General features: G+C 38.3%; 5 protein-coding genes across 10 annotated transcripts; 2 read left to right on the plus strand and 3 right to left on the minus strand.

Moving 5' to 3' along the window:
* Positions 1–3277: 3277 nt before the first annotated feature.
* STAU2 (staufen double-stranded RNA binding protein 2) lies at positions 3278–170383 on the minus strand. 2 transcript variants are annotated; one of them, XM_083861259.1, is made up of 15 exons: positions 170273–170383; positions 150570–150777; positions 149382–149512; positions 144627–144786; positions 142219–142354; positions 116636–116795; positions 112924–113031; positions 106867–107079; positions 104303–104440; positions 101009–101140; positions 96968–97028; positions 83532–83839; positions 64646–64759; positions 5637–5725; positions 3279–4802 (listed from the first exon to the last, which is right to left on the minus strand). In XM_083861259.1, the coding sequence occupies exons 2-15, from the start codon at positions 150766–150768 to the stop codon at positions 4709–4711; spliced, it is 2043 nt and encodes a 680-aa protein (XP_083717385.1). In that variant the 5' UTR covers positions 150769–150777; positions 170273–170383; the 3' UTR covers positions 3279–4708. The 2 variants fall into 2 exon arrangements, with proteins under 2 accessions (XP_083717386.1, XP_083717385.1); XM_083861260.1 differs by lacking the exon at positions 64646–64759 and having other exon boundaries at positions 3278–4802.
* A 2530-nt stretch (positions 170384–172913) lies between these two features.
* On the minus strand, positions 172914–215063 carry UBE2W (ubiquitin conjugating enzyme E2 W). Of its 4 annotated transcripts, none has more exons than XM_083861308.1 (6): positions 215025–215063; positions 196465–196556; positions 193382–193484; positions 190742–190897; positions 189458–189533; positions 172914–172978 (listed from the first exon to the last, which is right to left on the minus strand). In XM_083861308.1, the coding sequence occupies exons 1-6, from the start codon at positions 215037–215039 to the stop codon at positions 172929–172931; spliced, it is 492 nt and encodes a 163-aa protein (XP_083717434.1). In that variant the 5' UTR covers positions 215040–215063; the 3' UTR covers positions 172914–172928. The 4 variants fall into 4 exon arrangements, with proteins under 4 accessions (XP_083717434.1, XP_083717435.1, XP_083717433.1 ...); XM_083861309.1 differs by lacking the exon at positions 172914–172978 and adding an exon at positions 179007–185242; XM_083861307.1 differs by lacking the exon at positions 172914–172978 and adding an exon at positions 185272–188745.
* An 11070-nt stretch (positions 215064–226133) lies between these two features.
* On the minus strand, positions 226134–237909 carry ELOC (elongin C). 2 transcript variants are annotated; one of them, XM_083864870.1, is made up of 4 exons: positions 237784–237909; positions 230525–230587; positions 228951–229094; positions 226134–226371 (listed from the first exon to the last, which is right to left on the minus strand). In XM_083864870.1, the coding sequence occupies exons 2-4, from the start codon at positions 230526–230528 to the stop codon at positions 226181–226183; spliced, it is 339 nt and encodes a 112-aa protein (XP_083720996.1). In that variant the 5' UTR covers positions 230529–230587; positions 237784–237909; the 3' UTR covers positions 226134–226180. The 2 variants fall into 2 exon arrangements, with proteins under 2 accessions (XP_083720996.1, XP_083720997.1); XM_083864871.1 differs by lacking the exon at positions 237784–237909 and adding an exon at positions 237330–237570.
* A 208-nt stretch (positions 237910–238117) lies between these two features.
* On the plus strand, positions 238118–242322 carry TMEM70 (transmembrane protein 70; the record flags this gene model as incomplete). The annotated part of the gene is made up of 4 exons (XM_083859406.1): positions 238118–238201; positions 239181–239471; positions 240483–240594; positions 241655–242322. 4 exons carry the CDS (start codon positions 238118–238120, stop codon positions 242110–242112), a joined length of 945 nt encoding a protein of 314 aa, XP_083715532.1. The 3' UTR covers positions 242113–242322.
* Positions 242323–251393: 9071 nt separating this feature from the next.
* Positions 251394–256706, plus strand: LY96 (lymphocyte antigen 96). The gene is made up of 5 exons (XM_083868903.1): positions 251394–251730; positions 252698–252787; positions 253684–253812; positions 254741–254793; positions 255772–256706. The coding sequence occupies exons 1-5, from the start codon at positions 251637–251639 to the stop codon at positions 255871–255873; spliced, it is 468 nt and encodes a 155-aa protein (XP_083725029.1). The 5' UTR covers positions 251394–251636; the 3' UTR covers positions 255874–256706.
* Positions 256707–288358: the final 31652 nt, after the last annotated feature.

Here is a 288358-nt window from a genome sequence, read left to right on the forward strand (position 1 = left end):
ATGCCAAATATACACGTTGTGAACACTATTGCCCAGGGCAGATAACTTGCCCTGTTTAAGCAAGAAGGCTGATGGAAGATAGTCATTATCCATTTTCACTGGTCACAGAACCATGTTCACCCAAAGCACACAAAATCATCATTCCATGTTGTATTCAGGGCTCTGATTCAGTCCTTGTCTTCATTATCATTAAAAATCACCTCCCACCCTGTGGTAAGTTTTCTCAGGAGTTGCAAAGGCCATTCTTATTTGAGCAAAGAAAATAACAAATACCTGTTTATAGGATGCAACTGGGAGTGGAGCATGCTGGATTTGACTGAGAGGATAAGAAGATTTTACCAAGAACTTTTTTTTTTTTTTACTTAGTGATTTGAAAGAAGCAAACAAAAACCCAGCCCTCTGCCTATTAACTGGAAAACAAATCCAACTTAAAATTTTTGCTCAACTCTCACTGTAGGAAATGGGAAACCTTCTGCTATTTCATGGGGAATTGGAGCAGGCCAGAAAGATGAGAGCAATAACAAGCAGCCACCCACCAATAAAATGCATGTAGTAAAGCACTGTCAGAGAGATCAAGGGCTTTGCATACACTTTAGGAAGGATTAGATTTCATTGTCACTTCAGGCCAAGGAGGAGGAGATTCCATATTCCTGCAGTCATTCATCCCAGCTACTCCCCTACTCCTAAGGTTCCTCTCTACTCTTATCCAAAGACCCTTTAGAAATGCTGCTGATAAGTACTAAATATTTTAAATCCTATGACCATGACTTCCATCAGAGGAAATTAAATGCCAGCTTAATTATCTCTTGAATTCAATGAGGACTCTAGCTGAAGGGTAAATTCAGCTCTACTGTGAATGGAAGGGGAGTGCTGGGATGGCTGGGCACAGAAATCTGCACCCTGCTCTGCAGCTCTGCAGCCCCAATGCTGCTGTGTTTTGTATTTGTCAGAGGCAGCACATCTGTCCCTTTGGAGACCAGTGCTACATGTGACAATGCAAGAACAGGAACTGCCAGAGTGTGCTGAGACGTTGACAGGACAGTGTTCCACTGAAGATGATAACTCAGATATAAGATTAACCATGTGTATTCCCGTCCTTTGAGCCGTGTCATTCTCACAGTGATGCGCCTTTCTCTGGGCAGGTTCTTAGTTGGCTGACCCTTGGAAGGTGTTGAAAAGATTTTTGAGAGGATACCTAAGTGACCTGTTTTCTCTCTAGCATAATTCCTCCCAATTAATAAATTCTATAGGTTCAAAACTGATAACAATTTGTGTTCTGAGTCCTTAAAGTATTGAGAACACTGTAGTCTGCTGGATAGGCAAACTGCCTATTCTGGGCTTTATTCCTTATTCCTGCCTTATTCCTAAGGACCAGCTTGCACCTTAGATCCACTTCTGTAAAACATGGCATTTGCTCATCTTTGAACATGCTCTGAGACATAGGATGAGGTTTGTTGTATGTGTGTGCAGTGGGGAACTAAACCGTACTTGGTGCTTTGCAAACAGAAGTTGGACAAAAACCATACCTTAAAGAATGTATAATCTAAGATAAATAAATAAATTAAAAATACTAACTACTATAAGAAAAACAAACAACCCTTTTAGAACTAATAGTAACATTCAAACATATCGATAGTCTTTCAGTGTCCATCATTATCTACTTTTTAAACAAAACTAAACATAAAATCTGTTCAGTTCCATGTGTACTAATTTTAGAAAGAAAAAAAAAAAAAAGCGGTTACTCGAGAAAAATATAGTAGTTTTTTAGATTATCAGACTTAATTCCTCCTCAGCAGTTTTCAGATACTGACAGCTCAGGGGAACAGCTGTGAACCAACAAGACTGAAGACTGGAGACAAGTCCAGTGGCTGCTGCAACGTCACTTACGCAAGGATTTTGCTCAAGCTCTTGGGAGGTTGCTAGTGATAATGCCAAACTAAAGTGCATTTCTGTATATGTGTGTGAATATTGTGGGTTATTCTTTGAGAAGATAAATGCTTTAGGTAGAACAGACTGAAATCTTTTCAGTGACACAGAAACTTTCAAATGCCTTAGTGACACCAAAATGACACTGGTGGTGTTCAGGTTCAGTATCTTGATGAGCTCCATGCAGAGGCCTTTGTGATGCTGTTGGTATCTGTTGAGAGCAGGAACTCTTTCTTCAGATTTTTCCAGGAAAAACTCTGTCAGCCTTCATTGGGACTTCTGCGATGAAACTTTTGACCTGGGGCTTGGGAGGTGCTTTGAAACTGCCACCTGTGTGCACTTGACATAAGGATACAGACTTTCTAACTTGTGATAATAACAATCATTAGTCAACCCTGCTTTTGGACAGTAGTTAGAACTTCTGCTACTATATGACCCTCCTCCCCCAGTCTGCTCCATGTTTCTACAGTTTTGAGAAAAAGGAGTGAACCCCCCAACTCAGCTACTTGCCTTGTTTTATGTCAGAATCAGAATCAAGCATAGTTCTGACAAGCAAGAGAATCTGAAATGAGAGTTTCACAGAGACACTCCTTCTCTGCTGTTGCCTTGATTGGAGAGGCTGAATGGGCTCTCTTGGGCCTAGACAGCTGGTTGCACACATTTGATTGCAATTTGATCATTTAGAGTGAGGTGAATATCACTTTGCTGCACTCCACATACACTGGAGCAAGCCTGGTGCTCAGTGCAGAGCCCACCTGCAACAAAGCAACTAATCTAAAATTTACTGGGACAGGGAATCTAAAATTTACTGGGACACCACAGAGGTTCTGTCAATGCCAGGGAGACCATACTGCCAGTGTCCTTGTCACATTCTCCCCAGTAATCACAGTATCTTGCCCTTAGGACAGAGGAATGGTCTCTTCCTTTTGTTTTTGTTCTCCATGACAGGGGACAGTAATGCCATTTGTAACCTGTGTACTGGCAGGTACAGCTAAAGTGCAGACTGAGGCTGTTTCTGAAGTGTGTGAGCTGTCTGATGAGCTGAAGGAGCAGAATTTCTGCTCCAGCTGCCAATTAGGCAGATAACATATCCCTGAGAAAGGTGGTGTGTAAGAGCTAATTATTTTTGTGTGCTGCTGCCTGAATAACTTGAGTCTGCCAGGTGCCAAACGCCCCTGGAAATCTGTGGGAACTGAAAGGTTCAGCTTGTTCCTGCCTTTTTTATGGAGTCAGACCCTAGAAAACTTCAAACTTGTAGAACAAAGGCTCCTTATCTGCCGGCGTTGAGAATGAATCATACCCATGAGAAACATGAAGTAAAAAAAAAAAAAAGGACTTCAAGCGCTGCTTCTGTGAGAGCAGGATGCGTGTTCCCCTGAAAGCCCATCCCAGGGGTGAATCAATGCCACTGTACCTTGCACCATTGCCTCACAGTGCTGTTCCTCTGCTTTTCTGCATGAGTCACTGAGTTGTGATCTCTGGTTTTCGTGCTTCTACAATCTTGTGCAATGTTGTCATGGCTGTTATGCAGCTAAGCTTTATCTGTTGCATTAAATAAAATAATCTGTATTTTGGATACATAAATGACCTAAATACCAGCATGTCTGGTCTAACACAGTACGTTTGTAGAAAGTGGTGGCATGGGGAAAGCTTGGTTGAAACCTGGTTCTAGTGTGGTAGCCAGTCATTTGTTAGTTTTTAATTGTTTTCTTTTCCTTTTTTTTTTTCTCTTAGTGAGTGATAAAGAAAGAGAAGACACTGCCATTGTACACATGAACTGATGTGGTTTTACTGCATTTGGCCACACACTTAAAAGAAATATGCTGGTACAGAGCAGCCACAGGTCTTATCTCTGCTGCCACTCCTTTCACAAAAGAATGATCTTTACATCAACAGTTTCCACCCTTGGCTTGATAAGGTTGCAGTCCTCCCTTTTGCTCTTGGTCCGAATGCAGAGATTAAAAACACTCAGTTGATGCAAACAGTGGGTTGATACAACACACAGAATGGGGTGTAGATGTGCTTCACACAACAGAGAGCAGAATTGAAGGGGAAAATGTTGCTTGGAGGCAAGACGCCTCTTTAATTGATTATGGCAAGGAAAATCAAATACCATATTTGCCTTTTTCCTGGAGTATATCGAAAATGATCATAACTAACATCTGTTCATGTTAAGCAAATACTTGTCAAGATTTAAACTTCTGTTTGCATACAACTCTGAGTAGTGCATCTTAAAGTCATACATATTCATATAGAATGAAGAATGCATAATGTCTGCATAAAAAGATAAGCTGTATGACTATATATGAAGACAACAACTACAATTCTCACAGCACTGTCATTGGTTAATTTTAAAATATTCAAGCATTATTTAAAAAACAGTAAGCTGAACTTAAAACTACACTACAAAAATTGTATAACTGAACCAATGCTGACTTGTTTTCCTCAATATTAATCAATTGTAAAGTTTCCTCTTTTTTTTCCTAACGCTTTTTGTTAATTCATTGTTATTTTAACCTCCAGTAACACGATCAGACTTCTTCTGCCTCTGGGCAATTGAGTTATGCTCTGATCTTGAGTTCTAAGGGAAATGTTCAATTTTATTTTTTTCCACAGTTGAATAAACAGTACCATGTATACTATCTCTTGTGTTAGAATAGTGTTGTCTTCACATAAGACTCAAATAATGGTATTAGTCATTCATTTCCTTGTACACATACACCCTATTGCGTGTTGACAGGTTTATAAGGATGCAGTGGCAGCCGTGGGTGCTGGGAAGCTCCTAGACGACAGCCTTTGAATCCTTGCAGTCCTGAGCAATGGTGCCTGAGTTAGTCTGTTTATTGTCTGCTTTCTCTCCCAGATGCTTGACTTGTCTGAAAGATTAATACATTAACAAGAGTGGTAAGGTCCAGGGTTGCACATCTTTAAGACATGTTTATTACCAGATGGCACATGAGATTCAAAGGTCACTGTGGAAGGTAACATTTTAAAGTGAAACAACAATATTTATGTTCAAATACTATGCTGATGAGATCATATGAAAAAATGTTTCTGATTAAATTAGTTTATAAATAGCCACAATATATCTACTGAAAATTCCAAATGCCACTTTTAGTCTCACTTCTTATATTCTATTACTTCCTAATTTATTTAGTAACACAGGACTACTCTCTTACATAAACAGACTAGCAGCTGGGAAAAATATCTTTACTGGATGGACAATCCCACTTTCTTAAATAATTGAAAATCCAGTGTGAAACCCTGTTCTATTGTCTACTACTTAAAGCTAATATTCCATATCAGAGTTTTTTAAGACCTGAAAGAACTTTCAAGTTTTAAATTCTCTGAGGTAAAATTCAGCTTGCAGTCATAATGACTTATTGGCAGATAGCTATGCTTATTTACAGGCTACAAAACATTTGACAAAAATCATGTTATGCTACTTACACAGAGTCCATACAATGGAAGGAAAATCCTTTTCTTTAGGATTTCCACAGGACTCACTGTCTCATAGCTCATTAGTAAACATTATCAGTAACAGTAAACCTGAAATCGTGTTTATCCTCTCAAATTGTCACAAACTGTATGTAAATTCCAGAGGAAATAGTTTTGCATAGGTTTAAAAGGGCAACTAAGCTCTTAATTAACATTTCTTATCTACCATGCCACACAGGCATTAAAATGCAGAGGATTTAAATGGTACTTACTTTTCATGTGATCCGTTCTCAACTTTCATAGCTCCTTCCACTGGATCCAGTCCTTGTTCTGAAAACTGTTTCAAGGCACTTAATGCTGCCTAAAGAAAAAATGAGTTGTCAAAAAACCCACTGGCACAATTCTGTTAGCACCAAATGAAGGAAGGTGTGTGCTTTGATATTCTAGACTCATTGAATTTCCTGTAGATTGAAGCCATTTAGGTTACAGCGCTACCAGAGTGGGTGCACAACAGCTCCATGATAAACAGCTGTGTTTGTGTATGGATTGAAGATATCTCCTTCCTGGGCATATGAGTGGCTCCCATTTGTGTAGATGCAAGCTTCATCACTTACATGAAGAATAGGATAAACTTTTAAGATTCTTGGCTTTCTGGCTGTGAAGTCTCTCCAGCTTCCCCATGTGCTTTCCTAGACCCCACACTTCCCAGAGATATTATGGACAAACTTTTGAGTTGCAGATGGTTGCACAAGGTGTGGGAAGTGGGAAGAGGGTCAGCAGGACACTACCAGCAGTCCAAAGTCAGATCTGGAACAATGTTACAGCCTGATGTCTTATACACAGGTAGTGAAATGTGCTAATCAGGGAGAGCCAATATGGGATGATTAGGGAGAATCAGGAATAGAAGAATGGTCAGCTTTTAATCTAACATTTTTCTGCGCATTCTTCATTGACCAACTTCTGCCTCATCTACTATAAGCTCCCCGTCCTCTTTTCTCTCTACCTGCTTTGGTTAAATATATATATATATATATATATATTTGTAATTGATTCAGAAAAGGTTGATAATGAAACTCTCTGACATCACATGGCTGACTTTGAAAATAGAGCCAGCACAATAAAACAGCTGAGGTCAGTTCTGCTGAGAAGGTGAAATGTAAAGCAGAACCACAAAATGGATTTTGCTTTTTAATCACTTCCTTCTGAGATGTATTCAGAGCTAATCACAGGGGAAAGAAAAGGTGACTTTTCACAGACATTGTGCCCTAAAGTAGCACCTCAAGCAGTGGAACTGACTGGAGGTCCTAAAGTGCTGTTCACAGTGAAGCAACAATTGCTGCTCTCTTCTTATTTGTTGGGACAGAAAGAATCTGTGTCTCTATCTTCCTTTCCCTCAGAGAGCAGAGACCCTGCCAGGAACAGGAGCTGCCATTGTAATGAAGTACTAGATTTGCCTTTGTACTGATTCTTTGCCTGGATTCTCTCAACAACTCCCTCGCTTGAAAGGTATGTTTATACAACTTAAATATTATTAGACAATGTGTATTTTGGTGAGATGAATAACAGCACAAAAATTGCCAGGTTGCCCCAAAGTAAAAGACCACGTGTCCCATATTTGTCTATAGTAATGACTAGCTGCTAAAGCCTCAGAAGGCTGTACAAGGCACTCCCACCCATAATGCATGAAAGTAGAATCTTTCTAGTCTGTGAAATCTTATGGTTTGTGCCCTGATCCCCCCCGCCACACTCCCCTCCTCCCAAAAAAACCACCTGCTAAACATTTTATAAAGTCTCTTGGTAAACCTCAGATTATCACTGTTACCTACAGTCCCCTCCACCTTTACCGTGTGTTCTGAGCCCCTGTATGAGATTCCATTACTGGATCTTTCATTTTTATCACTTACTGAGTTCCCCAGAGAGAATTTTCTCTTTCCTCATTTCTTCTGTTTTTCTTGATGTTTTGATATATTTCCTTTCTTCATACCAGTTCTTTCTCTACCACCTCACAGTGTCCCTTCACAAGTTTCATGTGTACCTTCTCTACTCCTGTAAGATCTAACCACCATCTGTCTTTCCATCCTTGATCTTGACTGAACAGCAAAATCATTACTCATCACAAATAATTCCCCCAGTGGCAATGAGGGTTTTCAATTACTCTCCTCTTAACTTTTCTGTTCCAGTAACCCAACACATTTCTTCATCCCAGTCTATCTCTTCTCGTCTCCCAGAGGTCCTTTTCATCACAATGCAAGCAAGACTCATCATGTGAGGAAGGGGAGTGAATTTGGGCTCCTATGCTTCCTTGTACTTTAACTGGTCATGGGTAAGCAACTGTGAGAAAGAATCCAATGGGTAGGGACTGGCACCTACAAATCTCCTGTCTTCTCACATCCATTTTTTTTCCCTGATGCACATTAGCAAAACTATCAGAATCTCCTTCCTTCTTATGTATGGTAAACCGAAGCTCATTTCCAGGTAGCACTGCAAGGACAGAAGGAAGCTAAGACATCCACTCCTCCCATACAGTTAAACTGCTACCTCATATGTTTCTCAACCCACCTTGTTTACTTTTTCATACCCACTCTTAGCTTCCTGGTCTGATGTGTGAATTGTAAACTTATCATGGAAGAACTTTGTGTTCAGGTTATTTGTTTGTACAATGACTTGGACGAAAAGGCCCTGATCACAGTTTATAAGTAGAGCCAAGCAAAGTTTCATTCAAGATTAAATCACAGATAGATCATATGATCTGCAGAACAGTCTGGTCTCAATTAGGGGTAACTGAAACCCCGAAATCATCAAGAGATTAATTAGACCAACACAAACATCTGAATTCTAGAATTGCTGAGTAGCTCTGTTACTTACTACTGTTTTACTCACAGAACTATTTGCAAGGCATCACACATAAATTACAGAATTACAGAACAACTTTCAGGGTTGTTTTCCAGGAAAACTGATTTGAAACTTCCTGGATGAATATAAGCCACTAGCTTAATAGAATCTGATCAAGTGAGCCCTTCTTCTCTTCTAACAGCAAAGGAAGAAGTACTACAATATAAAAAAATTAACATTTTGCCTATAAGCATGGATCATTTGGTGTCAATGGGAGCTTGGGACCATATGGGTGTCAATAAAGTAAATATGGAACAATTAGAGAAAACATGTAAAATGAAAATATGATTCAAGGTGTTCAATGATAAGCATGTTGTGATACCAACACAACTTCCAAATCCTAATGCTTGTAACATGGTGCAGATTCATTTCACCATCTCACCCTTTTTCAAGCCATGCCTTTCACAAACTGAAATATGACATAACAGATAAAATCTCAGACTTATTGCATTTGTGAACCCAAATATCAGAGGGAGGAGTCAATAGAGAAGCAGTCCTGTGCCTGTATCCTTGATCTTCCAGCTACAGGTGTCAGGGTATTTTTGTCAGCACTGTTGAAGTCTGCATTTTTCCAGCTCCTAAATGCTCTCCCACCCAGGACTCCAGCAGCTCCCAGGGCTAAGTTTTTCTTCCCCAGGTTCTCCCAACCTCCTACACCTCACAGTCCCTCTTTAACTTCCAGTTTCCTAATTTGTTCCAGGTTAATATGAGGTCTGATTTCTTTTTCATGGAACCATGTCTTCCTTTTCATAAGCTACCGCTGGGAGAGGCCTAATTACTTATATCCCAAAATTTGCAACAAGATTTGAGTTTTGGGAAAGTTTATTTCCTTTTTAAAAGGTCCATTCATGGGATGTGGCTGAAGGGGAGTAGAGAAATGGTAGGGAGAGCCTTGCAATGTACTAAAAACTCCCCCTTTTCTTACTCCCATAGCCTGCTTGTATTTGGAAGGATCAGCAAGCTAAGAGAAGCAGGTGAGTAAACAATACTTTGGATCTTAATAGATGTCTTTAATGTTTCTTCTCTCCCCATCATGCCCCTAGACAGACATGAAGATGCTGGATTCAGGAAGGAAGCTGGTAGCTTGGAGGCTGTGACCTGAATAGTCAGCAGAGCAACACAGAGCTCAAGTAATCTGCAGTGAAGAAGAGTTACAAGCAGACACCAGGCTAATTTAATCCATGATTCAATTCTATTACTCCCAATAGATTTACACCACTTGGCTTAAATATAACTTATGAATGGCAGATAACTTAGGTTAAATGAAAAGGAAAGAAAAGAATGAACATTTGACAGTGAATCTAGTGAACAATTTCCTCTTTTAAAGGCTCAACACTTCCTTCCATTGATATTTTTCTTACAATAGTGCATCTGCACAGATACAGAGAAATTTTTCTCTCCCCCAGAAGATTTTACAACTGTTTTGTGAGTGAAGCCCCATAGGTTACAGAACAGATGTCCTTACACATTTCTTGTATCACTTGTTTTCTGTGTAGCTACAACAGTGCCAAAAATACAATGCCAACAGGATGCACCGCACTGCTAGCTGTTTGTCTTGGCTGCCATTTCCATTATTAGTATGTGTGTGTATCAGGATGGGGATGGATGTTTCCAGTCATTTTTTAGCTTTTCTCAAGTCAATTGGCAATTAATAAATAGCACTGAAACTTGTAAATATTCTTCCTGTTTCTCTCTCTGGGGATTAAGTGTCTTATAATGACAATCTAGTAACATTAGATCATTCTCCAGCAAGAACAGCAGACAACCACTCCACTAGCCCATATGCATTTATGATCACATCCTCACCATAAAATTTTCACGTTTGTTTTAACACAGTATGTGGTTTGTGTTTTTCCTCTTAAATCTATATTACATTTCAGCTTATTCCGTGAAACTGAAAATTGTAAAAGCTTGTTGTTCTCTTTGACCCTTCCAGTTGACTTTACCAAGGAGGTCTGAGACAATCCTAATAAACACACTGTTTCATACTGTTAGTTCACTGGCGATATGCCTCCTAACATCAATTTTCTAAGTACATAAAAAACACCCCATATTCAGCTTGGCCTTAATCTGTGTTTTCTGAAGACATAAAATTGTGGGCAGAAACTGCAAGACTGACTTGTCAGGGTCTAGAGAAGGTCATGAAGGACAAGATTTTACTGTCTTTAGTAGCTGGGTCTTAGTTCAGGACTGAGTTTGCTGAGTCAAATGATTCATTGTGGTCATGTTTCTTGTAGTCACATGCCATATGCATCAACAAGTCTCTGTTGCTCAAGTTTAGGCTTGAGAACATGTTTGCATACCAGGTTACCATCACAGACTCTAGTCCTGGATTTTAGTTTCAAGCCAAAAGCCTAGAAAACAGCAGAGCATGAGGAAAACTGATAGTATTTGCAAACAAATCGATGTTTGTTTTCTAAATCAAAAGAAAAAATGTCCCCCTAATCAAGGAGTTTCTTTCCCTCTCCCTGACTATTGAGGCCTCAAAAGGCAATGTCAGCTGTGCAATAACATTGCAGCAAAGCTGTCTGCATCAGTAATGAGATGCACTTCATGAATTTTTAATATATGGATTTTAATTTCACATTTAAAGGTTATTGAAAAAACCCAAACAATATTACAGCTATGGAGGTGATTTTGAAGGCTCAGTGCCCCAAAACTGAGCAACTATCTAAATCTGTATGTATTCAAATTATTTTTCTTGTTGATTGCTTTTGATTTCTCTACATGAAGAAATTTTTGACTAAGTTTCCACCTGGCTTTAACTTCCCCACACTCAATATTTCATACATACAGAAATGCACACAGAGAAGATATATTTGTTTGTGTAGACTTACATACATGCACATAAAGTAGATAAAATTTGACTCCTTAACATACCTACTTAATTCTTTTGGATTTGTTTACAGATTGGCTACATACAAGCTAAACAAAAACTAAGTATTGCAAACAATCCCTTTTTGCCATAGCTTCTGTTGCAAATGAATTTACTATATTGCAAGCAATAACTCCTGCTAGGAGTTTTCATCGCTTTCCTTTCAATGTGCTGTTTCTCCAGTTGATTAGATTTCATGTGAACCAATGTTAAAATCTGTTTGAATATTAAGTTCAGAAAGGCTTTTCACAGCACACAGTGTAAACCTTAATTAAATGACTTTAAGCTCTTTCCTCATATTGTTTATGATATGCATGAAAAACACAGGGCTATAATCTGATTAACTCATGTAGTTTACATGGAAATAGCATTTTCCAAACTGATTAATCTCTGCACAAAGACATAGTCACCTGATAGGCACTACACTTAAGGCTACTGATTGCACCTGTCAAGAGAAGGAGCTTGGAGGATAGGAGGAGTCCACTATTTTCAAACAAAGAACGATGATTCACAGATGTAGCTTAGAACAAGTCCCACGTAGTAGTTAATGCTGCCTCCAGGCAACTCATGCAGCCAGAATTTAAATGACACACAATCCATGTACAGCCTGACCTTGCCAGCTTTCTGGGGGTAATCCTAAAGTAAGGATTAACTGTTCTTGAACAATTTTTCCAATGTATTAAACAGAGTTTCTATCAACAACAGCATGCATGTCACCTTCTTCCACCTAGTTTTACTGGACACATGTACTCATTCCTCCATGCCTCTTAATATGCTGAGAAGTGCATGGAGTGAAAGACACTACTCAACATGGAACTTTATTTCCATAGTTTTTGATCTTCAAAAGACCTACTCCATCTATTCAAGAGACTGTTTAACAGTAGAGTCAGTTGGGCATGGCTTATTTTCCATATGAACCATCACACTAGAAATCTGACTGTCATTCTTGAGACCATGCAATAATTCCAGGAGTAAGAAATGGTGAAACATTTTCTTAAAGCCCAAGAAAGAGCTGCATAATCATCTGGGGTGAGACAATTCTATTGTTTTAATGGTGATATAAAGCCACAAAGAAAGAGAGTCACAAAGAGAGAAAAGCATGCTGAAAAGCACCTATTTAAAAATTAGTAAAAGGTATGCTTTTGTATAAAGAGGATTTAATAAATGATACTTAAAGTCAAACACACCTAAGTTAACAGAATATAAGAGATTAATCCAGCATGGAGAGGTCAGTCTAGTTGCCAGGTTTAGGTTGTGTTCGTACTTGCAGGTAGGAATAAGAGAAGAAGGGATTGCTAAAGGATCTATATGGGACTCAGACTGTTCTTTAATCTGCATCTTCTCAGACTTCTCCCACACACATATTCCCAGCTGAAAGGGGCAATACTCCAATGCTACCAAGACTTTTGCCTTCATGACAATTTATGCAGGAAACCAGTAAGTTGATGCTTCTTCATGAACATCTCAAAAGAGCTTTCAGGTTCAGTGCCAGAATGTACTGAGCTGTGTCTACATCCTCTAATGGTGAAGTGTGAAAGTTGGGCCCCAGTACCAGAAGCTAAAATAAATCTTAAATAGTTAAAACAGAATTAAGAGTTAAGTAAATCTTCTATCAGATATTTTCAGTATGTTTTCAGTGTATCTGCTATAGATTTTGTCTAGAGTTCTGGAAGTTCTTTTAAAGTAAATTTGTTTCTAAATTCGAGACTTCTAATTTTTCCTTCAGTTGCTGCAATTCCAAAAACAAATACAGAAAGAATCATGCATCATCACAGCCTACTTATGAAGAAAAGAGAAAATATTTTAAAATTAAATTTCCAAGTGTTTACACTACATATATACAACAGAATTTCACTAGACAGCAATTAGTCTTAAATTAATCTTGCTTCTAATTTTATATCCTTAGACAAAACCTACTTGAACACTAACTTCCAGAAGGAGGTAGACATTTAAGTAATATAGAGGCTTTCAGTAATTAGAGATTTCCAAATGAGAGTATTTAGATGGCCAATTATTGTATTGTTAGATAGACATTTAAATTGTGTATAAACTAAGACAACACTCAAACATGACTGACGAGCTGCAGACAAAAAATTATAGGAGATTTTAAGAAAGACAGCTTCAAATGTAAAACTGGAAACAGCAGAATGCATATCCTCAGGCAAAATCCCACACCAGCATTGAAAAAAGGCCATGAATCACTCTCTCATCACTGATGGCTGGAAAATATCCTTGTCAGCTGTGTTCTCGGAATGAGTTGGTTGGTTTATTTATTTATTTATTTGTAGGCATTTCTCCACATCACTGCAATAGATTTGCAAGTCTGCTGCCTGTATGTATTGCAGGAGATTTTGACCTTTGGATTTTAAATATGTGGACTGAGATCTTTGACTGTGTAAGAGTTTACAGTGACTTCTAAAATATGCTGTGTTAGACAAATCCTCTTCATTTATCTGACCTCCACAGTTCCATCCTGGTTTTGACATCATTGCCTTCACTACACAGGTATCAATACATAAATGACTGTTATTCCGCATGAAGGACTGGGCCCTACCTACATAGTAATGTAGAAATAGCTAGAACTCTTTTAACAAAATTAATGAGATATAAGCATTTATTCTGTTATTTAAGTGATTTTCTTAGGTAATTGCTCATACAGAGTGGTCAAAAAAACCTAGATATTAAAAGATTTTTATGAATTCCCAAATATCCACACCAAAATCAGTATACAACAAGTTGAAGCTATCAAGTATTACTCAATACTTGCATCAACATGGTTACTCTTTCACGTAGTAAACTGAACTTGTAAAACACACTCACTAGTGTTTAGGTACTTTTTGGCTTTCCTTGCAAATAGCCTCTTCTTCATGAGACCAAGTGTCACTAAGGAACAGAGGTAGTTTAATTAATGCTGTTTTAAAAGAGACGGAAATGAAAGAGAGAGAACACAGAGAGGGCTGGCCCAAGGTCAGGCAATAAAAGCAAGAATCAGTTTTACTAGTTTACATGCATTTTGTCATAGGCCAAGATAGAAAGAAGGAAATTCTAAATAAAGGTATTTAATGATAGAAAATTTTAAAAGTCTGCACTGCAGCCATTTAATTCAAATGCCTCATTCCTATCACTATCACTCATCAAGCTGTCATCAACAATGCAAAACATATTCTATGACATAGTGGAGAAAAAGTCTCCCTTTTAGGAGAAGATGACTGGTGAGAGCCTCTCACAAAATTTTTTGTTGTCGAAATAGTCTAAAGAGTACTTTTCCCCCCACAATGTTTAACAAAATGACCTATTTTTTTCTTTAAACTTGACATATTTTTATGTCTAAAGACCATACACTTTGCTTTAGACATGGGAGCAATTTCCTAAATATCAGATTCCTTGGTTTTAGCAATTTTAGAATGAAAGAATGTTTGTTCTCTCATACTGAGTCCATTAGCTTAAATTTAAGTGCTTGTCAGTTCTTAACATGACTAGAAACTTCAGTTTGAAGAAAAAGCAATAGATTACACTTAATGTGAAGCATTGGCCATTGGTTTCTTCAAGGAGCAAATTGTAGCTGGAACAATGGGGGAGTTTAGGGCTGTAGATTCTTGCATTACAACATCTGTAATGAAGCCCACGGATTAAATTGTATCCTATCTCTGCTTCTGTGAAACTCTACTCCTGCGCTGGCACAGTGGCATTCAGAGAAGGATCCTTCCACTCTCAGAGCCCTAATGACCAATCCCCCCTCTTCATCCTCCAAGTCTCATTTTACAAGTGTGCATGTATGTCCAACAAAGTACCAAATCTAGATTGACAGCTAAAAGCATTATTTTTAGCATGTAATTAGAAATTTGAGTGTTTCCAAAAGGAAAAAGTTTTTGATTCTGATCTTAGATTATTCTTTCATTGCATCAGTTGGTATCTTTTTCCTAATTAAAGTTGATTTAAGTGCGAGCAGAGTAAGACCCAAGAGGTACAGGACAAACTTCTCATCTCAAGTAGTTTGTAATATAATTTTGTCTTTGCTAACTGTTGATGACTTATCCTCATCCCATTTTAACCTACAACCATCAGCTCCCTTAATGGAAGTGTCTATAAAGATCTTCTCTAAAATATGCTTTTCCAGCACACTTAATGTCTTTTAATGTCTTTCCAATTAAATCCAGATGTGAAAAGCTTAAGGAACAGTTCTCAGGACTGAAAAAGATGACATAAATCTTGCAGCTGACAGAGATCCCACTGAGCTCAGTTGGGAAAATTCACAGAGGACTTCTTGTGGGCCAGAAAAGCTGCTGGGTATAAAGACAGATGTGTATACTCCTATTTTAAAAATTTAAATAAAAAACTAACTCCTACAATGAGGTATCCACAATTATCAGGGACATTACTAACTCAATCCCTCAATGTGCTGAGCACATTCTGTGGGGTACAAATTTCCCTCATCTTTTTGGGAAGTTTATCAGAGTTGAAGGGGGTCACATCTGTTTGGGAAAGAGCCCCTCACCTTTCAGGGTTGCACCTCTTAAACACTGTAGGGGCTGATACTGGAAAACACCCTCTGTCTTGCTCTCTTACTGCTATCAACAGGGAGGTAACATATTCTGCAAAACAATACTGGATTTATGTCTGCTCTCCTTTACCTCCTCCATAATCAAGTTAGCATATTAAATTGTGGGTTTATTAGAGAAGACTCCCCAAATGTGATATTAATTACAAATTCTTACCAGTCTGATGGGAAACTGGGCATTCTTAGTAGCTGACTACTACTGCTGTGCAAGTGCTGTTTGTGCAGCTGTCAATTTGAGGTTTGTTTTGCTGTAATCACTTGAACACCCTTAGGATTTTTTTTATTTCATTTTATTTTAACAACAGTACATCATCTTATTTTCCAAACACAAACTGTAAATGTAGGCACAGATCAAGCCACATCTTTCAGAGAGACAGGAAATATTCACACATGCAGTTTGTATTAAAGAATGTCTCTAGAAAACTGTCCAGAGCTAGCAGCTTTCATACTTTCCTACCTTCCAGCTACTTACTTAGTTACTTTTGAAATTAGTAAATTATCTAGACAGATCAATGATTTTTAAAGAGCTGCATCCTTGTGAGACATCTGAAAAGAGGAAGAATGTTCCAGGATAAAAGAAAAACCCATTTATAACTGAAGCTTAAGCTTGGGTCCATGTTCATTAGTGATGAGAACTTCAGTAGTGACATTTTGGATAGTATTACTTAATTTCTTTGCATTTTTCTAATGTCTATATGAAGCTTTTAGCATGATTTGGTGTTCAGAGTGAGTGTACAGAAATATGAAACTTACTACCTGAATTAAAGGACAATCTTGTGTCCTCAAGCACAAGTGATCCACTGTTGGGATCTGAACAGTAGTGCAAACCTAACACTGAAAGCAGCAGGCTCCTAAACACACACACAAACTCTCTTGAAGACAAAAATTCCTCTGGTTCACAGCTTGCTTTACTTTTCACAATGGCCAGCACTTTTCAGTCTATCACTTTTTCAGGGCTGAAGGCTGGATCTGACTCCCACCAAAATCACTGCTTCATGACCATCACTCAGGAGACATGAGGAATGCCCTTCCCTTTGGAATGAGCCACTGCTGCCATGAGGATCTCACTCTTGGCTAGCTCAGGGAATGAGCTCAAATCTTTTGCACTTTGCTGCCAGGGACCACCAGGCCAGCTCTGATTTATAGCTTTTTCTTTACAGTTTTATGATACAAGAATGTTCACTTGTAATTACAACAGCATTTTGTTGGCTCCCTGCCTTCACTTGGGTATGTGCAACACCACATCCTTCATTCCAGCCTTTTTTATGTCAGGACCCCAAATTTGAGAAGTACCTCAGTATTACAAGGATGCTGCAGATCTTGCTGCTCCTTAAAGAGGAGACTTGTACATGTTTGTTCAGGGGGATGTGTGAGGAGCTGGATCTGACATTCAACTAGGAGTCTAGTGGAGAGCTGGTCAAAATTCTTCCTCACAAAATACTAAATTAAGAAAAAAACTTTGTATGAGAATGTATGATTTCTGAGAAAAGGCTTTTTAGGTCCAAGATAGACTCTTCAGTCAAAATATAACCACTGCACTAATGACTGTTAGGTGTGCCACATCCATATATATACTTGTTGATTTGTATCTATGAGAAAAATTCAACACGTCTCTAGTTTATTTAAAAGTGAATGGAAATACTTGTACTCTTGATGTGTTCTTGTGTGGGATAAGAAAATCTGTCTTATTCAAAAGAAGGTGACCCTGCCATTAAGCTGCTGTATCATGTTGAAGAAACTTTAGCTCAATGTTTTTGGACATACACTTAGCTCCTGACTTTGAGATAATCAAGCAGTACATTTCCATCACTTGTGGGTTAAACTTGATTTTGTCATTTTCAGTAGAGGCATAACCTCCTTCAGGGAAAATTCCAGGTATTTCAGATACCATTTAATAGTGAACTGTCAAGCAATTTCCAAGTCCTTTAAACAAAGAATACTTCTGTGCTAGCTTAATTTATAGAGCCATATATGTCCCATTTTAAGTGGATGTGATTAAGAAGAAACACTAAGCTTAGATTATTCTACTAAATGAGAAAAGTTTAAAGCCAATAAAGTGTATCTAGGATTTTAGCTGGGAGATGAAATAAAAGGCACATTTGTTCCTGGTCACTGAATTTTTAACCTGAGTCTGTTGCTCCTGCTGTTAAGCTCCTATACATTCCTTACTAGCCCATAGTGTCCAGCATTCTCAGCTCTCAGTGCTTGGAATTAGAGGTGAACTGCAAAATAAAATCAGGTTTTTTTGAGAGCTAGTGTATGGAAAGTATCACATATTCTGACAGAAGGAAGCAAGTGAAAAGGTTAATTGTTAAAAAGAAGTCTTCTACCGATTTTTTAAAATTTAGATTAGATGCATAAATTCTAACCTACCATTTGTGTCTGAGAGTTCTGGCAGTATCTGAAAAATGGGAAGATGCTGCCAAAGCTGGTGGAAAAATGAAAACTGTACATTGTCTCGCTCCTTAGTAAAGAAAACAAGAAGTTGAGCCTTATGCTCTGACTCAAGTCTCTATCTCAGGTATGAGAGGCACTTTTCAAGTGCCCCAAAGTTTGCCTTTATTATACAACAAGCAGGAAAGAAAAACTCCTAGTTTTCTAGCAAAAAACAAACCTGTACTGTTTCTGTCCCTCCTGTGCCTTTTCAAGGTTATATTATATATATATATATTTATTTATTTATTTATTTATTTATTTATTTTTTAAGTAGAATATTTTGACCTGCCTTTTTGCAATACAGGAGCTGTAATATGACTTCATTGCTTCTCCTTTTACCTCAAAATCCTGTGAGGATATTTGGGTATTTCCTTAAAGTGAAATAAAAAACTAATCTGCCTTCAGTGGCTCATCACTCCAGTGATGAAGTTAAATGACACCATTGCAGGAAAGCCCCATAATGCATATTTTCCTCCTGACTAGTCCAGTGCTACTATTTTACACACAAATTCAAGCATTTCTTAGCAATTGTGTCTTGAGATGAAGGATTAGTCTTCACTTAAAATCAGTAGCAGCTACCTTCGTGTGCATTTTTGAAGTGGTAAATATACTTTTATTGGATTATTTTATATTTTCTACTGCTTACAGGTCTCCTTTTTAACAGAAAGGCCAAATCTACCCCCAGATTCAGCTTCTATTGCTGTTTGTGTGTTGATTAGTAGAAACTGGCCTCATTCACTTGGATGTGCTTTAGTCATTAAGTCCAACTTCAGTCTGCTACTGCACAGGTAGAAAGATAAAAAGAGTAGCAAGAGGCACCTTCAGTCATCTCCATGACTGCTGTCCTGTGTGTTTTTCTGGTAGGAGTGGTATATGTTTGGTACTGTGTATTTCAAAAAGTGCTTCAACAAAGACAGCAGGAACCAGATTTCCTCAAGAACGTCTTAAATTCAGGAGCCTCTCCAACTAGTAGGTCACTAATGAAGATTAGACACTCCTTGTCTCTGATTAACTGAGCTCTGTATCTACGGACCTGCTTTTACTCCATTTACAGTTACAGTCAAAAATATAGATACATGTCCAAAAACTTTACTGAACAGCTGGAGTTTAGTCTGGAAGATCTGCTAACGGCTATTTTATCATTTTATCCTAGCATCTATTATTAAAATTCATTACTACAGCTGTCAAAAAGAGCTAACTCAAAATTTTGCTAGTTACAAAATAACCTGTCAGGATTAGATTCAGTAAAAAATTCAGGTGCTTACAAATTAGGCGCTGTAAGAGTGAAGTTTTAAACAGCACTTCCCTGGAATAAAATCAAAGGTCTAAAAGTTAAGTATTCAGTTTCTTTACTCAGCATTAAGATCAGAGACAGCATTCACAGACAGAGACAGACAGGCTTCTCTGAAGAATGAGCTGAGAAAGCTACATGGTGAGTGTGGAGCTACCTGCAGGCAATGATGTACTCCAAGCCTAGGGGTGAACTCCTGGTCCTCTCTGGAGTTCATCTGCAAAGCCAGGACCACAGGCAGAGGCCTGGCAGCTTGCTCAGCTGATACCTACAAACATACAGTCCTCTTCTGAAGACAGTTGGCCCTTCAGCTCTCCCAGAGGTCTGAACAGAGTTTGCTGTTGTCATTGAGAAGGTGACCAGCAGAGAAGTGGGTGAAGGTGAGACTCTCCTTTTTGTCCTCTTTGTCAATGGTGCAGATGTGAGCACTACTGTTCAGAGTATGAGACACACAGATTTCAAATTTCTTACCTTTAGGTCAACAAACTGCATAGCCTACCTTCTAGCTGATAGTTTAACCTCTAGGATCAGTTATAGGGAAGAATCAGCTTTTGCAAAAAAACCCCAGTAAGTCAGCATACATGGATCAAAGAAAGGGAGAAGTCTGACTCCACAGGTTGATCACAGCAGTTACTAAGCTGTCCTGAGGATCAACCTATGCTCCCTAGATAATTTCTGTTCTTTATCTAATTGGTACCTTAGCAGTAAGTTCAGAAATTATGAAAGCAGGAAATGCAAAAGTACTTCTGCTTTTTGGGATTTCTTTAAAAGGTAGGATGCAATAATATTCCTTCTCATCCTTTCTCTGTGCAATCCTTATTATTTCAAAGTTTTGTTATGTAAAGGCTCTGGTTATCTGTGAAGGTAGACAAACAGCTGCACATGTATTTAGACAGTGTCTTGTGTCATGTAATTATTAATACCTGAAGGCTGAGGGAAGAGTTCATGTTTCCTAAGTCTATGTTACTCTGTAAAGCATGGAAACCACTAGCAACTATCCAACCACAGAGAAGAAGAAAAGCCCTTAGGATGCTGTTTCATTTAACATTCTTCTGTATAAGGCATGTTAATGAATACACAGCTCTATCTTAATAAAAGATTTTATTAAGATAAATAATAATAATCCTTCAGTATTCAAGCTCTCTTCATGCAAATGATCCAATAAGCCTGCACATGTATGCAAACCCTTTGAGAAGGTTTCCAGGATCAGGATACAAGCAATTTTACTGTGCCACCACAGAGGAAAATTAAGTTAGCTAAAATCAATACACTCAGAATAAAAGCAAAAATAAAATACTTATGTAAATTAAATGATAGTAGATTGTAAAACTTTGTCCAGTCTCAGTTAGTTCTAAGAATTTCATAATTTTAGCTGTCACATAAACAATAAAATCAGAGCATGAAGGAAACACTGGAGTTCTAATACTGCTACCAGAAGCAGAGAAAATACACATATAATGTTATGCATATTAGACTGTAATGCTCCTCAAGCACAAATAAGACCTAACTGAAGCCATGCTTGAGATAACTGTCATGCTATCGAGTTACAGTAAAGAGCAGATCAGACTTATTCTTTCCTTCACAATGAAATCAGTATAAACAAATCATATAATGTTTGGACACCAAACTCCTGGAACAAAGAAACCTAGAAAATCTCTTAAAACCACCCACAGACTCCCCATGCTGGTCTGTGATTATACAACTGGAGAAGATCATCCAAACTGTGATGTAAACCAATGTCAGTCTGCAAAGGATAGTACTACAGTAGTTCTAACAAAAAATAAAGCAAGTCCCTGGAAGAGCCATCAGTAAGGAATACTTTCATACTTACCATTCATTTTCCCTGTAAATGAGGAAAACTTTTTTAAAACTTAGAGAAAGAACTTAACTGAATCCCTGCACTAAGGATACAAGAGACAGACCCTCTTGTCTGTTTTTACTACACTGCAAAACACATTCAGCTAAACAAAAGTGAGCCTGGGACCAACCATAAAGGAAAATACTTAATAGACCTAACTGATTTTTGTATTTCAACCTGCTCCCCTATGAAAATCATTTTGTCCTCCTTATTTGTTATATAGATATATTCATCTTCATTTTTTGAAATACATATGCAAACCAGCATATTTTTTCCTATGGAGTACTCACCAAATGAGAAGATCCAGTGCTGAAAACCTTTCCATTGTATCAGTAAAATACAGGGTTTCTGTAGACCACATTTCTATCTCAGAACTGTAGTTTTGCTCCTTGCCTATCATCTGGAAGCAAACTGTTCTAGACTTGAAAACAACATGTACCTGCCAAGAAGAGATGTGAAAGGGTCCAGTTCTCTTTCTGTAAATATGGCCTAGAAAGTGTAAACCTCTGTGCACCATTTAGGTGAGGCTTCACAAGACTCAGGACACACAGTACCAAGGATGCTAAAGCAGTGGAGTAACCCAGCTGCCCTGAAGGTGGGTGGGGTCTATGACATACCCATTTTTTGCCCTGTTTCTACTCAATTTAGAGTCAACGAGGCTAAAAAAATGTTTCACTGGAATAAGGAGCTAATGATACAATGAAAGCCCATTTTTAAATATTCTGGCATTCTTTCTTTCTTTCTATTCTTTCCTCTATTGCCATAGAGGAATTTGATATTCAAATGTATTTAGTAAAGAAACTCACTTCATTAGAATCAGCCACCCCTGCAAATCAGTTAATAATTCATACTTCCCTAACATTCATTTCATTCTTGTTTCTAAGCCACAATTGACTGAACTGTAGCTTGGTATCAACAATGGGCATTAATCATACAAAAGAAAACAAAAGAAGCAGTAATGAACTGACAAAGTTTGTTAGCCTTCTCCAGTAAGGATGCAACAATTAGCAATACAGTGAATATCAATCATTCAAATGTTGCAAAAACATTTCTGTATAAAGAGAAGAAATGAAAAATAGTAACCAACAAAAACTCAACAATCTTGGAGAAAAAAAAAATCAAATAATTATTATAATTAACAGAATGTGAAAGAACACTTCATTAAGAAGATGGTGAAATATTTTGTATTAAAATTAATAAATTCTCATTCTTAAGAAAATGTGTTCTGCAGAATTTACACAAAGTTTTTTCTTTCATATAGTCATACATGCTTCTTACATTGTTACTCATGACTGACTAAAAGCTGTTCTGCTGGTACCAGTGTTACCAGCAGCTGCACACTGAGTTTGCAACACATTTGTACATGAACAGTGTTTTTGATGAAATGAGAAAAAAGATTCTATCTGTTCTTCATGGTCACTAGCTCTCTTGTGTTTTAACTACTGCAATGACTCCATCAAAGCTCATCATATATGAAGAGCTAAAGTCAGATCATTTCCTCCAATATTTTTATATGATTTCCATATGCAATTTTAGCTTACAATATTTATAATGAAATATAAAATATTATGAATTCTAAAGACAAAATACAAAAGTAAAAAAAATGTATTTTTTGAGTTACATGTTCAATCAAATATAACTCTCATCCTTCACTGGAGTAGGGACAGGAAGAAGCCTTCAGTAAGTTTTGGAATCATTTGCTGATATTTTCTATATCAGAGTTACAAGTTTACAACATACACTGAATATTTTAATAAAGAGCATGCTTACTTGGCTAATAATTTCTAAAAAGAGCAAACCCCTCCTTATAACAGCTGCAGTGGCCCAGATGTCACAAAAGCAGAATGCCTTTGCTATGCAGGGGAGGGGCAGGCCTTCCCTTTGCACAAGCACGTGGAGATCCAAGCCAGCACAGGCACATCCAGGCCTGATGGGGTAAACATGGAATGAATTTATTTGCTTCTGTACACATGGCAAAGGAGCTTCAGACCTGGAAAACAACAGTTCCAGCCCCATGCATCACTTTCCCTGCTCTGCTACAGTGCAATTTCCCAGTTTTTTCTGATTTGGCAACAGAATTAAGATTTAGCCTTGAAAAATTGACTCCGTAGAGAATATGATGTGCACATGCTAAATAATAACTTGCCAAGTAGTCAGAGCTGCTTGTTTCTGATGAACAGCAATGTTTGGCAGGCAGAGTTGCTACTCATGCTGTTTGCTTTGTGGGAAGGTAACATTTTCTATTGTGGTCTCTTCAAAGCTCTTAATATACCACTAGACTAAAAGAGGAAGCAACAAAAGCTCTGATTTCTCCTAGAAAACAGCAAAGCTTCTTCCTTGTAAAGCATTGTGGAAGGTCCTACTTGGTAGTGCTAGAAACTCCAGCCTTCTGCTTTCCCCAGGAAGCAGCAGCACAGAGCTTCTAGTCTCCTCCCAAGCTTATTAGTCTCTCTGTCCCTAATTAATGTTTTTTACCAGTTCCCTCAGCAGCAAAATATCAGTCATTGTGGCCATTCACTGCTGTGCTGCTTCAGTCTGCAGGTTGCTTTGGGTGACAGGGTGGGTCCTATCCCTGGACATTCAAAGAGCTAAACATGGTCTCTAAGGGGAATGGAAGAAGCAGGTTTCTGCCTCTAACATCCTATAATTGGAAAAGGGTAAGCAGAGCGTGAGGAGAAGCTTGAGATCAGACAGGATCTGTGATCCTCATCATACAAATGAAGGACTTAGTCATGCAGTTTTCTGTTTGGAGAATGCTACCAGTAAGGAGTAACTTGACAGCTGCACTCTCATAATAGCAAGTTTGGATTCCTCTATACTCTTCAGCCATTGTTTTATTACTTTGCATTTAGATGTAGAAAATTCCATGCACCTGCACTATGCAGCATTAAACCCCATATCTACTAAATCTGCCAACAAAGAAGCCAGTTCAGCTGATGGAATTATTTGATGTGGTCACTCACTACGAAGTGGGTTGAAAGCACAAACTTCTCTCAAGCCCACCCCTGTGGAAACAACTGCAGCATTTTACTGATGTGGGCAGGATCCAAGTGAGTAAGGAAAATTTGCAGCACTTGAAAAATAAGTTATTTTTAAAACAAAGAAACAAAGTTTCTTTGTTCAGCTTTAACACGTTTCTTGACTTGTATTACCCACTTCTTCCTTTCCCATTCCCAAGGAAGTTTCCATTAATCATCCCTCTAATGGAAACACTTGTGTCTGATCACTGAGCAGTGGACACAGGCATAGTCTGTGGGCATGCACTGAACAAGAAGCCCAAGGGAAGCCTAGCTGAAAAGTTTGAGAAAGCAAGGATGCCTTTTTAAAATAAACTTTGGAGAGGTCAGCGGGACAGCAAGGGGTCAGCACCAGGCAGCCATTGGGTGGATGGCACAGGAGAAAGACAACAACACTTGTCATTAATTATATCTGTTGGAATGCTACACATTTCCCCCCCCAAGTGGTAGTACTCCAGACATCCAAGCACAATCTCTCCCACGTCCCACTCGACCCCAGGCAGGGCACATGCCAAGAAGCTTTCATACACTAGAAGCCAAGAAGTAACTAATACAAGCAGAGCTTTAAGAATTTAAATTGTCCTTCCACTTCAAAACATTTTTTTCCCTTTAGTTTCAGGCCATCCTCACGACTGTCTCCTTTACCAGTGAAACAAATATTCTCTTAGAGCTAAATATGGCTAGATTTCTGTGCCCAGCCTCAAGCTAACAAAACTCTTGACTTTCATTGGAGAGGAATAACTCCAGGCAGTTGGACTGCTCAGAAGAATTCTACTCCTAAAATCGATCCTGCAAGATCTTTGTACAATGTACATTTACCCAAGTCTAGAGGTATCTGATCTACAGAGGTTGTGTCTCCTATAAACACTTTTTGCAAAATGTCTGCAAATGCCAAAATGAGTCACTACTGCTGGTGCTCTTGCAAAACCTTGAGCCATACCTATCTATAAAACTAAAGTTTCATAAGCAGCAGTATCTTTTATTTTAAAAAATCCAATGAACTGTTGGTTGTATAAGAAATGGCAGGCTAGTAATTAATGGATAGACCCATTCTCACTTAACCCTGAATTCATCAAGCACATAGTCAAAGTTCACTGTTGTGTGCAGAAGGAGACAGGTATCTCTAGAGCACGATTTATCCTCTCCTAAATAAACAGATGGGAGGAATAAGCCTTTAGAAATGCTTCTCTCTGTACTTCCACTACAGAAAAACTCATAAAATTAACCCAACCTAGAAGCATTGTAGGCATCTGAAAGGTATGCAAGATGCTTCAGTGACTGTAGTTTATGAGGAAGGTTTGAGTATTGTAACTCCAGCACAGTAGTTATAAATCACAGTAGTTGTAAATCACAGCAGTTATAAAATATGGAATTAAATTACCTGCCCATGTGGTGAAAAATTCTGCTCATTTCTGCAATGGCCAGAGATGTCTTAAAATAAGCCTGTGGGGTTCTTTAATGTATGGAAAACAAAACACCAGAACTAGGGCAGGGGAGAGTCAGAACACCTTGTACACTGCAGAACCCTGTTTTGTGCTAATGGAACTGGACAGAGATAACAACTTGAGCAAGACTGATCTGGTTATGATAACCCTTGATAATGGATTGTGATTATTAAGGGGGGGAAAAAAAAGTGATGCCTGCACTGGGACACGCTCCACTAGAGGTTACACTATTCTGTGGCTTAAGGACAAATTCCCCCACAATGCAAGCAAACTCCCTACCTTAAATCCATATCTTTGGGATTGCAGTAGAAAATAATATATCTTTTTGTAGAGAGCAAGGAGACTTTTGGAAAGAGAGAACTCTTCCATCAGATGAAAACCCAGACCCATTGTCTGTATTTTCACTTGAATGATGTATCCAACAGGGAGTATTTAAACTGTGTTACTCTCTGCTAGTTCAAGCTCCAGGATGGGCTTTGAACCCACAGATTTGGAGCCCAGGTTAAGTAACCAAACTTTTTTCAGAGCTCTTCTTTAACTTTTTCTCTGTATTTTTCAAGCTTTCATAGAGTCATAAAACATGGGGAAAAATAGGCTCACTCTACCAACAGAAAAATACTGTGTAAGGAAACATATGCTGTGGTAAGTATCCACAGGAAAGTATTAATCATTTTTTTTAACTAAAAAAAGGAAAAAACACCCAGTGCTGAAAAAGTAGTAGCACTGTAACAGTAACTTGTTAGATGGATAAAGAACTCCAGAGTGAGTGACAGTGTTTGTCTTTTGGAAGTCTCTTCTTCAATCCCACAAGAATTATGGGATTTAGCATTGAACAAGAGAGGTAAGAATAGGGCCTAAGTTACAGATAAGAATTCAAAAAGCAACTTGTCCTGCTTTCCCCACAGAAAACAGCAAATAAGCTAAATAAATAGCCCGCTTTGCTTTAAACCATTTGCAAAATTGCACTTCTGAGTTGTATTTGCATTAAGCAGAGCCGGATGCCAGGCTTCCTCTCTATTTTGAGAAATTCATCATAGCTAGAAACTGCAGGAATAGAAAGACAGGCCAAAACAGCATGTAAGCCCAGTGAATTCACTACTTAAAATCCCAAACAGAAGTGGAAAAGACATTGAATCATCAATTACAAAAAGAAGCACTCACAGGTAGTATAATTAGTTCCTCAGATTTCACCTGAGACCTCACTATGAAAGTGAGTTGGCACCACACCCCAGTATGATTCCTCCAATTTAGCTCCATGCTCTCTCTCATAATGTGCACTGATTTTCCTGGCTTGTGCTATTTGATCTAGTGATGAAAGCTACAGGTTTGTGAGATTCCTATTCCTCTGTAGTTTTAAGGCACATAGGTTCCTTAATTCATAAAGCCAGGAGGGAACTTGGGTTGGTCTAGTCTGTCCTCTTTATGATACTGCGATCCTTGAGTGTTGACCAAAGAAATCCTATCCTGTTAGGGACATTTAGAATCTCCTTTCACAGGTAAGCATTTTTCTGTTCAAAGAAAGAAAATTTTGAACAGAATATTTTCTTTTCAAAGAATTCAGTTTTTGTCATCTGAATTTTCGTACCTTCAGATTTTTGCTAGTGGTTCTAATTATGTCCTTCAAAGGCAGATTAAGAGTCTCTTAGGAAAAACCAGGGGTTTTTTTCTAAGTATTTTTTCTTAAAGAATCAAGCCAGCTCCCAGTTTTTTCCTTTAGACATTACACCAAATGAGCTTCCAAGTCTCTCACCAGAAGGCATTTTCCCCACTTCCTCAAGCAAATACTTTTTTGTGGCTGTTTTCTGAACTTACTTCAGTGTTTCCATATCCCTTCAAAAATGCTGACATCAGGACTAGATGAATTCTTCCAGCATCAGCTTGACCAATGCCATATACAAGGATATATCTTGTAGCTCATAATTACTATTACTTGTTACATTCATGTTCAAGGGCTCAATGAGACTTCTTACTCAATTGCCCATCCTATATGACCCCTGATCAGCTAATTAGAAGCCAAAATTCTCTGTGCTGACAGTATGGCTTTGATCCCTTTTTCCTTGATGAATAAGTGTGCAGTTAGCTGAGTCAGAATGCACTTTGTGGAGTCAGCAAGGCTTACTGCATTGTATTCTACAACTTATCACCACCATTTAACACTCTGCTGGCCTTCATGCTATCAGCAAACGTTACCAAGAGATGATTTTATGCTTACTTCCAGACCACTGATGAACATACTGCCTATAATGTTGAAGTGTTTGTTTCTGTATGGTGTAGAGAAAGAGCAATACAGTCTATCATGTACTAGGAGAGATTTCTAAAAGTAACTCTGGAAATGCTGTATGTATAATAAAATGCTGGGTCACATTTTCTGCCCTAGTCTCCATTTTTTGAGTAACCTAATGATAGCATTGAAATGAAGATGTTTATATAGCCACTGCAGGCCTAGCTAGCCAATTTCTGTGTAGATTAGGTACATGGACCCTCCATTTTGATCCTAGTACATGGCATGCTCAAAATTCATGGCCTTCTCATGCCTCCTTGGCAGATTAGGTTAAAGAAATACATTTGAGATAAAAGTCTTGAAATATGTGCCCATGTCAACAGAGTTAAAAAATGAGAAAAGAAAAAGGAAGGGATACTTAGCCCACACGTTTCTTATATTGTGAGAATAAAGCTGATTATTGACAGCAATATCAAAGTTGAAGCTGGGAGCTTTCAGTACTATACACTTTGTTAGCTCAGAATACCATATTCTGCTGAAGTGAAATACTTGAAGGCATTCAGTATTAGTGGTGCATTTAATCTGACTGGTATCTGAGCCTCATCCAGCTTCTCACTCCCTCTCCCCACAGTGGAATGGGGGAGAGAACTGGAGCAGCAAAAGTGTAAAAAACCTCATGGGTTGATAAGGACCATTTAATTAGTGAAGAAAAATGAGGTACAACCACATGATGTAAAGGCAATCACTCACCAGCTCACACCAGCAGACTGATGCTCAGCCACTTTCCAAGTGATGGTTATCTTGGAAGGACCCTCCCCCTGCTTTATTGCTGAACATAACGTTATACAGCATGGAATATCTCCTTCACCAGTCAGGGTCAACTGACCCAGCTGTGTCCCCTCCCAAACTCTTGCCCAATCCAAACTGCCTGCACTGGGGCAGATTGTGATAGAAAAGGCCTTGACTCTAGGCAAGCACCATTGACCTGTGGCTAAATAGTGGCATGTTACCAACACTGGCTTTGTCACAAATCATAGCTGTAGCCTCATACAAGATGCTAGGAAGAAAATTAACTACATCCCAGAAAAACCCAGAATACTACTGGACAATAAAGGAGCAATAACAGGTGCTGAATTCAGATTATGAAAGCAAGTAGTCAGGTTGTTTAAAGCTCTGCTCTAGCCCAAGTGAGTGTTTACTTTATTTGGGTATATAGTATATAAAGTTGAAAACAGCTTTATATCCTAAATTCGACAGCCTCAGACTGTAGATTGTTATAACTAACAAAGCTATGAATGCCCACCTCCTTTAAGCAATAAGGTATTCCTTTCATGAAAATAAAAGCTCTACATATAATAAATGATAGAAATATTTTCACACAGGACAAAGACTGTTTTTTAAGATGAGCTGTGCTTCACTGAACTTGTACTGCCTTTTTAAAATATAGATTTTTACACAAGTCTGATTTGTCTTTATTGCAAAAGATTTGTCTTTATTGCAGTCTTAAGCTTCATGCTCTGCCTGCTTCAGTATTTGAAAACCAATTATTTCAAAGTATTAATGCTATGAAGATTTGGTTGCACAGTTTACACTAAAATAGATGGTTCAAAACATTCAAATACCTTGTAAATATTTAGAGTGGCCTCACTTAGATGTAAAAACAATTACTATATTTATATCTTACTCTTTTGTTACCTTACCAGCTCATTTTAATTTTCAAAACTCATCTACTACTCACTGTATAGTAGCAGCCTGCACTGTCTCAATGACAGGATATTAAATACCCTGCACTCTGTTTCCATTTAGTGTAGAAAGGAATCTAGGTCTGCTGCATCCAGAAATGGAATTAAGTTATCACAGAATATTGATTTCAACACTGAAAAATTATGTGTCTTTGATGAAAAATTTAAATGTGAAATAAAGTTAAAGCAAAAATAAGACAGAATGTCATCTGTTAATTTCAAAGAGTATTAGAAATATGAGATAAAATTAAGATCTGAAAATTCAGGTTTCTGCATCATCTTCACTCAACTGTGATGTTATTACTGGCCAAAATAACTTGGTTTTGTTCCCATAGCTTAGCTAAAAGTTTATTTGTTGATATATGATCTCATAAAAATCTTTCTCTGAGTTGGGATGGGAAAACAGCTCAGACATCCAGCCCTTTCTCTGGAAAGATTTTGTAAAGGCTCCATTGCTTTGGTCAGTCTTTTGTGTCTGGGCTCATAATCTGGGAAGAGCAAAGCCATGAATCCCTCACAGTTATTATTTTATATAAAGTGACCTGTTCTCAGGCTGTTATTTCAACCAGGGAGGTTGGCAAGAGAGATGAGGGTAATACCTACCTATAGTATAATAGGCTCTTCCCACTAAGCTCCTGAAAGCTGAAACACTGTGGATTTTCTATCTTATAAGTATCCAGTTAAAGAAGAAAAAAGAATCAGATTATCCATGAATATAAGTGAAACTGGGATCCTATTACAAGCAGAATCCTTTTTACGTTCCATTGCCTGAAGCGTTTTCTTGATTTATTTCTTGAAGAGTTCACATTGTTGAACAGTGAGATTTGAAGTTTGGAGGAGGAATATTTGAATGAGGTGGAATTATTTGGATGTGAACATCGGTCAGGAGAACAACCACAGACTTTCAGCCTTCTTCAGGACCAGACTCAGCATATTTCACTCACCTTGGTGACTCCTCCCTGGCCTACCCACAGGGATGATATCCCAGGAAAGTCAGGATGCAAAGAAGGCAGGAAGGAAGGAAGGCTGCCAGGCACCTGCTTCTTGCCCCTATATGAGCCTGAGAGACAGAATACCAGCCTCAGGAGCTCAAAAGTGATTTTCTAAATAGTCAACTCAAATATTTTTGCCAGTAGTTGCACCAAATAGATAAGAAAGTTGGACAAAGTAGGTTGGTGGATATTTTATTAATCTGACTGTACAGGCTAGGAACTCCATCATTCTGAAGTCTGTTCTTTTCCAGACCTGTCAGAAACAGGATAACGGGATATTCTGGATCCAAGGTTTCTACACATGGAAGTAACATCAAATCAGATTACAAATATTTAGGGAAAGGAGCTCTGGTTTATTAAAAACCATATTAAATTCTCATTATTATTTATCAACAGTGTCCATCCTCAGTGAAAAAAATCTAATTTCTAATGTGTAACCTTGAAGGAAGTACACAGGATGATTTTGAAAAGTGGATCTGTCTTCTTCCATTTAATATTAAATCTAGGTTTCTTCTTTTTTTTTTTTTTTTTTTTTTTTTTTTTCCCTAAGGAAAGGAACACCACTTTTTTTTTTCTTCTCTTCAAATATTTTTTTCTCTCTCGTTCTGATGAAACTTCACTACTTCTGATGAAGGAGGAAGTGGAGATGCCAACATTTGATGCTGATTCAGAGGCACCCACCACATGCTATAAAAGCTGCTGCCTAAAAGGGATTATGTGTTCCTTGAACTATTATACGCTAAAGGAGATATGAATAAACTTCCAAATTCCAAAATGATTGAAAAAATAGAAACACTCCCACAGAAAAAAAAAAAAAAAAAAAAAAAAAAAAAAAAAAAAAAAAAAAAAAAAAAAAAGAGAGAGAGAGAACCAAAAAGAAACTTGAAGAAATGTAATCAATTCATGACAATTTTTGCCAACACATTTCATATGAATAAGATGTCAGATGTCCTGGAGTTATTTCTACAGCTAGTCTACAAACAAGAGCTGTCAGTACAAGAAAAAATGGCTTGCATCTGCTTATTCTTTATTTCCAGAATATTTACAAACCTGTAGCAAAGAATAATCCAAAAAGATTTTCGTGTTCAGTAGATGATACAGTGAAGAATCAGAAGACTAGCTTGTCTAGTCTTTAGTCTTCAATTTAGAGCAGCATTGACTGAGTCATGCTAGACACTGCACAGACCATACATAAGTCCTTTGACCTCATCCTCCAGATCCTACATCAGAGAGTGAAAAGCATCTGCAAAAGGGCCCAATTTTTCAGAGCTTTCTTAGTCAGACATTGTCTCTCATATAGGTGTGATGGTCACTTTTCACTGAGGATACTTTCATCATCATTCACTCTCAATCATCTCTTTAAAATGTATTACAGCTTCAGCCCACCATTCTGTTTTTGATAAGTGCAAATTGTTATCTACTTCTTGGTTTGAAAGTTCAGGCAGGAGAAGTTAGACCCTTAATTTCACTAGTCCTTGGCATTTATCAGAGGATTTTTTTAATCAGCAAGGAATCATAGTGGCTGAAAATCTGAATGCAACAATGCAGGAATTACTGAACCAAGCTATTTCATAATATATTGCAGTTCAGTTTCAGTATAACCCTAAGCTTTATTGCATTCTTTTCTTTAGAAGCAAATTTGCCTTAGGCATACTATTTTTGACAGTCTAGAATACATCCTCCATAAACCTAAATTCATATGGTAAGCTCTTATTCTTAAATCCAATTTTATCCTTATTTTGGGGGGAAAACTAAAGATAAGGATCAGTTTCTACACTTGCCCTTAGCTGCTTCAGAAAAAGGAATGCAAACTGACAAAGCGTCTTTATTTCTACTTATTATTCCAATTACTTATCTGCAGTTTGGATCATGATTGCTTCTATTTATACTGGGAGCCTACACATTGCACTATTTCTGCATGACTGCTTGTCAAACAAACACCTCAAACAACGACAAACAGCTCCCTCTGATAATTAAAAATTCAGAATTTTTCAGGGGAAACAAGTGAAACATATTTTTTAGATAGAAGGTGACTGAGCTGCAAATTGGAGCTGTATGCCTCAAATTTAACTGAGACAGATAGAAGTAAAGTAAAGTCCTAAAATAAAGATCAAGGCTCACAGTACATAAAGCAAACTTTTTGTAATAAAACATATTTACACATATGAAATATTCAAAATTTGTAACGTGCTATGTAGCATGTGCCTGCACTCTGTAGACATACATGAAGAATACTTCAGGTGGTCCTGTTCTGACTAAAAAGTTGTTCAAAATTAACATTAAATGAATGGGGCTTTTTACTAAGGGAGTACACAAAATTGTTCATAGGCAGCTCTGCCCCTGTTTTGAAAGGCTATAAGAAATAGAATGTTTAATACCAGTTTTCATTTACTAAAAAGTCAATATTTTGGTCTTGTTCTAAAGACTTTACACACAGCACAGACAAGAAAACAAAACCTGAACAATATTGTATGTTAGGAAATGATGTAATTAAGTTGAAGTGACAGTCATCTTTCTATCTGAAAATTAGTGCAGCTAATGGGGAGCATTGACACAAACTGGTTTTAGCCTTCTCCTAAGAACCTGAGGTGGCAGTGACATGCCCTATGGGACTGGCTCTCAGGACACTCTCCATGACAAACTTCCTCCTTCACACACTGTGGAGCAAAGTAGCACTAAAGAATTACTTGAGAGAAAGTCTGTCAGCCCCTATAAATTTGGGCAGAAAGGCATAGGCGATTTTGAGGGAGCAGTGCTTGATTTCCTTCCAAGGAAGTTAACATAACACAGTCCACTTGTTAAGAGCCTGCTGTGGCAAGGTGTTGAGAGCTCTCTGGTTCAATGGGCTATGGTCAGCGTGGGATGCTGAGCACATTTCAAGTTGCTCCCTGAATCATGCAGACATCCAATATGCTCACAACTGTTCTAGCAGTCACCCTAAAGATTTGCACATAACCCACGGACACAAAAAAAAAGAAGGTTGAAGCATATGGCAAGATTTTAAATTTCTCTGAAAGGCATCAGAGAACTTTACATGCAATCACAAAATATTACACATTCAAATGCTTCAAAGCTGTTTGTAAGAGATCACTGTCATACTGTGGGATTGATTCTTCTGTTATTCTCCTTTTGCTTCAATAAGCCCCTGCTGAGAATCTGAGAGTGCATTGGATCTGCAGGTCTTTATGCAGTGGCATTTATTGAAAGATACCAACAAACACAGAGCTGTAGTTAGCATCTAAAGGAGTTACACTGGCATCAGTCTAAGGCAGGTTTACATATAGAAATCCAATATTTTGCAAGTTCAGATTTGTCCTGTCATCTACCTAGGCTGTTTGCTCCAGCTGGGAAATTTCAGAGGTGTGCAATGTTCCCAGACAGGTGATATCTGCAAAATGCTGCTCTTAGTCTCAGTCCCTTGCTCCCCCATTCATCTTGTGTAACCTACAAATGCTGAATATGCTATCTAATCCTAGAAGGTCCTTCTAAAACTAACTTCCTGTCAGTTTTGGCCAGACAGCTGCTTTATCTTCCCCTATATTCAGGGCTCAGAGTCGCACCCCCTCTGACTGACAAGAAGTAAGTTGCCTTACCCTGCTAATCTTTGAGATTGTCACAACAATTCACAGTGTGGCATGTTGACAATAATGCTAAACTCAGACCTTCTGCTCCAAATGTAAATGTCCCTTACACTTTAGATAAAGGAAAACCTTTGCTAAATCCTTACCACAGCCATGGTTATAGTGCTACTTCTTTTGGTGCGAGTAACTGCTTAAGCAGTTCCTCACTCCTCTCTCCACTCCTCCATCACCATTCCAGCCCTTGTGTTGCCCCATTAATTATGCTGCTAGAACTGTCTTTCAGGACATACTAATGACCAGTCTACAAATAATATGGCAGGAAAAATGAAATCATGTTTAACACTGGTCAGTTTTCCCACCTCATTCTTTCTACAGGCCTGAAGAGTGGCACCAAGAGAAGGGGTGGCGTGTCAGGCATACACACAAGTTTCACCACTAACAGATGGTCTGTGCAGCCATGCCCAATGAACTACATTAGGAACATGATTCACTGGGAAAGTTAATTCAGTTATGCAGGCTGACTCACCACAGGTTTATTGTGGAATAGTGCAATTATGCTACCCTCTACAGAGCACCAAGGCTAGTTGGGCAAGACAGCTAAGCTGACCTAACACCATATCACTGCTAAAATTTGCTGTTGAATCTCTCCTCTCTCAGGCCATGAAGGTGCCAGACTTCCACCACCACAGGCACATAGTTGACCCCCAATGGAAGTTGCAATTCCATTAACATATTTTTATAGGGTTCATTTTTTTCTAAGTCTATAACTCTAAATTGAGTCACCATGGGGACAAGTGCCATGTAAAGGAGAGAGGGCAGTCATGCAGTTAGGAATGAGATGGCAGGAAAGAGATGAGACTGCCTCTTTGGGTAGCAGTGAACAATTAAGCTGGTTTAGTTTTAGTGTCAAACTACATAATGACTAAAGAAAACACAAAGAAGTACTACCTATCTGTCAGTCTCCAGTGAGCATAAAAGGGCAAGAAGGTTCATTTTCCTGGCTTAATGTGGTGGCCTGTGTTAGAACTGGGCAAAGAAAGTGGATTAATTTCTGCTGAAACAAGAGTTTTGGGAGGATAACAGGCATGGCTCATTAGCTCCACTAGGGGTAGGGGAGGGGAAGGTGGCTTTTCCCCTAGGGGCTTAGGTAAACAGAACTTTACAGGAAAGTGTTTTAAGCAGCCAAGCTTGAGAGGAAATATCAGACTAATGTTTGCATCTTAGCTGTTCTTTCAACTAACAGCAAAGATACACTTTATGGAAATTGCATGATTATTTCTGCTTATTCTCTATCCCATGCAGGTTGTCATTTTTAATAGCCTTTTACTTATTCTCTGGTAACAGGTTTCTGAAATGCAGCTTCTCTCAGCCAGTGATTTGACAATATGGAGACTTGGGCAGTAATGCCAACTATGGAGTAAAAAGGGTTAATTAGGCATCCCACTTGGCCTGAGATTTCCCACTTCTTATATATGTCTGTGCATTAAACAAGAGAAACCAGGCTGTACAGATGAAGAAGGTCTTGTTAGAAAAAAATTATGGTGCTTGTTAGAAAAAATTACGGTCTTGTTAGAAAAAATGATGGCTCTTCTACTCTGAATACCTGGATGTAGTGGAAGGTGTCACTGCCCATGGCAGGGGGAATAGAACTAGACGATCTTTAAGGTTCCTTTTAACACTCAAAATTTTATAGTTCTATGAATACAGTTACAGGAACAAAAACAACAAGAAGGAATTATAGTAAATTGAGAATATTATTTCTCCTTCTCTCGCCTTGCCCACAGCACATTATCCATAAGAAGAAAGACCTGAATTTTATTTTCTACTCTTTAGATTTAATCTAAAGTTATATTTTATAAATATATGAACAGTTATAGGTAATTTTAAGGTGTATTTGTAATTAAGCTACCATTAGTTAGTATGATAGAAGCTTATTGGTTACATGATGAGCCACAGCCCCACAGATCATGTCTTACACTGAATCAGAACATTGGACATTTTTATTAGCACCTATTCTTAAGTAGTAACTCTTTGACTGGTTATAACACTAAATAAATACCTGATTCAAGTCAAAATATCCAATGAATTTAGCTCCAATCTTTGAGGACTTCACAGAATGTGGCAGCAACTTGGGCCATGCACGACAGTCTGCACAGCCAGGGCTACCTCTATGGACATATGTCACCAAGCTTGATGAATATAACCCAAGAGATCATCGAGAGCCTGAGCAGATCTCAGCATGACAGGTGAGCAATTTGTTTAGCTTTTGTACCCTGAATAAAGGTTTAGCAAAAAACTGACCACCCCAGTCAGCAGCTACAGCACTGCAAGTGGACTTGAAGCCAAGCGCTTCTTCACTGGTGACATGTTTTCTTACAAACAAGGTCTGTCAAGCCAGTTTTCCTTTTAATTCTTCCAACTGAAGATTTGGGGATAAACTACTGCCATTTTAAAGGAGATGAAACCGTGACTTCTCTGTTATGGAATCTGGCCCTTCAAAGTTCAGACAGTAATTCCAGGTTGTTTTGTTATCCAGTATTGCTTATTCACCTGTTACCAGTCCCACAATGTTTCCATTCAACAGAGAAAAATTTGCTTGATTCCTACCTCTCAACAAACAGAAATTAACTGACTTGCTTGCAACCATGCATGAAGACATTAGACCCAGCTGCTGTACATCTATAGCAGGCCTCAAATTAAGATTAAAGCAGTGTACAGTGCCAAGTAAATTGACCTAACCAGCAGTTTTCTCTGGAAAGAATACTGAACAGCACTGTAATATACCTCCTCTAATTTTCTTGTGTCAGCACTAAAGATAACATTAGGTATTTGCTTCACATCATTTACAAGGAAAAAAGCTTGCATGGGAAAGTGTAGCAAGGAGCTGAAGTAGTAAGGGAAAAAGCCTGGTGAAATGCAGGTCTGTGGGAAGGAATCTGGGCCAGAAATAGGGAAGGGCATTAAAGCCTTCCCTTTGGCATTCACTTTCTCCAGAGCTGCCCCACGCTGTAATGTTCAGGCTTATAAAGAGAACTGCCTGCACAAAGCAATTCAGGACAGGTTCCTGCTTCACTTGAGCAACCTTATCCTGGGAGAGAGCTTGCACGAGGTGCAGATTTCACACAGTTTCCCCATGCAGGCACAGCCCCAGCAGCAGAAAGCCCCCAGGTCTCACCCTGAGACTGGGTTTCCACGTGGTCCCTGCAGCCGTCACGGCACTGCCGGCAGAGATTACTAATTATGGCAGCGTGGGACTGCAGCGCTGACGCCTGCCCACCCAGCCCAGAACCTGCAGCTTCCTTCACAGGCCCTCCTGCAGACATCACATTGGAACAGCTGTCAATCACCCATGCCCCAGGACAGATCTGTGCTGCTGACCTGCAAGTGAAATATTTCCCTCACTAATCCCTGAGAGCCACCAAGGGCTCCCTTTAACAACTTAAGATGTCACTATGTCAAACAAAAATGGTACTAATTTCTGGTTATGAAGCGAAAGTTAAGTTTTGTTTCCTAGTAATTACTCATATCAAAGGAGAAGAAGACCGAATCAGTGACCTGTTCTTTGCTTTGGTTTTCTTTGAGCTCACTGATCCTTGGGGCAGCAACAGCCATAGAAATCACAGCTTCCTAGGCCTGGCAGCTCCACAGTCCAGCAAGTGTGTTGTGGTACTGAGCTTGAAGTCATGCCCTAGTGAACAAAGAGCAGCAAGAAAGTTGAGCACTGAACAGCCAAAGGGACCAGGGATCAAAGGATACTCCATCCCCTGGCTTTGGAGGGGTGATAACAGGACAGGCAAAATATGTCTGCTAAATATGGTCTGGAGATAGTATCATCAGTGGGGACTTCTTAACCTACACTGAAGGCAGAAACCCAACACAAAACATGAGCTTGGAAGTGTGTTAATATTTAGCTATTCATAGCCCAGCTGATATGTCAAGCCATGTACTTGTTCCCTTTGCCAATAAAATTATAAGGATGTAGATACTTGGAGTTATATATGAGAGAGAAATCTTAATGAATTCAATATGGCACCTTCATGTTGCTTATTTTATATGGCTACTCAAATACTTATATTTTAAAAATATAAATGTATTCCTTCTGTGGAGACACAAAAATATGGCTATTGGCCCTCTACTGAAAAACAGCTTATGTGGCAATTTTTAGCTAAATTTGGTTTAAAAATGAACTATGCACATATAAAAAATACATATTTTCCTAAAGAGAGACTTTCAAAGAGCCTTTTGAAAATTAGCTATGCATTGGAGCCAAATATTTCACAGAAAGAACTTGGAAACAATACACTGGTATTTTTTCTTGGATTACTCTCAAACGGAGGCTTCTGACTATAATAGTATGCAGCACTTGCATGATATGGACAATTGCCTTGGGACTGAGAAATCAATTCTGCAAAGCACTAAAAATGCTGAGGATCAGCACTTTGTGGGATCCCACCAATTCTTTCTGGGACTAGTTAGTTGCTGAGACACTCAAACTGACTTAGTGCTACTGATGTATTTCAAATGTTAAACATAATCTGCAAGTCTTAATACTACTTTAGCAAGTGGTTGTTCCTTCAAGCATCTACAGCTAAAACCTTTAAAGTCTCTTCTGCAAAAGACCAATGTTTGTGAGTATATACTTCAAGGAAAGCTGTGGATTAACTTCGTAGGTCAAGGTATATGCAACAGTCAAAACTATGTTTTACTGGAAATGGTTAAATCTATTGCTTGGGAATGGATTCATTAACTTTACAGAGAAAATGCTTATGAAAAAATAACCAGGTAGATGTTTGTGGCTTATGAAGATCTAATGGCAAATAGAGGATCTAATTTTTAAAGCATATATGGACTACAGTGATTTTACAGTGCCATGGATTTTTCAAAGATTCAGAAAAATTAACCAGTTTTTCTTATTCAGCTGCAACACTTCTGAAACAACCTACCACTTACAGATTAAAGGGGTGTTCTAGATAAGTAACTAGAGTCCAGAAATTTATGGTGAAGATTTAGAGAAGGATTAACATAAGAAGCTGTGTCAGTGCTAGTTGACCTTCAAATACCTACCCATACCTTGATTTTTCAGAAAATATTTGCTTAGTTCTGAAAAATCAGTTTCTCTGACTGAAGCATCTCTAATCACAAGTCACTTGAAAATTTATTCTTTCTTCCCACTTGATAATGCATTTTGATAACTACACTTTTTACACTTCTAACTATCAATAGTGAAAGTGAAGAGAGAGTTTCTAAAAGTGAATCTTGTCAGCAAATAAGTCATTAGTATGCCACCTAAATAGCTTCAGTCTTGGCATGCTAAATAGTCATGCTCTGATAAGATTTTGGCATGACCCTTTAATTATTCTTGCAAAGAACACAAGTAATTAAATCATGAAGTACTCAGTTTTCTTCATTTGCTACAGGAATTGGTATTGTTCCCAGTCAAAGGCAATATATGTATATGCACACATGACTATTACTATTACAATGTAAATAAGGCAGTAACCTTCATAAAGAGATACAAAATAAAATACTAAAACAAATTGATTCTGCAAATGCTACATGTTCAGCCTTGTCATTCTCTCAAAATAGGGAATAATGTGATCTGCTCTAAAATGCCTATGTAAAGGCTGAAGAAGTAAGATGCTTTCCTTACAGAGTTTCTCAAACTCTCTTCTATAGCACAATTGGCTTTGTGTGTGTTTGGGGAAAAGGTGTCCAAAAGCTTTGTGAATTATTCAAGAAATCTAAAAGTACTACAGAGGACATGTCCCAGAACACTTTGTCCCTGGCTCAGGGCCTCAGCTCAGAAGCACACACTGAAGGAAAGCACAGTCTGAGGCCCTATAATTGATGCCTACTGGTGATTCTTTCCTTTGCACAGATCTCCAGCACCTGCTTGCTTTCTCCCCATAAGTGCCAGCATGGATGCAGGGACACAGTTGTTTCTGCACTCTTTCTATTTCACCATGCTTTCTTTTCATTCTGATTTCTCTGGATTAGGGGACCAAGAATTTGGGTTCCAGGTCCCAAACTGTTTTAATCCTGCCTGTAAGTGGAATGTGCACATGAAAAATAATGAGTGGAAGTGACCACTGACCTGATGGTCTGATCCAGATTCACAGGATTGCCAGGGTTTATCTAATCCAACCATCATTCTACCACTACCACAATCACCCCCAAACCATATCCCCAAGTGCCACATCCAGATGCCACTTGAACATTTCAAGAGATGATGGCTCCACCACCTCCCTGGGCAGAATATTCCAGTGCCTAACCACTGTTTCAGTAATTTTTTTCCTAATATCAAATCTAAACCTCCCCTGATGGAACTTAAGGTCCTTTCCTCTCATCCTTTTATTTGAGACTTTGCAGAAAAAGCCAACTCCAGCTTTACTTACAACCTCTTTTCAACCTCCTTCAGACCAAAGAACCCTCAGTTCTCTGAGCTGTTTCTCACAGACTTGTGCTCCAGACCCTTCACCAGCTTCACTGCCTTTCTCTGGACTCATTCCAGCACCTCAATGTCCTTTTTGTAATGAGGGGCCCAAAAATGAATACAAGGCTCGAGGTCTGGCTTCACCAGTGCTGAGTACAAGGGGACGATCACTGTCCTGGTCCTGGTGGCCACACTATTCCTGACCCAGGCCAGGATGCCATTGGTTTTCTTGGCCACCTGGGCACAAGCTGGCTCATGTTCAGCTCGCTGTCAACCAGCACTCCCAGGTCCCTTCCTGCTGAGCAGCTCTCAAGTCACTCCTCCCCAAGCCTGTGGTGCTGCATGAGGTTTTATAAACCGTTATATGCCACTGTATAAATGGTTATATGCCATTGTATAAATTCTGGGGAGGGATGGTAGTACAGAAACAGAAATAAATGCTTTAGTGTGACCACAGGGACAGCTCTTGGCAGCTCCTTTTTCAGCTTCAAACTTATCCAAATAATGTGCCTGAGATAATCAGCACTATCTGCTGCTATGCCATTTATCTGTAAATATAGCCACAGCCTGTGGAAAGGAACTGAGACTAACAACCTCACACACGAGTTTAGCCTATTTCACAGACCTTCAGGCACTTAGACACAGCCCATGAAGACTGAGAAGTGTGAGGGCACTGGCTATGAGACTGCCTATGTAGCCTTAGTGTGGTCCTTCACGTGTGTGTAGTATGGCACAATCTTTACATCCATGCTCATTCCACCCCTGCCTAAAGCCACTCACAGGATGGGCATATTCAAGAGTCGCTCTTTTCCAAACATGTTCTATCACAAACCCAAAGTTTCACAAAAAAAAAAAAAAATGGCAGATTGTAAGGATGACCTAGAAGGCAGCAGAACCCATGAAATGGAGCACTGTGCCAGTGTTTATACTTGCAGTTTTGCCAGCACCATGGTGGCTAACTTATAGAAAGATACTGAGCATCACCATCCCTCATTTCTCTATTCGTAACATATGCAGAATAATACAAGCTTTCTTAGTAAAGTGTTTGAGATAGATATACTAATATAAAAGGATATGCAATAGGCAGGTCTATCTTTTGAGAGACAGGAGTTTCACACTTCACACAATCCTCCCTTCTCAGTGGAAAGACTGAAAAAACTGAACACCTTTCAGTTTAAAAAAATCTAAACATTCCTAATCTTTGGATCACACCTGGAACTATTTATTACCAAGATCTGATCCTGTGATGGGATTAGTTCAGCCTCAGTGTTACAGTAATTCCACTGTGGTTTCACTCATAACAGGGAATAAAAATACATACTTCGGGAGTTATGTTTCATATTAGATGGTGAGCATATTTGTATGAGTCCTCATTTTCCCATTCAGCTTCAGAGGATCCCATTACAGAGTTTTGTATGGTTATTTTCTACTTCTGCATTGGGTCAAGCTTTCCCCAGGGTACATTTCTAATTCATGGTCTTCTACATTATTATTACCCTTTTGACCTAAATGATTAGCCAAAGTTTGAGGCCCTGAGGGCTGTTTCTATTAGGAGGAGAAAATTATGAAGTCAAGCATCTTTTAGGCATATCTAGTTAAAAAAACACCTCCAAAATCACCCACCCCCAATTTTACTCCTGTTTCCTTCAATGCAGGAGATATACAACAACAACAAAATAATTTCCTTGCTTTCCCTTCTTCAAGCCCTTTCAACCAGCACTGAGACTTTTGCAGGACTGCCACAGTGATTATCTAATTCTTTCTTATTTTCACATTCTCTTCATCCTTTGAGTCTTCTGGTATGCTTTTTCTCCTGCTTTTTTCTTTCTTTTGTTTTTGCCTTACTCTTCCAGACATATCCAGTTTCCACTGAGATTAATTTAATAGCCAGTCATATCCTTCTTCCACTTAATTCAAGTGCCTGAGCATCCTCCCTTATGCTCTTGTTCCAGGAGGTGAAATGTGCTAGAGTTTAGGGTGGAGGCTGCTACTGTTTGAGTTGCTGCTAGCACAAACTTACCTGTTCCTTAGAGGAAGGATGTAACGTTCACCAGGTTCCATGGTTCTTTACAAGTTCACCTTTCTGAAATGCTGAGAGACCCTTCTGGTTTGCTTACATATCCCACTCATCTGGCTCCAGAGTCTGCAGCCAAACCAACACTTCTGCTGGTTGTACCAGAGCAGTGAATGATGGCAGCAGTCCTGTCCTCCCCCTGCCTCCTCTCTGTCATTGCTTGTAGGATAAACAGCTGTGATAGCTCAAAAGATAGTGTGGTAGAGGGTCAGGAATGAGAAGTCAGGAGTGGGGGAAAGGCAGGATGGTGCTTTTGGCACTGGTGTCAGCACACCTCGCTTGAAGCATTCATCAAACCAGCCTGATCCATTGAAATCTCCCTGAGCTCTGAAGCAAGCAGAAGTACTTGTAAAGTGGATGCCAGTAGCTGCCAGTTCTAAACTGAGAATGGTCTGGAAAAGCTGTGTATTTTTAAATTATGGCAGTTATGTAGAGTAGCATAAGTGTCTTGATACTTTCTACCTGTCATAGTTAAATATCTATCCAAATTGAATTAAAGAACATAACAGAAAACATGCTCATGATGAGTTCCAACTGACACAAGGGGGTTTTGGTATTTCATAGCCTTAACAGCTGAAACCTTTCAAAATTTTGAGAATGTAGGAACCTCCAAAAGACCACTGCGAAAGATAAGTTCAATTTACAGTGACTTGCCCAACAGTAACGATGGCATCTGTGGCAGAGTACCCACATCCTCACCTCCTCACCCATCTGATCCCAGTGCTTTCTCACAATGTCCAACTATTATCTTGAAAGGGGAAAACCTTGTGTGAGTAAGCTATAAAAATAACTATAGAGAAGCACATCAGAGAATGCCCTGCTATTATTTCCTCTTGTAGATGCACATTTTCAGACAAAACTCCAGCATCAGTTCTTGAGTCAATACACACAGCATTCTCTAAACTGCCCAAGCAGTTGTGCTATACCTATAACCTCAATCTAATAACACAAATAATAAAGCGGAAAAAGCTTGCATAAAATCTATATTACCACATTAATCTCAAAAGGACATTTGGCTAATATAAAATTCAGCATCATCTTCATTGATGGTTCAGGGAAATAAAGTTGTAATAAATTGCTGCAAGGCAAAGTACTAATGATTGAATGAGACTATGCAATTAAGATGTAAGTTTTTTAATCACCTTTGAGGTTAAACATAGAAGAATTATGAGTAAAAGGGCAATTAAATGCCAGAACTTTCAATCTCAGGTCTCCTCATCAAAGATTCAGTTACCTAAATTGTTTTCCACTATTTCAGAGGAAGAGCTGGGTGTAACAATATTTCATGCCCCACAAGAGGAAGTAAAGAATAGTCTTTCAAACAAAAGCATTACCGTGCTATCAAAATCTTAACAAAGAAAAATAAACTAATCAAGATTGATCTCTAGGGCTCTCAAGTTCCTGAATTCCTAAACATTAGCATTAGGTTATAAAAGGGAAAAGTAGTGCAAAATGTAGCCATTATCATCTTCATATCACATCCTCAAGTAATATATATCTTAATGAAATGTGAATTGCATGAGCAGTGCATTTGACATTTTTGTATCTGTAACTTTTTATATAATTTCACATGCTCAGTTTAAAAATACTTTCCTTCTGAAATGGTTTAAGATTTATTTTTGAGGAGAAAAATGGATTCACTTACGCTCTGATCCTGCAGATGCTTATATATCTGACTGTCTTTGAGTAAAACTGTCTTTTGAGTAAAAAAATATTCAAATTTAAGTGTATTCAAGATTGTCAAGCTAAATTAAGTTTTCTTCAAGGGACACACAACAAATCCTAATACTTAGTGGCTGAAAAATCAACTAGCTGCAATCTACAGTTATTCATGGAAGTTATAGGAATATGCTCTGCACAGTATTGAAAATAGTAACCCTTTTCTACATTTCCAAGGAATGTTAAGATGGAGCAATTTAATAACCTGACTTGTTTTGTGAGGTCCTGTGCCCCTAACTCTAACAGAAAAAAATGGGGAAAAAGAAATATTAGAAAAGAGGTTTCTCACCCAAGATCAGTAATATTTCTATTACTGCACTGTAAGATTTAAACTACTATATTTTCATAATATAAACAAATAAAGACCACATGCCATTTCCCCTTAGGCAGAATGAAAAAGGAAGAAACTAAAAGAAAGAAGCACATTTGACAGATGCTAGTCACTTACTACATGATAAGCTGTTAGAAGGCATATCTATTTCAAAATAACTAAATAAATTCAAAATTCACACCAGTTTGTTGCAAGAACTCACTGTTTTTATTTTAGACTAGGAATGTGTTATTTTGCTCTAACTTAAAATAGCCATACACAATCCTACTTTAAAAAATACCACACTGAAAAATGTTCCCTTAAGATACACATGACAAAACTGACTCTCTTAGTGATTGAAATGAAACCAAAGTACTCCTAATTAAAAACTTACCTCCAAAGTGAACAGAAGAGTTTAGGGAGATGGGAGGAAAAGAAGTATATTAAAATGTAATGCTTTTTACCTTATGCAAAATGTGTGTCTTTATCTTCTCTTAATTTGCACTTCTAACCCTGTAACAACAGTTGCACTGTACAAGTTTCACTGCACACTGGTTGGAGTAATTATTGTTATTTACTACTGCCATTTTCATCAGGTAAAAAGCCAGTTCTCTGGCTTTCAATAAACTTAGAAGTTTCTTCCCAGAGCTGTTTACAACAGCCCTTCCAGCTTAACATTTCTGAGATATGTAGGCAGCTTTCCTGACACATGGAAAAGAGTGCGAATTACTGGAGTATTCAGCATCATAAAACACAGTCACTGATATAAAAGCTGAAAATGTGCATACCAGCTTTTTATTGTGCGTTTACAGCCCAATTCAAATTTATGAATAAAGTCTCATTAAAAGTTGAATTATTGCATATTGGGTACACTGGCATTATAATAACACTAAACCAAAAACCAGAATCAATTGCATTTCTCTTGGCTCTATGCAATAGAGCTTCTCTCTGTACATCTGTAATTTTTAAAAATTCCTCTGCTCCTACAACAACCTTCTGCTAATTTTCTTCAATTTTCTGCTCCACTAACTTAAAAGTCATTTCCTTAAGAAAACAGATGACAGACAACCTATGTGACTGATTATATTGTGCCATCACTTTGTTTTTTCTCTGAGGCCTTGGTTTAAGAGGATGGATGTTAGTGTAAATGACAGAAAGGGGAGCTTCGCATAGGATTTCACTTCTGTTCAAAGACAAGCTAATGCAGCCTCACCGAGGTGCAATCAACTTGACAAATGGATGCTGTGCAGCCCTGTGCCTCCCACTGAAACCCGAGAGTCTGATTTACACAATATTCCCCCTGTAAACGGAGGGAAGCCCAAATTCCAATCAGACTTAACGCTGCTTGGCTGTATAATGGGTTGATCTGATAATTCCTCCCATATAATGAAATCTGATAATAGTGGGAAAAAAAACATCAGAGAGAATGGAATACATTAATGAACTTGTAAAAATACACTTAAGTCTTAACAGATTTAATAAACAGAGGAAGGATGGCTCAAACCGGGAGTCTTCATATGTGGTCAGCAGTTCTCGGGTTTAACAATGAAGCTGACTGAAAATACAGAGTTTCTATTTACAATTGACTATATTCACCACACCTTTTTTCAGATGTCCAGGAAATGAAAAAAAAAAAAAAAGCATTTAAATATCAAAGTAAGCTTTGTAATATGTTTACATGTCTTGCCTTGTTCTGTTTCCCCTTCAAACTAAACTAATTCTATGATACAAGCTGTTTTCTCAGGGAAATATGAGTCAGATAGAAATGTTTTCCTACACGAAAAACAGTGTTTCGTTTACTGACTGGAAAGAATAGGAAACATTTGCTTTTAGACTTTTAAGATTTTTTTGAATTGAAAAACAAAGGCAATTCCATTTCAAAACACTTTTCACACAAGTTCGACAGCTGGCACAAAAATTAACTGAATGTTTACATAGAAAAATGTGACAGAAACGTCTATTAAAATCAGTACTTTTTCTGTATCATAACAAACTACTCTGATTGTCATTGTTCTCTACAAATAAATATTTTGCCTTACCAGCTACAATTGTGACCAGAAGCTGTTCTCACACATCTACAAGTTGAGTAGTGCAGGATTTTTAGGGTTTTATTTACTTTGCTGTTGTCACAAATAAAAGAAAAAAAGAAAAAAACTTATGCAAACATTTCATGCTGAAGTGAATGGATTTCAACAGCTGCTGATTTGGTGACATTGAGAACCCCAGTGGAGATGTCCTGCTGAATTAACGTCTTGGAAATGTTAAAAAGAAACTTCAAACAGCCCTTGTTTAGCAGGCGGTCGAGGCTCGCTCTCGGTGGGGATCATGTGAAGACTAGCAGAGCAGTCACTCAGTCATGAATCAGACTTGTCAATAGTTGCCTATTTTCTCAACAGGTGTCTCAATCACACATCATAATCCTTCCCCCATAGGCTTCTGTTTAACACAAATGGCTCTGGCACAGGACGCTGCTTTTCCTTATATGAGACATATATTGACTTCTTACTTAGCAGCTCCCTCCTCCAGCCTCTGCTGAGCTTTGTGCCTGGTATAAACATGTCTCTCTCGCCTGTGTGAGCCAGCAGGGAAAGAACGAGGACTGTAACACAGGAGCGAGGAAGCTTTTAATCCTTTGTTATTGCTGCAGATAAGCATGGCAAACACCAAACCATCACTCGCTCTTCTGTCAGGTAATTATGAAGGGCTGATATGTCCAGTACCCTTTGTGAATCCCTGTGCAATAATGCACTTGGTACTCAGACAGACAAAGGCATCACTGATGTAAAATGTCTCATGCTAGATAAAATTGTAGGGAAATTCTTCATAATAATCAAACAAAACAAAACAAAAAAAATAAAGTTTAAATTAAAAACCCAGGAAGCCACTTTCAAGTAGGTATTTTTAATATAACTAACTTTCAATCATAACTCTTTACAGTAATTTTTGTAATTAAATTAATTTTCTTAAGTTTTGAAGTCCTCATTTCTTTTATAGGACGCATACATTCAGGCAACTACAGAAGTAAATCAAGTCCTATGGGTCCCAGATGTCAGAATCCTGAACAAATGCAAGTATTCACAGAAAATTTTAAATTATATACAATTTTTACCCTGTAAAAAAGTGTTTGTATCTATGCTTACCCCTATGCTCTTTGAGTCACATCAGTATTAAGTAAAACAACGAGGAGATTTAAAGACACTTTTCTTGGCTTTCCTATCAAAAAGTGACAAAGCAGTAAATATTCTACAACTCATCTTAAGCTTGCACAGATAATCTAATCTCTAGTGTATCACCAAACTACTCTGGGCTTCCTATCACTACCTTTGTTTTCTAATTTTACCTATTATATGGACACAAAATGCTGATTAGTTAAAGCAATTTTCTGTATTTCTAGGCTAATCTCTTCCTGTATCAATGGAAGAAGTGTGCTTGCAAAATACTGTGGGCTGGTTAGTAGCAGCATGCTTCACTTTTATAGTAACAGCTCCTGTAGAAACTACAGCTTTTACATGACTTGAAAATTAAACATAAAAGAAGATTTACAAAAAAATATATCAGCTTTATGTAATGTTTTGAGATCATAAGCTCCCTTGTATCAGACTTCATTAAAATGTTCCATAAGGAGGGTAAACTTTCCAGCTGTAAGAGTGTATACAACTTAATAAATTTGAAATATCTTTGAAATGCACGTCAAATGAAGTTAGACAGTAAAGCTGGTGTAGTTTGATCATTCCAGCTGTATGTCAAAATTCTTCCACATTGTTGGATAACATGAAAGTGCAGCACCAGTTTCTGTCACCCTCAATTTAAAAACTTTTGATGTACTACCTCTGTGCATGGAGTTGTTTAAATACTATCTCTAACATCAGTAAACTGCATGTACCACCTGCACCATGACTTGAATTACTGAAACACAACACTACACAATTAAAGAGATCTTCTCAGATTTCAGCAGAAAAAACATTGTACTGAAGAAATTTATAGCAAAGAAAAATATTTAAAATGTATTTCAAACGTGAAATATAATTTGATTGTGTATCTGATGTATACTTCATACTGGAAACACCACATTGACAAGGTATTTTAACTATGTTGATAGAAACTTACAGTCTGGGCCAGGTCTTGAAAATGCTATGTGAGTGACTTTATATACAAGTTACTCCTGTGAATTAATTTTAACTCCTCACACAAGTGCTTTGTAATGACATAGAATTTTTTTGCAATTTCTGTCAGAATGAATATAAAATATATACACTACTTCCTGTGTAGACAGACAGCATGTCAGTATATATATTTTTTTTTCCCCCTTGGGGCAATTTGGAAGAATTCTGTTCCTAATCATAGTCATAATTTTATTATATTCAACACTGTATAAGTATTTTGACATAGGACTGGATCAATAAATCGGTTTCAACATCACTCAGATGGATGCTGCTTCCTGCACATTTGTAGGAAAATTTGCATTTTTTAAGATTCCTTTTTTCTGTAATTTTTGACACTACATAAGGATATTATGCAAAGAGTATGCCAGATGATTATTTAGAGAACACAAATGCATTCTCTGTAAATGCAACCTTTAATGACATTTACTTAGAAAACTTACTAGGCACTGATTGATTGATTCTGAATGGGAGCCCAGCCTCATACAAACCACATTCATCAAAAGCATCCTAATCATATACCATGTTAACATTTTGAACTTTACTTTCAGTACTTAAGGAATGGAATTCATGAAATAATCAAATTTAGGGGAAATTGACTCTAAATTTTCATTTATAAAGACCTACTTTCAACATAGATAAGGCATTCTTGCTTTATTCTCTGCTTTCTCCCAAGCAAAGAGTAAGAATTGATAAAAAGGGAGTAAACCCCTAACATTGACATGTTCCATTGTAAAATGGAACTTTCAATGGGTAATCCACAATGATGCAAGTTGCATCTCATTCAGATGCAGATCATTTATTCCAGAAAAAGACAACATTAAAAAATTGATATCAAAAGTGAGGCAAAGGCTACAACAGCAAATGCTTAGGCACATGGTCAGAATAATATCAAGAAACAGAGAAGTGTTATTACCAGTAGAGTTAGCATTGATATACTAGAACTTGATCACACTTAGCTCTAAGCTCCAAAGTTTAAAAGGTATATGGGAAGATCAGATGTTTTCTGGAAAAAAAATAAGGCAAGGATGTAAAATCTTCCCTGCATTTCAAGACTAAAGAAGCTTAAGTTATTCTGCACATGAGACAAGGTGTGGATAACCTGACAGTGGACCTGCAATACGTAGGTATTGAGAGGGTAGGTAGTGAGAGAAATTTGGTGGGAGATGCCTTAAGAATATCAAAGACAAAACCAAGGTCTTGTAAAACATAGAGGAAGATGAGATTAGAAGAAAGGTGCACAACTTTTTCCCCAAAACAGAGAGGAGTAAGAGTGATACTGAGATTTATCTGTCTTCTGCCAGACGAGAAGTGAAATGGAAGCTTCAGATGCACACTCTGAAACACTGTCTTTTGCAAGTTTCCAGAGCCAATGCACTACACCAGTTACTTACACTGTCCAATTCACAACCTGAAAAGATTCTGACCTCTTAATATAACAGAAACCAAAGCATTGGTTACACCACTTTTAGCTAGCGACTTGGCTTGTTCACCTTCTAATTTCTACTTGAAATGGAGAACATGAATGCAAATGCAGAAGTTTATTACATACAACCTAGAATCTTGTTCCATCTGATAAAGACCATCTCCCTAAAAACTGCATTCATGATCAAACCATCAGTCAAATCTCAGTCTTTGATACTCTGGGATGCTGCTCTTTCAATTGTGAATGATTTGTGATCTGGAACAAAGTTTTAGGAGGGAGGTCCAGGAGGGAAGTAAGAGGAATTGCTCAAAACAAGACACTGCTCTTCAAGATACAACTCAGCCACATATCTGTTCTCAGGACAAGAGGCATGAATTCCTGTGATTTCAACAATGAGCCTTTACTTTTCTATGCTTCTCACTACCTCTTTTTCTACAACTATGAACAAAATTTTCCCCTTCAGTCACTTTTGTCCAGCTGGAGGCAATGGGCACGCAAGTGCCAGCTACAATGTTTTGTAAAACAAAACAAAAACAGCGAAAGGGAGTTCAAAATACAAATTACTCATTCTACTATAAAAGTCATGAGACAGCTGGAAACTTCAGCTTTCACGCACCCTGGGCTTTAAAAAAATAACTACAGGAACATCAGTTCTTAACGTGACTGTGTTCAGACATGTGGTGGTTTAGTCTCAAGCACTTAGAAAAGAGCCCAGCCAAAACAAAGATGAGATCTAAACCCATACCATGTAGATGCATTTAGTATTTCACCTCAGATCTACCTCCACTCACACCAGTTGAACTTGCATTTTTGACTCTGTACCTTGTACAGACCAATAACGTGGCAATCTAATGCAACACCTCATATGTAGACCTACATGAGTATGGAAATGTTTACAGGATCAGGATATTTGGCCAGAATTTCTTAATGAACTAATGTTTTAAAACTAGTGTTGTGTGTGCTCTTTTTTATGAATACTGCAGCATAAAGTATCTAAAATCACAAGTTCAGAATTAGAGGGTATATTTGAAATGTAGCCTTTAATTTTTCTCACAAAGCCTTGATTTGTACTTTAGATTTTGGATCACAGTCTGTATTATTTTTAAAGCCTCATAATTAACCACTAACTTTATTAAAACTCTTCAGATGAGTGCTACTACATTGTTACACATAGCACTCTCCTTAGGCTGCTGAGGGAACACATCTTGCCTAAGTAACTCAGCAAGTGATGATAACCTTTGAAACAACTTCTGGCAGGCTGTTACATCAGACTGTTTCATACCTTCTCATGCTTTCTTTCATAAAAAAAAAAAATCTTTCAGGCAAATAATATATTCTCTTTAATTTAAATTTTACACATTACTTAAAAAGCTACTTTTTATTTAATCAAAGGTACCAGAGTACCTTTTAATGACTTTGCTTTTTTTGTCTAGAGTTGAAAGCTTATTGAAAATTAGCAGTTTACTCCTTATCTCTTTTCTCACTGTCATGATCAGAAACTAGATGTTCCTTAAGATTTTCCACAATTTTATCAAGTCCTTCCTGTTTTTTCAACTGGTTTCAGTACAGTTCTCTTCACTCCACTGCTTATTTTGTCACATTTCCCAAGTTTTACTCTAACCCAGTGCTTGTTATATTGCTGTATGTTCTGGAGGCTGTTGAGATATGAGGCGCTCTTGGCATGTTATTCTAAAAGGCATATCTTGTACACAGAAAATAATCTGCTTCTGAAGTTAACGCTTAGCTTGCTACTTTTCCTTCCAGATGATATAAAGTATAACTGTGACATTTTATTTGGCCATTGCTTTAATGCAAGTTATCTGGGGCTTTGACAGGTAAATAAAATCTTGCTGTTTACTCATGACTTGCCAACACTGTTAGGATAGGAAGATGTATGTCTAAACATATTAAAACACAGTTTCATAAGGCAGATGCAGTATGACCAGCATGACCTAAAAAGTCAAAGTGTGTATATATATGTGTATATATATCTTAGAGCAGTCATTTCTCTAGATGAAGAACTAAGACATATTGCACTGAAAAGGATTCTGTTGAGGAGTAAGTGTGGACATCCTCTGCCACAATGCTCAACTGACTCTTTGAGAAGCTGCTTTACTTCTAAAACTTCAGTCATGAACTTCCCTCCAAAGTTAAAGTTACTTTCACCAAGCAGCTCTGGCTATCTTAAAGCTACCAGCTTTTGATGTTCTTTCTCATACTTCAATTCTGTTAAAACATTTGTTATAGAGCAAAACTGAGAGTCCAAACAGCAAGGTTTCTTTAAAATCCCAAATACTATTCTTTGCTGAATGTTGGTCTTTTATCACTTAACACTCAGAAACACTTTGACCCAAAGAGTAAACAAAGCCATCAAAAATAGGAAGGATTCAGCCAACATCTTTATTTTTCAGGACTTTATACATACTTCTTTTATTCTGATTAAAAGTTGCACCAAAACAAATTCTTTGAGAGAAGAGTACGAACTTTGACTCTTTCCATTTACATTTGTCTCAGGTGTTACCTTTTCTAAATGTAAAATAATTTATTTAAAAGTATAACTTTCCCTTTTATATTAAAAAATAATATATATTGTCCAAAACACAATTTCCTTACACTCTACTAAACACAGACAGGGATGGCTAGAGGCTACAAATCTTTAGGTTCTCCACTGATGCATAAACTAAACAAAAAAGACAACCTTACTTGTTTCAGAAGGCTTTATTAGAATAGGAATCTTTGAAGACAAACACAAAAGATTCTAATATGTTTAGATTTTATAATGTAAACAACTAATTTAATGCATCACTAACAATATACAATACTCGCCATCTTGCAACATGAATGCAAAGAAGAAACTGATGTAATCTGTGAGATATTTCAAAATAATTAATTTGAGAATAAAAAAAGAACTTTTATTGTGTAAACTCTCCTTGTTTGCCTTTTTTAAAAGGATCAGAAAACTGCAGCACTTGAACCTTTGTTAAATGAAGGTAACAAGCAATCTTTTGAACTGGTCTCTAAATTAAGAACAAGTAATTGCCTGAGAAAGGGTATTTGATCAGAAGGACTTTAAGTGTTACTTATCAGGAGAGTTCCAAAAAACTCAAGATCCAGTTTATTTAAATGTGGGCCAAGAAACTTTCAGATTATCTTAAAGTAGTTTGACATGCCTAAATTGTGTCTTTGCCAGCATGTCAGACTTCCTTGCTAGTATTTTCATTCTGTAAGGGCAAATGGGATTTTAAGCACTTCTGTATCAAGCCAATGTTCGATGCTTCCTTTTAATTTCCTTAACTCCCTCTCAAACCCACATCTTCTTGTTTAATTCTTTTGCTGCTTATAAAATTATGGTAAACATTCCTTTACCCCCTTTCCCCTCCTAGTATTTTCCTCACAGGGATGGACAGACACATGATGACCAAAAAAAAAAAAAAAAAAGTTCTATACACTGAGCCTTTACTTTTTACTTAATTTGAAAGAATGATCCTGTTTTGTAGCATTCCAAAATCAAGCCCCAGGTTCTGCAATATTATCTGCACTGATGAACTGAGGCACCCTGGGAAGCCCCACTCACAGGCACAAAGGCTCATGTATGCCCAGCTCACCACTAAATGACTGATACTGTATTATTATGCCACTTGACATAAATGACAATGGAGTATTGAATCAAACATGACAACATAAAAATCTCCTCAATTCGTAATTTCATACAGCATGCTGTGCTAGAAAATCTACCACAATTATTCAAAACAATATTGAAGTAGGAAATATTTAGGAGGGAGTGTGAAATAACAGTGACTTGCTGAACAGCCCAATGTTTTGAAGAAATGTCTAAACAGGCGTTCTATGACCTCACAAACCATCTAAAAATCTTTCCATTACTGGGATAAACCTGGTAACGAGTATCAGCAAAAGGTGTTATTTTTATCTAAGTGGCTGAGGCATGGTGGGTACAGGGACTGACTGCTCAGAGCTCCACTGCTATCAGCGTAAGAGACTTGAGGCTTTGGCATTGTCTTACCTTATCTACAGCCAATACAAGAGATTCAGCAACAGCAGCTGCCAAAATGTCCTTTACGAATCCATGCCATGCAACCAAGTTTTAAATATCCTGAAACAAATGTTTCTCTTCTACAGACAGCTGAAGAGCTGAATGCTGATGAAAGATAGATCTTGTTTTGTCTGCAGGTTATGCTTAGAAGAAATACACAAGGGAAGAAGACGAAGACTTTCCAGGTTCTGCTGGGGAGGAGCACAGTGATTCCATCTGAACATGTCCTACTGCCTTAAATTGCCTTTGCAGCCTGACCTGGCAGTGTCAGCCCTGGGTCCATGTGGCAATTTCCACCCAGGAGGAGCACATGACTGGAGGTTTGAACAATGCCGCCACCAGCTGGATACCTACCCGAGGCAGGGATGGGGCTGGCTCTAGAGCAAAGCAAGCACATTCCTCCAGGAAACAATTATACATTGGAAAGAGCAGCTTTCCTTTGCCCAAATCTGCTCCCAAACTCAGGACAGATATTCTGCACTTTAAACTGTAAATACCTTTAGAAATTAGACGTTATCTGTCGTAGTTTCTTTAGCTTTGTCCACTTGGGGTGAAAACTGAAGGGGAAGATTCACTTGATGGTCAGTACTGGATTGTGAAAAATCATAGCTTAAGCCTCTTTAATTCCCAGGAGGATAAGAATTCTTCTTTTCAAGATTCAGATCAAAGGAGTTCGTGATTCAGATCAAAGGGGTTAATATCAAATGAGAACTCCACCAAACTTTTCTGCTCATGCAGCTCTATTGAGCAAACTGTTCGCTGCTTTGTGAAAACAGGAAAAAACAGGACTGCTCTGTGGTTATCACTTTGTGTTCCTGGGCTGGGACTGCCCAGTTGTGCTTCTCTGTAGCATAAAAAGGGTTCTTAAAGAGGGTTCATGGTCCTTGGGGACAAGCACGGAATAAAACTTACATCTTCTGCATCTTGCGTGAGAGTGTGAACCCCTGAGCTTATTGGTAAAATAGTTCATCATCTTTCCCACCACTTCTGTAAATCTCAGCCATTTTCTTAGTTTCACTACAAATGCCCAAATACAAAATTAATTATTTTTTTTGGCTAGAAGTATTTTTTTCTTTATTTTGGATCAATCTAAACTGGTGGGGTTTTTTTGAAGGGATCAAGGATGAGAGAGAAGATTTTGGACTGTAAAATCAATTATTTGTACAGCCGTAAGGATCTAGGGAAAACTAGGTCTCCCAGTCTCTCTAATGATGGGAAAGAGAAAGAATGGATATGAAGAAATATTGATAAAATTTAAAGTTTAACTTAGGAGTTCACTGCTTTGGTTTTGCTTGATACCTCCATTCTAGTGTTTATTATCTCAAGTCCTGGATCCTTGAGAGAGTGAATTACTTGGAAGCAGTCTTACATTTAGCATATGTGAAGGATCTTGCTGGAATGAAGCATTAGCATTGGAACAAAGGCAGTCTGTAAGGGCTATGAAATGGAGGACACGAGTACCTACAGAGCTTCTGGGGATACAGAAACTCCTGTATCAAGTAAGGACATTGTTCATTTGATGCTTTGAAGGGAAGGTTGGTTGGTGACTCCTTCCTGTCTCAAACAGTGGCTGTTCTGACTCAATGATCTTAGAAACCCAGTGTGACTACAAAAAATCTGTACAGATAATGTGTTTGGAAGAAGACAGAAGGACTTGGATTTGATGTTAAATGAGCAACAGGAAAAAGTATAAACACCTTTGCCCCTTGAGATGTCTGACACTTTCCATCAGAGCATCAATGACAAGAATGTAAAAAAGGGAAGTGAAGTAATTTTCTCAAGTAAACCATTAGTCATCAAGCCAGGATAAGTCTTCAGCTCTTTTTAATGGAGTATTTAAAAAAAACCTCCAAGGAAGAAAGCACAGATTTCTAGGAACTGAGTTTAATCAAAGTGCTCCTCAACATTGCTCCACAACTTTCTTGTGCTCATGCTTACAAAATTACTTGTTACTAATTACTGATTACTTATGACTCCTGACCTCATTTCCCCTTAAGTCTATTGTCAGAGCATTTATTATGAGATTCTGGTTTCTTGAAATGAATCCTTGAAATGAAGGGATGTAGGATGTCAAATTTAGTTTCTGCTTGCACTGTGTAGATCAAGGGGTTGTATGATGATTGTGCAAACCAAAAACTATGAAATTTCATTTGTGCTAGATGTATGCATAATGCCAGCTGTGGCATATTATTTCAAGAGAGGTGGAAAAATTAGGTGGCAAACAGAATTTTGGCAAAAGCACAGTTCTTCAGATGCCACATCTGCAAATCATTATTTTGTCTTGTAGAATGGTTAAGGAAATGTAATTTGAAATGCCAATTATATAATTAGAGTGTTAAGCAACTTCACTGAATGACAAGTGATTAAACAGAAATCAACAAACAGACATAGCATTACTTTGAGTAGTGTGTGAAAAATGCCCCAGAACAACTCTAGCTAGCACAGGGTGGGCAACAAAGTTCAATGTATATATTGCTAATGTCTTTGTCTAAAATGGAGGTGCCTACAAAAGCTGGGCTTTGATTGCGTGTTAGTTTTAATTCATAACTTTAAAAGGTTTTACCAGTCCTGGAAATTAAAATGGACAAAACCATTAAAATTAAAATGCTGCCTGTCAGGGGTTAAAATGAAAAATCTAGATCTTTGTCAATCTCAACTGCAACACAAGTTACTTTGGGGTGGGTCTCCTTCCACTTGATTTTTGCCTCTATCTCTGTTACTGACTTTCCTCCAGTAGGTGTATGCCCATCCATTTTTAGCTGTTGAGTAGGAGAAGAACCTACCTCTGTTGTCTTTCCCATGTTTTTCCCTGACGGGAAAAAATCTGTTAGATTTCTTGATAATACATGTGGGCTGAATCTCCTGCTGAAGCGTGACAAGGCAGTAAACTGACATTTTTAGCTTTTCCAAACTTCTCCAATACCTTTCCCTTTTAAGCTTCTTCCCTTTCCTGACAGCCACAGCAGTGAGAAAACTCAAGATTTTTACATTCCACCATTGTCCAACTGAGCCTAAAGTAACAGCAAAACAACCAAACCAGAAACAGATTGCAAACTTAGGATAGCGAACAGCTGGCCTGTGGTCCATGGAAGGTTGGCTTATTGTATGTTGTTAATGCTTTTCTTTTCACTTCCACATGTTACACTGCACTGAAAGCTTGCTAAGGTATTTTAATGCAAGTAACTACTAAGGGTGCAGTTCCAAAACAGCTAAACTTTCTGCAGGTCAGGGCTGCTTCAGCTCTGCTCTTCTCCCTCCATATGCCATTCCTGATCTCCTACTTGTGCCAGCTCATGTTACTGCACAGTGAACAGCTTTAAGGGTACTAAAGAAGACAAACATTTCTACAAGAAATTAACTTCTCTGTACAGTTAATTTTTGCCTCATCCCCTTTAAATGATATTTTACAAGGTAGGTAAGCTGAGCCAATATCTTGCTGCAGTGGAAAGTGATGGCTCCCTCTCCTTTCCTCTTGGGTGGGCAGTCTTGATGTCTCCCTTGTTTCACCACTGGCATTCATCTAAGCCCCAGCAGATCAGTTCAACTCACTGAGCTGGCTAAAAGCTTGTTTACCTAGCTCAGCAGTTTAGGAAGCAGCCAGGACTGGGGAGGAAGTAAACAAGAAGGAACAACCAAGGCAGAATGTCTCACTTTGAAGATACTCAAAAGCTGCTTTGACAGGGCCTTGGCTGCCTGTTCTGGATGGCCTTGCTTGGGCAGGGGCCTTGGACCAGGTGACTTCCAGAGGTCCCTACCCACCTCAACCATTGTGTGATCCTGTGAACCTCACCACTCTTGTGAAACCTCACCAATAGCAATCAGGAGGATATTTCACCTTTTTTCTCTCTTTTCCAATAGAGGAAGACAGTCCCAAAACCATACATGGTCTTTCTTTGTCATTACAGTTACATGCCAAGCATGTAAGATAGGCAGAGACTGCAACAGTAGCATTTCATATCCTGCTGACAGTGCTGTGTAAACAAACATGCATACACAGAGCACTAAAAAATCCTATTATGCATCTTCAGCAAGAAGAAGTCACGTTGGAAATCTACTCAGGAAGCTCTGAATGAGAGGACTGAAAGAGTCTGGCAAGGAGATAGGTATGCCTTGGTTTGCATTTTTTTCCCATTCAGCAGTTGATTAGTAACCCACTTTTTGAAAACTAAAGATTACACTTCCTGAACAAATACAAGCATTTGATCTTGGGCTCATCAAGGAAAATTTTAGCAGCTGCCAGGGAAAAGCAAATGTTCTGTCACGTACATCCAGACTGACATAATGCAAAACAGAAGATGAAGAATACAGAGAGAATGTACCAATACTTCCACACACAGTCGTGGGGAGCACAACAGATGAGGAAAAATATCAAATAGCAGACAACAATCCAGTGAGCCTAACTAAAACCTGATGGGATGACTCCTTACTGCAGCATCAGCCTAAGAGACAGAACAGAAGAATGAAACGTGGTGCTATATATCAAAAGTAGTTTAAATTTTTATCCTGTGTGAACTGGCTCTTTTGGAGCATTGGGCACTCAGCTGTGGTCATGCTTCACCCACCCCTGAAGGTTACAGAGCTGTCAAAAAGGGGGCAGCAGCCAGTGAGACCCTCTTAAAGGAAAAGGTGACCTGATTGTGTGAGATGTTTTCATAAGATCAGGTAGAAGTCCTGATGCTGAAGGGGCTGTAATGGAATTGCCAAACTTTGAGAAAACTGCTAGAAAAATTTTACTTATTAAAACTAAAGTTTTAGCATTTTATTGAAGAAGATACCCTGAAGAAATTAAACTGCATTACAGTAAGTAAAATAGAAATGAGCTGATAAGTGAAGCTTATTAGCTTATATAATATCACCTAAGGGAAAAAAAAAAAAAAAAAAAAAAAAAAAAAAAGACAAAAAAGGATAAATGTATTTTTTAAAGAAAACCTTGATGGTTTTTCATTTTTTGACCATGTCCAGGACATAAAAACCCATCGTGGAGTAAATCTCAACATCTAGAAAACCCTAATTTCTTGTTACAAAAAAATAACTTTAATTGGGAATTAATGTAGTGTCTAGTAATCATCTGTTTTTCTGACCTGGAAAGGTATCTTAACAAAAAACACAACCCATTTATCTTTTCTGGTTACAGCACTTCTACCTCATTCTCCTTCCAGCTATTTTTATACTTGACAATAAAAGTGTTATTAGTGGTATATTAAATATAACATAAACGATTGGTATCTTCCTGCAAAAGAAAAGTACTCTATCCTGTGCATTGCAAAGTGCAGAAGAGTTCTAAAACTACAGTCTAATATACAACATAAATTAATCAATAACATTAAGAAAGCAAGGAATAAAAAAATAGACATAAAATGTTCATTGATATAACTTTAACAGCACAATTAGTTGAAGTAAACAGCTGAACTCAGTTATAAACAAATGGACAAATTGCCAGCTCTAGAAAATATGCATATGGTTAAAACCTCAAAATCATCAAAAAAGTATTAAAGCAATGAGACTTTAAGAAAATGCACTGCTCTTTGATCTGCCTCCTGAAATTCAAGTAGAGAACTGGTCATTCTTCAATGAACATTAAGTTACTTGGAGTTAAAAATTCACTTGTACAGGCAGAGTACTCCATGGCAAGCATTCAAAATCTCAAGATGGGCCCAAGCTGTTCTTTCTCATCACTAGCACTGACTTTTAAATAATTTTACTTAAAAATGAATGTTCATACTTTCAATTATCCTGCTGTTCAGTAAGCCTTAAGAACGCACCCAAGATGTTTATACTTTCACAGCTATGACAGCCACAGGAGTATGATACCCCAAAACACTCAGTCACTCAGAGCTGTAACATCCAGAAAAACAATTATTATAAAGCCACTAACACTGTTAACATTGCAAGTTTCTAAAATACACATGTAAATATGGAAGCTGAGTTTGACATTGACTTGTTCAAGGCATAGTAGAAGTATATCACTTCTTGGATTAAACTTGTGTCACAGGCTGCCTTGTTTGATATAGGGCATCAAATTTAACTTAGTTCACCATAAAATTCACCATTACAGTGAATCCAGTGATATTTGTTGAGTGCAGTACATCTATAACAACTTTAAGGTATTGGCTAGAGTCCTCTAGGGAAAACATAAATCTCCATTTCCTTCAGTTGGTAGCATTACGTCTTCTAACTTACAGTTCTTAGTGTGCCTTCACTCAAGAATTCAAAGAACCATTCATGTTGTTACAGTTCACTAAAACTGGAAGATATTTATTTGTAGCAGTAACAAGAAATTCAGGTTTCAGTACTTTGAGACATAGAGTGCAGACGATGTCTTTTTTTGGTGGTGTTTTGATCATCCCTTCTGCTTACCTCTAACTTCCTCTCTTTATCCCACTTCTGTGGCCTTCAGACATTAACTGCCCCATTTCCCTGCACTTTCTTATTTTCTGATTCATTCCAACTTTTTTTGCTTATATAGCCTCCCATCTATGATTTTTTTCTCTTTTCTGTCTCCTACTTTTCATATCTTGAATTTTCTCATTGACACAAATAAAAAAACTATTTGGACTTCCTTTCTGCCACTTTAAATCATCCACATTCAATTCATTCCCCAGCTTTACAGTATGTGCCTGAAGTCCATCATAAGCCCTGAGAATAGGTAGTCTCTATCCCACAGCAACGTAAAAAATATCAGGCTTTACTACCATTAAGGAGAAACTCAGCTTTTACTGAGAAAATCAATAAAAAGTGGTGACCACTTTAACTAATTGCTTCTTGTAACTAAATTTTACTGAAAAAACCTCCAAAGAATAGTTGCTATTAATGGTTGCTGTTAAGGAAAGAGAATTTTAGAGTTACAGTCAGATAACAGGAAACAGAAAAAAATAGGAAGAAATCATTCAAGAAAAGAAAATTATAAATCCCATTAAATTTTTATAAAAGAGGTTGGCATATCTGAATGCAAAACCCAGCAAAATATGTGGCAGGATAGACTGCAGTGGTGCTTTAGGAATGTTTCCCATTTTTTTTTTTTTTTGTCAAAAGAAAAATGACAGATCAGCAATTGCTTCCACAATACTGCTTCATGACCAAATGAGATATGCCTTGTCAATCAGACACTCGAAATACACACTAATTAGTGCAGCAGTATGATATGCTTATATTAATCTGAAATTGCTCAGATGAAGTATGTGGGGAAAATATTTGAACTCATTAAAATCACAAGCTAAACCAATCTAAAGAATGAAAACTCCCTACAGAGTACAGGAAAAGAGCAAGAGACTTGAAAAACTGCAGTGTCAAGTCTTGACACATTTGAAACAGCCAGATAATGTACTTATGTAGGATTGTAACCACTCTGGTATCTGCTGGGTAGCAAATCTCCTACTAGACATGAGTAGGGAGACACCTTACAAAAGATGAATCCAATCTAAGAGGTATCCTATAGTGCTGGAGATGCCATTGGCAACACAGTTTTCTTTTTTTTAATCTTTTCATTTCTATTCCTTTTTTTTTTTTAATCACCTGCCACATACCAGAGTACTGTGGTTCTTCTGCCACAATATAGTGACAAATCTGCTTTAGCTTTTTTATTAGATACTCTCATATAACACTTTTCACCCCTTTTCCCCTAAAATATTCCAGAGTCTCATTCCTAAAGTGTCCCATAAAAAAAAACTCTAGAAATTATAGAATCAATGATTTAAAACAAATGTGTGAAAAATTATCTTCATAAGCACAGAAACCAACAGTTCCTGATGTCAAACTATGTCAGGCCTCACTACTGAGGCAGAAATCCCCATCCCACCACTGAAATCATAGGCTTCCAGGTGATCAGCCCATCCTAATAGCCACAAAATACTACAGACACGATTTAAAAGTAGCAGATTACGAAAGTTAATAAGAATTTCTAAAATTCAAGTTTTATAGCATACAGTTATCTTGTATATTTTATCTGTATCTTATTTAATTTGACACTTTCAAATGAAGTTCAGTTTGACAAAGGTGTAGCATTTTGGTCTCCCATCTTTAAAAGAATAACAACCATCAAATCAACCTATTGTGAGTAAAATTGTAGGAAACGAGGAGAAACATACCAAGCACACATGAACAACAGAGAAATGGGAAATTTTCTTTTAGTTAGTCCATTAAAAGCCCTAATTTTTTCATTAATTTATTAAATCCAATGCCTGACATAATTGACTTGCTAATGATTCATTTTTCTCTATATTATTCAGATGATGGAAAAGGATGCTTTAATCTAGTTCTGCTACCCCCTTATCAAGCACAACCCATCAATAGCATCCCTCTTCTCAGGAAAATTAAATTCCTTTGACAGTTAGGACAGGCATGAGCAGAAATTTGTGCATCCTGTCCGGTGAGTGGATCTTTTTTGTGAGCCACTGGTTGGCATTTGGCTTTCAGATGATTATTTTCTTTTGCTCTTGGCTCAGATGAAATCTTTGCACAAGTGATGTGGGTTCAGTAACACAACAACCACCCCATCATGCAATAACAAAACATTTTTCTTTCCATTTTGAGAACTCTGTGGAAAATTACGTAACCAAAACCAATTATGAACATTTTTTAAACTTCAAATTGAAACAAGATGAGGAAATTCCGGCTGCATAATGGCCCAAGTAAATTTAATTCTACCTATTTGTGAATGTGCTATGATACAATCTTTTTTCTATGTGATTTTACGCAAATTTCTTCTCTTCTCAGAAGAATATCCTGTTTGGAACACTGAATGGTTACATTTGGGATGAAACTAATGCTGCACATAATCTGGAATTTCCTAATTTCTGGGTTCTGGACTTTGCAGCCTCAATACAACATTTTCATCTCGCGGTCTTAAAAATATAATTATTTAGATGGATTAAATGTGCTTTTTGCTTACAGAGTCTCTTTTCTGTTTACATATCATACTCTAGCCTAAATAAATGCTAAGACAAAGGCCAAGCTGGCTGGTGGCCCAGAATGTAGTTGTTACCAAATTGACAGGGACCACCTTAAATTCATTGAAATGTCTAAATATCATACTTGTGTTATAACTATATTTTAAAAGCCTATCTTTACTGAAAGAAAAATGGAGTAGCTTTAGAGCAACATAAACAAGTTGCTGGATGAAATGAGAACTGAATGTCAAAGTATGGTCTGACTTACCACAGCTCTCCATTACAGTAAAACACCAAACACTTAAGGGCAGGAAGTATCCTCATGTCACCATGTAAATAACTAATGGGTTTAGTTTATGTTAACAACTAACTTAGGAACTTTCAATAAAAAACCCACCAAACAAAAACATGGCTAAGAATGTCCAAAACTTTGTCCCAAAAGTAACTAATTCTGCTAATTCTTAGCACAGGTTTCCTTTTTATTCTTAGAGAATCTTGCATAGAGTATGATAAAATGTACAGCAAATGTGAACACAGGACCATTTAAAGATAACCCGCAAAAGCAAGTAAACATGGTAATTTTCTTTAATCTACTGAAGATATGAAAGGTGCAAGGTTTGGTTTAATGTTTTCTTCTACTTGTTTCCTTTTTGCTTTTAATACTTTCAGAGTATCAAAGTCTTGTCATGCTTTTATACATACGTGTATTGGAGGGAAAAACAACAAAATGGGAAGCCCCCCTCAGTTCCCATATGAAGCAACAGGGTGATAAATGATTAACATCAAGCCTTTTTTTTTTATCTTCTGGCTTTTTGCCAGAAGCTTGAATTAAATGTTTTAGCAACAGCCAAACAAAATGGGAGCTTTACACAATCTGATTAAAAATCCCTTTCCCCTCTCAAATGTCAGTTTCTTGTGACAGATGCTGGCTAGAGATGATGGCTTCATCTCTCTGCTTTTCCAACTACTCATAATCTTCTAGCAAAAATAGGATAGACAAGAGCTGATACACACATAAAAGCAAATAAAACCTTTGCAGAAACCTTACATCTGACTTTAAAACTAAAGCAAGCTCTTCACGCTTCCCTAATATGTTTTAAAAATAGGTAAAAGGCAATATAGTTTTGTCTCCTTTTCATTTCACTCTTTAGATCTAATCAGAATTTTAGTAGGGCAAGAGAGGCAAATCCCTGTGACAAGAACATGCCATACGGAAAGCACAAGATGTGTCGAAATTTTAAATTTACTAATGCTGACATTCTGGCCTTACCAGATATTAATAAAACTACAGGAGTGCGGGGTGAAGGTATTATACCTGGTCATGGCTGGCTTCAATGGAGCTTCCGATACCTTGGAAAGTCATCTGCACAGGAGACAGTGTCAAACAGGTCATACACTCTTTGCCATTTTGTCTATCACTGTAGTGTACCTATAACAGAATAACATACGTAATCTGCTAAACACCAGGTTTGCACAAGGGAATCATGCTAAAATACTCTCCCTTTCCAACAAGCTTGTAAGAAGAATTCCAGACATTTACATTGAATTCATCTTTAATATCAAAAAAGGAGCATGTAAAGTAGTCTAGATAGTCACATGCTGAACTGGGGCCAAATTTTCCATGATATGCCTGTTGCATAATTTTTGAAGTGCTGAGTTCTTGAGATTCTGACATATTCCAGACTGAATTCAAGATGTTGTATCTATATAAGAATCTAGCTTCAAGTTAAAGTTTCCAACCTCCATGTCATTTTTAACAGCATATAGTAGCTTAGTTATAAAACACTCAAGTAAATAATTACATCCTACAAAAACTTGCCAATAATAGTTTAAATTTTTCAATTGTAATTTCATTTCTAGTAAAATCTCCTAACTCTTTTGCATTACTATTACGGTACATATTTCAATTAAATCAAAATGACAGATAAAATAGAGAAATCACGTTCTTATTGAGATGTCTAGACTATCCTTTTCTAAGAGCAACTCATTCTTTACGGGCATCAAGATGTGCATGTTGAACCTGAACTTGCATGAAATACAGAGGAAGATAATGCTTCCCCTTGAATTATTCTCTTTGTCCTCAGGTTCCATTCAGCTGGTTTTTAAATCCCCTGAAGAAAGGATGGATTTTAACATGATGAAACAAAATGAAATTAAATGTTGCTAGTGTTTCATTATTAAGAACAGGTTGCCACTCATGCTGAATTGTTGAAAAATTACAGTTCTCTGCACAGCTCCTGACTTCTAGACAGGCAGATCAAGCACTTTGTTCCACAGGAGAGGTGGAATTTAGTTTATGGTGGTAATTTACATTGACTATGTGACCCCTGTCAGAATTGGAAAGAGAGATCAGCTCTGCTGGAGACAGACCTTTTATGTTAGTATCTATTTACAGCTGTATAGCTCTCAGGCAAAAGGTACATGGTAAAACCTCATCCTGACTTTTAGGCTACAAAATAAATCCTGCTATTTCTGAAGACAGCTAGGAACTAACATTAGGTTTATTCCTGCAGAAACAGTTCAGTGACAATATGACAGTTGTAAACCGTATATTAAATTCCTTGTGCCTAACTCTTCTCTGCCACAGGTGCAAATTGGGAATACTTTAACTGAAGCAAAACCAAAGCAAAACTGGTTGAGTAAGAGGAAAACCAAGTTGGTGCTGTTTCAGAATTACTTTACTGACAATACACCAAAACAGTTTTGCCGTGGCCAAAAGTAAGATACAGAATGCAAAAGACTTGTACTGCTTATAGAAATACTGATTTCATTCAGCCCTTCTTAAAACTTTCTGGATTATTCCTGTCTCTCTTCCTCTCAACCCCCACAGTATGTGCCTACTAAATTGCTTGTGGCTCTCTGCCAGAAAAGCCATACTACTTACTTAGAAACCACAAGAGGCCCCTTCACATATACAATGGTTTAACTTTGATTAATTGAAAGAGGTATGAAGGTATGAAATTTGGCCGACAAATATAAACCGAAGTCCTTTAAATGTCAGGGACTACTGTTATGACAAAGGCTTATCAAGCTTCCACAACTAAAGTAGATTTTCTGCTATATGTTGTGGGAATGTGATGTGAGAAACGGGGCAGTGAAGATCAAGAGGATGGTTCTGTGCTGCAAAAGGGGCAAAATCTGGTAAAGCACATATGTAGAAATGGGAAAATAGCACTTTCTGAACTGTATAGCAGGTTTGTAGGCGTAGTTTTAGTCAGAATATTATGAGTATACAATTCACTAGTGTCCACTGGAACAAAGAATGACTAACAAGCTGAAAGAACAGGAGACAGCCAGAGGAAAAATTATTAGTATTTCATGACACTACTATCTGCAATAGCAAGTTTGACTCACATTCTCTTTAGAGTCCCACACTGAAATTGCAATAGATTCAGAATTTTGGTATCTCTATAGGCTTAACGTTCCCAAAGGGATTTCATTATGCACTTTTGGCCTCATCTCAATCTATCAAGGCAATTATTTTGTGATTTCTGAGACAACAGTTCTCTAATTATCTTTTGCTCTGCTGAAGCTCTTCAGCTGAACCAAAAAACCCCCACTTTCTATATTAATGATATGAATAGTGATATAACAGACAAAAGATGGGACTTTGAATAGGAACAAAAAAAACTTTGTCCTTTTCTTAAATCTCCCTAGTCTACAGATTTGTGCAGTCAGAAGAAACATTCAGACTTCTACATTTGGCATGTGTATGTGCAATTTCCCAGTAATCCTGTTTTGTTGTTTATCAGTCCAGTTGCTACATTCTCACACTACATTATTCCTTTCCCCTTCAAGTTTGATCTATGAGCCAAAATTTGGGGCTTTTTTATTTACCTATTAGAGCAGAATGTCCAAAATAGGCACTCAGAAAGAAATAATGGTAGTCAAATAATTACCAAATAGCCCAAATAGCAGCAGATACTTCTTGGGTTTTGGCCAGCAGCATGTTGCAAATATTTCAGTTTACATGCCCATGCTATTATTACTAAGTGTGGGAAGAATCTGAACGTCTACAAAACTCTTTCAAGAATATCATATCCTTCAAGGCAGAGCACAGCAAATACCCAAGTCAGTATCTGTGATCAAGGAGTGATGACTGAAGGCTGGCCAAATGCTCTGATGGTGATTATTGAGAAGCCATTATTGAGATTCATGATGACAAAAAACACTTTTCTGAGTTCTTCTGTGCCTTAAAGAGTGCTTAACTACAGCCCATCTCACCATACCTCTGTTAGGCAGGTAAGGACACTTTGTGGACAGACTGTAAATGACTCATCCAAGCTGGACTGGACTGACTGGCAGTGCTGGGACTATAACCCATCATTAAGGCCTCTGGCTTAACCACAGTTGGTCATTTTCTCTTTCCATATGTTATGGAGGTAAAAACAAAAGAGTTATGAAAATAATTACTCTCTATGTCCAGGACCTAATTTCCCGGCTTCACTTTTTATAATTAAGGGATACTCACAGATTAGCTCAGTGCATTTAAGGATTAAACAGCAATGAAAATTCACTCATTAAAATTCAGAATGTTTTATTTAGATAACATATAAGCAGAGATTTGATGGAAAAGAATTAGGATCTGGTTAGAAAACAATGGCCAGCATACAGATGTCTCTAGCAAGAGTTGTGCAAGTTTCTGAGTAAAATGCAAGACTCCAGCCTCAGACTATTATGACTGATTTACATGTAATTCTCCTCCAAGGTTTGTCTACACAGCACAAAGCAGTGTCACCACAACAAGATCCCGGCAATAATTCTAAATGAGACTTCTCATTTATTGGGAAAAGCACACAGCACTGCCAGCTTTTCTCCTGGGTAACTCCATACACCTGAGATAAATCATGTATAGGCAGCTCAAAAATCCTGAACACAGCACTCCACGGCACCGTGTGGGCAGGGCACAAAACCTCAGCATGTAAAACACAAAGGGCATCCCAGACATCAAAATACAGAAATAAATTCTAGAAGTATATTTTTTCACAGTGCCATGGATTTACTCACATAAATATGCTTTCATGTTCCATATTCACATGACATGGAAGTGTATACTCATTTTACAGACTGCTTCAGTCAGGAACAAGCAGCATGGTACGAGTATGTGTGGATGGATATCGTTCACTGGAGTGTGTATATAGGAATTCATGTGAAGGTCTGAAACCACTTGACAACTTATGCTGAAATTTGGCCCCTTGTTTTTTAGTATTTTAAATTACTGAAGAGCTGCAAATATTTTGGTGGGCATTTATAGCTACACATAAAGGAAGATACAAGATGAATGTTTACAATGTTACAATTGAATGGGGAATGGCATAGCCAGAATTCTTGACTTTATATGTTATTTCATACACGAGAAAGTAAACTACACTGCATAAAACTGTATAGAAATTACATTTTAGGGTACTTCTATCATAATGCTGCTTCACAAGCAGGAAATTTCTCATTCCTGTCATATTTATATAAAGATAGAGACATCTTTAATCTTCAATCTACCTTTACTGTAATACCTCTCCCTACCTGCAAGTGTTCTGATGAAAACTGCAAAAATATTTCAGGATTTGTCTTGCAATAAGCTGCTTTAAAAAACTAGATCAATATGCAATTTCAGATAATGGCAGTAGTTAAACTGCAGAAATTATTTTGTAAATATAATGTTTCTAAAGTCAAGAACGGCATAGTCTGCTGACCTTCAGCATGAATGTCTGAATTTGAACATCTATTCTTTTGCATAGAAAAGGGCTGTGGTTTACCGAACCACAGCTGAGGAGGGTGAGAGACCTGTTGTACTACTACTTAATCATTAAGCTTGACTATAATATCCCAAACTACTGTGAGAAATGAGTTAACTAACTGAGGGGACCAAAAATAAAGGCTACTCTTTTCACACACTGCTGCTTAGATGTTCACAGTTTGAAACACAATTCCTGTCAGGACAAACATTTTCTTTCTTGAACATTTAATAGTTTTAAAAAAATATTAATACAAATTATCAAAAGAAAGAAGTCATCTGTGACACTGGAGTTCAAGTTTCCAAACTGAAAACTACTCTGAGTCAAAGCATCAGCAGGAGTCTTAGAATGCTAGACAGAAATAAACTAGGTAATAAAATGCCATTATGTTCAGCAATGCACAAATCTTCTGGATTGACAAGCCTGGACTATTTTGTTAGAACAAAGGATGGTATTCCTTTAAATCTGCTCCTTAAAGGGAGAGCACTCGATTTAGTCCTGAGCTTACAGAATCGTTTCCAAGATTTTACATAGGCTGCCTTGGATTTACAGCAACAAGAAAACAAGAATGGGCTCAGAAATCAGATGTTAAAATAGGAATTTTCATTTGGACAAGAGTCTCATGAAACAGTTTACTTCCTTTAGCATCCTGGTGAAAATCTGTCTTTTCCATATGGGTCTTTTATCTTCCACTTTATGTTGTTCATCTACCGTTAGTCATGTCAACTATTAAAGAAAAAACGAAACAAACCTGTTTGAGCTCCAAGTCTGTTTCATGCTTATTTAGTGGTGAAGAAATACTTCTGGCACAGAAATAAATTTAATATACTTGCTCATTTCTCGATGCAATTTTAGGAACTTTTACCCTATAGTATTTTAGTACTTAAAAGCATGAATCCTTGTCTTACGTATTACCCATAGAGGTTTCCTAACAAATATTAGATCAGTTTCTTCAGACACAGAGCAGTATGAGAAAGATTCCAAATACCACTTTTTATTCTTACTACTTGTTTCACAATTCCTTTTTTTTTTTTTTTTTTTTTTCTTTTCAGTAAAAACAAGAACAAAAATTTGGGGAAAAAATCCCATAGTCTAACAAATCTTTCAAAAAAAGTTGAAAAATAGACACAAAAATCAAGTCCAAGTTGGGAAAAAAATATCCCAGATGAAATAGTAAGGCATACCAAAAAAAAAAAAAAAAAAAAAAAAAAAAAAATTAAAAAAATCAGAAAAAAAGCGCATTGAATCAAACTGTTTCCTGCAATGCTGGAGTTCCTTGATGTAGTGCTATTACTAAATATAGTATTTTACTAATCTCAGCAGGGCGCTGGCTAACTGCATGCCCGTCAGATGTTTTTAACGGCCACCCCCTGTGGAACAAATCTAAGGAGCGCATGAAAAACACCCACATTTTTAAAAAGCCCCCTTGCTAGATCATTAAGGAAAGATAAAGGCCTGTACATTGGGATGTGATATATAACACAATCATTGTGCCAAGAAAACATATGTTTGATTAGCGCGCCTCAGGTTCATTAATCGCCGTGTCTGCTTCACAGCAGTGGGCACAGTTTCCACCGTAGCTACTGCACCAAAGGGTAAAGACACTTGGTAGCTTAAGGACTGACAGTGCAGCCGTAAATCTTGAGCTATTCCAACATGCCTCTCTCACACAGTTTGAATAGCAGCTGTATCATAGCCTTAAATCTTCATTAAAATACAGTCCTAGGGTTTAGACTACGAAATAAACCATTACTGCGCCATAAATAGGCAACAACAAGCAGACTAAAGGCATTGTCACAGGTTACTGTGGCAGTATTTCACGCTCCTGGCTACAGTAAGGCAGACACTTGGCATCTACAAAAATCAGCAAAGTACAAATAAGAGGGGAAAAAAATTATTTGATACAGTTTCCAAAGAGAATATACAAAATATCTCTTAAATGCAAAGCAAATCTGAGCCAAAGAAGCTTGTACAGGTTTTTTTTTTCCTTGCTATTTAGATATCCTCTGAATTCGGAGCTCCTGTTTTAGTGATTCATGAGAACTGGAAGGTCAAGCCCTATATTATGCTCAGTCAAGCAAGGGAGACCCAGCTCTGTCCGACCTCTGGATACGATGTTTCATTTTACAAAAGAGAAAATCAGCTGCCATCATAGCATAGAGGACAATCAGTGCAGTAAGGAGCTTATTGCTCACCTTCCATCTGTTAAATCTTAACCCAAGTATGTATTTATAAAACGGTGTCCCTGTGCAGCACATGCAAACCGAGCAACTATGTTTACAATGGCTGGCCCTGAGAGGTGCTAAGAGAGCTGTTTGTCTGATAGGAAAGCTGAAATCAGGAGATGGACTTTCTATTAGAAAAAAAGTGAAAAATAATCACACACTGAAAACTACCTGGTTACCTTGTTCACTTTCTCTATTCTGTAAATAAGATACTTTTTTTTTTTTCAACATAGGAGAGAGTAGCTTAACTACAATGAGTTTAAACACTTAACACAGCCCTTTTCCTCAAATAAATAATAAAAAGTGATAAAAAATTAATAAATTAATTATTCAGAGATTATCACAATGCAAAACCTTACAAAATAATGTAAACTATAGCTGACATGGTTTTTGCAGAAACAACTTGTCTGCCATATACCTTTTTAACAGGCAAATACTGTGTTTCCAGAGAGAGGATCTTTAATTAATTTTATAATTCACAGTCAAAGGAAACATGAAACGACTGGCAACCCTGAGATCTCCTGTTTTCATGACATGGTCTAAAAAGTAGGAGGGGGGTGAGAGGGTATGTTTTGCTAATAATATACCCTGAGGATGAGCATGGTATGGAGCATTAGTGGAGGAGCCTGTGTCTTGGGTATCAGCCTGAACAACTGATGACATGAGAGAGGAACTTGGTTAGTTTGGAAAGACAAAATTTGAGTTTGAAATAACTTTCTAGCAACAGCATGAATGGAAATATGTTCTCAGGAACACTCTTTTTCAGGATGAAGGTTGTCACTGAAGTGAAGAGGGAAGCAAACATTAATGATTCTCTGTTTACAAACCACGTGTGAAAGCCCCAAATGCAGCGTTAATGGAGAACAGGATCACTGTGAAACTGTGAATAGAAAATCAGCTGCCTGAATTGGCTAAGAAATTTGATGCTGGTACAGACTCTGATGTTGTGCACTAACCTAGAAATGGGGCAGTATGCATAAGAAAACACCCTTCTTTAATTAAAACAAGAAACAACCATTTCACTTCCAAAAATTACCCTGCTCCATTGTGCTTTCAGTTTTGAATGAGACTGAAGGAGAAGATAGCGAAATAAACCTCCTCTGAAAGGCTCAGCTTCAGTCACAGTGAGGGGAATAAACTCTAATTTGTCTCCTTTCTCCTTCACCTTTTCTTGTTGCTTCTCTTTTTAAGGGTTTTTTCTTGAGAGCTGAATTCCCTTACTATAATTAAAACTAAACCCCGTCTGCTATGAATTCACCACTGCACCTTCACATTTTTGCCAACTGAAACTTCCAGTCTTTCAAAGTTTGGGCTCTATTCCAAGCCAAGGTCTGTAGCTAAGTTATCAAGTCACATTAGGATTTACTGAGAAAGATTTTGGCAGAGAATGCAGTCCGGTGTGTTTAGTGCTGGCTGCAGTATTTTGAGAGATCCTGATAGCTTTTAAACTTTCTCATACATAAATCCCCTAAATTCTAAAATTGGCTATCAAAATATAACTACATTTTTTCCACAGACCAAGTTACATACAGGGATATGTGGGAGGATTTCAAACTATTATTTGCAAGATGCCAAGCAGACAAGCTAAAATGTTACCAAGGTGACATCCACACCACACCTGAGGACCCACACACTACCAGTAGCCAGTTATTCTCTGTTTACCTTCTTTCCTTTCAGAAATTGAAACAAAAAAAGAGGCACCTGGCTGTTTCTCAAGACAAGAAGAGGAAAACTTGAGCAGTGCTTGAATAAAGGGCTTGAAATAGGGATAGAGGCAATGATGGCCAGAATAGAAAAAAGCTAGTTTAGATAGAATTCTGGCCAGAAGCCAGCTAGTTGGATAGCTTGTGCTAGATTTGCATTTGTTTTCCTAATTCTGCATACTCGTGAGTCAATTTGGAAAGACTCTTGCTGCAGCAAATACTACCTCCTGCAGTATGCTCTGTGAACAAATAGGCTACATTTCCATATTGCATACTTTTCCTTATGGGAACTCATATGAGAATGATTTTTATGTTTATTTTTTTTGCAGAATGCTACCACCCTTTTGACTTCCTTTAAGGTCAAAAATAGGATAATATGAACTAGATGGTCTGTAGTCTACAGAACCATTTCTGAAATAAACGGAAACTATAAAACCACTTCTTGTAGATCTACCTTGGGTCACTGCCATCAGCTGTGGTACTGCCTACCTTCCCTCAGAAGTTAGGTGATTAAGAAAACCTATAAACCAGAATGCAATGAAGTCCAGGTGCTTTCATTTTCACATGAGGCTCTCTCTGAAGATCAATTCTTGCTATCATCTTGTTCTGTTTTATCTCTTCCTCTATTTCACATTCCCAAAATATTTTCTTTCCTGTGGCTAGTCGTGTATAAATCAAGGTTTAGAGACCTAGAAATCCGTTCCTACATAACATGGCCAGGTGATGTCAAGTTGATTTTCAGTAGCAGGACATCTGCAAGTTTCTGAAAGCCAAGTAAAGACTCTCAATTATCAGGAGCCTGGAGTTGTGCAAATCAGAGTTGTCCCTAAAACTGTCAATAAATTCCTGCCTGACTTGCTATCATTCTTGGAGAAAAGTTTTTCCCTTTAAATACAACAAAAATTAGTAGTCTTGAATAAATGGGTAAGTTTTGTAGGAAACAACCTGATAAAAGAGTGTAAGTCTTTTTCCAAGCACGATGACTGTAAATTCACATGGATGAAAGGAGTTTTCCTATTTCCTGACTTCTGCCCAGTGGCACACAGTGGGTGAAGACATTACTGAAGCATAAAAAGCTATACCAGTTTTGACTGGGATGGAGCTACTTTGCTTCATAGTAGCTTGTTTAGTGCTATGTTTTGGCTTTATGACCAAAAGTGTGGGTAACACACCGATACTTATTGCTGAGCACTGCTCACACAGCATCAAGGGCCTTTCTGCTTCTCACACCACCAGCGAGAAGGCTGGGGATGGGTAAGAAGCCAGGAGGGGACACACTCAGGACAGCTGACCCCAATTGAGCAAAGGGATATCCCACACCATATGGTGTCACGCTCAGCATACAAAGCTGAGGGAACAAGGAGGGAGGGGGGTGTTTGGAGTGATGGTGTTTGTCTTCACAAGTAACTGTTATGTGTGATGGGGAGCCCTGCTTTCCTGGGGATGGCTGAACACCTGTCTGCACAGGGGAAGTGATGAGTGAATGATTTGTTTTCTTTTATTTGCATGTGTGGCTTTTGCTTTCCCTATTAAACAGTCCACATCTCAACCCTCGAGTTTTAGCACTTTTACCCTTCTGGTTGTTCTCCCACATCCCACTGAAGGGAAGTAAGAGCAGCTGCAGGGTGCTGAGCTGCCCACCTGGTTATACCTGTAACAATCCCTCCTGGCACCCAGTGTGGGGCTTGAGGGGTTAGAGATAAGAACTGATTTGATCAGAGTATGCTCTACCAAATTTGTATCTGTTTAGGTATTAATTGTCAGGCTCCTGTGCTTGCCATGGGGCTTGCTTGCCTGAGTGTAGATTAGTAACTAGTGCTTGCTAGTGACTGATTTTAGCTTCTGCTGTTTCTCGTTCTCCTTATCATCCTATTCTGCTCTGCCTGGGAACATACTGATAACAGGAATGGGCTGGCAGATGGCCAGGGCACTGCTGCCATTCCTGTGCTGGACAGGCTGGAACTCACAGATTTAGCTGTGGCTAAATCATGATGGTAAAACCAAAAACATACATGGCCATGGAAATATCTATACTAGAGCAGGTAGTCCCCTGAAGGGAGAGTGGCCTATGGATATTGTCATTCTGGAGCAGCTACATCCCTAAAGGATGGCGGTGTGTAGTCAAGTCCACACTGCCACACGTGGACTGTGGGCCTGTGTGTAATCTCACACTGGAGGAGGGACAGGGGGAGGAGTTCACTGCAATATTAAATCCTGTGGTCTGGTCCAAAGGGATGAGGCTTGAAGATTGTAATGGAAACACCTTCAAATTGTTGTAACCCAGGATCTGAGTTGCACGTCATGGAAATTACTATAGCAGGAACACCTTGTTGCTAGACAGGCTAGGAGCAAAGGGAGGAGTTTGCTGCCAACCCTATTATGTTCTGTTGTTAAACCCTATAACCTGGCCCAAAGGAACCAGAGGTGGAGACTGTCACGGGAACACCTTTAACCTGTTGTAACTTAGGATGTGAGTTGCATGCTATGGAAATTAGCACAGCAGGAATCATCTGAACCAATGGAGGACAAGCCTCACAGGATGTGAAAGTGCAGCAAGCAACCCCACCTGAGCTGTCTTTGGTGCCCAGTAACTCCATGCATTGCACCACCTCTCCTGTCCTGAGTGAACTGATGGAATAACAGATTGAATACACATGGACTAAATGAACTCAACGGACTTTTAAAGGGGTGATCCACAGACTAAGGCAATGATTTCCATGTATATATCCCAGGATGGGAAAGAGGAGGTGGTTAATGAGGGAGAATCTATCAGATAATGTGGGACTTGAGCACAGTGTCAACAGTATAGAATAAAGGGTGGAGATTACACTAGTTTTGTCTCAGATGGAGCTATTTGGTTCATAAATTAGTATAGTGCTAAGTTTTGGATTTGTGACTGAAACACTGTTGATAACATACTGGTATTTTAGCTGTTGCTGAGCAGGGTTTGCACAGCATGAAGGCTTTTCTGCTCCTCACCCCATCCCATCAGTGAGGAGTCTGGGGGAGCAGAAGGAATTGGGAGGGGATACGGCCAGGACAGCTGACCCCAACTGACCAAAGGGATATCCCACTCCTTATGACAGTGATAAAAACTGGGGAGGGGGAAGAGGGGGGACATTCAGCATTATGGCACTTGTGTTCCCAAGTCACACGTGATGGAGCCTTGCTTTCAGGAGATGGCCAAACATCTGCCTGCCCACAGGAAGTGGTGAATGAATTCCTTGTTTAGCTTTGCTTGCACACACAGCTTTTGTCTTCATCTCAACTCCTGAGTTTTATCACTCATGCCCTTCTGATTCTTTCCCTTATCCCACCAGGGGGGAGAGAGTGAGCAGCTGTGTGGGGCTTAAGCTGCCCACTAGAGTTAACCCACAACAAAAGCCGATAGTAATCGGAACATCAGGCAATAGTTTGGTAACTGGTGAAAGTGCAAACTTCCCATTAGAAAAAAACCCCACAGCTTTCAGAAGACACAGAAACTGAGATAATGAGGGCTTTGTCAACCATTTCTAAAGGTACTTCTACTCCCTGAGGGTAAGAGACAAACATTGCTGTTGAGATTATTGTACTGGCCATTGAGCATGGCACAGTACAAGGACACAGGAGATAATACCCTTCTGCCAGAAGCCAGGCTTTAATACTTCAGGTGAAGACAGAGCACAACATCATTCCACACATCATTTTACAAAAACTGATCTGAGCAAAGAGCAGAAACAGTGATGGTACACCTGACTTAGATCTCAGGCACCAAGACAAGAAACAAAAGCTCAACTCCACAGCTTGTTTTACAGAAGCAGGTATTGATAATATATGGCAGCACGGTCATTCTTAAGCTACTTGAAGGGGGTTAAAGAGTAAGTAATCACTATATTTTTAATATAAGTTCAATAATAACCCTTTGAGTGTTAAAACTAAGGCAAATCAGCTGATCACAGTTCCCTCTGGGCATGACTGTACACTGCTATTTTGGAATAATTTCACTAATATTTGTAGTCTGGTCAATCCTGTGGGGAAAGAAGTCTCCAGTGGTTCTGGGAGTATGGAGAGGGAAGGGGCTAATTGTACAGCCACATGCATAGAATTATAGGGGGTCTTGGCTCCAAATGTGAGCAAATAATTTACAGTCTTATTTCAAAACTCTTCTCTAACACAATCTTGCAAACATCTCCACTTTTTAATATCCTAATTTTTCCTGAATTTCAGAGATAGCATCTTCAAGGAATCATTTATCTAAAAACATTTTGCTGACATAGCTTTTAAATCTGTTTTACATTAATGATGCCAAGAAGTCTGATGCTGTAGTTTCAAAAGCTTCTTTTAATTATTATTTGGGTTTTCTACTTTGAACAAGTAATGGGACTTTTGTATTCTTCAGCACTAGCCCATTTTTTGAGATTCCAGTTCCAAGCTGACAGTGGCCACAAACTGTGTCCACAACCAATACATTCAAGGACAGAATGGTATCATCTGGATTTAAATTCTTGCTTTTAGTACTTGCTTTACTTTCTTTCTTTGGCTTTACTGGAGATTTGCTAAAACATACCTTTTGATTCATTCCTTTGCAGGTAGCTTTGAAAATACTCTCTCTGGCAGCTAACACCACAACTACAACTACCTGTATTACAGCAGATTCACTGCCTAGAACCCTTCCATCCAAAAAACCAATAAGTAGCCCAAGTTTGCAAAACAATATGTAGAGTGCCGTAACTTGCAATCAAAGTGGAGATTAGGTACCTAATCTGCACTGGTGTTAATGAAAATCCCAAGCAGCTTCTACCTTTTTCGATGAGTTTACAGCTCTAAATTACTTCTTATTAGCATCCATAGGGCTTGTCTTGAGTTTGAAAATGGTATTAAGGTGCTTTCTAAAATTTGACCTGCTCAGAGAAGTCATCAGTTATGTGCAGATCAGACCAAAACTACAGCTCTTCCCTTGGAATCCACTGAGGGTTGAATTTCCCTGAAATTCTCCTCACATGCATACCTCAGTAGTGAGATCCAAGCACTCCTACGCTGATTTCCAAACCCAACCTCCACAAAGTGTTTAGTTTAAGGCCACTGTAGGAAAAAGTTTGAGCTCAGTGTCAATCCTAATATAAGTGTAGAAATTGAATTTCAGTCTAGCCCTGCCAACAATTCAAACCCATGCACTGGAATGTATGAGCCACAAGTAAACCTGACTCCAGAGCATCCAGCAGGACCTCTCCTGTGCGTGTAATCATTCTGAAACGTGTGCCATTGGGAAAGGAGAAACACTTAGAAATGCCACACAATAAAACATTTAAGTATATCTATGTATAAAATGGAACAGTTAACGAGTAAACAAATGTGGAGGGGAAAAGAAAATTGTGTAACCATTGCAATCAAAGCAGAACATCACTTAGAAACTATATCCTGTGTGAGGTTTTGTTATGGAGCCACTCTGGAGGAAAAGTTAAGACATCCAAGCCCTGCCAATGTAGCAAGCCAAATATGCCTACAGCCACGTATTGGGACTGATTGTGGGCACTCAATCCTGATGTTTTACATTTTTTTAATGATCTTTGCTTTGTGGAAATTCACAGTGGAATTTCCTACTGGACTACCTGCAACTTGCATTTTGCTTCAGTAAGAACTGCCAGCTCAAGTGATATATGTGTAAATAGCTTCTCTAAATGTTTCCATTTAAACAAATTCTCTGAATAATTTACTGCACTTAAATGGTCAGCAGAAATAACTGTAACTTTCCTAGCCTGGTTACAAAACAATGGCCAAAATACCACACAGTCACTTAAAAATAACAATTTTACCAAAGCTGAATTTTCCTTTAAACCATTTCCAGGCAAAGTCTGCAAAACAATTAACTGGGTAGATAGTATTCATAAATACGAAGCAAGCACTAAAATGCTTTATTCAGAGTTTGTAAAGGCTTGCTTGAAGAATTTGTGTTTAATAACCACAGGTAATTTGAAGCCTGACCTTTGAAAGCATCCAAGCTAAACACCTGTTCTTCAGTGACACTGAGCTGCTGCTTATCAATTACAAATGTCTTTAGAATAATAAACCATAAGAATGAAAATGCAATTTTTTACTGCTTAACTATACATTGGTCCCAATAACTTAATATTAAGTGCTTACAATAGAACATGGCTGAGATCATATACAAACAGTTTAGAAGAATTTAAGTTAAATAAGTGTGCTTTAAAGACATGTCCCCTGCAGCTAAAGCAGTTCAAGAAAACCATTCAAATAAGGAAATAACATTGTTTACATTTACAAATGAAACATCATATGAGTATTTATTGATTTTTTTTTAAAAATTAAAAAAATACATTGTAACAGAACAGAATGTATACGTTCTTCAATGAAAAGACAAAACTATGGTTATCATCTGGACCAGAATACAAATACATGCTAACAATTTAAAAATCATTTTGGGTCATTCAGGAAACATGAAACAAGCTAGCTGTTTGGAAATGCAGTAGTCTTCTCCTTTAGTAAATATGCCTGAGAAAGTTAACCTGTAAAGAAATCGGCTTTTAAACTCTGAAACACAAAGAGCTTTCTAGGCTGAAATGGTGAAGAGACCTGTGATATGCACCTGACAGGCCACTGAGCCATTTCCCACAGAGATTCTGTTCACTGCTCCACCTTGGCTCAGCCACCCACCGGTGGCAGAGTTTCACATCAATACCAGGCTTATTCAAGTGAGGTGTTAAAAAGCATGCTAAGATGATGTAAAACCATCAGTTACATACACAGCGGATAGATGTTAATAATCAAGATTCCGTACCAAATTCTTTGCTTTGTATTAGGGCCAATTAAAAAGTAGTAGTCTAGTTCATGGATGAAAAGGATTATATTTTTTGGCTCAAGTTAAGACCCTTTAAAAACCGTTTCTACAAAAGCATCTAGAATCAAAATATATTAAAAAAAAAAAAAAAAAAAACAACAAACAGGACAAACACAACTAATCATTTTACAGTAACCACATACTGTAGGCAAGTAGGACCCAAAACAGTAACATAAATTGTGCATCGGTTCTATGAAAATAAACCATTACTAGGAGACACATGCAATCTGACAAAATGTGAAAGTGAGCAGTGAAAACTTCATGGATTGAATTTCTTTTCATCAGAATTCATCTGTTTCTACTGCAGGTAGGTAACAAATGGAATTCAGGAAAACTGAATTCCTATTAGCAGCTTAACTCTACTACAGTGAGGCTGAGGCTATTACTGTTTCTTTCATTAAGAGACATTCAAACGAATGAAGCAAAAATGACATTTCAAAAATGAAGACCAAAAGAAAGCTGAATGTACATTTTAGACAAAAAAAGCGTTAGGTCAAATCCACAACTGGCAGTATCTGATGTAACCAAAAGTAATTTAACTACACTGCTTATACCAACAGAACATCTGACACTATTTCTTGAATTCTAGTAGCCTTTTTTAAGTCACTTCCAACAACTGCATACTTTATAAATTCCATGGGCTTTGATGAAAAAATTCATTATCATGAACCAGGCATGCAAAAGAAACCTCCCATTTTTAGAATTTAGTTACATGATCAAATTACATATGCTAAAGCTTACAAAACCAACTCTTCAAATGAAGCAAATTCACAATTCTGAAAAGGGAAAAACTCTAGACAAAACAAAAGCTCAAAACAAAAATCTATGACAGGAAAAAGTATATTTCTACAGATATCTCTGATGGTTCAACACTGTAAAATGAGCCACTATCCATATACACATGTAATTTTGCATTTAATGGGATAAGGAAGAGGCTTCCTTTACCTACTTCCACACCACAGAAACAACTGGATGTACTACAGAAGCTGTCACTGTCCTATGAAATATAGGGTATTTGGCATTGCTGGATACAGTGCTCAAGCACTCATGCACTGACCCAGCATGGTTCATCTTACATTCTCTAGTATTGACTGTAATGGCAAAAACATTCTGCATTGCTCTGATACCAGCTTGGCTTCTAGGCTGCACCTTCTGAACAAAACACCATTCTCCAATGTCCTGGTTCCAGCCAGGAAAGGGTTAACTTTTGCAGTAGCCAGGAGGCATGACTAGAACCTGGAGGTTATTCCATAACGCCTCACATCACTGCTTCGGGAAGGGAGCCTCTTCTGGAGAGAATAGGGTCCCTTCTGGTCAAGTAGTGTGGCAGAGGGATTGGTTGGGTATTGTCTGCTGGTGGGGGTGTTCTGTACTCTCTGTCACTACTACTGGTCACATTCTTATCTCATGGCTGTGTGCAGTAAGTTGTTCTCATCTCAACCTGTGATCTTTGCCTTTTGTGCCTCCAATTTTTCTCTCCATCATTTACAGGGAGGGAGAAGGAGTGAGTGGCATGTGGTTTGGAGAGTCTCAGTGGGAGCACTAAACTGGGGAATACAATTCCTAAGCCAGGACAGCCTTATCTGGCTCCCAGTGTGTGGCATGAGGGGCTGAGGTAACAAATCTGTCCAGAGCAGCTTGGAAACAAATTCAATCTAAGCATTTGTTGCATTAACTCCAGAGCCACTGGTCACAGTGTTGCTTGGTCTGTTCATGGAGTTGTGGTACCTAACCCTGTATTCCCACATTCCCCTAAATTCCTATTATGTGCTCTGTGTGATGTTCTTTTTCAGACCAGGGAGAGAGATCGGGGTTGGTTTTTTGCTGTACTATGGGATATCAGTCTATGACTGATCAAGGGCAAGGAGGGTAATTTCAAAAATGTATTCAGTGCTGCCATCCTGCCTTTACTTTGGGCACTGTCTTTGAGGGTCTTAATAATGATACTCACTCTGTAGAAGGAACAGGGGAGGAAGGGCCCAGGAAAGCCAGAGGGTACTTAAGCCAGAACACCAGGCAATTATTTCTTGCTTAGTGGGCCCATGATGCCTCAGGTCATCAGGGAAGAGATGCAACACACAGATGTGCTTGTGATGAAGGTGTGGACTTAAGCATGGACACAGTTTCCCAGATTATTCCATAACTGTGAAACATGTGCTGCAATCAAGCAGGCCAAGAGGCAAAGCCCCTGTGGTGTGGGGATCAATAGTCAAAATATGGGGAGGCCAGGCAAATCAATTATACCACACTCCCACAAACCCACCAAGGCAAGCACTAGGTGCTTACTGTGGTAGAAGCAACCACTATAAGCTCCCTTGGTGCATATGATGAATGTGTTAGGGAATACAGCTTGCATTAGTCCTGCCTCAGGGAAAGGAAAACCCATCCATAGAATTGTTTTTGCTTAAGGACCTGGGAATATTTGGTGGGTCCCCTTGCAGAGGGGCAGGGAAACACCATGTGTACCTACAGGGGTTTAGATTTTTGGGTGAGAACAGTCTGTAGTGTTAAATTGTATAACATTGGTTGCTGAATGACACTGCCAAAGACACTGTATGCCATAACTGTGATGGACAATAAGTATGGACTGCTCCAGATGCACCAGTAGTGAATTTGTGATGCAGCCTGCAACCAGCTGACAGCACACCAGCCCTCCTGCCCTGGAAGACATCTAGGACAAACAGAATCCACAGTCATGGACTAAATGAACTCAACAAACATCTTGCAGTAACAGCCAGTGACTATGGAAATAGTACCTCTGCTTGGATATACGTATGTATAGTTGGAATGTGTAGGATCTGAGCATGTTATAGATGGTATAGAATAAAGGGTGGATAATGTTCTGGTTCTGGCAAGGACAGTGTTTATTTTTGCAATTGCCAGGAGGGGCCATGGGTAGGACCTGGACATTACTGTACGCCACCTTGTCATTGCCAGGTTTGGGGGAAGGAGTCTCCTCCAGTCAAGTAAGCATAGCAGAGGGCGTGGTCAGGTATTGGCTGTTCTCAGGGAACAGCCATGGGAATTGTTCATTTCTTCTACCTTCTGTCTAAACACTGTTGCTGTTACTGCTCATTTTCTTATCTCATTGCTGTTTCCAGAAAAATTGTTCTTATCGCAACCCAGGATATTTACCTTTTATGCTTCCAGTTCTCCTCTCCAGCCCACCACAAGGGAAGGCAGGAGAGGGAAGGGGACAGTGAGTGAGTGGCAGTGGTTTTGAGAGTGTCTGTGGGACGCTAAATTGGGTAGTACCATTCCTGAACCAAAACATCAGCTTACAGTTAAGAGGTGCAGGGTGGGAAGCAAAAAAACTACTTTAATGAGCTGGCCTAGAAGACAAATGCAAAGGTAAGGTGGTACATCAGTAGCTTCTGGATCAGAGTTGAAGGGAGAAACCAAGAGGTGAAGACTCTCAAAGGAGTGCAAGTTAAAAACATAATTTAAGCTTGTAATTATTTAAGGAGAAGAGACATAGGAGAGAAAGATGGGCTGCAGTAAGATAAACGTAAGGAAAGAACAAAAGAGAAGGAGAGACGCAAATATTGGTGGAAATCTGTATCTCCTGGACCCAGAAACTGCCTCAGACACCAGCTAATTTTACAAGATAAGTTACATGCATGCCCACATTCAAGAGGGCAAGAGTGAAACCTTGATGGCAACGCTATGATTCTGGCTGAAGAGCTTCATTTTCCCCCTCCCATACCTGAAAGCCTTGAATCCTTGCCAAATATTCCAGCTGTTTTGAAGGCTGCACTGTAGAACAAGGGGAAGCAGGAGATATTCCTTTTAGACCTATGGCTTCGGCAGTTGGGGATGTTCCATTCATGAGAAGTTCCCTGGCAATTGTGGCCGTGCTATTTGTTGTAGGAGATATGCTGAAGAAAGAGCTAGAAGTCTGGCTCATTTCTTTGGACGACAAATAGCTTACAGTGGTACCAGAGGCTGATTTGTTGCGGCTTGCTTCCATCTCTTGATATACATCAGGAGAGAGATGGAGTATTCCCTTTGGTGCTGAAAACAAAAGCAAAGATCATTCTCATTACTTTAGAATGGGTTTGACATGGTGACAATTTTCATTAACATATTTTACAGAGAAAAACAAAGTAAGAATTTAGAAGCAGTATAAAAATATATTTTGCAGTAACTGTAAATGAAGTCACCTAATTTAGTTAGAAACAAAGCAGATCTGAAGTGCCCCTCTTCTCACTCTTCCCCAACTCTTTTCAAAATGGCACAAACCTTCATTTTAAAACTCTGGCTAGCATAGAATACACAATATGACATAAAAATGTTTGGAGACCTACAAACCATGAGGAACAGATGTTACTTCAAAATAGTAGCACGATCATTATTTCCCTACATTCTTCTACCTCCTATCTGATACGATAACTTAGGATGTTTTTTCACAAATAATTGAAACTAGTCTATATCAGCACTGTTGCCCCCAGAAGTAGTTTAGTTTTTTCCCCCACCTACAGGTGGTGTTTGTACTCCCCAGCTGCTCTATTGCCAGCACCAGACCTGTAGGACCATGTAGGGATGCTCACAAAGGAAGGGCAGTGTGGTTCCTTGCAGTAGCAGCACTGCCTCAAGTGCTGGCATAAAGTGTTTGCTGAACCACAAGGGTGGCCTGTGGTTAAAAAATCCTAAATTGCCCTGCAGCCACAGTGTTACTGTGCTAATGATTCTGATGTGACTGACTGCTCTGCAGTGAAGAGGAATTTATTTATTTATTTGTTTAGCTGCATATCTTACAGTTTTCATCCTATAGTTTTCAAATAGCTACTTGCCTTTGAGAACATTTACACTGAAAAAGGAAAGCATGTATGTGTCCTACTTAATAGCAATAGGAATTAAGGTAAACATTAAAAAGTGCTAAATTTATATATGTGAATTACATCTAAATATTTCCAGTGGCATGTAAATTAGAGATAATATATCTACATTTAAACACTTTGCATACCTTTTTAGAAAATATCTCAACCCTAAACCTGCTTGGAAACAGAAGTACATATTTGATCAGTTTTGCTGGTAGACCTGTGCTTGGAAATACGTAAAATTAAGTCTCAAGTTTGCTAATTTTCTTACACAGTGAAGCATTTTTTGGAAACACAAATAATCAGTTGGCTGACACAAAAGGAAAACCTTTTTCTTATTATTAATACATCAGAAAATGAGCTTGAAATGTGTAATTTCATATTAAGAACATACTTTAATCTTCTAGCATATAATATGAGTGAACCTGAGCCATATGGCATTTCATTCTAGGGATAATAAACCTGTTTGTTAGCTGATTTAGTAATCCCAAGAGAAATCAAAGGATTCAATGCTTAATTCATTTGCAGTACATATTAAATTAATCTCAGAAAGTAGAATAAATTCAAAGAAGAGGAGGAAATTAATTTCCAGTACCTGGGAAAGATTCCTTTAATCCTAGAAGTGCAAATAATACTTTAAAATAAAATGTCTACCACAAGGAGAAGACTCAAAAAATATTACCTGTAATTAATATCCTCATTTTCAACTACATGGTGAAAATGGAACTTCCTCACTGCCGACTCAGCAAACTGCTTCCAGGTGAATCTTTTAATTGATTTACTCGTACATTTGGCTTTTAAATTCATATTGCTTTTAGAAATCTGGAACATCTGCTTATATCATTTGCAAAGACATACGTTATTCACCTGATTGCTCTCCCCACCTACCTCCACAAGGCTGGGGAGTCTGGTTGGATCCTGAACATTAAGGCTCCTTTTACCTAGTTTAGAACTGGCTCCAATGGCAGCAGACTGAACTCCAGAGCTGAACTCCAGAGCTAAGCACAAATTCAAGACAATACTGCTGGGAAAGATGGAGGATAGGATCCTTAAAATTTCTTTTTCTCCATCTGGGAAGATTTCAAGCATAATCTAATAGATAAATATCTGTGTAAATACACAGCATTATTTTAGAGCATATTATCACTATATGAGAAGAAAGACTTTATACGCTTTCCCTGAGGCTGTAACCTCCAAGGCCTACCCCTGTCTGAATTTTTAAAGTCTTACAGAAGACATTAAGTTTAATGAAAATTGAAAAAAAAAAAAAAAAAAAGATAATACAGATCTTGATAGTTGACATTAGGTTACAAAACCAAACAGCAATAAAAATACTGAGTGGCAGGTGTTCACCACCTCCTAAGAACTGCCCACTGTAAATTGGATTTCCCACGAATATTTCAGAAACAGAAATGAAAACTGAACAAAAGATAAAACAGTCTACTTGTTTAGAAATAACATCATATTAGCCCCTCCCATTCAATTTTAGAAAAACATAGTACAATGTTAACTTAAAAAAAAGTTTAAAGCAGTTTAAAATCAAGTTCAGTGCTGCAGATGTCTGTTCCATTGATGTAATATTATTTAAAACAAACATTTTACATGCTTTCTCAGCCATTTCACTGTTTTTACATGATCCACCCAAATATCTAACTGCTGTCTGGAACAATGGTTTGGAATACTTCCAGATTACTAAGCTTTCTAAATGTTAAAATAACTAATATGCAACATATGATGAATAGAAAGATATTGAGCAGAGTATAGCAAATGCTCTTAAAGTACTGACTTTAATGGTGATGTTAAATTAATAATAGTACTTTTACACTTTGCAACACCTTACTGCTAAAGACTTCAAAGTGCTTTATAAGCAATAATTAATTTAAATCATACATTGGCTCTGAGAGGCAGATATTATATTACCATCATTGATTATCTCTGGAAACAAAGTAATGTAATATTCTAGACATTACATTAATGTAGTTGCAAGATATTAACTTTTTATATTCAGGGCCTATGTTTCATGAAGCTTCTTACAAACTTGTTTTAAAAAGCCAATAAAAACTTGATATATTTGAAAACTTCTATAAAACATATATTAATTTTAATTCATTATCTATTTTTAACGTATTACTGAGAATATTTTATATATCACTCCTCACTGTTGCCTGCTTACTTCAACTCTGGTGTATTATAGGAAATGTATAAATATATTTAGTTACAGTAGTAGAGTTATCAAATGACAAGGAATAAAACAACAGAGGATTAAGTGCAAGAACAAAAGAACCCTTCAGAAATTATCTTAATTTTTATTCTAACAATCAGTTGATTAAAAAGCATGGGAGAAAGAAATACTGTCCTCTAACACCTTTATGCATTGCAGGAGAACACCTCCAAGCAAACATTTTCATACTTTTTTATTTTTCTGCTAAGAAAAAAACTTTGTATCCGCTAAATATTTATCCCATACAAGCTTCACCATATTCCATAGGAAGAATCATAATTATTAGAGGTCACAGGATCTATAATAGACCAACAACATTGCACCTTTTGCTGGACATTAACTTAGAGGCACATTTATAAAACATGTTAAAATAATTTCCATTTATATTATTTAAACCTGTGGGCAAATGTGCTACAAAAATATGCAGGCTTGCTATGCAATGTAATCACTAACATTTAAAAAACATGTCTTATTCATCACTGGCAGTAATTGTTAGCAGTCTCTCACAATCTTCTGAAGTCCATGAAAACACACCAAAGACCTTTCTTACCTAGGAATAAATTTCTCCATTTTCCATTGCCTACTTTTGCTGTCACATACTGGATAACTGCAAAATAGCTTGGACTCCAAGGCCAAATGTATTAATAAGATACAAAATGGCCCAACAATCCCCCACAAGCCTTGCCCTGGAAATATAATCTCAGTGCTTTGATAACACCTTTTTTTCACAGCAGCCATAACAGAGACAATCTCCAAAAGTTTTGTTTGAGTGATGTCATTTTTATCCCTAACCCTTTCTCTTCAGTGTCCCCTTGGCTGGGAAGACAGGGGACATTTCTGCAAAAGGGTCCTCCACTTTCTGGAGTGTGTGGTAAACAAAACTAACCATTAGAAGAACTGTCTGCATGGGGAATGGGGTGAAGAAGAACAAATGACAATATTACTGAACAAGCCTCAATGTTGTAAGACTGCAAAAACAGAATTTGCTGATACAGGAACAGTGACAAGTTACCCCACACCAGTGGGCTACTAAACTAAGAAAAGTTCAGAGTGATGACACCACTGACTGCACTCACAGCTATTAAGAGTCTACACAGGTACCACTGGTGTCCTATTTCCAATTTTCTGTTTCTGTCAGGAATATCAGAAAACATGAGAAGTGAAGATTTCAATTTTATCATTCAACTCCACAAGATGGCCTACAGAATCAGACTTGTGTTGTCAATCTGCACATACATCTATATCTATATCTATATATGTCAGTGCTAATTTTCTCTTCTATACTTAATCAGTACTCTTCCTCTGCCTTCACTCACTGACTTTTCATATTTATACTTGGTCTAAACCACAACTTTATTCTTTCCCAGAGAATACAGTTTTCTCCCCAAGTTCTTGCTTATCTTACAGAAAAGCTATACTTGTTCATGTGTCAGAAGCATTTCCAGCTGCAATAAGACTTCCCTGGACCCTGCTGAGGAGCACATGCTCTTCCCTGCACTACAACCAGCGATATGGGACATGGCACAAAGGAGTGTTTTCATGTCTTGTGCAATGATGCAGAGTAAACCATGGTATAATTCTGTGTATGATATGCTCACAAATTAAGTTTAGCACCCTGGTATTTGAAATAACCCATCACTAGATGAAGAAAAGACTGTACATAAGAAAATAATCTGTATTTTTGGAACTAAATAAAATACTTGATAATCATCAAAAAGCTTTCTTTCAGATTATGCTATCTGTAGTCATATTGAATAAAGCCTTTTTGTAATGTGGTACATAAAGATCAGGGAAAAATCTTGTAGTAAGGCTGTAAGAAGAAAATGTTAGAATTGTATCTAATCCTGACTTCACAATTTTGTACATTAAAATGGTCAAGAGACAATTTTAGAGGCATGGGGGATACTGAAATGCAATAATTACTCCCTGACAGGAGTAACTGTCAGGAACTGCCAGGTTCTCAACATGCCCTGAAATATGGCCCATTACAAATCAACTGACATTAAAAAAAAGAGAATTTACAAAAACAAATAACTATTTCAATAACAAGACTGAAAAATGTAAATACTATAATAAAAAAAATTATGGTTTTATACTCCACTCAGTGTAAAAGACTATTTATATACTAGAATATTTTCAAATTTTATCGCCTCAGTAGGAGCTCAGAAAAGGTCAGTCAAACAATTGAATAGGCAAATAGTATGGCCATTACATTCTCAGCAATTGTCTACACACAATCTTGGCTTGAAATACCAAGCTGCAATCATTACCTACTTAACACAGCTATCTGTGGTATTTCTAAGTCACCAGCTACTGAAATATTCAGACATGAAAAAATGTTTTGTCATTACACAATGTCTTTCAATCAGAAGATCTCGTCTACATGACCTTAAACAAGCTGATGTTATCTAAAGCCACTCATTAAAATACTAACTTTTGTTTAACCTTAAAATAACCATGGTACTGAATAAATACTATTTAGTTCTTCATGAAATCAGGTCTTGATATCCCTAATTTCACTGGACTATTTTCTATATAGCCAAAACAGAAATTGCAGTATTGCAGGACTTAAATTGTATGCATTTCTGTAACATTTGGCATTTAACTCACATGAGGAAAGTCCTTTGAATTCTCCCCCAGCTTTACTCCTGCTTGAATACGTAAGATTTTGGTAAAAAAATAAGACATAGTGTTTGCAGTGGGGAATTTCTACAAGATATTCTACAAAATATTCCAATAGACAGATGAAACATTTACCCTGTAAGTTTTACACGATAATTTCTGTATCATAATTTCCCAGCAATATGTCCACGTACCACATAACCAAAGATTAAGATTGAGCAGGTTCAGAAAATAATCAATCAAAACACAGAAGGAAGGTCAGTATTCTTATCAGTAAAGAGCAAATGTGGAGCAGGAGCAAATCAAACTAGTGAGCTGGCAGATCAAGGCGCTTGTAACAGCTACAAGAAAGTGATGTTTGTGGGGATAAAGCAATTTAGGAGAGTGCCTAAGTGCAACTGGAGGCAACCTGTGCAGGCAAGACTATTCATTAACAGATGAGAAGGGGAATGAGAATGGTGATGATGAAAACAAAGGTCTGACCCACACAGGGAAGAGATGAAAGAATGAGCAAATCTACCAGACAAGGACAGAGAGGTTGCTGAAGCTAAGGCCAGGTTGCTAAGCTAGGGCCATCAACAAGCACAGTATACATATGAGTGAGGAGGAAATCAGAGGAGGAGAAAGCGACGTTGGATGTTGAAAGGGCACAGAGGAAAGAGTGGAGAATTATGTCTTAGTTCTTGACAGCAACAAAGTTTCAGTTCAGGAGATTCAATTTTTCAAAGACATGATTATCCTAGACTAAGGGTGAGGTACGTGGTGGGTTCCAGGTTAGAGAGAAGGGAGACAGAAAAGGAGAAAAGATTTCAAAAAAAGTGGAAGTATTTAGAGTAACACTGAGGTGAATTATGTGATACTGCTCTATTTTCTCACCTGAAGACAGAAAACTAAATGCAGATACTTAGCATAATTACATAATTAAATTTAAATTTGAGAATTAACATCAAAAAAGAGCTCTGCAGCTCTGCATTTCTACTTCATGTGCAGATTTTTCCAAAGGAATAGACTAGCAACCTTGAATAAATGTAATTCATATTGGCCTTTTAGGAGACTGGTACAAACACAAGGACACATTCTCTGAAATTATCTCTCTCCATAGAGCTGGCTGTCTCCTGTCATGGTGGCTGCTTCCTCTTTATACATTTTATACATGAAAAGCTTGATGGCTAAGCAGTCTCCCAGACAGGTGACTCATGTTCCTTCTCATCCTGAGAGCAGTCAAACAACAAACCTCATAGCCCAAGTCTCTGTTTCTTACATATGCACAATCTATACTACTCAAGAACTACGCAGCAGGTTTCACTTTCTTTTTAACCTGTATCTAAAATAGGCAGAATATCTGTAAATCAGCAAGAGAACATCTGAATATACATCTGCACTTTCACTCACAAGAGTTTCAATCAACAGGCAAACTACAGTCATGATTACTTTAGATCACTTCTTCCCTGTGAATTTCCTATATTTTAATAGCATTTGATTTTTCCTTTTTTGGCTGCAAATTGTATTAGATACACATCTCCAAAAGGCAGCTGCCATTATCCAGATTACTATGCACTCCATGAATACTCTCCTTCTGTTGAAGAAGGAAACTAAGTCTCCAGTGCTTTGGGCACATGCTTAAAACACTAGATTCTTTATAAATACACATTGTACTCTAAAGTCAGCAAAGAAATCATCATCTCTGAAGATGCAAAACTTGCAGAACTTTAAGCATTTAACTGAGCATCTCAAAAGGGGAAATGTGGGAGAAGGAGAAGGACCACTTGCAGATCTTGTCTTACGCTCCAGAGTTGAGCCCAAATCCCACTCACATATAAAAATAGTAATTTGGCTCTTGTCACTAGTTCTTGAAACAGCAAAGAAAAAATAACACTCCTTCCCTGTTTTGTTAATATGTTTTCTAATATTAGGTGTCTTAGAAGTTTTTTCAACTATTAAAAAAAATAGCTGCAAGCTGCATTTAATTGGTGTTATGCTGGATAAAATTTTCTTTGTTAGATGAAACTGAAAAATAACCCATCAGCTATTAATACTGCCAAATGCGGCATGGATTTCCCAGCTTCAGTAAATTAGGAAAGAAACAAAATTGAACAAATCTCCTCTGCTTCTAAATTTAATTTTCCCGTGTCTTTAGTTAGAAAGAAAACTTAATTAGAAAATTAGCAAATCAACTCAGCAGTTACAGAGGCAAGGTATTATTTAAACATAACCAGCTGTGATAAGAGACTCTAGACAAGGCTGTGAGACATATAAAGCGAGGACAAATGGCTCAGCTGAAGGAACTGCTCCACTGATGGTAAAATGGTCACCTGACAGTTTTTTAGCTAAAAAAATCCCCACAAAACAGAACAAAAATATGAAAATGAACAGATGTAAAACTACTGCTCTGTGGCCTTTCACCAAGTAAGTGGGGTTGTCAATCTCTTTACTGTGGCTTCTAGTCAGAATGGCAAATAATTCAGCAAACAGTGATGTATCAATGTGAATCCTAGCAAGAGTGCATTATAATTGACAAAGCTGAGTAAATTTGGAAGTAATTCAGAAGTCGAGTCCAATGCAAAAGCAGCATTTAGCAAGTAAAAATGCACATAATCCACTATAATCACCTTTGAAATATACCCAAAAGAGTTACATATTTCAGCAAAATATAACACATAAACATTCCCATTAAAAATGCCCAAATTACAAAACAAAAACTTTATTCCCAAACTGTAGACTTCTATTCCTGCTCATGGGAACACTGGGGTATTAAATTATCCACTTGAAGTCTTCACCAAAATCCCCAGTTGAAAAACAAACAATTAGAGAATTATATAAAAAATATCTTTCTGAAACTATTGAGGGCCAGAACTACAAAGTTCACATAAATTCTGTTTCCTTCAATGTGAAGATGTATTTGTATGCAAAATTTCATAAATACATAATTTATCTTGCATGTATTTTCTCAGAAAAGCTGGTGAAGAAACATCTAAGTAAGGATCTGAATGTAGCCAAACATTTAGGGCTTACAATACCACCAAATCTTTTTGTATTGTTTATATTTCTTAATTTATATTTCTTAATCTAATATTGAAGTAACTTTTAAAAATACTAAAAGAAATGTTATTTACAGAAAAATATCAAATTTTCTCATTACAGACTTTAGAAACTCTTCAAACTATCTATTTGCTTTTTTCTTTCCTTTTTTTTTTTTTTTTTTTTTGTCACTGAGAACAATTGTATGAGATCAAATATCTTTGTTCCTTAGGAGATCATCTGCTCCTGCTGCTCATTTACCATCTGAAATCATAATCATCTGTTGGTGACAACCTAATCATCCTCACAGTAACTAATTGTGATGTCACAAACAAATGGTTATGATTTCAGGTGGTGAACAAACAGCAGGAACAGATGTATTCCAAAGAACAAAGACTGTAAAGTCATGCATGAATCCCTAGTAATAAAATGTTAGGCAAGAAAAACAAAGAGTCTGTCCTTTACAGAGAGGTAGGATTGCTCTGAATGTGTTTTTGTGGGATTTTTTGGGGTTTTTTTTAATTATCAGGTTTTCAGTAGTTTGTGGCCCCCAAAATTGTTAGAAATAGGTAAAGGAAAACTATACAATGGAAAACTGAAGTTGGGAGACATGTAAGAACAATTATGGTAATTTTTTTCCTTCTTATAATTATAATATGTTAAAAAAAAAAACAAACCAGTTACATTTTACTTTTATTTTTATACTGTTCTTCCTAGCTCATCTACAGCTTCTCCTACAACACATCCTGGATGGTATTTGTGATTATCCCATCCAGAAATACAAAACCAAAAAGGTCTTCCCATGAAAATGCACTTTGTAATAGGATTGTTTATTTGTTGCCTGTTTTGTTTCTGTTGCTAACTGCTCAAGTCAAATCAAGAGAGATAAATGAGATTCTGTTTACAGTAAACATCTTCTGTATGGGCTCCAAATGCTTCTAGTCTGCTCACAGTCTCTCAAAGTCTTTTCCAGAAGCAGAAGGGAAAAAAACTCAGTCAGTGTTCTTGCCATTTCACACATGAAGAATGTCAAAGATATCCCAAAGCAAGAAACCAACAGCTTTGTGTTTCATCTTTCTTTGAAATTGTGAAATGAAGAAAGGTAAAGAAGTAAACCTGTGAGAAGAAGCTTTGCCAGTGAGTAGGAGGAACAGAAGTGAGGTTTGCCACACAGATAATGCAAGAGTAAAATGATAGAGGACACCAGGAGATGTTAGTTTTCAAGAATATTTAGTAGGGAATACTAAATATATACTAAACTAGTAATTCAGAGGATACAGACTGTAGGGTATTTCTCAGCAAAAACAAATGACACCGGAAGAGTACAATGAAACCTGTTCTTCAACTGCACTAAAATATAGAACTGTTATGATTTTTGTTTTCTGTTGTACTGAAGTTTACAAATTCCTTTTACTATTCCAGTTTTATTTGACTCAGATGGCAACACAGGGCATTATGCACGCAAAGAAAGACTATCTGTCTGCAAAAAGAAACTGATGCACAATACCCTGCCCTAGCAAGACACAATTGTTTTCCTGGAATAAAATTACTGGAAATATGAATAAAAGCTGCCAAATGGTAGATGTAGCAATCTCAGAGCCTCAGATTTTCAAGACCACTGGAAGTTAGGCTTATGGTAACAAGAAACGCAAACTGTACATTTCTCTTCTAAAAAGGATACAAAAGGGAGGAAGCTTCTCCATTTGCCCTCTTTAAATGTTTCCTAACTTAAAAAAAAAAAAAATTACTTTAAAAACGTAAAGAGTAAATTCACCTACCAAAAAGTGCTGTTCTTAAAAATAAACCAGTACATTCATACCTGAAAAGATGTGACATTTTTGATCTCCAAGTGCGGAACTTGTTTGGAACTGCCTTTAAAAAACCCTGCACTTAACAGGTACATGAAAGATCATACACAAAACTGATTTCTTTCATTCAAGACACCCTGGCAGTGTTCAAAGTCATGCTGGATAAGTAGTTCAGCAATCTGGTCTAGTGGATGGTGTCCCTGTACATGGCAGGGGTGGTTGGGACTAGATAATCTTTACGATTCATTCCACTCCTTTAACATTCTATGATACACTTTAATCACCTGCTTATTATTCATGTTGCCTCTAGATTGGAACTCTCAAAAAAAGAGGTTAAGAGATTAAGAACAGTGGTCCCTGAGCAAATGCTCTACGTCTATTGGCATGCTAGCTCCATCTTCTTTGACTCCCAATTTACTTGTAGATCCGAAGAATGGAAATGAAGGCATTGTGCATTACTAAAGTGTCTCATAATGAAAACCTGTTTCTGTATTATGCCTCTGGTGGCTGCAAAAAGGCATATGAGCAGGTCAATCTGTGAAAAATAAATTACTTGGTCAGCACAGCTTTAAAATATAATTTCTGTTGATCTTGTCTCCTGTTGAAAGAGTTTGCCTCTGTGTTCTCCTTCTAGATTTGGATTTACAGGAATAACTGTCAAAGTTGTCTTGAGCAGTCTAAGAGATTTTTTTTTTCTTGTTGGTTTAACAGAAGATTGTGGTTTCATCTATAAGTATCTTTGCTACAAGACACTGCAAGTACAGAAGAAAATCTAGAGGTCTTAGTCTGCTGTCTCAAACTCTGAGATGTTAACATTTGAAGATATTTTGCGGGCTTTGTCCTTAGAGATTTTGACAATACAAATACAAATCATCTAAAACTATTGATGGGGGTTGATGACAGGGCTGTAAGGAAGCAATTAATAGGAAATCTTAGATCCTGTAGAGTCCTTTTCAGAGAAGCACAATGACATGTGCTGAATCCAAGATCACTTTAAAGACTAGCAAACTGTTGTGTAAGTTGAAGCACAAATTACTCCTCAGGTCTCTGGGTCACTCTCTGGTGACTGGGAAGACCATATATATAATGGAACACTTCTGAAACTCCTTAAAATCTGCTTTTAGGACCATGTCTTTCAGATGTATACAGGCAAAAAATAGAAGGTAGCTCAAGTGTGTGTCCATGTCTGTACAATCTTTAGCTGAGGGAGATAATGTTTGGGACCCTTAAGAAGTTCGAAACTACACATGCTTCTGGAGAAAAATCCAGCATTCATGAAAAAGTAAAAAAGTACTATTTATATTGCCTTTACTACTTTAAACAGCAAAAATCTAATTATAAACTCACCAAGTTCTGTCCTATTCTTTATCTGTTGCAGTGAAACTGAATTCAGTCTTCACCAACAAGGTTTCTTGGGCTTTTTTGTCTTATAGACAAAGCTCAAGGAAGAGAGGAACTACCAGTAGCAGAACCTCATCAGAGTCAGGGGTGTCGTGAGAAAAGTTAGAAGTCAGCCCATATAAATCAGAAAATCTCAGAATTGCAGATTGGGTCAGGTGGTGAGGGACCACAGTGGGTCATCTGGTCCAATCCCTCTGCTCAAGCAGGGTCATCCCAAAGCACATGGCACAGGGTTGTGTCCAGAATATCTCCAGCAAAGGAGACTCCATAACCTCTCTGGGCAACCCGTTCCAATGCTCAGTCACCCGCCCAGTAAAGTTCTTTCTCATATTCAGGTGGAACTTCCTATGTATCCATTGGACCAAATGGGACATATTTTAGCATGCTGTCTGAACCAGCTTGCAGCATTATGAGGCCACTCTCTGTTCTCTTCATAAATTCATGGAGATCAGAAGAAACCACCAGTGCCTGGAGAAATGCATTATACTCAAAAAAGGCAGGCTGCTCAGCCTCAGTCTGGTCCCTGGGAAGGTCATGCAGTCTTCTTAAAGCCATTTGTGGGCACAGTGTGATTGTCTTCCACGATCAAATGACTGGTTTTATGAATGGAGAGCAGTGCATGTCATTTACCTTGGCTTTAGCAAGGATTTTGACATCATGTCTCCTCCTTTTCTCTAAGCTGTGATTTTTCTAGGTAGATAAATTCCTAGGTAATGAAAATCTGTTGTGACCCAATAGCAGCCTTCCAATATCTAAGAAGAGGTTGTCAGAAAAGATGGAGCCAGGCACATTACTGAGGTATATAGCAGAACAGGAGATGATAGTCATAAACAAACAAGAGATGTTCTGACAAGGATAAAAGGAAAAAAATCAATGTGAAGACAGTTAAGCATTGGAACAGGCTGCCCAGAGAAGTTACAGAACCTTCATCCCTGGAGAACTGTTAAAAAGTCATAAGCAACCTTATCTCAACTCTGCACTGACTGTGCTTTAAGCAAGCAGTTTAGGTGACTTCCTAAAATCCCTTACAAACTAAAGGATTCAATCATTCAATGAGTAAATAAAAATATCCTTTTTCCTGCACTTGTTCATACCTATACGCGCACACAGGACACTCAGGGATTAATTCATCTAATTGCAACAAAACCCCTAAAATATTTACAAAAAGCATTTAAATTTTCTTGGATAAATCAAATCATACAGAGACAAAGAGAAATAAGTTATCAATATAAATTTAGAAAGCAATACTTACTGTTACTTGTTGGCTCAGGAAACCCAACATTTTGGCCATTCCAACTTTTGTTTTCTCCAAGCTGAAACAGGTGGAAAAAGACAAGTAAGTAAAGAGCAAACTGCTCCCTAAACAGAACATTCCTGTTTATAAATTTAGTTGAAGGATATTAAAAAGGATGAGTTGAGATTGCCACATCTGTTCACAAAATTTTGCTAACTCATCTTAATTTTGCCTAAGATAGGTTATTTGAGTAATGTACCCTTCACGAGTAAACATTAACAGCTATTGCCTAACACTGAAATATAAATGTTTCCCCAAGGATTAGGTTCAACTCAATATGTTACCAAATCAGACTTAAATAAAATTAAATGTTTTAAGCAGCACTCAACTGAAAACATAAACAGCCAACAGAGAAATTACATTCTAAACCAAGAAGATCCTAATTATCGCCTATGAAAGAATGTGTAAACACTCTAAAGTACTTTGGGTGTAATTTTAAAATATTTACTTGTTAGAAATCAATTTAGTCACTGAAGTGGAAGTAAAAATGATTGCAATTTTCCATTATTTCAATATATTTTTGAGGAAGCTAATTGCCTTCAAATTAATTTTCCTGTGTTCAATACTGGGTATTACTCTGCCCTGGAAAAGGGGAACAATTAACACAGAGGTACAAAATGAAGCCACTACTGAGGTTTACACAGTAAATAAGATGGCAATGTTCTAGGTTTATGTATAAAACTGGATAAAAAAGTCCAAGCTTCCTCATTACTTTGGAGCTATTGACAACCAGCTCCATGAATGTGAAACGAATGATCCTTTTCAGATTTCACTGGGATTTTCTGTGCAAACAAGACATCTCACAGCAAAGCAGGCTATATGCCAGAACAAAGCTGTAATCATTTGCTCTCAAAGATTGGGTTGGAAAGTGAAAGAGATGAGAATGAAAATCAACCAGCTGAAATCTGCATCTCAGAGGTTGCATTAAGGCTTTAGATAGATTACTACCATGTCATAATACTGACTACTAGATGATATATTTTACTTGGAAAAGAGGAAGGGAGAGCACACTATGAAAAGCAGGTATTTCAACAATTGTTTCCCTGCTTTTCATCACCATGTACATCCCAAAGAGCCTTGCCAATGTGCAGTGAAAATGGGTGATATTGATGGAAAGGGAGGACAGGCATTAGAGTCAGCTTTCAAACTGGTCACCTACATCCATGCACTTCAATTTCATATAACTTGTTTTATGCATATTATGAAGCAGGCAATATGTATATTGGAAAATACAGGTGCAACAGCTCTTCATATGAATAAACAATATGAAATCTATAAATATGTTTGTATTTACTGCTGTAACAACAGCATGGTTTTGTCAGGAATCCATCCTGACCACCTGTAACATGATGCTAGTACAAGCACAATGTTACAATAAGAGAAGATTTCCAACTTTTCCTCATTCTTCTCTTTTTCATTGTTTATTAACTTGATCATGATGAGGAATTTAACAACAACTCCTCTATGAGTACTGCTGCCTCACATGAATTTAATCTACCCTGGTTTTCTTCTCTCTAAGAGAATAAAAGTGGCAAGAAGAAAAAAAAGATGGAAACACTAAAAAATTCTAACAACTCTCCATTCTCATCCATAGAGCTAAAATTCTGACAACTGCAAAATGTCTCCCAGCATACCTCCAGACTGCTCTCCTCAAGGCTCTGCAGAAACATTATTTCTTTTGGGAATCAGTTTAACCCAGAAAAGAGCAGAACCTTTACTTTTTTACATTACCTGCATTACTTGTGCTGCCATCAGCACTAAACATTGCTCTTACAACATCCTAAGGTCTCCATTAAAACAATAAATACAGTCCCATTTTATGTATGAGAGTTAAGGAAAAAAAAAACCACTGAATTTGATTTTGCCTTTTTTTAAGGGAAAAAGAATGTAATGAAAGGACTTGAGGAAAAGGGGGCACAGGAGAAAAAAGAATTGGCTTTTTTAACATCATCAGAAAACCTACAAGTGAAAATTATCTATTTAGATGCCAACCTGCTACATCAGCTAATCTACGCTGGAACCCATTTTGGATTCAAACAGTGAAACAATATCTTCTAATGGTATATCTTTATTGTGCAATTTATGTGCAAGGAATTTTGCAAAGCTCAAATTGATAGAGATCTAAGGGCTGTTTTCCCTCTTCTCCACCACAGTTTAGTTTGAGAGTTAAAATTCTTTTAGCTATACAAACTAACTTGCGCATCTCCAAATATGTCCAGTCTGTTATACACAGAAGATAAAACCAGATGCTCTAGATATTTCATGTCCTTAAACTCCAACAAAGATTTAAAAAATCCTTATGATTTTGTTAGGATACTGCCACTACAAAACAATGGAGTACTTCTCACATTTTTTGGATACAGTAACATTTGTTCATTTTGTTCAAATAATATTAGGCCAGTGTACACTAGTCTACCAATCCTAAAATGTCTACATCTGCAAGTATGCATTTAAGCCTGATTTTCTAAAGACAATGCACTTGTAAGCAATAGTTTAATAAATGTAGGGAAACAAAGCAGCAGCATCCCTTTTTAGCCACTCAATTTTTTGGTAAGGATTTCAATGTAACCACAAGTTTCCACTATGCAGAGCTTTCCAAAGCAACTATGTTGTGGGCTGATTTTTTTCAGGCTTTATCTCTGAAAAATACTGAGTAAAATGAGTTCAGATGATTTAAAACCCAAGAATGAAAACCTATGTTTTCATAGTCGAAAAAAAAAAAGTTTCTTTTTTTACTTGTTTTTTATTAAAACCATTTGGCCAAATTAGCAGTGAAGTAAAAGTTGATAGTGTTATACCATAGGGAGTATATTCTTCAGCAGAAATGTCTCAGCATTCTGGTGAAAATGATTTATCATTTGACTCAGTCAGAAGCTTTTTTTTAAATGGCTATGTCTACAAAGTGTGCTCTCACTAGGAACATCATCCAGCTTCTGAGTAGCCTGTTTAGAGTATTTCACACTTGTCTATGACTAAGACATGTAGTGAAGAACATAGTGAAGGTGAGTGTGAACAGCATATATATTGCTGCTACTCTCAAAGGAGAGTGAAACAGAAGAAGGTAGGGCCAAGTAACTACAACAGTATTTATTTTTTCATGGTTAGGAACATACAGAACATATAGAACAGAATATCTTATATTTACATATACATAGATGTGTATATATATATATATATATATACTATATTCAGATTTATCATGTAGTCCTAGAAAAGCCCAACAGAACATTCTGTTGGCTACCTAGTGCAGCCACAGTAAACATATAAGTAATTAACAAAACATATACATGCAGTGACCCTGTATATGACAGAAGCTGTTTAGGGTCCTCAGCTTAGTTAAATACCTTACCAAATATCTTTTTAGAATACAAAAGGCAAAACTTTAACACCCAATTGATTACAAAAGCCCTCATCAATAAATTCAAGAGTGGAGAGGAGTACTAAGTCACAGACAGATAACATGGAAATACATACTTGCAACACATATGAATTTAAAATACAATTCCTTTTTCATAAAAAAGAAAAACTGACACACATTTTCTTTATCAGTCATCAAATGTGAAAAAGCCATTATTTTTCTGTAATGGCTTTACTGCACATGCAATGGGAAGACAAACATTGACTACTACTTCATATATGAAAATTACTAACATTGTTCCTTCTGTTCCTCTGGGCTCTCATGGATGCCCAAAATGGAATAAAAGCAAGAGGCACGTTCATCCTGATTTGTACGTAGAAATATGTGCATGGGTCACACATACACCTTTGCACACACACTATTCTATGGAACTGCATTTCTGTTCCTAATTACTCTCACAGGAGCAGAGCCTGCACTTACTACTAAGTGTAGCTATAGAGCTGTAGCTAAGCAAAGGCTAATCTGTAACAGGAACCCCCTAAAAAAGGGCGTGCAGAAGCTTAAGCTTCCAGTCTTACTAAGTGATTAGCTGATGTAGCTAATCAAGGTAAAGTGTAGTCATCACAACAATTGGTTCTCACCTTTTCTGTCTGGTCTTGAAGAGGAGTAGAGGCTTTGTATCCCAGCTGTAGCAACATTGCTTCTGCTGCATTTCTTTTAGCTATTTTCTTGTTTGGGCCTGTTCCAGTAGTAACGTCATTGCCTACTTTTACCTTAAAAAGAAAATATTGATCATAATCATGAAAATGCAAGACTCAGTATCACCATATAATACTCTTGCTGATCTATCAACAGCTGTCAGCTCCTTTGATGAAGATGCTATCTTGAAAAAGCTACAGTAGTGCAAAAGGGGACTACAGTATTCACTTAGAAGGGCTTGCTTAGATTTTTCAGAAGACCACCAAACTCATACCCAAGAGCTACATTTTTCTGCATCTCAGTGCACACAGAGTTGCCTCTCTCTTCTACTACCCCCATTCTCCCTCATGAACCTCTATCCCATTCTGTTAACACAGGAACCACCCCAGGGTCTGTACTTCCTCTTTCTTGTAGGAAGGAGTGTTGCCTGCAGCAGCTCCCCAGCACCACCTCCAGAACAATGGAGAGACAAACAGACTGGAAATTTAAGGAGAGAGGTTTCTAAAGAAGGATGAAAACTGTATTTGCATTCCTCCCACTTTGTCGCACTACAAGGAATACAGGGGCTGGAGCTGCTTACACCTGACAAGCTTTGATTCAAACAGTCCTTGGAAAGAAGGCTCCTGAGTGGACCTGTGGTCTGTACAGTACAAAGGGTTTCTGACAAACATGATGCCTTTCATAACACTACGAGAAATTAACACCTCAAAATAAGGACAAACTGTAGGCAATGGATCTCCATAAAATGTGTGGCTCCAACTTAATCCTTGGCTTTAGTACCATTCTTAAAACTCTTGGAGCTGTGTGTGTCTGGTTTGTGACATGAGTACTCTCACTGCTATTCATTTAGGCAATGGTCATAGCTCTTTGATGGGTGTATTTTGCTCAGTCTATTAAGCCCTTCTATTTACCAAATTGTGCCTTAAAATAGTACACAGTTTTTCACATGTCAAAAAAAGGAAATCAGAATCAAATAAAAATAAATAAAATCGTCAAGGTGATCTGAAAAACAAAAAAACCCCAGAGGTCAAAGACCTGAAACCGTTTGGAAGGAGCTTTAAAAAAATTGTAAGAAAAGGCATACAAATGCTAAATAAAGAATGAATGATTTTTAGTAGTTTATGTCATTCAATAATTCTTCACTTTCCTCAATTTATCATATATGTATTTTCCTAAAAGTTTAAATTCTTCTTTACTCAAATACTTCTTACTTCTAAATATTAAAAAGAGGATGTAAATAAATAATAACCATGAATATCTCTTCAAAGTACCTCATTAAGCAAAAAAAGATTTGTCTACCTAAGTCAAAAACATTTATAATCTAGAAATACAAACCTTACCTTCTATGCAGTTGACAATAACAATTAGAAAATAGCCAATCTGCTACAAGTTTATATGCAATAAAATTGAGGGACTTTAATGGGACAAGACAAAAAAATAATTTATAACATAGCTCACAATAAATCAATGTGTTGCTATTTCTCAGACCTGCAAAACTGGTTTAGCTATTATTATAACCTCTATCAAGGATTAAAGGCCTGACTACAAAGAGAAAGAGCTTTCTGAAATTAACTTTGGGAACAGAACACCAACTAATGTCATCAGAGGTTTTCTTCTGTTTATCTACTAGCCAGGACAAGTAATTGGATCCATTTCATCACATCTAAACTCACTCTTTGTGTGACAGATAAAAATGAACATATTATCTCTGGATATTTTACTTCCACATTCAATTAAATTAAATGAAAACATGGTTTAAGTAGTTTATACAAAGGTTTTTTATCCTGATAAGGTTTTCTGCATGTCATAATGAATCCACTGAGACTTCCTGAAGGTGGGATAAACAGCAGAATAATTTTAGTGTGAAACATTACAAAAAGGTGAAAGTGGAGTTTAAATGTATTTGTAACAAAGCAACTGCTCTATGGAGTTTGTTTAACTTTTTCTTCTTAGATACAGGAATCTTCTACATATTCACTACTTTTAAGATTCCGTTTTTATACAAACCAAAGACTTTGCCATTATTGACACTCCTCCAACAGAAAACTAAACTTCCAGTCCATCTTTCTAATACCAGGCTATGTTACACTGCTCTTCTGAGGCCTCACACAACAACTACCAAGTGTGGATAGTCCCATGGGGGTCTAAGCTTGGGAAATGAGATTTTCTGATAGCATCACACTTTTCCAAATACTTTCAGGTCTCATAAAATGTTAGAAATCCAAGTTTATATTAAAAAAAAGTATTCTGCAACAAAAGGAACACAATACTTTCTTTTCCTTCAGAGAGAAAAATAATAAATCATGAAGAAGGACCACTGAAGTCCAAGAAAATTAAGATTACTAGCTTATCTTCATAGACATGAAGGAGGAACTTAGAGATTTAAGTGAAAACATAACTAATTTTCTGTAGAAGGAGGTGCTGGGACATCATAAAATTTGCTTGTGATCAGAAGTGACATTTTGGTGTGGTTTCTGGAGAACAAGTCAAAACATGCTGAGGTATGCTGTTCCGAGTTGTTCCGGCACAAAATTACCCTTGAGTGAAAACACAAGAATACAGAATCCTTTCCTGTTTCTAATCTTTCTCAACCTGTTGTGTTATCTAACAAAATATCACAGTTATACCAAATCTTTGTGCATGTTCTTAATTTAAATTTGAAAGTAATTTTAATGATCTACTGCTTCAGTATTAGGTCCAGTCATACAGTCTAAAACATGTGGCTGGCTTTTTTTGTTGTATTTCAGAGATAAACAAAGTCACCAAGAAACTGGAAATCTGAAAAAATTTACGACATTATTTTTTAAAACCAAAATGCGTGGTAACACGGAGATATTAATACCCACATTTCAGAATATTAGGTATTGCTGGAATCCTCAGATCAACACCAGCCCAATTTTATTTTTTTTTTCCAAAAAGATAAGTAAATGTAAATAAATCATGAAGCATCAGGGATAAAGACAATAACAATCAGGTGAAATAAAAGTAAGAGTATAAAATAATGCAAAACACATGAAAAGCATCTAGAGGGCACGTAATTCAATTGCCATTTGTTTCACTAAGAGAAAGAAGCAAGTTTAGACAGGCTTTCTGATACAGTATTTCATACTATTCTTGCATATCTGACAGCAAGGCAAGAAAGCTAAACAGAAGGAAATTTACTTCATTTTATGCCATCATTTTTTGAACCGAACACAGCAAGGTCATTATCTCTAACATGACAGTTGCAATGATACCTGCATAACAAATTCTCGACGGCGAGGCATTCCTCTCTCTGAAAGAAGAACATACTCTGGCTCCTTCTCTTTTTTGGCCTGTTGGATCTGAGCCAAACGACTGATGGGATTCATTCCTTGACCATATTCTGGTCCAGTCTAAACCAGGTTTAAAAGAAAGAACCATTATTTCAGTAGATATCCCTATAACAACTATACTGCTTCAATTAAACATTTACTAGGATTCTCTCTTTTGTAATACACCCTTTGGGAGAATAAGAAGTAACTTACTTTCCATTTTCTGACCATGAGGCAAAAGATTAGAATCATCAGCTCAAAGCTGTGGAAAGAAATTGTCTGCCATTGTTGCAGGTAGTGTGCACACCTTGCATCTGCAAGCTATGAAAACCCTCTCCTATCTATGGAGGTCCTCATAAGGATGGATCAAAATCAGCAGATACATTAGTCAGTTATATCTTATTGCCCTGTTTCTAGGACTCTTTCCCCTAACCCTTTAAAATAGGTTGCCACAATGCTGGAATATGCAGTACACTGAGAAAAGGTGGGATTTAGACAGGGACAAAAACCATTTGCCATACATAAGGAAGCTTCCTTTTTCAGCCTTCCTGCTTTCCTTCTCAGCACTCCAGACCTCCCATCCTACAGTGCAACTTGCAACTAAAGGTGCAGAGGGTTTACCCTGTGCGTCGTATGAATCTACCCTCAAAACACTTCTGTGAAGTGAATGGCTAGAATTGTTGCTTATGGTGAACCACCCATAAAGTATTTCAAATTCGTAACAGGCAATAATCCTCACAATAACTGTCAAAAATATGGTTGGTGGGGGAATTGATCTCACGCTGAGGAAACAAAAGGACTGACAAAGTTGTCTGTCCAAGATCACAAAGACAGGGGAATAACTACACTCCTTGAAAACTCTCTAGCTCTGAAATTCTTTTAATTAATTACTGCTCACACAGTAAATGCTCTTTCAAAGCACATAGCTATGAAAATATCTGTTTGTAGACTTTAAGAAGAAATTAAGACCCACAAAAATTTATCTGAAGTCATACTAGACTGATTTATATAGGATAACGTAGAGAATGCACTTACAAATGTAAATGGCATTTGAATGTAGAATTGTTTTTTTATGTTAGGAAGCTATTTCCCTTTTATGAAACCATTTGCAGGCTAAGAGGAGATGAGCACTCATGCTTACTTGAGCTTCTCAAAAAACAAACAAGTGTTGAAGAACCTGAAGAAATGATCAGCAAATGAAGGCGAAGACCAGAGAGGGATATTATATTTAGAAAGCTGTGCAGCAAATCCTACATAGTGTAACTGCTGAAGTAGTTAGAGAAGATGTAGGTGAAAGAGCTAAGACAATGTCATACACAAGGGCAGCTGTGTGGGCAAGAAGCCAGGCAGAGACAAAATGCAGAGCAGGCTAAATAAAGAGCAGGCCATAAGATACAGCCTCATAAATATATATACAAATAAAAAGAAGTTATTGTTGCCACTTTTTTTGATGCTCAAAACAGATGCAAGTTAAATTGAAAGAAATGGGCACATTGAAAGCATTTCAGAAGTTTGGCTATTCAAAAAATAAAAACCACCTATATATCCAGCTTATTTTGACAATTATTGTCTCTTTCTAACAAGGCCAACTGTGTATAATTAAATTTAAGTTCAAAATGGCAAATGGTGTATGGTAATATAAGAGATTTTTTCATTATTATACCCTCAGAGTCTTTCTTGAGAAAAACTTTCCAAGATGTTTGGTGAAAGCCAAAGCCAAAAGACTTCCAATCTTCCAGATTTAAAGCTGCATTAATGCTGATGGCTTTCCATAAAATAATTTTCCTGCCCATTTTTTCATATAAGTTTCTGAGAATTAGGTCTCCAGGATTTTAGTAGGAGACAGGTATATAATTAATCTAGGTTTTCCTGAAAAATCGTGTATTCTGTATTGAAGGCAAATGAAAAGAAGAAGGTGACAAATAAGTCTTTTGTACGTTTTCCAAATCCACTTTTGCACTCTCCAAAGTATTTTCTTATTTTAAAGTGGTTTTCTGGTGGCTATTTCAGAACTGCACTTTGTGTCCCGAGTATACTGATTTCTAATGGCCAAACTTTTAGTTAAGTACTGAAGCACTAAAGTAGCACCCCATTAATTCACTATTTCATGCATTTCTTTCCCTCTTGAAACTGGGGAGGGGAGAGAGCCCAGGGAGAGAACCACTAGATATGCTAAAAGGGATTTTCTGAGGAGATGATGCTAAAATTTCACATGGCTGGACAGAGCTGCTTGGAGGGCTTGATCCTCCACTAGACTAGAACCAAACCCTTGAAGACCTCAGTGATGTAAGCTATTTACAAGCCATTCTGTTTGAGAATCCCACAGCACTCTCAGGTTTTAAAAAAAGCCCAGGCTTATTAGCACAGGCAAACAAATAACAATATTGACAGTAACAAGCAACTGTAACAATATTGACAGAAAATGACAAATAAACCTTTATTGATATTAAATGTGACTGTTACTTTCTGAGCAAACATTCTTAATTGTGTCAAAGGTGGACACATACCTTCAATATTGTTTTTGGACGCTTTTTAAAGTAAAGTTTTGGCTTTTCAATCACAGGAAGAGGAGGAAGTTTCTTAAGTTCTTGTAGGACAGCCATTGCAGCACGTTTCTTTGAGAGTTTCTTACTGTTGCCTTCTCCTTCTGCAGTGAATTCTCCTACTGTAACTCGTGTAACAAAGCTCTTCATGTGAGGAGGTCCACTTTCTTTAATCACCTTTTAAGAGAAAGTAACATTTAGTCAAAGCACCCTACAAGAAGATAACTTAATGTTTGTTATCTCTGCAATGAACTTATTATTAGTTCGGTTTTCCTGCTAATTGAAGGCATTAGATGGGTTTTCATAGAACTTGGACAAGTATTAACAACAGTAAGAGGTTTGAGGACAGAAGATTAAGACTAGTTAGATAAAGCGAGTCTAACTACCATATTCAGCATTTCACAGAAAATAGGAGTAGACGACATTTTTAAAGATTTATAGAATAACACAATATACCACAATTATGCATATTTAAACCAAGGCTGATGGTTTTTTTCTTTTCAAGGTGTTTCACATACTAAAGCAATTAAATTCATGAAGGCCTACCAGGCTTTGATTATTTCTTTATACGAAACATATTCGAAACTGTATTAATTTGGCATTACCTCAATCTGTTTGTAATATTTTTTCTATTATTATTAAACCATTGGATGTTCATAGTCCCAAACTTCAGTCTCAATAGGTGCAGGCAGGATGCCTGCTCTCAACCCTTGCCAGAGTACACAGCTCAGAGCAATATCCCATACATTTGAAAAACTGACACATTCTTGCCTCTGTGACTCTCAGCTGTCCCTCCCAACAGTACTGAAAAGAATTACCACAAGAGCCACCACAGCTCGCACAAAAGCCCATAATTTCTGAAAAAAAAATCATTTATTCACTCCCTTTCAAACAGATTTAGCATGACAGTAAGAAAACCCATTTGAAGTACTTCACTACAGCAAGTTATAGTAATGTGGAAAGAAATTAAGTTCTGAATGCTGTACCTTCCTTTAGTTGTTTTTCTGTCTTCATTTTTACACACACACACATATCTCCTTTTAGAAGGCAGATGCTAGGATGCACTAACCCACAAATCACAGCACTGCAAGTGCTAGAATAGCCATCTCTTCATGTATGCACACACCATTTACTGGTCTGGACAATGTCTATCAGGAATTAAGAGACCTCATTTGGGAAAAGGTTCAGTTATTTTGTTTGATGGGCGGAAGTAGCTACCTAATTTAATCTTAGTTATATGTAATATGTATAAAGAGACATTAGAGTATCTGACAGGCACCTCTTTATAATATCTTCAAAATCAATATAAATATACATTTTCTTCATTTGATGGAATTATATCAAACCATTTGTTGAAGAAGAGTAATGTCTCTTCAGGTTGAGGAGGGAGGGGAAATGGAACTGAGGTAAAGGTATCAGGGCCTTCTTTGTGTAATAACTATAGTTTTAATGTGCTCAAACCTTCAATCTTAACATTATTACAACATGTTTTGTATTAAAGTTCTTTTTATCAAGGTCATGTCCCTTGCATTATTTAGTTTTGCTGTTGCACTGTAATGAGGTCTCCTTAGGCTTGTATTTCTTTTTTAAGTTCTCTTTTGTGGCAACTTCACCCAGCAAATACAATTACCACAGCATATATCAATAAAAAGACACAAAATTAAAATTAACAGACAACTTTGTCCCATTTTCCCAGAATAAGATGACATCTATGCCAGAATGGGATTTTTCTTTGTAGTCCAGGGGTATTTTTTTTTGTAGTCCAGGAGTATTCCCTCTCTAATATTCCAGGTATTAATTTCAGAAGTCCCTGCACCAGAGCTGGGATGAGCCCAGGGCCAGGATCTCCTGCTCTCAGACACAGTTGTGTTTCCTACCCATACTGAGCACCTTAATCGCACTGCAGCCTCTCCCACTCTATTTTACAGTGTCTCAAACCATCCCTGTACTTTGTTATTCAAGCATTACAACATGCTTGCTGTAAAACATAGCTAAATTAACCTTACTAAGGTCCTTAATGTTTCTGGGGTTCTGCTAATGCTATTATATAGGTGTTTGTCTTTACATGCAATATAATGTACTAATAAAATATACAAGAATGTCTATACTGATCAGATGAAAAAAGAAAAAATAACTTGGTTAAGAAATATAATTGCTGAGTTCCTAAAATATTAGTTTATATAAGTTTTCTCATATTTATATAAATGCACACAAATATATATATATGAGAGAAAGAATGTTAATGCCAAACCAGATTATATCTTCATATACACAAAAGCATATTTCTTAATATAAAACTAATGCATTCTGGCGTGTTTTTCATCTTTTTAATTTTAAGTATGTGACACAGGGTAAATAATTGACTGGAAAACATTAAAAACTGTATCTTTGTTAGTGTGTAAATGGAAAAAAGCCTGTGTTGTCAATGAAATGAACCCCATAGGATTCAGATGGGATCTGGATCAAGCTAAACATCTAAATTTGGTAATTAAGCAAAAAAATATTTACCTAACAACATTTTTGGTTAACTCCAGATTTCAGATCTTTTTACTCCATATGATTTCAAACAGTTATGCTGTGAGCCTTGGGACAGAAAACACTAAGACAAAATTCAACCTTTGCTATCTAAGAAGAATATGCACATTAGGACATTAAACTATTTCCTCAGTTGAAAGATACGACCTGTGGACCTAATCACGGTTAATTTAGAGCTGAGAATTTGATTAAGGGTGACAGTTCAATACACTTTTCTTTTTCTGTTCCGTGGATTTAAAGAATAATTAAAGCAAGAGAAAACACAGGGGGCCAAAACACATCTAAGGTCAAGTTACATCAAGAATGAATTTGGCTCAACTTAATGAATCATGCTGACAAATGAAAAACAGAAGTATGATTACAGTGAAAGAGTAACACTGGTTTAATTATTAATGAGATGCCAGGTAGAAAATTCAAAAGATTGAGACAAGATTAAACATACATTAAAAAAACCCCAAAACTAGAGGAGACAAAAATCAGATTAAAAACCCCATGTCACCTACATCTATGAACACACGATTACTTATAAGATTTTAAAATATCAATATATTTCCAGGAGCTTGTGCAGACAGATACATCAGATTTTCCCAATTCCAAAAATAAGATTTTTTAAAAAAATAATTTAAAAATAAAAAAAAATAATTTAAAAATTAAAAATGAACACTCTGAATGTCAAAGTGTAAAGATGCAGTGAGAAGGGTGACCATTCTGCAAAACCCAACTGAGAGTTACTATAGTCAGTCATCTAAAGCCTCAATCCCCAGGACAGCAGAAGCCAGATGGGTGTGAAACTTCCTGCTGAGAACTACTCTCCCAGAGTCTGCAGTTTGGCCTGTCCCTGGATCAAAATGCAGAATCTCTGTCTTACTGTGTGTAAGAAACACTTTCCAGCAGAACACTGGACACGAGTGGAGGGGCAGAAAATTTGCCTTTTCAGGCACTCTATGCCTTTCCTGATATTGAGAATGAAAAAAAACATTATTATATTTGCTATTCTAAAGAAATAACACTGCAATCCAAGGAAAAATATTGAAAATAAAACGGCAATCTGAAACATCCCAATGTATTCTAAAATCTGAAGCTGTTTGACCTCAGTTATGTCTTCTAGGCTCATCTATTCCTTACTGACAAATAAGGAGTAAAAAACATACATACTGAAAAAGAAGCAAAAAGCAAGGTTTTAGCCTACTGTCAAGGCAGGAATAAGAAGTGAAATGACCATTCTACAGCTACTCTAACAATTCCTACAGCAAACACTTTTGTAGTCATCCTTAAAAACTGTTCATTGGGAACCTCACAAATGCCTTGCAGCAGTTGGATTTTGACTTAAAAGTTAATGAATCAAAGTTAGCTAAGAACACAGCAGTGACAAGTATGGAGTAAAGCTTGTTCTTTGTTAAAATTGAATGTTTTTATTTAGCAACTTAATAGATAGAAAGTTTTTAAAACTCATCCTAAATTTCCTAGACAATTAAAACTAGCCACATTACATAACACAGGACTGTTCACTCCTTGTGTAATTCTGAGGATATGTTTACATAAAACTTTATATATATTTATGATCATTACTTTGTTGCATAACCCAGCACTGTTGGAACATTGGCTAAAGCTTTGTCAGATGAAGAAAAGGCAGATCATTTTATAGCTACCACACACAAAATAAAAGCTAGAAAAAGCTTTGATGCCTGCCTGGAATAACACAAGACCATTAGTAAATAAAATCCTATTAGAAACATCAGATCCTGGGGATTATCCATAATTGCTTAGCAGTTTTATTGAAAATTAAGCCAGAACCAAGTTCAATCAAAACTCTATTTGAGAATGTCACCAATACTTGGATTTAAAGGCAGGAAATAACACAAAACCTGTCAGGAGAGCAAGAAACTGTCTTTTTTCAATGTTGCTAACATTCTTTGGCAAGTGACACATTAGATTTTTCCCTACAAAGTATCTCTGCCTTCACCCTCTCCTTACAAAATGCTCTCCCTTTAATAAGCTCAAATAGAAGTGAAGAAGACATTCAAAGCATTTCCCCTCTTTTCTTTTCAACTTCCAAGCTCTTCTGTGACCAGTGACCATACATCTCCTTACAATTTAGTGCATTGATTGGTATGGAACTATTCCAAATATTTTAAAATGTTTGAGGAAGAAAACAATGATTGAAAACTGAGACGTTAATGATGAGTTTTCTTTTTGAAACACAAGCATTTGTTTCCATTACATCTGCTCCTAGCTAAGCGTTAGGTGATTGGCATGTAGTGGCAAACTGATACACCAACAGTCCCAGACACTCCAGTTTTATCCTCTAGATTTTACATTCTCTTAATGTTCTAGTTAGTCCATATCACATAGACCACATATATGAAGCATATATGCCTTTGCCATACTGAGGAATTCCTTAGTCATGAAAAATATCCTTTGTTTTTCTTACCTACCTTCTGAGAGATTTCTCAGATTTCTAAGATGGTCCAAATAGCTTATTTGATGTTGGCCAATTCAAGGACATGGGCCAAACATGTCAGTAAACTGCATACAGCACACTGTAAGGCATGCCACAGCTTAGGGGTTCTGATTCTTTTCACATGCAAATACATGCCTATACTTTAAAAGGAAAAAGCTCTGGAGAAAATAACCATCACCAGTATAAGCATTATCCACGTCTTTCATGCAGACTCAGTTTAAATGTAAAACAAAATGCAGAAAAATAAAAAGATAAAAGGCCACTTACATTAGCATTTTCTGCATAAGAAAGAAAGAAAGAAAGAGAAAGAGCGAGCTTGAAAATCTGGTGCTTCCTACCACAATGATGTTGGATTTTTTACAACAAGGTTTTGTAAGAACTTTCTCATCGGAAAATAATTCCTGTTAGTATCATTCATTCTCTCATAGTTACTTCATTGATAGCACTGGAGCTATTCCAAATGCTCTTTATTACTTCAGGTAAACAAAGGTGTCAGAAGTGGGTTCATAGATAAAATCATATGAAGCAAACAAAAAAACTTGTGAAAGCTTAAGTAGAAATAGATAAGTGAAACAGAATCAGAGTGGAAGATATTCCTGACTTTCTGAAAACAACACACTGAAGGTGAAATGTTTCAGCTGGAACTTATCTAGTGTATGAATGCCAACAGTTAAAGCAAAGACTTTGGTTAACTCTTTGGAAGATTATTTCAAATCAGATTTAGTGTGGCTACAGATTCTAATCCCACAGCTCTGGACAGAGGATGGTTTAACTGTCTTCCTGCCATCCAAGTGTTTGCAACCAAATAATAGATCTCTAGAAGTTCTGAAAGAGCATCTATTTTATCAGTAAAAAGTAATTGTCTTAGACTCTGATACACTGACATTTTTAAAAATAATTTCCATGAATATGAAATTAATATTTTTCATATATGAATATTATCTGTGTTGAGTTTTAGTGGTACCTTTTTTTAATACTTTCTTAGTGAGATAAGTATGTAACACAGATAAAAATGTAACACATACCTCAAAAGTGACAGGTATATTGCGCTTCAAAGCAATTTCAAACACTACGCTGATCTCAGATTTGTTTGCATCTTTATCTTCTTCTGATTCTTTTCCTGTTTCTCCATTCTGAAAATGATGCATACATAATCATACTACAATTCTTAGAAGATCAACAAAACATAATATTCCTCTCCCCCCAATTTCTCAAAGATTTTGAAGTCTCCTTTCAGGCTGTAAATCAGCATTTGTACATCTGTGTCAGCACCTCATTATCAGACATCTGATATATATGACATATATGACTGAAGCCATATATATACTGATATATTGTGCTTATGCTTCATAACAAAGGAACACATACACACTAATTTATAAATTAATTATAAACAGCCAAATAATGTCTATGGATGTTAGTCTTATTAATGACATGGATAACAATTGTCTGAGTACACACTTGTGTCAAACATGAGGATCAAACAGGTCCTTTGACCTGTTTGTCAGGCTCTCTGTGGGTATCCCTTCTTAGCAAAGAAGAAATCTGTACTTCTTGGAAAGTACAGAAGACTGTACTTCTCTCAGAAGAAATTCAGTCAATCATCCCCACACTCTGACTGGGTCACCAGGTTACAGGTGTCCTCAGCAGGGCCAGCTGGTTAATGGCCCCTCCATCAACTTCCCTCTGGGAGTTATGACCAGTGTGAAAAGGTAGTGACAGAGAACAGCTTGCTCAACATGGAACATTATTTATTTATCCATAGGAACATAACAAACAGAGAGGCAAAGAGATAAAAAACCAAAAGGCATATGAAACATTCTGCCTAAAATTCAGCTTTGCTTTACTCTTCAGGTTAATTTAAATTTTCTAACACAGCCATCAGCACCAGGATCAGTCAGAGTTTTGCCTTTTGCAACTACTGCCTTTGGTGTTTGTCTCCCCAGGCCACATTTCCTTAGTTCTCAGAGGCTTCACTTCCAGCTACTTTCAAACTGCAAAGGTCTGAAATACTTCAAACTGCGATCTCTCAACAACCATGTAACCTTGGCCAGGCTCCTAATTTTTTATTAGTGGAGGTAAACATCAAAGACACTTGGGCTGAATTAGGTGGATTCCTGCAGAGCTCCCATCTTACATAACAAAATCTGATCTAAATCTTCAGCCACCAGCATAGCTACAAAATTCAGAGACCGCAGTTCTAAAACAACATTAAAAAAGAACTAGGTTCTTCACATTAAAATGAAATTGATCAATCTTTTATCTACCTTTTTTTAACTCTTAAGATATTACTCTTTAAGATAACACAGGGCCAAAAATCCAGCACTCAGCTACAGCATGCAGACATGGAACACCTTTTGTCTCATGAAATTGCTGCAAAATCTTGATTCTGAAAAAAGTCATTTACATGGCTGGCATTGATCTGGAGCTAAATATAAAACAAAAGTATTATAAAGTTTATAGAACCTCCAGAAAAAAAGAGTGCTGTGCAAAACAATAACAAGGGTAGTTACAATGAAATTATGTAGGACCTCTAGCTCATTTCATATAATGAAATGTAAAGTACCACTGAAATCAAGAATGTAGATCATTACTTACAGGACATGCAAAGCATTGATTAGGTTCACTGAGAAAGATCAGCAGTTAAAAGGACAATATTTAAAAGTAAAAAAAAATCTGGGGATATAAAGAATGAGATACTACTATTCTGTAAAAATCCTTAGTGAGAATATTACTTGGTATTGTATTCAATTAAGTTTGTGCTTGATAAAGGATACTGATAATCTAAAAAGCTGGGAGAAAAAAACAACAACAACAAAAAAAAAACCCCAACCACCCCCACCCCAAAAAAAAAAAAAAAAACAGCCCAAAGAATGAACTACTGATTAGAAAAAACAACTTTGCACCGATACACTATGAAAACAATCAGTTCTATAAAAATATTAAAAAACATTTAAGAACAATCCGTAAATGTACTTGTGGGAGAGATTTTTGATATCTGTTGGTTACATTTAGCAAACATAAGAAAATACCACTTAAACAGAAAACAAAGCCAAGTGAATTCTAAAAGAAATGCCTCAAATTATCTTTGAAATGGAAAATAATCAAACACTGGCATAATTTACATAAAAATAATATAATGCCCACTGGACTGTCAGCAAGCCTTCAAGTCAAGAATGTTTAGGTTTTCTAGCTGTACTCTAGTTTAACCAGATATGTATAGCCTAACTAAAAACTACAGTTTAAATTTTCATGATTAATACAAACACATCTGTCCAGAAAATCCCTCATTGTCCCGTCTGCCCTTACAATTTAACTCCCTGCATATTTTTTCACCAAACATAGTAGAGAACCTAACAGTGAGTGAAGAAAAGGGAGGATCAAGGCCTTAGTACCCTAGTACTGAGCAATAAAGTTTCCAGCCTTAGGAAGATAAAATATGTTCAGGAGTGTCTCAAACACTTTGGATTTATATTTGATCCTCATTCCCACAACTGACACTTTAATTGTAAGGCCTTTCTTAGCCTCACATCTATGAGACAGCAGAGGTGCTTTGGCAGACACACAATAGCTCTTTGTGAAAGCACATTCACCAGCAGCCCTGCCCTGCTGGCTGATTGCTTCTGCTCACCTTATGCTCTTCTACACATTTGTGCAATTAGGTATTAAGACGGCAATACTCCTTTTCGGTGATTTAATATGGATAAAAGATTTTATCCTTAATTAAGTTTTTTCTAATAACAGAAAGAAAGGATAGCTTGAAATGGAAGAAGAATATACAGAAGGCTGCATTAAGGATGGCTGTGAAGGCCAATAGATAGACCTATGTAAGAAACTACTGTGCTATATTCCATGGATCCCGTTCCAGTCAAGTTCACTGAGTTACTAATGGGATTACTAGATGGGTACCAGCAGGTCTGTCCTTGCTCCCTCAGGAACACACTGTCAGTGACTGGGGAAGAAAGCTCAACTCATAATGTAATTGAGGCCAGCCAGAGTATGCTGTGTATTGGCTCTGATCCATGTCCAATGTTTGATGAATCAATCACCTTCCACAGATAACTAAGCTGGTCAGTTTTGCTGAAGGAAATACAGTTTTGCTAAGACAGACCATGTCCCACGGGGAGAGCACAACCCACCAGTGAATGGTGCCCTGTGTGCACTTCCCATGGGCAGCAGCAGGGAGGAGCCTGAACCTTGGCACCATGAAGCCCTTAAACTCTATTTCAACCAGTCTTCAGTTCTCTGGAGAGCTACACTCAGCTCTGCACAGTGCAACACTTTGTACTCCCTCCATCATGATCTCGGCAAAGGGTTACCTCCAGCCTTCTCCAGCCCCCTACAGCTCTAACCCATGAAGTGTCAGAGATGTTTTCCATGACTAACCTGCAACCAGTGCCCCTTAAGCTCAGTATAACCAAGCCACAGAGATTTACTTGACTGAGGATTCAATTTAGTCTCCTACCAAAACACACCTGCTATTGAGAACCTATAGTATCCCAAGTGGTCTTCAGCTGCTCCCAGAGCTCTTGCAAGTACTTGGCTTCTTTGACTGGGAAATGTTATTATATTTTTGCTTTCAATTTAGGAAGATTATTCTGAGAATATTTTTTCTGTTTAATATTTTTAAAAATATGACACATTTTAATTTTTAAGCAGCAATATAAGCCACTTAAAGACACAGCAGTGAAAAAGCAAGTTATTCTTTAAAAAAAAAAAGTTTCCTGAAGCACAGACCTGAGGTAATTTTTCTGGAATAGGCTCATTCTGAAGAGCTTGAAGGGCCTTCATTGCAGCATTATGTCTAGCAGCTTGACGAGTCTTTCCTTCACCAAAAAACTCACTGTTGCCAACCGTTAACTGGACATAGAAAATTTTAGGCACTGGGCAGTGATACCTGGAAGGAAGTAATGAAAAGAAAAAAACAATAAAAGTTAGGAATTTTACCCATCCATTTTATGTAAAATAGGGTAGTATTTGGGGATGAAACATTATCTTTTCTCCCAAAATAAGACCCAGAACTCAAATACATGGACTGTTCCTCAGCAAGGCAGTTGTTAACTCTGACAGCAGCTCCTATGTACAAACCAGCTCTTCACCTACACTTGTGAAGCTTTGCAATGAGCTCTACTATTTACCAGCCCAACAGCCTAGCTCTGCTCCCCTCTTGGTTTGAGTCTTGAGAAGATGAAATCTAAGGAGAATCAAAAACTCCAGTGGAGACCTGCCTGGGAGACAACTCCTGTCCCACAGAAAAGTGGCATGGAGCAAAAAGTATTGTGAGATTGTTCATATGAAACCTGTCATCATAGCTCAGCTCTAAGGGACAACAAAGTCAGACGACAGAGAATATATCTAGCAGAAATGGATCCTCACTTGACAAATAACTTGTTCATATTTTACAGCAATGTAAGAAAGTCCAGGATTCCAGGATTCCAAAAGCATGGACAAAAGCAAGGTCCATAACAACAAAACTAGATTGACTCAAACTAGATTCAATCAAACATAGCACTGTATTTTCCTTATTCCTCTTAAAGGATCCTTTTTAAAGTGTGCTCTCTCCACTTTTATCTGTGGACATGGAAGGCAACTTTTTGATATTAAGTCTTTCTAAATTTTCATTAAGAATTGTAACCCAGTTGTTTCAGCTGTAAAATAAAATATAAAGTTTACCAGAGAGCAGCACACTTCAGAACCAGACAAGTGTAAATAAGTACTCTAGCCTCAATGCCCCTGAACTTTGTGCCTTATTCTAAAACTACATTTATATGGAAAGAGCCAAGCGTAACACTGGCTCCAACATGCCTCTGGCTATAGGGCCTTGGAGGAGTGAGCTAAGTTGCCTTTACAACATGCAAAAAGTGGGTATTTACTTTGATTTCTTGTTTACAGATTAACACACTTATAGAGAATTATTAAAGCCTGGAAATGCTTTTGCTTACTTAACATTTTCATAAAATTATATAATAATTCCTGCTGGAAAGGCTTCTGAAGGTTTTCTGTTCCAAAGCAGCATCCACAACATGGTCAAGACCTGAAGTTACAGTATCTTGCTCATGCCTGGTCCAAGGTATTGTGGACATCTCCAAGGATGAAGATTCCACAACATCTCTGGATGACCTGTTCTAGTGTTGGACCACAGTTTCTGGAAAACTATTACAAAGCTCTTACATGCCTAATGGAATTCAAACACTTGGCACTGATATTGTTGGAGATTTGCAGATGGAGCAGAAATCTTTCTCCCAATGCCAAAAATTACCAGCTGCCAGCTTTTGTCATCACAGGACTCCCTCCCAGTTTCCCAGCCCAATTGGCACTGACTCTCCCTGCTCCTCCTTTGGTATGGCTGGGAATTCATACTCTTGTACTTAGAGGGTCTTAGAGAAGATCCAAGTGATCTCTTACTCATTTGATCTAGTGATGTCAGCAGTTTGTTGACATCTTCCTGAATCTTCTTTACTTGGTAACAAATCCTCTGACAGAGCATGCCTCCTGCAGACAAGACCATTATCTCTACAGCCCAGCTAGAGCTCTGTAGCCAGCTCTGACTCAAGGTCTCTGATGTACCAGGAGAGCTGCCCCAGATGGTGCTAGGAACTGTGCCAGGTGGTGCATCACCAGCACTGCTGAGCACAACTCCATCCTCAGCAGAGTTTCCCATTCCCTTCTGCATCATCTGCTGTGCAACCTGCTGTGTCTGTTGCCTGTCTCTGGAAGCAGTGCTCTAGGCCCTGCACTTAGATGTGCTCTTCCCCAGTACCTACATGTGCTTGACCATCTTTAATCAGGAGATGACTGGAAGGAAAGCTCAATGCAGCTTTTGACCAGGAGTAGCTGACAGAGCTTACTGGCAGCTGCTAGAGCTTGCTAGAAGCCACAGCCTCCTGTAGTGCTCTTTTCCCTGCAGAAACAGGTACTCTCAAGTTCCTTGAAGAGTTCCAGTAATCTTCCCACCATCCCAGAAGATACAGAACTGGAAATGGCTGCATGCATTGACTGCTGCTTAGCACAAGACAAGCTGTGTCATGCAAAAGCAGTAAGCACCTTGATAGCATGTCCCACCTCATTACTTCACAATTCTCTTTAAATAGAAAGGAGATAGTGCTGTTAGCAACCATCTAGATTTAGGGAAAATACAATATCCATCAGAAGTTCCTGTTTCCTGTTGAGTTACTAGACCTACCTTTCTCTCCACTGCATGCAAAGGAGGAAAGCACATGAACTTAATCCACTTTATAAACTCAAATCCCACAACAGGCTGCCTCTTTTTCCTTCTCCCCTCCCCACCTTTTCTTTTAAAGAGTGTTTAGGGAGCTATTTATGTGATAATAAGGAAAAATGATATTCAGCCTGTGGCTCTAAAGCCTCATGCAGTTCTTTGGCATTGCCAGAATGATTAGGCTTTTATATGGTTTTGATTAAATTTTTCTTGCTCTCCTTGGCCTCAAGCAGAGTTGTAACAGAGCACTGATAATACAAGCATTGCCAGGAAAGCGCAAAAGAACACCTGAAATCCTCAGAAAATGAACTAAATCTGTGAGGCTATTGGCTTCTCTACAACAAGAAGCATGTCAAAGGAAACAACATCCTCCTCTTTTCAGTGGTGAGGACAGAGACTGTATTAACAAAAGCCTCAAAAGTAATCACAGTATTACAATCTGAAAGTACAGTGTGACAATTAAACTGAGTTTTGATAATGAATGGTTCTGCATCCCAAAGATGTATGTACGCTCATGTGTAGAACAAGCCCACAAAAAGGTAAAATGATGTATCTGCCACTGATCATTAACAAACCTTCCCAGTATAGTAAATATGAGTTATTAGAAAAGGAATCACTAAATTCTATATAAGTATTTGGAATATATATATAGAATTTAATGATTATTCTGCAATAATATATGAGCACAATGTTTTCCATCATAAGAACATCTACACATCAGCTTTACACTTCTCAATCCCGTCACTTTGTTCAGCCACAGAACTGAAACAGTCAAGATTTCCAGCAGTAACGTCTCACATATGGACTCATTAGGTCTCTAAAAGTTTTTAAATAATTTTCATTTAGAAAATACGTAGCTTCCTGCTTTCTACATGGCAGCTACAAATGCTAGGATTTTCCTTGGAGAACATTCCTATGTAAAAGAGATTTTCATGTGATACTGGCACACTCCTCAGAACATAAACTGACCAACACAGCCAAATGACAGAAGATTGTAAGACTAGAAGACAACAAAAGGGCATGTGAAATGATACATTCAGTTGGAAGAAAACAAAGCGTAAATATGTGTGTATATAGATGTGCATAACAGATAATACATATAAGTCATATATAGCCTAGAAAAACAAGTTCATTTTCATCTGGCTCTTCCAGACGTCTGAGATTCTTAAAAAGAGCCTTCAAACAAGAAGTCTGGAAAGCAGGTTCCCTTTATTCCCTCTAAGTTCACAGCACCAGAAATCTACTTTTTACCTAATGCCACTAGAATAGTTAACCTGAAAAAGGATGTTTGCTCTATGAATGTGACCTTGGATGTCAAATTTCAGCAATGAGTAAATATTTACAACTAGTTATAAACCCCTAAAAATAGGGGTTCATAACAGAAATGCTGACAGACCTCAACTAAGTTGGTGTGAGTGGGCGCCACTATAATTAAATAAATCACCAAGGTCTGTTGACAATTAGAAAACTCATTTTGGTTTGCCACAGAGACAAACAAAAATTCTGTTCATTATAATTTTACTGGAATATGATGTCATAACATGTAAGCATACTGAAACAATCTGCTGCTTTTCTAGCCAAAATATTAATTGCATACTAAGGAGCCCTTGGGGCCTCTTCCTTTTTGGCCATCAAATCCACACACACAAAGACAAATAAAGTATTAGTACATACGTTATGTGTTCATACTGCATTTCCTGCATTTCTCTGGATTCCTCAATGCCATAAATATTTTTGATAAATACTGTTACTTTCTTCTTAGAAAGGGAATAAAAGCAAGTGCAAGATGCAGCTCACAGAAACCAGGAAGTTTATTTAGATTTAACCTTGTGTTAAAAAATCAGTGAATTTTTCCCTAAATTCTAATGGTCAACATATTCTTCAACTAAGTAAAAAAGAACAAATAAACTAAATTACTTCCCCACTACACAAGTGTTATAGGAAGTATTACCTTATTCCCATTCCATAATGCAAAGTGAAGAGAAACTGGGACCACATTTTAGTGGCCAAGATAAAGGCCTCTAAAATATGAGCTACAACATAGTATGGGAAAGTCATTCTTCAGATGCCAGCTCTGCTGAAAGGGTCATTCTCTGCACTTTTTTTATCTGGCTCCTTTTCCATAGGAAGTCAATCAAGCTGGCAGCCCTGCTGGCACTGCTAAATCAGGAAAATGCTGTGAGCTTTGTGAGTGGAAGGATAGGGAGCCACAAACGATGCAGGGGAGTAGGAAACAACTCTTTCTTCCTAACATTTGAAATTTCTCTAGGGGAGCAAGTTGCTTAGTGCAGCTGTTCCCTGGCTATATCCTATTTTCCTAGGCAGTCCATTAGCCACATGCATTTCTTACAGATGTGAATTCTATGTTTTGAAGAAGGAAACATCCAGTATAGTTACTTTTGTCTTCACACAGTGAACCTTCTGGTTCTTTCAGCAGATCCACAACAACACCTGGGAACAAAGAGGCTCTCTTTTCCAAGTACTCCTGAGAACTACAATCCATTATTCTTGAACTATGTCTACTACAGGCTAGGCTGCTTGATCAAGCAGAGCCTATAGATGAAGCCTTGTTGCTCCAGTTCCAGGAAGGATTTTGCTCACAGGCTCTTTTCCTGTTGGGTGACTTCAACCACCCTGACATGTGGTGGGAAAGTAGCAGGGTGAGCTGTAAGCAGTCCAGGAGACTCCTGGAATGCATGGAGGATAGTTTCTTAACCAGCCTGATTAAACAGAGAACTTAGGGTGAAAAAGAGGATAGATCATCTCTAGAAGGAGGATCTGGTAACTTGGGAGGACTATAAGGATGTTGCAAGGTCATGTAGGGAGAAAATTAGAAGGGTCAAAGCCCAGTTAGAACTTGATTTGGCTGTTACAGTTTAAGACAACAAAATAAGTTTCTATAAATACATTGGCAGCAAAAGGACGGTCTTCAGCATTTGTTAAATGCAGAGAGTAGTGACAGGAGATGAGGAAAAGGCAGAGATACTTAATGTCTTCTTTGCCTCAGTCTTCAATATCAAGACCGGCTGTCCTCAGAATACTCATGCCCCAGAGCTAGAAGCTGATGATGGGGAGTTGAGTGAAACCTCCATAAACCAGGAGGAGATGGTTAGTGACCTGCTATGCTAATTAAATACTCACAAGACTATGGGCCCAGATGGGATCTACCCCAGAGTAATGGGAGAACTAGTGAAAGAACTTGCCACACCATTCCCAATAATCTAAAAGCAGTTCTGGTCAAATGATGAAGTTCCAGCTGAATGGAAATTAGCAAATGTAACATCCATCTACTAGAAGGGTTGGAAGGATGATCTAGAGAATAATGGGCCTGTCAGCCTGACCTCAGTTCCAGGCAAGGTTATGAAAGAGATAATCCAGGGTGCTATTGCACAGCACTTACAAGACAATCAGAGGATCAGGCCCAGCCAAAGTGGATTTACAAAAGGAAAGCCCTGCTTGACCAGCCTGATCTTCTATGACAAAGTGACTCACTTAGTAGATGACAGAAGGCTGTGGATGTCATCTACTCTGACTTCAGTAAAGCCTTTGACACTATTTCCCTCACCATCCTCCTAAAAAAACTCTCTGCCTGCAGCCTGGATGAGTGGGCTCTTCAATGGTTAAAACCTGGCTGTATGGCTGGGCCCAGGGAGTTGTGGTGAATGGAGCTAAATCCAGGTGGCAGCCAGTTGCTAGTGGTGCTCTCCAAGGCACAGTTTTGGGGCTGGTCCTGTTTAATAACTGTTTAATCTCTTTACTGGATGTAGGGATTGAGTGCAGCCAATTTGCCAATGACACTGAACTTAGTGTCATTGTTGGCTGTTGATCTGCTGGAGGGTAGAAAGGCTCTGCAGAGAGACCTGGACAGACAATCAGGGCTAAGGATGACTGCATGAGGTTCAATAAGGCAAAGTGCCGAGTTCTGCACTTGGGTCACAACTACCCCATGCAGCACCACAGGCTGGAGGAGGAGCTGTTCAGCAGAAGGGACCTGGGGGTGCTGGTTGACAGCTGGCTGAATATGAACCAGCAGAATGTCCAGGTGGCCAAGAAGGCCAATGGCATCTGTATCAAGAATAGTGTAGCCAGCAGGACTAGGGAACCCCCCTGTACTCAGCATTGGTGAGGCCAGACCCCAAGTACTGTGTTCAGTTTAGGGTCCCTCACTTTGAGGTGCTGGAGGATGTCCAGTGAAGCACAAGGCTCATGAAAGGTCTAGAAAACTTGTCTTATGAGGAACAGCCGAGGGAGCTGGGTTTGTTTAGACTCGAGAAGAGGAAATGGCTTTCAGCTGAGACAGGGGTGATTTGGATCGGATATTAGAAAAAAATTGTTCATGATCAGAATAGTCAGCCATTGGAATAGGTTGCCCAAGGACATGGTAGACTCACCACCCCTGGAGGTGTTTAAGAGGCATCTGGATCTGGCACTGGATGTTGTGGTTTAATGGTGTAAGAGTGGTAGTGCTGTATTGATACTGTACTTGATGATCTTTCTTCCAACCTGGATGATTCTACTTTATGACTTCTGAGCCAAGTAATAGACAGCTCTACCAGAGTGGATACGATAATGGATCTGCTGGTCACCAATGCAAGCAAGCTAAACAGGGACACAAAGACTGGAGGCAGACTGGGATACAGCGACCATGCCTTGGTAGAGTTCCTGTTCTGATGGATATGGATCAGGTAAAAAGGAAACTTAGGCTCCTAAACCTCAGGAAAGCAAACTTTCAGCTCTTCAAGGAGATAGTCAATAGGTTTCTTTCCCTGTGAAACTGCCCTCAGGGACAAGAGAGCAGAACAGAGCTGGCAGATCTTTAGTAAATTTTTCCATGGAGCACAAGAGCTAGCAATTCTCTCAAGGAAAACAAGAGATCAGTGTGGCTGAGTAGAGAACTGCTGGTCAAATTAAAGGGGAAAAAGCAAATGCACAGGCATGGAAACAAGGACAGGCAACCTCGGAAGAGTATAGAGATGATACTTTGTTGTATCATCTTTGTTGGTTGTGTAGGGATGGGGTGAGGAGGGCCAAGGTGAAGCTGGAACTCAACCTGGCAAGGGATGTAAAGAATAACAAGAAGGGCATCTACAAGTATGTCAAGCAGAAAAGGAAGGTCAAAGAAAGTGTTCCTTGCTGAAAAACAATGCTGGAAAACTGGTAACAGCAGATAAGGAGAAGGCTGAGATACTCAACAGCTTTTTTTGCCAGTCTTCAATGGCAACCTCTCTTCCCACACCACCAAAGTCCCCCTTATTTTAAGTAAAGGTCAGGTTCATGACCACTTGAGGAACCTGAATATAAACAAGTTTCTGGGACCTGATCAGCTGCAACAGAGTCCTGAGGGGAACAAGTGGATTTAGCTCCCAAGCCACAATCCATGATATTTGAAAAGTAATGTCGGTCAGAGCAAGTCCCAAGTGACTGGTAAAGAGAAACATTGTACCTATCTTAAAGAAGGGTAGAAAGGAGGAACAACTGGTCTGTCAGCCTCACCTCTGTGCCTGGGCAGATCACGGAACAGATCCTCCTAGAAGCTGTGCTAAGGCACAGGGTGGACAGGGAGGTGATTTGGGACAGCCAGCAAGGCTTCACCAAGGGCAAGTCCTGCCTGACCACCTTAGTGGCTTTCTACAACAGAGTGACAACATTAGTGAATAATGAAAGGGCTACAGTTGTCATTTATATGGACTTCTGTAGAACCTTTGACACGGTCCCCCATAACATCCCTCTCTCTAAACTGGAAAGAACTGGATTTGATGAACAGACTGTTAATTGGATAAGAAAGTGTTTGGACAGTTGCATCCAGAATGCAGCAGTTAGTGTCTCAGTCCGGATGGACATCAATGACAAGTGGTGTCCCTCAAGGATCTGCTTTGGGACCGGTGTTATTTAATATCTACATTAATAATATAGACAAAGGGATCAAGAGCACTCTCAGCAAATTTGCACATGACACCAAGCTGAGTGGGCAGGTTGTGACACCTGTGGGATAGGATGCCATCCAGAGGGACCTGGACAAACTCAAGAAATAGGCCTGTGGGAATCTCATGAGATTTAACAAGACTAAGTGCAAAGTGCTGCAGCTGGATCAGGGCAACACCCACTATCAGCACAGGCTGGGGGATGAACACAGGGAGAGCAGCTCTGCCAAGAAGGACTTGTGGTGCTGGTGGGTGAGAGGCTGGACATAAGTGGGGAATTCTTTATTGTGAGGTTGGTGAGGCACTGGACAGGTTGCATGGAGCAACCTGGTCTAGTGGAAGGTGTTCCTGCCCATGGCAGAGAGTTGGAACAAGATGATTTTTGAGATTACTTCCAACATAAACCATTCCATGATTTTATGATTAATTAGTCCGGCTGTTATCTTTTAGATTACTTTCATATCCTCCAAAAACATTCTTAATGTAAAGTGAGCAAGGCACACACTATATATCAGTTTTAGCCACAGACATCCTTATTTGAATGCTGACCTCCTCCCAGCTACATAGATGAGAATTTAAAAAAGAAAATTCACATATACTTGTCCTAAATTATTCTTTATTCAAAATATGGTTTTAAATTAGAATCTTTTAAAACTTTAAATGAATTTAATAAATTCTGAATGTTTCAGTATTTTTTTCTCTATTTAATTTTTGCTATGGTTATTTATGAAGCCGATTTTGACCTAGTTGTGGAAAATCCCTAAGCAAAAGAATGTTTAACTGACTATATAAGAATTGTAAAGAAAACCAGGTGATGAAAACATATTAACAGAAGGAGATTCAAAAGCATCTGTTCATTTTTTTAAAAAATAGTCAGAAAACATAACAAAGATGCTTCCCATTTTAAAACATAGAAACCCCAAAGCATTTTTATTTCAAATGCAAGCATGTTAGAAAATCCCACATTAAGCAGTCAAGATCCATGAGTTGCAGGCAACTGCATAATGTAATCCTCTTTATCTGCTAAGGTCTATTAGAAAACAAATGAGATTACTTGCTTCTGCTGAGAGGATGATCTTGAAGCTGAGTTGATACTTAGGAATCTCCTAGTGTTCACCTTGGCTATACTTTTACATACATTATTTTGTTTTGTGTCAATACTATCCTGTAATTCATATAGCTTATTTATTTTTTTATTGTTGTTTACGCTCCAAGATGAGCTTTCCTACTCCCTATCAGCCTTTGCTTTGAAAGGGAACAAGTTAAAGTATTTCAGAACTTTTCTGTATAAAAGGCTACCCACTGTCTTGATCATCCTTCACAGCCCTCCTCCATACTTGCTCCTGCTCTTAAACACAAAAGCCAGGAATGGTAAACAATATATCATATAAAAGGCTAACAGTGTTCTGTGTAATAGGAATATTTATGTATCTATACCAGAAATACCTTGCTCTATGCATCTTAAAATTCACATTTGCCTCTCCACTAATTCAATCACATTAGTTCTTCTCAGTTTATCTTGCAAATACTTAATAACGTAACACTTCTGTTCTGTAGTTTTCAACTGAATAACCCTCAGTTGACAACAGAGTTAGTACTAGTAGTGCCTATGTTATTAATCTTACATTTTAGACTGGAAAGCCTAGTCTTGTTGCATTGCTAATATGCCATCTTGTTGCACTGCTAATATGTCAGTCCTCTCTACCACCCAAGTCTTCCTGCCTATCTTGACCTTCCTGTGTATCAATGATGCCTTCTACAACTCATGAACATTTTCCTACTTCTTGCGCAAACATCTTTAACAAAAATAACTTAAAAGGTAGATTCTAAAATGCGAAGAACTGTACTTGATAATCTTCCTCCTAGTTTGACTATTAATACTGCTGATTATTTTTCTTTTCCTTTCCCACCCTGCATTTCTTATACAAATCCCCTTCTCCTTCAGTTTAATGAAAACATTATCCTTATCTAATGCTATAAAATGCTTAACTGAATCCCACAAATATAAGATTTACTTTACCCTCTTTACCTAAAAAATGAGTTGGCACATAACATATAAGGTTAACACATTAGTCATACACAATCTACCTTTAGTACCCAGTAATTTCACACTGAATTTTAACCTTTTGTCTGTCTTTATACTTTCTTTTAAACTTTGTTATGAGTCTGGGAATTTTTCATTAAGCTAATGATAATTCCCTTTTCTATTTTTTTTTTTACTTTTCCTGAGCTAGAGGCTATGTAGTTCCTTCAAGCAGTATGAGTAACTTAGTAAAAAACAAAAACTTGACTCATGTTTCCACGATCACAATAGCGAAACATTCCTGAGTGAAAAACAAGAGGGAGGAGGATTCAATTTAACATAACATTATCTAATGTGGAATCTTCCCAGCAGAATTTGTGATGACAAGACGATAATATTGCCACACCACTGTTCTGAATTCCAAGTTGCTTAATAGATATTTGACTGAAATAAATATTTCAATATTTACTCTCTGCATTTATCACTACTTTGTTTACCATTTATAACAAATATGTACAACAAGAAGTAAAGAAATCTGTTGCTCATCACAAGTAATTAGAAGAAACCAACAGGAAGCTACAGACATTTTAAGTTTAGGAGTTTGAACTGTCATGGATTAAGCTGACAAGTAATAGAGGAAACTATTGAACTAGCTATGTAGCACTAGTTCCAGAGTAATTTCAGGTCTCTGCTTCCCCATTTATTGCTCTGTCTCTCCTTCAACCTAAACTCCTGAAGTTAAGATGAAGCACTAGTCAAAGTTCCAAAAGGGTCTCAAAACCAGCCACTCACCCCCTTAAAGAGAAACTAGTGCAAGAAAAATGTAAGATATATATATATATATTAAAAAAAAAAAAAAAAAAAAAAAAAAAAAAAAAAAAAAAAGCTAAGATGAAGTAGTAGGGAAAATCCCAGGGGAAAAATTAACATGAGAAAAACCTCCCAAAGTACTGTATACTGAAGACTAAGGTAGAAAAAAATAACTGAAAAACAACAGAATCAAGAAGAGAAAATAACAACATTTTATGCTCCTCTGAAAAAGTATTTTTACCTATCAACTGAATAACTAAGTAATGAGAATGGTCTACAAAATGTCAACTCTCTCTTGACTGTAAAAATAGCATAAATAATATAGGAACATAACAAGAATACTGCCTCCAGAGTTAAAGACATTGGAAAATGTCAAGTGGACAGTGCTGAAAGGGAGTTGGGGGCCAGGGGAAGGAAAAGATAAATACAAGGAAAAAGAAAAAGTTCTTTTCTGTGACACAAAACTAACTACAATAAGAATAAAAGGGAAAAACATAATGAAGATGTGATGTACTCTGTGTACTTCAGAGGTTAAAGCAGACATCCAGAAGACAAACATCTCATACTCTTATCTACTTCAGCTCATAAAATTTCCCATGAACTGTATTACTCACTAATCTTTACAAGCATGCAGAGTGGTTACTGAGAATGTTGTCCAAATAGCCATTACAGTAAAAGAACATAAACAATGCTGCATATCTGACTACAGTATCATTTTATTTTTACATAAGAAACTCATGTCAAAAAAAAGAAAAAAGCATGTTGCTTGCCAGCCTAGACACTAAGTAAATGAGAGAATGAAGTATCTCACTTATTTCATTTTATCATATATTTATGCCAGTAATGTAATACTAATAAAAGTGTTACTAACAAAACCATCTCAGGGCTAAGACTTCATAGGAATTAATTGACCTGAAAGTCCACCTGAAAGAGGAGGAAGGCCCAAGAAAGGTCACAGAGTGATTCTCACTATCCAAATTAAATTCAAATAATTAGTGTGTGCGGTTCTACATTCTTTTCCCACCTTGAGGAATGTAAACATTCAGGTATTAAATTGCATTATCATGAGTAAGAAATGTAACCTATCACTTCAAAATTGGAAATTAAAGGATTGAAAGTAAGAACAAGCTGAAAAAGCACACTTAATTCTGATTTAATAAGCCACCCCTCAGCAGATGAGTGCAGTTAATTGAGGATGCACACACCCCTACCTCACTAGTTATCAGCTCTGCAACCTCTAAAAATGGCCACATATGGCCGGCTAGAGCTTCTATCCAGAAATCAATCTTCTCCTCTGTGCCATCAAACTTGCAAAGAAAACAAATGTGAGAGAGAGCTTGGTGAATTGCAAAGGGAGAGCATTTTACATTGCCCTGCACATCATATCAGAATGCTGACAAAAAAGCAAATGGCCTTAAGAAGGAAGCTTCATCTACACCTGGAAGGGGAAAGAAAGGTGTCTGCTAATCAACCATAAAGACGATTGTAAAGGGCCAAAAGGTCAGAAACCAAAAATGATTGGTGAAACCTTTCAGTGCTTTGATTCCTTTCTACTTAAACATATAAAAAGAGCAGATTTCCTAGGAAAGCATACAAAATATCCTTTAATTTTTTTTTATTATTTAATATTCTTTTTCAATCTTTAATGGATTTACACCAATGACTGACAAGTAAATAGCAATTCATTGCTAATAAAAATGCATAAGTAATGCAATGAGACTGCCGTAGTAGTGGTTACCAAAGCACAGTGACTGATCTCAGTTGGTCCAGTGAATGCAATTTAGTATTGAATATTAACAAAGGAAAAAAAAAGTTGATCATGTTAGATCAGTACGCTAAAATAAAGGTCATAGACTTTCTAAAAGGTAGGAGTTGTAAGAAATGTTTATAAAATGGGGTGGAATTGTCTTGTAAAAAACAGGAACTCAAATGTCTTGAAGGACAGAGATAGCAAGGACTGTTAAAATGAAATCATATAATTATTTAGGTTGGAGAAGAAAATCAACTTCAACCATTAACCCAGCACTAACAAGTATACCACTAAACCATATTATTAAGTGCCACATCCATGTGTCTTTTAAATACTTCCTGTGGTGGTGACTGAAGCACTTCCCTGGACAGCCTGTTCTATTGCTTGACAACTCTTTCTGTAAAGAAATTCTTCATAATATGTGAAATGGTTATTACAATTTGTTTAACTAAGCCAAGTAAGAGATTACTGAAGGGAACCAAGGCTCTGCTGCTGATGTCCACCTCCTTAAGAATTCTCATTTGTTTTCCTGACACTAGTGTCAGACTTCAATCTAAATCAATAAGGTGGTTAGACTCCACATTCTCCTCTGTGGTGGAACAGAACCTTAAAGCTAAATTTTGGGCTGTTTTTTGTCCAGAGATGATTTCCCTCTCAATCATAACACTGAGGGATTCAGCCCCATTTTAGTAAAACATATAAGCCAAAGAAATTATGGTGCCAAAGTACATGATGAGCATCTGTAAGTGCACTTATCCTTTCTGTGACAGTAAAGACCAACTTAAACTGGATTCTTCTTTAAAATATCCTATAAAGACAAGGAGACCTTTGGAAGATCTTGTAAATTAGCATTTCAGAAGAGATGTTAAATGTACTTTTCTTTCACAGAACACAAGCACCTACCAAAATCAATATTATAGATAAGATGTGAAGAGCAGATTGCATACATTCTGTTACAAAAGAATCTTGAAAACCTTTCTTCAGAATATTAAATACTTTCTCATTCTGTGGCAGAACTTTCAGTTCAAAAATGACAAAGACCTTGTAGGGATACAGTACAATTCCAGTTAGACTTCATCGAGTTATAAGCTGTTAAAAAAATTAGCCACTAACCTTTCTGCTTGCTTCTCTCAGGAAAATTATGGCAACCTCTCAAAGTAAAGTTTGAGCTCTAACAGCAGTTCACCTCTGTCATTACCAAAACAAGCAGGCAAAGGAAAGAGAACATATTTACTGGTAACCAATGTTCAGGTTCTGGACACAGCAGAAAGGCTGTAACAAGAAAGGAGGCCACACAGGCTTATTTCCATTGAACCCACTATCTCACAGGTGTCCCAGCTGAAACACCCTTAGTTCAGCAGAAGTACAGAAAAAAGATAAGGATGAATAAAAAGCTAACTGTGTGGAAAGAACAAAACACACCCAAAATATTCCTGCTCCTGGAGGAACATTCTGAATCAATGCTTGTTTTCATACATACCAACAAGACTAGTCTTCTGTCCATATCCTGAAAGTAAAGCTGACTGTGTTAAAGGCAGGGCTAGAGAAAGAACACCCAGCGAGCTGCAAAGCCAACAGACTGAAGCGATTCACAAGGTGCTGGGGCAGGCTGCCGGCTCTAAGGAACTTTGGATCAGAACATTTACAGGACGTCTCTCAAGTGGAAGGGTAGTGTTGAAAGATAGATATTAGGAAACCAAAGATAAGGATTGTATTACACCTCTCTATGTTTTCAGCCTCTGTGAGAACACAAAAAATCACATCTGAAACTTGGAGACACATCTGGAGCCAGATGCATTTCCTCCAGAGCAGAGAAAAAGCTGAGGAAGTTAAAAACCCAAAGAACACTGTCCATTGAACACTGAAGAAGCTTCAGAAGAATTAGTTAAAACATGAGCCAAGGACCACAAAAGGCAAGGGCAGTCCTCTTAGCAGACAGAGCAAGAAAGCAAGTGGTCTGGAAAGGTCACTATATCCTGAAAGAAAATTAATAAAAATATTACTTAAGAAAAGATTGAAGCATTAGGGCTTAGGAGCTCCTCTACAAATAGGGCCAAGAGGTCATTGACAAAACTACTTCATCTTGAGCAAAGACTGTTTAGAATGCTGCAATATTGTAAAATGTCATGCCTGATGCATCACATTTTGGGCACAAAGAGCCATGAAGCATCTAGATGCTCTACAATTTAGGCTAAAAATATTTTAATGATACCAGGTAAGCACATTGACTTGGAGAATGAAGAGGCACTGTATTTGGAATGGTAACCTCTATTGCTCTCTATTCGTGCTCTCTATTCTGTCAGCTTGATTTTTAGCCTGCATAACATTATTTTAGCAGCTGTCAGTGTAATACTGTAAATACACTTAAGAGTATATATGTTATTGATCCCTCATAGGTTAAATGTACCCATTAATGCAGTGGATGGTAGTGACAGGATGCATTTGTAGGAAGCATTATATGCACACTGTGCCAGGACACGTCACCCAACACCATTTTCTGTGCATTGTACAAATTCATGATAACACGGTGAGGGGACTCCAGAAAAATCAATCTTGGGCAGAATTTAGTGGAAACTATAGATTCCAAACCATAATCTAGGTTTTTTGATCCCAGATACCCGATGTATTTTTACGATTTAAAACACTGTAGAAATTAAACATTAGCTGTCAAAAAATTTACTGCAAGAATAAATATCCTCTGCCATTTAAGAAACCTTATTTTGTTTTAAGCCAACCATATAATCACTATTGTCTAAACTGATAGCTACTGGCAATGGCAAAGCTCATCACCTGCAAGCTCCCTTGCCACTGTTCTTTTGGGAAAACTATCTTAAGACAAACAGATGTTTCTGCTGTTCTAAACCAACAGGAAATGGACTTTCTCCCTTTTCCTTTCCTAGAAACAGATACTAGCACAGAAAAATCTTAGCACAGCTGTACTCAACACTTTTCTTGTAACAATATGTCTGTGTGGGAGGCAGGCAACTAGTGGGAACAAACAGGCCAGGGGAAGTGAAATGTAGCATGAAGAAGATGAACACAAAGAATTAATTGGAAAGTCTGTGACTGGATTATGACACCATAATGCCAATACATTAGCAGGGGAAATAAAAGGGTGATGTACAAGACTTTGCTTTAAGATATGATCTGAATCTTATCTCAATTGGTGATGAACGTACACAACTGAATTAAGTAGCAGCTGGCAATCTCAGTCCCTTCCAAGCAAATAGATGCTCAAATCATCAGAAAGCTTCTATAGTACAAATAGACTGCAGGTTTAGTGGCCAAGTTGCAGCCTTATCTTTAAGGAAATATCCTTAGGTCAGGCCTGAGGACTGAATTAATACAATAGAATGCAGAATTCATGCTTTGTGCAGATAAACCAACACTTAATTGTCACTGCTGGCAAACTGGCATCCTTTACTCACACCAGATTTACATAAAAAAGGAAAACTGGCATTGAAGCTACTGCATTAGCTCAATTATTATAGAAGATAAAAACTTGAAGAAAACGATGAGACAAAGCCTTGCAGAAGAACTATTTTTAATTGATCTGTGCTGGAATTACGACATTTTAAAATCATGAAAAGCTTCAGAATAGAAAAAAGCAACTTTTTGGAGAATGCTTTTGCTGAGAAATTCTTGCACAAATTCATGCTGCCATCTAATGGTCAAAATCAGCTATTTCCACCTGAACAATTAAATCTGAACAATCACTTGCATTATTCTTTGGACTATTCTTTATTTCCCCTAAGTTTTAATTCTTTGAAATCAATATCTGTTGTTCAGAATGAAATAATATTTAAGGAGATATAACCTATTTTAACCAAATTTTTATTTTCTATTTCCTAGTAGTTTTTAGTATTTCTTCCAAGGTTTTTTTTTCCCAAACTACTGGGAGGAGTATAAGGAATGAAGAAAGGAGTTTTTGTAAAGTCAATCAGTAAACATTTTTATCATCACACCTCTCAATCCTTAAAATACAAATTTTAAGGACAGAATTTTGCAACACTGACTGGAAATGCAGGCAAGGCATGTCTGACTGGCTTTTTTAGGGGAAGAATGTTGTACCCTATGGCTAAGGTCTGAAGCTGACAAACGTAGCAAAGTAAAATCCCAGTGGCACCCACACCGCTCCCCCACAAACCAAGGGATTTATTTGCTGTAATCAGTTCAACACAACAGGCTCCAGAACTGAGGGTTCACTTCACATGGGGGGCAAGGGCACTGGTCACCACAGCCAAACAGCTTCTTGCAGCAGAACAGTACTTTTATTCAATCAAAAGCATATCAGTACTTGCATGCCTGTCTCTCCTCAAAACTGCTGTTACCCAGATATGTCCCTAAAGAGTTTGTTCTTTTAATACTTTTCTCTCCCGCTTCTCTCTGGGGAGAGATTTTTGTCTTTTTTTCAGTCCTTCCACTGCAGTTGAATGACTCCCACTATAGCACTCATAAAATCATTGCAAATCAACATTCTTAGGATTATTTCTCAGAGCAGGATTCCGCTCTAGATTCAGATGCCTAAATTTAGGTATTTAGTTAATGTGTAGAAACTAAGTTGTTATAAAAGTGAAGCTCTGGAGAGATCCACACAAAACATAAACAACCTAGTTTAAGGCATGACAAAACAGCATTCTAGACTAGAAATTGTTCTGACTAATCCTTCCACTGGTTATAAATGGAGACTAAGTTTCTAATGTGCAGGCAGAGACTATTTGAAAGGCATCTGAACTTGGATCCAAATTCTACCAGCACTGTAAAGAACTGCACCAAGCTGACTAAACACAAGCACACAGTACAATGTGAGATATAGTTGTAACTAAACCATTCACATGATGTGACACAGGACTGATCCATGAAACAGACAATATTCTCACAAATAGCTGGAGTCCTAGTGGATTATATGAAATGCTATGATGGCTGAATATGGCTTTTAGGGATTCCTTCAATTGCCCAAACTTAGCTATGCAGGGCCATTTGAAATGCTCTAGGGTATCTTGCCTGACCTTCCGCTGCCATTCTAGTAAAGGTCTCCTCTAGGTCTTCTGCTAAATCCATTGGTCCCATGTGGATGTCTCACACACCCTACGATGTCTCAAGTGGCACTAGAGACCTATGTTTAGGCAACTTAGTGTCCCACATCTGCCACAGTATATATGCTTGGGAAAAAAATCTGCTTTACGCACAGCTGTGCATAAAATCCTCCTCTGTTGCAGCAAGCCCCAACATAAAGCCTCAATAATGGGAATTCACAACAGATATTAGGCTAATCATGTGCCTAGAGTAGCAGAAAGACTCCATGAAGTAATCTGTATTTTACATTTTCCAGGCTGTTGGCTGATCTAATCAATAAGAGATTGAAGTCCTTCAGATCCATCAACCTTTTATATTATGCATTGGAATATTTGTACCTCAAACAGATGAGGCTCTCCATGCAGAGAGCAGACTTTTGCAAGAAGGTAAACAGGGTGCTCAAGTAGCACAGAAGAACATCTAAAGGTCAGGAAAATTTCAGACTTCATTCTCTTTCTGTAAATTAGATAACTGGGTTGTATAACTCTAGGTGTAGTTTTGGAGATGGTAGCATCAACATATTTTTACATTGTCTCCTGCACTGCAAACCATGCACTTCAAATTTGGCTTCTACAGCTGTTCTTCTGGCTGGATTTTCCTTTTTTCCCCCTCATAGGACTATGTAACTTTTGTGAAACAAATGAAGTTGGGTGAGGATTTAGACTGCATTACTAAGCACTCATGTCAAGTAACACTCCCCTCAAATCTTTTCCCTTTGATGCACATATTAAATCTTTAGGTCAGCATTCATAAAAGAAACAAACTTTTCATTTTATTCCATTCTTTCACCATACAATCTTTTATTAATACGATTTGACAATTTTAGTAATTTATCCAATAATCACACAGTCTATTCTCTCTTTGATCATTAGTTTGGATAACATGTTAGTCCACTATGAAGCTAGCAGCTGCAGATGTAGTTGGCCAAAGACCAGCCCTCAAGCTTTCTTTTATTATCCCTCATTTTTAAAGTGCTTGTTCAGTATTTAGGCACTGGTCCACAGGGCCGATATACGTCACTTCAAGAGCAGAGAAGTCTAAGCAAACAGTTCCATGCAGCAGCTGAGTACCCAGCAGGGGAGCAGACTACCTGGCAGGTAGGAACTACATGCCCAGGTAGGGTGATACCCTGTGCTTTGTGGCCAGGCAGCATAGCTGGCTCCACAAGAGGCAAGGATGTGCTGCTGCTTTGTGTTTCTGAGTTTGATCTTGCAAATGGTATTGTAAAGAAGCATTAATTAACATCAAAGAAAAATGTGCTCAGAATGGCAGAGCTATGAAAAAAGAGAAAAGAAGGAATGGTTTGTGCGCTCCCCCACGCTCTGAGGAGAAAGGGGATAGTCTTCTCCTTAGTCTGTAGCACACAACATATATGCAGGAAGAAGCAACCCTACACAAGATTAAGATGAAGGCTCAGTGCAGCAGAAACTGTCCAACTGCACAGAAGCTGTAGTTTATCCTAGGGACACCACCACTTTGCGTGACATGCTTCCAGAGCTATCACACCATCCAAATTCCTTAAAACCAGGCAAGAAACTGCTTTAATTACTTTATTTCCGTTCTTTGGCTTGTCATTGTTTTGTATTCCCTTTGTTCTTATATTTCACAAGTGGTTTTAATTTTTGAAACCTCTTTTTTTAAAATATAGATTTTTCAAACTCTCTATATTGTGGTGAGACGCATATTAAAGATTTTTATATATTTCAAAAACAACTTCTGAATTCTCCCAAAACACAAGGGTTGGGTTTTATTATCTCTTTAACACTACTTTCCAAACTAAAACATCAAAAGCTGCTATTCAGCTCTTAGTGGTTTTATTTCTTGGCTGAAAACTCTTAGTTTAGGTAAGTCTGTAAGATGTAATTTGTTCTGTCACTTACAGACATTCTATAATTGAAAATACTGCAGGACAATTAAACTTCAGGAATGACTCTCTTCAATTCTAACTGAAGAAAAAAAATAAAACAGCATTCAGTGGTAACAAGACAAGTTGGACAACCCTGTAGTCAGAATTGATACCTTATTCTATTGTTTAACTAGTCTAATTTAAACAGCCATGTTTTTAATTCTTTTTTACATGATTTAAGCCAATTGCATTTAAGCCAGAGATGCGAGGGAGTATGGGTTCTAGCACTGGCTACAGATATGAGAGCATGCACATGTTTTGTCCTCAGCTGTGCCAATAGTTTTCAAACCTGACCCGCTGTCTCAAGGCTTGGCCCGTGCCGAGTAGCGTGCCAGTTCTCCTGACTCACGCCAAATGCTGTGCTGACAAACACGCAACTGCGTCAGTCAGCAACCCAACCCTGAAAGCATCAGCACCTCCTTCCCCAGAGTCAGCCTGGAAAACTCTTAGCTTAAAGAAGCCATAAAAAATGAAATGTTCACAGGTTTTAGCTTTCCTGTAACATAATAGTGTTTGAACTGAAATGTGCCTTTGTTGCAAAATTGCTTGAAATTCCAACCTGTGAGCATTTAAATTGGTTGTATATAACTGGTAGATTTTGAGTGCCAAAAGAGTATTTTCCTCTATTATAATCTCTGTTAGGAATACAGACACCTTTGTTAAATAAGAAGCTGTCTAACATGGCTGGATTAAGGGTTAACAACATTTTTTAAAGCTCTGTCTTATCAAAGGCCATCAAACTTGTATGGATTTTACTTCAATAAAGAAAATCCAGAGAAGACTCCAGTTCTTATCTATACTGTGAAATAAATGAACTGTAGTACACAAATACCCTCACTACCAAAGATCTAAGCTGGTAACTTCACAAGGTTCAGCTCAGCATTGCACAGACTTCATCAGCCTGTCACGACATGCAGTATAATGGCAATGACCCAGTGCTGTTAACAAGTTAGTCAGTATTGCATTCACTATCTTGAGTGAAGAGTCAGAATGAAAACATTCATACCTCATCTAGTTCCAAGCTGGACTGTATTTTATCTACTTAGTTATGCTAACAGGGGGGCTGACTTGCCCTGCAACTCCTAACTTAGCACAGGAAGAAACAAGGCTAAGACCTTGCCAGTGTTACACACTGTTTTAAATGTCTTGCTCTCTGCCATGATGAGTTTTGCATGCACAAAGCTCTATAAACAGCCAGTATCCAACACCTACCCTGGTGCAGCACTATCAGCACTGTAAGCAACAGGTAGCTAGAGCATGTCCTGATAAAAATCACAGAATTACTAATTCTAATACAGAATTACTATGGGAAAGTGTTAGAAGGAACATTTGCTGCACTGAAGAGAACACCTGTGGAAGGATGCTCATTTGGTACATCTCATCAGTTGTCTTCCATGCTGACCACTAGGAAAACCTTCTCCACTTCCTTTTTTCCTCTCACTTGTCTGATTTCCTTTTCTCCATGAAGGTAGCTTCCACCTTCACTATAAATTTATGCCATCAGACCTTGCAAATGGATGTCAGCCCTTTACAAACCTGCTTCAACATCCTCTGTGCACACTGCCCAAATAAATATGCTCGAAAGCATGTGAGAGAGTAGTCCTTCACACACTGAAATCAACCTAAGTTGCCCTTACGATCCAAATACACCTTGTCCCTCTCTGGTGAAGGCACAAGCTCCTGTGTGACTAGAAAAGAAGATGTCTAAGTACAGTTGTAAGTCGAGGAACAACTTCTCCTTCCCTCTCCCTGCAAAAATTGATTAATTTCCAAGCAGCTCAACTTCCAGTGCTGGAGGCAGGAAATATTCAGGGACACAAAGGCTGAGGACAAATGAAGGAGGAAGAATCACTGCCACTTTGACATAAATCATCTTAGTCTGACATGGAATCTAGCCGCCAACTTTGCATACGAATTGCACCTCTCAGATGACGTTTCCATGAGGTACTGAAAAGGATCTTTTGTGCCACTTGAAACACTAGACTTTACTGGTATAGAGATATGCCCCGTAATGAACTTAATAATCTATTTTTTTCCTCAAGACATTAGTCTTGTCAGTATCAAAGTTCCCCTAATGCAATATCCTAATCTTAGTCTGTATCTTCACCTATTTGAAAAGAACATTGCTTTAAACAGAGATCAGTAAAGGGAATGCAGACACAGTATAAAAGACAAAGCTTCCAATTTATTTAACATATTTTGTATTAATTTTAATAACAGAAAATAATCTACAGTCAGAAACTGATGAAAACGAAAAAATACTTCATGCAGCATATTATCTACATTAATTCTCAAATTTTGTTTTTAACTGCTATATAGTCTGCATTTATTTGGGTACTTCAGCAATACTTCTATTCCACTGCCCAATTCCCAAAAATCAGCAAATGGATGCTAAATACCATGTGGCAGTAGAAGAAAATAGATGTAACATATTATACCACAGGAAATAATAACTGCTGCATCATATGCTTCATATTTCAAACTTCACTGGCTATTGTAACAGATCCAGACTCTGTCTCCAGGCTTGCCTGTGGTGAGGGTGAGCAGGAGGTGCCAAGCAATGCTGACTGGAAGAGGCACAGGACAGTGCCCACCACAGCCAGTGCCCAACGCTGCAGCCAGGCTGAGCCACGTGGGCTGTGCTCACAGGATGGGGCTGCACTGCTCAAATCCATTGGCCACAGGACACAATTGTGGTGAGAGAAGGGCCCCTGGGTAGCTCCCCCTTGGTAACACCTGCGTGGCCCTACCTTTATCTGACAGCACAGCACAAAGTTTTTATATGGCCATCATTCCTGACTATTCCTGACAGGGTTGTCTGTAGGAGCATCCATGGATGGCAGAGAGAAGGAACTCTGCAGACTTGAGATATTCTAGAAACACATGGTTTTATTGCAAAGGTCGTGCGTAAAAGGGCCTGCCTTCAGCCACCAGCCTCAGCTGAAGGGAAGCCCCAAAGAGAGAGGGAAAGAAAAAGGGGGTATGAGCTAAGAGAAATCACAGGGGTAAGGGAGGTAAGAGCGGTAAGAGAGTGAGGACCTTGTTACAATACATTATATCTCCTTTTGTGTTGAATATTCTAATTTACAGTGACCAACTGGTGCAAGATACAAAACCTACAAACTTTGCATGCAGCCTATGAGAACTGCTATATTACCACATCATCCTATATTCTAAACTCTAAAGACCACTTTTCTTATCTACTTTTTCCCTGATACCTTGGCAGGGCTACTCCCTTGAGTCCTTTTGTTTTCTATCCCTCAACCCATCTCCAGCTAATCACCGTCTTCCTGCCTGCCATGATCACATCTCAAAGCTGGCTTTCATTTCTATTTCACTCACAGGTTTTATATCTTCAGTATTTCTTGCCAGGCAATCCTATTTGTAAGCTTTTCCTGTCTCACCTTTCCCAACAGTTGTCTCCTTGTAAGCAAATCCTGTAAAAGTGTGAATGACCAAGAGGGGTTAATCTCTGCTAAGGCTCAGGTCTGCATGGTGTGGTGCCCATTGGGAACAGTCCTGTTCAGTGCCACATCACTTAGGGCCCAAGGTAGCTGAAGGTATGGAAGATCATCTGTAATATTCCTTTTTTAAACTGGCAGGTCCAATAAACCACATTTAAATTATGCCTTACAAAGTCTAAGTGTCTTAGGTTGCAATGCAAGATGTAACCAAAAGTATGTATTCTATTACCAGTTAAAACTAGGTGGGGCAGTGTTCTTTATCTCTTCCATGACTCATCCTCCCTCCAGGGGGGATATCTTCTGTTAATGGGCCATTGAGTCACACTGCATGACTGATAAAATTGCATCATCCCATTGGGAGATGCCCCACCCAAGGGGAGGAGCCAAGCATTCCTACCTGGATAAAAATCTGAGATTCAGAACACCAAGGCAGCCTGTTTCCACTGGATTCCCAGATGAAGACTGGACCCATCTACAGTACCATTGGACTTTCAGAGGAAAACTACACCCTTCTACAGGATCATTGCTTCAACAGAACCATATCTGTCACTCCAGGAGGACTGCAGCCACAATGTTAATTGGACTGCTACCAACAACCTGACCAACAGGGTGTCAGGTTGTATTCTGACTCTTGTCAGTGTTAGGGCTTTTGGGTTTTTTTGTACAACTGCATTTTTATTTTCATTTCCGTAGTAAAGAACTGTTATTCCTATTCCCATATCTTTCCCTGAGAACCCCTTAATTTCAAAATTATAATAATTCAGAGGGAAAGGGTTTACATTTTCCTTTCCAAGGAAGGCTCCTGCCTTCCTTAGCAGACACCTGTCTTTCCAAACCAAGACACTTCTTACTGTGATCATAAAGGGCCAGCACCTCCCAAAACAAAACAGAGCAATGAACAACTATTCCTAACACATAGTCCATCAGCAGTACTACACAGATCATTTTTCTGCTTCCTCTTTACTCTGGCTTTCATATGTATACATGGCGTGTGCACAGTGGGTGTGTGTTCATGCAGATAGACTGGTATGTCCAGTTATTTACTACTTAGTTGTAGTTATTATTCAATTTACTACCCACAGTATTATTAGCTTTTCTGCATGGGTAACTGCACTCAAATAAGCACAATGAAAAAGCAAGCACAGATTGTGGCCTTTTGTCCCACCCAGCCTGTTTGTTTTGTGATCAGAAAAATCAACCTAATGTTGGCTACCTAATGTGCCCAGAAAAATAACCTTCATGTATCATTTTACCCTAACACCAAAACATGGCTCTCATGAAAGAAAGTTTCCAAAGAAGCAGTGTTAGATATTGAGCTAGATACACTAATCATTTTCTATGAAAAGGAATAAAACATTAAGAGTTAATGTTTTAATGTTCTATTTCCACCAATATCTTTCCAATAATTAAATTCAGATTCCAGAATTTTATGCCTTTAACTAGCTTTCACTTTTTCTGGTACAGCATTATATCTGCTAGTCAAGCTAATCTCACTATAGAAGCAATTCAAATAAACAAAGGATTTCTAAATATTAACTAAACTCGATTTCAAGCATCATAATTATCTTTTTAAACCATGACATATGTAAGCAGAGGTCATCAGTGACTAGAAATATAACACAACTTATACAAAAATCAGGCACTCTTCCACAGAGTAATTAAAGGGTTTCTTCCAGGTTATTTTGGGGGGGGTTTGTCTTCTATAATTCTAGGTATTGTTACTATAAAACAACACAACCTGAGAATGGTTTCAAGCCAGTTTTCAAAATGCAGTCCTTCCAATTTTATATTCAATTTCTAAGAAAAGAGGGCTTCATTTTTGATGTCACAGATTCTAATCACATGGCATGACAGCAAAGACAAGCAAAACCTCTCTCTGAAGTTAATGCTCTGCCTCCTCACTATCATGGCTGTGTAATGTGCTTTTTAATGCACATGAAAAAAAAAGAGCAGTTTTACACATCTTTACTCCTTGTGATGTGCTTAGGCAAACTGTCTCTTTTAGGAGGTAATTATGCATGTTTCTAAATAAAACTGCAAACTCTCCTTAACAAATTTTTAGTTTTCTTTTACTATGCAATAACCTAGAAACTTAATGAAGATTTAGAACATAAGGATTAAAAGAAATAAAATAACAGAAAGAGTACAAACCTCTGATTGTACATGCCCCGGAAATTATAATTTGCTCTGTAATTGGGAATTGGCTTTGGATCTAACGGCCTGTAGATGGCAGGCTCTCCTCTTTTCATTGCCAGACCATTCAGCTCCACAGTCGGTGTTATACTGCCTGCAAAAAAACAATGTAAGCAAGGTCCTTAAACCAGAAATACCGAAAAACACACAAGCAGGACTGAGCTGCAAAGAGAGATCTACACAATACTTTTTTACTTTTAAATTTAGAAGACACAACTAAGAAGACATGTTTCTTTAAAAGATGGGAATATAGATGCCTACTTAATCACAAGCAATGAAAAAGAGCATTGAAAAATCTCTCTCAGTGCATTCTCTATGCAGTTTCAGTGGATTAATATTCACATATGAATGAGAAAGTCAGTATAATAATCAATCCACTTATGCATCTTTCCAAAGTACTTATAATACATTATGACACTTTCTGAAAGAACCATCAAGAGAATAGAAAAATGTGTCTTTCTGCTGAATACCATTATATAAAACCACAAATAGAGCAAAGAGTCATTGAAACAAGCATGAAGTAACAGGCATTACTGCAGTCATTCCAGAATCTTACACCAAGTTAGAAAAATATTTTATTTGCAAGACTTGAAAACTTAAGACTATGTCTAAGAACTAATGGTCTCATAGGAGTGATCTAACAGACTGAACATAGACTGGAAATCAGTGCAACTACAGCCATCTACTGGTGACAGAATGCAAAAATAGAAGGCAGCCAGTACTTGCACACTTGCATGGTTTCAAAAATGCCAAATAAGCTACATCCAGCTTCTTTCTTTTTTTTCTTACATAAAATGTTCAACTACAGTAATCCCCACTTACACTGTTGTAAGACAATCGTTAATGAGCTAAATGTGCATCCCAATAAAAAGGAGTTAATATATTCTGAAAATATTTTCATGAGAGATTCCAATAAATTTACCCTTTTAAAAGCTATGATTAATTTTCTAGTCTGACATTGAAGATTTATATGCCAAATGATGAAAATGTTTATGCAACACTTACTCAAAAACTTATCCAAACAACAATTCTTATAATTTCCAGAGCAAGACATTACTATGAATTCCAATTTTTTATAAAAATACAAAATGTCATTTTGACAAGAGGATACCTGCACATATACAATGCACGTTTTTTGGAGCAAAATTGCAGTGTTAAGTGATAAAATTTCTAACTAATACTCTTAAATCCTATTCCTCTTGTTACAAGATTTTCCCTCTAAGAATATGCTCAAAGCCAAAAAAACCTCTAGAAACTCCGTAATACTCTGCAATGTCAAGAACCAAACTCAGGATCACTTTTCATAGAAGTGTGAGCCTCCTGCTTTCTAAACAGCCAAAGTCACAGTGACTGTGAAGGAAACAGGGCAAAACCAGTGTCCTGGGTTTGGAGAGGCAATGTATTGATTTCCAAAGGAAAGAGAACATTACCACACCGCTCTTATACGATCCTGCATAGTTAATGCTCAGGATAATACCCATAAGTTCTAAAGGAAATTTATTCCTGCTTTTCCTCTTTGTAACACAGAGAAGATTAACTGCAAAATTACTTCATTTTAAGAATGTGGCTGAAGAACACATTTTTAAAAGAGGGGGAGGGGCAGACAGAAATTAAAGGCGAAAAAGGGAAAACAGAAAAGAGGCGGAGGAAAGGATTGTTTAAAAATAAAAATGAAAAAAGATTCTCAGCACTTGATTTCCTTTACATTAGTCTGAAATGAAGTCATGATTTCTTTTTCTTTATTGATCAAGAGAGAACAGATCACTGAGCCTCAGAAGGTTTTGCATGCACTGAAGGCAACTTGTGGGTAACAGCTCAAAATGAAGAATGCAAGACATCAGTATACATTCTCTCTATTATTGAAACAAGTTTCTAAGACCACCTGAAAGCTTTTTGAAAGCACAGGTTGCTCTGAAGGAAAACTCAGTATGCAGGAAATTACCTGTCAAAGTTCTCATGCCAAATCCCAGCCTTTTGTTTATGCCAGAGATGCAATTTCACAGGATTGGACTGGATAAAATTTCTAATTTCATTGGAAAATTAGCTAAAATAACTCTTTGGGAAATGTGTTTTAGTTAATTCAGTCTGTTTTTCTCCTGTCTGCTTAGTGTTTGTCACATACCATCACCCTATACACATCTAAGCCTTACCTAAATAATATATTCCCTTACTGTTCAACCATTTTAGGTATGTGCATTAAAAATTCTTCCATGAAAACTCACTAGAGGTTCTGCATTATCCAATCATACTACAGCTATGATAATTTTCATCCTACAAATATAAGTATCTTGTTAAAATTACTTATTTTAGTGCTATAATATACCAACACATGAACAAGATCTAACACTCAAAGGAAAATGTCATACCTGGATTATTGTTTACATTGTTTTTGGGTGGTCTGGGCGTTGGTTTGGGAAGGGTAGTTTCATTCAATGCTTTGCTAGCAGCAGCATGTTGGGCCTTTTTAATACTGCTTCCTTCAGCTTCCCATGTCTGTTCTCCAAGAGTCAGCTGCACTGTGAACATCTTCAAAGACAAAGAACAGGTAAACACTGGCAAGATTATCACTGTGGACTAGAACAATCTGTATCAAAGCTCCCAGGGCTGAAGAGAAACTGCGCTCTCTTTTCATTGTATTCAACTCCCAGATAACACATCTGATTCTTCCAGAGATCAGTGAGACCTTATCAGTGAGCAACACTTGGCCTTTCAAATCACAAAGTAAAATAGTGTAACAATAATGTCAATTATCAAAGAACAGAATAATATTTAAACCAAGTAAGAATAACTTCAGAGAAAACTGATTGTCTGCTCTTGGAAGACTACGTACAGGTCAGCTAAGAACACATTTCTTCATATATTTAAATGTTTAGTCACTCTACTTGTAGAAAAAAAATACTAAACATGCTACTGAGAAAAAAAAAAAGTAATAATTATGAATGAATATAAATGCCTACACACTTCTCAAGGCAACAGAGAATTTGGCCCAGATAGTTTTACCGAGTGTATTAATTTCTCACATATCCAGATTTCTAAAAATAATGCCTTTTGTTAGGGCAGAGTCACAACTCAAATATGTTCAAAAAACATAAAGTAAGAAACAAAACACATTTTATCTTTCTAAATTAAACTACAGGTCTTAATCTAAAATCTACAGTGAGGATAGGAACTGTAAACATCCAGAGTTCAGAAATGGATTAACTGATAAAAACCATGTATTTCAAATTCTATGATAGAGAGCTATTTAAAGTATCCATGCTGTGCAAATTGTGCAGTTAAACTCAGTGCATGTTTAAGATATTAGATAAGAGTCTATCTTCTGTAGGATACATAAATGTTCTGTTTAATTTGAGCATCTGAGAACAAGTGGAGAAAGGCTAGCAACTCAATATATTTGCCATATAATCCCTAGATAAAAGGCAGGATTTAATAGTCAGATACACAGAGTAAACTAAGATATACCTATCTCAGAAAACAAACTAACTTACTTGAATCAACAGGAAAAAAATCTACATATTAGTAGGAACAGTACATAAAATAATATTTTAATTTTGACAGCTTTCTGATTTTTTAACTTATTTAAACTTGCTAGATTCAGGACCAGGTTTTTTGAGATGAATACGATGGGCAGCCTTTAAATCTACATTTACATATACATTTTTTTAACATGCACTTGAATTCAAGCATTTGAACACAAGTATGTGTGAGTCTCCCAACTCAGCCCTCTGCACATGCACACAATGCATTCAAACTGAATGCTATAAATACATATTCGTGTCTTAATTACAGCCTTGAATTTTGTCCCACTGTAATTTTCAGAAGCACAATGCAAGTCCCTGTATCACAGCTCCCATTGCTATGTTGTTTTTGCCACAGCAGTCACAACAATTTCCTCATGGAAGAAAGAGAGAAATAGTCTCTTAATTTTACACTCTCAAACCATACCTCACCTGAAAACTAAGATGGGTATTAGAGCTAAATACCCATAGTTATATAAATTACCCACAAAGATATGTCTTTATTACTAAAAAAGTTAAAATTTGATTTCTGGATCTGGAGTTTATATATTTTATATTTTGCAAGAAAGTATCAATGTAGTATTTTTATAGGAGGAGGAAATTCCTGGATTTAATTAATGAAAATATGATTAATAATGCTTATCTACCTAAAACTTATTGGTTAGAGCAATAAATATGAACTCAGGATGATAAAGGGCTTGCTCAGTAAACTTCTGCCAGTCAGAGTACCTTCTCACTTAACACATCTGCCAAAAAAACTGCAAAAATCCACACACAGAAGTAGGTTTACTCCTTTATTAAAGGAATAAACCTGCCTAAATCCAAACTCTGGAACAGACAAGAGAACATTCAAGTCCTGGAATACCAAAGCTAACAGTTCTACTTTTGACTGAGAGACATTTCTTGCCTGAGGAAATGTCTATTCCTTACATCCATCATAATTTACCCGATGTCCAGAGAGCAGAAATGCAAAGGCCACCACGCTTGTGCTTGTTTTCACTCTGCTGTGCTCATAAGGTCAGTCTCTCTAAGCTCTGACAACTCCTTACTCCTCACTTCTTCTGCGTAAAACCTTCTCCTTCCCAGCTTTTGAAGTGCTACATCCCTTACTCCTTTCCCTCTTTTCTGTACCACCATCCACTTTCTTTTGCCACTGTTCCTTTTAAATTTGTGTCCTGAAATGACTCTGACATAGAAGGACAGAAGACATGATCGATCTCACTAACGTACTCCAAAATGTCATTTATGCTAACAAAGACTTTCTAATCTTTCTTATGATGAAGAATCCACCTGGAGGGCAGACTCCTGGAAACCCTAACTGCACTGTTAAGAAGAGCCACTTCTCTCCCAACTGCACTGTTTCTAGTTTTCCATTTCACTACAGTTGTCTAAACTTATTTTCCAGACACAACTAGAAAAAAGGGTACAAAAATTTACTAGCATTTGTAGTTATGACACAGCTATTTTGTAGAGCATGTCTGAAAATTGTGAAAAGCACCAGTGGTCAGGAACAGAGTACGTGTAGGAGCAAAGCAATGTGAGAAACTCCTTGAATGGCAAAGAGCAACAGCGGTATTACATCCTTCAGGTTATGCTTCCCAGGATAGATTCATGTCTGTTTTATATTCTGTCAAGTATATCATCATATTACTTGCAAGACATGATACTAAACTGCTAAGAGAGTCATAATAAATTCTATTTCTTTCTTCACTTTTCATAGGTCAAAACTTGCATAATTTTATTAATATCACCCTTGTTCTTCATGCATTTCTCTTTTTTTTATCTCACTACACAGATGAAAATTAGACCTAATATCCTTCTGAGTCTACAGAGGACATAAATGTATTTTTTTACCACTACGAGCACAACTAAAAGAATGAGGTAAATTGAAAAACTGAAAAATTGAGAAAATCATTGAAAATCTGGCTTTCAGAAGTAATGCAGGTAATGCAGACTTAAGTAATTTCACTGATATCAGTTCCTTTAAAAGTAATAAATATATCATAGAATCAATAAAGTTGGAAAAAATCTCTAAGATTATCAAGTCCAAACTTTGACCAAACACCACCACATCACACAAAGCATTGCATGAAGTGCCATGAGCAGTCATTTCTTGAATATTTCCAGGGATGGCTATTCCATCACTTCCTTGGGCAGTCCATTCCAATGCTGAACCACCCTCTCAGTCATAAAAATTTTATTATGTCCAAACTGAACTTCCCTTGGTACAGTTTGAAGTTATGTCCTCTCATCCTGTTGCAAATTGCTTGGGAGAAGGGCCCTCCCCCGCCTTCCATATGTGAGCAATTTCTCAGCCTACCAAAATTTTAAGTGTAGTATGACTGTCATATAACTCAAATCTCCTAACTGCTGAGAAATGTAAACAGCCAAAACCACACCACAACCAAAGCAATTATTTTTTCAAAGAAATGGAAAAAGAGATAACAAAATAAACACAATAGCAAGAAGTCACAGAAAGCCCAAAAAATTTAATATGTTGCAACCTAAAACCAACCAGCCAGTGCACCCTGTGGTGCCTAATGCCTCCAGGAAGAGGAAGAGCACTTCAATTTCCATTTGTGATGAGGAATGCTAAAAGCAGCCCCACACCTGCTGACATCATTTCCACCACTGTAAGGCGTGCAGCAACACCAGCCAGAGCTGAAGGTCAGTGATTTGCATCAGTTCTGCACTTGCTGGCAACACAGTGTGCAACACAGAAACAAAAGGCAAGGCAGAGACAGCCCAAGAGGAGCTGAAACTGTTACTAATCTACACCCTGGCCCCACTGCCTCATGTGATTTGGCCACTCCAGAAATATTAAGTACAAAGCACCTACTAATTATGCCAGTGTCTCCCTCTGATTTTTGCAGGATTTTTTTTCTCTCCCAATTTGCTCCTAACTAGGGAGGAAATTTAAAACTATATCCAAAAATTACCATGAGGCTATTCCTCTGTATTCCTCATCATCTGAAAGCATTCCAATTTTTACTTCTTTAGTTGGAAATCCAAATTGATACATGAACTGGCCAGAATTAACTGTCAATTCACCAGAAACTTCTATGCTGTAATCACATTAAGAGTTTTAATATAACCCGACATTGTAAAGTTGCACAGTAATAAAATTTGTGCCCTAGAATGCCAGATTCGAAGACAGAGTATCAACTTAATGGACAAAGAATTCCATCAATAAGCACTTAAAAAATATCACCTGCATTACCATGAAACAAAAGCAGAGGTAGTTATCAGAGGCATGCTGACTGCCGAGAAAGATTCATGCAGCCTAAAAAGCAAGTGCTCCAGAAAGATTAAGGAAGGGTGGTGCTACCCTGAAAAGACTTTCATGAGGTCTATATAAAGACCAGCAAATATAAATTCAAAGATGAGAAACAAAGTAAAGTAGAAAATGATCTACAGGGCTTCTGTAACAGAAACACAGGCATACTTTCTGAAAGTGTGGTAAAAAAAGCAGCAAAATAAAGAACAGGAAGAAAGCCCTTACACTAGAAATGTAGCTGGGTTTGACAAGCACATTTGTCCAAACCATGATATTATCTGTTCAGCATGTAAGGTATGGCTCATCACCTGGAACTGTGACCTTACCTTGGCATGAGCAGGCCCTCTTTCATTCAGAAGCTTATACTGGGGTTGAATTCTATTGAAACGGGCTAACTCATTTACCAGACACATTGGAGTTTTCTCTTTGGGGTTTGCCATGTTATCTTGGAGAGGAGCTGTAAATAAAGAGTCTGTAAAGTTTTTGTGGAGAAATGTACTCTTCACAACTTCACAAAGCTTTGCAAAAGCAACATGCTTAAAAAAGAAAATACTTCGGCTAAGACACAACTTTTGCATATATGCTAAATACAAAGTTTAAATACCACTTTTATATTAATCACACAAGAATATGTAGTTCACAATAACAATTTTGATAACATGCAATTGAAAAAAACCCCAAAACTATTTCTTTCCAAAATATCTTTATGAAAGATGACAATGCAGGAGAGCATTTGCATATTCTAGATTTTCTGTGTCACCAAAGTTTACTGTCAGGAGTATACTGGTTCCTGGAATTGACTAGTCTTTCAGAATGCTTTTTCCACACTTTGAAGCAGAAGTGGGTAGCATAAGAGTTATGAGACAAATACAGTAGATGAAACCCTGTGGTCCCCCCTTGTTTCTGCCAGCTTCTTCCAGTGTTTTAGACTTTTCTCAGTAATGAACTCACTCTGAGAACAGTCCCATAGAACACCTCCCCCTTTAAGGATTTAGTTCTGCTTTTTTTAAACCATTTCACTTTCTGTGGGTTTTTACCAATTTATTTGTATTTATCCCTAGCACACACATATATTGTCATTTCTTGCTTAAATTGTTAGGACAACACTTTTGCATTTTATACCCAGTTCAGCATAGGAACTCAGAGTTTATTAGGCCACAAAGCAAACACAAATACTGCCAAGCAGTCAGAAGACATTCTGTTCTAGGGAAGAGAAATAAACTTGGAGACCTTCCTGCCCGACTAAAACTTCTCTATAAAAGATACCCTGAGAATTTGACAAAAGAGACATGTTCCTCCCTGAGCTTTTATATCATTGATCAAAACTTCACTGCAAAACTGAGCTCGATGAAGAAACTAAACTTAGTAAACAGTTTATTTAGCCAAAACATTTTTATGTGGATTTTCTCCTTTATTTTAATCCTCTTTAAGACCTAATTATTATATTTTTAAATTAACAAGTCATCAAAAAGATTAATTTGAACAGTAAAGAAAATATATCTGGACCAACTTACCTGGTGAGTTGTTCAAAGACGTAGGATCCACAAGGCTGGCAGTAGGACTGCTACAGCTGGCAGCTGATTCTGAAATGGATCCATTCATGGAGGATGGCAGACTCAGTGTATTTGTAGCTGTAACTGGCAGGGGTAGCACCACAGGAGCCATGGTGGGTCCAGACAGGTTTGCTGTAGTCTGCATTTTAACTTGTGCCATTGCCTGTCACTGCAATAAACACATTATTATCAGCAGAGCACTTTCCGTTTTGAGTGTCCAATGACTACAGTGGTATTATCAACACTCCTTTTTTGCCCCTGGATCTGGGTCACAAAATTGTCCACAAAAGTCATGCCTCTGCAAACTTTACTTCCAAATGGATGCACAGAGAAACAGAGCTCAGAGCCAAAGAACATCACTGGAGAAGAACCCGCACACCCTGGCTCCAGGTTCTGTTTTTCAATGGTGGGGTCACCCTGCCTGGGATATGGCAGAAAGAATTACTATTCTAGAATTAAGTTCTACACAATTATTCTGCAGATGAGATAAGCACATGCCAGTATCTTCAAGAGAGGATGACTTTGCAACCAGCTGCCATAGAAAACTTGCAAACTTTTGCCCTTATTTTTCCAGTAAAGCGCATCTAAAGTACTGAATAAGGCCACAAGAGAAAATCACATTGCAGGTTTTTTGCCCTGTTACCAAACTAGAAAAGAGGGGAAAAAATAATAATTAAAAAGTAAGAAAATATGAACAAACAAGCAAAAAAAAAGCCCTACCAAAGATGCAAGTTCTTAAAAGAGAACACTGCTTATTTGGTCAACAGGTGGAGTACTTCAACCCTTGCATAAATTACTGGCAGAGGTACCAGGATTTCCTGAACTAGTCTTTAATCCAATGGCTAAAACATTTACTTGGAATATGCCAGGTACTAATTATCTCTTCTCATCTGCCCAAATCAGTTTCTTTATTGCCAGTACCTGTTCTCAGGCTAGGTCTACATGCATGAACAAACCAGGCTCAGGGCACCACTCCATACTACTCACTGAAAGTATGCTCCTTGGCAAAATTTGGGCTACTGGCTAAAAACTCCTGCTGCAAAAAAAAACCACACAGGAGCAGTTTGAGAGCCCTCAGGCATCCCAGGTAATACACTTAATTAAGAGAAAAACCAGTCATTGTCAGTCATCTGGGAAAAAGGTTTGAGTTTCTCCTGTCCCATACAGAACAGGATGGTATATTTTACCCAGCAGCATGGACACAGACTTTATTATGTAGGGTTCATACCCATGAGCTGATCTGTACAGAGTGGATTGAGATACAAAATCTGTGAGAGCCAAGTGGCCTGGGCAACTGGGACTTCTCCCAGCAGCAGCTCTGGTCCTGATGGCTAAGGCAGACTGGGGGTTCAGCTCTCACCCATCACAGGCAGCACCCCTTATCACTAAGCTCTTTGCTCCTTCTGCTGAGGCAATTCTCTCTCCCTATTAAAAAAAAAAAAAAACAACCCATTCAACACCTGAAAAACTTTCTAATGAAGGGCTTATTGAAATGAACAACCTATATAAATTTTTTTGATCACCATCAGTATTTTTGCCCCTCCCCCCACACCAATCCATTAAAAATATCCAAGTATCTGTACTCAGAGGGACAGTATTGCTGGATTAAGATCCCAAATCACTCATTACACCTTGGAGTACAAGTACTTTAACACAGTTGCACTTGTATAATGAAAATAATAAATCCTATTACTGTGACTCTTCTCTCTTTGGAGAAGAGGTTCAGAGTGGAATGTCATTTTTATTACTGAAGATAACTGATTTAAGTCTCTGGAAAGGCAAAAGTAGAAAAAAATTAAAATTTGAGATGCAATCACCTGCCCTTTTCATAAGTATCTTTGGCAAAATAGTAATAGTGACAGATTTAAAATATACATATGCAGTTAGCTACAGTATATTTGAATACCTCGTGTTCAAAAAAAAATGTACTAAATTCATACTGTAAAAATCCTGCCATCACTTCACAGCAAATGCCATACAATGCAGCAATATTGTTAGAAAGGTCTGACTTAAAGACTGAGAAGGTGTAGAACTATAGAAGTCTTTGGTATACAACACGTCTGCTTCTGATTTTAAATACATTAGTATAAACAGGACTTAATTGAAAAAGTTTTTCAATTGCAAACATTAAAGTCAATGATGGCAGAATCAGGCCATATGTCTTAAACAAATTTAAATGAAACCAGCATAAGATGAAATATCATTCCAATAACTGAAGTTTAAGAAACTCACAGTATTTACAGCATTTTAGTCCACAAACATGAGTATGAGAAAGGCATCACTCATATGGTACTACATGAACTACTACTGAACACCTGGTCTTGAGTCCTGCCAGTTGTGAATTACCACTTCAGCTTCCAGTATTTTAAAAGTTTATTCTTCATGAAAGCAGAACTTACTAATAACCAAATAAAATATTATGTTATACAGTACCGATGATATAAAGGGAGAAATTCTGGGATGAATCTTTTCCTATTAAAGATAATACAAGAAAAAGCAGTTTAAGAGTAGTATCAAGGAACTGTTAAAATGAACAAGATAAGATTTAGGGGAAAAAAGACACTAAAAGTAATGTACATAGAAAATTCCACTCTGAAATCAGAATTTCTCATAACATATTGGGTGCTGTTCTGTTCTGTTTTGTTTTGGTTTTTTTGTGGTTTTTTGTGGGGGGTTTTTTTTGGTTTTTTGTTTTTTGGTTTTTTTGGGGGTTTTTTGCCTTTTTTGGGTTTTGTTTTGTTTTTTTAATATATCTAAAGCTGCAGAACTGCTACAAGAAACTGTAACTATTTTGTAAATTAATCTGTAAAAGCAAAGATGCCCAGGCAATATTACAATCATAGGGACTAAATCTTAAACAGATGAGATATGGAGATAATAAATTTGTAATCAGTTCTAAAAATCCACTAGTAGAGAGAGACAACAGAAAGAACACAGTTAGTATAGTGATGGCATGTCATTTTCACACTACCAGGCTGCCAACCTTCAATGTCATGACAAAAGGTAACAAAAACTCTGTGTTCCACCTTTCTTTTACATTTTTTACATACATACACCAGTGTTGTACTGTTTATAAAACAGCCAAGCAAAAACATTTTGGGGCCTTCTAGCCACAAGCACAAACATAATAAAATACACTGCCACATAACATGTAGGACTTGGGGGAGAGAGATTTCACTAAGCTGGTCAGAGATGAAATGCAGTTGCATAATCAAAATGTTTTTACATCTTCTATGCAGATATTTTTGAAAAATCTGACATATATAAAAGGGATGGTTCATTTAGGATACTAAGATTACAATTAGAAAAGTCACATACCCTATTTCAGGTGGCTACCCAGCTCATATCTAGGAAATTCTTACACTTAAGTGCCTCCAGAGAGGCTTCTCTTCAAGTTCAGCAGTGGTTACAGACCACTTGCACCTCTCAGAGAAGGCTGGACTGCACAGCTGTGCCTCCCAGCTTTGTGTTTTTACTCAGCTGCCACGTCAAGACACAACAGAAATGATATTTCTTAATGTTTTAATCACACACATCTATCCGGTCAGTCTGTAAGTCACAGTGCTGCTGGTTTTGTAAGGCCACACTGCAGGGCTTACGGTGTCTTATGAGATGCTGCAATGGTTTCTCCTCATAGTCTCATGCACACAGATGCAGTAGAAATGCAATAGCAAACACATAAAGGGATGCAAATATACTAGAATTGCATTTTACTTCACTTCCCCTGTTGAAGCATGTACTATGTACTATGCCTTAGTACATAGGCAGCTACACAGGTTTTATCAAACAGTTGGTATTGACTTTCTTATTAAACTGTGTACAAGCTGTGAATTTTCCTGACAAACTTTTTGGTCAAAAAATGACCAGACCAAAATAAACTCACACAAAAACAACAAAACAAAACTCCTCACGTTTTAAAGTGAAAATATTGCTGTAAAATAGTCTGTCCATTTTTTAATATATCGGGAAACACGAGGTCGTTGTGAGTTGACCATGTCTGTATACGAGGTGACCATTAAAGGTGCTCTATCCCTCACCATCTCAGCTGGACAGGAGAGAGAAAATATAAAGAAAGACTTGTGGGTCTAGACAAATGCATGAAAAGATCACTCACCAGTTACCTGTCACATGTAGAACAAACTCAACTTGGGGAAATTAAATGAATTTATTGTCAATCAAATCAGAGTAGGAAAACAAGAAATAAAAACTAAATCTTAAGAACACCTTCCTCACACCTATTCTTTCTTCTCAGGCTCAACTTCACTCCTGAATTGACCCAGAGGGATGGCAAATGGGGGTTACAGTCAGTTCATCACACAATGTCTCTGCCACTCCATCCCACTAAGACTCCTCATATTCTTCCCCTTCTCCAACGTGGAGTCCCCTCCCACAGGCGACAGTCCTCCACAAATTTCTTCAGCGTGAGTCCTTCACACAAGCTGCAGTTCTTCGTGAATTGTTCCAGTGTGGATCCCTTCCATAGGGTGGCATCCTTCAGGAACAGGATGCTTCAGCAGGGGCCTCCACAGGGTCACAAGTCATGCCATTATATCTGCTCCAGCCTCAACTCCTCCCTCTCTCCGTGGGGCCACAGATCCTGTGGGTCTCCACAGGTGGATCTCTGCTCCAACATGGATCTCATGGGCTGCAGGGGCAGAGCTGTTTCACCACGGGGCATCAGAAGAGTCTCTGCTCTTCCACCTGGAGCACCTCCTGTTCCTCCTTCTGCACTGACCTTGGTGTCTGCAGAGGTGTTTCACATATTCCATCCCTTCCCCTCCCCTGTCCCTGCACTTTCTGTTGTGCATCAACTTTTCCTGCTTCTTAACTGTTATCCCAGAGACATTACCACCAGCACTGACGGGCTCAGCCTTGGCTGGCAGCAGATTGATCTCAGAGCCAGCTGGCCTTGGCTCCATCGGACATAAGTGAAACTTCCAGCAACTTGTCACAGAAGCCACCCTTGTAGCCTGTTACCAAAACCTGGCCATGCAAACCCACTACAAATATTTAGTGACAGTTACAGATGCAGAATACTTTAAAAAATTGTGAATACACTTGTATCAAGCTAAAAGCAACATGCAGCATAAAGAATTAGTTAGCAGTTTATCTGATTATTATTACTTTTTGTATTTTTCTGGAATCACTTTATAGTCTCAGATCTTGTGACAGAAAATATGAACTAAATGCTCAGGTTGAATGATTCTTAAACTATGTCACAGTAATTGAATAAATAAAGACAGATAAAGAAGATAAAACACCACAAAAGGTAGAAAGCCCAGACAAGGAGTTTTCAAAGCAAACAGACTTGTACAATGTAGGAAAATTGAAAAAGCAGTATCAGAAAGACAAGTTGTATGCACAATCAAGAGACAGAGAAACTAATGGCCTGTACAGTCAAAACAGAAGGCTGGACTTCATTTTCTGTGCAGAAAGTGAAAATGCACACATGCAGTAGAGCAACCACACTTTCACACTGCTCCGTCACACAACCCAGGCTACCAAATTTAACCTGTGCACAAGATGGCACATACTACATACTTGTGAAGTACTTTACTGTAAAATGGATCAACAACTCAGATCAACAAGTGAGGGCCAGCCGCTGCTGAGCAAGAAAAATTACTTGACATATCTTGCATTTTATATAACCAAGAGTTCTGCTTATACCTTTTGATCAGTGTCCATTTTTCACAACAGTATAACATTAATGATCCCAGATCCTTTTCTGCAGAACTGCTACCCAGCAAGTTCTAGCCTGTGCTCTCTTTGTGAATCTGTTTCCTTGCTAATGTTCTTGTCTTCCTTGAATTTTCTTATTAAAAAATCCAACAAAACAGAAAAAATACAGTAATTTTTTTTCAAGATTATATAGAATTTTAATTCTAATTCCAAAATGGTTGCAAACTTTCTCTAAGCCTGCTTTATAGCATCTACAAATTTAGTAAGTATACTTTTCAGTATACTGTTTCATCCACATCATTAATAAAAACATTGAAAGGTATAGGAAGAGCAATCTGATAGACTGGGGCCAGTGTCTAAGCAGGCAACAAGCATCTTAAGCATTTTTTTCAGACCAAACCCCATTTTGGTTAGAAGCTTTTTAATGTGATTCTTCTGTGAAAGTCCCAAGTCGCAGAACACTAATGGTTAACATCTTCCTAACTAAAGAAGGGTTTGGTTTTAGTTTTAGCTTTAAAATTCCATTAAATGCTCTGTTCTCCTTCTATTCTCCTGACGTTAATTCATTTGTTCAGTTACACAAAAGCATACAAAACTGCCTAAAGGTAAAACATATTTCCGGTGTGCCATTTCTCACATTTATGGCAAATATTTATACATTTGTGGACATTATTATACAAAGTACTAAAGATGTTCTAAGCTTTATGTAATTTCTTTTTACTGTGTTATATCTAGCAGCTTATTTTGGGTTGACAAAAACCACACAGCTCTGCATTACCTTCAGAGCAGCTTAATTAGAACTTTTGTCTTCTGAAACCAAGGAATGAGATGGCCACACAGTAGTAGTTTATCAAGAGTAGGACTTAAAGCAACAATCAGTAGATAATTATCCACATTTATTAGCAGAATTGATCTTATTTATACATTTTAAATAGCAAAAATTAAAACATTAGGCATAAAATTGCACAGGGTTTCTCTGTTTTTTAAAACATATATTTTTCTTTATTACTGCTGATCCCCCTGTTTGTTTTTCCCATTTGCTCCTCCTTTAATTTCATAGCTTTCTGCCTTACAAAGAGTGGCTTGCCAACAGCCAAACTGATCTAATAACTTCCTGCCATAGCAAGGGACAATCCCATGTTCTCTCTTCCCTGCAGCAAAAAGCCAACACTTTCTGTCCATCTCACGGAACCAGTTCAAGTGGCAGGTAAGGAGAAAGATCAGAGGAGCATCTGGTCTGTACAAGGAGGACCACAAATTCCTGACCTGGGATGGGTGCAAGGAATTAGCCCTTTCAACTCCCACTAATCAGCTTAGCTTTCCTGTCAAGCCATACACTGAAGTTCATCTCCTTCACACTGTCCCTCACAAAGCCCGTGATCTCATCCCTGATGATTATATCTTCAGAAACCTATGGCCTGGTTTCTTTTTTTACTGTGCCTTACAGCAGAGAATCTTTGTTTCAACGGATATATGAACATAGCTACCAGCTAATTAACAGCTATGTAATACATGTCAGCAAGTGAAGTGATTTTTTTAAAAGCATTTTACTTTGCAGAAGTGTAAGATGGGTGGGGGAGAAATCACCAACTTTTATTTTCATTGTTTTGGTAAGATGTTTTACAAGCAAAGGAAGAGATACAGAATACTAGGGACTAATATTCAAAATTTAAGGAGCTGCAAGGCTTACAAAAAAGTTCCCCTTCTTGCTCAGTGTTAAACCCAGTCCCTGAAGACTAAATTCTACAGTTTCTTACAATTTGGTTTCTCTGCTCTTGGACTGGAGCAGAAAAGGGCTGTAGATAAAGTCCCAGGGAAGGCAAGGAAGGGCCAAGCAGCTGCAGTGAACACCAGACCACAACATGGAATCCCATCACATTTTCAGGTATTATCACCCATGGAGGACTATCCTTTGCCAACTCTCATGTACAATCAATAAGAACCTTCTTGAGGAAAGGAAGAAAGGTATTTTTGGAAGAAAAAAAAATCAAGTAGGAAACAAACTAAAAATCTGCAGTCATAATTTTCGACCACTTCTTCAAACTGCAGTCGGCTCAACCTCCCTTTTGAATTACTACACAGAACAGGCACATTAAAACAATATAAAAGGACTTAAAACTCAGAAACTGAGGTAGAAACTGCTTCATCTTGCACACCTCTTTCATCATGAAACCATATGTGTTCCCTAGCTTTCAATACAATGTTGATCCAATTTGCTACAAAAAGCATGCAAGTCTCTAAATCAATGACCACGTTATCATTATCACAGAATCACATCAAGTGGGAGTACATATTATATATCACTGATTCAATCCTTCTTTAACAACTCACCTTTAAAATTGTTTCATGTAAATTTAAAAAGAAAAGTAAAAAAAACCAAACCAGACAAATAAGGCAGACAATTATGGAATCAAAGACTAAAGATTCTCTCAATCAAAAAAATGGTCAAACATGGGCACTTTTGCTGCCATTTAATTATGATGTGTTAGCAACAGGGCAAGAACAGAAGTCCTGGCCGGCAATTAAGATTGGATTTATACAACTTGAAATACATAGAATATGTCACAGACTAAATATAATATGCAAACATTTAGAATGTAGCAAATTGCTTAAACCACTACAGCAAAAGTCAAATAACTAATATGAAAAATTGGTAATCTACAAAGCCATCTATGTGCACAGCACCTCTCACACCAGCAAAGTCATCCATATCGTATGGCACTGCTGTACAGTGAGATATGAGGACTCAGATAAGGATTAAAGACATCTCTAATATATGTTTACAAATATAAGCAAGGTGTGTAAATTGTCACTGGAGTCAAAGGAAATACAATATGGGATTACCATGGTTTGCCAGAGTGTATTGGGTTTGCATGGCTAAGCTTTGGCAGAGGGGCTTACAGGGGTGGCTCCTGTGACAACCTGCCAGAAGCCTCCTGTGTCCAACCCCTGGACAGAGGCAAACCCTGACAGCTCCAAAAGCAGACATGCTGCTGCCCAGGGCTGGGCCAATTAGGAATGGTGATAATGCCTCCAACATATTGAAGAAGTCCTTGCACAGTTATAATTGCAGGCAGAGAAGAGCAGGGCAGGAATAGGAACAACTCTGCAGACACCAAGGTCAATACAAGAAGGAGGGACAGGGGGTGCTCCAGGCACCAGAGCTGGGACTCCTCTGCAGCCTGTGGTGATGGCCATGGTGAAGCAGCTCTGCCCCTGCAGCCCATGCAGACCCAGACCTGCAGCCTGTGGAGGAGCCCCGTGCCTCCCCATTGCAGGTGGACACCTGAGAGAAGGCTGTGAGCCCATGGGACACCTGTGCAGAGAGGGGCCCTGCTCCTATACTGGAGCAGCCTGTCCTTGAAGGACTGCACTTCATGGAACAGTGACCCATGCTGCAGGAGTTTGGGGATGGACTGTTGCCCATGGGATGGACTCATGCTGGAGAAGCTTATGGAGAACTATGTCCTGTGGGAGGGACCCCATGGTGCAGCAGGGGAAGGACTCCTCTCCCTGAGCAGCAGGAGAAAAAGCAGGTGATGAACCAACCATAACTCCCATTCCCTGTCTCCCTCTGCTGCTGGGGAAGAAGGCAGAGGTGGGAAGCAGGAAGGTGTAGGAAGAAGGTGTTTTTAAGGTTTTATTTCACTTCTCATTATCCTGCTCTGATCTTGTTAGTAATAAATTCAATTAAGATCTCTAATTTGAGCCTATTTTGCCTGTGATAGTATTTGATGAGTGATGTCTCCTGGTCCTTACCTTAACTCATGAACCTTTCATTATATTTCCTCTCCCCTGTCCTGCTATGGAGGAGAGTGAGAGAGTGGCTTTGGCAGGTGCCTGGTATCTGGTCAGGGTCAACCCACTACAGTCTTTTAAAGACCCAATACACAACAACAGCTGAGATGTCCTGAGATACCACATTTGGATACCTGCCTATTCCATCAGCTGCTGCTTCAGGAAGCAGACATTCTCTCTGAAGACTCATGCCACGTCTGACACTGCATGTGGCAGGCAGTTCAGAGAAACCCTGACATAAAAGAGGCAATGAAATGGCAATAATGTGTGTATTTAAAGAAATGTATTATACCGGTCACCAGTACAGCCAGCAGACCCAGGGAGTTACTCAAGGTGATCAACAAGTAGGTTTCTAATTTAGGATTAGCTAACCACATGGCTGAGTGGCAGCTGAGAAGCAGACAGGGTAACTTGGTGTCTCAAACTGCACAAGATGCCAAAATCCAGGCAACTGAATCCTACCCAAAGGCTACTGCCAAAACTTGTCTTCAACAAGTAAGTGATCATGGATGTTACTGAAACTAACAGACACAAAAAAAGTAAATAAGCTCCTTTGCAGAGACGAAGTAGTCTTTTTGTAAAGAATGATGGAAAATGTAGGGGTTAGGGCACTGACTGAAATTGTGCACATTTGCATGAGCCAGAGTCTAAAAACTTGTAACAAGAGAAACTTAACAGAAAGTGGAGCACACTGACAGGGAGGAATGCAACTCTTCCCTTGCTTCCCTGGCAACAGCGAGGCTGACATGAAAAAGCTGAGAAAAGAGCAACTCAGGCCACAGTGCATCTTACTGTGTACAGTAAAACTAATGACCCCAGACTGTATACATGGCTAATTTTCTATTATATCAGAGGAATCAGTCAGGTCCTGCATATAACACTCAAAGACTCAAGTAGAGACTTCATAGACAGACATGCAACAGAGGTTGTAAGTAGAGAAACTTTACTAATATTCATCTAGAAAAATGATGGGAAAAAAGATTGCTATTCTGTATTAAAATGGTAAGGGACATCAATCAGATTATCAATTTGAAGATTTCAATGCCAGAAGAAAACTAAAAGATAAAGAAAGCCAATCTGTTGCATCAGAAACTGAAACAGTTTGGCATCTCAAAATATTTCAACTGGTTTATAACCCAAAGCCCAAGAGGGAAAAATCAGTCTGTTTTATATAAATGTTTGCTACGTTAAGATAATCTCGTCAGAAAGTCTCTCTCAATTTATTGTTCCTGTCCAGAAAACAGAGAAGATGGTATAAAAGTCATGGAAATTCCCAACAGCCAGTACAAGCTAACCCAGTTCTCACAGTACCACAAATTTTAAGCTCAGAAAAGACTTTGAACCATCCAGACAGAATATTGGTTCAGACAAAGCCATCAGTTTCACCCAGTCAAAATACCCTGAATTATTATAATGAAGAAAATGGGAAACTCCTTCACAAAACAGCAAGATGATCATCAGAGCCTTCTTTGTGGGAAGCCTTCCTCATCCAAAATTCATCATGGTTTGAGGTAGATCGCAAAAATTAGCTTATAGGTGGCTATAATGCCTTACAGATCAGAGGCAGGACACACACACTACTCAACACTAGAAGTAATATCCTTTTTGTATTTGCTTTCTGCACCTGAGAGCACACACACTAACCCAAGAGCACAAGAGCTGGCTGTCCAGTATTCAACTCTTCAGCCCTCTCCTCTACCATGACTATAAACTACTTAAGACTCCTTGTAAACCGGACACTTGTATCTCCCCCAGACACTCTGTGATACACAGTCATATCTGTAACATTTTTTTAAAAAGATTAAGTGGTCATCAAACCATCTTACTCCAGATACAGGTAACTCATATTTGCCCTGTATTAAATAAAAATGAGTTAGTCAGCTGCCCTGAAGAAAAATAGCTGAATAGAAGGGAAGCCTAAGCCACTAGTTTAACAATCAATCATCAGCTTAAAAGTGGAGAAGGGGATTAAGTAAATGAAAAAAACATGACTCAAATTTGACACACTGAGGCTACACACTTGTTTGCATCAAAGCTGTAATTGGTTCCTTATTTGTGATATTGGACTCTAATCTGAGGCGCTTCCAAGAATCTAGTTTCTGATTTAATTAGTATTTTGAAATTTCTCTTCTATATATTTCTAAAAGCAGCACTTTTTTCCCAATTTGTGGTAACAAGTAGTAGTTACATTACTAAAATCTCCAATAAGCTTTGGCTGATTTACAACATACTCTTACTTTAAGTAAATCATCCCTCCAACTGTTATTTTGTTCTGAAGCAGGCAAAAATTACTTCTTGACTTCAATCCCTAACTAGAAATTGCATTTTATTAATAGAATTCAGAAAATCATCTCAGTTTTCCTTAACTCCTGCAACAAACTACTTCTCATATAATTTGAAGTAGCAATTTTGGTAAAGCAGCAGAAACATGCTTTTTTTCTTTGAAATTAAGTTACAGCTCCTGCTACCAGCCCTCCTCATAAGTGTAGTCAGCTGGCTAAAATTAACAGCTACAAGATCCTCAGAGAAGGAGGTTTCAGTGGACAAAGCAACAGGTGTTACACTCTATTGTTAGAAGTAGACAAAACGCTGGTTTGTGTGCCTTTTTTTGTTCTCCAAGAGTGTATTTAAACAAAAATACTATTTGATAGCTAAAGTGATCAATGTCCACGCTGAAGTCTCATACAGTTTCCAAGAAGCTGCAGCTCCCAAAAACAGCTGGGGTCAAATTGCAACCTTCTGTTCCTGAAACATTCCTGGAGTTTCCCCTTGTCTCAACGCTTCCACAGACAGTTTTTGAATTGCTATAAGATAATAAGAATAAGATAATGTTGACAAACAGTTCATACAGAGACTAGCTCTCTGCCCACTGGGGGACAGGATTGGGCTTTGCTCTCTCAGAGTACCTGTGAAATCAGGAGTTCTGCATCGATTTGACAGAGCTTCCTCCCTCTTTTAAGTGCAGCCCTCTTCAGTCAATGAATAAAGGTAAAATAATTCCTGACTTTTGGATTGGGCCTACCAAGTGATCTGACTGAAAATAAGCACAAAATCTAAGTTTACAACTGGAGAAAATTAAAGTTTAAAGATGCTGTGTTTGTGGGCAAGGTCATGATCAATGCTAAACATTAGCTGAACACTAAAAACCTGCCACAAATTCAGCTGCAGCACAGAGGCTCTACACACAACTGGCAGGACAGTAAAAGTTATTTCTGGAGTTGAATCAGCAAGGAGGATACTAAAGTAACAACAAACAACAGAAAGGAAGAGTGCTAGTAAAAAGACATTTGTTTCAAATTGAGCACACTGTAAGGGCACAGAACCAGCATAACAAAACCAGGCTTTTTCCTCCAACTTATGTAGTAGTGTCTAGGAACACTAAGTAGGATATGTCATAAAATAGCAAGTAAGAGATCTTCATCTATTCAGCTTATGATTCAGAATAACTTGTTTCCCCAGACCAAAGGAAGTTATAAGCATAACTACTACAGGAAAAAAATGTAAACAAACTGAATTAAAATTTGGAATCGTCTCAAGCATTTTTACACAGATAAAGTCAGAAGTAAAACAAAGGATAACTGGCTTAAAGTGCAAGCTGATGCACTGGTATCATGAAATGATTCTAAATACTAGGAAAGAATACCTGGAATTGAGCAAAAGCAAAAAAGAAGTTTGCATTTATTAGGAATGGTAATGCTGTAACATCATAGGCTCACAACCACCTAGAGGATGGATGGGTTGATCATGCTCTGAGCTGCCCTTCAAAGGAATGTCTTTCTTACCACTTGCTGTACTTTCAGGACTCCAAGGCCATTAGACTCAGCAGGGTAAAGTTAACTTTTGTGACTCTGGAACCACCCTAAACTAGCATAAAAAAACAAACTTGCTTTTGAACTTGCAGGGAGCTAACACTTCTGTTCACCACTAAGACTCCTGCTCTTTACCTTCCAAATCAAAATCAAATTAAAAAGAGTACTTCAAAAGGGAAACAGGACCCCATTTTCTAGGATCTCCAAAAGAACATGCACTATTAGGCTACAAACATATGCCTCATACAGTCTAACCCCCTGAAAAAATGGATGTTCCTTGTTAACAAAGGTTTGTGCTCCTAGCCCAAGGGTCATCCAAAGTCTGTGTAGGTTGCAATGACATATAGCAGAAGCTTAGGTAGAAGTGCTGACCCCAGAGCAGTGGAGCAGATCTGCAATCCAGCACAACAGCAAAGATGCCACATTGAAAAATCAGAGCAGGCCCTGGAAATAGAACTGCCTCAGCTAACCTTGTTCACCTGCAGTGCTCTGTCCTGTCCTCTCTTGGGGATATATCAGGCATATTTGTCTGACAGTACCCATGTCTCCCATGCTTCTCTAAGCTATGGGATACCTGAGCAAAGGTAAACAGTACCAGTATTTGCAATAACAGCAAACAAAATCACTTCTTTTTGGTGTAAATGTCAAAATTCCTAGTGAGCGCAGGATTGGTTTAAAAACCTTGAAAAGATTCAAATTACTACTGTGTCCAAGAAAAATAAGAATTTCAAATCCAGGATGGGCAAGTTGACGTTTACATTTCTTTTAAAATACTTTAAATACACTTAATAACTTAAATTTCACCAGCTACAGCAGCCGCTTGCTTATATGCCTACTGTAACCTGTGAGTGTTACAAAGTATCAAGGGGCTCTGACTACAGTGAGATTTGAGGAGAACCAGAGGAGGAGATAAAGTTTTACCCTGGAAAGGTACCCTGGAAAGCTTAATGGCACCCTGGAAAGAGGGAAGGCCCCCAAAGCCACCTCCTCTGGTGAACTGCCACCGATAGTAATTTGTGGAATGGCCAGTTTCAGAAGAACCTCGTAATGCAACAGCTGAAGAATTTAATTAAATATTAAATTCTTCTCATGGGACTTGGCAAATACTTATGATTGCCTGGAAGTCCAGATCCAGAATGTCCTCATGAATAGCAACTCCATCAAGTCCATGGAAAATGGATCCAGTCCTGGCATCTTCATTCAGTCAGTTTTTACTTGCATAAGGCTCTAAGCATTAAAAATTGGCCAGTTGAAAAGGGGTGAAGAAATGATGTGAGCTACTCTCCCTTCTGAAGAGGTCAAACCCCACGCTTAACCCAGTGGATTCAGCTAAAAGACAATGTTAAAAAATGCCTCTGAAAAAACAGGGAGAGCTTTAACTGACTTCTGATCCAGGACAAGCTTCTCATTCCCTTTCACAAAGATGAGACAGCCTTAGCTGCCACGCAGAAGCTGGATACTCATTTAATACAAGACTAGTAGATGTCTTGCACTGAATTCTCAGAGGGTCAGAGAGGTTTTCAAGAAAATCCCTCTGGAGTCATTCATTACAATTCCCAGGCCCTAAACAGGTACAAAAGGAATGTCTCTTGGGTATATACTCTTAAACAAAATGCCTCCTAGAATGGACATTGCCATCACAGATTAAATACTGTTCAAAGCAGGCAGGTTTAAAGAGTATCACAGACACAAACCTGAAACAAAAAGCAGAGAAAATACTTTCCACAGTCTGGGGAGAAAAAAGCAACCCTGTATCTAGGACTCAAGAAGGACCAACAGAAGGGGGAAAAATCAAAACTAACAAACATAAAAAACAAACAGATAACATGAAATTTTAGATTCTTTCTTGTTCTTACCTTGTCTAACAAAGCCAAATCTACTACAGAGTGTTATTTCATTATTATTTTGTTTGTATCAGAACAACTGGGTATGCTTCTAAGTGACCCAATATTGCCCTCTACCAGGCCTGCATCTCCACCTTGGGAACAACATTATCTTGATTTCATCCTTGAAAACGTATCAGTTGCATGGATGTGTCATCCGGGTGATATGGAAAAAGTTCTCTATCACTTGCAGACAATTATTTATCCAGACAATTCCAGTTACTGATATCAATCTGCACATTTAGTATACTGATATTTCCTTATATTCCTATAACATTGCTTTTTTAAAGTGGGGCCATTGTAGGAGAAACTGGGAACCACAAATACCTAACAGGTGCAAAAAAAACCCCAGAAACTAAGACTAGCAATAGCAATAAAAAATAGGTTACTCATCTCTTTTCTTGATCCAACAGGTGACCATTTTCATTGCAAGAAACTTGCCAAGAAAATCTGGTCTCCTACACTCAAAAACGTTTCCTTTAGCCTGGAGGCAAAACAGCCTCCTCAAAGCTGGCAGGCACCAAAACTGGAAGTGGGACCACTGTGATCCTTTGGAAGTTTTCAGAAGTTGAGAGTGTAAATATACCCTTCAAGTGAGCATGTGCTACTATGGTAAAAATCTTAGTAAGCTAACTTCTTCCAGAATCTAAGGATGGGAGGTTAACCCGCACGTGATATAATAATTGGCTGCTGGTTATAACCAGGGACCTCCCCAAACACCAACAGGGATCTGAGCTCGAAGCCTGAGTTCTAACCAGTCTAAAAAGTGCCCCCTCCCATCATTTTAATGGCGACTAAATTAGAATATTATGGGGATACAGAAGCATAGTGGAGTCACAATATTAGTAATTAAATATGAAAAAAGTGCTATTTGCCAGGAAAAAATTGAAATTTCATAATTTGATTTTATTTGGTTAAATAGAAATAAATTTGTAACATTCTAGTGATGTACTGTATAGACGTATAGTTGACTAAAGCAAATGCAAAGATGGAATATGACACAGTATGGCACACCTCATTACTGGGAAACACACCAAAAGCTACCAGTTTAACAAAAAAGACCCACAAAACAAAACCAAACCACAAAACCACTTGCTCTTGAGATGAAGTATGAACAAACTTTAGCAGTTACAGACATAGATGTGATTTTAGTGTTACACTACCACAGATGGCTTTTCAAAATTCATTTTTACATTAGGAGTTGTGACAAGCAATTTTTTTTATTCTAAATATTTTCCAGAACAATGCCTGAGAAGACATCTCTCAGATTCTTACTGAACTCTTGATCTTTTAATGCAAACACACTTTGGATAATGGCGGTTGTGACTCAGTGCTGACAATGAGCAGACCCTCTAAATGCAGAGCCCTTGACTTTTTACATATATATATTAATTATATGTTTGTTAACTACACTACACATAGGTTCCATTTCCTCTTTTCACAGAGTTTGTCATGCACTCCCACCAATTCCATTCTTCCTCATTTACTATCCTTTCCTCCCTGAGCAAAACCACCAGCCACTCCCTGACCTGGCTCTGCAGGACCCCTGCCTTGTCCTCTTTATGCCCCTCAACCAAATGGAACCCCCTGTCTTTCCTTCTCTTCTTCTTTTCAGAGGAGAGAGAATCCAAGAACTACTGTGAAAAATACAGACTATGTACGATCCAAAGATTAGAAATGCAAAATAATAGGTTCTGGCAAAAGACAGGCTGCTTTTTCTATAGATTTTGCTGTTGGTGATAGGAAATAAATGTAAGCAGTGGAAGGAAAAGTGAAGCTCTGGTGGCTCATTAACAGAAGTTACGCTGTTTCAGTTATCCTGAAAAAATGCAGCATTAGGTCCTTCTCCACCACATCAGTGATATCTGCATGAGGAAATAGATACCTCACACTCCAATGAGAAAAAATCTGGGCCCGTATCTATCAAATATATATGCCCAAAAATGGCACTAAAACCCTAACTAAACTAAAAGGCTTCCTTTATAAGGCCAGCTCTCCAATGGAATAATACCATGGAAGATGTATTTTGGGGTGAAGAACTGGACATAACTGATGGGAGTTCTCCAGTGTTTTCAAAGACTAACAAATCAATAGCCACGTATTTTGGGTAGATCAAAACAAACTGTCCAGATAGAGCATGACAGGTGCACCTTTCCTAATGGCTAGAGAGCCAGTCTTGGAATCAGAGGATCTGCTTCACTATGGCTTGTTGCCTAACCTTCCCAAGGTCATTTGTCACCACACTTCACAAATAAAACACATCGTATCCTATTCACTTCCCACATTCACACCAATGTAAACCAGAGTCAGAGTGAAGTTTACAAAGCTGTGGAGGAAAAATCAAACCTTTGCCCCCAAAGAAGAGGTAGATGGTGTTAAATGCTTATTTAAACTTAGTCCAGTCATTAAAATACCTCTGATCAGGTTCTTCGGCAAGTAAAATTAGAAAGTTTCTTTACAATCTAATATCTTAAATCAGAATTTAAGGTTAGTCAACTTTATTATTATTTTGATGTAATTCTTGGGGAACAAGGCTGAGCTGGCAAAAAGATACATAAAGACTTTGGCCTCCAGGCTGAGCAGCCTAAGCAAAACCCAAGCTGAAGAACATGGCTGAAAAGTTGTTCTGTAAAGAAAAGAAAATCTGAACTGTCCCTTCCCCTCGAAAACTACAAACAAGCAGGCAGCCTCAATCCTGTTCCTAGCTGGCAGCAATAGGAATCTTCGCAAAGACTGGCAGGAGCAGAAATCTCTGTCTCTCTCTCTGGGTTTTTCTAGGTCAAAACCAAGGTTCAGCAGCTGGAAATCAGTACTGAAAATCTTACACTGCTGTGACTTTCTAGAAAAAAAAGAAAGATTTCATTCAGAAATCTGTCAGCCTGGCACTGTTTATATAAGCAGCAATGTCACAACAAAGCCGATACAGAACCTCCTTGTAGTTGGCAAATGGCTTAAATGCACTAGTATTACTTCACTGGTGTGGACTGCTAACCTGGAATTACCACACAACCCAGGAACACCTTACTCCTGTGCAGCTGGATGCCATGGTAAGCATGAGATACAGCAATGTGTGCTCCCTGACAGGAGCACAGTCCAAGCACCCCGAGCCATGGCAGAACAAACAGCCTTCTCCTTGTGCCTTGCAACACTGAGGTTACTCACACACATCCCTCAGTACTGCTCAAGACAGCATTGCATGCAAAGAGAGGGGCTACAACAGCAGCACTTTATCTACTGTTTTGTACAGCATAAACTTTTTTTCTTAGTGCCACGGTAGTTGCACTGGGAGCATTCCAAACATGGCTTGAGAAGCTTACGTCTTAGTATTCACAGAAACAGCCTGCTGGCCGTAAGGCAACACCAGCCAGATACGCTTCAGGGAAATATTCTGCTTGGGTATCACTGACTTGTCAGGTGGGACCGTGAGCACTACAAGGCAAACAGCTTTATGCAGGATTCCCTCAGAGCTAAGCCCAGCCAGCCCACACTTCCCCAGGAGGGCATGGCTGTGACTTCCAGGCCTGGCCGCAGCCAAGATGAACTTTTTCCCACCAGACACCTGAACACTGGGAAAATGCCACCCATCCCACGAGCAGCCTGGACCAGGCAACTTTACAGCAGCGTCTCTCTGGGTCGGTCCCACCTCAACGTTGGCCCCCAACCCTGGTGCGGGGCCGAGCCGGTAACGGCTCCCGCTGCCCATGGCTGGAGGAGATGCCGACATCCATTTTGGGAGGGGGAGAGCCCGGCACCGATGGCAAAGTTCGGGGCCCTGTCCCAAGTTTGGGGGCACCACAAGAGGAGCACAGAGAGGGGGCAGAGTAACACACCCGCACAGGCGCCCGGCGGCCGAGCCGTGAGGTCCAGCCGGGTCTGGCCGGGCCAGCGGTGCCGGGCGCCCCTCGCCCCGCCGGCGGCAGGGCGGCCACTGCACACCCCCGGGACCCGCAGCGCCACAGGGCCGGGCGGGACACGGGACCAGGAGCGAGTTGGGGTGGCACAGAACTCCTTCCCGGGGAGGGAGCGGGGCAGGCAGGCCCGGCCGAGCTCGGCCCCGCCGCACGGCCCGGCCGCGGCCCGGCCCTGGCGCAGCCACCGCCGCGGGCAGCGGGACCCGTCTGCGGGAGCCGCGGGGGATCCAGAGGGGCTTCCCGCGGCCCGGGGCGGCGGCGCTGCCCACCTGTGTCCCCGCTCGCCCCCGGCGCCCCTCGGCGGGCGGGCGGGCGGGCGGCTGGCGGCGGCCCCGGGGCGATGGTGGGTCGGCGCCGCGCCCCCGCCCCAGAGGAGCGGAGCGGAGAGGAGAGGAGCAGAGCGGAGCGGGCCGGCGGCAGAGCCGTGGCGCAGCAGCGCCCGCACGGCCCCGGGGAGGCGGGGGACGCCGGGGGCCGGCGGAGCCCTCGCCCGGGAGCCACCGTGGCGGCGGGAGGAGCGGGGAGCCGGCACGGAGACTGGCACGTCGCGGCCGAAGCCGCCCCCTTCCCTCCCTCCCGGTTACCTGCTTCCCGGGGACACTTTGGAGACGCCTCCAACATCGGCAAACACTAAAGAGAACTGACCCCGCCGCCGCGGCGGCCGCCGCCGGCCCCAACCACTGCGCCCCCCCCGCCCTCCCGCCGGCGCCGCCGCCCCGCCCCGCCGCCCCCGCGCCGGGCCTCGCCCCCCGCGCCTCCCTCCGCCCCCCCGCCGCCGCCCCCGCCGCGCCCGCCGCCCCCGGAGCCTCCCCGAGCGCCGCCGGCGCCGCGCTCCCCCCGCGCCCGCCGCCAGAATGGCCCCGTCCGCGCCCGGCCCGGCCCGGCCCGGCCCGCAGCGCCCCCAGCGGCGGCGCCCGGCCCTGCGCCCTCCGCCCGCCCCCGGCCCCGGCGGGCCCGGCACCCGCGGTCACCTTCCCCCGCCGCGCCGGGGCCGAGACAGGCCTGCGACACAAGGCCTGGCCTCGGCACCGCGGAGGAAGGAGCCCCGGCCCGGAGAGAGCGGCGCGGGTGCGGGGCCGGCCCGTGAGCGCGGCTGAGATCGGCCTGGCGGGTGCGCGCTGCCCCCTCCCGGCCGCTCCCGCCGCCTGCACCGCTCCCTGTGCGCCCGGAGAGCAGCGGGCGGCGGGCCGGGAGACTTGAGGCGAGGAGAAAGAAAATAAGGGCTGGCAGAAATGCAGGGAGAAGGAGGCAGCCAGCACAGCACACCAGAGAAGAGGCTTGATTATCTTTCCCCTCTCTGGTGTTACTCGTGTCACTCCAGCTTGGACCACCAACTCTCCAACGTGCTTCCCCTCTCACCTTTCCCTCCGAGAGAGCTGTTTTCGGGGAAAGCTAAAAACTCATAGACATGGTTTATGTTAAAATTTTCTTCTGTCTAGAATTAGGGCAGATAACTGATGCGCTGCCTGGAGGAAGGTTGCAGGAAGGAGGGCCAGGGAGTGCAGCTGTGGAGATTCATCCATGGAGATTCCACGGAGCATCACTGGAACCTCCTCCTTCTTTCCGCAGGTGGACACAAACCCTCCTCTCCTTACACAGTGCCATGGCTCAGCTACACCAAGCCCTGGGATAAATTGCTGTTTCTGTGCCTTTGCCGCCGTAAAGATATTTATTTATCTTGTTGACATGTTTCAGGTTTGCACATCCCTTACAGAAGGTAGAACTAGACAGAAAAATTAAAAATAAAAAAGGCAGAAACAACAAAAAAACACTTATGTAAAATGGAGATTAAAGGCTAAAGTGTTTCTTTTTTTAAATTAAAAATTAATAGACGAATAAAAGGAGGAGAAATAAAAAAAAATTCTAACCATCTTTAGCATGAAAAAGATAACATTCAAATCTTTACCTCAAAGTAATCAAAAGTTTATTGTTCATTAATAAAAGATTTCTGAGTATAATCCACAGTCTAACTTACTTTGTAAAAATCTGTTTTCTTGATTGGCTCAAGTAAAATAAACCAAGAATTTTTAAGTCTATGCAAAAGCCAGGTATAAGCATCAGAACTTGAAGCAATCATCTGCCTAACTGATTTGCAAGACTGCAGTAACAAAATTCCTCAAGCTCAGAAAGAAAAACTAATTTTTTTGAAGGGGCAAAGATCTATATCTTTTTGCTACACAACTAAGTTTTAATAATAAGTATGAGAATTATAACATTAATCATAGCAAATGTAATTTTTTAAAAAAACAAAAAGATATGTCAGGATCAGAATGAATCTAGTTTGTATTGCCTGCAGTATCTGCTATTATATGAGTTGGGTTGGTTTTTTTTTTAATTATTACTTGATACCAAAAGGACTATCAGTACTGAGGAAAAAAAAATTTAAAAAAAAGTAGCCTGTCAGGATTCCTAAGCATGGTGGAGGAACATTCTAAAAGCACAGACCCCAGGTGAATTTTGGTAGTAAGCTTGCATATTGTAGATAATTTACACACCAAATACACATCATGACACCTAGTGGCAGAGCTGCACTGTGAGTATCTAAGTGATGGCAAGATTTTATTCATACTAACAGAACACTAATATGACATTTACAACTTGTTTAAACACATGTTGGGAACTCAGCATTTGCTGTGAGAGTTTTATACATACCCTGTATTCAGCAGTGGTATAATCCTCCCCTTCTCATTCCTCCATTGTTTTGTTTTCTGATTCTGAGATTCCTTACCCCTTAATTTAATTTAAGAACTGAGAACAGAAATACACAGTATAATACAATTTCTTTTGTAGTCTTCTGATACAATGTAGCAATTGATAATAATGCAAGTACTTTTCATTAGGCTACTACAAAGTTTTCCATGGGTCAAGTTCATTCAGATGCTGAATCATGATGGTGCTATCCATAGAAAGTGTGGGGGGTTTTTTGGATTTTTTTCTTGTTTTTTTTTTTTTTCTTCATAATTTTATGTCATGTCATTTGTGCTTTACTTATTATTAGTAGTTTGAAGAACAATTCAACAACAGTGTAGCACATACTTAGCATTGGTGCATCCAATTGCACACATCCAGATTACGAGGGGTATTTTGTGAACTTTCTGTAATAGATAGATGTAATTCCAACAAGCCTCTAAAATCTCCAATCTGTGCTATTATTTCAACACCTAATATTTTTATAGCATTGCTATTATTAAACAGCTAAAACCTTAATTTAAAAACATATCTTGAGACACATGTATCAACTCAGAAGTCTTGCATCTTGATATATATTTTGTGGTGCAAACGGAATGTAGCTGGAAGAAAATGGAATACAAAAGAGCAGATTTTATCCCAAAACTTACCATATGTATATATACATATTTTATAAAGCAAAAGTTAATATATTTTATAATAATTTTAAGTCCATGTGTGTATTTTTCTTTTTTAATGTTTCCTATATGACTAGAGTTTTACATATATGAACAACTATATTGTATTAACTAGTCACTTCTTTAGATTTACTGCACCCTTATGCTTCAGGGTGTTTTTCCTGCTGCTGCTGAGATACGGGATAAAGGCTGGTCAGTATCTCCAGTAAAAGCAGTTTAATACAACCTAAAAATTTCTTAGGTTTTGAAAACAAGATGCATAGTTTGTATATACTCTTTCACTCCACCCCATTATTAAATAACAAGAGTGTCATGACTTGCCCAACAATCCAGTTTCAGTATGCAAGTTGTTAATAGGAGTGATTAATTCAGTAGGCAGTTTGAAAATAACAAAAAACCACATTAATGCCTAAATGCATGCATAAATATCTAAGTGGGGAAAAGGATAGAGTTATTCTATTTGGTCTGTACAGGTGCAGGACACTTGAAGATACTTGGCCTTGTTATTTTTAACCTCAGATTCAGAAAAAAATAAATCAGCACTTTCACACTGATTTGCAAAAAATCATAATATTCTAATTTTTACTAATACATTTTATTGTAAGAAGTGTAGTTTTAAAAGAAATCATCAAGAAATGAGTTCTCACCCCTCGATACACTTCGGTGTAACCAACCAAACCAAACAAAAAAATCCCCAAAGAAAATGCCCAATGATGTAGTCAAAAAGTAAGAGATTTGCAGAACTGATTGGAAAGGAGTTCTGAAGGTCTGCTCCACCACCCTCCCTCCCTCCTCAAAACAGGACCAACTTTAAAGCTGGATCTGACTTTTGAGCTAGGAGGTTGCTTGCTTTCCTTTTGAAAATTTCCATGACATTTTACAGCCTTTTCCAGAATTCTGTTTCAGTTTTATAAAGTTTCTTTGCAGCTGTACTATTTATTTATTAAAGAACTTGGATGGTATTTGATACTAAATTTGAAAGCATAATGAAGCTAATAGAGTGCTCATAAAATACCAATAAAAAGTGAATAATGCCTTATTTGCATTAGTCAGTCATTCAACTGAATAAAAGCTTCTAATAGCTTAGTAGCAGAAGAATGGGTCACTTAATTTTTTAATAATATTTTTCCAATCATTAAAAGCAAAACCCAGAAGTTTGGGATTATACTTGATTAAAACCCAGTATTATTAATGAGCCTAACTCTAGTCCAACCACTGCTCTCCCCAATTACAGGTGCAGAACTGTGACTATAAAAGCAGATTTTTAACTACAATGCATGACAGACAAATGACTAAACCAATCTAACACTAGGTAGTACATGGAATGAGAGGCATGAACAAACCAAGACAAAGCAAACTACAAGTAAATACTGAGAAGAGTTTTCTCAGCTAATGGAAAGCATTTACTCTTTATGCTCCAATGAGGACTCATAAGCAATGAATTTTAACAACTCTTGCTTACATACTGTCTTTGATGATTCATGTCTAAAATGTGAGTTCCCTAAACCAGGTGAATCACACAATCACTTCAAGAATCTAAATTAAGTGAACTAGAACTTGCACTTCTCAGCATATATTGAATTCCATCATTGTTGGTACAAGGACATTGAGAAACCTCTAGGTCCTCATCTCCTTTAACAAGTATAATTTTTTTAGAACACAAAGTGAACCCAACCAAAAAGATGTGCTGATTTTGCAATTACCAGCCTTCATCTAGGTCTCCTGTCATTAAGGTATCAATGCTGTTTCTTTATTAATTGACCCACTGCCTCAAATTTAGGTCGCTTTGCTGGTAGCATTGTATTTCCCAGCAATCACTTGCTGCCATTGCTTTCATACATCAGTGCTGGGAATAGTAAAGCCATGTGTAAATAAATGCTTTACCCTTCAAATAATGCTAGTGAAAGTTTAAAATTATACTGGCAAATTACTTTAAGTAAGTATTAGAAGTTGTACTGCACATTCAGAAAACTTCACTCATTATCATAATTCATGTATCCAAAACTGCACAAAAGATAGCCACAAGTCCCTAGTTTTAATTTGCACATTTAATTTGTGACCGCTATTTCCATAATTTTCCATTTATTTTTGGCACAAAGTAATGTAAAAGCTTTCCGTACAGCCATCTCACCTTCTTACAACTACAGAAAATGTGATGTTGCACATTTATGCCTATCTAGTTAATATGTATAGTTACTGCATAAACTTTGTGTATGTATATGCACAGATACTTCATACAAGTTCATCACCTATTATGAAAATGGAAACTTCTCAAATGCCCTATGTATTTTCCAGATTTAAAAACAAAGCAAAATAAAACAAAACCACCCAACAAAATCCCGTTGTCCTGGCACAGTTCAGACATAATGGCAAACTGATGATTTGGTGACGGAGGATAAGGTGGGATGGTTTTATCATATATCATTAATGGGAGAATGTTGCACTGACTGCTCATTTAAAAAAAAAAAAAATTACAAAGTTAGAACTGCTACAAATCTGTCTACTGTACTACACCTCCATATAGCAAGAGAATTTAGTCCAGCTATTTTTATCACTTTATGTACATGACAATGTTTGTGCCTCATTACAGCCAGTATTTATAATTTTGTCATCAGACTCAAAAAATCTTTACTAAGAGGGGGGGGGTCCTAATTTTGGCAAGACTGTAAACTGATGTGAAGCCAAACAACTTTAACCAGCTTCATCTAGTATTGATATGATTTGTCTCACTCAAATACATTGTTATACTATTTGTTCATTGCCCTCCTCTGAGAAAGTCACAGCATTTGTTGCCATAACATGCCTAATACACAGCAAACTTCTTGTATTTTGTAGGTGTAACTGAGAACTTCAATTACATTTGAGGTAGGTGTAACATGTATGGAGTCTGTATTTTCAGCTAATGTAATGCCTGCTTCTTACTCAATTACACTCCACCTGTTTTGAAGCTGTGTTTTGTTACAGTCCCTAGAAGTAACAGGAATCTTGTTGCTCTAAGAGCTGTCACTTAAAAAATTGGGCAAACTGAGAATGAAGCTTGTGTGTGCTGGCAAGAGATAGTACTAACAGCAGATTAGAAGCATTGGTAATCTTCTAAAAATAAACATCATTTGAGTGACAATACTGCCAGTTGCCCTTGCTTTTAGTGTTTCCATTAATGAGATTCCATACTTAGAAGCACATGTAGGCAATGCTTTATTACTGTTCCTATTGACCACGATAAGCCTTTTATGTTGTGTACTGAGTCATGTTTCCAGTACTGGTAACTTCTGAACATTTCTTTTTCTGGGGCTTGGAGAGGGGGAACCCTTTTTTCTGTATGAATGCTGGGTACAGACAATTTCTCTTTACTGCTCTTGCAGTCTGGCTGCACACAAGTCTAAGGCAGTCCTTCTTCCAAGAGGATAATAAGGATAATAATTTAAGAAATTACTGGTTTAATACAGGTGTAATTTACTGTATAAATCCTTAAGGGTTTTTTGTTGGTTTGTTTGTTTTTGTGGGGGGTTTTCCATATTTTTTTTTTTTTACTTCTACAAAATGGTAGAAATACAGGTCCTTTTCAACTTGTTGCAGAATTGTTCCACTGTCCTGCAATATAAGGTAGTTAGCAGTGTACCTTAACAGAGATGGATGAGAAGCAAATGAACTATGTAGAATAGGAAGTATCTTTCTACTAGTTGAATTCTTTGGACTAGTTGTGTCCTTTGATTTCTGTATCTGTGTCAGGTAAATTTAATGTCAGTACAAGAATGTGTTTAAAAAAAAGAAAAACAAAGTCAGCAGCAAAAAAATCCCCTTAGATTTAAAAATCTAAATTTGAAAGGAGTATTTTGTAAGAATTTGTAAGTTTTAACATCCAGACAAAAGCTGGCAATTTCTCACTTCCTTTTATCAACATTTTTAATGTAGTACTTTCGCTTTAAAAAAATCCATAAAGAACGAAAATGTAAATGTTGATGGAATCTTGCTCTTTTAAATGAAACGCTGCAATTAATAAGGTGTTTGATACTATATAAAGTAAGGTAAAACATATAAAGACTGATATACACTAAAATAAACTCAATTAATGCACGGCCAAAGCAAGATTAGTACAAACATTTAGTATGTACCTACACATGTAACTACCACTGAGACCAAACCCAAGAAATAAACTCTATGACAGAAGCATTCTAGTGCAAACCATGCAGGAGGATTCCTTTCCAGAGGCCAAATTCTGCCATTTGCCTCTTTGCAAATATAAGAAAGAAAGAATTAAGTAAATGCTTTACCATGTGACAAACTCTCAATAGTGACAGGACCCGTTTTTCAAAATCAAGCACCAGTACATTAATAGTTGCCTTGAAATACACAAAAAACCACCTTACCATAAAACAGTATGGAATCACCTTATGCAGAGATCACCACAAATTTTCTAATCAGATCTTTGGTTTACTCCAAAGAAAACCTTGAGACCTTAAACTTGGTGAGCAGGGATGCTCCAGACTGAGCTGACTGGCACAAGACAATTCTTGTTATACTTACCCAGATACATCCAATACTGAATAAAAAGTTCAGATGGATTTATATTTCAAAAGTCAATCTGGAAGACTTAAGCTTTACTATATTGCATGCTACAGTTACCAATGTAAGAAAACTTGCCTTTTGGATGAAATAACAATTTATACCAATATCCAAATGGTAAGCCTTTATAATGTTCACTTTCAAAGTGTTGCACAGAAATTACTCCTCCATGTTACAAAGTACCTGATGGGCAACATACAGAAGTAGATGATGTATTTAACTGAGTGTAACAACAATCCAGAGAAGCTTTTAGGGAAAAGTTACAGGCTTTTCTACAGAGCATTACCCAATAGTACCTAAGATATCAGTATGACATAAGTAGTGCCTAGTTATGATTTAGTCTATCCCTACAGACTAAAGAAAGGAAGCTAACAGAAGAAATGTTCAGAATTACAAAACACACAGCAAACTATTGTATCCAGTCTATTTTCCACTCGCAAGCCTTCAAAATCTTGTCAGGTACAGTATGAAATCTACTTCACTGTTTATTAGGGTTTCTGGTAAAACTATTGCAAAGCCAAAAGAAACTTATTACCTCAGTTTATGGAGAGAGCTACCTATTCTCTTTTCCTTAATAAAGCACATTTCAACAAACTGCTACTGGTTGCCATACAGGACCTTGATTCTTCAGTGGCATCATGACCATAGTTGAACTGCATTTGCCCTTTTGCAGTTTTGAAGAACTTTGTAATGTAAGAATTATAGATTGGTGCAATTACTGATGTCCTCTTAAAAAAAAAAAAAAAAAAAAAAAAAAAAAAAAAAAAAAACCCAAACAAACAAACAAACAAACAAAAAAAAACCCCACTAAAACAAAACCAACCAAAAAACCAAACCCAAAACCACAGAAACCCAAACCACCATGCCACCAGACACTGATTTTTAGAGAATCTTCAGGATGCTATCAAACTTCAAACTTTAAGAACTGACTGTTCTCCCTCCCACCCTATCTCCATGTGGTATCCTCATTTTGTTGGTCACAATGAGTTTGAAGAAGCATTTGGAAAGCCATTCCCAATTCAGGACTGTCTGTATTATTATTATTATTTAAGGAACATGAAGTCACCTGTTACTCCAGCACAACACTTAAGACAGTAGTTACTGCTTGGGACAGATGACAACACACAGATACCTAAGAGATTAAAAGAGTTAAAGTCCAAAACCAGGTGTGATACAGAGGATACCAGTGAAGGATGATGCCCCCAATTTCTCCCCTCACATCAAGCCCTACAAATTTAAAACCTTACGCAAATCAAGACTTTAGGCTTGATATACTCTAAGTCATCTAGAGATTTGATGACTTATCTTTGTCACTTATTTACTTAGTTATATATACATTCTATACTGCATCTTCCAGAGTTCTGATCTTCAATAAATCGTCTACACCAAGTAAATAAAATGTACTTTATTCTGTGCATGTGAAACATAGCTAACAATGTTTTCTGCAGACATATGGACAGTTTAGAGAATGAGAGACTCAAGAGCTATTCACACTTCATCACCAGTCAGAGTAACAGCTGTCACACACTCTTCACTGACCCAGTACAAACAAATACAGATCAAACCCACCAGGTTTCACCCATTCCTTGAACAAGACCTTCAGAGGAAGGGATGAGGTGGCAACCAGCGTAGTTTTGTCTTGAAAACCTCCTACCAGAGTGCAAGAGCCCTGTTCTTGAAGTATACAATAGACAAATGAAACCTCTGAGACTTGGGACACATGTTTTCTGTGTTAGATGACTGTAAACACATGTGGCTTTTTATCTAATCTCAAGAACATTTGATTTGTAACATTATTGCCTTCCTTCTGGAAAATAACTGGCATTTTCTGAACAGTTCCACTGCATCTGTAACTGTAATTGATTGAAGTTTGACAACATTGATCTGATAAAAAGTTAACTAAAAATATCCTCACAAAACAATGACTACAGGCTTGCTACATTAAAAAAAAAAAAAAAAAAAAAAAAAAAAAAAAAAAAAAAAAAAAAAAAAGGAAAAAAAACAAACAAACCTTTAAAAACCCACACAGAAAAATACCCACCAAAACCCAACATGTCCCTGAGCGCTAAAACTCAAGGCATCTAAACGGAGATGTAACAGACCACTTCAAGGTTTTGGAACAACTTCAGATTTTTTTTTTTACTGGAAAACAGTTTAAAAAGATAGGAGAGTCCCTATCATTTTACAGGCAGCCCAGACCTCCAGCTCTCAAGCATGTCATAGCACATAACTCAGTGTTTGCGTAACACAAGGCTGCTAATATTTTTCGTTATGCAGAGAGTTGTAAAGATACAAATCATGTTTTAGCCCCCACGATCCAAACCACACCTACACAAAGCTTTCTATTTCTTGCACTAGCTCTTAAACTATTGCTTATGCAGCAAGCTAATCTAATTTGCTAATTGAGTAGACAGATTTTCATCTTTTCTTAAGTCAGTTTCCTACTGGTTCACCATGTTAAATCATCTCAGTGCAGACGCAAGAATAAAGTTAGATGCAAGGTAGGAATGTAAATCAGACTAGAAAGGAAGGATATAAATTCCTCTTTCTCTGGTAATAGCAGAAACCATGCTTGATTTTATCTTTAAGGATTAAATGCCCCGGAGAACTGCATTAGCAGCATCCAGATAACATTGTAGTCAATGATTTCTCTTCCCAGTCTCTGGGAAGAGAAAGGGCCCAGAATGTTCATCTGAACAGATTCAATCTTGACCTACTTGGCACAAAGCACTTTGAAGGGCTTGAAGAACACAGGTTCCCCAGCTGATGAAGGCAGGACAAAAGTTTTAAGGTCTTATCATGGAGATTTTAAATAACAAAAAACAGGCCAGCATGAGGGAAGAACTGTGGTCAGCGTTACAGGATTTCAGATTGTAACATCTTTCTTTGAGGCCATCATTATGGTTTTCAGTTCTTCACTGGATTCCTATTCAGAAGAGTCTCTTGTAAGCTGCTCCTTCACCAGCAGAAGTCAAGAGAAAAACATCACTTCAAAAGACAAAGTTGCACTGCACATAGCATGTATGTAAAGTAGAAGGAGTTAAATACAATCTAACCTACAACACTGAATCACACATTAAAGCTCCTATGAAGTATTATATTAGAAACTATGGACACAGGCTTATAAATTCAATCTCTAGATTTATATACACTGCACAGTCAATTGATTTTGCATTTTATTTTTGGTTTTTAAATACAAAATAATTATCTGAATGAAATCTATATAGTTCTGCCTACATACTTCAGGACAGAAATTACTTTGGAACTACAAAGTTACTGAAATACTTATTTTGTAATAAAAAAAAAATCACTTTATGTAGCTCCAAAGAGAATTTGCTACATTGAATTAGCTGAAAGAAATTCCTTTAACAGCATTTTAAGAAGTACATAAAATCTGCAAGAAATGGAGAGTGAACAGATCTTCTGCACTGATATTATCAGTAAAATGAAATAAAACCAGAGACTAATTATTTTCAAATTTCTATTTCTGAATTATATTTTATAGTAAAAGGAGGCTCATGATATTTCTACTCTTCCAATTTTATAAAGGTATTTTAAAGCCAGGAGGTTTGGAAATTTAGTATTAGTCCTAGAAACAACAGGTTAACAAGTACCTGGCACATGAACCAAATATAGTCTCTCTTCCCATGCTGCTGTGTGACTGCAGCTGAAGATGGACTATCACTAGGACAGCTTAATTCCTTTCACTCATTTCAACACTCAACTATTCACATACCACTGTGTATTAGAGCAAATCCAAACTGGACTGTGTGATACGGATTTAAAGTAACTAGTTTTTTTAAAAAATAATTTAAACCTATTCTTTAGAATGATCAGGATTTGTGAGCATGCAAACACAACATAATGCTCAATTGTTCTACCAGAGGAGGCAAAAACTGACTGACTTCCTCCAAACCTTAAAACTCTATAGCTGCATTTTTTCAAATGTTTTAATTTAATTAAGATTTACTTAGGGTTTTCCTCCCTCTCTTTTTAAAACATTATTAATTACTGACCTGGAAACTTTATGGTCTCCTTAAACCATACTTTTAAATACAGACTCTTTAAACCATACTTTTAAATACAGTTCACATCTTAGGCTTTTGTCAGACTTCCAAAAAAAAGGCAGTAAATAAAAAAAATCAAACATTTAGAATAATCTTCACAATAGAAAAGATATGAATTTTTAAAACTTAATATTTTATAAAAATACATATTTCGGGTATGCAGTGCCTTGTCTTTTACAAAGCAGAAGACATCTCTTGGAAAAAAACATTGTACAAAACTCAAAGCAGTTATTGGTATGAGGCAGAGATTTGATTAAGCAGTCCCCATGAATGCTGACAAAATAATAGAAACTCTTCCAACCACCGCAGGCAAAAAAGAATCCTGCATCTCAAACTTCTCATTAACTATCTTAAGTGCTTGTAAAATGGCAAAAAAAACCCCAAACAACAACCAAACCCATGATAAAGAACTATTTGCTCATCTGTGAGAAATGAAAGCATTACATCTTAGTGATTTTTTTTTTAAATTAATTCTTTCAACTGTTACAACAGATATCCTCTGGAGAATGAGGAAACACCTATTATGCAAATTCCTCCTCTGGTACGCATCACAACATTTTAAAATCACTGGCAGCTTTGTCTTAAGAGTGGCTGAATGTAAGGAACTGTGCTTCTGCACTCCACCATGAAAAGGTCCACACGTATTTCCATTCAAGGGTAGTAATCTATTTTAAAACAAGAATTTATTGTGTTATAGTATAAAGACACTAAACACAAAACAAAGTGTTCAACAACATGAATATTGACACAAAATAAAAGCAAGATACTTTCAAGCCAATTCTGTAACCATTCCATGTGAGAAATTCCAAGTGAAAGAAAGTTACATACACAGGGTCATCCCTGGGAAAGGATGGCACCATCTCCATCTAATTCAAGCCCTTTTTCAGGACATCATAGCATTGTCAGAATAGTTGCATTATTTTGAGGGCTTGAGTGGTACATAAGTTTTGTCTTGGCCCTCTCTATATAGGGCCATAGATCTACAAGAGAACCAATGAGGCATTTCTACTGTAAACTGTAAGACCTGAGGTACATTCTCTTCTAATCTACCTTGCATTTTCTTGATCTAAGTATATTGTAGGGGGTGGAGATTTATTAAAGAGCAGCATAAATTTGGTTATTTAACTTCACTATAGTCCATGTGATAGCACAGGTCAATAAAATGTATAATGCTTTGCACTACAAAACCCATCTTCAACAAAACACATATGGTATGTAATAAAGCTTCTCTGAAACCATGTATTGTACTTTCCCAAGCCACTACATGAAAAGATAACTGAATCTGAGATGTACATAAGCCATTTCTTCAGACATTACTTGGTCACATTAAGGTCTCTTTCCTATGGACTATTTTGATAGGATCCATTATGTGAACCATTCATACACTAATTTCTCAATTGTTTCAATTAATACAGAGCAGTAAAAAAGACTATACAGATTAAGTATCAGATTACTGCTCTTTCATATGAACCATTTCCAAAAATAACGAGTTTGATGATCTCACACAATAAAATTTTGCTAAACAGAAAGTTTAGAGCATAAGTATTTCTTTTGTTTAAAATTACTCTCTTTTTTGCCTCTTAAAAGAAAATTAATTTTATGTTTCCAAGGCTCATTGTGAAAATATATACACACATCAAATTTGTATCCAAAGCTAGATTTTACCACTGAGTTTTAAAGGCCAAGAGATATTCTCAGTACAGCAGGAAAAAAAAAAAAAAAAAAAAAAAAAAGCAGTTCCTGAAGTATATTGTAGCCTCACTTCACTACCAGTATCTACAGTTCTGATGCTGTACAAAATACTTCTCTGAAGCAAATCCATCTAAACTCTATCCACCCTGAGTTAAGCATCTATACATTTTTTAAAGTGTTTTAAACAATAGGTAACAGAGAAGTATGTACAAGGCTATAAAACATCAGTTATCATACAGCAGATTAAAAAAAAAAAATCAGTCTTTTCAGCCAATTTTCTGATTTTATTGTAGTTACTCATTGTGGATTTGGTTTAGGGATTTTTTTTTTGCTTTTGTTTTTACATCAAACTATTACTTGATTTAGACATTCATGCATTAATTGCTTGAGTTTATTTTTTTTTTGAGTGCAACAGTAAGGCAACAGTAAAAAAAATCATAGAAATTTTGCATATGTGTAAAGGTATTTAGTTTATAAAAGTGCTTCCTAAAAAGACAACCTAATTGCAGTATCAAAATATTACAGAGTGCTGAGAACAACTATCATTTCAATAAATGTTGCTCCACAGAAAAATGTCTGATTTTAGGCTTTTCTCCCTTCTTTTGGTGAAGAAAAGCCTGAAAAAATTGGCATGGCTACGTGGGACAAGCAAGTTAAGAAAATATACTTTAGTCTAAACTTAAATAAGAAGGTCCACACTTTTTTGTGAAAACTTTAAGCCTCTGTCAAAAATGTATTTTTTTTTCTTTTTATAATACAGGATTAAAAGACAAGATGATGTTTACAAGATAAAGAAATAATTTACATGAAAATATCTTCTGACAAAGCTTTTCAATCAAAATATTGTTTTGTAACATTCAAACATGACATACAACACAAAAGAAACAGTGAATGCAAACAAAAAATGTTATATGGATTGCTTTCGAACACATAAATAAATGAAATATTGGTGTAGGCAGTAGGGCTCATGCTGATGGCTAGCAGGAAATAACAGTGTGCAATCTATTTGGAAAAAGCTCTAAAGTACAAATTACAAGCCCAATTACGGACTGCAGCAAGTTCAGTTATATCACTGCCATCCTCTATCTCCAAAATAAATTCATGTTTAAATCACTCATACCCTAAATTACTCATACCTTTGCTTCAGAGATATGAATAACTATATACAAAAAGTAGTTTTATTTCACCATAGGGATAACATTGTACCTCTCTGCCAATGTCACTTGAAAAACCGCCCATGTCAAAACAATTTGACAGCAGATAAACAATTTAATAAATAAGTAACGATCTTATTACAGTCCTTCAGCTAGGCATGTTAACTTATGCTGCTAGTTTTGTGGTCACAGTGCATAGAATCCAAATATAAAAGAATGGGCTGGATTTAAGGTAATTGTCAATCCCTTGCTTATAATCCAAATATATCCAAAACTTTCATAAACTCTGTCATGCGTAAATCTTTTTTGTGGCAGGAGCAAAACCTTTCCCTGGTACAATGTCCATTGCCGGCAATGGATGCACCAAAACCGCCAAGGAGCTCAGTGTTATTGCACAATATATGAAGACCTGGAATTCTTCCAAAAGCTTAAAATAAAAAAAAAAATGGAATTATTCTGACATTTCTGGACACCTGCATTAATACTGTATGACTAATAAAAGCATGTCAGTTGCATGGACTGAACCAGCGATCAACATGCGCCCAGAATGCACACTAGTAAAAATGCAGTCAAAGGAAGTAGTCTTCATTGCCTATAGGTCACTTCCAGTCAAAGGTTAAAGTTCAAAGACTGAATGATCAAAGTGCTCATTTTCTCAGTAGGACTATCTTCTGCTACGAGGATCACAAAATGGTGGCATCAACATGTGTCATCTTTAAAATAAAAGAAGAGCATTTATGGAAAACATATAAGCAATTCTAATTCCAAATTAGCAAGGTGCGATAGGCAGAAACAATTCCTAGCAGACAATAACATGCAGAGGAAACACCCTGATCGAGTAATTCTGTTGTTTTGTTCAATAAAGACTGGGGAGAAAAAAGTATCAAAAATTAAAATTCCAAAATACACATACACCCCCAAAGAGATTAGCATTAGCAAACACTCCATTAAAACAACAATCATTTCCATACTTTATATGTAGAAAGCCACTTGCCAGGAAAATGAAATATCAAATATGCTTAACGTTTTGCACTACTGAAGTACAGCAGATCCACAAGAGTTATCAAATTAAGACATCCTTTTATAAGGAATATATTAAGAGATAAGACCTGGCAGAGTGAGCTGCTTCTGATGCATTCTCAACCCTTCATACATTTATGTGTTTGTAGCTATATATACACACAATCTATACATATATGTATATTAATTTATTTATCAAGATTCAACACAAAACAATAGCTGACAGATTTATGCAAAAAAGAATAGGCTATTACTATAATCCTAAAATCTTAAACCTGAAAGTAAATTACATACACTAAATTTTAGATGTTGTGATTAGACAGAACACACTATAAAAATGCATGTTCTATGCCTATCTTGTCTGCATTATGCTCCATATTAATGATCTCCCTTTTAAACATTCTCCTTCACACATCAACCTGCAGTATATTTGCACCTGCTAGCAGTAAATACTGAGTTGTTAACAGAAAGCAAACTTACTGTCTGCCTGATTATTTTTGAAGAACCTACTTGTTAACCTCCCACACTTAAAAAATGTACCCTCATAAACATTCTACATTCTCATGGGAAAATACTATATCAAAGCTATTACTTGTAAAATAACTCTTGAATTTTTTAGTAGGCTAGTGTACATGTAAAAGAAAAAGACAAGGATGCAAAAGAGAGAGAAGGGATAGTTAAATGGTATACTAAAACTTTAGGCCAAATATCAGAGAAAATACATTCCACTTAAGAAAAAACCAAAACCCAACCAACCTCCAAACCCAAAGGCAGCAAGGAAGTGCTGGTTGAAAACAAACACCATTGCCTTTCCCTTCCTCTCTGCCCCCCTCCACCACCACCCCATTAAAAAAAATCTCCCTCCTGAGAACAACAAAGGAAGTCAACAGCTTTATGAAACCAGTTTCAGTTTGGATGTCCAAGTAAACCATATCTGGAGGATCCTCCTCTGCCTTTAACACAACATGAGCAACTCTCAGGTTGAAATTCAGCAGGAAAGTCAATGTACAGTTGAAACAGACATTGGGTAGGGCAGACAATCAGGGCTCGTGAGGATATAATTTTGTAGCAAACAAAGGCCCATAACTCTGTTTGTGGAATAAGCTGCTGTGTTGGGGCAAGGATGATATGACAGATTAAAAACTCTGTATTAAGTTCAATGCAGACACATATTTACATGTCAGAGTATTTCTCAAAATGCCACTTTATCACTCTGTGCTCATCTGGGTTTGCTTTACATCAGCTCCCAATCATGGACTATTTTACTTCCAGGTAAATAAATTCCAGGCACATACTAAAAAAAATATTTTTCCTTCAATGCATGTATTAATATATATGACAGACTTCTTCTCATCTCTTTAAAACATAGAGCTAAAGAGTCACATTAAAGCTAAACGAGTCCAAAGGGCAGCTGAGAGCAGAAGTGGCAGAACCACTCTGCACCTCTCTCCACAGGTTGTGGAGTATTAGCACTGGCATTTAATTTCTCACAGCAGTTACCCTTGGACAGCTGGTTTTCTTTCCTGGGTGGGATTGTTTTTTCTTTCCTCACTTATCCAGCCAAATGTGTTTAAAACACAAGATTAGATACATGACACTTCACAGTTGAAGCATTAGCAGAAAATAAACATGATAGAAGCATCTTTTAACACTTCCCATTTTACTGTAACATCTCATTTCTTTATACCTGGTTAGAAAACACTGACAATTTAACGACCATGCCTTGGCAGACTTTTCTATGTCCACATAGGAGAAAGAAAATTAACTGAGAAAAGAAGTAAATGACACATGCAAAAAACTGGACGAGAAAACACTCTTATCATTTATGACATTTTTGTCCAGTGGACATCAGGAATATTTTAATTTTTCATGTAAGAATTTAAGGTGGTGAGGAGCCCAAAAAATTTGTAATCAAGATAGTGTGACTTATTTTGAACTTAACATGAACTGATTTTCTTTCTCTAGCCTCAGTTTGGTTTTCATGTTGCTCTTAACTTGAGGAGGGGTAAGGTTTTCTGACTTCCAGAAAAAAACACTGCATAGTTACTTCATAATAACTAAAATACCCATTCAATTACAGTTTTGAACCATAATAATGCAGCAAACTTCAGAATCAGTAAACTCAGATTTCTTTTCATACTAAGTTTCTGTTTTGCTTGTTTAACACAATTTGAATTTCATGAATAAGAAATAGAAGTAATATCTGCAGACTGCTCTCCTTTTATAGATTTCTATTCTAAATCAAAATGAGACTAGTGCAAATTAAAAGTAGACAGAAGGTATTTTAATCACAAGATAAAGCCAATAAATGAAACTTTACCTGTTTCTCTTTAAAAATAATTAGCAAGTGAAAATAGAAAGTTAACAAAAGCTCTCCCAAAACTGAAAGCCATTTAAGAGAAACCAAAACTAGGAATGGAGAAGCATCAAACACATCACAAGAGCATGAAAACAGAAAGAGAAAAGAAAGCGACAGCTGAATAATCTGCTGAGGATGAAAAACCTGTCCTTGTGTGCAATATGATTATTATTCTTGGAGTCAACTTTAAAAACAACCACGTGATGGTCCCAAGTTTCTTAGTTATACCTTAATCTCATGACATACAGTACTTCTCTTACTATACCTGAGGCCACCTTGTTTTGGAGTTACTATTACTGTATTATGATAAACAGTTTCATTCTGTTACATTACCATATGTCAAAACTCCATAGGTCTCAGCAAGTATTATGAAACTATCAAGTTTTTCTTGTTAGGCCATCCATGGGCTTTTAAGAATCTTAAGAATTTTAGGGGTGAAGACTTTAGAATTTGCCTCTCCAATCATGAACTCTCACTGCCTCAAAATATTTGCTCTAGTTTCATTTCAAGGACAGAATATATCCTGGAGAGGGGAGGCCATGAAAAACAGAGGATGTCGGATGGTGGAACTTTCAGCAAGAGGCAGTGATGGAATCAACTGTTGTGCACAACACTAGCATACAGTATTACTGCTCTGACATATCCCTTCCCAAAGTACTTGTGCTTTCAATAACTACTGTTTGCTCAGAATTTTCCTAGGGAAAGCATTGCTAACAAGAGAGGAGAGAAACAAAGCATGGCCCATCTCTAGTCTCTTCTTCTCTCTTTCCTCACCAATGGAGTGGATAAGACAAGCACATACAGCCAACTGCAGCTCTGGGTGGAGGATGACAAATGCTGAGGCAGAAGAAAGAAACCACACAATATAAAGGCAAAACACAGAAAATGGGGAAAGAAAAGAAGTGCAAAAGCAAAGCAAATCCCAAACCAAAACCAAAGAAAAAAACCCCAACACAACACTAGCACTGCAGACACTAGCAGCTTTAATATGTTTTTTTCTTCTTTATTGTGTCCATGGAGAATCTTATTACTATATTATTGACTATTAGTTTTTAGGAGCCTTTAAAGTCAGTCAACTGTCCCATACTGGAAATTCTGATTAAGAGCGGAAGTCTATCAAAACACATAGCTGTTTACAAATATATAGGTATTTTTTTCAACAACACAAAAGTTTTTAAAGCATTAATAACAAAAAAAAAAAAAAAAAAAAAAAAGAAAAAAGATGTTTAGAGCAAAAAATTTCATCATGGACTTTCCCCAGTCCAAAACTTAAAACCTGTCATGGACTGAAACATTTGGCAAGAATTTTCATTCAAAATCAATCCTACAATTTAAAATGTTTAAATTTCCCCCAGGGATTATTCAAATGTGATATAGAAAAAAAAAAAAAAAATCACAGCAGAGTATCTCAGAAACAGGACTTAAATAACATTTTGAATTGGAAAAAAATAGTTTAATGCTTTGAACACATTTATCCTACTTTCCTACAATTTAATTACCTTCAGCCTGGAAAGAAATTAAAAGTTTCTGGCCCTAGTTAGATACTTACCATGATACCACCATTTTGTTTTCTTTGGATTCTTGTTACATGTTCTTACATAAAATGAGTTATCTGGAGGTCGCCTCTGCAACAGAAGAAAAGACCTACAAATAATCAAACAATCCTCATATTGTAATACACGAGTTATTTAATAAGCTTATGGAAGATTACCATGTGAAGGCAGCAAAAATGAGGTAACAGGCAGGACTAGACCTTTTCAGTCAAGAACAATCTCTTAAAGATCCAGGTAACAAATTCTCGCTTGAGATACTCCAAGAAAATAAAATAGTAAAAAATATCAAACAGTTTGTGATAATTAAGGGGAGAAAAAAATGGGGAAAAAAACAAACAAACAAACAAACAAACAAACAAACAAACAAACAAACAAAAAAAAAAAAAAAAAAAAAACACCACCCAACAAACAAACAAAAGAAACTAACTCACAAGAAACAGCAGTCGTTCAAAAAACCCCCCCAAATTAAATTCCTTTGCAGTTTTGGGAATCTAATTCCAATGTATTACATCAAATTTCCATCCTAAGGCTCAGCTTAGAGTGGGTGAAAAAATGAATTTAAGTATCTTTATCTGATCATTATTATATATTCTCCAGCTTTCTTTGTAAGTGCTGTCATTTGCAAAACTCATAGCATAGAATACAATACAAAGCCATTTGGGGGTGGTTTTTTGACTACATATATGACTAGGACTGATTGGGGTGCAAAATAAATAGGCATGTTTGGATAGCACATAGGGACAAGCTCTGACCACACCAAACTTCCACAGACAGCCCTCTGCGAAAGAAATGGTCAAAAGTGAAAGGGCAATCTCTTTACAAAAAGGTCTAAGGTATTAATGCCAAAAAAGCAGCTTAGCACCATTCACTTCCCTGAAATGAAAATTATCAAGCTCACTGAAATAGTACAGACGCAAAGTTAGAAGCATCTGCACTAAAGACATGTCACTAGGCATTCTGCACTGCCTTTGGAGGAAGGATAATTTTACAAAGAATTGTCCTGAAGTACGACTGAACTTCACAGTTAGTACAACTGGAAGGGTTCCATCCACTACTCTTTTCCAGTAATGATATATAAGCAGGTTACCATGAAAACAGTGGCAAAGTACTGACTGCACTGCTTATTTTGCAATTCTAGCTTAGTATTTTCTCAGTAGTAGAAATGTAGATACAGTAGTTTTGCCTAATTTAAAATTTGAGAAATGAAAATTTTACTTTGTAAAGTAGAAAATTGCTAGCTTTTACTTATTCTACTTCAACAGTGCTAAAAAAGCCCATACCTTTTCTTTGCAGCTGGAAAGCATGCTAATAATGCTAAGACAAACAGATTGCACTGAGAGGGCTGGAGACCAGTCTTCCGTTAGAATGGATAAACAGATATGACCATTGCTATAAACATGAGGATGAACAGGGATATTGTCTCCAGTAAACATGACCTAAAAAAAAGAACAAAAATAACTAATTTATAGTCCCACTTTTAAATAAAACTGTATTGGTTTTGGGAAAACAATATAATCTTATTTAAGAAGCAGGTCTGCCATTTTCAGTTACACTAATTAACACACTTTAGCTTGTTGGGTTAATTCAATTTTGGAAAGAATTAAGTGAAATGTAAAATACTCAATGGAAGCCTAAATAGCTAGTGAAGATGGAGTTAAAGAAATGGTTAAATATAAGGGATTTTCTGTTAATATTTATACAGCATAGAAAAATGCAAAGTTAACAATGTAAAGACAGTGCAAAATCTTGCAGCCTCAGTCTTCCATGTCCTAAGGAATACAGCTGTCTAGACAAAACACTGGGTTTTAATGATTTGATAAGCCACAATGTTATACACCAAGAAGCACAACAATATTCACAAATTATTCCTATAAACCTGGACGCAACAGAAATAAAATTCTGGACAACTCATCCAGGTTCCAGCATGAAGAATAAAACTAAAATTCATCCATCTTATCAACTATAAATAAAGGACTTGTGAAACCAAAGCATGTTACCAAATAGGAAATATTTTAAAAACACTACTTCAAATAGAAAAAAAAATATTTGGCATGGAGAATATGGAAGAAAAGCATTTAGAACCTGAACTCCTCTCTATTAAAAGATACTATCACAGACCAAAAAAAAGACTAGAAAAGCAATTTTCACAACTACTGCTCTTATATCAAATTTTTGTCAAACACATCATCGGTTCAGGACCAATGGAAAGAGAGTAAAAGTGGAATCTTCATATCAGTATTATACTCCTGAACTTCTTTTCCAACTCCTGTTATGCAATAAAAACATAATCTCTATCACTCATAACTGTAATATCCAACAGTTTCTTAACTGTTTCTTAAGCTATATAAGTATGCATAGAAATACATAAACATGATCACAACACACCCACCTCTTCACTGCAACAAGAAGCAACACCTTCATCATATATGAGACTGAAATTAGAGAGCTTAATTTATCTGCAAAATGGCAGACAGGGTTCTAAGACATAAGAGAAACTGGCTGCAGAATGATCTTTAATAGGTCTTTAAATTAGTATTCCTTAAGCATTGAAGGGCTTACCTTCATAATCCTGTAATGTTTCACTTGTAACTAATATACTACTTTTACAGGACAACCTGAACTAGGCAGACTAGGTAAGTAAAAGCATGCAGTCTATGACAGACAACATATATTTAAAGGCAGAAAACATTCAAGTAATTAAAGCAGTACGAGTGAAAACTGTCAACTCACAGTAATTAGATTTGCAGGAGAGGTAATTATAACTGAGAAGTCTGTAGTGCAGAATGACCCTACTGCACAGCGATGTTTGAAAAACTGAAGTTCTAGCTATCTAAAACAAACCAATATCCAGTATTTAAATTTTTAATTGGTTTTTTTTGTGATAGAATTCAGTGTAGATGTATGGATCCAATTTGCTGCTTAACAATAAATTGCACAGAGCCACACACACACAGGCTGGGTAATGAAGAGAAACAACATGGAACCAAATTAAACTGGCTACTCTCTTGTGGATCACCTGTAAGTAGTACCCTGCAAACCTGATGAGGTGCAGAAGTACCAGTTCTGGTGGCCAGTTTGTTCTGTAGAACACTGAAAGTCAGCATTGTAGTGTTTATCATGGTACCTAAAAAGATGTTATGGTTTAAGTGTTTCTCACAGCTCCATGCTTCAGTTTTAACACCAATGAGAAAAGTTGAAGAGATCATTTCTAGAACTCTGAGCTGAAACAGACAGCACAGCACTAAGGCACTCTTTGCTTTTCTCCCTCCTTTTCCAGAAAAGCAGGGGTGACAGCTAACCACTACTCTTATCAGCCACATTTTGAAATGTTTTCCTCAGGTAATGGAGGAATGGATGTACACAGGACATTCTACAGTCTCTAGCTCTGCTGTCCCTTCAGTTCCCTGGGTTGTCTTGAAAACACACAGTATCACATACCCCAGTGACAACACTACTTGCAGGTCTCTCAAGCACATCATGTATCTACGAGAATCCCTATCAGAAGAACAGTATTTCTTCAGCTGTATTAACAATGGCAGCAGAGAAGATGCAAGAGTCTTAAAAATCAACCAGAAAAAAATACGTTGAAAGGAAGAAGGGATGAAGCGGCAGTTTATTGTTTACTTGGCTCCTGCATCACAGTAAAGGGGATCTTCCTACTTTACCCTGCATTTCATGACATGAATATCAACATCAAAGAAGCCTCCAGTTTACACTATTTCCATCTGTCCAAGCAGACATCAGAGCCCTATACTTCACTGCAGAATCATTTGTAAAGAAAAGGCATCTGCACAATGTGTTTAATACAAATTAATGTAAGTGAAGCTGACATGAGGCTATGTGGATAATACAAAACTCAACACAGGTCATACAGCTGTAACCTGAAGGCAGCAGTAAGAGAGTAAGAAGGCAGCAGTTACCTGAGGAGAATCAAAAGGATACCGACTACTAAACTTAAATAAAAGCTGAAATTTTTCCCCTTCATAGAGTGTTCCTGGAGCACCTTCCATGTCCACAATCCACCTAAGAAATAGGGGAAAAAGCTGTTAGCATTGTGGACTGACAAATTAATACTTTACTCCTGGAGCATTGGACTAATCAAATCAAATATCAATCACAGCCAGACCGCCTAACGTCTAACACTGTAACAATCACAAAGGTGAGCAATACATCAAACCTGTATTTGAAAGAAACAAGCTTGATGTTTTGCATACAGGCACTGACACAGTGATGCAAATTATAAATGTAATTATGACTTGAACTATACACAGACCCATCAGTTCCCAAGAAATGGCTGTTAATGTGAGATGACAAAGCTGAAAAAAAAATCCTGGTTGAAAACTTAAAAGGTTTGGAAGGAAACACACTAGTACACATTCTCTTTTGTGTTGTTCTACTTATCTGTCAAGGAAAACAACAATACAGTTTATTAAAATAAAATCTGTAACCAAGAGAAAAGGGCAAAGCTCATTTTGTACTTACACCTGTGAAAAACTCAGAAATTAAATGATACCTTGCAGGTAATGAAACCAAAATGGGAAATGTTAGTAGTATAAAAATTAAAAGGCCCCAGCAAATTAAAACTAAACCAAAAAAAAAAAAAAGGGCAATTTGAATCTGTAAGGAAGATAACACCCCAATATACCAGTATTATTTTTCCTCTGCTTCTGCTCCTTCCACCATCCTAACCTTAAAGTAGCTGACAGGTGGAGTTGCTGGGGAAGAGGGTGGTGGTGCTGCATGTAGGGGATTTATCGTTGTTGGGTTTGCACTGTGGTTTTTTTAATACAGCTAAAACCAGATGCTGTGCATATTGTTCAACACATACAGCAACCTTCTGCTATCTAACTTCTATTATTTTAGACTTCTACTGCTGACCACTTAATACCATCCTTTGTGGCATCATTTACCCATTTTTGGTTGTTCACCTTTGATTGAGTTTTACAGATCTGAGCAACATGGTAAGGTAAAGAGACTACAAAAATACTCAGATATGGTTTACATCAATTCAAGGAAGGCAGCTGAGATTTTGCAGAACAGTAGTGTACTCAGAAAAGTTGACATCCCCAGCTGGCAGCTCTGATAATCCTTTCCTCAACCTCTCCATCCACCAGTAATACATACTCTCCCTCTGTATTTAAGTTATGCACATTTTTTATTTTCCCCTCTCTCGCTCTTTGGGTTTGTTTGTTTTTTTTTTTTGTTTTTTTTTTTTTTTTTTTTTTTTTGCTGGTTGTGTTGTTGTTGTGTTTTGGTTTTTGGCTTTTTTTCTGAGAAAAACTGTGTATTTAATAAACTGCTAGCTCTTACAGTCTTCAAGAGGAATGCATCTTCAAGAGAGCACAGTGATGACTGTACAGTGAAGGCAGGTGAAGTACATTTCCTATTTTAACTTTGTGAAGATGCCTTCAATTTAATCTATCTGCACTCCAGATCACTTATCTCTTCTTATGCCTTCTGCTTTTACATTTATACACACAGTGCACCGATACTCTTTAGATTTATTGGTTCTTGTGATCCAGAACTTCCACTTTCAAGTTTTTTTAATAGTTTACTTTACTAAGTAGAAGATAACTTTGCCTGGACATTGCTCCTTTTATGGTCAAGGAATCAGTAGAACCCATATTTCCTGTGTGCTTTACAGTTTAGCCTTCTCAAATTTCTAATCCTTGTATATTTAAAATAAAAGATTGCTCAATGTTTCAAATGACCCAGTTACATCACCTGATCCAATTATTTTATTCAACATCTTTAAAACCCAAGCAAGTATTGCTACACAATTTTTAATGCAACTGTAACTTGATTAATGAATTCAAAACATGCTATCCGATACCACAAATCCTCAAAGAGAAAAAAAATATCATTTTACTTGTGACAGGAAGCTTCTAAAACAGTGACAGTTTCAAAATCTAGTATGACAGTAAATAGAAAGCTTTTAGGTGCAAGGTATTGAAAGGTATAGAAGTTGTACAGGGCAGAAGTTATAATGAGGTAGTACTTTGGAAACAGAGATATCCTTTTCCATCTGCATCACACTTTAATAGTTTTTTGCTGAAATAAGTGAATACCACTTCCAATATCAGACTGACTCATTTTTGCAGAAAACTAAAAACTGCTATTTCAATTCTAGTCAAATTCACCTGCATGAAGGATTACAAAGGCCAGTATCATTTAAAAAGCAGCGAGTGCTTCACTCAGTATATGAGTCTCAGAAAAGCCTCATGTAACATGAGAATTCAGCTCTATGTTTTAAGCTGCTCCATCAATCAATAATCAACAGCCCAGAATGTACAGTCTGAGATCATACTCCCATTGATGTTTACATGTCCTCAATTTTTAACATTTCTCTAAAATGAAACTAAGGAAGTTATGGGAAAAAATGTCAACACAGTCTGAATCTTTTGAATTTCCATCAATTAAAAAATAGATTAATACCAAGAACAACTCTTGTCTATTTTAACAGACAGAATATTTTACCATGCTTCTCCTCCCATTTCATGAATCACCAAGAAAGCCAAGGCAGGGAAAAAAGTGCAAAAAAAGTGTACCCAGACAACTTTGCTTTTTAAGAAGTTTTCTCCACTTGCCTTAGAGAAAGAAGGTAATGAAAATTAATAGCTGTGACATATATTCTATTCAAGCATGACAGAACTCTAAAACAGCTACTCCATTATTTCAATAAATCTAAAAGAGTTTTGGAGGTTAGTAGCTATGAAAGATAAATAAATTATTTTATTCTAAAAAATGCAGAAGCTTTTACCAATTGACAGTTTGTTAGACAATAAAATGCCTAATAAAAAATTAGTAAATTCACTACCCCATTCCTGTAAGTGTCCAACACTTTACTGCAATATGCTTATTAAGGAGAACAATGTTTCATTGCCTAGATTAAAAGCAAAATTCCCAAAGTTACGTGGAATAAGTGGTGGAAGTGTTTAGAGAACTTCTCATTACTTAAGTCTTTTCAGCACTATAGCAGAAATGAAACAGTACATATACTTACTGTGTAATTGAATTTTGTACACTCTTTTCATCTAGAGTCATCCCCGGAGGTGGATCATTTTGAAATGCCAATAGTTCTTTTTGTAATCGTTTCTATAAAGAAATTGTACGGAATATTTGAAATACTAAATAAAGTTCAACAATAAACATGCATATACTTAAGTACATTTCATCAATTTTTGAAAGGTAAAAGGAGTTTTACTCGACAATTTAAAAACAAAGTGAAATTGAAAGGTGAGAAAGAAGGATGACTCCCCTCCTAGAAAATCAGCTGAAGACACAGGCAAAAGTAAGTTACAAGCCTTAAACTTAATTTTTGGGTAAAATGCAAAGGCACTTATATTTGCAACACTGGAAAAGGAAGAGCTGTTGTGTTACAAACTACACAGAGGTATAACTGAATTTGTTGTATTACAAAAACATCTATAAGAGCTCTACCCCTAGCAGCAAATATTTCATATTTACACAACAACATGAGATTTATAATTAAATCTACAAGACTTTAACAGCACAATTTCCTCCTCTAAGTAATCTAAGACACTTCCATTTGGCATCTGTGCAAGCCTTTGCCTTCTTCTAACATCATCCCAGAGGACAGAAGAGAAAACTAAAACAACTCTTTGTATTGCGCAACACAAATGAAAAACATTCCACTAAGTGCATCTCAGAACCTACAGAGTCACAGCACTAATTAAAGTGTTACGGCAGCAGCTCAGGTAATCCTTGCCTGTTTCGACAGAGATAAATCAGTCACTGCAAGCAGCTGTTTCTATAACAACTCCCAGAACAGTTTCTTGCACTCTGTTGAGCAAGGGAAAGGCAACCTCTGTCAAGTGCTGTCATTGGCACTGCTCTCAACTTTCTCCATATAAACAGTTACACAATATGTTTTGTCATTTCCAAGCCATCTAGATGATAAAAAGTTCAAGGCTTTCTTATTTCTACTGTCCTTTTTCCTGCCAACAATTTACCATCCACAAGTTCACTTCAACCACACTACTAGTTAAAATGATCATATATTCCAAAGGAATAAAAATATATGGTTTGGGGCTTTAGGACCTCATTTTCATTCAATATCCAATTTTTTAAAACAAAGGTTTATCACACACTTGTAGCTATTTTCCAGTGCTTAGTAGAACTTAAAAAAACTCCCAGGGGAAAATAAAGTGTTGATTTTTCAACATAGAAATTATTCAGTATCCCATCAAATATATTTGAAATCAGATTACAATAAATTCAACCACATAACTCATAAAGAAAAGGCCCCTATACATTCACAATTTATGTTCTGAAAATACTGAGTTAACTTTCTGTCACTGTCAAGCAGCCCTGAAAACTTCCCTGAGCTTCTATATTGAAAGCTCCTACCTGGCACTGAGATATAATATAAACAAACCAAATGCATTTTCACAAGCTGTATACATTGCTCACACTTCTTTATGCCCAGATTAAGAAAACACTAACACTGTTTTCAACACCACTATTATGAATTAAAATGCAAAGGAACGAAGTTACAAAACCATTTTATAAATCCTTAATTTGAATGGCAGAGATGTTTTGAAGTCAATTCTCTTTCTGTCACTTCCCCAGACCACCATCAAATAAACCTCAAAGGCAGTCAACCTTTGTACACTTTGTCAAATACAGAAATACTTAAAAAGTTCAGAGATGAGAATCTTTTACGACAATGGAAATTCAAACTCCCCTAAAGAAGAGATTTGGAAACATTGGTTACAAAATAGCAAATAACATATGTATATAAGAACAGCAAATAATTCAGTACATCCAATTACTTATACATGTAGATCAACTATTCAATTTTGTTTTTATAAAAAGGAGCCTAAAACACATTTTAGATTTTAATTAAAATCAGAAATGTTAGGCTGTAAGTGTCTGACAGTAATCTGAAGAGAGAAAATTTTGTCTGCTCTGTATCCTAAAAAAAAATTCAAACTACCAACACTTAAAATATTATCTAATTTCAAGTTTGCACCTTTGGCCCTTTCTCCGACAATCATTTTTTCAGTCTAACAGACTCAGCCATGCTTTTATCTCACTAGTGAAAAAATATCCTCGTTTCAGAGGTTTTTCGTTCTCACATACTATGTTTATGTTCCTTTCTAAACAAAAAAGCCAGTAGCAAAAATTAAAAAATAATTGTATACTTGAACAACAGAGTATGTGCTCTGTTCCTCTGATCCTAAAACATTTGCTGACACTGGCATGAGGGCCTGTCTATTCAGCAAAAATAATACATACAGACAATATATTACTTCTCATCATTTGCAATTCAAAACAAAATTCAAAAAATATATCCCAGAGAAATAGCAGGAAATACTATTTATACTTTGGGTCAAATGTGTCACATCAAACAAAACATATTTTTGAAGAAATTATTATTTCCCAGTTAGTCAATTCAAATAATAAGTATCAACGTAAGGCAGAAAAGCAAAGTCAAAGAAGGTATAAGACATCCCACCCATAAAACATCCTGGAAAACTGGAAAAAACTGATGAGCAGAAGGCTACACTACTCGACAGCTGGTTTGGGGTTTTTTGCCTCAGTCTTCAGTGGCAACCTCTCTTCCCACATCACTCACGGGGACGGACAGCAGGAGGGAACAAAGTCTCTCCCACTTTAAGTAAAGGTCAGGTTCATGACCACTTGAGGAACCTGAATATAAACAAATCTCAGAGACCCAGTGAGCTGCATTCGACTCCTGAGTGGAATTGGTGGATTTAGCTGCCAAGCCACTTTCCTTATTAAAACATCATGGCAGTCAGGTGAAGTCCCAGCTGACTGGAAAAAGGAGGGCAGCGACCTGTCAGCCCCACCTCTGTGCCTGGGAAGCTCATGGGACACATCCTCCAAAAGCTGCACTATGACACTGTGACAGAGAAGCGACTCAGGACAGCCCCCAGGGCTTCACCCAAGGCCAAGTCCTGCCTGACCAACCTGGTGACCTTCTACGGTGGAGTGACGTCAGTGGACAAGGAAAGGGCTACAGATGTAATTTATCCGGACTTCTGGTAAGTCTTTGCCTTGCTCCCCTACAACATCCCTCTCTCTACGTTGGAGAGAGACGGAGTCAATGGGTGGACAGTCACATCCAGAGGAGTTGGAATGAAATGACCTTTACACTCCCTTCAAATCCAAACCATTCTATATTCAGTTCCATCTGACCTCTATTCGCAGCTCTCAGTGAAAATATCAATAAGAGAAAAAAAAAAAAAAATCTATGCCATTGCCATATAAAGCTGAAAAAGCATGTTCAGTAGAAAATGAATGTGTTATCTATTAAGTTACAGAACTCAATAACCCAGAAAAGCAAGACTAACACTGTCAGTGTTACAATGAAAGCAATTTATAGCAAATAAATTTATCACATTGAAGTAATGGAATCCACAAAAGCCTTGATCGTGATTATCTATTAAGCACAGGAAACTCCAGTGCAATTCTGATTAATGGTAAATTTCTAGACACAGCTCCTCACTGGATAGGGAAAGAAGGGTTTAGAGGTGAAGAAACATACAACTCGTCTGGATTTATTCTTGATTCAGAGCAATATCCCAAACAAAACCAAGTTTCAGCAGAAAGCATTTCCTTCTTCCTTACAGTAACCTCTCTAACCCTATGTCTGCCTAAAGAACCTGTATTCCATTATCTCCATTCTACTGCACCTTGATGGAGATCAGCACTGCCCCTTCACAAATAAAGAGACTCTCACCCTAGCATTGCTCAGGACAGAAAAGTAACAACTGCTATTAGAAGAGAACTTCTTCATTTTTCATATCTCCAGCTATACTGACTATCTGGATAATTTGTCTTGATATTGAAGATCAAAGGAAGTATCTTATAATAAGTTCCTGGATTTCTCCAGTCGTCAATGACAGGAATTCTCATAGTGTTACACAGTTCAAGTGGAAAAATGCTTTCAAAGACTTCCTAAGCATTAATCTTGCCACTAGAGATAGAAGTAAGGCAGTTTATATACAAACAATTACTTCTATTGGACCAACAGACACACATTTAAGATGTGATTTAAGCCCATTATTTGTTAAGGAGGACTTTTCTCCAGCTGGAATAATAAAATATACTCTATATTTCAAAACACTCTACTATTCCATTAACCACACCATACAAGTTAATAATTCCTAATCTGATGAACATATCTGGGTATCTTTAAGAGGCTTTCACCACACATTTTTAAAATTTGGGGAGTTTTTAATCAAACATCAGCTCAATTATTTCTGTACAGAATAACAAAGAGCTGCCTATAGACCTTTTCCAGAACACGAGAGTATTCTATAGCACCTGGAACAAAACTGTAGAGACACAAAGGGCCTACTAACCAGAATTCATTCAAACAGTGAAAAAAAAATGTTTTAAGAGAGAGACTAAGTAATATTTAGAAAATAATCTTTAAATCAACTTCTCTGGCCAATGCATTCCAGTGTTTCACTACCCATGGTATAAAATGTTTCTTTTGTATCTTACTTGAAATACCTCATGTCCCAATTTGTATCTATTGCCCTTTGTCTTCCCATTGTGGCTCTGTTTCCCCTTGATACCCTCCTATTGTCTTGTGGTAGGCGTCAGCAAGCTCTCATTTGCCTTCTCTTCTTAGAGCTGAACAAACCCAGTGTCCTGGGTTGTAGTGTAGGATGTACACAAAGTATTTATTCTAACACCATCTCCATGAGCTGTTGGAACCAGGTGGGGCAGTGTCTTCCCAGGCCCCTGCCTTTGGGCTCTCTTCTGTTAATGGCCCATCAATGCCTTGCCCGTGACTCACAGGTAACTCCCTCCAGGAGTTATCTCTGTTTAATGGGCCATCAAGGACCCACTTCACACTCATCATCCCATTGTGAGATGCTCCACCCAGGGGGAGGAGCCAAGCATTCTCACCTGGATATAACCTGGTATGTGGGACAGTACAAGCAGCCCTTACCTACTGGATTCCCAGAGGAGCACAGCTACCAGACCTTTCTACAGGATCACTGCTTCAGGAAGACCACCTCACCTGGACTGCTTCCACCATCCTGCTCAGGCTGTATTCTGACTCTGTCAGTGGTCCTTTGTGTTATTGCATTTATTTTATTTTTACCTTTTTATCTTTCTTCTTATTAAATTGTATTTCTGACTTGGAGCCTCTCACTCATTTTGCTTTCAAACCACGACACCCAGTCTCCTTGGAGGTCACGCAGTTCAGCCCTGGCCACCTGCCTGTCCTCGGCTGGGCTCACCCCAGGACCCCACTGTCTGTCCTGCACTGGACCCCACTGTCTGTGCTGTACTGCAGCTCCCTGAGCTCAGCACTCCAGGCGTGGTCCAAGTACCAGAGAGAGCAGAAGAATCCCTTTCCTCCAGCTGCTGGCTCCACGCTTGCACAGACAGCCCCATGTGCAGTTAGAGATACTCAAAAAACTTGAAGATGAAGGACTATATTTTTCTTCCTCTCTTTCTTACAATGATTTATCTCCTGTTGTGTCTCATTAATACAGAAACTGGATTATCAGGAAACTGATCTAGTTTTCAAAAAAAAGCTCTTAAATTAAGCCCTTAAATATTAGATTCATAGAGTTTAATTAGGAAACCAAGTTCCTCGTTGCCATAGTAATTCAGAAAACATCTAAAGTTTAAATTCAAAAACTTGAAATTAATTATCTTCAGTGTTGAATAGTATTTGCTGACCAAAAAGGTTACAATGGACATTAATTTTCTTACATCAACAAAGTCTAAACACACACTCTTAGCTTAAAGACTCAAATGTACTTCAAAAAAACGTGACTCTGGTATATCGAGCCCACACACAATAGCTACAAAAGGCAAATTGTGACTCCAAGTTCCTCAAATTAAGCATTTGAACAGGAAAGTTTCAGCAGTGGGAAAGTCTTTTTTGTATTTGACAGCCACGAGTACAGAATTATTGGTTTTGTTTCCACAAACATTCTAGAAAATTAGCAGCAATATGCATAGGAGGATAAAATATAACAGACTGACACTTTTCAGACAATTTTAACTCTCATTTGTAGAATCTTATAAACTTAGGACTTAAAGATACCTCTCCATCTTCCCAACATAATGAAGTTGTCTTAAAAGCTTTTAACATTTTTTCACATCACTTTATCTCTTCTGTATGTAACTAGAAGAATTTTCTTTATAGTTAAGAGATCTAGGTGGGTTAAATGAATTATGGTCAAATTACTTCTCTTAAGGCTTCATAGACACTTTTATTTATTTCAACTCATATCTCGCCTTTCCCAATCTCTACTCAAGTAAACAGTTTCAAGCCAACGCAGGCTGCCCTCAAAATACCCCTTGGCAGGTTCACTCTGTTCAACAGAACCAAACACTCCCTCTCAATCAGACACCCAGTCTAAACAACCACCTACAACTTCCATAACATGTGGACTGATCTTTATGGTTTCACAAAAAATAAGAGTCCACATGATTGATACCACATTTTTCTTGTGTGCTTATTCAAATGTCACACCAACACACATGGAAAATTTTTGCACAGTCAAAATACAGCTACTGCTTCTCTTTCTCTTAAATCCATTTGGCTAGTTGTCATTTCTAATTGCCAATTGTTAGCTATAGCTATCAGACTATTTGGTCTGGTGATTTCCAGAAGTCAAAGTTTCACCTGAGAGTAGAAAAACAAAAATAATACTTATCATCTGGAAACTTGCTCAAAAGAATTGCCAAAAGTCTCAGATTCAGTTGCTCAAACACTTTTTAAAAGCAAACCAACCCATACAGCTAAATTAGTGACTGACATAATATCCAGTGTCTAAAAGATATTGAATCTGCCCTTTTTGTTTGGTGGGCTTTGTCATCAATTCAGGTATTTGTCACCTATTCTTCACTCTGCTTTCCTATTTACAGGCTCATCCCTTTCCTCATCTTTCTAATGATTTATAAGAACATCTTTTGACGCTTTTCAAATACACCAATTTAAAAGAATGAATCGTGAATAAATTTCACTTTTACATGCTTGTCCTTTTAACAGGAATTACTTAGTTTCACTATTCTGTTCTGTACAAAGCTTCCTCAATCTTCATGTCACTGAACAGGCCTTCATGTTGCCATATTGACTTTTGCTATTATTCCTACTTTTTTACATACTGAGACAGCTTGATCCCATACATTAGTAGTTTTTTCTAAAAACCTGTAGCCCTTCAACACTCCAGCTATATTAAGACGTGCCTAACTAAAGTCAATACCACAACTGCTTTTGGTTTTTTCCTTACCATGAATCAGGAATACCAATTTTTAATCACACACTCAATTTGCTTTCAGCCTCTCAACCAGCTCTTTCAAGTCAAAATACAAGCTACTCATGCCTGAAATAGCCCCCACACAAATGTTCCCCATACATTGATACACTCTTGGGAGCTGTGCTTGCTTTATTGTCCTTTTCCCATCACAAGACACTCTCTTTCAATGTTAACCCATCAGAAGATTTCATATAGAAGCACCTTACCTGCTCATTCACTTTCTGCTGAAAGGGAATGGAAGAAAGCAAGCTGCAGACCTATAGGGGAATACATGAGGGATGCACGGGCAATCCAACTTTGATATTGTCCTTACTTTTAAGAGATAATCTTATGCTTAAACATTCTTGTAATACAACTTTAAAGTAAACCAGAACTAAAATGTATCGAATTGATAAAAAAAATTGATAACTGATTCACAATCTAGAAGGAAACAGAACAGCTGAGTAAGAGTATCAGAGACCCAGGACTGGTTGGGTTGAAGGCACAGTCCTTCAACTAGAGGAATAATCACCTGCAAAAGGCAGAGGAGTGATGTAACCAGTAGTTTATAGAAGCATTTTCAAAATACTTGAAGTATTTTGAAGAGGAAGTCTTTGAAACCAAGATTACTTATTCACCTATGTCTACAGGAAAGACAGAATGAGGGATGAAATCCAAAGAACACCACTTAACACTGATCCAAGCATCACTTCCAAAAGAAGTTTATTCGAGTACTTGAGACACAACTGACATAGCAATGGTTTGCATCCTGTTGCTAATTCTGTCAAACAGGATTTGTGCAACTCCTTTGATTATCCTCCACAGATTTTCTGAGGTATTAAACCCCTAAGACTTCTTACAGCACATGGAAAAAAAGAACAGAAAATTAATTGGTGCCAGTGGAGTAAAATTCCTGACAGCTCCCCAGACAGCTCACAACCACCTCTATCATTTCTATCCTGACAGACAGCAATCAGTGTCTGTCATGGTTAGAGTTAAATGTATGTCTGAAGCCAACAGCTTCTAGCAAAAACACACACTCCTCTTTCTCCAAACGGGCACACATCTTACGTGGTGACCTCTGGAACTGGGGAGGTGACATCTCAAATGCCACAGCTGAATTCTCACTTGAGTTGATTCTTGATGAATCACATAAAGAAGCAGGCAGGGCCTGCATGTAAAAAAGATGCAACATGTGAAAAAGGAGAGGAGGCATCAATACAGGACAGGAAGGAATTCAGAAGTTTTCAATACAAGTATTTCAGAATCAGCCCTAGAAACAGGTAGTTTGGTCACTGTGTACGACTGAGCTGGATATTACAGCACATAAATGCTTGTTAATAGATACAAAATTATCTCACTGGTCTCTGGGTCCCTGTTAGCTAACTCAAGTGTCAATAACTTACTTTCCTAAAGCATATATGGCATCAGCACATTGCCCAAAACCAGAGATCTTTTTTCTGATTCTACCACAAACAAGGGACACCATGGACAGGCTGGATAACAGACTTTAATCACAATCCCTCACAATGAAATAATGCAAAGGTATCTTCTTTACTCACCATGAAAACTTCCCTAGCTCTTGCAGGCATGTGAAAATTACCTTTCCCAATGCCTTTAAAAAGAAGCATCAGTATCAGGAGTCTATTTTCAGTTCTAAGCCCATTGTCAGAACTCTTACAACAGCTTTGCCCCTCCCTTGGAAAAGTGGAGCACAGAGAGTTAAAGTTTAACAGAACTAAGGGGCAAACAAAAACATGTGTACAGTGAAGTCAGAGGGGTCACTACCAAGTACAATTTATGTACATACAGCTGAGGGCACCCAGGCCAACCAGTGAGTGTTGCCTCAGGTAACGTTTTATTCCTCATAACCGAAGTGGGCAAATCATACAGACAGTGGCATATTGGCTGCTGATTAGCAGTAAAATATTAACACATTAATCAAATCAAGTTCAAATGGATGTCCATTCTCCTGGCTTATTATCTCCTATGAGTTAAAATGACAAACTTTGAAAACATAAATGATACAAAGAAAATAAAATTGCAATCCCTGAATACTTCACTTTTTGTTATTTCAAGAAATGCAACACAAACCGTGCAGCATCTTAAATATCTTAAATGAGTAAACTAAATGATGAGCTATCTTAGTCAAATACTTTACCTACAACCTATTTCAATGATTTTCCTTTTCATAGAGAAATAAAGTAAGGAGGAGAAAAGCTCAAGTGATTAAACCCAAAGCAGATTCAGCAAAAGACATGAGACATTAAGGGAAGTGGTAAGAATTTGGTAGAAAATAGCAAGGGGAAAAGCAAAACTATCAGTAGAGCAGAAACTTACAAGCAGAGCAAAAAATGACAAATGGAAAAACAGATTCCTTTCACTTCTGCTGGAGGAAATGTTTCATTGCCACACCTTTTTTCACCATTAAAACACGATGTGATGGGCAATTTAACTGAAATGTGGTGGCCTTTTCACCTGGACTGGTAGGAACTCAACCAGCCATGTCCAATAAGGTAATATCACAATGATAGGAAGAAGCAAAGATGGAAGAGCAACTTCACAGACTGGGAAGCACGAACGACCCAAATGTCTGCACTTGAATTGTGTTACAAACCTTCTATTTCTATGCACTCAAATTCCCTTCTCTTTGTTGCAAGAAACCACGAATGTAACAATCTTCCAAGGCTGAGACTTCCTGGACACTGTAAACTCAAATCTTAATCTGGCTTGAAGATCAAAGAGGAAGAAAATTAACTCATAAATTGTTTGAAGTTAAACATTAATCCCACAAGGACTCCACTCTTCTATTTTATATTGGTAAAGCTGTTGCATTCTAGGGAGACCTAACAATATTTCTTCCATAACTACCAACACTCTCTTTCACATCCAACAATTCAAATGGGTCCAATCTCTGTTGGCACCAAAATGCTGTCAGTAATATGATAAAGTCTTGGCAAATAATTTACATTTTGCTTATAAGGTGACAGCCTGTCACCTCCTCCCCCATTCAAGCTATAAAATGTTACACAAAAAACATCCTTTCTGTTTTGGAGAAGGTTTTACATGCAGGAGAAATAAATGCACTGTACAAACAGCAACCTTGTCCCAAAAGAGGAGCTGGAAACAGGCTGTAACCACAGTGCTGTACACCACCACCATGTTGATTCATAAGCAAAGCTGTTGCTTGACTGTTACTACAAGCTACTGGCCTGAGAGTGTAAGACCACTGTAACTCTATTTTCAGTATTTCAGTTTCTTCCATTCACAGGATTCTTACTGAAAAGTGCCTCAAATCCAGAGGATTTGAGGTTCTAAAGTTCTAAACACCAGGTAGATAGTTATGCTTTTCAAACTAAAAAAACTCAACACATTTTAAACAGTTTAAGTATTCCAGGAACTCACTGTACATTACTCTCCAATTAGAAACTTAATTCAAAATACAAAAGAGCTCTCAAACAGAAGAGAAACAACAAAGATTAACAACGGTGACATTTATGAAAAAGTTACCTGCTGCCATCTCGCCACCTAAGAAATCTAGAGAATGACAGTTCCTACAAGTATTTCCCAGTCAACCCGGTCATTCAGGAAAGTCCTTTGCAGATTACATCCCATAATTCAGATGAAATCATTTGCTCCAGACTCTCAAACACACAAACCATCCAGATACTTGATTATCACAATCCTGCATGAATTTTTCCAATCAAACTTCTTCTAGTAAACTTTAACCAAGGCCCAGAGGAGGAAAGATGGATAATTGTCTGGGTGTGAATTAAAGCTTCAGCAAGATACAGAACAAAACAGCTCCACAAAAATACTCTGTCCATTTATAAGTAATACTGGGATTTCAGCTCAAAGAATTGTTTTTCAGTTTTATCTATTTTTGGCTGACTAGCAGGTTTTCAATCTATACTGAGAATGCAGAAGCAGATTAGTCTCCTCCTCATTTCTAATAAAGCATGTTAACATCTGGCAACCCAGTTCTAACGTTATTTCCTCAGACCAATCCAGACTTCAAAGATCTGAATGCCAGGCATTTTGCACATTTCTCTTGTTTTAAAGGAATCAAATGGCAATGCATGAATCTTTTTATCAAACTATTTACAGTAAGTTTCCATCAGTCATCTTTTGTTCTTCTGAGAATTTAAAAATTTCAAAAATCCAGTTATGGATTGAGGGTGGTGGGAGGAAGGACTGTTGATTTCTCAGTTTGGTAACAGAATACTATTTTCACATGCTCCAAGATATTCTAAAACATTTGACTGAAGGGTCAAAGCAACAGTCCTCTTCAAAGGGAATAATACACTTGACCTAAACTCACTAAGAGACAAGATCAACCTGAAATCCTAACTACAGTATAATTAAAGATAAATCACAATAACTATACACACACAAAGGAAACATTCTGTACTTCACAGTCTGAAAAGCTTTCTGCCAGATAATCAAATTTTTTACAATGAACCTGTAATTTGAAAGCAAATTAAGTGGAATCCACTATTACAGAATAAGATGAAACTGACAGTGAGTCATCTGCTTTGTAAATGGAGTCTTTAAATGTACCAAAGCCTCACACAGTAATAAAAAGTTAACCACAGATAATTTTATCTTTTAAGGAAAAGAGTCTGGCACTACTTGAACTGCTTCAGTAAAAGAAATCAATTTAAGACAATAGTGAAGGCTGGCACAATGAGGTCAACCATATGTTTACCAGGGAGTTTCCCACCTTTATAAAAACATTCCAAAGGTTGGTAACCAAGATAAAGTGTTCTACTCTGACAAAAAAGCATTGTAGAGAGAAAAAGAGGTAAAATGTTTGAAGTAGCAAATAGTAACAAGATTTAAATACTCATCCAATCCATATCCCTAAACGCGACAGGGGGAGAGTTTCTAACTTAAGAAGGGGCAAGGAAACTGAATGGATTTAGGTTTCTTATTGCTGGCCACCAATTCCTAATGAAGAAGAAATAAATAAATCAATGTGAAAAAGTAGCATCGAATTCTATGAAGCATTTTATTTCAGCAGACTTTCAGGGACAATATTTGCTATGCTCTAGTAAACTATTATCATAATTTATTGACATTTATACAGATTTTCTTCTTGAGGCCGATTAAGCAGTACTTTTAATTAAGTTGCACAAAAAAAGATGACAACAACTTTGTATTTGTAATCACCCAAGGAGAAACAATTATTTTTTAGTACTGTGTATGAAAGGATGAATAGCTAGTACCCTCAATGAGATCATTAATTAGCAAAAATGTGGTGTCTCACAATTCCTGAGTTACCATCACTAACTTCTGTCCTTCCTTTACTAACACATTAATATTGCTTTTAGGAAGGCAAATTATAAGGTTCTCTCCCTTTTTTCCCTGGCATCGCTGACTGATACCTGTTTTTCATGCCAGTAATTAAGGTCACCTGAGGAAAAACAAGCAAACAAAAAACCAAACAGCAAAGGCTCAAAGGCTTGCACAGATTCCAGAATATATTTACCCAAATGACTGTAAAAGCTCGAACAGATTCCAGAATACCTTTTGAAAGCCTTTAACTGCCAAAAGCAGGCAGAAGACATGTTATGTGACTGTCATTGATCACAAAAGGTTGCTTGCTGGCTCTTTTTATTTCAAACGTTTAACCTATATTTTCATTTGCTGTCAATAAATGAAGCTGTATTAGGTTTCAGCAAATAGATAATACTATCCCTTTCTCCCTTCAAAAGACAAAACCTATATATCCAGCTGACAGTTCTGTCACAGTCCTTCACCACTTCAAAGCCACACGAGATGCACAAAATTTCTGGCTCCAAGTACCAGCAAAAGACCTTCGTCATCCTCTTCCCCTCTGCCCTAGTGGAAATTTTAGCCTGTAATCTGCTTGCTCGCTCATCTCTCCGTTGTAAACCAAGGCTGTGTGAGAGACATGATCTAATGAGGCATTACATGATCTGAAGGCATTTTCCTTCCTTGCACACAGCCGTGACTCCGGGTACATTCAATGGGAATTGTGCCTTCTCTCTTTCACATGAATAGGGGTAACCTGATCTCACTCTCTGGGCGTAGCTGCCGGTCTGGCCGATACCTGTGAAGATCCTTCAGTCTAAAACTCTTTGCTCAGTAGAATTGGAGCAAACAATTAGAGAAAGTACTTGATCACCGAGTTTCGCGCATTGTTTGAACTAAGCTGCTTTAGCTTATTAATTACAAACTCACTTTGAGCCTTCCAAGGGAGCAGCTTAACAAGACAACATTCCCTGGCTCTTGCAAATGTATTGTGTTCTATTTTTCTCTTCTCAGAACTCGAACTTGAGCTAGGCCTAAACACAAGAAACTATAAAACTCAGCAAAAAATAATTGCAATGAACCAGAATTACTCTTCTTTACAACAAATACCTATTTTATTTTCCGGATTGAAATCATACACGTGAGATACCAGTGTTCAACTTGAGAGGTTGAAAGCATCCACGGTTTTTTACATTTTAATTGTACAGTTGTCTATTTGTAAGGAAGAGCTGCTGATAATGCTCAAAGGACGCTGGTTTCAAGAAGCTTTTCTGCTATTGCTTTCTTTCTTGCAAGTGAATTCTTCCATCCCAGCTCAAAAAATCTGCAGCAGCTGCACAGTAAAGTATTTCCCAAAATTCTATTTACACAGGCAGATACAAGAACAAGCAAATGAGACTCCTGAGGGGCTAAAGCCATAACTTTTATTTATCTCCACTGAAGACTATAAATGTTAAACTTCAGTTGATATTCAAATCCAAACTTTATTAATAAACCGCCAAGATTAAATTAACTCATCTTGGTAAAATAACTACAAGTTTTTATCTTATTTCACTCTAGCATGGTTATATGCCAAAGCTAATATAGAACACATCAGTACAGACTGATTACCAAAGGTTATGTAAAGGACTATCAATCTCTTAGTGGACAGAAGGAATTATTTTTATTCTCTACTCATTCTGGTTTCAGTTATGGTTCTCACATTTCTCAGTTTAAATAATTACTGAAATTTTTATCTTCAACAGCATTTCACCAATGGAACTACTAAATATTTTATTAACTACCAATTATTTTATTCTGTTTATATCCCAGATTTGGTTATATAGCTACAGCACCCAATCATTTTCCTTTTTTCCTCTTTTGAAACAACACAAATAGCATCCTGTACAATGGCATTTAACAGTACAGAACCAATGTGCATAACCATCCAAGTTCCAATTGACTGAAAGCTCTTCTCACTCAAGGCTGGGGGTTTGGGCTTTTTTTGGAACACACAATAAAAATAGTTTAATACATTTTCCTGGACAAAGCTTTTAAATAAGAAAAAATTATTGCCAAACCATTAAATAAAAACACTGCGACTTTTGACCAAAGATTGAGCAATAAGTAATTGTTCTGAGAACAGCTGGAAACACAGAACTTCCACTAACACCAGAAGTGCAGGTAAAGAATAGAAGTGTAACCAAGAGCATACGTATTTTTTCTGGAGATTTCAGTAACCTATAAATATTGACCTCATTCCCTACCCCAAAGAGTAAAAATATTGGGGTGAAACTTCTAGGAAGTTATCGTATTGCTACTAGCTTGCATTCTGTGATACAAGTCCCTTGGGATCTCAAACCGGCCATGAATTCTGCATTGTCATCTCATAGTTATTTTATTAACGGCTGCCTGTTTTCATTTTCATTTCAAAAAAAATACATTTTCCAAAAAAAAATTCTGTTGATGGAACAAGATTTTTCAAGTAGCACTTTGTTGTGCTGTGTGCAAGTAATGTGATGGTAGCCCACCATAGCAGTTTTTGAGGAGTAACACCAAGAGCACAGTGAAAGCAACACCCTCCACGCTCTACTAAAGATGTTTGTGTCATTAATTAATTAGCTCTTAATTCAATTGGATGGAAATACCTACATGTACAAATCTTATGAGCCTAACTTTACAGAATATATTAGAGTTATTCTGATGACAAAAAAAAAACCCCTAAAACCATTCCTCTAAATGTTTCCCCAATCCCACAAATAAATCCAGGGTTTGTAGTATTAAAGCTAAAAGGAAGTGAAAGGTAAATCACAGTAATTAAGATGCCAGTATATCAATAAAGTCAATCTTTCACATTTATGATGCAAATAGTTCATATCTGCACATTTAGGGAAAGGCTCTAATTATTTAACACTCTGGACAGCAATGACATATTTCCTGTACATTTTGAACTGAACTTCCACACTCTATTTTTTACCTGCTGTTCCATTCATAACACAAGTCCTGTGTTTCCAGCTGTTCTGAGAACAACTGTTTACTATTTCTTTAGCATTTGCCTTTAAAGGCTTCAGATTACTAAAGATGCTATATTAAAATCTGCTAAAGCAAATCCATTCTATTCCTGTGTTCTACATTACTTGTCCCTTTTCAGAATATTTCTGTGTTTTTATCCAGGAGCACATTGCACAAGTTCGGGCTTCTTCTGGGAAAATCCTTGCAAATGAGTATTCTTCCTTTAAAGGCTTGTCTGGGGGTGTGTTAGCTTTTTTTAAGAAAAAATATGATTTGCCTAAAGTTATGCAAAGCAGGTTTAAACCAGTCCAGCAGTGGCAAATTAGCAACAGCAGGGTGGTTAGAAAACAAAAACAAGATCCCATAAGCACTGGCTTCTATTATTGCAGAAAAAAAGGGTTACAGAAAACTCTCATTAAAGCCTGTCCACACAGACAAAACTCACTGTAAGTTTAATGACACAAAGGCTCAAAGTCACAGGTTTTACAAGTTACTGTGCACCCACTGAACTGCAGTAACTACCCAGGTCGATGCTCAGAGCCATTAGGAGAAAGAGGCAATTTGTTGCAAGTTTCAAAACTTCCCTGTAGACTGGCTAAGAACAGAATAATCAAGTAACTCTCCTAACTTCATCTGACACTTTTCAGTGGATCTGTAAAAATAAAATGTAATTAACCCGGGGCATCATACACTGTTGTAAAAAACTATAGCAGTTTAAGAAGTAACTAGAACTTACTTTATGCACCAAAATGTATCATTTTTATCAATAACATAAATAATATTGTCATAACAGTACAGTGTCAGACCACTGGTATAGTCAGAGATAGCAATAAGTTACACAAACATTTCAGATAAACACTGGGTATTTAAATAACTATACTTAATCAGAAAAAGGACATCCCTTTGTTGTGTCAGGCAACTTAGCAGACAGCACTAATTACAATAAATTAAATTATTCTGAACCAAAAAGAACATTTAAAATTATAGATACCAGTTTCCTTTATAAAACATTTTTTCACACTGAACACTTAAATGTTAATTGATAGAATTCAAATTCTTGAAATCTTGCTCACCTGGGAGCACATCTATGATACAATTGTTTGTTCTACTGTTCACTTACTAAATTTTCATTTCTGTTTCCTGTTTACATCTCCTTTCCAACACGCTAAACTACATTATTGAATTAGTAGTTTACTAAACATAGGAAAGAGTAATTAGAGCATCCTGCAATTAGCAACATATAGACAAAAAACCTTCATAAATGTCCTTGAATCTCTCATCAAAAGACACCAGAACATCACGTAAGAAAACAAAAAGTGTCATCTTACAGCTGGTATTTCTAAAATGAAAGCCAATTACAACATCAGACTTAAGACACGGCTGTAATTTCGGGAAGAAGTGTTACCCTCCACAGATCCGAGGTTCGGGCAACATTTGCCATTCATGTATCCTCAACAACCTCGTTTAATGTGTAACCATTTTTCCCCTCTACAGAGGGAGCAACAGGAATTCGGGAGAGGCAGGCTGCAGAACTAGGCCAGAGACAGCGGCACAGCCTCACCGAGCCCTTCCCAGAGCGCCTCTTCCCCGCCTCACAGCTGCCATTTCCCTGCTTCTCACAGTTTTATAAAATATACTTCTCAATAAACTAGAGCCTCTATTTTGCAGCTGAGCTTGTAAAAGTCTGCACATTAGAAGCAGAGCATTGCAAAAACACATTTGCCAGACAGAGCTCATAAAACCAAGGCAGATCAGAGTACCTGCCTAAGGTGCTGCTAAAAGAAGAACATTCTGTACAGTTTGTTCAATTTCTTGCTCTCGTTTCATTTCAGTAACTCTGAAAGACACACCGTGGGGAGGGAGGGGGGCAGCTGTGCCTCTAAACTTCAGGAGAATAATTTTTATCCCGTACAGTTCAATGATTTGACATTTTAACTCTTTTTGGCTATGCTAAATCCAGGTTATTAGGAAAAATTAAACAAATTTCATTCATTTTATGCACTCTTTCTGTGCTGTTCTACTACTAGTGACAAAAAAAATGTAAGCTATACTGGACCAAAATGAGTGCGGATCTAGATGATCCAAATATAATGGAAAACTGTAAATATCCAAGGAAAAGTAGAGAAGTTGCTGGTTAAATAAGGAGAGACAGGGACCACTGCCACAAAACCTAGAGATCTTTTCTCTTGCCCCAGTGGTAATAAAGCATCATCCACTCAGAGCAGCACACGGTGAAAGTGATCCATTCCACCAGAGCAATTCCCGCAGCCCCTATTTAAGAACCCTTTCGGAGCAGGCATGAATGAATAATTCAGCTGGAAATACCTGTCGGGCAGCAGGATGTTCCATGCTGCTGTACCTACAGCAATCCCGTCCGGCCGAGAACGCCAGACGTTACTTGTGCCCGGGCTGACACCACACGGCCACCCCATTCCAGGGAGAGAAGGAGAACCCCACGGGCAGCCCGGGGCTCGGAGCGGGACCTGCCTGTGCCGCCCCCGGGACTCGGAGCTGCCGCTCACGGTCCCCACGGTGCCGCGGGGAGGGCCGGTGTGACACACATTCCCAGGGCGCCCAGCGAAGGTCCCGGGGGAACAGGGATCCCTCCGTCCTTCCCTGGCCGGCCCGGGGAGCGGCGGCACCGCCAGACACCTCCCTGAGGCGCCTCTTCCCCCGGGCCCGGGGCCTCCCCCGGTGCCTCCCCGGCCTCGCCCCGCCCGCCGCCGTCCCAGGCCCGGCCTCGCCCCTCACTCCCCTGCGCCTCTCACCTCCATCGCGGCGCCGGACGGGCCCTTCCCCGCCGCCACTGCCCGCCCTCCCCGGCCCCGCTACCCGGGAGTTCGCCGCCCTCAACCTCTGCCCGGGCGGTTCCTCCCTCCGTCCGCGCCGCTCTTCGCGCCGCGCACGCACAGGCACGCACAGGCACGCGCCGGGCGGAACGGCCGCTCCCGGCTCGCTCCCGACTCTCCCCCGGCTCCCGCCGCCGCCGGGCCCCGGCGCTGCCCCGGGCGCTCGGCCGCAGCCGCCTCACCTGCATCGACGCCATGATGGATCCGCCTCCTCCCCCTCCCCTCCCTCCGCCCCGCCCCGCGCGCTCCCCGGTCACGTGACCGCGCCCGCCCGTTGAGCGGCCGCGCGTGCGCAGTGCGCGGGGCACGGGCGGTGCGGGCGGGCCCGAGGAGGGGGAGCGGCGCGGGCGGGCGGTGTTTGTGGCCCGCACCTCTGCCCGCCCCGCGATTGCCCGGCACCGCCACCCAAGGAGCGGGAAGGGGTCGATTCCCCGCCGGCTTCTGTTTGTGAAGGTTTCTAGGGCTGCACGTGAAGAGGGTTTAAGTGACTCGAGTAATGCGGGCCGTGCCCCGGGCTCCCCTCAGGCCTGGCGTGCCCTGCTGGGAGCGTCATACAGTCATAGAACCGTAGAATTTTAATGACTGGGAAGGACCTTTGAGGACCAGCTGGATGCGACACCCCGGCCATGGGCAGCAGGGCCGCCTCCCACCAGGCCAGGCTGCTCAGAGCCCCGTCCAGCCCGGCCTTGAGCGCCGCCAGACAGGGATGGGCGTCCACAAACCTCCCCGGGCAGCCTCTTCCCTCACCGCCCTCACAGTAAAGAACTTCTTCCTGATATTTAACCCAAATTTCTCTTCTTCGAATGTGTGCCATGGCTCCATGTGCTGTGCCCGCCGCAGCGGCAGCCGGAGCTGAGGGGCTGCTACTCTTGCTTTTAGAGGGGCAACACGTTGTGACGTGGTGTAGACCCTCACAGAGGACAGCAGGCAGCAGTAGGGTGAAACATGGAAGGCTCCTTATTATCTGATTTTAATAGTTTATATACATTTTGTACAGAGGGCCAGGATTGGCCCAAGGAGGTCACAACCTCGTGACTCCATTGGTCAATATGACCATCAGTCAAGTTCTCTCTCAGAGAACAAGAATGCAAAACATAGAGATAAATTTTAAGAATACAGTATTGTTTACATGAAGCAGTGTGAGAAGCTGCTGCAAAGACTCAAATACTTGAAAGCAAGAAATGCAAGAGTGACAAGGGGCCGTGGGGCTCCCCTGTCTCTGTGCCCTCCCCTGTGCACTGCCCTGCCATGGATCATCTCATTTTCCTGCACTGGTGGTGTACCAGTCCAAATGAACATGGCTGTATTTTAAGTCAGAGCATTCCTGGATTCTACGTTTTCCTTTCCTGGACCAGAATAATCCCTGTCCTTTCCACCAGCTCCTTTTGCCATTATCTGTGTAGGTGAAAATAAACAGACAGGGCTCAGTAGAGTGGCTGTGTGCAATCAATAATAAACAACTTGTGGAAACAGACTTCATAAAGCTGTTACTCCTGCTGTAGTATTTCAGACTTAACTCAAGATAAACCTACAAAATGTTTATCCAAAAACAACCTATAAAATTTATAATCCCGGTGGTTATGTAAAACTAAGGATTTAACAGAGAAACTGATTTTATAGGTCATTATAATCCCCATCTCCCCATTGCTCATGCTGTACATTCCAAAAGCACAGAAGCCCTTTCCTCTGTCCCTTCACCACTCTCTTTTTTGATGTTAAAAAAAATCCTTGGGTCACCTCTGCTCCAGTGGTAGTCCCAATTTTTTCTTCAGAGATGGCCTGATAAGCAAACAATTAAATTATTGAACAATTGTTTGCAGTGTGCATCACCTTTGAAATCTTCTTTCATTTTAGACCTCTAGAAGGGTTCTGCACCCATAAGTCTGTCTACCTTGTTCAACCATATTATTTAGTGTGATGCAAGTACCACCTTTATGTACAAGCTTTAAATTCTGGTATGTTTTTAGTATCCTTAACTTTGAAAACAGTTAACGGGAGGAAAACAAAACTCCAGCAAACACGGCATCAGTTTCCAACTTTTATCCAGCATCAACAGTGTCATCGATGTTAAAGCAAGCATACAAACTTTGAGGTTTGCTTAAAAGGTAGAACCCTTTAAGCAGAAGAAGACAGCAGGAGTGTCCTTACCCTGTGAGGTAGCTGCAGAAGTCAAGAAGCTCCTTAGCTTTGCAGGAATTTGCTGAAGACAGAATCAATATATGTTGATTTTTGAATAGGAAAGGAAATTAGCCTACCAGAAGTAAGGATGGGAAAAGTATTGTTACATAAGCTGCATCCTAAACATTCGTCTTCCAAATTCAATTCTCATTCACAAGCTATGGGCTCTTGATGTCATGCAACCTGACATTGCTCAACTATGTTTTCCCTGGAAGTCAGTATTTACTACTATATGATTTTTGCAAGACCATTTAGGTTGCAGAGGATTTATTGCATTAAGCAGACACATAGAGCTGGTAAAGGTTTCTCTTTCCTGCAGTTCTTCAGAATGAACTTAGGCTATTACAGCAGTAAGTGGAACATTTGTTTTAGTAGTTGTTGTTTTCCATGATCCAAACATATGTTTATCCTAAAATACATCTCGTAATGCCATATGCCACAAAGATAGCAAGAACCTCAAGTTTAAGCAATGGACATGTGTTCAGTTATAAACATGGACATATTGACTATCTGTGTTGATGTAATCAAAGCAAGATACAACTGATTTCAAACCATTATACTCAGTTTCTTAAGCCTTTTCCAGAAAACCCTGTTGAAGGTCAGAAGATACAAAGCAGCACAAGCTTATGAATGCCAGAACACTTCATAGACTGCAAGCTGGTTTTGCATGGGAAAATCAGCTTTGTGTTCTTAAGCAAATTGTATTCAGTACAAATATGACTTCTCCTCTGTAATAAAGGAAAATTATCTCTGGATGAAAAGCCATCTTTGCAAAAAAAAAAAAAAAAAATAAAAATCATAGCTTTTACCTGCCCTTATGCTCAATAGGTTTTTTTAATCTATCACAGAGCTTTTCAATATTAAAAACAAGTTATCTACTACATTTTTTACTGAAGTATTGTTTACTGAGATAACTTAATCTGTGCTGCAAATCCTGTTCCTGAGGATAGTAGGCATGAAAAGCAAGGGGCAGTTTGCCCTGCATATAAATACAGCATGAGTTAATTGCTACCTACTCAATCTTAACTGGGTGTGTAAGTAACTAAAGCATTACCCTGCAGCTGAAACTCATGGGCAGAATCTCCCATCCCTGAATCCACTTTGAGTTTATTCTTACAGGACAACCAAAGGTGTCTTTTCTCACTGTTGTCACATCTTTGTTTTTATTTAAAGTGTCATGCAACGCCTAATATATATATGAAACATTTTTTTAGCTCCTTGTAATCATGGGAATAGGGGCATCTGGAGAATTATCCCTGTGTTTTATTGGGTTTTTTCCCTTTTCTCATTTCTTGCAAACCTGGCTTGCAGAGATGTTTTTGTACAGTGCATAATTCTATAGGGATTAGGGAATCAGTCCCATAAGCACAGTAAGAAAACAAACATTATTATCAGACACCTAGAAAGAATACATTAATATCAGTATCTTCTTCTTAAATTATCCAGTAATTCCACTAAGGAAAGGCCCTAATTCCCATGGAGGGTAAATTTCACTAGGAGTAGGTTATTGTAATTTGGTTTTCATTTCAGTGTTGACCTTTACCTATGCAAAACATAGAAAAAAACACTTCTGCAGTTAACCTTTCCTAATCTGTTGCAGGTATAGAGATGGACAACACAATAACTGTTTGGTTTTTTAAAAAGAATGTTTTAGTATTTAGCTAATGCAGTCTGATCTTTTACCAATCAATCTAAGTTTTGCCAAAGACTTCAAGGATCAGACTCCTGGGTCCCAAATACTCAAAGCTTATGGCGTAAGAGAAATTTAACCGGTTATCTTCATTATTTCAGAGACTATCTTACACTGATCTGATCAAATACACAATTATGATTCACATATCAAAAACATATGGAGCAAATAGTAAAAATTGTACCTCCTACTAAAATTTTTGTGGTAAATATTCTTGAAATTGACCTAAAAATGCACTTTTCTTCAGAGTTTGCACAACCTTATGCTTATAGGAAATATGCAACTAATGTTTAAACTGCATTTTATTAGATAATTTTTTGATATACCAAGACAGTTTTACAAAGGTCAAATGTAACTCTTGATTAGAGTCCCTGTAATTTTACGTTCCATTCTTGTGTTGTCCATAATGTTTTCAAATGCCACTGAACACTTTTTCCTCTGAACACTTTTTTCCCCCCCTGTATCATTTTTCTGCCCACTGTCACTACCTGCTCCTTTATGATTCCTGGTACTAAAATGACATGAGAGCTCGATTTCTTTTGCCCATGTCCACTGTACTTTTTAGCTTTTCATCTTGTCTCTTTACACAGAAGTCAACTGTGCATTCATGTTAACTCTCCTTATTACTCAAGTGGCATCACGCCTGTAATCTGCGGAGACAGGACACTGCATCTCCTGAGGATGTGGAGTGGAGGATGCCCTGGCCCTCAGAGGAATTGTGCCAACTGCTTCTTCTGCTCCTCCCTGCCAATTTAAGGAAGGGCACTGAGTTTAAAAACTCTGTGGAATGAAGATCTTGTTATAAACAAGCTTGGTGCACCTGCAGAAACCATCAACTAAAGATGCAGAATCAAACCAATACAATATTATATCAAGAATATAAAAGTAATAAATTGCACACAAGTAAAAATTAAAATAGCCTAAATTTGCAAGATAACTCTGAGCTGTTGAGATTTTTTTGTTGTTTTATTCCTTAGTGATTATAAAGGTTTTTCATCAACAGTGTATTTAATTTTCATCTTAGTTTTTAATAGTAACAGGCAAAATGTCATTTCCATCCCAGGACTTTCAAAGGGATGAAAAGAGGCTAAAGAAAAGTCTCACCTTACTCCTAATTTGCTACAAGGGCTGTTCCTGCAGGGGAGCATAATCTTATTCTCAGATTATGTATGCCTCTATTTCTTCTCATGTTTAGGATTTGACAATTTCGAAGCCACTGGCTGATCTGTGGCTTTCATCTTACTCAGAGAAAGACTAAACTACCAAAGTAGTTACCATCAGATCAGAAAAGAATTTGTCATATTATGTGGAGATACACTTGTAATTACTGCAGGGCAAGAAGGAGGACACAGGGCCAGGGAAAGGGGTGGAATTGCCTGCTTTAGTAATATGCAGAATCACAAAACAGGTGAAGTTGGAAGGGACCACAGTGGGTCACTTGGTCCAACCTCCCTGCTCAAGCAGGGGCATTCCAGAGCACATTGCTCAGGGTTACATCCAGGAAGTTCTTGAATATCTCTAGTGAGGGAGATTCCACAACCTCTCTGGGCAGCCTGTTCCAGTGCACAGTCACCTGCACAGTAAAGAAGTTCTTCCTCATATTCAGGTGGAACTTTCTTGGCCTCAGTTTCTGCCCATTGTCTCTTGTCCTATTGTTTGGAACCAGGGGCTGTAATTACCAATTTGTAGTAATTGTCAAGCCATGTTTTTAGGCAACAGGATTCCCCTAACTCTTTTAAATGCTGTAAAGACAAACACTTATAAAGACAAAAGCTGTAAAAAATTTAATGAGGAATATGAGGGACCTATACTCAATTAAATAGATGAATGCATTTAAAAGTGTAATGTTACGTAATTATTAAAAGTTCTTCCACATCAAAAGCCTCCACAGGCCATGTGAGCAGGTTGATTACTGTGTCTGTCAAATCCAAGTGTTCAGGAGCTGGTCAGTGATTACATCCCCAAGATGCAAACCTAATTATAATTTAGTAATTTTATTTTATCTCTAGAACTTCTGAACTGGAGACTTCTCAGGTGATTCCAAGAGTTACATGAATACCTAGTTCATGTTGTTGTTAGGAATGCACAGAAGTGACTCTGACTTCACAAGCAATGAAGAAGATATTGATTAAGAATTTTCAAAATTAAGTACCTGTTTGGTTTTGCCAGCCTAGAAGCAAGAGAAAACTACTGAAGAGGCATTTTGGGTAACCTCTACAGATCTGTGATAAACCACCACAGTTCCCAAGGGCTGAGAAACAATTCCTCCAACTGTGCACATCAGACTGCACACTGCCCTCACTGGACCCTGCACACTACTTAGGGAGCTCAAAGAATTTCATTTCACAGGCCTGGACACCAAGATGACACTGGTCCAGCCTGTTGGTTTTTTTAATGCCCCTTGGAAAAGACAAGACTGCATATGGGATATGATTATTGTGAACCAGAGCCATGATATAAAAACAGAATGGGTGAGCAGCTGACTATTTTAGCTGAGTATTTTCAGATGTTCTCTCCTTTAAGTCATAGTTGTTTATTACAAGTCAAATATCTATGACAACTATGAAAGCAGCTTAAATGTTAAATATTGATATATCATTTCCATGTTTCATTTGTAGCAAACTACAAACAATTTTGACTCAAATGGAGTGTCAGTTTACTATAGTAATGCTGGAAGCTTTTCCCTGTATAGAAAGAGAAAATAAATCCTTTGTGCCAAATGCATTAAAATTCTAGATATTTTTTAAGCTTGGTGATACCAACCAAAACTGACAACTTTTTCATCTGCTTAACAGGCATCCCATTGTTTTTCTAGACAGAGTAAGAAGAATTCACAGCAACATAAGATACGGATTATGTATTATTTGTAATTTTCTATAGTTGTGATTTGGTAGATAAGTTTTCTATTAGTGTAAATAGGAAATCAGTAGTATTTTTTCTCATGGAAAGGAAAGCCTTAGCTGTGAATTCTCACCTGAAAAGGCAGTTTTAATTGTGAATTAATGTTAATGGAATTAACAGTATTTGTTTAACTTCAAAGTAACTTCTGGTTGAAGAAATTAACTACAAATAAATACAGAATAGCATTAATCCATGTATGTATTCACAAAAAACTAATCTCACAAAACTGTCCTGAAAACTAGCAACTTTAGCACTGAACTGTAGATTTTAATTTATCTAAAAGCTCTCATGTTGTTACTTTCACTGATCTAAAAGGCAGTACCTATTTATGGGGCAATTTTAATTTAATTTTACAATTCTGCCCTCAACATGTGAGACAACAAAACATTACATGACTCACATCTTGAAAACTGTCTGATTACAAAAGTTCAAAAGGATAAAATACTGAAGTGCTCCATTTGTCAAAGAAAAATCATGATCTTGCAATTCTGATCTCCTCCCATTTAGCATGGGAAGAAAATCCTGTATTCTGTAAAAATAAAACAGTAACATGGTAATGACAGAGATAGATTTTTTTTTGGTTTTGTTGTTCTTTTGTTTAATCTCAGTGACCTTTCTCCCACAGAAAAAAAAATTGCACAACATTTCAGATGCAGCATATGCAAAGCTTTATTTCATGACACATAACACTTGTTGAAACTTGATAAAAACTCCCTTTTCTCTCTGCTGCCTTAGTGATGACACTCAAGCTTCACAGGTGACTAATAATAAACACAGAATCTACTTTGTCCTCTTTCCTAGCTCATCCGAACATTGAGCCACACCTGCAGTTCACAGCATTGGTATCTTCCCATAAAATTGCCATCTAACAGCTACATTTAAAAAGAAATCCAACTCCAATCCAGTTCATTACTTGTCAAAAGCCTTCAAAGGTTGAACTTTCCCTATGGGAAATAGTCCCTAAAGCCTTTTTTCTAAAGTTTTAGTCTGTCTTTAAAAACAAACATCCTAGTTTACTTCCAAAGCCACTCAATCTTTAATGAGTTCTTGCTATTTTACTCCTGCTCTTCTTGTCTTACTCAGGTGTTGAAATTAAGTTTATACCACAGCTTCAACCCTTAGTTTTTAGGTAGGAATACTGTGCTTCCCCTTGTGCTTTTGTTTACTCTGCAGTAACTGTTACTCCCTTAAATTACACTGCAGGATTTGAGACCTGAAAAAATTTAACTAGGAATTCAAAACATGGACTGAGAAGTTAACTTTCCTGCCCCAGTTCATCATATAAACCAACAGATTAAGGCCAGTTTTGGGAGCACCCTTTCAATGGGCAAAGTAAAAAGAAAGGGGTAAAAAACCAAACAGGCACTATCGCAATTTACGTCTGTGAAACAAAATAGACAGTGATAAAACACAGAAGCAACCGATTTTACAAGGTTCCTACCATTGAGAAATACCTTTCGGATACTGGGTTCAACATCTGTGGAATATAATGGTGCAGAGAATCCTGATGGTGAATCCTCCTTTCTTCAAAACCAAAAAGGAATTTCATGTCTTGTGGAAGGGAGTTCTGATCATTCTAAATGCACAAACTTTTTCACATTGGAGACTATCAGAGACTTCTTCAGCAGCTTATACACACTCAAATGATGACAAACCATAATGCAGCGTGACTCTACTCATTGTTTACAGTTAATAAAGAATCTGGAAGTTTTAATGACTAAATCAACAGTTCAGCTTAAAATGCAGACTTCAAATACAGGGTTACCTTTCTAAGTAAAAGAAGTACTATGGGACACTTGAAGTTTTCAAACTATCCCCAGTAGGATATCCTTGAAGTATCCTTGAAAGTATCCTTTTCAAGCCTCTTCAGGAATACCATGCCTTTTTAGTACTTGTTGCTGAACTGTGGATAACTGTAATTCAGAGCAGCACAAAGATACCTTAAGACTTCCACTCTACGAAACTCTTCAGAACTATGGAAAACCCACCACTTTTTATTTTATACATGCAGCTTCACAACCTATTACCAAAATACTAATCACATGAGCATTCTGCTCACCATATAGTATAGCCACGAAAATGATGATTCTGCATATGAACGCTTCCTCTAAGATGTCATAAATCAACAGAAACACAGGTTTAAAAATTTTCAACTTTGAAATTTATTTAGAACTCAGGGGTTAAGCGTGGTAAGTTTCCAATTGTCTGATAATAGCATACCCATTTAACTATCATGGAAATTGCACTAATTCCCCCTGCCCGCCTCCCCCTTAGAAATCTGGTTCATTTTAACAACCGGTGGTTTTGCAAATAGTGCACTCTAGGACACTACTGCAATTCCTGAGTGTTCAAAGCTACTGTATAATACATTAAGCTGAAAGAAAAACAACAAAATTATTATTCAGAGCTAAACCAGCTATTTTACCTTACCGCTAAAGTACAGAATCATAAAATGCAATGTATTTTAACAAAATTAAGGAAATTGTTCTAGAATGCTTAAAAAGGGGAAGAAAGAGAAAAAATTGAAAAAAAAAAACCACCCCAGTTTTAAAAATTACATCCTTTTTGCCTTGGTTTAAAACTAAATATTTTTTAGCCTCAAGTCATTAGCTTCAAGACTACTAAAAATGGCCAGTGAACGTAAGACTCACTCAGACTGATATGTAGTTGTGAGTAAAATATCCATGTTGGTATTCCTTGACCTTTTAGAGTATTCCTAGCGGCTCTAACAAAAGCAGCATAACAGGGTATCTCTGGTTTATCATTCTAGTGCTCTTGAAAATGAGTTACTAACAGCACTGAACACAGTGCTTACACATGGAATTTCAGACAATTACCCTACAATGCACTTCAGCTTTACCGTGCAAAGCCAATCTAGTCACAAACATCCCCACATTAAACACATTAAATTGTGCCAAAGTATGTGACGTGAATAAATGTCAGCTAATCTACCAACACACTGACAAACGTCAGCATTGTTTAAGCCCAGAATAAAATTTCATTTGTCAGAACTGACCTCCTCCATGGGCAGACTGCATAGTCTATCTAAGTTACTAGTTTTCATCCAGGAAAATCTCTTCCAAGTTGTATTTTTTTATGTTGACAAACAGGTTTAGAGGAGAGCTTCAGTCCTCTAAATTAGCTGTGTCTTAAAACATCAAGAAAGAGGTTCCACCATCAGTTGGTGGGATTTTTCCATGATAGACCACAATCACTTCTTGATCAAAACAAAGCTGAATCAGTGGCAGCTGATGGAAATTCTAATTACATTGTACTTGCATCACTTCTCATGATGCATTTGTTTTATTCTCATTTACAGATGATTTTAGCAGAAGGGTTCTTCAGGCTGCAGCTGAACAAAAACCACCTTCTTGTCTCAAGTTGTTTTCTTTATGGAAACTTGTTTTGAACAAAGAATTGATACTACAGGCAACTGCCAGCAGGATCTACTAAGAGACAATGTGTTCCACTCTAGTATTATGTCAGTGGCTTGCCAATCCTTTTCCCCTAAAACATTTGTAAAAACACTGGAAATACCTATGAAATTTATAAAACAGCTCTTTAAACATCTGCTTAATGTCCTTTCCTTCAAATATAAAAGACCTCCACATTTCAGGGTCTTCTGCTATGGGTACAAGGGAGAGGTTGAGGAAGAGGTAAAAGATAGGACAGCTTCTATCTTTTCAGTTGCTATGTTACAAAATTTAAATGGCTACTACTCTAGAGATTAAATACAGACTTTACATAAACAATCAAAACAATCGAAATAAAGCATAACTGAAGCCATATAAAATCCTTACCAGGTCAAGTGACAGTATATTAAGAAAAAACATATATGTTATAGAAGATAATATACACAGATTTTAAGTTTTTTCCCCCTTAAAAGTCACTGTCAGTAGGATCAGAGTCTTACTGTACAGAAAAGTGACTGGAATATTTGAAATTACTAATGGGGTAAATTGAGGTTATAGAAGCAAAATGCTATCAAGTACACCTTTGCACACATCTATACTATGACTTAAATTAAAAGCCTTAAGCATTCTCCTACATACTCCACTTTCAACCTAAATGGAATATCACTGACAGTATACAAAGAGGGCACTTCTAATCTAGTTAGTGTAACTAGCTACAGGACAACTATCTTACAAAGGAGATTAAGTTCAGATGTTTAGAAACTTCAAAAATAAGAGAAAGCTAGAAACCCTAAACAGCTACTCAAATGTAACTATAATTACCTTTTAGAGAGTATTAGACTAAACTCCAGTATTTGCTACGGTCATTGTATTAAAAGAAAGTTCTACCACACCTAAAGGATAAGGCATAGCCATCTACTAATTGGCATATTTGTTTATTTGTCTCAGTTTGTGAAAAGTTCCTTATTCGTGTAAGCAGCAAAACAAACTCCAACTGAATGACTGCTATATGCAAAAGAAGGCAATTGCCTCTGCAGTGAACTTTACAGTTCTCAACAGCACACACGCAACATGCTATCTGAAAAAAGTTACTAACTGAACTACATGTATTAAATACTGAAAAAAGTTTTACATTTTTTATTATAATTTATTTTATTTAACAATCTAAGAAGTTTGCAGCCATCAGAAGTTCCAGTGCAATTTCAGGTGCAATTGGGAATTCAGGAATCTCCGTAGAGCTGTTAGTATAGCGGACCTTGTAGGTGAAATACATGCATACTTTGGATAGGACATGGGATGGGATCTCTCTAAAATTGACCTCATTTGTTTCATTTTCTGCAAACTGACCTGTAGAAAGAAAAAAAACAACACAAAAGAACACCAAACCAGAAGTCAAAATCTCCATTCACTGCAAAATAAAACAACTTACCACATTAATACAATGCATTCTAAACAGATCTGCCTAAGTCTCATCTTCCAGGGCATTAGATTCTTCAATGTAAAGCAGGATGTGCCACACTCAGAGCCCTCAGGAATATTAAGACACTCAGCATTATGACATGTTTATTTAGGCTGCAGCCTATCAACATTATTCTGAACAACTACACCAGAAATTTAGGTTTACTTCCAATACAGTTGATAAGTACTTAGCTGAGTGCTAAGTTCTAAGAGGCATCAATCCAAATTTCTAGCTGTCTTATCCAAGGGAAAAAAAGGGTTTCTAGATGTTTCATATCTGCATATGCACACATATATGTGTAGATCAGTAGTCCCTCCCATGACCCAGTAGCTTTGAATTCCTCAGTTTCAGGCAGATTTGACAAGAGGGTTAAAACCTCAAAGATGCATTAACTTGATAAGCTGTGGAAACAGACAGACAGCAGGGACAGGGAAACTCTTGTACTGGAGGGAAGCTTACATGCAGTACAAGTATATTCCTATTAGATATGAAAGAATTTATTCAGAATTCAAATCTCAAAACACAAGTACATTTGAAATTTGCTTTCTATAGTGCCTATAACCATGAAACCCTGATGATACAAATGTTAGGATACTATGGTTAGTCCCAGAGGATTTATTATTTTTGTCTCTTCCCCTCACATCTTTGGACTTTCATCTCATTAAACTGAAAGATAATAAAAAAACCTACTAACATTACCTCCATGTTTATGGGAGACAGCAATGTTAAGTTCCCACTGTTCCTGTGGGCATCTCCTTCTAGCTACAAAGCAGAGCTATTTACTAATGTCTACAGAGATTTGTGTAGAAATATCTGCATGCACTGAAGCTAATCTGGCTTGAATTTTAGTACAGGAACAGTTGGAAGGAGAAGAAGAAATATTAGCATATTAGCCAAATCACAGCAACTGAAACAAAGGCCTTACACATCAGTGAAATTATGACCTACTGAACTAGGCAGCAACAGTACTTTTCCCTATGACCCGTTTATCATTTTAGTATTTGTACAAAATACTCTTGACTGCTGAGTCCTTTACAGAGTCAGTTCTAGCCCTCTAAGCAGGCTCTTTTGCCTTTTATTCCTTCACCCTGAATGAATTCAGAGCAGATTTTGTAAATACTCTTCTTAGATGTCTGGGAGGCTGACATGGACACAAAACGCTTACTACGTATTTTCAAATACAACCATTAAAATGACACTGAGATTTCGATTGCTCAGTTTGCCCAAATATTACTAAATAAAAATATATATTAAACCAATAGATCTGTCCAGTAATCCCCCTCACCAGAATCTAAGAGAGAACATAAGAATGACCATATTCATCTCCAAGCTCCATGTAGCCTACTGCCCAACCACTCAAGTGCCCAAAGGTAAATGCACAGGACGAGGGTATAGAAGAGAGAAAGCACTTGTGTTAACTTCTCCCTGTTCTCTCCGCCACTCTTTTGGTCTTCAAAAATTAGTTTAGACACTTCTTAAACCAGATATAGTCTCATAAATTCAGTAACACGTGAGGTCCTTCCCTCCTGTAAGTTAATCTACCCTCGCCTCAATCTTAAGCTAACTTTCATCATTAATCTCAGAAACTCCTTGTCATAGGATGTTGTCAACAATGAGGCCTTAACCCCAGCAGGCAGCAAAGCACCACAAGGCTGTTTGCTCATTTGCCCCTGCTGTAGGTGGACAAGGGAAGAGGAAAGGAACAGTAAAAGCATGAAAACTTGTAGATTAAGAGAAGAGAAAGGAAACAAAACAAGTGATGCAATGGTAATCACCACCTCCCATGGGCAGACTGATGACCAGCCAGTTCTCAAGCAAAAGATGGCTCACTCCCCTTTTTCACACTTCCCCCTTTTTTACTTTGGAGTAAGACATATGGAATGTAAGATCTCCTTCAGTAGTTCAGGTCATGTGTCTGCCTGTGTTCCCTCCCAGCCTCTTGTGCACTCTCCTGTCTGGTTATTGAGTGGGGAAAGAGTGAGAAACAGAGGAGGCCTGAACAGTGGGCAAACACCTTTCAGCAACAGCTAAAACAGGTGTGATATTGGCTCTGTTTTAGTCCCAAATTTGAAGCTCAGAACCCTGTGACCTGCTATGAAGAAAACTATTTCCATATGGAATACCAGAAGTTCTGCCATGGATGTGGCAATAAAGAACTACCAGCTCTTGTTCATTTTGAACTTGGCAGCTCCATGTTTCATATAATACCCTCAAGTTCTCATACCATGGGAAACTAGCAGTACTGTAAGACAATGTAAAACCCCTAAGTGCCCAAAAAGCAGAGTCCAATTTTAAGTCTGGTACCACAAAACCCCAACAGAGATGGACTGTTCTGCTGGAAACAAGAACGAGGCATGATGTGAAAAAGTTATCATTTTTTCAAACTTTTACTTACTGCATAATAAAAATTCAAATTGTCCAAATGTGAAAAAAAAGAAGATAAAGGTACTAAGTCTTCTGTACCTACCTGGTCCACTCAACATAGCTTTTATTGTTCCTGATGTTAATGCATGCTCTCTTTTTACAATGAACTCATGGCCATCAGAGGATATTAACTTCACATACATAGCATCTGGGCCCTCACACCCACCGTATGTTTTCTCTTCTCCATCTGTAATGAAAAAAAAATAACAGTTTCAGAACGGAGCATACTGATTCACACTACTAAAAATGCAAGTTTCAGTCTTTGGCTACATTTGCAGACTGAAGAACCCAATACAACAAGAAATGAGACAGAAGCACTTTGCATATCCGAAGATGACTTTTCTGAAGTAACCACCAATCTGTTTTAAAGTAATTTTGCATAACTTGGAATTTTAACATCCCTCCATCACCAAATTCTGGCATGAATTTTAAAATCTACATAGGAATGAAATTTTCCTTTAGACATTTTCAAGTCAATTGAACTTACAAATGTTACTTACTGCTTCCTTCCATTAAATCATGTTTATCATACTAATACTTGCTAAAAGTTAACTAAACACATATCTGATATTGAAAAATACAAACAGTGAGGAAAAAATACTTTCTGAAGCACTGGTAAAACAAAAGCAGTCAATATTCCTGCACTGAAGAAATGACATGAAATAAGATTCATCCTCCCTGATGGCCCAGACCCAGAACCATACAGAATCAGTGGATCCCTGTGTTGTGGCCTTTGGCAGAAAGCATGGAAAGTGCAAAGCACTAAACCTAGGGAGATTTGAAAATTCTCCCCACAGCAGTTTGTGCTTCTCCTGTTGCCTTCTCCCTTCTGTTTCACTGAATACCTGCTCTCTACTTTGTTTCTCCTGAAGGCTTTATCCCCCTTCCTTTTTGTGCTTTTATTGTATCCTGACAGTGCTACTTTTAAAAATTGAAATACTGTTGCCAGTATAGCAAAGAAAACATTCCCCCAATGAAGTTGCTTTGTGAATTTGAAGTTAAAATTGAATTATTATGTAGTTGTTGACAATTTTAATCAAGTACTGCCAGTGCCAAACATGCTATAATACAGTCAGAGAAAGTACAAACAAAACCAGAATCCATCCAAAACTGTTTCATTAACCAGTCATTTGTTGAGGCAGAAACAAAAGTTTCAGAAATGTAGTCATATCACACACAATGCAATTTATCAGAAATCAGTCTGTATTATGATCTCTGAGCCAAAATTCAACAGGCTTACTTCAGTTAACAAACAAACAAAGAATTATTTAAAAAGTACACAGTGAAATTTTCTTGGCCACTATACACAAGTTTAGTGCTATAAAAGCCTAAAGGCATTCCTATTTTAACATGTGCATTTTCACAACTATGCATGTTAAAGCATGTGATTTTTTTTTTTTTTTTGTTAGAATAGAAACACTCTGAACAAATCTTCCAATAAATCAACAGTCACTTGAGGAAATTCTCCTACAAAACATTTGTAGGAAGGTTGAGGCTACAAGAAAAAGTGACAAGATCAACATTTAGAGTCTTAAAATCCACCTCTTCTACCAATATGAGAGAGAAAATGCTTTGAATCATACAAAACCAAGAAACACTCTAAGATTGTGAACTTACCCATTCTCTTCTTATAAAAAAAAATTTGTTTCTTTTCAACTGCAGATTTTGCAATAGGAGCGTCTGAAAAAACACAAGCGGCAATATTTTGAGTCAGCAGTATGATTTTTAAACTCCCCTTTACTTATTGTTCTTTATGTTACCATAAACACTCTTCCAAAAAGAATATGTTGATAGACAACACACAGTGTTGATGAGCAGTATGTTTTGAAAACAGGAAAGCCACGGGAAATGCAAACCCTGGACCTTAGCACCTCCAGTACCATCTGAGGGCCAGACTGCCGGAAAGCACAACCAGACCTGGGGGTGCTGGTGGACAAGTTGAACAGGAGCCAGCAGTGTGCCCTGGCAGCAAAGAGGGCCAGCAGCACCCTGGACTTTATTTAAGAGCATTGCCAGAAGGCTGAGGCAGGTGACCCTGCCCCTCCACTGGGCACTGCTGGGACACTCCTGTATGACAGACCAAAGTGAGTCCTGCAAAGGGTCACAGAGATGACCCAGGGATTGAAGCACTTGTCCTACAAGGACAGGCTGAGAGAACTGGGGTTGTTTAGGCCAGAGAAGAGAAGGCTCAGGGATCAGTCTAATCAGTGTGCACTAAATACCTGGCCTTCAACCTGTCCTTCACAGGAGATTGACAGTTCCCAATATCACCACCAATATCATCTAGATAATCTACTTCAGACACACTATGTAGGTACAGTTAACCAGGAGCCTCCACAGCCTAAATGCTGATATCCAGCGTGCTGCATGCCTATTTCTCCATGGAAAGGAAATTAAGAGTTAGAGAAATGGAAGTACTTATTTGCAAAACAAATCTGCTGTGTTGAGATACAACTTTTATTTCTTTACCCCAAACTGTATCTTTGCTGTCTAAAAGAAAACTTTGGAAGAGAAATTCTACCCACCTACCTGCTGTCCTAAAATTCCTTTGATATCAACAGCCACTCTGCAAACATTAACCCAATAAAAATCAATGATACTGCTGTGTGCCCACAGATTCAGGAAAATAGCACCAGTGATTCTAGGTGGTTTCCCAGCTGATATTCAGGGCTGAGGGCAATAAAGAGATCAGAACGGAGACCACACCCCACATTTGCTCCCTCCTGTTTCTGGTAAAAGTTTAGCAGAAAATGTAAGCAAGCTGAGGAAGCCACACGATTTGGAAGAATACTACAGTCACCTCTTTGCTACTGCTGATCACTTCTGTTTCCTCAAGATTTTATAAGAAGGAACTTTGTTACGTACACCTAATGAAACTATGCACAAATAACCAATGTTTTTTTAGCTGTCTGAAGAGAAATGAGCAAAAATAATCCCCCACTTACATTGCTGCTTCCTTTGAAAATTACCCTGACTTTACAGAAGTATCTCTCAAAAATATTTTCCTTCCTACTGGTACAAAGAACATCTTAACCTGGATTCTTGCAGGTGAAAAGTTCCTGAATATAAGGCACGTTGAAGAATGTTCTTTGAGAGTTAGTTTCTGTATGCTATAAGAAAGATTCCCTAAAATGGAGTGTTAAACGCCTGCATCACTTTCAGTAATTCCAAGAACTCATCTAAGGAAATTAGATTTGGGTGCTGGGACAGTTAGGGCCCAAAACTGATGGGATCTTCCACCCTATTTCAACAGGTTTTGTAAATGGAAATCAGCCATCTTATTGCAGAGTATCTGAAGAAATACCTCACATTATAACTTCTACTTTGCAGAAGAGGATCACTTGTACTACCTCTTTTTCTAGCCACAAAACCATCTGCTACATTCCAAAAGAGTACTGAAACCACCTATGATTTATAATACTTGGGAAAAGGAAAAAAAAAAAAAGAACAACACAGAAGTGATACCACTCTTGGGAAGTGTTGGTGCTAATAAAATGTGCCTTGGTTTACAATACAAATGATGCCACTAAACACAGAAATAAAGGCTAATTAGTGGGAATGCAGATATATTAAGACCTCACAAGGTAAAAGCATAACTGGAGGAAGCTAATACATTGAAAGATTGAAAATAGAGAACTGAAAAAGCCCACACAAAAAGAGTTAGATGTCAAAAAAATATACAAATAACATTTTAATACATCATATGCTATCATACGATTAGAGAGGAAAAAAATACAGTAATTAACAAAGAAGAAAAAAATTATCAGGCTCATTGGTCTGAATTCAACTGTACTAAACAGTAAAGCAGGATAAAAATGCAGTAAGCCTTCGTAGTTTTAGGGCACACTGAACTAATCTAGTATTTTAAAAATTAATCAGTCCTTTTCTTGGGGAAAAAGGAAACTCCAACAAGATGCAATCTGGGCTCAGTGTATCATCTGAGGTTAAATAAATGTGATGAGAGGTAATCTTAAAATGAGAAAGAACCTTTCTACAAGACTACAAGAATACTGTATGGTGTTGGAAACACAGAACAACTGGACTAGAAAAGAACTACTCTACTAGTTCCTCCAAAAAAAAAAAAAAAAAAACCCTGAATTTTTTTAAACAATGCTGCCAGAAAAGAATAGGCAGATTTGGATGAAACAGAAGTGGAAAGGATTGCAACAAAAGTGGGACAAAACGTAACACAGACAAGTGACCAGTCTTGAAAAACAGTGTACTAGAAGCTACATGAAATTAAGTCACATGAAATCAAGACTCCTGCATGAAGGGACCAATACAATCTTCTTTCATGTCATCAGGGCTTGTTTTTTGGGGCTATAGTCATTCTGTGGACAACTAGAAACTGATGCAGCTCTGTGGGGTCAAAAAGAAAAAAGAAGGGTGAGGGACAAAGAGGCGAATGCACATTGAGGACTCCTTTTCAATAAAGATGGGGAATATGAGCAACACTGCACATGAGCAACAGCTTGTCTGGAATACCACACACAATTCTGAATTTCTTTATTCAAGAAAAAGAAGTTTGAATCACAAGAACTACAGAGAGGAGCTACTGATACAACCAAAAAACCCGTTTCTAAAAGAAAAAATAATCTTCCTTATTCAGCTTAGCAAAACTGGAATGAACATAAATATAAAAATTCATTAAAAAGACGAACATCGAGGGAAACTATGCCAAGATAATACCTCAGTTTAAGTTCAACTAATGAACATAAACAACAACAATAATAAAATTTATAGTGCTATTCCAGAATCCAAGTTTGGTTCTGGATATGGAAAATCCCAAACATTTTATTGCCAAAAGTAGAAGATGCAGAAAAGCCAACCTGCTTTTAAGAAAAAGACACAGTATGTTCCAACATATGGTGAATTTGACACGGCAGCAGCAGCAAGGGACACACTGAGTTTCATTCACTTTCCATTCTGATGAAATCATGTGTCATTAAAAAAAAAAATCATGAATACTATTAGCAGTACTAGTCCTGACAAAACAGCCAACAGCAGAGAGCCAATGCAACAAATGTGGAGAAAAGAAAAACAAGAAACTCAGGAACCCTGAAAAACCTAAAACACTCAGTAACCCAGTGGTTCCTCTTCTGGATCAACAAGTGTCCAGTCTGTCACGATGTTGTATGAAGATCAGAACATTTTCAAAGCCAGGAAAAATGCACACAGAAAATAAATCAAAAGAACATAGAAATACCTCCCACAAATTCTCATTTATGCACACAGGGAGTACAAAAGGAACATGGAGGGAATTTTTCTGTACCTTTTTTCTAATTGAAAATGTCATGGCCTTAGGTTTTAAATAACAGGTCTAGGAGAGTTAAGCAACCTTGTATGTTGTCTTCTAGGAAATTATTTCTTTCAGTGTAATGTTTATTTCAAAACATATCACTGTATTTTCCTTCTGTATAATGAAAGCAGCATAAACCACAAAACAATACAAAGAAAGAGAGAGATTTCTGAGCATGCCTGGTAACTACTGATATTTTAATTACTTTTCCACATTTTATGGTTGCCCTGTTTGACTTCACCAAGAGCACACCAATGCAGCAGCCAGGATAAGAACAATCCAAGTTTTGTTAACTTGTTTATATATTTTTGACTTGACTATTTCAGACTCCTGCAAAGAACCACTAAATTATGTTGAAGTACATTCACAATTCCATTTGCCCTTCAAGAAGCTTATGTGGCATTACCATAAGGTAGCTCAGCTCCCTGACTGAAATCTCAAAAACTACATACATTAGGTATTACTGTTCTCCTCCTTTGCCTCCTTAAAAAACAAACAAACAAAACCCCCCAAAAACAACAAACAAACAAATCACAACCTCCTCACCGGCATTTATTAAGAGAAAGTTTACATAAAAGGGATATATCACTTTTTAATCAGAAGGAGAGTACGATACAACTAAACCCAGCATATTTGGCACAGAAACTTTCCAACCAATCTAGAAAGGACTTCCAGCTGCAGAAAACATAGAACTGTCATTAGATATTAGAGAACTGAAAACTGCCACAAGCTGCCAGGATATTTACACCTACAAGGTACAATATTGTGAAATATCACAAACCTTTAAACCATTGCAATCAGGCCACACAAGGCAAGTGCTCTTGTTTCCTACTTCAACACCTTCTTACACCTCCAAGAAGAAATCGGATGGTGTAGTGAGTTTAGTCTGATCTCCTTCCTGCTTCTCTTCACCATCAAATGCAAGAACAAACTGAAGCATGTTCACAGCTACCCCAGCTCACTCCCAAAGCTGCAGGCTCATCTCCCAAGTTGGCCAGAATTTCTAGAATATCATTTCTTTGTATGTTTTGTAATCCCATGAGTGGAGTAGATGTGAGGGGCACACACCAATGCAGCTGAACACACTGGACCACTGCACAGTTTCCAGAACCTCACTGCTCTCTTCTCACCAGCACGAGAACACTCAATCTATGCAAACATTTCAAGCATTCAGATTCTTTGATCCCATAGGAAAATCCTTTTAAAACTCAGCTTCTGGTTTAAGGAAATTCAAATTGCTTCCAGCTCATTAGTTGCACCACACACACACAGGACTTTTGAACACTTCAGCTGCTGACATTTGTATCCTACACTGCCCATTTCTGGAAACACATGTGGTAAACCAGCCTTCACTAATTCCTATGTTTGTTTAAAAGACAAATGTGACACTTTTTGGTGTCATTTATTTATCTGTAAGAGTTCATCAATTACCAAAGGCTGCTGTGTGTTACAACTGCAGCCTCCTACTGTTCAATCTTTAATTCTGCCCTATCCTGTGTAATAACTTGTTGAAAAGCACCACTCTTCAGTTTAGCATTCACTGCTCACCACACATCAAAAAATAATTAAGGGATTGAAGCACATTTAGAAAAAACATGAGGAGAAACCGGTACAGCATGATTTCCAAATCGGCTGATTCACCACCCCAATACTCTCAGACTCTAAAATTCAAATTTCTGGGACACACTGGAACGTGACAGGAAGGCACAGCACACGTGAATGCTACTCGAGATAAAGAGGAGATAGCCGAGGGAGATAGGGCAGGATGGCATGTACAAAGTACCAAATATCTTAGTTAAGACTTCTCTTCTTGCCTAAGAAACTTTTTCAGTAATTCCCCAGAAAGCTTCATGGAAAAAAACCTCAAAAACACGGACAAGGGAGTGTTACTGTTTTCTTCCACAGAATACTTCCAAGCTGTACTGTATAGCTCTTGCCATCACGGGAAAAGAGGCTGATGGCAACTGCAAAATTCTACAGGGCACGGATTTCTGCCCTTTTGTTACAGGCATCCACTAAAAACTGCTGTTATGCAAACTACCCAACAATGAAGCCAACTAAATCCTGAACCTTTCTAGGTGCTAACAGACATGTCAAAATACATCAAAATTCCTTAAAATAATCTGATAAACCCCATACTTTCATTACATAACTTAAGGATTTCTTCTCACATACATGAGAATTGTAAAACCACAGTAAAACACCTGAAGCTGAGCATTATTGAGCATGACACTCATAGGTCTCCCTACAACAATATTAAAACAATTAACAATATTAAAATTCTTCACATTAAGACTGTGAAACTATCTAAATCTGTTCCTCACCCATTCTGGTATAGGAAAAAAAAAAGGAAAATCTCAAATGGCTTTGCTCTGACACAACAAGGAAAAAAAAATTAAATGCTGAAGTGCTAAAAGTTTCTAAAAATTATCTTAAATAAAAATTATCTCCCAGTGGAAGCGTTAGCAAAAATTTTACTGACGTAAACATTTTACTGATGTAACTTAAGCTCATTAAAAGGCTGATCTCAAGGCATAAGGTGTGTGCCAAGGTACAACAGGAAAACTAATAAACACTTATTCTCCCTCAAAGTAACTCTTCAGTTAATTGAACATTCCCCCAGCAATTATTTTGGTCCTTTTTACAGCAAAAGGATAAAATTGGGAGCATGTAGGGGATTACTCGGAAATAAGTACACAAACTGGTTCTTACCCGAAAGATCTCTCTCGTGCCTGTTTATCTACGTTTTTCTGGTTTGCTTCCAAAAGCCACCAAAGCCAAGTAAACAAACGGCCTGTGGCTATCTGGGTCTCCTCAGAACGCAGAGCTTAACTTACAATCCACAGCACCAAACACATTTAGAAATATTTAACAAAAGTTACCTGGTGGAAGACCAAACTGGCTGTCAAAGCAAACTGCCAGCAGCACCATCACCTTTTCACAGACAAATGTGAAGCCCTCAATATCGTACCAATGCTCAGGTTACCGTGTATTAAAGCAGAACCTCCCTCTGAGGAACACACGGCACCCAAAAGCTCATTTCTGTTGCGACACGTAGGAGTATCGCCCTTTGCGTTGCTCACCGACCATTACAGCCAGATCACTTTAACCAGCACTTCTCACCTTGGCAAAACAACCCCTGGGGGCGCATCCTAAATTCTTTCGGCCTTAACTTTCCCCCTCTCTCTACGGCTCGGCGCAAGCAAAGGGCGAGCGTCACTTAGAGCAGGAGTTTGGGAGGACGCTCAAACCCAGCACCGCTCCGGAGCCCCTTTTCCGGCGCCGCCGGGATCCCAAAGAGCGTTTTGGGGCAGGAAGGCGCCTCTCGCCCCCACCTCGGCGGGAGAACCCCGGCCTGGCCCCGCGCCCCGCCGCCCCCGCCGCCGCTCCGGCCCCTCCGCCCGGTCCCGTTCTGCCCCCCCCGCCAGGCGCGGGGCGAGGCCGCTGCCCTTCGCGGGGCCGACTGCGGGGCCTCCCCGCTCCCCGCCCGACGGGGCTCCCCGCCCGACGGGGCGCCCCGCCCCCGGGGGTTCCCTCGCGGCCCCGGCGGGGTCTCGCTCCCGCGGCCGCCCCTCACCCGTGGGCGCCGCTCCCTCCGCCCCGCTCGCAGGGCCGCGGTGTCGGCCCAGCTGCCTCCGAGCGCTTCCGCCCGGGTCACGGGCCGCTTCCGGCCCCGCCGCCCGTGCGGCGACCGTGCTCCCGGCATGCCGTGCGCCCGCAGCGGTGCATGCTGGGGCGCGTAGTTCCCGGGGGCATCTGCAGGCCCGCCATGTCAGGGCTCGGGGGTGTCGGCTGGAGCCGCTGAACATGAGGGAGCGCGGGCCCGGCTGGGCAGGGAGGCCAGGGATATCCTGGCTTGTGTGCAGGATAGTGTGGGCAGCAGGAACAGGGCAGTGGTGTGCTCACCACCGATGAGGCCGCACCTCGAGTCCTGTGTTCAGTTTTGGGCCTCTCAGTTAATGCACGTCGAGGTGCTGGAGGCTGTCCAGGGGAGGGTGACGGAGCTGGGTAAAGGTTCTGGCGCACGAGTCTTATGAGGAGCACCTGAGGTAGCTGGGTTAATTTAGCCTAGAGAAGAGAAGGCTCAGTAAAAACTTTGTGGCTCTCCACAACTGTCTGAAACGAGATTAATAGGTGGGCTCGGCCTCTTATCCCCGGCAGGTGGTGAGGGGACACGAGGCGATGGCCTCAAGCTGCACCGGGGCAGGGTCAGGTTGGCCATCAGGAGGAGTTTCCTCACAGAAAGAGTGTTAGACTTTGGGATGGGCTGCCCAGAGAGTCGGTGGAGACGCCCTCTCCAGGGGATGTTTAAGGCATGATTTGATGTTGAATTATTTAAAAACTATGGAGTATTGATCTAATACCAGTATCCAACTATGACGGACAAAGACTCTCTAACAGTTTAAAGTTAGAAAGTGTATGTTTATTACGACGCCGGGCAGCGTGCGGGATCGTTCCCAAATACACACGCACAATTTACAGATGATCACAGGGTCTTTTATGTACAGGAGTGTTGAATACACAAAACACAAACGCATATTCATAACTCTGGTACATCCCATTCCTCGCTTTGTATGGTAATTAGCCCAAAAAGCCATTAAGCATGTGTAGTTTGTTTTTAAAATGGGTCGGTGGTCTTTTTTATAGGGTGGGGTCCCAAAATGATGAAGATGGGTCTTCCTCTCTTTGACTTTTTAACCTTTAGTGTTAGTGACAGCTGAATCCTGGTGTTTTTATTTTTTTTCCAGGACTGTTTGATTTATGATTGTATTGTATTCATGGGGTCTATTGATTATTCAGGATGCAAAAGCCTAGTTTGACAGCTTCCCTGATTTACCAGTTCCTTCCATGATTTATCAGTTCCTTCAGTCTGGCTTCTGTTAACAAAAAGGGTAGTCTAGTCTACATTATCTCAGCACTATCTATTTTGACTAAAGTCTTTAATTCTTCTAAATCAATGCTTCAATGTGGCAGCTAATGGCAGGGTTATTTGGCCGGGCTCGCTGGCCCCAGAGGCGTGTTTCCAGCCCGGAACCAAAGCGCGGGGCGGCGGCGGCGCGGCGGCGGCTCTCGCTGTGGCACCGCCCGCCGTGTCCCCGGTGCGGCCGCGGCCCCGCCATGCTGCCGCTGCTGCTGCTCCGGGCCGCCCCCGCCGCCTGCCGCCGCGCCCCCGCCACCGCCTCCGCCTCGGCCTCGGCATGGCTGCGGGGAGCCGCGCACACCGCCTGCCGCCACCGCGCCGCCCTGCCCGCGGGGCCCCGACAGGTTCAGTGTGGGGGCTGTGTGTGGGAGCAGGGGAAAGGGAGGCCGCGCTGGGATTCGCGGTTTTGCCATTAGGGGATTTTGGGGAGGAAAGCGAGTTTTTTCTCGGGGCCCTGCTCTGTTACGCTCAGGTGAGACCCCGCCTGGAGCGCTTTGTCCACCCCTGGGGTCCCCATCCGCCTGCTGGGCGAATCCAGAGATCACCAGAATAACTAGAGACATGTAGCACCTCTCCTATGATGAAAGACTGCGGGGATTAGGGTTTGTTCAGCCTGGAGAAGCGAAGGCTTCGGAATGACCTAATTGCGGCCTTCCAGTATCTGAAGGGAGCTACAAGAAAGTCATGCAGGGAAAAGGGACTTTTTATAGGGGCATGAAGTGCCAGGACAATGGGGAATGGATTAAAACTGAGAGTAGGTTTAGCTAATCTAAAGGAAGATATTTATCTTATAATCTAAGATATTAGGGGAAAAAATAAAACCAAAAACTGTGGGGGTGATGAGGCACTGGAATAGGTTCCTCTGAGAAGCTGTGGATGTACCAACCCCCAAGGTGTTTAAGGCCAGCCTGGATGGAGCTTGGAGCAAAATGGTGTAGTGGAAGGTGTCCCTACCCACAACGGGGCTGGATGATCTTTAAGGCCCAGTTCAACCCAGGCCATTCTATTATTCTATGATCAAAAGAGACATGATGAGCATGGGTGCCATAAATGTCTCCCTGCAAAGCTCTGTTTAAATCGATTACTGCCTCAGTTATCAGTAATGGGGTTGCAAATATTTAATGCTAATTTGGGATTGAAATAGTCAAGCAGTGTATTAGTTGGGAGTTTTTGACATGCTTTGGAGTGTAACCTAACTTTAATCCCTAGTTTGAAGTGCTGTGGGTGGGCTCGGGACAAGGAGAAGCTTTGTGTGAGTACATACAGATACATCTATAGATGTGTATGTGCATGGACAGGTAGATATAAGGTGTAGTACTGATGTTCCTTAGCCCTGTACTGGTTTTGTCTTTCAGGTTACATCTTTTCAAGGAGTGGCTGTTCGTAGCCTCAGCACGTCCTCCCCTCATGATCACCCAGAACATGGAAGATTAGTTTATAAAGGAAATTTGGCGAAGACAGTGTTGGGTATGTGACTTGAAGTGGTTTATAGTGCCTCTTTTGTTGTTTTAACAGTATTGAGTAACTTTAAAATGGAACATTAACAGTGAGTGTTCTCCTTTCCAAGTTTGCCAAAATCTGGATTCCATGTACATCAAAACAAACAAACAAAGGTTGTAGTGGTGGAGCTTGATTTCTGCTTCTCTGCTTGGGTGTGCAGGAGCTCTGTTCATCTCTAACCCCTCAGCCTTCTTTGGCTTCCCTTGCAGCTCTTGGCGTGACTTACCCAACCCAGTAAGCAACAAAGATCAGCTATAACTGCTGTTTACATCCTGTGTGCTTGGAAGTGCTCCTGACATGCTTCCCAGGCAGGCAGGTGTTAGGATGAAATGCTCCATCTGTAAAGAGACTTCGCAAATCTTTCTTTGGCCAGTTAATGTTACAAAGACCTAGTGAAAAGTAAAGCCATTGGGTGCTTTCTGATACACATCTTTGAAATGTGTCCTAACGTATTTATTTGTCTCATCATCTTGGGCTCCTGGTTTTATTGGTGACTTAAGGACTGTGGGTGGTCTACAGCACTGGCTGCTATCTTCAAGCCACATGCAAAATGGGTGGGGAGTACTTGTTAATATTTAGCAATCCAGGGTTTATGCATGGTGGCCAAGCTGGCTTCTGAATGTCAACATTAGTTGATGAAGAGAGAAATTCCCTGTCTGCCATCTCTTCAATGAGCACCATTACATATGTCCATAAATGGAGTCGTCTCATTAGAAATCAGTTTTTCTGCCTGTGAAATAAAAACTTCATGTGTGTACATAACAGCTGATCGCTGACTGCATCACAGAAATAGAGCCAGCTTTGGTAAACCCAGCATGAAGGTACAAACAAATCAGAACAGAGGCAACGAGACAGGGTTGAGCTTTCAACGGTTTCTCCATGAGCTTAAAAAAAAAGGAAAGGGGTTTCGAGTAACTTCATTGGTTCAAGTAATGTCATTGTTATCTGGTAGAAAAATATATGTAAGTCTAGAGAAAGTTTTGCTCATAAGTGTTAACCTTCGTTTTCTTTAATTTCTTTTATTTAGGTGTGAAGTTTTTCTCTTACTCCACCAGCATATTCAACCTGTTCATGATGCCCTACATCATGCTCAAGAGTGGTATTGGAGTGGAAAGTCTGCTTGTCCAAGCCGCCTTTTATGGGCTGATTGGGATTTTTACGTTTGTAACTCCAATTACTTTGCATATCCTTACAAAAGGTTACGTGATCCGACTCTATTACAAAGATGAAGCGGACACTTACACAGCCATTACCTACAATGCCATCTTGGCAGAAAAAGTGACTGTTTTCCATCAGAAAGATGTAAAGATTCCAGACATCACCAAGATGTTTACAACATTTTACGCTAAAACGAAATCAATGCTTGTTAATCCTACGCTTTTCCCAAATCCTCAGGATTATAACCATCTCATGGGCTATGACAAATCCTCATTTTTTAAATTTGAGGATTTAGAGGAGGTTAAAGAAGCTGATAAAAGGAAATAATTTGAAATTAATGTTAGCATCATTGTCTATACTATGATATATACTATATACATGAAAGAATGTAAAAATCTATTACACTTGCTTAAGTATCAGGTAGCTGGAGTTTTCTGTATGCATTTTGGAATGTATAAAGACACTTTTTTAAAAATACTGTAAACAGTGTGAGGATTTCTTTAGCGTTAATGACATAAAATACAGGAAAAAAAAAGAGATCCTTAGCACTGTCTTTTGCTTTCTTATTCTTGGTTTGATTTTTGTTGTTACTTCTCCAGAGAACTGTAAAAGGCATGAGCTGTGTGGCAGTCTCACCATCTCCATGTCAAACAAAGCCATTCATGATAGATAAATCATCAACACTCATTACCTATCAAGTATGTAAAGATCTTAAATACTAATTGTACTTAATCTAAAAATACTGGGCTTTTTGTCACTGCTAGTGATGGTATAAAGGAAGTGAACATGGCTTTCCCTTCCCTTTGTGAGACTGGCAGTAGCCAGAAGGAGTGTCTGGAAAGCAGGCAGTTATTCCTGTGAATTCCTGGTCCTACCTCCTTCCAAAGGAGAGAAGAACATGGGGAAGATGACATTGTATATATAGAGCAGTAAGTTCTAGCTACTCAAAGCTACTCTCAGGTTTCTTAGACTGAAGCCCACTTCGAGCAACCCTGTTCCCAAAGGTGGAGAGCAAGAAGCCTCTCCTCTTGGCCATGGAAAGCACCATGGTGTAAGATCTGTGAGCATCTACTGATAAGAGGTGCTGTATTTGAATTGACAAAATTCTAGCAGCTAGTGGTTAAAATGCATTCTATCAGCATTTTTGTATGGTGGGGAAGCAATTGTGCCTTTAAAGAGCACACCTCTGGATTTTCAGCGCTGTGAAGAAAGCCACCTTTCACTCAAATAAAAAGGGGATCTCCTCTTTTTGTGGTATTAGACTGGTCCTTCTCCCTTGAGTGCGTAGAGGTTGGATTTAATTTTTTTAGCCCAAGGCACATAAACTGATAGATACTTGTTTTCAAATAATGAGGGACCTAAATATTTTGAGACATTAAAATTACCAAATTGAAAAGAACCCCAAAATTAAGATTAATCCTTTTGTGTTAGCAGTGCCCTTTGTAATAAGAAAATGTGATGCTTGCTACTAGTCATCCGGCTCCTGCAAATAAAAATTTTCAAGCTGTTTCCTAAGTTGTAGCTGGATAACTGTGTTTGAAAGTCTAAATGTCTTCCAATATTATTCTTTCAATTTCCTTTTGTAGGATGACATCACAGATGTTAAACCAGGGTTTTGAGTGTTGCTTTTCAGACTGCCCTGAATGTACTTGCTTAGTAATTAAAAAGCAAATTGTGCCATCCCAGTATTTTTGAGGCAGTTTTTTTTTTGTGTTGGACCACTATAATTTTAAAAGCCTGATAGAGTTTCATTAAGTCAGTATCATTCAATGGGTAGCAATAATATGTAAATAATGTTCTCATAAAATTATATTGAACATGTGAGGTTCAAACTATTTTGAACAAGCAATTCTGATCACCTGGTTGTACTACTTGTCCTCATTGAAATTATATTTTACCCTTAGTTAAAACTAGTCTTTCCATGCCTGATGCATTCACTCACTTCTTTTGGTGCTTGCATTGAAAGATAAAGTTGACTTGATCTTCTAGTGACAAATATGGGGAGAACAGGAAATAGAGTTTGCTGGAGAAGGTAAAGGAAAGGCCCCAAAATTACGTTTATGTACTCCATAGGCAATATCAAAATCCTCATCTTTGTCTTCTGTGTGCAAAAACTTTTCATTTCTAAATTTGAGATTTGGCCAATTCAGGATAAGGCAGCAAGAGTAAGATATCTCCATGCCATTGGCCGAGTTTCTATCTATGGAAAATTATTATTATTTCTTCTGCTTGTGTTCTAGTAGTGAAAAGCAAGTGAAGCTAGTAGGTGGCTTTCTGATATGCAGATGATTAAAAATAACATTCAAGAATCCAGAATTCTACCGGAAGATAGGTGATGATTCTGGCTGTGATGTAATCTCAGAAAAAAATATTTAATACTTCCAATGTGGAACTTGAAAACAATAGGATAATACTTTTATATTAGGAAAAGAGAAGACCAGACTTACTGAAGATACTCAATATTCTCCATGCTTCTGCTTTGTTTGCTGCTACACTTGGATTGTGCACTTGGAATTGTAGGGCCACTTAGGTTGGAAAAGACTTCCAAGATCACTGACTCCAGCCATTAACCCAGCACTGCCAAGTCCACCACTAAACTATGTCCTTAAGTGCCACATTTATATATCTTTTAAATGCCTTCTGGCATGGTGACTCAACCACTTCCCCAGGGAGCCTGTTCCAGTGCGTGACAGCCCTTTCAGTGAAGAAATATTTCCTAATATGCATGCTAAATGTTCCCTGGTGCCACTTGAGGCTGTTTCCTCTTGTCCTATTGCTTGTTACTTGGGAGAAGAGACAGATCCCCACTTTGCTAGAACCTGCTTTCAGGTTATTGGGAGTGATAAGATCACCCCTGAGCCTCCTTCTTTCCAGACTGAACAACTCTGAGCTGTTCCTTGTCAGACTTGTGCTCCAGAGCCTTCATCAGCTTCACTGCCCTTCTCTGGACACACTTAATGTCCTCAATGTCCTTTCAGTAGTGAAGGGCTCAAAAATCAACACAGGATTTGAGTATACTTGCACATATGTGAGTGGTTTAGAGCCCTGGAATTGTTGAGAGCACTTATTCACATTAGAATCAAAATAAAGGAAGGGAATTGTAATACAAAAAGACTTCAAGATGTGTTTCTTCTTTGGTCTGGGCTCTGAGCAATCTATCTTTATTTTTATAGCACATTGTGTGCATTTCCAGGTGGGAAGCTCTGAAGTGCTTGGTGTCCTCCTATGGTTGAAAAGGTGTAAATCAGAACAGGCCCTCTTGCTACTAACAAATCCTGCAAGAGAATCAACTGTGATGTGAGTGTTTCAATAAACAAATTACTATCAGGTAATTCCCAAAGTCTGTTAGCTCCATGTCTGTTTAACAACCCTATTAATTATGTGAACTATTCTAGTGTATTTTTCTTCAGTTTCATACACTTTGTGAAAACCAATACCATGCTACTTCCTGCTAACATTTTCATCCCTGGAAGTGGTTGATATTTCTTTGGGTGTAGATAACCTGTATGATATGGAAGAAACTATTTATGAGATCTAGAGAATGTGCTTGTACATATGGCGGTTCTGAAGGAAATACTGATGTAAGAAGCTCAGTTTTCTAAAATAAGTGGTTTACAAACAGTCTTATTTGCAAGGCAGTGCCTACAGTGAAGGCTGACAGCTCCAGCAGCCTTTTCAAGACCAACCAATCCCTTGTCCATAGCAGCTGGACGTAACTTACCCTGCTCCCAGTTTCACTCAATCTGGTATGAAGAACGGGAATGTGTCAGTGTGTGTCAGCAACGGTGTGGCCAGCAGGACCAGGGCAGTGGTTTCCGCTCTTGGCACTCACCTCATGCACTGTGTTCAGTTCTGGGCTCCTTAACTGAAGGGGGACATTGAGGTGCTGGAGCATGTCCAGAGAAGAGCAATGAAGGTGGTGAAGGGTTTAGAGGGTAAGTCCTGTGAGGAGCAGCTGAAGGAGCTCAGATTGTTCAGGCTGGAGAAAAGGAGGCTCAGGGAGACCTTCTCTGAGAGGAGGTTGTAGCCAGATGAGGGTCACTGATCTCACAGGCAACCAGTGACAGGATGAGAGGAAATGGCCTCAAGCTGTGCCAGGGGGCATTCCGGTTGGACATCAGGTGGAGTTTCTTCACAGAAAGTGTGATTAGACCTTGGAACAGCCTGTCCAGGGAAGTGCTGGAGTCACTGTCCCTGGAGGTGTTCAAGGAAAGAGTGGACATGGCATGGCACTCAGTGCTCTGGTCTAGTTGACACAGTGGTGTTTGGTCATAGGTTGGACTTAGTGATTTCAGAGGTCTTTTCTAACCTAGTTAATTCCATGATTCTGTGTGAAATTACTGAAGCCTCCTTCTTAGACACATTCTTCCTATTCCATTCTAGCCTTAAAAGCTTCCACAAAAGGTCATAGATGACTGGTTTTTTTTTGTTTTCCCTTTGAAGAACAGTCAGGATATGTGCAAATTTTTCTTTCCAGTCTTTGACTACATGTTATTTTCTTCCTAGTGACCCTCTCCCTTTCTTAAATTTTTGGCTTTGTCCACATTATTATTCACTAGTCCCTATCTGTTCTTAATTATAAAGTACAAAGCTCCGTGTCATTCTTTAAAGTTATTTTTTAAATTAAATTATCCCACAAACCTCATCCTTTTCTTGCAAATGTAAAAATTTTTGATGAGAAAATTACCCCTTTTTGATACTTCAAAGAGAAATCTTTAAAGCTCTGAGGTACTTCACACTCTTAACCACACTCTGTAGAATTAAAAGGTAACTAAATTGAATGGAGCTTGCTTTATTATAAACCAAAGTCACTGCATTGGCAAAGATGAAGAAAATCTGTAAATTTTTGCATGGTACCGTGAGAGCTTAATTTAGGTGATCAAAACTTCATGGAAATCTCTTTGTGCTGTAAAAATTAAGAGCAGACATGTGAATTATTACAACTGCTCAGTACAACTTAATAGGGAGGAAACTGGGTAAACTGCTGTAATTAGGTTCCTCTGGAGTTCTGTGGCCATACCACAAATTTCTTCATGCCTCATACCATGGATTTCTTCATTCTTCCATGTACAGCATAGCCTTCTGCAGCCTGCATGAGAAATGGGACAAGTGTGCTTAGCTATGAGTTGGGTCCACTATAATAAGATTATCCCAGAGCTACACAGACCTCAGCAAGCAGCTATTTTAAGCAGGGAATAACAGAGAACAAGAGCAAACAGCCGCAAAACATGTCCAGCTGTCTCCCTTTCTAGAATTCCAGGGTGGACAGTGTTGCTGTGCTGTGCTTACTGTGAGCCTCAGGTAGGACACATCTCTCTCTTATCCCTTCATCCTCTGCTTTCCCTTCTTTTTGACAATTTTAATAGTTTAATGGATACTTTAGAGTACAACCATAAGTTTTTGTCTTAAACTTGGCTTGCAGAGAATAAACCATAAGGCTACTGGCAAGAAGCAGGGAGCTATTTCCAACATATTTTTTTTTTTCACAGGAAAACCATACCACCTGGTATGTATTTGCTACATTTTAATAGTCTCCAGTGGTTTAATATGATATATTCAAATCAAACCACTAAGCCAAAGTTCGTACAGTATTTAACAAAACATATTCAGAGTAATGCACAGCACTTTTTCTATATTTCAAAAAGTCTTAGATTTCTTACTCAAACGCTACCAACTCACCACTGGATATATGCCAGTGCACTGCTCTTGGTTTGGACTCCCGTGGCACTCTCAAGCACTTCATCAGTTGCCTGTAGAGGAAATTAATCCTCTACCTCTTTATTCCATCCCTGGGCATGACTTTCTACTTCCACTATAAACATTGTCAAAGATAGAAAGATAGGGTGAGGGGATTTGAGAAGAGTCTACAGTGTTTTATTCTTCATGCTGATAGCTGAGTGTGTTTTTCTTGTGTGAATGCAGTTTTATGCCTTGTATAGGGCCCCTTAATGTTATAGTGCCTTCAGCATCAACCCTAAACCCACTATCAGAAGGAATAAATGCCTGCTTCCAGGTGCAAAAAGATGTACTTCAAAAACTCACAAATGGTCCTGCAGGGAAAATTATTATTGCCTTTTCTTTATTTAATAAATGTGGTTAACGTCTTAAAACAGTTTTCCATTAAAGTGAAATTTTGTTACATGCCAAAAGCTAGGACATAATCTTTAATTCTATCTAAGACTTTGAAATGGAGTACTCTCCCCTGCTATACTGCTGAACTGTTATTTATTTTTCTGTGATGGGATATTATGACCAGATATATTATAAATCTTTCCTGAGGGAGATATTAGTGACTTATTAGTGCTTATCTGGTCAACATAGTCACCTGCAGCCAACAATTCAAATACCAAGTGATTATATTGAAAAGCAATCACAAGTAAGTTAACCACCTTTTGGATGCATTGAGAAAGAAGAGAAAAATATTAATTATTTTAAGGATTTTAATCACAAGTCAGGGAGGAAACTTGGAATAAACTTCTGTACTCAGCATCTCATATGTAAAGAAATTAAAAGTCATAGATATGAAGTTCTAAATTGCTTAGACTTGAATTTATGTACTGTTAATTGGATATGAGAGCTGGTTCCTACTGAATATACTTGCAAAAGATTTTGAAATAAATGAAGTATTTCACTGGCAAAACCTCAAGTAACATTATTGTGTAGCTCTTTCCACTTCTCTTTCTTTTTTACTTTCCTTCTGGATCAGATATATAAGAAAAAGATTATAGTAAAGAAAAAGGATTTAGTAAAATTAAAGTATATAGAACTTTATATTCTTCTGCCGTGATCCTAGTACTGAGTTGAAAGGAGCAGAACAGACTCTTCACACCACTTGTGCTCTAGTTTGGGACTTTAGTGATCATCACAAGAGGTCACTTCTATGAATAGCATTTATGTTGGCATGAAAAGCCACAAGCATCTGCTGAAAACATTTTAAAATAATTTAGGTTATTTTGATTTAATCACAATTTGACCAAACACAGCCATCAAGGTTGTAGGCTTTATAATCATGGTCATAAAGGATATTTTAGCTGTGATACCAGTAGTACTTGTTGTTCTTGTTCTCCCATTTAGCCATCCAGATCCTTTTAAATTGAGCTTTCTTATGCTGGCTTTTTAAAACATTGGAATAGTCTTGAGCAATAAAAGTGCAGTAAGGAAGGAGCAGGACATTTCTGCATGTGTCTGTCTGTCCGAGCCACCAGGGGGGACTCATTCCTCATCTATAACTTTTCTGCAGCAAGGATCTGAAAAAACCTCAAAAAACACCTATGCTTGAAACAGGTCTAGAAAGTCAATTCGGCAGAGAGTTTGTCTTCGTTTATATTAAGGGGGCTTTATGTAAAATCCTGTCAATCTGCCCATGAGTGCGTCAGCCACCCAACGCCTTGGGCAGCAACACCAGGCCCAGTCTGGCCACAGAGAGATTCGTGTTCGGCTGGGAAATCTTGTGTGTCTGTGGGGAATGGTCAATGCCACCTCCTGCTCACTTCAGACTGGCCTGGGACTTGTGCTAAACCTATTGGACTGACAGGACACTCAGCAGAGAGCCTCTCTTGGCTTCTCATGGATTAAACTCCTTCACACTGCTGGTCATGGCTTTGGTTGAAAGGAATATTTTTTTGGCTGTACGTGCAAAAGATAGCTCTTCTTTAGTAGCTGTTCAATACTCCATCTCACTACTCCATTTCTTTTCCCCAATCAGCCTTCCTGATTTATTTCAATTTCACTGGATGTCTTACAAATTTTTAAATAAAATTTGTCCATCTTGAAACAGAACTGGGTTATTACTATGATCACAAAGAGCTTATACATTTTATAGCATCCTGTTAAACATCAGCGAAAATCTGTGTGTGAAGTATGTACTCTGGAGATCTGTCAGGACAGTTATATAATTTTGAATTCCCACTTAAAAGCCAAATACTGATAAATTCTTAAAATTTTGAACTCTGTCAGGCCAGTGGGACTCTTCTTGTGGTCTGTAGAAAGATTTGGAAATACTCAAGAGAATTCTCTAGCTGCATTAAATTTTTAAGTTTTTATCTTGTTTACTGAGTTATTTCGTGTAGTAGCTCATTCATTTCAGGCACCTTTAATTCAATTTTCACCTTCCTTAATTAATCTAGGAACAACCCCCATCTCTGGGCACTATCCATCATGGTTTTGTGTACATTGTTATTCCTAAATTATTTTTTGTGTCACATGTTCAGACTTCTGAAAAACAACTTCCTAATCTTTTGCTACTTTACCTTTAGAATATGTAAAGTACTACCCTGGTATGCACAGATTTGTGAGAATAAAAGCTTTTAAGCATTGTGATGGGAAATGGAGCGAGTGAGAATGATTGATTAAGTTATATTTATTGTAATTTTTATTGAGTTTCCTGCTTAACAGGAAACAAACTCAAATACCTGTCTGGTTTATGTATTTCTTCTTTTCCTTAAAAAATAAATGCAGTTTCTGATCTAAGAGAAGTCAGCAGACATTTGCACAAACCAAGAATGTAACTTGTGAGAAAATGATTTGCTTAATTTCTGTAAGTCATTCTTCCATTAAATTCAGTAGATTTCCATATTTTATTATAGGGAGAAAAAAATTAGTTGTATTTCCTGTCATTTAGTGAGGGTTGTGCTCTCTTGAATGAGTTATTAGGCTTAATTTGATCTGTTCCTCTAGTTGGGACTAGCTGGTTACTACTGTTGGGTTTGTGCAGTAAGAGCTGATCCTGTTTAGTCCACAGGATTGATATAGCCAACACAGGCAAATATATTATTCTTTGTGTAATTCACTGACAGACAGAAATAATGGTGTGTATCTAATACCAAAAGTGCTTTAAGAGGTTTTTGTTTTGGTGTTTCATACTTGAATATCGAGATGTGTGACCTGGAGTGTTTTCAGCGTCACAGTATAAAATCAGGTTGTAAGCTACCTTCAGCTGTGACAGATAGATTCTGTATTCTTACTGACACATGCCAGTCAAAACTGGACAGCTTTTGCCAGTAATTGACTCATGTTTGGTGTCTCCCTGGCTCCAGGCTTGTGCATGGCTCTGTGCTCTGGGCAAACCACGCAGTGCTCCTTCTCCAGCAGAGATTGTGGGGAAGAGCCTGGGAAAAGGTGGCAGAGAGACTCTGAGAGTCAGATATGGGAATTATCAGTTGTAATTTTATTGATGTTTTGAGTTTGTTCCCACTGAGAAGTGTAACTGTGGTACAGCTTTGAAGGTGGTACCTGGCATCGTGCAGATGATGGGTGGTTGTGCTCAATAATGTCAGATGGTTGCAATCAGCTCCAGTTGAAATACATCATCTAATTACATTCCTCCAGATATCTGGTGTATTCTTAAAGCACGGTGGGCTTTGTAAGAAATTTATTATGAAAACCAGTGAGAGGTACTGACTACCATAAAAATAAAAGAATGGACTTGGTTTTCATTGGTTGTGGATTTTTCTCTTTAATATGTGCATGAAACTCTGTATTTGAAATTATGCCTTTAAAAATCTTTCACCTGATGAGTCAACTAAACTTGCTCTTTACGTGCTGGTAGTCATAATGTCATTTCACTTCCTCATTTCACACAGTTTTCTCTTTCATTTTTCACTCTTGGTTTGAGCTGCTGCATTGTCTGGGGAAAATGTAACAACAAAAGCAGGAATTCTCTTTCTAAACAAAATTTAGTCTGATGATAACTGATAGTGCTGCAGTAGAATTAACAAAGATTGCAGAGAATTTGATAAATAACAGAACTTTCCCCGAAGACACGTGACTGATGATGACTGTGCTGAATTTTCTTCCTCTTCCTCCCAAGCGAAGTTTTATACCATCAAATACTGAGCAAAAAAAAAGTAGCTATGTTTGGATTATTTTTATTCATTTTATTCGCCCCTGGAGTCAGTGAATTCCTTTGTGCATCATCAGATCTTGAAATGTCATATACTTTTTGTGGTAAGTACAAAGTATGTAATCCTTTTGTTAAATTTGTAGGATGGTTACTGTAGTCTGAGGGATTGTGAATTTTCTTTCAAATTTGTTTCTTTGAGAAATACAGAAAAATAAAAAAAAGTTTATTTTTTTTATTAATCACACTGTTATAGGAATTTTAGTTCATAGATGTAAATCTTACCACAATGCTGGTTCCAGCACCTAGGAGAGGGAGAATTTTATTCTCAAGTAAAGTAGACATGTTTTTGTTTGGGAAATATTAGAAGATAATGGATTTAAACTTGTTTCACAAGTAGTCTGTTGTATAAATTATGCCTATCGAGTTAACCAGTATCTTACAATGCAAAACTTGAAGTATGTGGGGAAAAAAGAAGGAAAGTGTTATTCTGCCAGGCTGGAGCACCAATCAGGCTCTGGGACAGCCTAGTGTGTCCCTGCATGCCATGTCAGTGTCATGGGCTGACATCTTGTGTATTTTAAAAAAGCAAGGTGGGTCACTCACAGAGCAAATCTACTCAAATGTTCATTTGCATTATCCTGGAAAATATGCTGGTGCATTAAAAATATTTTTAGCTCTTGTCAGCATGATTAGCATAAGTAGAGATGTTTTCAGTAGCAGACCATGCTGGTTTAGTGCTAATAAAAAGTTTGTATATCTTCAAAAGAGAAATAAAAGTACTTTTGTCTCTATTTTTTTGTCTGCAAAATATAATCAACCAAAAATTGACTTCTCTTTTTACTTAAAGAAATATGATAGTTGTTTTGCCCTCTAAATGCAAAAATAATTAATAATATAATTTAAAATGCATATTTAATATTTACCACATCTATTGAATAAGTTTATAGCATACCGTATATTAAATACATTTAAAAATATGTATGTGGTTTTTGTGCATATAACTGTATATCCTTATTATTTTTATGGAGAAGTCTGTTCACACTGTCAATGTGAAATGCTTTTTTTCTGTAGATTCTACAGCTCATATTTTCATGTTTAATCTGACACCTTGCAGCACGGTGAACAAATCTGTCTGGAAGGCTGCTCTCACCTGGGTTCCAAGTGAGTCTCTCTTAACTAGACAATTATATTCTGGAAATGCTGAAAATGAAATACAACTGAAAAACTGACACTTCAACCTAAATGCCAAGTGATTTAGGAAATTGGTTTCTGGGATTAAAAATGGAATGGATAAACTATAGCAATGGACGGAAATGATAATTTGCGAAAATGTGTTTGAGTTTTACTTGGAGCAGTTACCAGAGCCCTGCACACAGACTGTTACTGTGCATGCAAATCTGTGACAGTTTAGGTGTTTGTGCATTTTGTCTTCTGGCTGAAGAAGATCCAAGTCTCTAAAGGAGAGAGAATATCATCAGGCCATCCAACTATGGCAGGAGGTCTATGAAGAATATGCATGTTCCAGAGGCTGGAAATGGTACTGGATTTTGTGTGCAAACCTAACTGTGATCTTTAAGGCCAGCTTTAAGCCAGCAACCTGAGCTAATGAAATATTTAGGACTTGGCTGTCTCAAAAACTTCACTTTCTGCACTAGGAAAACATCTTTATGATGCATTTATGATAGTGTGTTTGCAATACCTGCTTAAAGCTAAGCTCCTCATTTGAGCATGTGTTTAGGTTAGCTGTGGAGCTGAGCGAACTCTGTTTTCTTTACTGAAGAAATTAAAACAGACTTTGAAATTTTTTTTCCCAAATATTTTTTAAGACTATTTTTTTGTTGTTGTTAAAAACAACAATAGCTTTTTTCTTTTTTTCTGGAAGCAGCAGTTTTCAAGATATATACCTATTTAGTTTTGGGTGAGTCTTACAAAAATACAGTATTTTGGTAAAATCTAGATAATTAAAATAAAAAAAAAATAGATAAAAGCAGCATGTCTCTGTATATGCTTTTCTTCCCCACCAGTTACCATTTTCCTACTTGCAATGTTTTAATTAGGAGGTGACATCCACTTTTTGAAGATTGTCTTCAGTGTCTGGTATGATGGTGCCAAAGCATTATCCTGGAAAGAGCTCCTCTGCAGCGGAGCTGACGATGAGTACTCAGTGTGTGGGACCTTGAAAGGAGGTTGGTGTAAAAATATATGGTACAATCAACCCATGCAAACAGATTTTTATCTCCACAATCTAGACCTTGCTTAGCAGGCAGCAGACCTCAGAGCAGGCAGTTCTCCAGTGCCAGAACCCCACTGAAGTAGAAAATGTCCAAGTTCTATATTGTAACATCCTTGTACTGCAGTTTCCATCTCCATAAATAAGGATTACTAATATCCTTCATCTCATTATGACACTGATTGTTAACATCTCTAAAATGACATAGAAAGATTACATTTGACTGGAATGAACAGGAAACTTGAGAGGCCCTGTGGGCACTACAAATATCCAGAACAAAGTTTATTTAGATATATGTCTGGATGGGAGATTTTAAGTGATTTTCTACACCTAGGTATGATGCTTTTTTTTTTTTTTTTTTTTTTTTTTTTTTTTTTTTTTCCAATAGAGAAGAGTCAATCCTTTGGTTGGGGCTAGCTAGTATTAACACAACAGAGGCTCAGATTCTGAGAATTCAGGCAGGATGTCAGACTAAAGGTCAAAAAGACTTGTAAGGAGGTCAAAATACAGTCTATTTTCCTTTCTTTAAAAATCAGTATCAGCTCTCTTCAGTTACAGTAGGAGCATCTGTGTCCCATCTTTCCCAACAAGTTACCGTTCAAGTGAACTACTATTACAAGTTAAATTACTGGAGTTTTCACAGTAGGATGTGTCTGGAGGAGATGTTGCAGGAGCACTGTGGTTAATTTCTATTTTCTAATGTGGTTTCAACAAATAGAGCTCTGAGAGAAGAACCAGGTGAGGGCTTTATCAGTGAAAGAGTAAATGACATGGGCAACTGCTGCTGAGAGATATGCCATATTGCTTTGAAGTTATTTAGGCATTCTGATTGATGGCTTTATGGTTAAGTAACTCTTTATATTATAATTATCTCTGTTTTTCAGAAACACTTGTATCAACATTTGACATTAAAGGCTCAAGAACAAGGTTTCCAAAGGTACTTTTAAATGTTTTGTATAATAGAAAAATCACATACTTACAGGTATATTTTTTTTCTGAAGAGAGATGTTCACCCAAACTGTAGAAAACAGAAGAGGAAATGTCAGAAAACTTTCTTATAAGAGAAGTGATGACACTAAAATGGTAGCACCTCTGAAATGCTAGATGTTCTAAGGTTATTATTCCTCTATCATTCTTCCTGTATTTTATAAAAGAAAAGGCCAAAGTAATCAGTTAACATCACCTTAACTATTCCACTTTGTTCGGTAAATTATTCTCTTTCCTTTTACCTGTTTGAGTAAATCCATTAATATTCTTTCTGCCCATTTTGTTCTTTATTTTACATTCTCCTCACATGCTGCTCTCTTACTCATAAAACCATTTTCAAAGATTTGAAGAGGAATAACAAGATCCAAAACTTAAAGCAGTGCTCCACCTTTATAGCAGGGGCAAGCACCAGTCCTCAGGTTAAGCCATTCTCATCCAACAATTGCCTCATCAGTTGTCTGATCTTTTACAAGACCCTTATCCCTATTAACCCCTAAAAATGTCACTAAGGAGCTCCTACTGGTCCAAAATCTCCACCATCCCCCTTAGCTCATGGGCCTCCAACAGTGTTGGACTCCATCCAGTCCAACACCTCTCGTAGCCCCAGGGCTAGTAATGGACAGGAACATCCTCTGCCATCAGCTGTCCTCCTATAGATTGAGGAACTTGTGTCAGTGGATCTGACACTTCCTGACGGGACTCTGCAAGACCAGGAAATGCTGTTTCTGAGTAGGCTGGCCATGAGAAGAAAGTTGAACACTTTTATTTTTATGCACTCATATACCTGACTATAGCCATGAGAACAGTCCCTGATGGGAATCTGTCTTTTTCAGTTCTAACAGAAATCACCAGAACCATTCCAAGAAGCCATTTAGACAAGGGCAGGCGGTATTTGTGCACTGATTGTCTTCTTTTTTTTTTTTTTTAGGGAAATTATAGTGTTATTGTGCAAGGATTCTCTGATGATTCTGAAGATAATAGGCTCCTGTGCTTGAATTTCACCATGATAGTAAAACGAGATGCTTTCTGAGTGCAACAGGCTTCTCAAATAATTCCAGAACATGGAGGTCACTTCTGTGAGCAAATGGAATCCAAGCTGTGAAGGAATATGCACACTAAATTTCCTGAGGCAGAGTACATCATGTGCTGTTTGGGAAGCTATATGATGTACAGTCTTACTCGTTTGTAGCACAGCCATAATTAGTTGCTCAGCCAATGTGCGCAAAAGCTCTGGGAATCAGGCATCCTGATTAATCCACAGAATTACCCTGACTGGATGTCAGACTGGTCGTGCATTTTGGTGCTGTGCCTTGAGTTACAATAAAGTTGAGTCCTTCAGGCTGAGCTAAAGTAATCAAGAAGTTTTGAAGTGCAAGAATCAGAAGTTCATCAGTATTCAGTTTAAAATAACACAGCAATTGAATTTGGGAACCATGCTGTGAGGTGGTGGGTTTGGTTGGGGTTTTTGTTTGGTTGGTTGGGGGTTTTTTTTGTGGGTGTGTGGTTTTGTTTTGTTTTGGTTTTGTTTTTGGGTTTTTTTTTTTTTTTTCTTTTCTTAAAACAATAAAACTTGTTTGTACAATCAATTTAAGAGATTTTTTTTTATTCTCCTGTTATTTTCTGATATTTCTTTAGATGTTTCATATTGTTCTTCTCTGTTTACACCAAGCTGAAACAGGGGAGTAATAATGTGTTACGTGGTAGTAGCTGATGTGGAACAACTCCAAAGTGGAACATGTTTCCAGTTACACTGATATGGTACAGCTGAATTTAGCCATCCAGAGCTGCAACTGAAATCCCTTAGAATGTTTTGAGCTCTTGCTCAGAGTCCAAGAGGCAGAGGCTACACGAGCTGCGTCCTTCAGAAGCAGGGGGATGGTGTCACCCAACAGATTGATCTATTCCTCAGTTATTCCTCTAAAACATCTCTAAAGTTTTCCTGTAGCTTTTGCCCCCTGGGCAGCCAACACTGAGTACCCACCTGCCCTCTCTGTTGCTCCTCTGCACCCAAGACCTTCAGTAAGACTTTGGTGCAGTATGAGATTTGGTCCTTAGGAAAAGTTCTGTCCTGTTTTCATCCTCAGCCCCCGACAGCAGGGCTGGTGAACTTAGTGAGTTCAGAGATTTCTCCCCAACTAACAGGACACTGTTGAAGCTGCACTTTGTGCTGGCTACTAGTTTGTGCTGTGTCTACCAGATTGCTTCCAAATGCCTGGAAAAAAATTAAAAGCCAGGACAAATCAACCCTCTTTCAAACTGCTTATTAGGAGAAGTGAAGCACTTAATCTCATTTTACACATAAAGAAAGATGTTTTTCTAACTTGGTATCAGAAAATGCAAGGAAAAACCCCACACCCAAGTTTGTAGCTGCTCTATTTAAAACTTGGGTTTAATCACAGGTTTGGCTAAATAAAGCAAAATCTTTAGAAGTCAATAAAAACAGAAGTAGAACTGCATAATGACTGGAGATAAGAAGCCATGATTACATCTAAGTGATGGTGGCAAAGCATCTGTGCTTTCATTCAGTCCACAGACCATTCCAGGAGTCCAAGATGGAATGTCACAGCATGTTCTGCTTATGTTTGAGCTGATTTACTACAATTGTGATCAATTTATTCCTAACCTGAAATATCAATCAAAAAGCAGCCTGAGAGCATGATAAGCAATACCTACCTTCTTCTGTTTTGCTTATTTCAAATAATGTCTGTTTCAAATTATTGACCTAAGGAACGGTCTTACCTTTTGATGTCCATGTGTATACATTTCAAAGCATCCAGCAACCAGAAGTCTCAAAACCATGTTCAGTAACAAGCTGTCCTGAGATTTTTGCTGGCATGAATTATTTGGAGTGTTAGAAGAACTATTTTGTTTATTAAGCAGCAGGTAACACAAGTAGGAGAGCTTAATACTCCTGAAGTTTAAAGATATTCATGTGCTCTATTTTACAAAAGCATGTTTTAATGCTTTATGGATGTTACAGAAAATTTACAGTACATGTAAAGGCATAAATAGAATTTCTGTCTCTGAATAGCGACATTTACAGATAAACATATGCACTCAGTATCTTGCCTTGCAGACTTTTATAATATAGATCTTCGGCTGAAGGGTTATAATTGTACATGCCAGCAGATAGGGCTGCAAGGCAGAGCACAGCAGCCACACTTTATAAAGCGAAGACTTTTCAAAGGTCTCAAGCTTTCTCTTTCTATGACTGGAAGTTTCCACTTATTCCAGTGCTGGTGGCTGCCACACCACATTCTCCCGCAGACAAGAGAATATGGATTTTAGAAAGTGTCAGATCCTGCAAACAACTTACCCTGAAATTACTGTGATACTGTAGGGTGAAGCGCTGGGCTGAAGGCAGAGCTTTGCTCTTCATGTCTGGTTCCTGGGACAGAGCTCTTCAAAAGCTTTCCTTCCTTCTGCTGTTGTCCAGAGCTGACAACAGTTATCACTTATTTCTTTTCCAAACTTTCCTGAGCCCATATTCAGGGCTCCACAGCAAAGAGGAGTTTACTTAGGATGAAGTGAGCTACTTGGACTCTGTAAAGTCCAATCTGAATGTTTCTCTTTTCTTCACTTTGTTGGTTTAGTAAACTTTGATCCATTTTTTGCTTCTTCCTTTTTTGTCTCTGTCTAGAGTTGAAATGGTATGAGTACTCTGAAATAAAACATCAACTAAGAATTTATTTCTTAAAATATTCTGTGAGAGCTGCATGCCCTGAGATTCTCGTATTTTGCCAGGAGTTCCAATGAACTGTGCAAAGCCTCCTCCTGTGCAAGCAAAAGTAAATCAAGGAAGGTTTTGTGTTTGGCATATTTATGTGAAATTAATATCTAAAGCCTTCATAAATACCTCTTTTTCTCTCCCTCATTACCATTGTTTTTAAGAGGCTGTCAGGATTTTCTGCAGATGGGAAAATAGCTTTTCTTCACCCCCTCACCCTCTGTTGCCAAATATGTAATTATGAGAAGAAGCAGTTCCTGTGCAATGTGATTTCCAATAAGAGTGCACACTTTTTGAGCTGTGTTATTACTGTTTTATTTGATAAAAGCCATAAAGTATTCTTAATTTCAAGTGAGCGAAGGCCTGCTGACCACAATAACATGTACATTTGCTGGCTGAAATTGTAACCCATTTTGAGATAAATGCACAAAGATAAGTCCATATAATTCAGGTATTACAGTAGCATCTCTTGTGTCCAGGGAAGCAATTCCCTTGGTCACCACTTAGTTTGGATGGCACAAAGCCCACACACTCAAACAGAACAAATAAACTACATGATCCCTGCAGCAAGAAGGAGTTGGATTTAATGACACAAGAAGATGCATCCTGATCTGTCTTACAGGCATCAAAAGAGAGCCATAGCAACATTAATCCCTTCTGCACAACATTTTTTTTTCTTGGTGGAAAACGCTAGCAATTGCCTTGGAAGGGTCTGTGTAGCACATTGTGCTGAGTGACTTCAGCTCCCTCGTTCTGCCGGGTGAGCTCAGGGGCAGCAGATGGGGCAGTGACCTTTCTGATGGAAGAGATAGGAGGGAGGGAGGGAGGGAGGGAGGAGAGGGAAGGGGTTCCTGCCTGCAGAGCTTAGGGGACAGAGGACAGGAGAAAGGAAATTTGGAAAGTCTTCTTGCTGGCAATAGAAATTACTGGACCTTGGAAATCTTGGATAATAGTCACTGTGCACACATATTTGTGGATCCCAGGCATCCTTGCAAATCTCTTGGCTGCAGTAGATGGGTATGTCCATAACCTCTTTTCTTCAAGATACATTTTACTACTGGCAAAAGGGGAAAGATATGCATATAAAATAAACACACACACACACACACACACACACATATATATGCATACATATATTTGGCCAGATATAATAGCTTCCCAAAGATTCTGTATGGGGAAAAAAAAAACAAAAACAAAAACAAAAAGCTCCCATATTTTTTCCTTGAGCTTAAGCTTAAACAGCTGTCTTAGCTACAAGTATTGTGTTTTTAAATTCAAAGTTCTTGTTAAAATAATTTCTTGCTGACATAACTAAAAGCAAAACTTTTAATAGCAAGCCTGGCTGTTTGCTCACAGGAGGGAACAGTCACTTATTTTAAGAACTAAGATTCCTGTCTGCCCATTTCCCTGTGCTGCACAAAACCTTTGAGAACTACAGACTAGATTATATCTTTTTCTTAACTTGTAACTTCTGCCAGCTGCACACATGGAGTGTTTTGTTCTCTGAGAGGTTTGGCATCTCTACTGAAGAAGAACCTCCATACTGATTATGAAGTTGGTTTAGTTCTTACATACATTCTGTTCAGTCACATTCCATTTAGACTTTTCATTATATTACCTACAACTTTTGTATTTTTAGCATAGCAGTTCAGTTTAACAATTTCAGTAATACGAATTTTAAAAAAGAAAGAAATGTCATACAATAAATAAGGATAAACACAAAAATAAAATAATAGCTTTAGTGCTCTGAAAGCAATAGAATTGAAATATCAGTCCTTCACTTACCAGATGCCTAAAGGAGGAAATAATAAAAAACATAGTGCATATAAGAGTGAACAATTGTTCACTATGACTCTGAATTAATTTGACCCTGTTTTAGAATGACATGACTTTATTTTACATCTGAATATCAGCTGAACAGACTGGTAGTTATCTTTTCTAATCCTATATCACACTGAAGTGATGCCCTCCATGTCAGTGGATGTTGCATGTAGTGGAATTTTCCCAGTATCTTTAAAGCATTAAAGATGCTTTCATGACACGGATGTAATGTAGACAGAACATGAACATCATTAATGAAAGTTTCACAGATGGGTGTCAGAAAACAGACTGTCAGCAGGAGTATTCCTTTCTGATTCCCCAAGCTACATTCCAGTCATTCTGACTGCTAATTGTACAGTTTCTCTCACCTGTGAAAGTTTTGGTGATTTTAATATTCTAATTAAGGAGGAAAGAGGATACTAAAAAAAAGAAATCTAAAGTAATACATTATCTAGAACAATCTAAAATATTAAAACAAAGAAACAGTACTGTCAGATGAGTAGTAGGGGAAAAAAGGGGTTGTGGGTAATAAATAATTTTGGTTACTGCAGAATGTTGTGTATTTGTTTTGACCAAATAACTTTAAAAAAAAAAAGAGGCTTCAATGCCTTTAAATTTGAGACACTTCAGCAAATAAGAAATATTTTTCTGCTTTTGTTTTTTGACAAATAGGTTTTATTCAAGCAAAGATCATTGTGCCACAAAATCACTGTGATTTTGCTGATAAGCCAGGACCCAAGCTGTGATGGTTGTACTCGTGTTAGTGTTTACTTTTTGGTACAGGTGCACTGCTCACTTCTAAATGACTTTATATGCCTCTTTCTGGAATTGATGAGCAAAGGGCAACATTACAATTTTGCAAAGAGTACAAAACGAAGCAAGTTGTCAGGGGGAGCAGATCAAACCATGTATTTTAACTTTCTAAATTATAATTTTCTTCTAGTACTTCTGGTTTTATAAAAAGTAAAGGCTCCAGGAAATAGAACAACTAGACAGACTGATACGCCTCCTTCATATGCACCTTTAGGAGTATATGGATAGAGTAACCAAAATTTAGAATAAAATAAAATAGTTCAGTTGGAAGGGGCCTCAGTGATCACCTCATCCAACTATCTGACCACATAAGTGTGGATCAAAAGCTAAAGCATATTTTAATGGTGCCAACTTCTGATAAAGTCTGCTAGGAGTGTTGAGTGTCTCCAAATCTCCTTGAAGCTGTGAGCTGGACATATTCAGGAATATGTAAAATTTTACATATCCCAATCTAAGCACAGTCATAATGCAAACTATTCTATTTAAGTATAGATGAGAAGTCTGTGATAAAATAATGAAGTGGTATTTCTTTGCACATTAGTATTGGTTCTACAGCAAATATTTTATCCAGAAGTGACTTTGTTCAAGATGCCAAGCCCAGATGTGTGTGAACAGAATGGGGAGCAACACAGGAGGAAGTGTCTTCTTCTGGCCTTGCTGGAGGGACAAATCTCTGCAGAGTCCACAGTCACTGCCACTGCCGTGGTGGGAGTGGAAACATGGCTGCTCAGTGTTTTACTCCTGCTTCTTTAACAGGTACCATCAATTGCTGTAATAGTCCACTGCTTCACCCAAAAATCCCAATGTTCTGGGAGAAAATACGGAATAAAATGGTAAATATAATTTTGAAAACACAGAAGTAAATAAAGAAAAGAGTATTCGTGGTATAAACAGCTACCTAAAATATACATTCAAATGCATAGTGTTTGAAATACTGATCAACAAACACTGCAGTATCCATAAGTCAAGCATTAATATTAGGTTTATTTGAAGGAGGTGACTTTTTTCAAACATCTGTCAATACAAGGATGACTAAGACACCATAATTCTGTGACAAGTGCTAAAATTCTCCATAAGCTCGAGGTATTCAGCAATTACAATTATAACAATCTGGTTTTTTAGCACTTGGATTGCAGTGATGCCTCCTGTGAGTAGCTTGTAATCAGGACTGTTGCTTCCCTGCTGCATACCATATAAATATTTATGAAATTAGTAAAATAATATTTTAAGGGTTCTTTGAGATGTGAATCATAGCCAAATCCAGAGCACCTAGTAAGCATCTAACACCAAGAGAGTGACCTGGAATCCCTTAATTCTACAGTGAAGATTGTTTGACATCTCCAAAGAGCAACCCATAAATCCTACACAATGGGGGACTGGTTCTGTGCCTTGCAAGATAACTTTCTGCAGAGCATGGCAGACTGAAATAGTTCTTATTTTCCAATGCAATTTCCACTGTAATTTGTATTTTAAGGAATTAACAGTCTGAAAAGCACATAACATGACACAGTAGAGCATATGCCATCACCTAAGGATTTAGCTGGACTACTAAGACAGAGCTAGATTCCTAACTCTGATGGGTCTTGACCATATGCCTTGTTTGGATGTTTAAATTAATGTCATGTGTGTTTTCCATAAAATTCTGCTTTTTTTTTTTTTTTTTTTTTTTTTTTTTTTTTTTTTTTTTTTTTTTTTTTTTTTTTCCAATTGTCTAGCATGTGTCCAAGGGATATCACAATGATCACAGTTCTAGGAAATATAAGATGGTAGTAAATTAAACTATCTCATTTTTCACCAAAAAAAATAATGTGGCTGTCTTATCAAAAAGGTCCTAACACAAGATGTACATTGGTGCAATCTTTATATCAAATCACTGAGTCTTTCAGTGATATTCTCTATTTTTAGGTTCTATCTGAAGGCTGAGAAACTAAGAAAGAAGCAATATATTTTGAGGTGCATTGCCCTAGTGTGCAGAGTAGTCAGATGGAAATCTTTTGGTCTGGTGTCTCTTGCTGGGCCTGGATGATTTTCCTTGACGCACAGTGTTGCCTGCATGATTTACAGTAGTTTTGCTCTATTCATTTCTGTTAGGGAGAAACACAGAAGGTAATCTGACTTTAAACAGGTAAGATAAATACCTAGATGTTCAGGAAAGAAATGGAATATACTCTGTTTAGAGTTTAAATTCTTAATAACACTTCCAAGTTGTATCAAGCCCAGAATAAGAGGAGGAGGAGGCTGGCTGCAAGTTAGAGCCTCTCTTTGTAAAATCAACAACTGCTGTAGGAATTACAGTGCTGGAGAGCTTATCCTTGCTGACAACTGACAGGCTATTTTCTTGCTGAATAAAAAATGAGCAATCAAACATGAAAGGAAGCCCTGTGCATAAGTATCAAATTCTACACATCCTTAAGCATGACACAAACTTGCTTAAGTCAATGGAGCCATTTGTTAGGAGGATTTTTGCAGCTTGGCCCCGATAAGGTGAGTGCCTACACATAATGTGTCCTTGTCACCGTGGGCCTGAATGACTCAAATGAGTTGTAATGTGGCAGAAAGCTTTTCACCTGTAGACCGTCAGCTTGAATCTGTCAAGCAGCCAAAAGTTCCTGCTGCAAGAAATTTTATGCAAAAACTCCAAGGAATGCCAGAAGAATATTAAAGCTGTATATATAGTTATGTACTCATTTCAGGCAGGACTGTCATTCATTTTTAGCATCTCCCTTTTGGCTACAGCATGAAGATTCCATCTTTAATAACTCAATCACATACCACCCTTCAAGCAGTGTGGTACAGGCATTTCCCTCAAATCTGCAGAAATCTTTGCTTTGATGAAGGGAAATCTTGCTTCAGCTTCTGAGCACCCCATAAGCTTATCCCAGTCTAAGTGAAGAAACACAAAAATAAGCACATATTTGAATGACACTGTACATCACAGTCACTGTCATGATCAAAGTTTAGTTGTATTGAAAATGTCTTTCCTGAAAATTGATTGAGTTAAAACACCAAAGCAGAAAGGAGAAATACTTGTTTTAACTATGTGAAAATGGGTCCCTTATATAAACAGAAATATTAGTGGTTGCTAGTTGCAGATTAAATAGCTTTTTCCTCCTGGGGTGTTTGCCTTCATCAAATGAAATGCAAGAGATCTAAATGCTCATTTAGCCTTTCTACAGGAAAACTGGACTCCGTTCATCTTTAAACTGACTCTCTCCAAAAGGCAGGTTCTGTTACCTTGATTTCTTGAAGAAACTACACTTTTGAAGGCCTTCTGTTTCCTGCAGACCTCTCCACATATTAGCAAACTTGCCCACCTCTCCTTGCTATAACATCTACTGCACAAAAATCTGCCACAGAACAGAAGGCTTTTGGCTGGGCAAGTGACTCAGGTTCACCCCTCTCCATGTACAGGTTCTGTTTTGAAGATGGTTTTATTGAAGGATTGATCACTGGCTGAATCAGCACCTTTCTATGCTCTGTAAGAAAATAAAAAATAACTAAAAGAAGATGGTATCTCGTGTGATGGTCGCTTGTGTTGCTACTGTTGCAGCCAGCAGAGCTTTCCCCTGTATGATTGTGTGGGGAATCTTTTGCAACGCCCTGGGTATTCTTTAAGGAAAATATGTGCTGAGAGTCCTGAAAAATCCTGCAAAGCTTGGAACAGACAGAGCTGGAAAAATCTTTGTAGTATTGTAATTTGTTTGGGCTAATGATCCCAATCAGCACTATCAGGTCAAGGCTTTTGGGAGCTCTTGGGCTGGAGGCAAACTCAGATTTAGTCATACAGAACTGAAATTAAGAGAACTATTTTCTGCTTTAAATGAGGTGTTAATTATCCTAGTAATTGAAAGCAGACTAATTAACTCGGAGAGTGATTGACATCACTCAAGTACAGTTGTAAGAAATGCTGAGCCACCGAGGAAGCAGAGTGCAGTCGAGCATCCCTGGTCCACTGAGGGGTCCTTGGTTTGTATGGCAATTTTGGCTGACTGCTCCAGCATCCAGGAAGAGGACTAGGCTGCAGTGGTGTGTCGTGGCCCGAGGTCAGAGACTTGTGCTGGTGTCCCCCTGGCACACCTGGGCTGCTCCTGCAGCCACCACCTCCCGCCTTCTCCCCAGGTCCCTGTGTGCACTTAAGGAGAAAAAAAAGAAATGAAGAGTCGTCTGCATAAAGCAAGCACCTCTGTAATTCAGCATCAGCCTGAAAGGAAGGCTGGGAAATATTGTTAACCAGGGAAATGAACAGCTTCTGTTGCCTTGGAGCTATTGTTTTCCTCTTTAGCAGGGCTGCTTTGAATATTGAAGAAACGAATAGGGATCCAAATTAAAAACTGTGATTAATGTTAGGTACCAGCCTAGTGTGCTTATGCTATGAGAAAGCAAGGGGTAAGAGAAAACAATCCAAAGCCTGTCTTGTAAAAGTGAACAAGGTCATTAAGTTCTATGGTGGCTGCTGCAACAAAGATATTTTATAGTGCAAAGTAATTCCTATATTGGCATTTGGCAGAAAGCTACTGTTCTGGTGAAAACTGAAAGCATGTCTTCTGCACATTTTCTTTAATTTTGTTTTAAGTGTGTTGTGGGACTCTTCTGCTGGCACTGTTGATGAAGTCCAGAATACTACTGTGACTATATCCTGCAAATGACATGTTCATGAATATTATTTTTAGATGCAGCTTTGCCATTCATTTTTACAGGCATGGTATTAATTTAAAATATTTTTTCTTGCTTCATGTTGTTATCTTCAGTTACCACCCCCATATCAGTCCCATGCTCTTATGCATTCTTTCAGTTTTCTTTTCAAGACAAGTTCCAGCTATTCAATATAAATATCTTTTTAAAATTTTATTTGACTACTAAAATAAATTTATTCTTCATACAGCTTTTCTATATGATACATTTGGCCACAAAATTATAGTCTATTTTTTAATAAGCAAATGCTAAAAGCATTTATCATAATGAAATACAGAAACAAAGATAATAGCTGATTAAACAAATAATGAATGTGTGTGTATGAGTATATCCATCTCTATATACCCATCTATATAGAAAAGCTTTAGCAGCAGACTAAAGGGTCTGGAGTTTCTTTTAGCACTGGCTGATGTAGTCCAAGCTCCTACTTAGCCTCATACAAGTATTCCCATCACTCTCCCCATTTGGGTCAGGGCTGTGAATACTGTTATGGTATGAATATGTTGAGTTTATTGGGGTGGAAGCCATTTCTGTGCTAAAGACCCTCATGTCTTTCCATGTCCTTTCTGTACAGATACAGATCTCATCCTTAAAAATAAATGGTCATCTGAATCTTTTCTGAGCATCATAAAAAGCAGACACCAAACCCTCCCACAAATTAACAAAAAATAAAAACCTCACAAACCAAATGACCAACAAAACACTACTAACCTGTGGAAAATACATGCAAGTCATTTCTCCTTGCAAGCTGCACCTTGTGTTAAGAGGTGTTAAGCAGCCACAGCTTAGAGTATTACAACATTCACACTGCTGAAAAATCCAGTGATAATACGAGACAGCTCATTTAAACCTACATGCTAGATGTTCTCAGAACTGGCTCCTGTTTTTGGTTTTATCAGTCATGACCTGTTCAAAACTGAAGAAATAAAGCCTTTTTGTATAGTTTTACAACCATTGGACAAATTTTACATGGTGAAAGTTGATACGTTTCAAACACAAATTTTATTCAGAGACAGAAAGTCTTTGGAGTGACTGTGGTGAGATCATGTGACACAATACAGTTTGAACAGGTTTTTATAAGTACTAAAAATTAATCTAAACTTCTGTTTCTGCAGAAATTGTTCCAACAGCAGTTCCATGGCATTAAGACCTTACATTTCCTAGCTTTGAAATGTGACATTCACCTGCTTGATAATAGGCTAAGTAACTGCTAATGAGCAGATATGGGACCTCAAGGATATTCCAATTAAAGCTGTAGAGTATCTGGAGCTGTTCTGCTCCATGCAATGAGAAGGAACCATTCTCATATTTTCACTGAAGAATAGCTAGATTTTCATGCAAAGAATCTGAAAAAAGAAGATCTATAAAACTCAACAGCAATTTTCTAAAAGTGATGACTTTCTGCTGCTGCTGTCAGTCATGACTGTGAGTGGTCCTTTGGATTTGCAGATGAAGGCACCCTGCACTACTGGGGGAACAGGGCAACCAAGTGTGAGCCTACTTTAGCAGGTGGCAGGAGAACAGAAGCCTGATGCTCTTGCTGGAGCTGAAGTGTCCATTAATGCAGAATTATACTGCTGAGTCTCCAATCATGTTGTCCTGAAGGGGGTTTCACTGGAAATACTACTCATTGTAGTACTCTCATTGTAGAGAGACGAGCAGAGCCTGGAGATGCCAATTTCATTGCCCAGGTGGCTGAACTTGGGAGACACCAATCTCAAGGACTGTTGGCAGACCAGAAATCTGGGAGAACATCCTGAACCAGGCACAGAAACTGAATTCTGCCCCTGAATATTCAGATAAAGGGATGTGTGGTTGAGTCTCCTCATAACAGCAGACTATGAGGTAACCAAAAAGGACTGGATGTTTATTTAAACTTCAGTAGCTTGTAGTCCTCCCAGACTTCTGTATGTGTGTCTTCTCGAAAAGAATCCCTGAGCAGCTTTCTTTTAACTTTCTTTTACTTCTCCATGGGTCAGTGTTAATACTGAATGCAATATTTAGTCTAACTTATGTGCCAAGAAATAAAGAATTCTGTGTTTGTGGGTTATACGTGTCATCAAATTTGTAGACTGTTCAGCAAATAGGAAATCCATAGTCTGCAAAATGTAAAGCTGCTTTTACACCATGTTCAAAATATACTGTACAGTGGTCTTAGTGACAAAAATCTAAGTGTTTAACAATAGAGTGTTGATGCCAGCAAAATAAAATAAAGAGATGGTTTGTTAGACTTACTATGTTAGCACTTCATTTACAGAACATTGTCCTATCTGTTTAATAGCAGACAGTGATGATACTCCTGATTTTATATCTTATTGAATTGTTTTGCCTTTTTCTGGCTGTTCCAAGACATGTAAATTTAAGTCTAACCTGAAGAATGAAGTTCTGCACAATAATATTCTTTCATCACTTTTGGGTAAGACCATTTGTTTAGGTTTATACACAGATGAGAGAAGGTTTTTCACTTTAGTAGGGTATTTGATGACTAAAGAAAACTTAAGGAAGAAAGGAGAAGTAGTGAAATCTACAGCCTAAGGGCTGAAATCCAGATTTCCCTGCCAGCCATTACCTGCTAGAATAGTTTTGCAGCTCACTCAGGAGACACCAAGCTGCCTCCTCTGCAGGAAATATCATTGGTAATCTAAGGACTTTATTTGTCATGGAGTAGTACAGAGAGTGGTCACCCGTAGATTTTGTATTAAAATAAAGAACTGTATTGTCCATATTCAAGCAGATCTTAGGGAAGGAAAAGTTCCTTGGCCTATACAGCAAGTATACTCTGACAAACCCGTGGCATGCACAGGGTGGAAATTCCCTGTGATTGGGGTTGAAATAGTGAACAGTTTGGGTAATGCTACACTTACCCTACACACACCACAGCCAGGGTTGGTTTAATCCTGTGTCAGAATTAAATGAATTCTTTGCTGTGTGAGTTACTCTGGCTGGACACCAAGTGCCCACCAAAGTCACTCTATCACTATCCTCCTCAGCTAAAGAAAATATAATGAAAAGCTCATGGGCTGAGAAAAGGACAGAAAGAGATCACTCACCAATTACAGCCATGGGTGAAACAGACAACTTGGGCTAAATTAATTTAATTTACTGACAATTAAATTGGAGTTGGGTAATGAGAAGTAAAAATTCAATCTTTAAACACCTCATGTTGTTAAAGACCTCAAACTGATGAGCTGAAAACTTTAATCACCAAATATGAAATGGCTATTATTTGTCCAAAACAGGTGACCACTGCTATCAAACATGATACTGGCTGCATTGTCAGAATTGCAACAGAAATAGAACAAACTTCTGAACATCATTGGTATGGTGTTTTTATGAGATATGCACCATCTGCAAATGGCATATTGTGTCTTATATTACATCCTATGATGATTGTACTATTGTGCTATATTTTATTAGTTTTGCTGGTAATATATTTTTATATCTATGTTTATCAAATATCTCTCTGTGTTGGAAAAATGAATCACCAGTTGTTACCTGACATTTGGGCTTAAGTGAGTGCCCAAATCTTCCCCTGAGCAAGGCAAGAGGACTAACAGTTCCACCCCTCACCTAGGCTGTGGTTTTTCTTTTTTGGTCTGTGGCAAGAGGCAAGGGTGACAGTCCATTCAGCTCTGGTTTTGGCCCAACACACAGTTGATGCCACACCCCAACAGGTACTGGCACAACCACTGAGGCACTTACACTCTTAAGTTAGAGAGTTTGTGAGCTGGAGAATTTGTGAATTAATGAAGTGATGAGTTAGAGGATTCATGTTGTCTAAATAAAGAGCATTGAGACCCATTTAAATTTTTTTAAATTTAATGCGGTCCTGATATAAAGTTCAATTTTTTGAATATGTCATCATGTAAACTGAGATATCCAAACAGTACATGATAGTTCAATGTGTGGTAAAAGTAAAGAAGTGGAATAGGAAGAGAAAACCATCCTTTTCTTTCCTTCAGTTTATGAGTCTTTCTGATTACTAAGGATTATTCAGTTTAGATGTGAGATCAATACACCATAAGTTACCTGTAAATCACTGTAAACAATTCTACTAAACAATTCTATTTATTTTTAAAGGAAGGCAGCTCTGTTCTGGCCTTTGAGGACAAGAAAAATCTTTGCCAAGGCACCTAAGCTAGATAAGAGGTAAAGTTTCTCTCTTTTCTTTGTCTGTCACTATTTCTGTAGGTGTTAGGAGATCTGCTTTGAGACATGTCTTGATCCAGAAAGGCTGGGGTGAAGTAAGGTTATTTGCATTTGTGCTTTGTGAGGATTTACTTAAAACAAATTATTCAAGTTCAGATGTTTAAACATTTGCTCTTTTTCTTGTTTCAGCTTATGAAAATGATTTCTATCCATAAAAGAGATCCTAGCATTTTCTGAGGCCTTGTGCTGCTGTGAAATCTGCCATTCTGCCTTCCTCTGCTTCCCTACCGTTGTCCTTATCTAGGGAATTCTCCTGGGCAAAGGAGACTACAAAGCTTGCAGCATGCCATGCATATCTTACATGCTGTCCTGGAGTCAGCTGCAGAGTCACCATTTCTGTCTGTTGTCCAGTCAATGAAAATAGATTCTCAGTCCTACGATTACGAATCACAACAGGAGTCCTGGCTGCCTTGCCTGACTTTGCTTGCTGTATATGAGCAAAAGGGAAGATGGAAGGGGCTAGGTTTTCAAAGGAAAAGGCTACACCACTAGCTAGTTACTGAGCCAATACGCTAATTTTAAAGCCAAATTTCAGTGGAAGACTTTCTTTCCTTTCTTAAAAAGAAGTTCTCCAGTTATCTGGTGTTTGATAAGAAGGAGGACTGTCTGAAAGTGCCTGCAAAGCTGCATCCCAGCATTCCCATAGCCAGTGTTGGCTCATTAGTGGGAGTCAGTGGCAAGCACTGACTCCTTGCAGTCCCTCGAGCACCAATTAGCCAAACATCACATCTTGCTGTGACAGCCTCTTGCCTTCTGTGTGCGAGGCCAAGTGCCACTCCTGGGGAAGGAGAAGTTCACCTCAGTGTGTGGGGACGTGCGGGCATCCCTGTCCCTCCTCGCCGTGCCCAGGTCTGTGTGCCAGCCCCAGCCTGTGATGGGGAACTCGGGGAGCCTCAATTGTCAAAGGGATTAATGGCCCTCGTCACACAAGACTGCAGGATTAATTCAAAGACATGCGAGCCCACACATCTTTTGTGTCTGGCACCTTTATCTTGCTCTTAATAACATCACCGTTGAGGGGAAGTGGTTGTGGATTTCCCCTGTACGTTTTATTTCCCGTTCCTTTAGAAATACAGTAATTATTTGGCAGAGAGCCTGGTAGCAAAAGCAGATAATAAACTGAAGGTTGGCCATTACATTTGGTTTCCTTGCACATGAGTGAACAGCATAAAAAAGAAGCAGCAATACACAGTCCAGTGAGAAAATGGCAATTTTAAGAGCAAACGAGTAAATAAAGAAGTAAAAGCAATTCTGCAGAGAGGTAGCAAAAGAATATCCTTGTTATGTGAAGGTCTATCTGCTTGAGACCTGACAGCCCTGCAGAAGCTGAGGCACATCTCTTTTGCTGATTCTGCCATGGGATGGTTATCTCTGACAGAGCAAGCTGCTGAGGTCAGAAATCCTGGTGGATTTCTCAGGCAGACTTGTCAGGTTTCATTAGTCAATGCCCTTGCTTTTCTATGGCATGAATCCACCATGCCGGTCCATGGGAAGTGGCTAATGAAGGTCTTTAAGTTTCAATTAACAGCTTGACAATGGAAAAGTGATATGTGGATACAACAGCTCTCAGCTGCTTGCAAAGAAGAAATGGGAAGTACTTCTTGTGGTCTCAGCAAGGGATAACAGAAGTCGGGAGTGAGATCTGTTCTGACATCTGGTTTGTGTTGCTGCAACAACCCTCCCTGTGGGCTGGGGTGACCTGAGGCTGTTCAGAAATGTGGCTGTGGTTTGTCACAGGTTTAAGTGACATTACTTTTGGGTTTGGGGTTTTGTCCTGTTGCTCATGTCACAAATAGTTTGAATAATAATCATCAGCGAGCAAGTAGGAAGTACAAAAGTGCAATTCATTATCCTCAAGAGAGAGAGTATGATTTTAAGGCATTCCCAGAGCTCAGGAGGAGCAGATTTCCTTTGGTGTGTCCAGAGCTCCTGTGAGAGTAACTACACTTGGGCTGTTTTACACACAGAAATCCTAGACAAGTCACTGAGTACCACTTCCCATTTCACATTTTAGCACCCCAGACATGCCTGACTGTGAGCACCCCTGAGGCAGCAGGTCCCCTTCATCCCACAGTGATGGACTGGCTGTGCAGGTGCTTCTGGCAGAAGCAGACTTCAGGACACACAGGCTGATGTGATAGTCTTGGTAAGGAGAGAAAGCATTTGGGCTGAGCTTTAGTGTCTCCTTCACAAAGCACTCACTGAGTCAAATTTGCTGAGCAAAGTCTGAAGGAATCCACAAACAGAAAACAATTGTATCATAACTGAGTATACAGGCTTGATTTTTCAGCAAGTAAGTGTTTGGGGAGAACATTTAATGGGCATTAGAATTCTAATTCTGAATGAATGATTCAGGGAGGTTGAGATTTGCTGTGATTTTAGCTGCTTCTTCAGCTCATGAGCTTCTTACAAGTAACATGCAGCTTTTTCTACATTATTTGTTATTTAATTTTAATCGCGTAGGGCCCTAACTTAGGACCTAACTAGGGGCATGACAAAGAATTTCTGTGGGAGAATCTGACCCTGCATTAATTTCTATGTTGTTTTCTCTCCCCAAGAGATGGAATTATAAATAGTCTGAGAGAAGCATTGACTACTGAGTGTGTGACTTCAAGTAGTCCTTGTGTGTTGTGTTCTGGTACATGGTGTAGCTGACAGATGCTTTGATCTCTGGTAACCAGAGAGACACTCAAATCTTCACTCAGGATTTTGTGCCTTCTCAAGAAGCAGGGAGCATGTTAGGGCAAGATGGCAGATGGTGAAATCTATGATGGCTTAGGAAATGTTAAATATGCTTTTTTTGGGCTAAGGACATCCTGCCAATTAATTATTCTTGAGTAAAATTCTAAAATAAGGTGTTAACTGGCCACAGTTTCTGTCAAGTCCATTTAGTTTCAGCTGTGAAGTATTTTACAATGCTGTGGTCTGACAAATTACATTTCTTCTGTGCTAGGATGCTGTTGATAACTTTTGGGAATTTTGTCTCTCTACTTTGTGGGAAAAAATGAAAAACTTAAGTTGTTAAGGAGTACAAGTTTCATTGATTTTCTAACATTAAGGGGAGGCATATGTCACAGGCTCCAACAGAGTTCACTGGTTATCATGCCATGAAAGATATTTCTCTGGGGCTTTAATATTCTTTCCTACCAAAACACCTAAAGCACTTCAAAGGGTTTATTTTTTTTTACTAGCTTGGGTGTGGGGTTTTGCTTGTTATTGTTGTTATTGTTGTTATTATTGTTGTTTGTTTTTTGGTTTTGGTTTTGTTTTGTTTTTTGTTTTTTGGTCCCCCCACCCTGCCCAAGTAGTAAAATCTGAATGGTGCTGCTGGTATATAATGTATGACAGCCTGGGGCTAGAAAAAACACCAAAGTACCAAAGTATTGATTCAGAACTGTGCAGAGTTGTTATGTCCAAAAGATATCTGCTTGTGGATTTAAGCAGGGTAGATAGTATTTGCTTTGCTTCTCCATTGATTTTCCTTCCTGGCCTTGAGGGCCCCCAGAGAAAGTGGAAAGGGTTGGTGTTTCTCAACCCTGTTAATACAGACATACCTAAAATGATTTGTCTAAAATTTCCATGGCACTGCAGAGAGGTGACCCCAAAGCACCCCACTTGCACCCTCAACATATTCTGCCTAGGCAAGAAGAGAGAAAGACATCACTGGTGACAGTGAATTCAGTTTCAAGCCCTGCCTTGGTGCCCCGGGGTCAGATATGGGATACGTGCTCTGCCTGTGATAAGGCAGCATCTAGTAGAAAGCTGAGATAGTTTTTTTTCTTCAGCCTTCCCAGGTAGGAATGTGGGCTTGGATATCGCACTGGATCCCTTCTTCTCCATCCAGGCAGCTTCACAGGGGTGTTTGTCACGCCTCAGGGTAACAGAGTGACTTGTTTATCTGCTGCAATGAGCCCTGCTGAGTCCTCAGAGGAGTGGAATTACATTCTGGGTGGTGACTTGGGCTGCAGCCATGTTACTAAACATTGGCTAAAATTTCCCCTGGTTGGTGCCCTCACTTTATCTCCCATGAGTGGGAGCAATGGTAGGGGCAGTAACACACAAAAATCTGCAGAAAATGTTGGCATTTTATCCACTCTGTCATCTTGCTGTCTTCAGCTGGATGACATGGTGCTGCAAACATTGTAAATATTAGTCTATGCTTGTGTTGCTCTTCCTATTGGTTCTTCTGGCAAAGCTTTGGTCAATTTTTCTTGTAGGGGTGGGTAAGAAAACAAACCCTTCTGCTCCCATTCAGCAGCAGATTACTCCATTTATTCAAAATTTAACTTTAAAGAGATCAAATACAATGTCAGGGTTCCCATGGCTTTTCAGTACTCGGTTTTGAGAGCCAGTGAGGAGGATTGTCATGTTTCTGGTTTAACAGAAGCTGCAGCTTTTGCTGGCACAGCTCTGAGCAGGTAGCTCAGCCTGGGTGCATGTGGGGTGAGGAACAGCTGCAGAGACAGAGAGGAGCTGCCAGCCTGTGGACAAGGATGTGGTGGATTTTAAGTCTTATTTACATAATGCAAGTTTGAAATCTTTTGTTTAGCCAGTTTTGGAGACAGGGGGCTGGGTTCATGGTCTGTAAGTGCAGTAACAACCTGCTCTGTGTCATGGTCTTCAGGAGGTTACACAGTCTGATCTCCTGCCATTCATGACGTGTAATTTGTGTCATCAGGGGAACTGTTTGGACAGAGGAAAAGAGTTTAATGATGAAAATAGAATTCCTTCAGGATAAAATATTAGCCTATTGTATTGTATTGTCCCTTCTCAACACTGCAAAACAGAGCATATAAATTAAATATTTAATGTCAAATAAGAGATTTTATTTAGATAAACAAAAATAGGTGCATTTCTGTTGGTACATTGAAGTCAGTTCCTTTCCTAGAATCTGTAAACCCACACTTCTCTAACTCACACATGCACGAAATCCACCCCCTTGCCTTCAGCAAGTCCTCAGAAGACCTGGGAGTTACAAGAAAGGCTCATGGAAGTGGTAAAGCTGAGTGAGGACAGTTCCTTTCAGTCACTAGTCTACTGTATAACAACTGCTCTGGGCTCTAACTAAACTTTGTCCATTGCACTGTGGCCCTGGATTTTTAAAGCAGGTGCTAAAAAAAAGGCACCAGGGTGGAATATGGAACATGATCCCATATGCCATCCATTCCCTTGGAGATGACAAGAAAGACTCGGGGGACTAAAGCATAAAAAGAGCTTCTTTGCAGTGGTCACAGTTAACATGTCTGTATGATAAAAGGAGGGTGAAAAGAAGGAAGGAGGTATGCAAAGCTGATACCGATGGAAACCCTATTACTCAAGCAATGTTATTCAAGAACAATTTATCTGTGAGAAAATATGACACTTGTAATGTAGCCAAGTCCTTTGCAAGCTGTAGAGGCAGCTGCACAGTCTTGCCTGAGGCATTGAGTATGCCATCTGAGCAAGTTACAAGGAAATCTCTATTTAAATAAAAAGAGAAAAAAAAAAAAATGCAGTTAATGAATATTAGGCACTCTGTGTCCTGCCAGAATGTTCACTTTTCATATCAAGGGTCTGATTCTTCACAAGAACTTTTTTGTCCTCTTTCAGATTGCTGACTAATTCAGTGGAGAGAAAGTGTAAGGAAGCCAAAATCATACTCACCCATGAAGTATCTTTGAAATAGAGCTTTCTGGATTGTCCTATATTTGAAAGACTCTTTCATGGGTATATGGTGTGTGATTCAGCCACAAGCAGAATGAGATTCCTCTTGTCAAGCTGCAGATATCTGCAATGTCTTCATCTGAACTGTCTCTGAGCCCACACTACAACAATCAATGGAGAGAAATAAACAACTACATGAGACTGCTACTTCTAAAGTGCTTTGGATATCCATGTAATCAAAGGTTATTTGTGCTTAAGGAGTGCCATCTTCTTTCTCTTGACAGTAGAGATGTCTTTAGACATCTACTGTAAAGGTAGGGGAAATGAATCCCAGCATGAAAGTATGCATCATTTTAAAAAGGTTATCTCAGGTAGTCTGAAAAGCCACAAGGCATCCAAATCTCGCCTTCTCAGCTTTTCTTTTTACATTGTCCATGACAGATTCTCAGTTTTCTACACAAATTCCTCCTTTTCCCCAAAGCATCATCACCTTTTTCAAATTTTTCTCTCAGCCTGCAGGTGCAGACAGCAGAATACCCCTTGAATAGTACCCAGCAAAACAGCAGGTTCCTAAACTGCAGGTGTCCAACAAAGAAGGTGAGTTCTATAGTTAAATCTCAGCATACTGGGTGTTGATAAATGGCATGACAGAGCAGCTGGTTGAAGTTTTTGGATGAATGTTTGTTGTTAGAAAACAACAGTTCACAGAAGTAAAAAGGACTGGTGGGAACATAGTGGTTCCAGACAAATTTTCCCAGTGGGGCTTTTTGGTTTGTGATCCTGAGAGATAGGTGATCTTTTCAGCTACTAGGAATAGCCCTGGTTCATGTCCTGGGAGACCTCTAGTTAGATCTGGAGGCTGAATTTAGCTCTTCCATGCAAGAAGAATCCACTCTATTGAGAGTAGAAAAAAGAAACGTCTTATGTAAAACTTTGGGAGGTGTCAGCATAATTTGTATCTGAAACAAATACAATTGTTCCCTTTAAAAATATGAAAGAGAAAATGGTTCCTGTCCAGGAGACCTCAGGAGAGATACTAACATATTTAAATGTACTTAATGCTTGTTAATGCAAGAGAGGTAAGTAGTAGGGTTTTAAATTTGACTTATATAAACCAATTGCTTTTAAAAAATCCAGATAGTTAATAAAAATTATTATAAGGTCCAGATAGGTTCAGTTATGGGTGAAACGCAGTTTCCACTGTTACTTATCTTGCTGCAGAAAATCCATGTTGCTCAATTACTTCTCAGAAAGTCTTAATGAATGCAAGAGAAATTACCCTGGAAAAGTAAAGGAGACACTCTGAAATGATTTCAAAGCTTTTTTATTTTCCAAGGTAGGAAAAAGTTCTGCATCTAACATGCACAGAGCTTTGCAGTGAGATGCACACAAATGCTGGTAATACTTTTAATTGCTAGAGGGGTCAGGAACAACAGTTTGTACTTCATAAAATCATAGAATGGTTTGGGTTGGAAGAGATCTTCAAGATCATCCTGTTCCAACACCCCTGCCACTGGCAGGGACACTTTACACTAGACCAGTTTGCTCAGAGTTATACCCAGCCTGCCCTTGAACATTTCCAGGGATGGGGCATCCACAACTTCTCTGGACAGTCTGTTTCAGTGCCTCACTACCCCCATAGGAAAGAATTTATTTCTATTATCTAATCTAAACCCACCCTCTCTGAGTTTGGATCCTGTCACTACATACCCTTGTCCAAAGCCCCTCTCTGGATTTCTTGTAGGCCCCCATTAGGTACTGGAAGGTTTCTGTAAGATCTCCCTAGAGTTCTCTCCAGGCTGAACAACCTCAGATATCTCAGTCTGTCTTCACAGGAGAAGTGCCCCAGCCCTCTGATCATTTTTGTGGTCTCCTCTGGACTCCCTCCAGCAGGTTACACCCTTTTTACATTGAGGACCCCAGAGCTGGATGCATCACTCTCATGAGGGCAGAGCAGAGAGACAGAACCACCTCCTTCCACCTGCAGGCCACTCTGCTTTTGCTTGGCTTTCTGGGCTGCCAGCACACATTGCTGGGTTATGTTGAACTTCTCACCAACCAAAACCCCAAAATCCTTCTTCTCAGAGCTGCTCTCAGTCCATTCTCCACCCAGGTTGTACTTGTGCTTGGGATCCTCCCTACCAGGTGCAGGACTTTGTACTTAAGCGTTGTCTCACCCCAAACAATCCAGGTGGTGTGACTTGTCTTAGGAATAAATGAGGTGGAATACTATAACAGGGTCAGATTTAAGTTGTTTGGGACTTTTTGTAAACATACTAGTGACCTTATTTTGACTGGTAGGTAGCCAATAGCCACTTCAGTTAGCATTCAGTGCTATAATTAGCTATAAAGAGTTCTGACAGGATCAATAATTCATCCATTGATCTTTTACATTCATTATTTTGCATCTAAGTGGTGCCTAAGCATTAAACAGAAAATTATTCAGTGAGATGGTGTCTTGTGAAATCACAGACTGCCTCTTAAAAGGCAAGGGAAGGAAATGCTACAGAGATTTCAGGGGAGCTACTGGTGACCTCGTGCCTGGGGCTGGCAGGACCCAGTGGCAGGGAAGTGCCTGCTACCCTTGGCACCATTGGTTTCAGCCAGTGCCATGCTCTCTTGAGGCACCTGCTGATCTGTATAAATCTCCAGGGCTGGCCCACATTGTTCTCTGCTTAAAGGCTTTTGGCAAGATCACACTTCTTCTTGAGAGCTTTGTTTGTGGGACAGTGTGGGAGAGCTGGGGGTGCAGGGTAACAGCGTCTGCCACCTCAAGTGTATAAATAGTCCAGATGAAGACAAAAGGCAAGTGGTAAATTAGGACATAAACTTTGGTCTGTGGGACTAGCAGCCAGTCCCTTGTGTGTTCAAATGACACAGCTAATCATCAGGAATTTGTACCCTTCCCATCCTCGCTCCTTGGCTAACACCCACCCACAGTCTGCTGCAGTTTTGCAAGGCATTCACACTGTTTGTCCTGGTCCAGTACCTCACAGAGTCAGTGCCATTGAGTATAAAAATGTCTCAGTATGCAGACAAGAGACCTGCAGAGAAGAGACACAGACAGAAAAGCAGCCATGGTTGCAGCAGAGGCTGTGACCTCCAGCCACTGGCAATATGCAGGCTGATCCCAGCCTGGAGGCAGCAGCTGACACTGGCAACCCCAAAGCCAGCCTGTCTGAGGCCACCTACCCCAATTTAAATTTGATCTACCTTGCTACACTCTTAATTAAGGAAAGCAGCTTCCCTGCTAGTACCTCTGTACCAGTTCACACAGTACAGTTATTTTCATCATCTAGGGAAAATGGTTGTGTGCTCTGCACAAATCTTCAGCCACCAGGAAAACCTTTGTTTCCCCAGGCCCTCTCCCTCTGCAAGCTCAAACAAGTAGGAAGCTAGTTATTAAGAAAAAAAAATAATACGAAGCTAGGAAATATGTTATGGAAAAGGACAAATAACTGCATAGACATGCTAAACTCCAACTGTAGCATGTCTGTCGTTCTCCCAAAGACCCTTGGAAACATGCCTGCTTCATGCAAGCTGGATTTATATTTCAGGGAGTGCATGTGTACTGCTACTGTGCTATAAATAAACATCTGCTGTACCAGGTCCACTGGCTTAGCACATCCAACTTCTCTGAACCCTCCACCTGTGCTTTTTGCCAAGCAAAGAGCCCATCCTGTCTCTCAGAGATAGGAGAATTGAGGTCTTGAAATATTTTTGCTGTTTAAATAATGCTGTAATCATGTGTCAATTAAGACAGGAAGAGCTTTCTGTGGGTTTTAATACTGACTTACATCACTTTGGATTGGGCCAGTAATTAATTTGAAACAGGATTGCACACATGCAAGTTGTTGGCCTAAGTATCTCAGTTTCAGTAAAGCCAATGTGATTTCCGCACGTAGACATGGCCTACAGTTCTGAGGAAATGAGAGAAGGAAAGGATTGGAGAAACAAGAGCTAGTAACGCTGTGTCATGGCCTCTCTCTTCATCCTCCTCTTTCTAGTTTCACACTGCAGATTAACTGAGTAAACATCTGATGTGTGGCATCCTGCACCTATGCCGAGCAAAGCTACTCTGATTATACTACCCCAGCTTTTTATAGGAATCAAATGTCCATTCCAGGGTTGATGGGGAAAATCTCTTTTTAGGGTAGATAACAGCCAACCTTGGAAAAAAACCTCTGAGGTTTTTTTTTTTTTTTTTTTTTGCAAGGATGAAGTTGGTTTTATTAGTGCAACGATTTTATTGCTGTTTTTTAAACTGAAATTTTAAATGAAGTGTAAAGGACATAGCACGAGTAAACTTAACAGAGATTTGTTGTCAATTTAATAATTGTAATTTTTTCTGTTGTCCAGTTTGAGTTCCCTTTTGTGCTCCCTCATCTTGAATACTGCTGTAATATTATGGTACGCACGTTGTATTTGAAAGTAGAAATATTCACTTAGGCAGGTGTTCTTGAATTGTCAGGAAAAAAATGTTCAAACCATGGTACAAACTGACTACAATACGGAGACTGGATTTGATAATCACAGGAACTTGGATCAGAAACTTAATTCTTGAGCCATACAAAGCATGCTGCTCCAGATATCTTCCCTCCAAAGCTGCAGCTTTGGGGAGACATTGTACTGAAACTTGCCTGAAGGTGAGTACAGATTCAGAGATAAATGTTCTCTGTTGCCATTTGTACAGGTGTGATTATATGGCATGGCAAAAAGAAGACTTGCATTAAATTTAAGCTACATATATTTTGATCTGACATGCTTACATTTTTTAACTTCCTTGGCGACATTAGGCAGCAACTATTTCTGTAATTTTACAATTATGGGGGAATTCAGATTCATTAATTTAAACTTCTTCAAACTGTGAGCCACTTAAATTTTATATCTGAATCACATATTTTGGACCCACTTCTGCTCTCTGCAATTAATATCATGATGAATTCCCAGGGAACACAATGCCAGCATATGAGGATCTTGTATTACCATTTCCACAGTCTCAGCCACAAAGGTCACCAAGGGGAAACTGTTCTGAGTGCCTTTACCTGGCAGTCAGGTTTTTGGTAATGTTACTTGTTGAAACATCCTGAATCAGCTCCCCTGCAGCTGCAGACATTTCCCAAGCAAAGAATCCTGTACTCTTTGCTTGGGAAATCTCAACTCTTGTAGAGAAGTAAAGAAGCTTGTCTTTACATCTTCTATCTTTATTTAAAGGATATAACATGAGATATGTAGCTGAGGCAAAAGCTCTCATACAGTTTTTCCATTGAACTTGAAGAAATAGTCTGAGGTTTTTTTGAGGGGGGACCAGAATATTTCCCCCCTTTCCAAAACAATCTACCAACTCTGCTCTTGCAAAGGACCAGAATGAGAACTGTGTATTCTTCTTTCTTTCTTGTCCTTTTAAGAGCAGAAATTCTGGATTATTACACCTAAAATTCTGAGTCTTGAGCTATTCCAAGAAGTAATTCATTCAAGGGTCCAGAAATATTTAATCTCCATGTTATGTTTTTGATCATTAATAAGATGACTTGCAATTCGGTGACAATGCTTGTTCTCTTCAAAGGTGGTTTTGGGGATGTTAATGTTTGGAGGGGCACAAAATGCAAATCACTGAAGTTAGCTTGTGATTACACTGAATTTTGGAAAACAATGTGGTTTATTTCCTGTTGTTGTTTTTATTGAGGAGCTGCAGCATAGAAAAAAAAATAAAGAAAAAGTGGGGGTTAACAGCTCGTGCTACTCTGTGCATTAAGTCTTCCAGTTTTGAGAAGAAAATCAAATCTAGCTGTTCTCCAGACAAACAACCTTTCACAGTTTTTACTTTTATAATTGGCAGTTGTGTGTAGGGTGGAATTTGAATAAAAATTAAAAGTTGATTTAGTCATGTGCTTGTATTTTACACGAAGAAAAAAAGGCATCCAAGCATTATAGATCTCTTAAATATCCAAGGGAAGTTTCATTATGTCAGTTTTTGAGGCAAAGTTTAGCTATTTAGTCTGTAAAGTCCTCAAGATAAGGGGTTTTCAAGATTTTCTTTCAATTTTTGTTTAAATAGTTTATTTCAAATTGTTCCCTCGAAATATTTCCAACACAGAACTGCAACATAGGTTTGCTGCCTGACAACAGAACTGGTTGAAATACAAATGGAGCTGTCACTGTTCAAGTTGAGTGAAACATAAAAAGGAAACAACTGACATGAATGATGAAAACTGGCTTAGCTTTTAAAGCAGCTCTGTTATTGTTAATGTAAGATGTTGTTAATGCAGGCAGTTTACAGCACTTTGTGTTCTCCATCTTTACATATTTGTTTATTTTCTTTAAAATTTTCGAGCCTGCATTTATGTAGCTGCTGAGAATCATTGCTCTTAAACTTACTTTTAGTTTTTGTTGTTGGGAGTAGTGATGGTGACAATAGCAACAGCTCCAATGTTTTCCTTTGTGATATACCAGAGGATATTCAGCTCTTCAGGCACTGCTTGCAGCTTGATGCACTGTGGCAATTATCACACGTAAATGAATCACAATTTGATAGAGCTTGGCACTTTAACTTTAGGAATACCACACCAATCTAAATGACAGAAGGTGAAGGACTACAGAAGGGGTGTGAGAAGCAGTTGTTATAGTCCTGGGAGCAGTTGAGGAGCAAAGAAAAAGTCTGGGTAACTACAGAGCTGCTACTCTGACCTTAGTGTATGTGAGGAGCTGCGTAATATCACAGCAGACACAGATTTTTCAGAATTACGATTAAAAGCTTTAATTTCTGAGCTATGAACCAAGGTACACATAACCAGCAATGACACAGCTTAGTTTTTATGCAATGACAGCATTATTCACCAATACGACTTTGATCTAAAAAAAAAAAAAAATATTGCCATTTTTAAATTTGTTTTCAGTGAACAACGAGGACATGACAGAGAAACACTTTTTGCTGAACCAACAAGCCTTGATGTCAGCTGGGAAAAAGGAACTCAGAGACTTCAGCATGGAGGAGACTTGGAATCTTATTACAGCAACAGCAGACTCGAGGAAAAGCTTTGGGAGGACCTGGGCCATGTTAGCCCTTTTGAAGGGTAGGGAGAAAGGGCTAAGGACCCCCACTGAGCTCCCTGGGGCAGGGCAGGAAGAAAGAAGTGACTTTTCTAGTCACCACGTGCTTGAGATGGTAGTTGCAGCCATGAGGCAGGTTTGATAAGTCTGTCCAGGCAGTTTTTCCACCAAGTCGCTGGAAAACAGCTGAAGTCTTTACTCTTGGTAAAGGGCCTCTTTGAAACAGGGCTGCAAAGGGGCTCCAGTCCCAGTCCAGAAACCCCACACTTTTTCTTTCATACATCTCTCCTAGATTACTCTGGGTATGCTACTCTGACTTCAGCAAATGCAATGATTTAAAAGACATTTTGAAAAAAGTCTTTAAATAAAGAAAAGCAAATTTTAAACATTTGAAATTCAGCGTGAGAGGCATGGAAAAATTTAGCCAGCTTTGATAACTTTGGCTAAACAGGGCACTACCTAGTCCCTATTGCCTGCTCTAACATCTTAGGTACAGGACCACGGGAGGTGCTGTTTGAGCTGGGGAAAAGGGCTGAAGGACCAGGTACAGGGAGACAAGTGTGGATTGTATTGGGTTCCTGTCAGACTGGGAAGAGGTCATGATTGTAGCTCTGGCTCCAGTCCTGTTCTGTGTGTTGGTTAATGTCACAGAGAGCACTTGTCTGTTGATGGAATTTGCTGATGACATGGTTTTAGGACACAGAGGATTCCTACAAGAAAATAAAGGGATGACTGTGATAAATAAATAATAGAAATAGGATTGGATTTAACACTACAAAGTGCTAGCTCATGTGTTTAGGGAAGAATAACAGCACTTTCTTGCAATACAGATTAAAAAACAGTAAGAAGGATCTATAATAACAATGGAGAAAAAAAAAAGTCACTTAGGACACCAAAATACATCAAGTATTTCACTTCCAGCAGAGATTTACATAGGGATTAGCTCTACAGGGGTACATTCCACTATATACACCCCTCTGCAAGGCACTGGTGAGTGAGACCTCTCCTGCAGACTCATTGTTGCCATGGTCACTCATAATCAAGTATTATGAACTCACATTATAATACTTGCAGAAAACAGAATTGCCATTACATCAGTGATGTTTCAGAACACATTAAAAATATGTTACTTTGCCCAGCAAAATGAATTGCTTTCTAGTAATGTCTCATGGGTACAAAGGACAGTAAGGGAAGGAAATACTTAAACTAAAGAACAATGCTGTTATTGCACTAAATACATAATAGAGAAAGAAGTCCCTAACAGAGAAATGAAGATTTGGATCCTCTAGTCAGAGTAGTAGGGCCCAAATTCCTACCCCAATACCAGTGTTTGATAATGATGAGCAATGAGCTGCAATTTTTTAGAAGCTGTTTAAGATGCACAGAATAAAGATTTAGTAATGAAATACCAAACATTATTTCGTTACAGTTCCATTGTAATGGAACAGCTGCCCTGACTTCATGAATGATTTTGTCAGTGAAATACCACCCAGATGGGAAGTCTTAGAGAGGTCTAAGAAGGGTGCCCTTCCCAATACTGCAATCTACTGCATTTTCATAGTGAGAATAGGCACAGGAGTAATATTAATATGCCAATAGGTCAATTGCAGAACTCAATTACATCCATAAATTATGTAATTGGGTACATTTCCAATGAGTTGATGAAGCTACACTCACTCAAACAAGTACCACCTTTTAGCTGTTAGCAGTGCAATGCCCAGGATATGGAGCATACTGGGTGTGATTCTGCCCTGTCAGGGGCCTTGGTGGAGACACACAGCCCACCATGCCCTGCAGAAGTATTATCAGTTCCAACTCACTACAAGCTCAGGCATGAGCTATGAGCTGTCTGCAAACTTGCAACGGGACCTTTTTTTTTAATCTAGCCAACTTGTCTCCTCTTCCCTAAGAAAGGACCTCTTTGTCCAAGGTCTGACCCCTCTAGACATCCTGTCTTTCTTAAAATAACTCTTGTTGTACCATGATTAAGGAAGTTTATCTTCTCCCGATCCTGTTACATGTGGTGCTGGTGTAACCCAAAGCACAAAAATGTATTATCCTTTATTTTTGTGTATGCACCTGAGCGTGAGTGTGTGTGTGCACACTGGCCTTTTTAACAATTTTGTTTGATTAACAAAGAGTTTATTGATAATTAGTTACATGAATATATACCAGTAGCTGAATTCAGCTAAATAAGCAGCCTTAAAAAAACAATGGAAAGGTAAAAATGCCATACTCTCAGATGTCTTTTGGCTCAATGGATTCACTGAATGCCCCATTTTTGGCCAACAAGCATATCAATCTACTTACTAAAGGCAACTTCAGTTCTAACAAGGAGCTATTAGGGAGCAGCAGAAACAAGTAGCTTTTCCAATATTGCTCAGTTTTCCTGAGGTCAGATGTGGTATGTTCAATGTGACTGAAGGGATACATGCTTGCTGTGTGGGTGTGTTGGAAGCAAAAGGGAAGTCATTATGGTGTAGAAATTGCACTATTTTGGGTCGTTTTGAGGTTTGAATGGGATGACTTCAAGTAGTTCTTACAAATACTCTCCTCAATATATTCTTCTTACTTTTTTTTTTTTTTTTTTTTATGGAAAAAGTTTAAGCAACTTCACATCCATTAAGAATGTCACCTGGAAGGACTAATCAAAATACCTTTAATTTTGAATATTATAATGAGGTAACAGGTACATAGCTAATTTTACTGGTTAGGATGAATAATTATTATTCAGATTAATATAGATAAAATATACAAGATAAAGCTGGGTTGGAAGGGGCTCTGAACAACCTGTTGTTGTGGAAGATGTCCCTGCCCATTTCAGAGAGATTGGAACTACATGACACTTAAGGTCCCTTCCAAACCCAACCATTCTAGGATTCTAAGGTAGATGGAATCAAGATCAAGGACTTTGGGAAACATTAATTTATGTAGCCCAATTGCACAGTTTTCCTGGATGATTATTGAAGTCTTAAAAACCCTGTGTTAGTGTTGCAGATTATAAAACTGTTATGTGGATAGAGATGTCTTATGGAACTACTGCTAAAGTAGTACTAAAGATAGTTTACAAGATATTGGGTATTTGTTTCTAACAGCAAATTTGTTCTGGAAATGGAAAACAAAACACAATTATAAGCTCTTTGAAATTGCAGGATTTCTTTTAAGCCTTTTCCACTGTTTGGTTTTTTTTTCTCTCTTCTCTTCTCTTCTCTTCTCTTCTCTTCTCTTCTCTTCTCTTCTCTTCTCTTCTCTTCTCTTCTCTTCTCTTCTCTCTTGTTCTTTATTTTATTAACTTGAATAGAGTTGAAAGAGAAGATGTAAAGCAATTTCATTTCAATTATACTTTTTTGCAGGACCAAAGGGTAGAATTTTATACTGAGAAATATCATATTTACTAAAAATATTCACTCTAAAGTATTTATTTTCCTCAATTGTTAACGGTGATTGCTGTTGGGATAATGGTCTAAATACTGTTTACTCCATCTACCACCATGTAATAACACTGAATCTGTTTCACAGTTTCTGGCTAAAAGAGTTAAGAGTTAAGGAAGGCGATAAAATCTCAAAATAGATATTCATCATATTCTTCAGCCTAAATTAAAAAAACCCCTATTTTTTAAAGAGAGTATTTCCCTCCTGGGACTTTGTGGCTCCCATCATAAAGCCCAAATTAAGACTACACTTTGCTGTATGGGTGAAAAGCTGTGTCTTCAAATGACGCAGATTACAGAGCAACTCAGCACTCTCCAGATTTAATTCTGACAGGCAGCAGCAGGTGTATGCCATGAAGTGTAACCTTGGAAAGATGACTCCACATGACTATTAATTTACATTTGATAGTTGTAAGATAAAGTAAGGGTTAATTAAAGAACTTCCAGAAGAGGCACAGGATGTTCAGGTGAAAGGTGGAGCAAGGAATATGTGCTGACCCAGAAATAGGCCAGCTGGTTTATGTTATTATTTTATTTTGACCTGAGACCTCCAAGTGATTGTAAAGCTCTACAGGGAAATGTGCTCTGTGAGGACCTGAGTATTATTTAAATGCCTGAGAGGCTGAGGCACTGCTTCACCATATCCTGCTGTGAGAGCATTGGAGGCTAGGATGGTGCCTTGCAGATAGAGTGCAAAGAAGGCATGCTTTGCAGTATTGTGTTATGAAGCTTTGAAAAATACACTTTTCACCACAGGCAAGCTTGAAAAAATGGACAGGACCCAATAAAGTCTTCATTAAAACGTCTTCCATTCCTTTCTTGCTATTTTCGTTTTGCCAGCCATCATCTCATTCTATGTAATGTAGAATGAATAAAATACCATGCTTTTGCTGGTTTAACTTGTCTCTCATGTATAATATCTGCTCATTAATTTTGCTGTTAGCAGTAATAATGTGCAGATGAGCTACTGCATCATCATATAGAGCTCCTATTTTGGGAAAGGAAAAGTTTGCTTTGCTTTGATTCCATCTTTTTTTTTTTTTTCCTTCCCCCTCGGGAATTATTAAGTTAGTAGGAATGTAAAAAATCAGTAAGCCCTGATGCAGAAGAGACATTTCTGTTTGCAATATTTTGTGGCTTTGTGGTTTTATTTTGCTCTGTTAAGAATCCAAAATGACTGCACCTTCTCAGGAAGTGGAAAAGACTGTTCTCATTAGCCAGGGAGTTGGATGGCTCTTTTACCAAGAACAAGCCTTGGATCTTCTAGGCTGTGGTTTCCTCCTTCCTGATAAATACCTCCTTCTCCTTCTCATTTGTTCTCAGGCATTGCAGCCCTCCACATTGCACCATCTGGGCTGCACATGCTGGTTTGTATCATGCTGGAAGTAAGAAAGATTCTTGCTGTTATGGGGAGAAGTACATTTTATAGCCCTTTTGGTTAACTCTCAGGTGACATTTCTGCTCTTCTCTTCCACCTCTGGTGGAAGTTCCAAACATGTCCGGTAAGGGAGACTCATTGGTTGGTTTTGTAGTGATTTTCTAGCTGTGATATTGAACAGGCACAATGCAGCTTCACACCTGAAGATTTTTGAAGGTGCTGGAAGTGGCTCAGACCTACCTGAGTCAGCATCAATGGGAAGCTTATTATTACGCTTCCTCTAATTTAAATCTACATTTTTTTTGACACAAGTTTATTGAGAAAGGCAGGCTTCTTACCCCAGCCTCTGGGTCAGATGGAACACATTGTTCTGTTCTTTTCTTCCTTTCTTCCCCTTTCTCCTCCCATGGGATCACTGGTTGCCACTATTTATTCTCAGTCTGGCCACAGGTTCACCTTGCTTGGTCACTCAAATGTGCCTTTAAAGATATTAACAAGAGCTAGTGATGCTTCTGAGGTAGAGAATTTTTTTATCTTTTCCTGTCCCCTTGCTCTCCCTTTGTCAGACTGTTGATTTTGCATTGCCAAAATTTTATACCAAAACTAAAATAGAATATTTGTGTGGATGTTTTCAGTAACTCCGTGTTGCTCAGATTCAGGTAGTGAGGCAGGTTAATGGGTACCCTGAATATTCATGCACTCAGACAAGACACTCCAAGGAATTTAGGGGAGCTGGAACATTAGCACACGT

The sequence above is a fragment of the Zosterops lateralis genome (genome assembly GCF_965231275.1).
Source record: "Zosterops lateralis genome assembly, chromosome: 1".
NCBI classification, from domain to species: Eukaryota; Metazoa; Chordata; class Aves; order Passeriformes; family Zosteropidae; genus Zosterops; species Zosterops lateralis.

Excerpts from the sequence above, each read along its gene's own strand:
- LY96 (XM_083868903.1), top strand. The coding sequence starts at position 251,637 with ATGTTTGGATTATTTTTATTCATTTTATTCGCCCCTGGAGTCAGTGAA. Across the intron at positions 251,731-252,697 it reads AATGTCATATACTTTTTGTG|ATTCTACAGCTCATATTTTC; the intron begins GTAAGTACAAAG and ends TTTTTTCTGTAG. Across the intron at positions 254,794-255,771 it reads CAAGAACAAGGTTTCCAAAG|GGAAATTATAGTGTTATTGT; the intron begins GTACTTTTAAAT and ends TTTTTTTTTTAG.
- UBE2W (XM_083861307.1), bottom strand. Across the intron at positions 193,485-196,464 it reads GTACAAAATTCAATTACACA|GTGGATTGTGGACATGGAAG; the intron begins GTAAGTATATGT and ends CCTATTTCTTAG. Across the intron at positions 188,746-189,457 it reads AACAAAATGGTGGTATCATG|CATTTGTCATCCTCCACCCA; the intron begins GTAAGTATCTAA and ends CTTCTGCCTCAG.
- STAU2 (XM_083861259.1), bottom strand. The coding sequence starts at position 150,768 with ATGGCACAAGTTAAAATGCAGACTACAGCAAACCTGTCTGGACCCACC. Across the intron at positions 113,032-116,635 it reads TTCCAGAAAAATTACCTCAG|AATGGAGAAACAGGAAAAGA; the intron begins GTCTGTGCTTCA and ends CATCATTTTCAG. Across the intron at positions 97,029-101,008 it reads TTCAAGACCAGACAGAAAAG|CTTGGAGAAAACAAAAGTTG; the intron begins GTGAGAACCAAT and ends CACCTGTTTCAG.
- ELOC (XM_083864871.1), bottom strand. The coding sequence starts at position 237,357 with ATGCGCCCCCAGGGGTTGTTTTGCCAAG. Across the intron at positions 230,588-237,329 it reads CCAGGGGTTGTTTTGCCAAG|ACGCTCCTATTGCAAAATCT; the intron begins GTGAGAAGTGCT and ends GTGTTTTTTCAG. Across the intron at positions 229,095-230,524 it reads TTTTTATAAGAAGAGAATGG|ATGGAGAAGAGAAAACATAC; the intron begins GTAAGTTCACAA and ends TTTTCATTACAG.